General features: G+C 28.8%; 11 protein-coding genes across 18 annotated transcripts; 5 read left to right on the top strand and 6 right to left on the bottom strand.

Moving 5' to 3' along the window:
* Nucleotides 1-8,018: 8,018 nt before the first annotated feature.
* LOC136970470 (D-aspartate oxidase-like) lies at nt 8,019-20,603 on the top strand. Its single transcript, XM_067264914.1, has 10 exons — nt 8,019-8,272; nt 10,406-10,526; nt 13,476-13,555; nt 13,635-13,700; nt 13,770-13,824; nt 16,049-16,150; nt 16,213-16,271; nt 16,354-16,471; nt 16,553-16,651; nt 20,374-20,603. The coding sequence occupies exons 1-10, from the start codon at nt 8,058-8,060 to the stop codon at nt 20,482-20,484; spliced, it is 1,026 nt and encodes a 341-aa protein (XP_067121015.1). The 5' UTR covers nt 8,019-8,057; the 3' UTR covers nt 20,485-20,603.
* A 9,721-nt stretch (nt 20,604-30,324) lies between these two features.
* On the bottom strand, nt 30,325-61,729 carry LOC136970486 (protein C19orf12 homolog). 3 transcript variants are annotated; one of them, XR_010879991.1, is made up of 4 exons: nt 61,628-61,729; nt 30,895-31,057; nt 30,436-30,785; nt 30,325-30,372 (listed from the first exon to the last, which is right to left on the bottom strand). XR_010879991.1 is itself a non-coding variant. In XM_067264934.1 (3 exons), exons 2-3 carry the CDS (start codon nt 31,052-31,054, stop codon nt 30,526-30,528), a joined length of 420 nt encoding a protein of 139 aa, XP_067121035.1. In that variant the 5' UTR covers nt 31,055-31,057; nt 61,394-61,509; the 3' UTR covers nt 30,415-30,525. The 3 variants fall into 3 exon arrangements, 1 of the variants encoding a protein (XP_067121035.1); XR_010879990.1 differs by lacking the exon at nt 61,628-61,729 and adding an exon at nt 61,394-61,509; XM_067264934.1 differs by lacking the exons at nt 30,325-30,372; nt 61,628-61,729 and adding an exon at nt 61,394-61,509 and having other exon boundaries at nt 30,415-30,785.
* Nucleotides 51,090-53,126, bottom strand: LOC136970496 (uncharacterized). Its single transcript, XM_067264942.1, has one exon. The coding sequence runs from the start codon at nt 53,124-53,126 to the stop codon at nt 51,090-51,092; it is 2,037 nt and encodes a 678-aa protein (XP_067121043.1).
* LOC136970495 (uncharacterized) lies at nt 53,707-55,689 on the bottom strand. The gene has a single exon (XM_067264941.1). It carries the CDS (start codon nt 55,687-55,689, stop codon nt 53,707-53,709), a length of 1,983 nt encoding a protein of 660 aa, XP_067121042.1.
* LOC136970494 (uncharacterized) lies at nt 55,709-57,481 on the top strand. The gene has a single exon (XM_067264940.1). The coding sequence runs from the start codon at nt 55,709-55,711 to the stop codon at nt 57,479-57,481; it is 1,773 nt and encodes a 590-aa protein (XP_067121041.1).
* A 254-nt stretch (nt 61,730-61,983) lies between the features above and the next one.
* LOC136970484 (tumor protein p53-inducible nuclear protein 1-like) lies at nt 61,984-93,443 on the top strand. 2 transcript variants are annotated; one of them, XR_010879989.1, is made up of 5 exons: nt 61,985-62,182; nt 64,649-64,780; nt 75,880-76,314; nt 86,054-86,131; nt 93,203-93,340. XR_010879989.1 is itself a non-coding variant. In XM_067264932.1 (4 exons), the coding sequence occupies exons 2-4, from the start codon at nt 64,663-64,665 to the stop codon at nt 93,388-93,390; spliced, it is 741 nt and encodes a 246-aa protein (XP_067121033.1). In that variant the 5' UTR covers nt 61,984-62,182; nt 64,649-64,662; the 3' UTR covers nt 93,391-93,443. The 2 variants fall into 2 exon arrangements, 1 of the variants encoding a protein (XP_067121033.1); XM_067264932.1 differs by lacking the exon at nt 86,054-86,131 and having other exon boundaries at nt 61,984-62,182; nt 93,203-93,443.
* Nucleotides 93,444-101,232: 7,789 nt separating this feature from the next.
* LOC136970482 (uncharacterized protein F13E9.13, mitochondrial) lies at nt 101,233-105,585 on the bottom strand. The gene is given in 7 exon segments (XM_067264930.1): nt 101,233-101,514; nt 102,577-102,704; nt 102,776-102,791; nt 102,794-102,925; nt 103,143-103,329; nt 105,263-105,345; nt 105,417-105,585. Coding segments are annotated over 7 exon segments (816 nt in total). The 5' UTR covers nt 105,493-105,585; the 3' UTR covers nt 101,233-101,320.
* Nucleotides 105,379-130,092, top strand: LOC136970485 (cilia- and flagella-associated protein 418-like). The gene is made up of 7 exons (XM_067264933.1): nt 105,379-105,612; nt 112,841-112,941; nt 114,197-114,272; nt 118,335-118,387; nt 122,366-122,431; nt 129,740-129,888; nt 129,977-130,092. The coding sequence occupies exons 2-7, from the start codon at nt 112,841-112,843 to the stop codon at nt 130,075-130,077; spliced, it is 546 nt and encodes a 181-aa protein (XP_067121034.1). The 5' UTR covers nt 105,379-105,612; the 3' UTR covers nt 130,078-130,092.
* An 8,937-nt stretch (nt 130,093-139,029) lies between these two features.
* LOC136970481 (carboxypeptidase B-like) lies at nt 139,030-158,172 on the bottom strand. The gene is made up of 11 exons (XM_067264928.1): nt 158,091-158,172; nt 155,579-155,654; nt 155,208-155,341; nt 147,295-147,382; nt 147,121-147,222; nt 143,011-143,115; nt 142,447-142,557; nt 142,277-142,370; nt 140,097-140,299; nt 139,324-139,408; nt 139,030-139,241 (listed from the first exon to the last, which is right to left on the bottom strand). The coding sequence occupies exons 2-11, from the start codon at nt 155,612-155,614 to the stop codon at nt 139,051-139,053; spliced, it is 1,149 nt and encodes a 382-aa protein (XP_067121029.1). The 5' UTR covers nt 155,615-155,654; nt 158,091-158,172; the 3' UTR covers nt 139,030-139,050.
* Nucleotides 158,173-172,595: 14,423 nt separating this feature from the next.
* Nucleotides 172,596-237,789, bottom strand: LOC136970469 (sodium-dependent dopamine transporter-like). Of its 3 annotated transcripts, none has more exons than XM_067264912.1 (16): nt 237,731-237,789; nt 215,206-215,242; nt 214,566-214,746; nt 213,958-214,179; nt 211,607-211,738; nt 211,044-211,260; nt 206,441-206,579; nt 206,215-206,349; nt 205,039-205,142; nt 204,106-204,343; nt 203,890-204,027; nt 190,234-190,333; nt 189,418-189,518; nt 176,664-176,831; nt 176,512-176,586; nt 172,596-173,382 (listed from the first exon to the last, which is right to left on the bottom strand). In XM_067264912.1, exons 3-16 carry the CDS (start codon nt 214,699-214,701, stop codon nt 173,359-173,361), a joined length of 1,929 nt encoding a protein of 642 aa, XP_067121013.1. In that variant the 5' UTR covers nt 214,702-214,746; nt 215,206-215,242; nt 237,731-237,789; the 3' UTR covers nt 172,596-173,358. The 3 variants fall into 3 exon arrangements, with proteins under 3 accessions (XP_067121013.1, XP_067121014.1, XP_067121012.1); XM_067264913.1 differs by lacking the exon at nt 237,731-237,789 and adding an exon at nt 227,759-227,801; XM_067264911.1 differs by lacking the exon at nt 237,731-237,789 and adding an exon at nt 220,894-221,281.
* Nucleotides 237,790-240,113: 2,324 nt separating this feature from the next.
* LOC136970468 (CCAAT/enhancer-binding protein homolog 2-like) lies at nt 240,114-256,992 on the top strand. Of its 3 annotated transcripts, none has more exons than XM_067264909.1 (3): nt 240,114-240,314; nt 246,083-246,131; nt 256,039-256,992. In XM_067264909.1, the coding sequence occupies exon 3, from the start codon at nt 256,104-256,106 to the stop codon at nt 256,584-256,586; it is 483 nt and encodes a 160-aa protein (XP_067121010.1). In that variant the 5' UTR covers nt 240,114-240,314; nt 246,083-246,131; nt 256,039-256,103; the 3' UTR covers nt 256,587-256,992. The 3 variants fall into 3 exon arrangements, with proteins under 3 accessions (XP_067121010.1, XP_067121011.1, XP_067121008.1); XM_067264907.1 differs by lacking the exon at nt 240,114-240,314 and adding an exon at nt 240,920-241,155; XM_067264910.1 differs by lacking the exons at nt 240,114-240,314; nt 246,083-246,131 and adding an exon at nt 240,918-241,155.
* Nucleotides 256,993-267,472: the final 10,480 nt, after the last annotated feature.

The following is a 267,472-nucleotide window of genomic DNA, read 5'->3' as shown; positions in this document are numbered from 1 at the left end:
AGAAAGCAAAAACCTCCCTTTTCTCCTTCTTGATGGGGATCTGAAAGTACCCCGAGCTCAAATCAAGGACTGAAAACACCTTACTTCCTCTGAATTGTGTCAGAATATCATCAACCCTCATCATAGGGAAGTCCTGACTAATGGTTACGTCATTTATCCGTCGTAAGTCCAACGTAAATCTAATGTCCCCATCGTCTTTGTTTACGATGTGTATGGGAGAGTTCCAAGGAGAATTACTCTCTTCTATGATTCCAGCCTCCAGGTAGGAGTTTATTTTCTCTTTCAACTTGGGAAGCATGATGTGGGGTATCCTATATTGCCGAGTGTTTATCGGTTTAGACTCAGATAGCTCGATATCATGGCAAAATTTTGATGTTCCTGTTAGGTTTTCAAGCTTTGAGGAGAAGCAAGAAGAGAAGGTATGTATCAAGTTAAGCATTTTACTTTGGTGGGGAGGAGGGATATGATCCACTTTTATTCCCTTTGGAACTGTACTTGTGGCATGACTCATCACTGTGAGCGTACACTCGTTACTTTTGTCTTCCTGTGTCCATGTGCTGATTTTATATAACAATTTGCATATCACTTCGCACTTTCGCAGGAAGTCGATTCCAAGAATGGCGTCATAATCAACAAACGTATTTGCTTTGACGCTCCCAAACTTCTGTTTTATGATCTTGCCACCACATGAGAGTTTCATACACATTACGGGTTCACAAGTTACAGACGGTCCACTTATTCCCTTCACCGATAGGGTTTCGTTGACTATCTCGCAATTATCTCCGTCTAGTAGCATCTTTACTGTGTCAAGATTCATTAACGACCTTTCCGACCCTGTATCGATGAGAAATCGGACCTTCGTCGTCCCAATTGCTCCTCCGCATACCGGTAAACCATTAGTGTTTTGTCTTATGTTCAGAGCCAGCTTACAAACATGGCTGAGCCTGCAATCCTGGCCACTATTGCAAGCCCTTGTTAGTTTAACTGTTGTTTTGTTTTTGTCGGGCAGTTACGTGCAATATGTCCCGGATAACCACAAGCGTAACACACATAGTCTGCTGCTTCTCGGATCTGGTCTTTTCTGTTAATGGTTGTCATTCGACTCATGTTCTCCGAAAGTTCTTCCACCTGTCTTACAAGCTTCTCTACGGTTTCTCTCAAATTGCCTTCCTTGTGTTCACCTGCTCCCTTATTGTTGGTGATATCCTCCTCAGTTTTTATGGTGGTTTCTGCCATATTAACGTAACACGTGTTCTCTTTACGAAAAAACCTTTGCTCGATCTCATTAGCCTTCTCTGCCAGTCCGACTGCTTTATCAAACGATACGGGTTGATGGTTCAGTACTTCACGACGTAAACGAATATCTAAGCCCCTAATAAATTGATCCAAAAGTAGTTGTCCTTTGTTAGGTTCAAGATGTGGGTTAGCCTCGATCACTTGGTCAACCGCTTCGCATAAGCGAACACGAAACTCCCATAGATCTTCTTCTTTCCGTTGTCTAATACCTGTATATTGTCTTAAAGCCTCTCCGCCGTCCTTCACACACTGTTGAAATTTTCTAATGATTCTTTCCCTTATTTTATCATAGTCTTCTCCATACATAGCCCGGGCCTCATTAAGAAAAGTTAAAGGTTTCCCTTTTAACCTAGCACTGGCTATTGTAAGGTAATCCGACTTTCTCCATGCGGCTAGCTTAGCAACGTTTTCAAATTGTAAGAAAAATTCTCTAATCGAAATCATGTCTGATGGTGTCCCTGTGAATGTGGGGACCATTCCGAGGTATCCGGCAATTAACGGTGGACACATCGCCGACTGTTCTGCTGAACTAACCTGGGTTTCGGATTCCATTTTCGTTGATCGTGTTTTCACAACCTGAACTACTACAACTTGGTGTGAAAATAGAGTCTTGAGAGCATATCCTGTCGCGGACGCCAATTATGTGGAGAAGTACTCGATCTTTAGAGTATTCCCTGTGCAGGAACAAATGAGAAGAAACTCCAATGAAAGGAACTTAAAGTTTATTTCAGTCCTTCCAATCACAAAACAAAAGAAAAAAACACACACAAAAAAACAATCTCACGACTCTGCCGTCTACACGTCTACTCTATCCTCTTTCTTCCGAAGAACTCCTCTTTTTTCTTCCGTTGCGCCTGCGCGATCTCCTCCCCCCTCTCTGTTTTTCTTCCGAAAACGCGGCCCATCCTTTCTTCACCCTGCGGCCCACCCAAGGATCACGCAACAGAACACGTGATCCCTGGACCACACATCTCCCCTTCTCCCATTAACTTTTATGATAGGAAGCTTTTACGCTATGAGTGCCTCTCCCTTCTTTACACTGTGAACCACCCAAGGGGTTGGTTACGAGCCGGTTAAGTAACAGAACACGTGGTCTTCAGACCACAGTATTTTAGATTTTCCAATTCCACTGCAACTATGCCGCTGGTCCAATAGAAAGAATGGACCGTTTTGAAAGGGGATCGAAGTAATTTCTGCAAAAGTAGTCGTTGACCTCCTCTCGGAAGAGAGTATGATCAACTACTACTAATTAATACGGTCTACTGTTACTATTTGATAAGTGATTTGTGTTCACTTTCAAGGCGCACGTGATCGAGTTGCTAACTTTAATGTCCGAAAGACTTCATATGACTTGTTTAAATACAATTTTGTAAAACAGAATAATTTCTTTTATGTTATACCTACACAAAAACACTTTATCTCACTGAGAATTATTAACCGTAACGAATGTTTTCACCTTTAACCAACGTTTTTTAACTATTTTATTATTTTGTTATTTTAAATTAAAATATATATTATTGTAATTTATTCTTTGGATTTAAATAGCTCAATATTCAAAAGAATTTTGTATTTTAAATGTATTCTTAACTGTTATTTTTTGTATAGAACAGTTATCGATATTCTATGATTTTCAAAAATTTGAAGATGGCCTGTAGAACAGGTTGAAAACGTTCGTTACGGTCAATAAATAAATCTCAGTGAGATAAGGTGTTTTTTGCATAGGTTAAAAAGCATCTAACTGGGTATTAAGTATTTATGTTATAATAAAGTGTATGTTTTTGCAACAGATTGTATTAATGTAGGAAGTATGTTCTCGTAAATATCGAGTTTATAGAAAAATTATTGGACTGCAATTTGAAAAAAATTGTAGATCTACAAATTTCGACTGTTGTCCGTTTGTATGGTTCTGTCTGTTCTTCCTCAATCTCGAGGAAGGATGCATGAAAGACGAGACCACATGTCGAAAGCACAGGGACAGGAGGCCGAGATTAACTATATAAGAACCATAGGTTTGGAATGGATGTCCCGTTACTTCGATTCAAATTATTCTTCCGAACAAAGTTAGATCGATGACCGGCACGACTCTATTGCTAACAGGAAAAGTATGATATACAGGAGCAAAACAAAAAATTGAGAACGTGACGATGTCACAATAAATAAATGCTGGTTAGAATTACAGTGGTGCCTCGAATAACGGACGCTGCGAACAACGGACTTTCTGTTTGGCCGTTACGTGACTCGAGCAACGGACTGGCTGCGAACAACGGACTTTCCGGCATAATTGGTGACTGCTCCATGGGTGCGTTCTTTAATAGCGGTCGCTCTGCGTCCCGCTACTACGGGAGTGCGCTGCTGTTTGTAGGCATTTAGGAACGACGGTGAAAGAAAGAAAGATGGCGGCGCTCGCACTATCGATAGTACCGTGATGGAGAAATCTATAATTCTAAAATATGAGCTTTTAAAGGCAAAAAAGGGTCCCAATTGTAAAATTTAACCATAAAATGGATTATTTGTTGAGAGAACATTCAAAATAGCCACGAAAAAAATTTGAATGCCTGCTACCATTCGAAAAAAATTCGTAAAGACACATCACCGCGTGCGCTAACTCGCGCTTTCACAATTTCTAAATTTTCATTCATAAAACCACATAATGGACCCCGAAACGAAACTATCTGAGCCATGGAGGACGCCATGTTGCTTTCCACCGTAAACTACTAGTACAAGCGGCCGTTTTTGCCGTTCGACAGTGCCCACTCCCACCGGAATTTAGGAACACGTTCTGCGGGAATGTTTAAACGGATGTCGCTCGCGCAGAGTTACGCGGAGGAATAAAAGAACGCACCCTATGTGTATTTTTTTATGATACAGTACGGTTATTTTATGCTGCGAAACGAATTAGATGTTTTAATATGTATTTCTGTGGGAAAATGCGTTTCGTATAACGGACGTTTCACTTAACGGACGTGCACCTGGAACGGATTAAGTACTGTACGTTATATGAGGCACCACTGTAGTTTGGTTTATTTGGTTACTGCAACACAACATGTGAGTGATCTGCCGGGGGATGAATCCCAAGAAATCTTTTATGGGAAAAGATTTCTTGGGTTTTCTTTACCTAAATCCCTATTTAGGTGAAGAAAACCCGGAAAACTTCACGTATGCCATGCCCGAACCACGACCAGAGTTCGGTGGTTTTATACACTCGGCTACTGGAAGACGCTTTTTAGAATTAAGAAAGTACCGTTCAGAAATAAAAATAAACCCGAGTCGGAAACCCGTTCAGAAATCAAAAAATTAAATACTTATTAAATAGATTTTTCAAAGGTAATATTTTCGCGAAAATGCTGCCGCAGTAATTATATAGCGCGTCTATTTCGCGCTGCATTGTCGCAATAATGAAGTGAATATAATATACAGTATATATTATATATATATCCTTTTTTATAAAAATTATATTTAGTTTATTATTTTGTTAATTTTTTGTCAATAGATGGCGCTACGTGTATACCAGCAAATCGAATTGAGATATAAATTAATTGACTTACAGAAATCCAATAGATATTTTGGAGTGGGATGTTGACATTATGCAAGTTAGTGGTATATAGACGTAAATGCCGAGTTTCGTAGCAATTAGTCGAACAGCCTAGGCGCGTATAGCGAACAAACATTCTGGTATATATGTGACCGGAGGGTCGGAGTCTCTTTGACCCCTCGTCAGGATGTGACACCAGCGGACGGATGGCCGAGCGGTCAAGGTTAGCAGCCTGCCGCCCTGGGGGACCCGGGATCGAATCCGGACGGGTCGAGAAATCCCCAGGAATTTTTCGGGGGGTGGTCCGTCCGGATATGTCGGGCCCCGTCCTTCACCACCCGGCCGCCTCATTGTGGGCCTGGCCGAACCCATAATGGGCTTGCTATAAGAGGCCCTCTTGGTGCCCACTGGGCGGAAAGAGTTACAAAAAAAAAAAAAAAAAAAAAAGGATGTGACACCACCGACTCGGTCGAGACTCGGAAATCGCGACGCAGAGTTCTTCCGTCGCGCGAGCGGTCACGAGTGAGCGGGTACGTTCGCGGTGGAGGTGGAGGTAGGAGATCCGAGGAAGTGAGTCACTCAAGACACCGGCTAAGTAACAAGGCTAATTTTAATAAGGGAGTATAACAACGTTACAGCAAGACGCATGGTTATTACGGACGTATTTTTAGATACGCGAGAGAGAGAGTTTACAAACGATTCGCGAGTTGATAAATACCTTAGAGAGTCTTGGAGCCGTCGTCGGGTATCACTGAGATGATAAGGTCCACGGAGATTCACAATTAGAAAGAACAGTTCACAAGATAATCCGCACGGCACTATGGTCTTGGTATAATTCCCGGTTCGGAAGATGGCGGAAAGGGTTCAGGGTTGCTTTCACGATAACTAAACGACGACTGCTGGATTTGTCATCGTTCGTTCGTTTTATTTTTTCACTCGGGTTTTTTCCATGAGGGTCGGGTGTCCAATACGTAAATTTCTTCTACAAGTTCCTGGTGGCATACGTCTAACTAGATGGGTCATCCTCAACGAGGAAGCAAGTTCGTGGGAAATAATTTTTATGGGTTTCTACAGATCTTTTGATAAAAATGGTGGAGAAAAAAATTCGAAAGAGTTTTGATTGAACCCCTTCGTCTTTTCGTCCGTCACATATATATAGACTAGTTTCATTTGAATTACAAACGAGTTCAGTTTTATTACCGTTTATAACAACCACGAATGGGGATTTACTGACATGGGAAAAATATTCTGTTGTTATATTTTTAAAAGCAATAAAAATAAATTTGATCAATGATTCCAAGTAATATATCGAATCCTAGATAAATCAATTGACCCACAGGAGGTGGCCAGACACTAAGTTGAGAACCTGTTTTAGAGTATCGGTCATATTTTCATTTTAAAAAACTCCAAATCTAGACAAAAATGTTTGAACTCAGAATAGAATCCGAACTTACATCCTTCAGTAACGTGACAAATGCACTAATCAACTAAACTCTGGAAAACATTTTGTTTCATATCAAACAGTCGGATGAGTAGGTGGTAATTTATCGCTTGTTTATAAAATTCTTTACGTCCTGTGAGCACTAAGAAGCCTTTATTTCCAGGTCCATCATGGTCGGCTGAGACGGCAGACCGTCTCAGCCGAACTACGATGGATGCTTTACCGTCTCGGCCAGTCATCTATCACTTTGAAGAATTGATACCATACTAATCAATCATGCAATAGGCAAGGTTCTCGATTCAATTAAGAAAATATATATATTGTAATTAGAAGATAACATTTCCAAAATTAAGATTTTCAATTTAGTTTACTTATTTATTTATTGAAAATTTTAACTAGACGGCCGGATGGATAAGTCGGTTAGGGCGTTAGCTTGTCGCTCTGAGAAACCCGGAATCGAATCCATGCGAACAATCCCAGAAACTTATTGAAGATGGTCTGTCCTGTATATATCAGAGGTCTTCCGTCATTATCCAGACATCCCAATGTAAGCCTGGCAGTGGCGTAGATGCCATGGGTGACACCCGGTGCGGATATCGTGGTGTCGTCCTTTTTAACTCTTTTATAAAACACTGTTGAATTGTAATATCTTCGCACTCGAGTAACTTGAACGCTATATTGAATATGCGATGTCGCGACGTATGAGTTTAGATTTATAGAATAAATCATAGTAAGATTTTCAGCTGGTGCAAGCTCTCGTGGCGTCTCCTCATAACGAAGAAATTGTCATGGGAGGTGAGCCGTTGACTTTTTTTTTTTGTTTTGTTTTTTTTTAGGTACAGGCCTACTGGGTGTCACCCGTGTAGGGGTGACACTCTGAGCGGGCCGCCCCCAGCTACGCCTCTGAAGCCTGTCCAAAGCTACGATTGGTAGAGATGGAATCTTTTAGCACCCAAAGTACGGAAAGACCCAAAAATGAAAATAAGTATAAGTATCAAGGTACCTTTAAGGTACTGTACCTTGCTTTCCGTACCTTTGCACATCACAACAGTTAGTTCTATGGATTGTACTGTACAAATGTGTATGGATTGCTGAAACAAATTTTCTCAGGTTAGAAGAGGGACTATTAGAAATGTGACTACTCTCAGTACTGAACTTTTTGTCAGACTGTCTGGCTTTGATTCAAAAGAAAATATTTATATTTATTTATTTATTGCAGCGAAGTTCGATGTTAAAAAACAATGTTGATAAGTTCTGTTTAACCGCTTCTGCCATCCGACATTTTTTTAAGTCCAAAAATTCAGGAGACACCTCCATCCCTGTCGATCATTCAACCGTTCTACTTATTGGTTTAATGTGTAACTGTAATGATCAGATTTAACAGACATTAAGCATATTCAGATACTTCAGTAATTCAGTTTCTTGACCTTTCTACAAAATAAACAAAGAAATTACCGATTTAAACTGACGACAGACACGCAAGAACAATACACGCCGTTTCTATTTTTGAAAAGAAAAAAAAAGGCCGGAAAATTTTAGTCTGGGTGTTATGTAAGCAGTGAGACATAAACAAAAACAGTAAAACAGAAAAAAATTCCCGGAAATAATCTAAGGAAGTGAATTAAACTTAAAAAATTTAATATTCTTCCGCGTTTCTCTTCCGATGGCATTTTTCAAAACGGAAAAAACTGAATTTCCTATTGATAATTTACATTTGTGTTTTATGAATCATTCACCAGATGGCGCTACCTCGTAATCGGATGCCATTAGATAGATCGGAAGGAAGAAATGTCTTTGAATCGATTACGTTCCCGTTCGGAACGCATTGCCGTCGTTGGAGCGGGAGTCGTTGGTTTGTCGACGGCTTTGTGCATTCAAAACAAACTTCCCGATGCGCGTGTTACGTTGATAGCGGACAAATTTAACGAACAAACGTTAAGTGACGGGGCGGGCGGATTGTTTCGCCCCGAATTAGACATTGGACCGGGTATCGGTATTTTAAAGTAAATTCAGTTTTATTAACCTTACAAAAATTTGCAACGTTATTGTATTTTGAGATATTAAAGTTTCGTGAAATCGATAGTAATGAATATACGGAGTGGCCGCAAAGTTCCTATGCTTACTAGTTAGAAATTATGGTGAAAACGTCATCTGCATAGGATGCTTTCTGTTCTCTGTGTTCTAGATATATTTTTCCACGTTCACAATGGGAAAATCATTAAATCTGTATTTAATCCCGGTGTAGAAAGCTTTGCTTTCGTAATGCCTGGAAGTAAATTATTGCATTATTGCATTGCTATTAAATCTAGACTGGGGAAGTCGTGCCGCATCAACTCCACATCCGTTCCATTTGACTACCGTATTTGTCAATATCAGAATGATAAAAAATTTGTCTCTAACTAGTAGGCTTGTTACGGGGATTTTGCTGTTGCTGTGTATAATGGTGCAGTATGGAAGTTTGGTCCGTGAACACGTGCCAGGTAGTCTGCAGACCGACCTAGTCGTTTTTCCAAAATGCAATCCGGTGCCATTTAGTCCGAGAAAAGAACACTTATGCGCACCGTGTGTCTTACGTTCGGTTACTGGACGAACAGAATGTTTTGGCACACAATATATCGTTATCTAAGATGAAATTTACAATATAAGATATAAATGAAGGTGTGTGTGGTTTGCAGTTTGTCTGGTGACTTAGTTTAAGTAATCCATGGATTGATAACTTTAAGAACCTCTGATGTAGGATACAAATATATAAAAGTGCGAGAATACATCTATTAATTCTTTATATATACATATATAATCGTCAATAATTCTATTTATGTTAAATTAGAAAAAAGATTTTTAAATATATTTAGTTGATTGGTTATTCAAATTATATAAAATTATTTTCAATTTCATTGTAAAAGCTTAGTTTATCAACTCAAAATCAAATAAGTTTATTTTGTAAAAAATTCAAATTTGAACCTGATTTGTAAATTTTATGCAAAGAATTTTGAAGTTCAAATATCTTTTTTAAAAGAATTTGCCTAATATCAGGAATATTAAAATTATGGCATCTGAATCTCATTCAAATTTCAAAATTTATTTAAAATATGAGAAAATAACAATAATTAGGACATTGATTCAAATTTTAAAACTCAAAACTTCAAAGTATTTCATTTTTTGTGCCTGAATGTTTATAATAATTGATGAGTGCATTAAAATATCTAAACTTTTTACTTAGTTATTAGCTCTTCAAAGCAAATTGAATTAACTGAAAAAAGAATAAGTCACACCCACTATTTCCAGTCCTGTGTAATAAAATTTAATGAAACGGATGTTTTTGGCTACATTACGCGTGACTTATTATTAGTAGGTTCCGGGTAACCGCGTAGAGAAAAAAATCTAAGAGCACTGAAGTTGAAGTATCACAGCTTTGAAAGTACTGATGCAAAATAAATATAGCTTATTAATGTACTAAATTTATTATGAGTTTATTGTTAAAAAATCAATGAGTAAATTAAATAATACAACAGAATCTATTTAATGTATTGTGTAATCATAACAACATTATAATGTTAGACTACAGTTAAAATAAAACATATTTAACTTTATATTAAAATAATTTTTGTAAAGAGAAATATTTCTATTTGTAAAATACTATTTTCTTTAAATTATTATGCTGTATCCTTAGTAATATAAACTGTATTCTTAAACAAACTGTTTAAGACACAGTCAAAAGTTACAGTGATGATACAGATAAACACTATTTTAAGATAAGAATTGTATAATAACATTTATTTAGAATGATGCAGATTATAAGTAACTATGTAACTGAAAGCAGTAAATGATACAGTTTATAGCTATTATTATTATTAAAAATTCTAAATAAATTATATCAAAATTATCATTGATTAGTTATTTCATTAATAATTCATATTTTATTAAACATTTTTTAAATTTTATTTAAATAAAATAAGATAGAAAAATAATCATTCTGATAAAAAAATTTCCTTTATTTCTTGTTGATATAATTGTGTAGATGACCATTTGTTTTATGATATATAACACTTTTTAGAAAATGGAGTAATCAAATAAATAGGAATAATTTTTGAATGTAAATTAATTAAATTTTTAAACAAATAATTTTATCCTTTCAGGCAATGGTGTAAAGACAGTTATGAGCATTTTTTATCAATTTTAAAATCAGAGGATGCTGGAGAAGCTGGAGTACAGTTTGTTTCGGGATTTTATTTGTCAAGTTTGGATGAAATTCATGAAGCAAGTATATATTCTTTTAATTATGGTAATTCTGCTATCTAATCCAAAATAGTTATAGTTAAAAAATAAAAATGCAATAATTTTTTATCAAAATTTCAGAAAATGAGTAATTCATACTTTTAGTTGTACTGTTATAATATAATAAGCAATGAAATTTTTAGAGTAAAGCTGAAAAAGTTTATAGTTCTAATTCTTAGAAATAATTTTAGAGTTTACAACTTTTGCAGTTGTAAAATAAAAGTATTCCATAATTAATAAGTAAACAAAAGTATAGCTACAGAATTTGAATTTGAAAGATTCTAAAAGAAAAAGAAAATCTAGAAAAAATTATATTAGCAAAATCAACAATGAGCAGAAGGGACAATAATAATAAATAAGCAATATTGCTGATTTATTATGTAATCTGAATCAATTATGTAACAGCAGCACAAGCACATTGCACAATTGTAATTATTTTATTTTATTTATTATTATAAAAAATTTATATAGAATGATATACAGTCAAACCTGTTTTTATGCGGTCTTTTTTTGTGCGGTATAGTTGGCGACTAGTCTCGTGCGATTTGTCATGTCTCACGTTGACTTATTATAGCTAAATGAACTTATTATAGTAATATTATTGCATGAATATGCGAAAAATGAAATAATTTATTTTTTTAAGTCAACAAAACACCACCTGGACAAAAATATGTAAAACAGGCGATAGACGAGATGATGCAGTCAAGTGCTGACATCTGTTGTCAATAAATTCTATTTCATACGGTTTTGAGTTATTTTCTATATGAGACTTTTTTTATGCGGTCCCTATTGACCGCATAAAAAAAAAATTTTTAATTGTGTTGCGAAAACTATTTTTTATAGCCATTCGTGAAGTTTTGTGCGATTTTTTTTAATGCGTTTTTTTTTATGCGGTTCCTATCCACCGCATAAAAACAGGTTTGACTGTAGTTATGAAATAATAAAAATATAATATATTCTATGATTTTATGTAGTATTGTGCAAATAATTATAGCAGTATAATATAAATTCTAAAAGTTAAAAGAATTGATAACAATTAAGCTGGTAAAATTGTATGAAGAACTTTGAAAAGCCACCTGTGTTTAAATTTCAAAATAAAATAAAAGTATTTGGGGTCTAGTTTTTTTAGACTAGTTGATTTTAGGGGGTAGGGGTCACTTGTTTCAACATGGAGAGTCACCAGGATGAAAAGGAGATCAAAATTTTCATAAGATTGTACTATGTGGTTTATAGATGTTCTCTAGTACCATAGTACGTATTCCATCACTTCAGAATTGCTGCTTTACTGGTAGGGAGTGCACTCAATATGTGTTTTGGTTTGAATAAACTAAATCTGCAACACAAATTTAATCAAATTATCTCAACTTGTATTGTAGGAGACTCCAAGTAGACCTATAATTTATGCTTGGCACCAAAATTCTGTTGCCACTGGTTGTCTGTTTGCCATGAAAAATTCCCTCATTGCTCATGTGTTTCTGATCCCATCATGAAACTAGAGAGGGAGGATCTTCTTATGTAGTCCTAGGAAATCAATGAAATGATGCATCTTATATAACTGTCATTTCATAAAAAGGTTAAGAACCACTGTCCTACTATATAACTAGAGACTAAATTGTTTTTACTCCTCAGGCTACAAAGGGAACTTCTATAGCAGGCATGAGCAAATGCGGCTCTTTTTGAGTTACATGATTTTATGTTTAAAGAGTTAATCAGTTTTAAAAGTGCTTTTTTCCAGTCATAGTTCTAGTAACTTTAGTCCACCTATCCAGCCATAGAAATCTGGTAACCTGTGTTTTGAGAGACTTATGCTGATAGTCAATATTGATGACTGTGGACAAAGGAACTACCCTTTATAAGGTTTATCAATTAGATCATGAACATTGCTGGCCTAATTCTGTTGGCTGTTAAATCAGTGAGGTTATGATATGGTTCTCTGTCTTGACCAAAAACAAATAAGACAAGCACAAGACTAGAAACAATGCATAAACTGTCTAATTCTTTTCATCAACTGGCTGTGGCATTCAGAAATGAACAATGAATAAGAAGACATTACAAATTATTGGAATAATTACTGAGACAGATACAAATTGATATCTGCCAAAAATTTTAATTATTAAACAGTTTGAACTAATTTGTTAATTAATTTTATATATGTAGTATAAGCATCTAGAAAAGATTTATACTACTCAGGCTCTAAAATAATTGTTAATTATTTTTAACTTTTAAAATTGAAAAATTGACTCTAGCTTTATAAACTGAAAAACTGAACATTATATAGATTTTTAAAACTAATTGAATAATTAAGTTATTTTAATTGGGCTGCAATTTGAAAAAATTATAGACCTTTAAATTCCCCTGTTATCTGTCTGTCTTTCCTTAATCTTGAGAACAGAGTTAGATAGATGAAATCCGAGACCAGATATGAAGGCCCCAATTAACTATACACAAATTTCTGATGCAAACCAGAAGTCACATTATTTCAATTCAAAACCTTTTCCCTGAAAGCAGTTGATAGATGACTGGCACAATTCTACTGTTAAAGGAAAATTATGATGTACAGGGGCAAACCACTATTAATTTCAGGTGGCGAGCATATATTTTAAATTAAATAAATGAAAAATATGATTAAAAATTGCAGCCCAGCATTGTGATGATGTTGCAATAAATAGTTCCTCGTTGTTATAATTAAATTTCTTAAACTTATTTTTATCTACCTTAGTCAACCATTCTATAAATTTTTAGGCTAAAACTCAAAAGAAATAAGAGTGCTTATATATTCAGTTTAGCAAATCCTATATGTATAAAATGATGTCAGTCTATCGTTATGCAGAATGTAATGTAGAAATCATAAATTTGATAATTAATACTTAATTAAGAAATTCTTTAGAAATAAATTGTTTAATATTTATTTAAAATATTAACATTTTTCAGAATCCTTTATTAAATGAATTTTTACCAGATACAAGAAAAATGTCCATTAAAGAATTGTCTATGTTTCCAGAAAGCTTTAAGTTTGTTGCATATGCTCTTTTACATTTAAAGTTATGATAGTATTAATGTCATTATTTTAAGTGATATTAATCATTTTAGAAATGGATTATTCTTTACTACAATTATTGCTGATTGTAGAAGATATCTTCCTTGGATGATGAAACAGTAATTGTTTTTAAATTTATAGAATTAACATCTTTTACAAGAAAATTAATTTAAAAATATTTAATTTAGATTTCAAGAGAAAGGGGGAATGGTTGAAAACAAAACTGTAGAAAGTTTTGATCAGGTAAAATTCATACTAGTCTGTACATTTGTTTTTATTATTATTACATAACAAATTATTGAATACAAAACTATATTTTTAGTAACATAAACATAAATTGTTTTGAAATGAATAAAATTGTGAGAAAATATAAATGTGAAATTTATAAAAATATGTAAAATTATTCAGAAAAAATTCTTCATAAATGTAAAGCAATAAGCAATTAAAATCAAAATATAAAAGATACATACTATAAATTATATTATAATATATTGGCAAAAATTTTTAAACAAATTTTCAATTAATTAGGAAATGGATTAATAAAAAAAATCTCACAATTACAAATGCAAATCTACATCATCTGTTGTTTGCTTATTAAATAACTTTAATGAATATATGAATAAACAAGCAATTGAATAAATGTTCTGATTACTTAAATTGATGATTCAATTTAAGTAATCAGAACGTTTGAATACAATGATAAATAATTTTAATAAATTTCTTTGTAGATTAGGTTATGGCATGACATGTTCACAGAGTGAAAGTTTAAACTTTATTTCTACAGCTAATAATTTCACACTGATATTTTTAAATGTTGTATAATTTTAATTATACTTTAATGTTTTTGGATGCTTTTTAATGACCTTCTTCAAGGAAGAAAAATACATTCTAAATTTAGAACAATGCCATCAGTGAAGAACTAACTAATTCAATTATTAATATTCTTGAAAGTGCAGATTTTGAAGCAGTGGAATTTATTTTCATAGCATTTTAGAATTTGTTTTAAAATCCTAAAAACCCAGTAATTTCAGACTTCAGAAATTTGAACTATATTGTGTAAACCAGTGGTTCTCAAAGTGGGTGCTACCACCCACCTGTGGGTGGTGAATAAATCTAGGGAGTGCTGGAGGCAGGGTACTTGAACGATGACCAAAGGCAAAAGTTGGGATCACTGACAGCCGTTCCCTTTCCTCTGTTAAACGGATAAGAGGAAACATTGCATTTAATGGTTTTCAGATGTTGAGAACAATGTACGGTAAAGGCATAAAGTGTGAGATTTATAGAAAAGTTTTCCTAAGAATATTTCCAATCCTTTCTCACACAACAGAAAATGGGTTAGGGGCGTTGGGTATAACTTTATGGAACAAAGGGGCAGTGGGTCGAAAAAGTTTGGGAATCACTGGTGTAAACATTAAAAAATTTAAACAAAAAAATTTGTATGAATTGGAAAAGAATTAAGTTACTTTATCATAATACTAGAAATGTTTAGAATAGATATGAGATTTGTATATTGCATTATACCAGTACATATATATCAATTGCAGCTATCACAATTACCATAAAAATAATTTATTTTTAATCATTATGTGTTGATTTAATGGATAATGTTCATTGACTTATAATTAAGATTAAACAATAGTCATTAATAACACTGATAAACATCTCAGTATTTTAAAATTTTCATTTAATACATAAAAAGATAATTATTTGGTGTACTATATATTATTAACCAGATTCAAGAATTGTATACACTTTAATCATATGAATTATAGACCAGCTAAAATACAAGGACTCAATTTCACACTTTTTTATTCAAAGATTCATATCCATTTTGTACAAATAGATTTTAACCCTCTGTGGCTAAAAAGGTCATGAAAATCTTAGTTTAGGTATACAATGTTGTAAAAATGTAAATTATACAAACAATTTGTTGTGTGTAGATTGCACATTATGTAAAAGTTTTTAAGAATCACATTGGAATAAATATTGCATGATAAGAATAATCGAGGTTGGCACTTCTGCAAATATATACATATATTTTTATGTCCTTTTTATATAAAGAAGACAATATGTCAAAATGTATTTGTACAAAATGGATATGAATCTTTTAATAAAAAAGTGTGAACTTTTGTGTTTTAGCTGGTCTATGATTCAGTTGATTAAAGTGTGTATATTTCTTGATTCTGATTTATAAAAAAGATTTCACAAATTTAAGTTACATAAAATAAGTGCTTTAACAGAATATATCTTACAGCATAAATCAGTTCAAGGCTTTTTATAACACATTACTATGGTAATGACATTCAAAATTCATTTAAGTGTTTCCAAAGATCCCTAAAGCTCCAAAAAGGTGTAAATTCCAAATATAAAATAGAATATTGATTACAAAAATAAAATTACATAGTCTTGTTTTATCTAACTTTTAGTTTCTATTTGATAAGGTATTGAATTAATATTCTGAAATAAGCTTGCAGGTAATTATGATACAGTTGTAAATTGTACTGGTTTGAGAGCCAAAGATTTGACAAAAGATTATAAGTTGGTTCCAATTCGAGGTCAAACTATAAAGGTAATTATTAATTTTTAAATAAAAATTTCTATTTTATATAAAAAATTTTAAAATAATTTCAGGTTAAAGCACCTTGGATTAAACATTTTTTTTATGGTGATGAAGTTTACATTATTCCAGGGTAAATTTTAATATTTAAATTTTATATTAAATCTTTTGTGCTTTTCTTAAATATCAACTTTTATTTTGACAATAATTATCAGAATAGATTATGTTACTCTTGGTGGAATTAAAGAATATGGAAGTTGGAATATGAATGTTAATCCATATCACTGTAATTTGATTTGGGAGAAATGTTTAAAATTAGTTCCAAGTTTAAAGGTTAAATTATTTTTTAAACATACTAGTTTTCTAACAGTAATGTTAACTTTAATTATTCTGTCAAACAATATTACTTTACAGAAAGCAACCATAGAATGGAATTGGGTAGGACTCAGACCATTTAGGCAGCCTGTTCGAGTTGAAAAAGAAATAATTCAATACAAAGATAAGGTTCTTAAGGTAAATTTATTAATCATGTTTAGCATAATTTTTGTATTTATTTTTATTAAACTCTGTCTGTTTGCAATTTCTATTTATATATTTATATAATGGAAAACTGCTAGATTCTTTAGTCTATAATAAGGCTAATCATTTAAACAATATATAATTTGGCCTAAAGGCAAGCAGTTATTCCATCATCTCATCTTAATATAATAATTTGAATTTTTACATGATTTATTTTGATCTGATGCATTTCAATAAATTTGCTTTTCTTTTTCTTTTAATTTTTCATTTGATTTAATAAGTCTGACAATACAAATGAACTGGGTCTAATTGTAATAAAAGACTACAACTGGAAATACAAAGGTTTTGTGGATAAGTTTTTTATTAGCGACTAACATTTTCGATCTTAAACAGTTTTTCTTCAGGTTTGCATACATCTGAATTAAATGCAAAATAGAACCTACATACTGTGTACAGGTCTGAATATATTGATACAATATGTAAGTAGTAGGCAAACGAGTAGCACGAATCACAAAATTCTCAAAGGATATAATGTATGAGTAGCACAAATCACAAAATTGTTCTTATAATCTGAAAAGGTAAGTCTAAAAATTATTTACTTGACAATTTTGTGATTCGTGCTACTCGTACATTATATCTAATGAGAATTTTGTGATTCGTGCTACCCATTTGACTACTACTTATGTATTCAGATCTGAAGATCTGTTTAAGATCGAAAACGTTAGTTGCTAATAAAAAACTTTACAACTGGAAGTAAAAATTGTTCATAAAACCTTTGTGTATTTGATTTTAATTTCAAGAAAAAAAATTCATACTTTCTTTTCCAGGAAATTGTTCTTTAAAAGATATTCTTAGAATTTTCATTTAAGGCTGCTATACATGCTCAAGCAAGTTTTAAAATTTGGCTGTTTTTTTATGACTTATTGATTGTTGCTAATTGCTTTCAAATAAGTTTTTCATTCTGATTTTACCCTGCAATTGAAGCAGAAATTTAATTTGTTGTTTGAAGATTGCATTTCTTATGAATAGTTTTTGTACGAGGCATGTTCAGAAAGTAAGTGTTCTGTGACCATAACAGGCTGTGGTTTTTTGTTTTTTGAGGGTTGGCAACACTACTAAGTGGTAGAGAGAGATCTCCTGACGGAGCAAGCATCGCAGGAACACGGTAGTACGTAAACTCACATTGTAGTGTCCAGTTGCATGAAAGACACCAGTAAGAAATCCTGCGAAGTGCGAGCCATGTGCTGTGATCTGCTTCCTACTCATGGAAGGAATAACACCTACCAAAATTTTTTTGCAAATCAAAACAGTTTATGGAAAGATGTTATGAACAGAATGTGTGTGTTTAAGTGGAGTAGGAAGTTTAGTGGAGGCGGAACGAATGTTCATGACGAACAGAGGAGTGGAAGACCTTCCATTTTGACTTATGAGTTGGTGCAAAAACTCGAGGAAACTGTTCATGAAGACCGCCGATTGACAGTGGATAAAATTTCTGCGACGATGTTTCCAGAACTCTCTTATACAAGACACTCACAGAAATACTGGAAACTGTGTGCAAGATGGGTCCCAAAACAGCTGACAGAGCAGCACAAGAAAAATCAGGTCAGTAGCACCTGCAAGTTTCTTGAGTGACTTGAATTGGAAGGTGAGGAATTTCTGAGCTCTGTTGTGACTGGAGATGGAAGGTGGTTGGCTCATTACACACCTGAGTCAAAAAGATAGTCATCACAGTGGTGTCATACCAATTCTCCATCTGCCAAAAAATTCAAAACCATAATTTTGGGGAAAAAAAATCATGGCCTCAGTGTTTTGGGACTGAAAAGGCATCATTTTGGTCGAATTTCTGCCTTGGGGAGACCATCAACACATGCTATTGTGAGACCCTAAAAAAACTCAAAAGGAGCATTCAAAACAAAAGGAGGGGAATGCTGATGAGAGGAGTGTGCTTGTTGCATGACAATGCCCGTCCTCACACAGCCTTAGCCACCAAGGTATTCTTGGACTCATTTGGTTGGGATGTTTTGAACCACCCCCCATATTCTCTGACTCGGCACTTTCAGATTATTATCTTTTCACCTCTCTGAAGGCACACATGGGTGGAATTAAATTTTCAACTGACAAGCAGGTGCAGAAAGAGGTTCTGAAGTGGGAGAAGGAGCTGGCAGGAGAGTTCTTCGAGGAGGGCATAAAGAAGCTTGTGCCATGGCTCATCATTTGCATTGAATGGAATGGCGATTGTGGAAAAATAGTCAAAAAGTGTATCAACAATATCCTGTAATTTTTTTCAAATACACTTTTTCTAAAAAAATATAAAAATCTAGTGCACTTACTTTCTGAACATGCCTCGTATGTCATTTCATATTAAAAGTTAGGGATATTTTTGTGTTTAATTGAAAAAGTCATATAAATAAAAAAAATTAATTTATATTTACACAAATTTTATTAAATTTTGCTGAAAAGAAGGTTACAATTGTTCTGCTTCATTAACTAAAATTGAAATATTTTGTTCAAACACATCCCATTGTATTATTTTTACTGGTTTTTAAGGTTGGAACCAATCTTCCTTTTATCCCATACAGGCAGTATTTTTTTTTTTACCTGGTGTTTTTGGAGATATATCCTACTGTGTAGAAATGGATTTGATGTATTTAATGTAAACAAAAGAAGCAATAAATAAAATTCTGTTAAATAAAATTTTTATACACAAAAATCTTTTAAAAATTTTCAGTATAAAATCAAAATTCTCTTATGAGATTTCTACTTATTTTACAACAAATATATACTCTTTAAAGATTTACTTTCATTTAAAATTATTTTATGGATCTCTGCCCGTTAAAAATAATATTTTCTAAGATTTGCTTTATGTATGTCTCATTCAGACAATTCTAAGAAGATATAGGATAATATAATACATTTAATAATGGTTATTATCCTTGCCTATTTAAAGATTTTTTTTTTAATTTTACATATTGTTACTTTTTTAAAATTAAAAAAAACTTGGCATCATATATTTCCTTTGCTAGGGATTTATTACATCTAAAAGAAGAAAAAATTGGCTACAGTTTGATGCATGTTATGTATTTTGTAAATTTTTAGTAAATATAGCTTTTTCCTTTTATGTAACTAATCAACATATGATTATAAGTACAATAAACTCCACTAACTTAGACTAACAAGAGTTGAAGGTTGTCCATGTTGGTAGGATGTTTTCTCCAACAATATAGAAAATGAGCAGAAGTTTTACTGACTTTTAGTAGGTAATAATGCTGAATTTATTACGTCAAGAAATGAGCTCAAAAATTTCATGACAGTATATTATAAAGCAATATACACTGTAATATTTAATATATTACTGCAGTTGGTGAGTTAATACAAAGTAAAGACTTTCAGATATTGAAAATGCTTGTTAGTTATAATGAAATTATAATTATTCTAATGTCAAGGAATATTAAATTGCTGTATGACTTTTTGAAAAGATTTCTTCAAGTTGGCAAGAATTTACTGTATGCAAATTAATATATTTAAAAGATCAAGTGATGCTAGCTAGCATTACTATTTCTAATCAACTTGTTAATTTTATATCAAAATACAAATGTAAATAATTTCTATTTAGCTAAAATAACTAGAGTTAGAAATATAAAATTTCTTTTTATTGAAAAGGAATATTGATATCTAATTTGATTTTTATTTTAATTATATAATTTTTTAAATTTTAGATAGTGCATAATTATGGACATGGAGGACATGGTGTTACTCTCTCTTGGGGAACAGCAAAACATGCAACAGAACTTGTAGTGGACTTGACAAAAGAAGGAAATTGTCAATAACTTGAAATCATTCTTAATGATGTAAATTAATGAAAAGAAAACAATATTATTTTTTATGTTGAGTAATTAAAGAATTATTCAATAGGAGTATAATAATAAAAAAAAGCAAGTACAATAAAGTTTTAATCTTGTGATATAAAATTGTATTAATTTTGTCCTTTAACTGGTTATCTTAAAGAAAACAATTTTCAATGTTTATATTTAAATATAAACACCAAAAGTTTTTGAATAAAATGTCTAACTTATAAATGGGTAAAAAGTAAGATTAGCATCAAATAATAATTATTATTGTCATTATAATTACCTATTTTAAACATTTATAAAATTCAGGATAAATAATTAAATTCATTATATTATAATTTTAAAGAAAAAATAATTATAAATAAATAAAATAAAGTGAATGTTAACTGCTCATCTGCTTAGAAATCAACAAATTATTAACTAACTTTAGACTCTGACTTTTGATCCTGGATACCATAATTCTTGTTAGATACTTTGATATAAAAAGTGCAGGGCAAATAATCATGTAAACTTTTTAGTAATTATATTATCTGAATATATAGAAATACTGGATATTAATTCAAAACTAAATAATTCTATTTCTTTTTTAATTTCCAGTAAGTTGTAAAGGACTGAAGCATACAGTCAAAGAAATGCATACTTTTGTACATTATGGTAATAAAAGAAGTTGCCATGCTTTTAAAAATTTAAATTTAATAAATATTGAAATTTGCAAAAGAAAATTCATGCCCTTATATTGATTAATATAATAATGCTAACTCATGTATATTAATTATATTTTTTATACTTAAAATATATTATTCGAAACATTGTAATGAGGAAATCCCAAGTATTTTAGGAAAATATTAATTTATAATATTGAAGACAGACAAAATATTACAAAAACTCCAATGTTTCAACCACTTGTTATCAACTACATTGTACTATTTCAATCATATTTTTATATACTTAACAGTAAATTTTTAATATTTTAAGCATAATTTCATTTTGTTTATTTTTATTTATTAACAATAACTACTCCAACTCACTTAAAAAAAAAATGAATGCATTCTATAACAATATGATATAGCTACAATCTCCTACTACCAAGATCAAATTTACTTTTTTACTTATCTTTCTATTATGAATTTTATTATTTAATTTACATACTTGTTTGCAAATGAAAGTTTATTCACTTAAAAATTTCAAAGTTCATACTTATTTTGATTGCAAATTGATAATCTATTTACTTATCAATCAGCAGTTGTATAAACAAATACTTGAATCTGATTTTATACTATTTTAAAAAATCTGATACAAAAAAATTTGCAGAGAATTCATACAAACTTACTCAAGATATTTTTCAAAATTTGAAATGAAAGCAGATTTACATTAATTCATTAACAATATAATTTTTCTGTAATATTTTTAAAAATATTATATGTTAATGACATCACTCTAAAACAGTGGTTCCCAACCTTTTCTAGGATGCGGAACACTTTTGTGAGCAATTTTCTTTAGTGGAACACTTACTTAAGTTAATATGAAATACATAAGCTTGTCATCAGTTATTTTATTAGAATTGAGCAGTTATAATTCAAAATCTCTACTCATATTATTAACGCCAATTCTAAGACAGGAAAAAATATACCTAAATAACTTTAATGGGAAACTTGTGCCTGATGTTTTTTACATATTTCATTCAGTTTTTATCATTGCCTTTATCTTATTCGAAACAGTAGTACACTCCATAAGTATGAGTCGTATATATATATTTTAGTTTATGAAAATTTTATGATTTTAATTTTTTGATATTCGGCGGCTCGAATATGATTGTACACTTTCCGATTTGCGACTAAATCTGCGGAACACTTGGGAGATGCTTATGAAACACCAGTGTTCCGCGGAACACCGGTTGGGAACCACTGCTCTAAAATATAACTTACAAATTTTAAATAATTATTTGCAAACCTTAAATTCATAATAATAATGAAAATTAATGAAAGTTTAATCTATTATTATTTAATGCTCCTACTAAAGAAAACATAGATTTGATCATTGCATAACTGAACTAAACTGTTAATTGAATTAAATTGTATTTTATTCTCTACTTCAAGAAAGTGATTTAGAATCCTAGATAGTAATAAACCCAAAAATATAAACAAAATAAAATTTTAATTTTAAATCCGAGAACTAGCTTCATATTTTGGATAAAATGATGACGACCTTTATCATTATTTGGAATAATTTTAATAATAAACTTTATGAACTACTAATTATGTGCACATGTAAACTGATAAGTTTATAACAGGAATAATCAATTTTTAACCTTCAGCAGACAAAAATTTACAAACTAATGTTTTACTATTATTAAATAAAATAACATGAAGACAGTTATTTTATAATAACTATTTAGAATACAAAGATGGCTACATGAGGAAATTGGAAAGGTATAAACTTGCACCTGCTGGATATTAAAAATTAATTATCCTCATTTATTGTTCATCGTACACACAGCAGATTTTGAACACTTTATATATTAACTTTCACAAACAGTACAACTTTGTAGAAAATTCAACTGGGTTATTCATCTGTATCTATTATTTTTGTTAATTTTCCAAGTTATTTACGAAGATTCCAATTGTGGAAGTGTTCTTCAAAATATTTATATAATGATTAAGAAGTCTGTGGTAAGAGGTCAAAGTTGTTAAATTTTAAATGATAAAATTATTGAACCTGTGTATGGAATTAGTGTTTGAAAACTTTATCAATTTATTTGTTTATTTTTGCATTTTTTAAAATAATAATCATGATATCAATTATCAGAAATGACAAGAATAGATCTCATAATCAATAACATTTATCTCAAAATATTGTCCGCACCACACAAAATACACAGTAAATGATATCAAATTATCTATTTTTAAATCAAATCTACTTTTTCTTATAATGCATATAAAAAATTATATTGTTTACTAAATACTACTACAAAAACCTGAAAATATAATTGTTACTTTGAATGTTTTTAATGAAAGAGTTTTGTATTCAGAAATGAAATGTTGTTTATTGGAAATGGACTTAAAAATGAAATTTTTTCTAACTTCATTAGTAGGTGAATTTCAACAATGTTAGCTTATGTAATATTCTAAACTAGAATTCAGTAATTTTTTTAAATATAAATTTTGTTTAATAATTTAAGAATTATCCATACAATTAGAAATTTGACAGCAGAAATAATAATTTAAGTGTAATGAATATAATTAAAATTAGTATATTGGATGGCCAATACTTCAATAACCACACTTGTGAATCAACATTAAAACAATCATTCTGTCCTGATCTTGCCAAAGTTTATATCAGTGAGTGTCTGTAACTTGCAAATCAAAGATATCTGGATGTAACATATCACTGTGATTTTAATGAAGTCACAATGGCACTACCACTATAGTGTTGTCAGTCAGATTAGCTTTTTACTGCTTGGATGTTAAATCAGAATAGTTAGAAATACCAAATTTCCTAAAATCCCTCTTCCAAAAATGATATGTTTAGAATAAGAGTAGAGTATAGGAAAGCTTTTTATTTAGAATTTTTAATGGTTAAATGTTCTTATGCAAACTTGATTTCTAATATTTGAGAACCGCATACGGCTTGTGCAATGGCGCAACTAGGAGGCAGGCAGGGCATGTGTCCTGTGTACAAGGTAAAGGAAATCTCAAGAGGCAAGTTCAATTCAAATTATTTGAAAAATAAATTATAAGAAATAATTTATTAGCACCAAGTAAGGGGAAGCTGAAAAAGATGTGTAAGTGGAAAGTAGACTAACTGTGGTGCAGACTGTTTCAAGTGTCATCAATGTTCCAAACCTCTGGAACAAGAGAGGGCACCAGGATCTTAGTTTGTCCCAATTAACAGAGAACCTAGCTGCATTCCTGGCATGTGAGCCATATCTGTTGAAATATATACCATATAATATGACTTTTGGAATAAAGGATCATCTTTTAGAACAGAGCCAACAATCTTATCCATGCATTGATATTTTGATTCTCACGGGAAAATTTCTCTGAATGTTTGATTATTCTTAGTGCATTGAAGTCACTGTAAATATGAAGCAATAAATTCTTTCTCTTATAAATTATAATTAATTATTATTAAGATAATAATAAAAGATTAAAAATGTATTATGGATCTTTAAAAAAAAATATTACTAAGATAATTATAATACTGGTTTGTTGTATATCAATTTTTTAGGTTATAAAATTGGAAAGATGGTATTCAATGAGAACAATGTTGCTAACTCTTGATTTAGAACATGAAACACTTAAATTTAATTAATACTTATTAGGAAAATTAAAACAAACTATAATTAAATGTTAGTTAATGTTTACATTATATATATGGGATATATTAAAAAATAAGAGATGTCTAACAATTTAGGTTTTTTAAATTTGTTTTAAATTTATGGATAATAATTTTTAGATATCAATGAATTTAAAAATATATGTTTTTCTAGTAATTAGGTAAATTTTATTAAAATCTACCATCTGAACCTTATGTAGATAAATCAATGTTTAATAGATATTTGAAGCATTGCAGCTACATTATGTTAAGAGAGTATTTAGAAATAAAGTTTTGTATTTATTTCTAAACAGTTTTTGAACCACTAAATTTCATAATATACAGAAAAATAAAATAAATAAATTATTAACTTTAATCCTGAATTTGGCAATAACTTCTTTTTCATATGTGATGTTTAGAGATTTTTATAAAGTTTTGTAAATTGTAATGGTATCTTATTATTCTATAATATATAAGAAATATTCTTATATTTTAAACATTTTATTTATCATAATCAATACACACATTTTATCATGGTTTGAACATTCCTTCTGTTACAAAAAATGGATATAAATATTTAATTTCAATTGTATATGCTTGAAGCAATGAAGTTATGAAATCTCACAGTTCATTAAAAGATATAAAAATAAACCACAAAGCCATACAAATTAAATAATTTTTAAAAAATTATTTAACAAAAAATTCAGTTTTTAAAATATTGCACAAAGATTTTCATGAATTGCACTTTTTTTTAAAACTTTTTACCCTGTGGGCACTAAGACCTTTTTTAATACATACCATGAGTTAGGCCAGGCCCACAATGGAAGCAGTTGAATAGTGAGGGATTGCCCAACATATCCAGGAACATTGTGAATTGTACTATAGATGACGACAATTATCTGGAGTGTTGTTATTTTACAAAGTAACCAGAATCAAGGCTATGGGAAGCCGATTTTATTTTAAAACAATTTTTTATATAAATACATTGTTTTTCTCCTCTTTAATTTAAATATTTATTTTTAAGGACAAATTTTCAGGACAAGAAATTAAATCCTAAATGCTTGTTTTACCAAAATAAATATTTAAAGAATACAATACATATTTTACAGCCTTGATTTTTGTTCATTGTCATAAATCACTGACAATATAAGACATTTATCACTGTTCATATTACAATTTATTTATCATCAGTGGCTTTAGAAGTAATATTTTTTTTGTGAAAAATCATCTTTATAAAGCATAAAACTTCAAATTTCATTATAAAATTGCTAAAAAAACAATAAAAGTAACAATGGGATGATGGATTCATACTCCTAATTTTTGGAAAATTGTGCTGATACTCCATCAGCTAATCAATCAAATAAAAAGTTAAGGATTTTGTGCCTCAATATTACTATTGTAAATATTACAAAGTTTCTATATTATACTCCAAAACATTAAAATTTTTGTTGTAATTAAATTATCATCAATCAAGTAAGGTCAGTCTTTCTTTCAAATCAATTTATTTAAAAACAAGTCTGAATCTTCATTATTACTGAATTAGAAGTTCATCTGGCAAATAATGTCATAAAATTTTAAATTACATGATGTTGAACAATTGTAATAATGCAATAGAATATTTTGTGCATATAACTTGGTCTAAATAACAATTATAGGCAGTGTGGGCTATCAATTGGGGCAGATTATACACAGAATTTGCAATCATAAATTCATATTTACTGGCTGCTTTCATAGGTGTGGCAAGTTATGTGGATGTTTCATTTTTGTTCTAGCAATTGTCTGAAGAATATATGCCATTGTGGATTATATGCATCAAAATATGATAATTGAATTGTTTGGATTTTAATAACCACATTTCTAAATTTTAATTTTGATTGTACAAAATTTCATTACATTTGACTTAATAATATGTTTTTTATCATGTCTAAAAATTTTCTTCAGATAGAATAATGTTTATCTAAATGTTGCAATATATTTATTAGTAAATTTGATATTCTTTCTACTTGGATTATTAATGTCTTAAGGTAACTTGACATATTAAATATATCAATGATTATATGATATATGCAATCACAGATAAGATTTTGATATGGCACAAGTGCATTAAATTATACCTAGAATTGTCTTGTTTCTATTATTGCTAATGTAAACTTAACATTCAATGCAATATATTGGACTAATTATCTATCATTAACTACTATTTATTCAATTCAATTCAATTCATCTTTATTTGTAATAGGCCTTGGCCTGTTACAAGGGGAGTTATGATCAACATTCATTAAATAAACAGTTACATAGTTACAAATTTTTTAACAAAATTATACAAGTTATAAATAGATTTTAACTTAGCCACATGAAAAAACATATACATTTCTTTTTCCGAGGAGCACTCATTTAAATTATTTAAATCGAAACTTTGTCTTAGCACTATTGCTTTTTCGCATCCACAGACCAGATGAAATTTAGAGAAGTTTTTTAAACACCTCGGACATTCAATTTTAGAATAAATATAAATCTTGTTTTCAATCGTTATTACATCATTATTAAGGCGAAGCTGGACGAAGAACCTCTTAACACCAAAGGGGAGATTAAACAACATGTAATTATTAATATTAGGGTAGTCCAGTATTATATTATATGGAATCGGCATCTTTCGTGTCCGGATATCCTCCACATCAAGTATCAATGAATTCTCCATTACATTTCTAGTAAGCTGTCCACATAAATCTCCACTAATCTCCGGAAGGTGTATAAACGGGCCCATCGAAAATCCAAAATTATTAATTACTCTAGTCAGGTGACTTACCCAGTTCTTTCTCGATTCGATTCGTAATGATTTCCTATATAATTGGTTCAAAAGACTAAACAACAACTGCCCACTGTCTCTCACCTTCATTAAAAATTTTACACATCTCTTAACCAACATTGACGTCATTCTGAATCTATTCAACTCTAATCTTAGTATGCTTCCAGGGATTTTATAGTCCAGTAAAAACACTCTCCGTATGAACTTATTTTGAATCGCTTCTAACTTCTGATATTTTGGCAAACACCAAATTGGGGCTGCATAGCTTGTTGCATTTACAATTATTGAATTAAACAGTTTAAATTGCGTTTGGGTGTTTTTTAATTTAATTTTTGAAAATAACATTCCTATACTTCCTATTAACTTATTTGCCTTGACCAGTGACATTTTGACTTGTTTTTCAAAGGACAACATAGGGGTTAAGATTACCCCTAAAAACTTTATTTCATTGACTATTTTTAATTCCTCTTTATTAATATAAAATGACATGTTCCTCTTTGAAAGCTTAGAACCATTTCTAAACACCATGATAGCCGATTTCTTCGGATTAATATTCAATTTTAATTTATTAAAATATAACATTGTTTGCTGAATTTTCCTCCGTAGAGCAGCAGCAGTGGGGGCGATTATCACAATATCATCTGCATAGACAATGGAGTGAACTATATTTTCTTCAATCAAGAATCCATCCTCTTCCCTTTCAAAACTGTTATTTAAATCAAAAGTATAAAAATTAAAGAGGTGGGGGGACCATGGGTCACCCTGTAACAGCCCACGATCTATCCTAAACGGCGCCCACTGCGTGTCTTCTTGTCTAATAGTCGCTTCATAGCTTCCAAATAACAATCCTATCATTTCTACCATTAAAGTCTCCGCTTGATAGTATCGCATTTTATTTTGAAGGTTTTTAATATTTACTGCATCATATGCCTTCTCTATATCTAGGAATAAGGCGAAAACTTTCTGTCTCTTCTTATACAGCTGAATTTGTACAATGGCCATTAACACAAATAGAGCTAACTGAGTCCCACCTTTTTTGACAAAGGCAAACTGCGTGGGATTCCTAAGATTTTCTCTGTCAATCCATGCAATAAACCTGGAAAGCAGCACTGCTGTAAACAGCTTACGAAACGTCGGTAATAATGCAATGGGACGGTAATTGCCAGGTATTAACCTTTCCCCTTTCTTGTATAACATGAAGAATATTACTTTGTTCCAGTCAACTGGAACTACTACTCTTGAATAAAAGCCATTATATTGTCTTGCAAGATAACTAAGTATAGATACTGGTAAATTTTTAATTAATTTATTAGGAATATTATCTATACCTGGTGCTGATTTCACTTTAAGTTTCGCAACGCATCTTTGTAATTCCTGGACACTAAACACTTCTTCACTAGTTTTTACCTCAGTATAAGATTCTTCCACATAAACTTGATCCATTTTATTACGATAATCGGCTGAGAACCCTTCAAAATACTGTAGCCAACTAGTGTACGGTACACAACTTGGCTCTCGTAAATAACCAGTGGGTCGACGAAAATCATTTATGATATCCCAGAATACTTTCGAGTCCTTAGCTTCTATCAGCCTATCGTTAAGTTCGGATAAATATCTTTTCTTTTTTGCCTTCACAAAATTCCTGTACCATCTTTTGTTCTGTACATATTTCTTCCAGGCTGCTTCTTGATTTGTTTTCCTAAACTGAGCTAAACTCTTTTGCTTCCTTATCTTGTAGTAGTAACATCTATTGTCATACCAAATCTGTTTAAATCTCCGTGGTTCACATCCCTGCCTGTACTTTACACGACACGCATCTATTATCGCAATTAGATTCTCATAATTATCAATCGGTCTGTGGAGTGATTCTTGGACTAATATCTCCTCAAACTTTTTTGGCAAATCTTGTGACAATTTCTGTTTATCAAACCTTCTACTTCCCAACGATCCCGCCTCTTTATGTTTCTGTAGTTTGTTCTGGCAGAACTCCACTCTTGGACTATCTCCGGACAACAACAACTGTACTGGAAAATGATCTGAGTGATCAAGGTCAAGAATCGACAACTTTATACACTTACTAAGCATCTCCTCTGAACAAATGATATAATCTATGACTGACTTGCCAGTGTGGCTTATAAACGTATATTCGGCTGGAATATCTCCGGTAAATCTCCCATTTAGCATAAAGAAATTATTTTCACGTGTAAAATTTAACAGTACTTCTCCATTATTGTTCGACACTCTATCCTTCGATATCCTCGCATTATCAATTCTCAAACTTTTTCCTTTATATATCGTATCCAGTTTGTCGCCTATACGTCCATTAAAATCTCCACCTAACACCCAAAGGTCGGAATATATTAACCATTGGTTGATTTTTTCTTGTATCTCTACAATATGCTCTATAGCAGCTGACGATGGGGATATATATACTAGAACGATTCCCAATCTCGCTTCTCCCCACAACAATTGTAGCCTCTGGTTTAATTCCACCAAGGCGAATATAAAACTGGAAGTAATATGTGTTTGCACTAGTTGACCAAACGATTTCTTAATTAATAGTAACAAGCCCCCAACTGGTCGACCAAATTTTTGTGGCTTTTGAGCATTACTATATAGAATCCAAAACTTATCTTCTAGGGGTCTCTTCCCTATCTTATTTATATCTGGTATCCAAGTCTCTGTGAATCCCATTACTACTACTATTTATTCTATTTAAAAAGAAAAAAAAATGTCATATTTATATTTACTAAGAAAATACTGGAAGAATTATGCTGAATTCATACTATTTATATTTATTATTATAAAATATTGTATATAAAATAATTATGATCATTCAAATAAACACAAATAAGAGAATACATAAAGTAACACAAGATAGAAGAAGATAGAGAGATTCTTCAGTCAATTATTTGCATTTGCATTTCACTCCGGAGATAAGTAATTACTGTGTTTAAAATCTGTTCTCTTAAAATAGTATCGCCTGCTATCAGAGCCGCTAATCGAGTAACATCATTTATATCAAAACTGTCTGCAACTTGCAAAACAGCATTCACTAATCTTTCTTTATCTTCATCTCTCATGCACCTTATAATTTCTGCAGCAGATTTAAATTTTCCAGAAGCAACAATGGCTGAATAAATACCTCCTAATGTACCACCTAATAAATGTATGTTTATAATACAGTATATTCTTATCATATTAATTTATTGTGAAATTTAATTCAGAAAAAGTTAAGTATATAATTAAAGAAAAAAGAAATAAATTACCAATTGCAAGTCCAATTGGTCCAAGAGCTACACCACCAACTACTACTGCAACACCAGTTATAATACCCCCTTTTATAGATTCCTTTACAGCAATTCTAATATTTTCTTCATCTGCTAAAACACACACAACCTCAACAACATCTTGCATATTAACTGGCATGATCTAAATAAATCATTAAATTAAAAGAAATTAATTACCAGAAAATAAATTAAAACTTTTATATAAATTCTGCAGAATCATTTAATTAGGATTTTTTTCTTGTAATATTTAACCAAAAACTTTTATGAAATCTTATCATATTTTAGAATTTATTTAGAACAAGACTACAGAAATATAACAAACTTAATAGTAATACTGTAATATAACAGTAGCTAACTTTTCAATATTTTAAAATCAAGTTTATTTCATTTAGTTAAACTATTTCAGAAATACTTTTCATATTTTAAAGTTATAAACAAAATAGGATACATTAGATCTGCTTCATATTTTTGATATTAGACAGAATGTTAAAAGTACATTTATTAGTTATTTTTTTACTAAAATAGCAACTGACTCAGTTGTGAAACAAATGATTAATATTGGTATTCTTAAAAATATCACCATAGCTATCACTTGAAACATAAAACATGCAAAATGAACTGCAATAAAAAACTCAAAATTTATTAGCAGCTTATGATGTAATTTTCCAAAGTATTCATAGTAAATTATTAAGCAAGAATAACATATTATACTTTCAATTTAAATCCATTACAAGGTAATTGAATTCTAAGAAAAAATGAATTTATAAGTAACTCTGGCATAACGTGATACTTATACAATGCAATTTCTATCTAAAAGTTCATACAAAATCTATGTTTACCTTATTCAAAGACAATTAGAAATTTGTTTAGCATCAACTGCAAAAACAATTGCAACAAAACATTCAGCGGATTGTCATAACTGACTTCTTGAAAACTAAATCTGAAGAAGAAAGTTATAGTGATATCTGTAAGATTTCAAGCGATGGAAACATCTGACATCAATATTGGCAAAGGGAAAATAGTAGTGAAGATGATTGAACAATCTTTCATTGCACACAAAAAATAAATTTTAGTCATTCATAAAGTATTGTACAGGTACATAACAACATCTTAAATACTTTTCCTGCAACACACTATTCAAACAAATGTTTTCAACCAATTTCATAGGTCTTCATCAGGTTTTAATGTATAAAATTAGAAGGTTTGAACTGACAGTTCTAATTAATGTTCTTACAGCATTTATAAAAATTTGGGATAAAAAATTAACTGATTTTGAATGTGAATAATATTTAGTTAAAAAATATTATCAATCATAATATACAATCATAAAAACCTGACACAAGCCTGTGAAAGAGTTGAAAATGTTTCTTTCAATATAATAGTGTGTTACCTGAAAAAGTATTTAAGGTGTTGTCAATCTAAATTAGTTTCAGGTTTAATAGAAGTGTTTTTTTTTTATTTTATGAATTTTAATAAGTTTGTTTTTAATACTTGATTGCTTTTCTGTTCTTTCTATGTTCATATGGGAATCTGCACAAAATTGCTGTGTCAAACTTATCATACAGGAACACATGTGGCAAAGAGAATAGACTATTATTTAACACATTATTTCTGTACAAAGTGGTGGAAATGCATTTTGGGCTATTTGCCCCTCTTCAGTCCTTTTTCGTACAATTATAAATTCTGCCTAATAAAATACATTAAACTTACATTTATTTATATTACATATGTGCAAAACCCAGAGAAAAAAATGAAGGTTACCTGAAACAATATTTACTTGTGACTCTGATATTTACAATAAACATGAAGTTTGATGTATTCTGAAAAATCAAAACTACATACTCAAAACAGTATGTGCACCAAATTTGGTTTTGACTGATCCAACAGTTCTTTTTACAGAAATTTTTGAGCATCCATTCTTTAAATTATGATCACTCTGTGTTATATAAAATGATAAATGGTGCAGAAATTAGATCTGAAATATAAATATAAGTTCTAACTTATGAAAAAAAAAGAGAGAAAGAAGAGAACCTTATGATTTGAGCAATTTTTTACAATTTTAATAAGGATTAATTTATACATAGTAATTAGCATTTGATGTTACACAAAATTGCTTTTATAATTATAATAGTTATTTTCAGCATTAACCTAGTACTACTTTGAATAGCTCATAAAATCTAGGTTTGAAGTGTTTAAAATTAAAGTTTTTCTGAATCAAAATTAGAATATTTATGATTTTCATAATCAAATGAATTTAATTTATAATTTTTCTTTAGCTTTCTGAGGTTTTATTATAAATTACGTATAATATTTGTAGATTTTAAACATGGAAGCAATATTAAATAAACAGTTTACATCAATTACTAAAGCTAATCCTGTTTATTATTTTAAACAGAATAGAAATTTTTTTACAAATTTGAGTTGAAAATAAAGAATTAAAAACTGACTTTCAAACAATATAAATTATTTCTTCACTGAAGATCCATTGAAATTTTAAATATATGACATAAAAGTAAATGACAGAATATTTCATTCTGATTTTAACTAACCTAACCAAAATATATAATCTATGTAAGTATATGAGTATTAAGATGTTTTTACCCTTTTTCTGTTTTCTAAACAAGCTTTTAAATTTTTTTGTTATTTTCTAACCATTCTAAATGCACAAGAATTTTGAATTTAAAAAGAATGAATTATATTTCCAATTCTAATCTGTATTCAATTCTAGAATATACACACAATGCATTTTAAAAAAATAAAATGAAAAGGATAGCAGATAATTTGCAGAAAACTATACATCAATACAGAGTTAGCAGGGTATAATAAATCAGAATGTTTAGGGTTGGACTGGTCCATCAGGGTACTGGGATTCCCAGTGGGTTGTAATCTTCAGAGGGCCAACAGACTATCCTTAAAAGATTAATACATGATGATAGTATAATAATAATAAAACACAGTACTTTTTTTTTTTGGAATTCTATATTATTTTTATAGCGAGAATCTCATATTTGTATTTTGCTTGCTACATTGTTGCAAAATTGCTTGACTGCAACCCATACAGACCAACTATTTAAAAAATGCTTGTTCCAAGAAATACACTTAAAATGTTACACATTCCTAATGATTAAAGAACACTGGCTAATCAGAGAATTAAATAAAGAAATTGAGAAAAATACTGACAATTTTACTAAGATTTTGCAGAAAATGAAAGAGCAGAAATTTAAGTTTTCATGACAATTTTAGAATTAATGTTTATAACATAATCATGGATCAAGTAACAATAAATTTTAATAGTCAATACTTAGTGAACAATGCCATTTATAATCTTTTTTACTACCAAGATCGTAATAAATTTCGTAACATTTTATGCAGCACAACAAAATCCCATTTGATATGTTTGAGAGATTAAAGGGTTTGATAAGTAAAAAATCGAACAACAATGTAACAAAAGAAATTTTACAGAAAGAACTATTAGATTTTGCAAACATGGGCTATGTTTAATGACACCCTAGATATTAATACAAAGACAAATACGAATGTCCTGATTCAAATGATGATTCAAAATCAGTTGAAAAAGAAGTGTTAAAATATACAAAACTTGTAAAATTTGCACGCTTTCTTATGCAGTATTGCAAAAATTTAATTTGCATACTTTAGCTTATGCTAATATATTTTTATCATATAAATTCATTTTAACTATATTATCCACTTGCAAAAGATCATTTTCAAAATTAAATTATATTTTAAATAGATTTCCTAATAATTTAAGCTGATTTTATTTGGAAGCATTTATGCTTATGTCAGAAAAATATATATTGATGAGAACAGAAAATGAAGTAATTATAGATGACATGAACAAAAATAGTAATTTATTAAGATGTGTGTTAATTTAATCTGTTTTAATTAATTTTATCTCACATATGTTTAATGTAATAAATGTACAAGTTTTAAAATATAGTTTTGTTTAATGGATATGGGCCTATTGTAGCTTTTCCATGGGCCTAATTTTCTGTCCAGTCCTTGGAAATGTTTGAAAACATTAAGCTTAAGATTTAAGATATAATATAAACTGCAGAAGCCTATGAATATATACTGCAGAAGCCTATACATTATACAAAGTAGTTTCAAGTAACAGTTCTAAATTATTAAGAAAAATGCTATTAGTTAAGAAGTTAAATGTATTGCTTGGTATAAGACAAAGTGAAAGAATGGTCTATAAAAAGGATTTTTCATCAAATTATAGTGTGTGCAGGACCACTGTAGGTCAAGTAGCTAAAGTTCCATAGTGAGTTAGTTGTTCATAAGCGTATTTCGGACAATTAAAGATAATGTTCTATTGTTTCTTGTTTCAAGGTGTTGAAAGAGAAGGAGCGGAAATATCAGATAAAAGCTTTTATGTAAACTTTAAAAATTACTGTAACAATTCAGAAATTGGGAGGGTCTGAAACTATTATTATTGATTGGAGATTTGATAGAATGGAAGACATTAGGAAAGTACTGCTTCAAATTTATATCCTGTCTTTCTATATGTAACATGCTTATAGAAGTAACCACAACTTAAATTTTTATGAGCTGCTAAGTAAGACTCTGATATAAAGTAAGATATTCTAAGATCTTTTGTTGGATACACAAGGACCAAGCACTAATTTAGCCAGTATAAGGACTGCTATCTATCAAGATGGTCCTTCAGCAGTGAGTTATTCTTAAGACAAACTGTCTCTGTACATTAAGGAATGTATTGGCTGTAGTTTCAACATATATAACTTATTCCACAGTAAAGCAGCATACAGTATGAGAAAGAAGGATACAGTAAGTTTTAGAGTTTAGGCCCCAGGTACTACAAACAATCAGTAATTGTCCAATCTGCTATGAATTTCCTAGAATGTACTCTACATGACACTTGAATCTTAGCCTGAAATCAAAAATAGCACCTATATATTTATGCAGATCTGCTTAATGAGTCATACAATTTTTATGTAAGGATACTGTACTTTATAACTTTTGGTAAACAGCATAGCTTCATTGTTTCTTAACATAAAAGTTTGTTCATATATATCCCCAATTTACGACAATGATTTTAATCAAGCATATATTTGCAGTTTTCCAACACTCAGGAATATAAGAGATTTTAATATATCAGATTATCGCAGAATATTAACAAGATGTTTTTAATATTTTCATAATAATTTTGTATCATGAAGGCTGATATTCCATCTTTACATGGGAATTTATCCTTCTTTTTAAAGAGTATTTCTTGCTCAAGCTCATACTCTGTGATAGCCAGAACTCTTCATATCTCATTTCAAGAACTTTATTGTAGACTAACTTCTGCTGTGTATTGCAGTCATTATCTGATTTAGTATCCTCAGATGAAAAGTACAAAAAAATAAAAGCTGTGAATAATTTATAAACCATCAAAATTCTTTTAATATACAGCAATAAATATTAAAAATAAATCTATAATTCAATTCATTTATGTAAAATTCAACAGTTTGGACATTTGGCAATTCTTCAATACTCAAATTATTGCAATAAAACTTATTTTATTACAATAATTTGAATTCAAGAATTTACAACATGTTTTCATATAAAATATATAGAAAACTGATTACAAAGTTAACCATTGTAAGTATTGTATACATTTTCAAATAATTATTGGTTAATTTATATTTAGATTTAAATTATCAAATAGTTACTGTGCCTTAATCTTATAACTGATTACAACCAATAAAATTACTATGGTATGGTAATATCAGAAGCTAGGTATTAAATTAATGAAAAAAAAATCATTCAGTTTTTCTGTTCTGCTTAAGTGATTATTGTAGCACAAGCTAGATAACTTGAAATCCAGCACACAACAAACCGTAAAATTCCAGAAATACATTAGTAATTAAAGTTTTGCTGAAGATTTATGGTTTGTTGTGTTGTGTAGCACTTCACAGCTATTATATATATATGTATATATATTTTTTTGTTCGTTTGTTTTATCTTATATTTTTGTTTTTCGTTTATGTCGTGTCGCGTGTATGTTTCTGTACGGGTCATTTTCGTTTCCTTCTGTGTTACCACCATCTACCTGCTGGCTGGACTTTCGTTGTGGTGATTGGCCCGTCGTGGGGTCATGTAGGGCGAAGTGACGTCAGCTAGCGGGAAGTTATAAAAACACGTGTAACCCATGTAGAAAGGATTTTCTTTTTCTTCTTTGTCCTGGGACTGCCTCGTGAGGACTTATTTGTTGGTTGGAACCCTGGAAGACAGCAAGCCGTTAGAAAAAGAAAGCGGAGGGAAGAGGACAAGCGCAGGATAGGTGAATTACGGCGCTGAAAGGGAATCGACTTCCATCGAGGGAATTATACGAAATGAAAAAGGGATTACCATCTAACAACGAGGAGGACCAACTGTAATATCACCGTGGTCAACGATTTTTGTATTACAAGTGAAAGTTTGTATGTTTAGCAGTGGCGTAGTGTAGTGGGGCGGCAGGGGCGGCACTTATAGGGGGCGGCAAAATTTCACAATAAATAATATCATCTTGTAAGAATACCTAAATAAGGGGGCGGCGAAATTTTCCTCTGCCCCGGGTGGCTGACACCCACGCTACGCCACTGATGTTTAGTCGTAATAATTGTCGGGTAAAATAGGGCCTCGCGTAGAGAGAAGGAAACTTAAAGGGTGATAATCAGATAGTATTAAGATTGTAATGTGATCGGATTTCAAGACTGTGTCGTGAATCGACAATTAATCGTGTTTTTTTTTTTTTTTGTCTCCAATAAACCTTTGTTTATTCTTACACGTTTCCACCGACTATTCATTTCCAATTTTTTTTTTGGGGTGTTATTCCCTTTCTTTCAAACCCGCAGACCACGTGTTTGCGGAGTTCACAGTTGACTTGAATTATCATCATCAGTACTTGCAGTTTCAAATTAACTCTTAACTGCTATCATGATATATCTGTTACATTTATGCTGTCATACAGTCTCAAGCAATGGTCATACCTAGTGATTTCCAGCTGTTCAGGTAACTGCAAAGAGTGCAAGTTGCATGTGTCTTGATCATATTGTTCATTGGTGTTGCAACTCAGAAACATGACCTTATAACCAACATTCATCTGCAATTTTTTTTTTTTAATGCAAAGGAGTGTTGTTTGCAAACGATGGTACTTTTTAATTAGTTCTTTAGCTACATTTAAAATAATGTTGTTGTTACTAAACTAAAAACAATCAACATTTTTATATCCAGAAATCTAAAAATGGTACCTATAATTAGGGTTACCATAACAATTGGAGGCAAAATAAAGACAGATTACTATTAAAAGTACTCAGACAGCAAAGCAAAATAAAAGGAATTTATTCATATTTTTCAATCTAGTAAATGTAGGCATATAATATAAAGTTTCAATTTACACTTTCCTTTGGGCACAAAATACAATTTTAAATATAAGAAAACTATTTTACCACTTAGGCTGGCATCACACTGGATTAAACAAGACAGTCTTAGTCATGTTGAGATAAGACAAACTGTCTGAAACAGACTAAAACAATGGTGTTTCCATTGTATCAAAGGGAATGCTGCACACTGGATCAGTCATCTTGTTTGAGACAGTTTTAATCACGATTAGTCAAAAAGATGATGGTAGCTTGTGCTTGACAAGTACCAGACACGACAAAGCACAAGCTATTGTGTCTGATATTGTATCAGACAGATTGTTATGCGCATGCTCTGGTCGTCACATGCCAGGCAGAGCAAACACACAAGTAGTGATCCAAGCAAAATGAAACTTAATAGTAAAAATTGCTGGTGTTTGTAGTAGTGTCACAGTGTGGCAACACTTCTCCCACAGTAGCTAGTCTCTTGGACTGGCAGCACTGTTTCTCGCTGCATTTGAATTGTAACAGTCATGTGTTTTAGACACGAATAAAACCTTTGTTAAGGTAATGTCTTTGTCTCTTTATACTACAATTTATTCGTGTCTATAACTACTGGATGGATAGCCTACTTAAACCTAAATGTTTTAATGTCGATCCGAACATTAGTGGTTCCTCTCAACAGTGGTCCCATTGGTACAGAACATTCGAGAACTTCGTATCATCAACAGAAATGGATGATGTGAGGAAGTTCAGTTTTCTTGTTAATTTTGTTGGTCCCTTAGTCTACACTTATATATCAGAGTGCTCTGGGTTTCAGGATGCCATTAAGACTTTGACTGCCTTATATGAGAAGCCTATAAATGTAATTTTTGCTCGTCATTGTCTAATTAATAGTCACCAACAACCCACTGAGCCATTGACCAGTACTATCAGAATCTTAGGACATTAAGTAAGGACTGCAGCTTTACCTCTGTTTCGGCAGAAGAGTATAAAAGTGAATATGTACGTGACGCTTTTATTGCAGGATTGTTATTGCCTCATACGACAGCGCCTTTTAGAAAGCCATACTTTAAAACTCGTAGATGCCTTATCGCAAGCCTGTGCTTTAGAATCCACCTGTGTTCAGTCTGAAAGTTTTGTCTCTAATACTAGTACAGTAAGCGCTATCCATATCTCCAATGAAAAGGAGTTGGCAGAAGAGAATTTAAATAATACCGAAGTTAATGTCTTACCCTCACACGTGTTGGCTGCTACCGAGCATAGGTGTCCTTATTGTGGCTACATGAAGCACCTTTGCAACAGATGCCCTGCCAGAAACAAAGATTGCAACAAATGCGGAAAAAACGGGACACTTTTCTAGAGTCTGTAAAAGCAAAGGGAGTAAGCCAACTGCAGCTGCTGTAACCTTGGCAACTGTTGCTCATAGCCCTTTGTCTAGAGCTACGGTTAATATACAGCTAAACAACATCTTAGCTCGGGCCCTGGTAGATACTGGTAGTTCCGAAAGTTTCATAGATTATAATTTTGCATTGTGTCATCGCCTCCAAATTATTCCACATTCCGTTCAAGTTTCTATGGCTACAACTGCTTTAAGTTCGACTGTGAGGGGTCGATGCATAGTTTCTATTAACTTAAAGGGCCATACTTATCCAAAGGTTTTGCTGTCGGCTTTATCCGGTCTATGTGCTGATGTAATTTTAAAACAATTTCCTGGCTTTGTATACTGATGTGTCCTTCAAATTTGGTGGCTCTCATAAATCATTGTTGATCTGTTCTGCAGTGTTCACAAACGTGCCACCAGCCCATCTCTTCAAACATTTGTCTAAAGGCACAAGGCCTAGCGCTACTAAATCTAGAGTCTTCTAGACGGTTCTCTAAACCAAATCAGGATTTCATTAATGCAGAAATTAAGAGGTTGACGGCTGAGGGTATAATTGAGAAAAGCAATTCACCATGGAGGGCTCAGGTGGTAATTGTACCTGGTCCAAAGAAAAGGTTAGTTATAGACTACTCTCGCACTATTAATAAGTACAGTAGAGTGTCATTTATCTGAAAACCGGTTATCCGAAAGCTTTCCAGTCAGACTGTGTCGTGCTGAATCAAACGTTTTTGATACTAGATTAACTTCTAAAGTATAATTTTTTTTGTTTTTATATTTTTCAATATATTTATTTTGTTTGTACAAAATAAAGAAATAATTTTTAATGATACAATAGACTCGATTATTATTATAAAAATTTTCGTTAGGCTTAAAATTGACGAAAATTCAACACGAAGCGAGGCACGATGGAGAAAAATTTTAACATCGGATAGGTTAATATATTTTTTTGTACATAATCGGTTATCCAAAAAATCAGTTATCCAAACAACCCCAGTTCCCAACTGATTCGGATTAAATGACACTCTTACTGTAATAGTTTACTGGTTGGATGCATTCCCTCTCCCTAGAATTGATGACTTGATTCAGAAAATAACCTCTTATAAAGTTTTCAGTACGATAGATTTGTGTAGAGCCTACCATCAAATTAGATAAAATACCCATTTCGAAAGAAGATAGGCATTATACGGCATTTGAAGCTTGTAACAAATTGTGGCAGTTTAAGGTGATTAGTTTTGGTCTCACAAATGGTGTTGTTGGATTTCAATGTTCTGTTTCTCAGTTGATTGCTAAAGAAGGTTCATTTGACACATTTGCTTATTTGGACGATGTTACTGTCTGCGGAAGAACTCAGGAAGAACATGATCGTAATCTTACTCGTTTTGTGGACATAGCTCTTAAGTATAACTTAACACTCAACAAAGTGAAATGTTCATTCTCTTCTAGATTTATTTGTATACTAGGTTACCTAATTGAAGGGAGAGCTATATGTCCAGATCCTGAGCGTCTAAAGCCCTTGCTAGAATTACCTCTACCTACAGATATTACATCTCTTCACCAAACAGTAGGAATGCTGGCCCACTATGCCCCATGGATAAAGGGATTTAGTGAGAAAATTCAACCTCTAGCCCAGAGTAAGTCGTTTCCACTGCCAACTGAGGCTGCCATGATCTTTTCAGATTTGAAAGCTGAAATATCTCGTTCTACCTTGACTCCTGTTACTGACAATGTGCCCTTTGTTGTTGAAACAGATGCTTCTGATTTCGCTATCGGTACTATGTTGTCTCAGGAAAGTAAACCTGTGGCTTTCTTCTCACGATCCTTGAATGGTAGTGAGAGAAAACACTAGTATAAAGAAGGAAGCATATGCTATAGTTGAGGCATTAAAGAAGTGGAGACATTTCTTAATTGGACGTCATTTTACATTAATTACTGACCAACGTTCGGTAGTTTTCATGTTTCATTCTAAATCTAATAGTAAAATTAAGAATGATAAGATTCTAAGGTGGCGATTGGAACTGTCATGTTATAAGTTTGATATTATTTACCATCCTGGTAGTCGAAATACCGTTGCTGATGCTCTATCAAGAATCTGCTATGCCCTTCCTGATTTGAAGAGACACACTGTTCTCCACAACTCTCTCTGCCACCCAGGAGTAACTCGTTTTTATCATTAGGTGCGTAGTAGGAACATACCATTTTCTTTGGAGGAAATAAAAAAATTAACTGCTTCTTGTCCTATCTGTGCCAAATTAAAACCAAAATTTCTTGCTCCTTCAAACCACCTTATTAAAGCCACGTCTCCCTTTGAATGTTTAGACATTGACTTTAAAGATCCTCTTCCTTCCAAGTCGAGGAACTGTTACATTCTGACAATAATAGATGAATATTCAAAATTTCCATTTGCGTTTCCCTGTCCAGGCGTCAGCAGTAGTACTGTTATTAAGTGCCTTCATCAGCTGTTTTCAATCTTTAAAGCCCCATTATATATACATTCAGATAGAAGAGCTGCATTCTTATCTTGTGAACTTTGTTCCTTCCTCACCTCTATTGATGTTGCTTCTAGTTTCTCCACACCTTATAATCCCTAGGGTAATGGTCTCGTCGAGCGTTACAATGGTATTATTGGAAGACAATTTCCTTAGCTCTCTGCTCGTCTAATCGAAGTATTGATCAGTGAGAAGATGTACTACGCGATGCATTACATGCTGTTCGATCTCTCCTATGCACTGCTACAAATTCTACGCCACATGAAAGATTTTTCAGACACCCCCGGAAGACAGGAATAAGTATTGGCCTTCCCACTTGATTGCTATCACCGGGACCTGTCCTACTGTTAGATCACGTGAGAGTATGGCCAACGAAAGGACAAGAAATACAATAAAACAAAACTTTAATTTTAATGTTATAGAAAAAAAAAACAATTATCAACAAAACACTTATCCTTCTCACGTGATGATACACAGGATTCTTTTACAACTCCAACTCGGGACCTCGCACGCATGTAGGCGAAGGAGGAGTAGACAAAGAAAAAAAAACACGTGGTTCACACAAAAGAAGCGCGACTCACTGATAGCGAGTTACAATGGAATATTAATCGAAACTTTATAAACTAAGACTAAAACTAACTTACAAACTAGAGAGAAAAAAGGAAGAGTTCGATAGATAAGAGAAGTATACGAAAGAAAGTATAGGGGGTACCCAGGATAATGATGCGTCCTCGAAATCTTCGGGTCGGGGAATTATATTTACGACACTGGCTACTATCTTTCTTCTTTCCCAGTCGTATCTCTGTTTCGCTGAACGAGCCTCTTGGATCCTCTCCTACCGTCTGCTCTGTCTCAGCTCCACACCAAGAATGACCATTACTCCCGTTCTTGTGCCTCGGGGTCTTTTCACTCCTTTGTCTTTCCCCTTACTTCTTAGAAAAGGACTGCCCCGCCCGCAAGGAAAGTGAAAATCGAAAGATCCAGAAATAAGGGAAACAAAGAACAAAGAATAGAGGGATTAATGTTATGCTTATGACTATTGCGTATATACAAAATTATGATGTACAGTCACACTACTACGTTCACATAACAGCACCAATAAATATGTCCCTCTAGTAGAAGAAGTCCAGTTATTGGAGGTTAATCCTAAGTATGCTCACATTCAGTACCCAGATGGGCGGACATCGACAGTGTCCCTAAGGCACATAACGCCTAGAGGTGAACCTTTGCCTGAATCCTCCAAAGATGACACAGTCTTCCCTAATATTTCAGCCTGGATTCCTGTTCAAGCTAGCTTTGATGTTCAGGCAACGCTTCCTCCACCTTGTGAGAGCGATTCGTAATTTTCCCAAGTCGAAGAAAAAGATATTTTCTCAACCCCGACAGAAGTAATCGGGTCGCCTCGTCCTGCAAGGCAGTGCCGTCAGCCCAGTTATTTGAAGGACTATATTATGTAATGTAAGTGGGGGAGAATATAGTAGTGTCACAGTGTGGCAACACTTCTCCCACAGTAGTTAGTCTCTTGGACTGGCAGCACTGTTTCTCGCTGCATTTGAATTGTAACAGTCATGTGTTTTAGACACAAATAAAACCTTTTGTTAAGGTAACATCTTTGTCTCTTTATACTACAGTGTTGATACAAGAAAAACCAATTTATTTATTTATTTATAATTAATAATTATCGTCTGAAGGCTTCAGCTCAAAAATGATAGTGCAGACTTTGAAAGTGATGACCAGAAATATATATATATATATATTTATTTATTTATTTATATTTATTTAATTTCATTGTACTGCAGGCACCTCAAAAATATTAACAATAAAATAAGGAATGTAGAATTTTTAACAAAGAAAATTTGTTTCATATTTCGTCCTTCAGTTTTCAAAAATTTGATCAGGTTTTACCATTTTACTCCATTAAACAATTACCAACTTAGTAACAACTGAATATAGGTAGCTCTTGCTTAATGCAGGACTTGATTAATGCATGAAATTAATTGCACAATCCCATTATATAAGCAGCAGAAGTTTTAATTTATGTGGCTTTATTAGCTGTCTTTACTTAACGTAGATACTATATTTTGATTAATGCACTTTTGATATACGTTGTAGGATCAAGGGATTAATTAACTGCACTAATCAAGGAACACCTGTACTGACTTTTTATTTCAAACACATTGACTAATCTGGTGTGATACTAAACTGTCAAATGCTTTAGACAAAATGTCTTGATGAATTTAGTCTTGACCAAGTCTGTCTTGTGTGATCCAGTGTGTTGCAGGCCTTAGACAGAAGTACTACTGAATTAAAAAAACCATTATGAATGTTCACATGTTCTCTAAGTAACAGAGCCATTACATTTGCTTATCCAATGTTGCCACGTAACCAACAAATGCAATAATAATTATCAAAAATTTAGTAACTATTAAAAGTTGAAAAGTACAGACATTTTTTAATTTTTTCTAAGTACGGTATGGACACAGAGAGCCTTTAAAGTATGGACTGTCTGTACTAAATATGGATGTATGGTAACCCTATTATAATCAATGGCAAGACTTTTGCTTATCTCACACCATGCCAGTGCTCTTTTATTGATATCTTTTCTTCAATAAAATGAATTAAAATTCCACAGGCATTTGTGAGCCTGAATAAGCTTGATCAATCTTGATTCTAAAGTTGTACTGCTATTCTCAGTTCCTGCCATGATGATAACTATTTTTAAAGTTGTCACTATATGACGTGGCACAAAGGCATTTGCTAATTGGATGCATGTTGCAATTGCTGTGAGTAGAACAAACTTTTTGTTTCTAGTTGTGGTTGCAATTGCACTGGTTTTAAGAGGGGGTTTACTAGTCATCAGGAACAGAGTCACAGTTGAGTTGCTTGCATGGCTGGAAATTGCAAGATGTGACCACAGCTTCACAGATCATTATTCATATAACCCTTCGTGAGTCGAACGGGTCTGACATACCCGGCGCGAACTTTAGTTACAATTTTTTAATATTGAATATTTTTCAAAAAATCTGAAAAAATTAATATTCTTCTAACTTTCTATCCCGATTAACATGCTGTTAAATATTTTTGAATAACAACGCTCATTTTTGAGAAAAAAAATACTTTGGGTCTGTCAGACCCATGCGACTCATGATGGGGGTAAAAAAAAACCGTTTAATTTGTCGCCGTTGCCGATAGCGAGTGTCGCAATAACTTTATCGCATTTAAGTTGTCGCGCGGTGTTTATTAAATCCTATCATATCGTTATTTATTTGTATATTTAAATTTTTGTTTTTTTGTTATAATATTGTTTTTAAAAGTAATGTCTAATTACTTTTTAATTAATTAAATTATTTTTTATTCTTATCATATAATTTTTATTTATCACTATTATAATTAATTTATGATTATTCCTCGTATATTGGGCGATGCAAGTTGGCTTTTTTCACTTTTACTAAGTAATCAGAAACTTGTGAAAACAGTCTAGCTATAAAATTCCAAAAAATGTCCTGCCCCCTCGGAAATGATCTTGGTAATCGAATTTACACAATCGCTATAAATTCTTTTGTTTTAATCGCGTTATAAGCTATAAATTGCTAATTAAATGTTCGACAGTGTTCAGATGAGTAAACATGTTTTTAAAATTGTTTAGCAATGAATATTTCCTGGAAACTCCATTTTCCTATAGTAAGTCTATGGAATATCTAGTTGTGAATTTTAGTATTATTTTAAATTTGTATTAAAAAAAATTAAACACCGTAAACTGTAATATATTTACTGTACTGTAGTAATAAACCGGCTTTTATATCTGAATCCGTATCAATTTTCTTTTTTGATTATTTTTCACAATACAGTGTAATCTAAATAACACATGATTTGTTTACATTTGTTTATTCCTTTTTTTTTATTTGTTAATAAAATTTAAATTGCGATTTTTCTTTAAAAATTAGACTGAAATCGATTTGTTTTGAGATTTTATCAGAAACATATTACAGTTTACGACTGGTCAATTTAAATTAAAATACAAATTTAAAATAAAAATTAAATTTTAATTCGGCGATTGCAGTGGCGTAGCGTAGTGAGAGCGGCAAAATTTCACAATAAATAATAATATCTTGTAAAAATCCCTAAATAAGAGGGCGGGGAAATTTTCCTCCGCCCCAGGCGGCTGACACCCACGCTACGTCACTGGGCGATTGTCTAACGTTGGTTTACATTATAACCTTGATTTACGTGGAGGGTAGTTCTAATCTCAGTCAATTCCCACCAGACAATTTTGAAACGATGCTTACACGTTCATACGAAATATAACAACTAGAAGTTAGCTAATTAGACCCTAAACATTAAGGAATTAGATATAAGAAAAATAATTACAACTACGCGACAATCATATCGCATAGCTATAATTATTCTATAATCTAATAATTCAGATTAATCTGATAAAAATACTTTTAATTATAATCTGCTTTTATTATTTATTCATTTTTCATCGCGGCACAACAAAACAAACCTGAAAAGTTAGCCCGATCTACATAACAAGTAATTATGAATGAAATCGCTGCGTTTGATCGCGTTGCGACTGTTTTGTCGCGCGATACACAAAGCGCGACAAAAAACTTTAAAACTAAATTAAGATAATACAAATTGTGAAAATTATAAAATTTTTGATAATTGCATTTTGATAACATTCAGATATTGATATGCATGCCTTTTTACAGTTTTATTGTGTGAATATTTTATATTATAAAAAAAACAAATTACAGAATCGACAACATGTCATTAATTGCCGAATTTTTGATGGGCCCCTCATTATTTTTTCGATCGATTCATTTCGTGCAGAGAAAACATTTATATCTAAACTATCAACAAAGAATTTTGATAAATTGAATAATATTTTGACCGATGTCAATTTTTGAATTAGGTGATCGAGTTAAGCCTAACACACGACTATATCACATTAAAAATTAAAAATAAAATTCATGTGTGAAAATCTAACAAAACTATCTGTTAAATCTTAAAGATGACATTCTAATGAGTAAAACAAAATAAAACAGTTGTCAATTAGTCGATTTTAAACCCAAAAATAAGCATTTTTTAATAGAGCCATAAAACAATTAACGTTTATTGACTCTCGCGAAAGGGGGTAACGCGAAATCTATTTAAAAAATTTTTAGCAGTAGTACTGAATTTCTACTGACTTCACACGAATGAGTGAACTTTCTTCCCCATTTGAAAACAAACCCGATGATTATCGGTGAAACGTCAGATAACTTACAGCGAGTTGAAATTTGATATGTTTATTATTTTGTGATTTTTTCATCAAATTACGTAAAAATAAATATTGAAAAGACAATTTCGTCAATACAGAAGTAATTTATACTACTAGATAGAAAACAAAGCGTAGAATTTAACGAAAAAATTGTAGTTCCTCTACGCGATAGAAAAAATTTATTAATTTCAAAATAAAAATGACGGGTCTGACAGACCCATGCGACCTAAGTAAGAGAACGATTCCTAGCGACTCACGGAGGGTTAATAATAAATATGGAATCCATATATATATATGGATTCCATATTTATTATTATGAGGGATATCTGTGTATATATATATATACACAGATATCCCTCATACAACACTGTTTCGATCTAACATGGTTTGAAAATTATGAATATCCCCTGTACAATGACTTCCAGTTTCACTCTAACACAGTTTTAGAAATACTCTGTACAAAATTTCACAACTTTCAAGTGCAAACTCTATTATTCTATATTTTTTTTATTCAAGTAATCATGGGTGTTGACTCAAATTTGCCCATAAATTTTAGAATATTGAAATTTTCAAATTATTTTGTGCTTTTCATCAAGTTTACTTTAGGGAAAACTGATAGGATAAGGAAGAAAAAATTGCAATAACTTTTCTATCAACCAGTAGTCACTGTCATTGCTTTCAGACTTTAGCCCTTAAGATTGTCATTGGTTCTATAGATCTTCGTATTTAGTAAAGTTTATTTAAACATTTTTAAATAAGTGTTATTAAACTTTTTTTTAACTGTAAGTATTACTTACCTACAAATGATTATTTCATTTGTAAAATGACAAATGAAATATGGTGGTATCTCAGTACTTGAACAATTTGATATTCAAACACAAATTCTGGAAAATCACTCAGTACTTGACTGAAAAAATGTGACCCGCTAGAACAAATTTTCAATTAATAACATATTCTTATTTCGTCACCCATAAAAATTTTTTATGATAAAAACAAAAAATATGAAAATGTTGCTGAAACTTCTGATCAAGATCAACAAAATAGATGAGATGACAACAATACTTTGTAAAAAGAAAACACCTTCATTTAATTAAAATTAATATTAATGCATAATACAGTACTTTTAATTGTGATTGTTAATTAATTATTGATTGGAAATAAATTATCAATTGCTTTAATAAACATATTTCTCTTAGTACTTGATTGCTTGCTGTTCTCTCAAGTAGTTGTATGTCCTTTGGAACTTAGCATAAAGTTGCTATTGAGAACAAATCATACAGGAACAACTTTGATGGAAAAGGTAGAATTATTTTCTATAATTTAGAACAGATATGCATATTGGACTCTATGCCCCTTTTCAGTCCTTATTTTATTATGTGTATCGGTAAAAACTGTGTAACCCCTTGTAAGCAGACAACCCTTGTACAGCAACAGCAACCCTTGTAAACAGATTCTACCCAGTCAATTACCCAATATTTTCTTTAATGTAAATTTTTAACCAATAATCAACTATGTAAGTTAATACAGATAATATTTAAAAAAAATTTTTTTTATTATGTATGATGTAATCCTTATCTATCCTTCTTTTGTAAAGAATAAGTACTAAAGAGGGGTCATTAAGACCGGAAATGCACTTCCACCATCAATAAAGCCTATATTAATAACTGTTCTTTGTATGATGTGTTACTGAAAAAAAGCTAATAGCTTTTAATTCTTTAAAACCCGCATTTTATTATATTTATTTATTTACTTATTTTTTAATTTATTTCAGTTTTACTTATTTTACCCTACAGTTTTAATAATTAGTTATTCTAGCTGTCACTGTAATTATTTTTAGATGATTATATTTAAAAAATTTTTGTATGCATGTGTTAAATATATTTAATACATTCTGTAATTTCTTACATAGTTTTTACTGATATACATAATAAAATAAGGACTGAAGAGGGCATAGAGCCCAAAATGCATATCAGTTCTACATTATAGAAAATAAATTTACTTTTTCCATCAAAAGGAGTGTTCTTGTATGATTTGTTATCAATAGTAACTTTATGCTAAGTTTCAAAGGACATATAAAAAATATTTCTCTTAGTAAGGAAAAAGAATAGTATACTTCTGCTAACTTTTGGAACATAATCCTATGCTTTGCATTAGTTCTTTGTTTCATATAGCATGGATTTGCATAACATGGCACTTTTTTGGAACGTGACTACCATGTTATACAAAGGATACCTATATATATAATTTTTGCTTTTACAAGTTTAAATCAATGTTTTAAGACATATTTTTATATGATATAAAGCAAGTTTGAAGAATAAAAATACATTATGAAAATATTTATTTACTTGAATGCATAAGGTATCATTACATTTGCAATAAAATAACCTAAGTTATAATTTAAAATAAAAAATCAAGTATGATTTAACTTCTATTTCAAAAGCTAAAAGATATTCTAAATCAGACCTGGCCAACCTGCGGCCTGCGGGCCGCACGTGGTCCATCACGTTAAACTGTGTGGCCCACTAAGCGATATTATATATCTATTAAAATTCAATTATGTACCTCCAAAAACCTGTTACCAGTGAGTATTTAATCATCAAAAAACGAAAAACTAAATCTAACGAATGTTTTCGAACCCTCCAAGGTTCGAAAACGATGATTAAATACTCACCGGTAACAAGTTTTTGGAGGTACGTAATTGACTATCTTCCGGTGTTGAGTAAAGGATTATACGTATTTTACGGACTATAAGACGCACTTTTTTCTTCGAAAAATTGCCTCCAAAATTCAGGTGCGTCTTATAGTCCGTCTTATAGGTATTTAAAAAAAAAAAAAATTGCTTAAAAATTAAGGTGAGTCTTATAGTCTGTAGCATCTTATAGTCCGTAAAATATGGTAAATAAATGAAAATTTGCATGTGTCATTGTTATAATGCATAAGTGCGAGTACAAACTCTTGGTATAACAATAAAATCTTATTCATTTTGTATTTGTTTTACTTTTTTAAAAGCATGTTTTCCTAAATTGTGGATCACCGTAATGTTACTCATGGTCAAAGTGGCCCGTGAAACAATTTCGGTTGGCCAGGCCTGTTCTAAATGAACATTTATAAAGAAAGAGTAATATTTAAAAAACACAAGTACCATAATATAATTATTTTGCATATTCCAAACAAATGTCTTTAATGCACAACAAGAGGTCATGTTTTGTTGTGTATTTAAGACATCTTAGTATTTTGTAAACCAACCAATACTAATTCTCTCATATTTATTTTCAGTTATTTTGCTGTCAGTTTCAAGGGAGGTTGACCGCCCTTTATTGTCATTCTTATAATTATTTTGATGCCTCATATCACTTGAAAAGACATTTCCCATTAGAATAATAAAAAATAAATCACTTACTGGAATATAAACAGAATGAAAACAAAACACCTTGGTATTTCCAGCAAACAAGTAAAATTTAATAAAATAAAAACGTTTTCGACTATTTTTAATAGTCCTCTTCAGTTACTCTTTAAATTGAAAATGGAACAATTCTTTAAACAGAATTAGAACAAAAAATAGAATGCCAGCAATAACATAATTTAAATTTAAAAAATAAAATAAAAATAACATGAAATAAAAGTAACATAAAAATAGTACAAATTAAACAGTAAAATAAAACAAAGTATTAATATAATTAAATGTAGTAAAAAGATTTCCATGCACTAGATAGACTATCAGCATCTCTATGGTTGATGCAACCTTTGGTATTATGTGCCTTGTAAATCTCGAGTTTTTCAATGTATTTAATAAAATGTTTGTTAGTGGCAGTCTTAATTATGGAAGCTTTATCCCAATAAATATTGATATCTTGTTCTTTTGCAAAGGCTGCTAGTACAGTACTGTCCAAGTGTTTAGTAATTGAATATTTATGCTCCTGCAACCTCTGTTTTAAAGACCTCATGGTAGCACCAACATAAACTAACTCTGAATTAAAACGGTAGTCAGTTAATGGGATTGAATATACTCCTGATGTGTTGTTTCGATTTAGTTTCAACTTATCGTTCCGTAGAATTCTGTAAATCGTAGGATTACGTCGATAGATCATTTTAACATTGTTCTTGCGAGCTATTTTCTTAAAGATGGAATGTAGGAAAGGAATATAGTTGAGAACTACTTTTCGGTCTTGGCTGGTGGTAGTAGGATGTTTATTTGTTGGGTTACAAAATTTATCAATAAGAGCGTTAATCTCCCGTAAATGATATCCTTGTTGTACAGCTATTGTGCGTATGTAATTTAGCTCTCTATATGTGTCATAAATACTTGTACAGTGGGTATAGGCCCGTTTTATCCAAGATCTAAAGGCTGCATGTTTAAAGTTGCTGGGATCGAAAGAATTCTTTGGAATAATAATAGGAAGATAGCTAGGCTTTCGATAAATGTTCGTCCATATTTCACCAAATTTACAAGTGATGGATAGATCCAGGAAGTTTACATTCAGGTCACTTTTTTGTTCCAATGATAGCGTCAAACCATATGGGTTGTTATTCATTTTGTTAAGGAACTCGCTAGCGTTATTAATATTCCTCCAAATGATGAACACATCATCCACATATCTTGCATATAAAATTATGTCGTTGTTGAAGATAGGCAGTACTTTATTTTCTAAACGTCGTAATACTAGTTCACATAAAACTGGGGATATTGGGCTCCCCATTGGAACTCCTCGTTGTTGTAAATATGTGTTGCCTTCAAATGCAAAAAACGAAGTATAACAAATTAGGTGTGCGAGTTCTAATATGTGTTCATGAAATTTTGTAGCATTATTAACATTCGTAAAAAGGAAATCTCTTATCTCGCAAAAACAAGGTGGTAATTTTATAGATGGAAATAATGCTTTAAAATCCATTACGGTCATAAATTCATTGTCTTCTAGGCTAATATTTCTGAGCATATCCACCAGTTGAATAGAGTTATTAATAGTATACGGGTGATCTTGAAGTCGTGGCTGGATAAATCTAACCAGTTGTTTCTCAAGTTCAAACGTAGGGGAGCCACATTTTTCTATAACAGGTCGTATCTGACAGTTAGGTTTATGGGTTTTGCCAAAAGCGAAGATTCTCGGTGTTCTTGGTGCTTGTACGACAGAGTTATGCATACATAACTTGCGAGCTAAGGGAGTTGAAACGAATTTTTTAACTCTCTGTTGTAGTGATTCTAAATATTTGTCAGGAGCACGTTGGCATTCGGTGTCCCTGATGTAATCCTGCAGTTTATGGTTGTAGGAATCTCTTTTAAGGAGCACTACTCCTTTGGACTTATCAGCCTTGATAAGCACTACCTTATTTGTATGTAGCCATTCTTTGGCATTTTTAATGCAATTGTGGAAATGAGTGTTCTTGGAAATTCTTTCTTTAGTTGTGCGAAATCTTGTTTTCCATCGTACGTATTCTTGACTTGTAGGATTCATTTCCTTAATAATCATTTCAACATTAGGCACAATGATATCAGGGGTTGGTTGAGGAGCAGGAGCAAACAGTGGTCCGTATTTTAATGCTTCCAACAGACAATCGGGAGGTGTGATGTTATCCCATGCCGTTATAACGTCATTATTATGAATGCGTGGTTTGACGTTCTGGTATCGTAATAACCATTTCAGTTTCTTGACATATTTACGTTTTAAGTTTTTTTCAACTGAGCAAGCTAAGTTGATAACTTTATGATTAACATCCATAAGGAGAACTGGATCTTGTTTAAATAAATCTTCCTCCAAAAGAATCAGTTTATGTAATAAGGCATAATAAAGACGCCTAGAAGATCGGATAGCCTTATTAAGACACAGATATTTCAGTCTTGGTAATAGAGAGATACAGTTGTTTGGTAGCCGTATCCTTTGAATGGAGTTTGGAAAAACGTTATTAAGCCGGCATTGCAACAGGAATTCAAATTGTCCTTTAGCCCTCTGAAGTTTGATAACTATTCTTCTGTAATTTTTAGCCGGTGTAGCCATTAGAATAATAAAAAATAAATCACTTACTGGAATATAAACAGAATGAAAACAAAACACCTTGGTATTTCCAGCAAACAAGTAAAATTTAATAAAATAAAAACGTTTTCGACTATTTTTAATAGTCCTCTTCAGTTACTCTTTAAATTGAAAATGGAACAATTCTTTAAACAGAATTAGAACAAAAAATAGAATGCCAGCAATAACATAATTTAAATTTAAAAAATAAAATAAAAATAACATGAAATAAAAGTAACATAAAAATAGTACAAATTAAACAGTAAAATAAAACAAAGTATTAATATAATTAAATGTAGTAAAAAGATTTCCATGCACTAGATAGACTATCAGCATCTCTATGGTTGATGCAACCTTTGGTATTATGTGCCTTGTAAATCTCGAGTTTTTCAATGTATTTAATAAAATGTTTGTTAGTGGCAGTCTTAATTATGGAAGCTTTATCCCAATAAATATTGATATCTTGTTCTTTTGCAAAGGCTGCTAGTACAGTACTGTCCAAGTGTTTAGTAATTGAATATTTATGCTCCTGCAACCTCTGTTTTAAAGACCTCATGGTAGCACCAACATAAACTAACTCTGAATTAAAACGGTAGTCAGTTAATGGGATTGAATATACTCCTGATGTGTTGTTTCGATTTAGTTTCAACTTATCGTTCCGTAGAATTCTGTAAATCGTAGGATTACGTCGATAGATCATTTTAACATTGTTCTTGCGAGCTATTTTCTTAAAGATGGAATGTAGGAAAGGAATATAGTTGAGAACTACTTTTCGGTCTTGGCTGGTGGTAGTAGGATGTTTATTTGTTGGGTTACAAAATTTATCAATAAGAGCGTTAATCTCCCGTAAATGATATCCTTGTTGTACAGCTATTGTGCGTATGTAATTTAGCTCTCTATATGTGTCATAAATACTTGTACAGTGGGTATAGGCCCGTTTTATCCAAGATCTAAAGGCTGCATGTTTAAAGTTGCTGGGATCGAAAGAATTCTTTGGAATAATAATAGGAAGATAGCTAGGCTTTCGATAAATGTTCGTCCATATTTCACCAAATTTACAAGTGATGGATAGATCCAGGAAGTTTACATTCAGGTCACTTTTTTGTTCCAATGATAGCGTCAAACCATATGGGTTGTTATTCATTTTGTTAAGGAACTCGCTAGCGTTATTAATATTCCTCCAAATGATGAACACATCATCCACATATCTTGCATATAAAATTATGTCGTTGTTGAAGATAGGCAGTACTTTATTTTCTAAACGTCGTAATACTAGTTCACATAAAACTGGGGATATTGGGCTCCCCATTGGAACTCCTCGTTGTTGTAAATATGTGTTGCCTTCAAATGCAAAAAACGAAGTATAACAAATTAGGTGTGCGAGTTCTAATATGTGTTCATGAAATTTTGTAGCATTATTAACATTCGTAAAAAGGAAATCTCTTATCTCGCAAAAACAAGGTGGTAATTTTATAGATGGAAATAATGCTTTAAAATCCATTACGGTCATAAATTCATTGTCTTCTAGGCTAATATTTCTGAGCATATCCACCAGTTGAATAGAGTTATTAATAGTATACGGGTGATCTTGAAGTCGTGGCTGGATAAATCTAACCAGTTGTTTCTCAAGTTCAAACGTAGGGGAGCCACATTTTTCTATAACAGGTCGTATCTGACAGTTAGGTTTATGGGTTTTGCCAAAAGCGAAGATTCTCGGTGTTCTTGGTGCTTGTACGACAGAGTTATGCATACATAACTTGCGAGCTAAGGGAGTTGAAACGAATTTTTTAACTCTCTGTTGTAGTGATTCTAAATATTTGTCAGGAGCACGTTGGCATTCGGTGTCCCTGATGTAATCCTGCAGTTTATGGTTGTAGGAATCTCTTTTAAGGAGCACTACTCCTTTGGACTTATCAGCCTTGATAAGCACTACCTTATTTGTATGTAGCCATTCTTTGGCATTTTTAATGCAATTGTGGAAATGAGTGTTCTTGGAAATTCTTTCTTTAGTTGTGCGAAATCTTGTTTTCCATCGTACGTATTCTTGACTTGTAGGATTCATTTCCTTAATAATCATTTCAACATTAGGCACAATGATATCAGGGGTTGGTTGAGGAGCAGGAGCAAACAGTGGTCCGTATTTTAATGCTTCCAACAGACAATCGGGAGGTGTGATGTTATCCCATGCCGTTATAACGTCATTATTATGAATGCGTGGTTTGACGTTCTGGTATCGTAATAACCATTTCAGTTCTGGTAACGTAATAACCATTTCAATGATTATTAAGGAAATGAATCCTACAAGTCAAGAATACGTACGATGGAAAACAAGATTTCGCACAACTAAAGAAAGAATTTCCAAGAACACTCATTTCCACAATTGCATTAAAAATGCCAAAGAATGGCTACATACAAATAAGGTAGTGCTTATCAAGGCTGATAAGTCCAAAGGAGTAGTGCTCCTTAAAAGAGATTCCTACAACCATAAACTGCAGGATTACATCAGGGACACCGAATGCCAACGTGCTCCTGACAAATATTTAGAATCACTACAACAGAGAGTTAAAAAATTCGTTTCAACTCCCTTAGCTCGCAAGTTATGTATGCATAACTCTGTCGTACAAGCACCAAGAACACCGAGAATCTTCGCTTTTGGCAAAACCCATAAACCTAACTGTCAGATACGACCTGTTATAGAAAAATGTGGCTCCCCTACGTTTGAACTTGAGAAACAACTGGTTAGATTTATCCAGCCACGACTTCAAGATCACCCGTATACTATTAATAACTCTATTCAACTGGTGGATATGCTCAGAAATATTAGCCTAGAAGACAATGAATTTATGACCGTAATGGATTTTAAAGCATTATTTCCATCTATAAAATTACCACCTTGTTTTTGCGAGATAAGAGATTTCCTTTTTACGAATGTTAATAATGCTACAAAATTTCATGAACACATATTAGAACTCGCACACCTAATTTGTTATACTTCGTTTTTTGCATTTGAAGGCAACACATATTTACAACAACGAGGAGTTCCAATGGGGAGCCCAATATCCCCAGTTTTATGTGAACTAGTATTACGACGTTTAGAAAATAAAGTACTGCCTATCTTCAACAACGACATAATTTTATATGCAAGATATGTGGATGATGTGTTCATCATTTGGAGGAATATTAATAACGCTAGCGAGTTCCTTAACAAAATGAATAACAACCCATATGGTTTGACGCTATCATTGGAACAAAAAAGTGACCTGAATGTAAACTTCCTGGATCTATCCATCACTTGTAAATTTGGTGAAATATGGACGAACATTTATCGAAAGCCTAGCTATCTTCCTATTATTATTCCAAAGAATTCTTTCGATCCCAGCAACTTTAAACATGCAGCCTTTAGATCTTGGATAAAACGGGCCTATACCCACTGTACAAGTATTTATGACACATATAGAGAGCTAAATTACATACGCACAATAGCTGTACAACAAGGATATCATTTACGGGAGATTAACGCTCTTATTGATAAATTTTGTAACCCAACAAATAAACATCCTACTACCACCAGCCAAGACCGAAAAGTAGTTCTCAACTATATTCCTTTCCTACATTCCATCTTTAAGAAAATAGCTCGCAAGAACAATGTTAAAATGATCTATCGACGTAATCCTACGATTTACAGAATTCTACGGAACGATAAGTTGAAACTAAATCGAAACAACACATCAGGAGTATATTCAATCCCATTAACTGACTACCGTTTTAATTCAGAGTTAGTTTATGTTGGTGCTACCATGAGGTCTTTAAAACAGAGGTTGCAGGAGCATAAATATTCAATTACTAAACACTTGGACAGTACTGTACTAGCAGCCTTTGCAAAAGAACAAGATATCAATATTTATTGGGATAAAGCTTCCATAATTAAGACTGCCACTAACAAACATTTTATTAAATACATTGAAAAACTCGAGATTTACAAGGCACATAATACCAAAGGTTGCATCAACCATAGAGATGCTGATAGTCTATCTAGTGCATGGAAATCTTTTTACTACATTTAATTATATTAATACTTTGTTTTATTTTACTGTTTAATTTGTACTATTTTTATGTTACTTTTATTTCATGTTATTTTTATTTTATTTTTTAAATTTAAATTATGTTATTGCTGGCATTCTATTTTTTGTTCTAATTCTGTTTAAAGAATTGTTCCATTTTCAATTTAAAGAGTAACTGAAGAGGACTATTAAAAATAGTCGAAAACGTTTTTATTTTATTAAATTTTACTTGTTTGCTGGAAATACCAAGGTGTTTTGTTTTCATTCTGTTTATATTCCAGTAAGTGATTTATTTTTTATTATTCTAATGGCTACACCGGCTAAAAATTACAGAAGAATAGTTATCAAACTTCAGAGGGCTAAAGGACAATTTGAATTCCTGTTGCAATGCCGGCTTAATAACGTTTTTCCAAACTCCATTCAAAGGATACGGCTACCAAACAACTGTATCTCTCTATTACCAAGACTGAAATATCTGTGCCTTAATAAGGCTATCCGATCTTCTAGGCGTCTTTATTATGCCTTATTACATAAACTGATTCTTTTGGAGGAAGATTTATTTAAACAAGATCCAGTTCTCCTTATGGATGTTAATCATAAAGTTATCAACTTAGCTTGCTCAGTTGAAAAAAACTTAAAACGTAAATATGTCAAGAAACTGAAATGGTTATTACGATACCAGAACGTCAAACCACGCATTCATAATAATGACGTTATAACGGCATGGGATAACATCACACCTCCCGATTGTCTGTTGGAAGCATTAAAATACGGACCACTGTTTGCTCCTGCTCCTCAACCAACCCCTGATATCATTGTGCCTAATGTTGAAATGATTATTAAGGAAATGAATCCTACAAGTCAAGAATACGTACGATGGAAAACAAGATTTCGCACAACTAAAGAAAGAATTTCCAAGAACACTCATTTCCACAATTGCATTAAAAATGCCAAAGAATGGCTACATACAAATAAGGTAGTGCTTATCAAGGCTGATAAGTCCAAAGGAGTAGTGCTCCTTAAAAGAGATTCCTACAACCATAAACTGCAGGATTACATCAGGGACACCGAATGCCAACGTGCTCCTGACAAATATTTAGAATCACTACAACAGAGAGTTAAAAAATTCGTTTCAACTCCCTTAGCTCGCAAGTTATGTATGCATAACTCTGTCGTACAAGCAACAAGAACACCGAGAATCTTCGCTTTTGGCAAAACCCATAAACCTAACTGTCAGATACGACCTGTTATAGAAAAATGTGGCTCCCCTACGTTTGAACTTGAGAAACAACTGGTTAGATTTATCCAGCCACGACTTCAAGATCACCCGTATACTATTAATAACTCTATTCAACTGGTGGATATGCTCAGAAATATTAGCCTAGAAGACAATGAATTTATGACCGTAATGGATTTTAAAGCATTATTTCCATCTATAAAATTACCACCTTGTTTTTGCGAGATAAGAGATTTCCTTTTTACGATATGGTTTGACGCTATCATTGGAACAAAAAAGTGACCTGAATGTAAACTTCCTGGATCTATCCATCACTTGTAAATTTGGTGAAATATGGACGAACATTTATCGAAAGCCTAGCTATCTTCCTATTATTATTCCAAAGAATTCTTTCGATCCCAGCAACTTTAAACATGCAGCCTTTAGATCTTGGATAAAACGGGCCTATACCCACTGTACAAGTATTTATGACACATATAGAGAGCTAAATTACATACGCACAATAGCTGTACAACAAGGATATCATTTACGGGAGATTAACGCTCTTATTGATAAATTTTGTAACCCAACAAATAAACATCCTACTACCACCAGCCAAGACCGAAAAGTAGTTCTCAACTATATTCCTTTCCTACATTCCATCTTTAAGAAAATAGCTCGCAAGAACAATGTTAAAATGATCTATCGACGTAATCCTACGATTTACAGAATTCTACGGAACGATAAGTTGAAACTAAATCGAAACAACACATCAGGAGTATATTCAATCCCATTAACTGACTACCGTTTTAATTCAGAGTTAGTTTATGTTGGTGCTACCATGAGGTCTTTAAAACAGAGGTTGCAGGAGCATAAATATTCAATTACTAAACACTTGGACAGTACTGTACTAGCAGCCTTTGCAAAAGAACAAGATATCAATATTTATTGGGATAAAGCTTCCATAATTAAGACTGCCACTAACAAACATTTTATTAAATACATTGAAAAACTCGAGATTTACAAGGCACATAATACCAAAGGTTGCATCAACCATAGAGATGCTGATAGTCTATCTAGTGCATGGAAATCTTTTTACTACATTTAATTATATTAATACTTTGTTTTATTTTACTGTTTCATTTGTACTATTTTTATGTTACTTTTATTTCATGTTATTTTTATTTTATTTTTTAAATTTAAATTATGTTATTGCTGGCATTCTATTTTTTGTTCTAATTCTGTTTAAAGAATTGTTCCATTTTCAATTTAAAGAGTAACTGAAGAGGACTATTAAAAATAGTCGAAAACGTTTTTATTTTATTAAATTTTACTTGTTTGCTGGAAATACCAAGGTGTTTTGTTTTCAAGACATTTCCCACAATCTTAATCCCCATATCAAACTAAGAAGTTCCAGGAGAAGAAGCAACTTTAGATTTTGAAAAAATATATGTTACACTCACACCACGGTGTGATCTCAGACAACTGTAAATTTTAAACTCATTAAAATGGTAAAATACTGATCTAGAACTAGCACGCATACTACTCAACTGCTTAGTACACACTAACTTAAAGATACGTGAAAAAACAACCTTTTAACTTTATACCAGTGACGAATAAATGTGTCAAGTAGTCTGCGAGATCACATGACGATGGATAAGAGTTAATAAATAAAGCATTCATCACTAAAAGAATTGAAATTCAATTCTTCTAGTAATGAGTGTTATATAATGTATATATAAACACTAAATTATTTGGTATTTAATAGTTATATAATGCCTTATGAAAAAAACTATATAGAATACCCTATAAAAAGAATACGATACTATTAGCACACCATTTATATGCAAGTGGCAAAACTCGATCAACATTTTCAAATAAATTCAGTATAAACACTAATTTCACTTAAATGTACCAGTAAAATGAAAATTATACATTTAACGAAAGCAGATAAACAAAAAATTGCTTAATTTTGTAAACTAAATAAAACTAATCGAATAATGATTTTGGTTCTATTTCGAATCATCCTTAGCTTGCAATTTAGATTTATATGGTAAAAAAACATAAAAATTAAAATCATTAAAAAAATCTGGTATTTTAAAGTCAAGCAACAATAATTTCAAGCAATATTACAACACACACATAGGGAAAAAAGGTAGAAATTTAATCATATTTAATTCTTACTCATACGGATAACTTTGCTTATTAATTCATTACACAAATAATCTAAGTTTGATAAAATTGTCTTTTTTTCCCTATATCTATGTTGTAACATTGCTGAGTATTATTATTGCTTGACTTTATAATAGAAGAATCATTAAAAAAAATTTTGCTTTTTTGAGATTTTTCAATTCTCAAATTTCTATTGAAACAACTCATAAAATGCTTTTTACTAACTTTCAAAGAACCAATAGACCTAAATTGTAATAGTATTTGTAATTTGTAATAGGCCTAATATCCTGTGTTTCTAACTGTGCTTCTATAATAATAATAATAATAATAAAAGCTGAATTCAAAAAACCATACAAATGATTATTCATGCATTTAAAATATTAAAATAACTTTTAATGTAATTTAATAAACCATTTATATGGTGAAATTGTGATTAATTTAATTTAAAAGTAAACAATCTTCTTATATAATGTTGTTGTTATCAAGTTACAAAATTATATTAAGCCTAACTATATATATAAAATTACCTTTTATGTAATTTATTCTTATAATTTAAAGCCGAATTTTAATAATAATAATAGTAAATAAAAAAATGGCAATTAATGTTCAATCTTTTCTGTTTTCGTAATACATGATTATTAAAAGTGATAAAAATAGTTATCTGTTTCATTGTACTTATTTTGTCCTTCCGGCTTTAAATTATTTTATTTAAAACCGATTTATTATTATTTTTTTAATTTACGAAAAGAGTAAAAAATTACTTATTGCAAAATAAACAGCTAAACACTGACGCAATTTTTTTCATAACATCACGTGGTCGAGTTGACTCATCATCCTCAATATTATGTTATCTCGTGTCAAATGACGTAATCGAAATTGACGTAATACTCTATTAGATAAAACGTAACTACTTGTTTATTTACATATATATATTTTATTTTTATATTTTTATTTCAAAAATTTTCTAAGATATTTATTTCTTAATATAATTTTCTGCATATTTTATTCGATAAAAAAATATTTAATATTTTGAAGTTAATTTCGGCAAAAATTCGATTGTTTAAAAGTAATAATAAAAAACAAAATGACGCAAACAGCTGAGTTGAAAACTTGTTTTCCTATTTGTTGCCAGATCGTGACGTCATAAACCCAGACCAGCTAAAACAAGTCAACAAAAGAACATAAACAAAATCGTAGTTGACAATTAAAACTTTATTTTCTCTTAAAAAATTACTGTTTTAGTTTATGTTAAATATCTTTGTTATTAAATTAAGCATTTAAGTTGTTTATATTTCATCCAATTTATTTATTAAAAGGTAAGTTTATTGTCATATATAATAAAATTTCAATTGTTAAATGATTTTTTATGGTGTATAAAATTTCAAGTTATTATTAAATAATGCATACAATTTATAAATTTAATTCTGTCTTCTTCAAATACATCAAGTAAAAATTTTATTAAGAATTGATGTGAATTTATATATACAGTACATATATAAATTTAATGATTTTTGAATGAATATTTTTGACTTTACACTAGTTTATTTAGTTGGGAGCAATTAAGAAACCTGTTGTTGAATTTTTTATATTGTTACAATATTCCAATTATTACTATGTCAATAAAATGTAATACGCAAAAAACCATTACTATTGCAACAGTTTATAAAATACATTTATCGCAACAAAACTGTCAAAATATTCTTTATCAGATTTGATAACGCTTCTTTATTATTATTATTTTTTAATTCTTTGATAGTTTTTCAATCAATAATTTTTGTAAAAAATACATATATCACTTAATATATTAAAAAAAGGTAAGGTATAAGGATATGTTTTTCTTTTATATATCCTATTGTAACTTTTGTAAGGGGCTTGTAACCAAGATTCCATTAGCTAATAACAAAGGAAAGCATCAGAAAAAGTAATGTATAAACTTTGTTTCAATGCTGTGATTATTTAATAATTGCTATAAATTTCAGATATGTACAGTACAGTATTTTGCTTCAAGTTTACTTTTAGAAATAAAAAACAGCATGACTATTTTTTTTAACAAAGTTTTTAAATGTTTAAAATTTCTATATTTGATCTTTACTGGTTAAAAATGTTAAATTATATGATTTATTTTATTGTAAATGAAAAAAATGCTTTATATTAGTAGCCATATATTTACATTAAATTCACTAGTAATAATAATATTGAAAAAAAAACTTTTAGAAATGGATAATTAACAAAACAATAGTTTTTTTTTTAATTTAGAAATTTTAAATTTACTTGTTTTTTGAATCAGCTTTTAGAGTTCTCTTTATACTACGTTATGTTTTATTTTTAGAAAGAAATTTAAAAAATAAAAACAGTTTTTAAACTCTAAAATCTTGATCCAGTAAAAACATATTTAAACTAAAAAAATAATAATAATTTTCATAGGAAATCTAGTTTATATTTTGTCTAAAAATTTTTTAAATTATAAAAATTAAATAGGTTAAAAGTTTAAAAATATCAGCATTTAAAATATTAATATTTTCCTTGTGCTTTATTCTTTATTTCAATGTCAAAATCACTTAACAATTTCTATAAATGCTAGTTGTTGTGTACTTTGCTTCAAGTTAACAAGTCTTCAAATCCAAAGTATTGTTATCAGCTCTTGTATTAACAAATGAGCTTTGTGCCCTTCCATGCTATTATCCTATTAGGTTGTTACCTTTATTGTATTGAAATCCAAAATATATTAGCCTAGTGTTGCTTTTATTGTAGTATAGATTTTAAAATGTAGAAAATGTAGAAATGTAAAGATATTTATTAAACCTATAATTGGATGACAATATTTTATTCATAATTTTATATAAATTCTCTTTGTTCTTAATCAAGTGATACTTTTCCATATTATATTTAATTGTTCTATTGTGTTATTAATTACATAATTATAAAATACTTTATTTTGAAGATTTTGGTTTATTTTAGTTTTCTTTTTTAATTTGTATAATATAGGCTAAATAGAAGAATATTTGTAAAAGGTTACAAACATTTATGAAAAAGAGAGAGAGTTAGTTGAAACATAACAACAGTCATATGATGAAAGTTTATTAAGAGACAGATATGATTTGATATGAACAAATGTTTCTAATTATGAAGACAGATGCAGCATAAAAAAATATGATAAGAATAAGTTTATTGGGGTTAGTGTAGACATAAATGACTGCTTATGTGAACATCAATAAATAGTTCACTTACCTAGAATGTGAACTAGTTAGAAGAAAATTTCCTTCTTGGATCTGCTTTCTTTTATATTGATAGATAATTAAGATAAAAAAATTTTTTTTGAAGTCACCATTAAAAATTGAAATTTTGAACAAAAATCATTTATGATAATCTTCCTATTAATAATCTTTTGCTAAATTATTAGAATCATTTATTCTTAATACATGAATTACAGACAAAAGCAAACAAAATGTATTCTATTCTTCTACAGCAGTAAATGAATTTCAAAAATGTTCTGAATTTTATAATAATAAATTCTAGTGTAATAGATTTGACTGATTTAAAAAAACAAAAAGAAAACAATATAAATGACATATTGATAACAATTTCATTATGATTTTAATTAAATTTAATATTGAAAATTAATATAAAGAAAATATAAAATAGTTTATATGAAAATATTGTTTAATAAAATATTGATTCTTTGATACAGTACTATATTGTTATAAATTAGATTAAAATTTGAGCTTTTGGAAAATATTTAGCATTTTTTATTATTAATAATAATTATAAATAATTTTTTACAGATTACTCATATATTATGTGGAGTGGAATTTCAAGTTATTTATTTAGGAGTGAAAAAGAAATAGATAATGAAAATGAATTTGTATTTAATACTGTTGAAGATGATGAAGAATGGTTATACGTGGAAGTCAGAGGTATTTCGTTTTAAAATTATATTTTATATAATAAATTAATAAGATCAATCATTAGAATTAAAAATATTGTATTATAATATGGAGTTAGCCTTTGTTTATTATATTATTCAGATTTTTTTTAAATCTAGTTTTTTGATTATTTATAATTTTTTCTAATTCATTTTTAGATTTTTCTAAGATTTATTATTATTCGTTAATTATATGATTTAATAATAGATTATTTATTAAGATTATAAAAATTTTTATATGAAACAGTATAATAAATTACCAGTTATTATAATTCAGCTTCTTATAAGGAAGTCTTTACAAACTACATCAATGTGATTGCAATTTTATATTCTAAGAGCCAATCAATTTAATACAGGAATTCTGTATGCTATGCAATAATAAAAAAAGTAAAATCAAAATTAAACTATATAAAATTTACATACTTTTTTGGAAAAGTATTAAAAATTATAATAATTTTTATAATTATTTAAATTTTTAATTTGAGAAGTGTTTGCATGGATGTTTAGATGTCAAGTTTTAGTTCTGATGACTACACATAAACCCAATATCCAGCAGGAACTACAGAAATCTACATTTTGTAGTCCCTGCTAGATATTCGTTTTATGAATATCTGTTAGGCCCAAGGACCGAAATCACTCATTGAGTGAAAAAAACAACCACAACGCGTTGCAGTCATTTCAAAACGGCCACGAAGCAAAATTCGCGTCGTGGCAGTTGTAAAAACAACCACAATGTGTTGTGGTTAACTCAAAACGACCACAAAGCGAAATCCATGTCGTGGCTTTCATGATATTTGATTACTACGTGTTGTGGTGATTAAGAAAAGCCATAACGCATTCTGAATGTTAGTTAATGCAACCACGATACAAAGGATAGGTTGTAACTTATCAACGGGCGCATTGCAAACACTTGTGGAGTTTGTATTGTGTTCATTCTTGACCAGGGCTGCCATTTTAAGGAAATTATCTTTTTCTAGAGTAATTTCAACCTCTCAGATTAATGTTTTGGGTAGTCTTATATTTAGGGTAAATCTAGGGTAAAACTACCCTGTGTTCTGATGCTATTACTCATCGCTCCACAAGTTTTGCTGGAAAAAGTTTTTGCTTGAAACCATTCTGTTTTTCCCTATAACTGGAGGATAACTAGGATAGGACAACAGAAGCTAAAGAAATAATGCAGATTGATGCTAGGTACATGGGTGTAACTCTACAGTGATACTTCGGTTTTCGTCAATAATCTGTCCGAAAACAATTGGCAAAATCTGAAACCGAAGTCAACGAAAACTGAGGTATTGCTGTATATTACACCCGAGTAGGATTTCGCTTTTCTCAACCTTCATGCCATTGAGCCATTGGCACTCTCCATATCAGATGTAAATTAATACCTCTGATAAAGCCTAAAAATCCTAAGACATTTTAGTTATTAAAATTTTCAAAAACAATGAATTAAGAATTGTTCTGATTATTATTTCACAATGATAGTACAGGGATCTGCGTCATTGAATCATTCGTCTTATTTTTTTTTATTCGAGCTTGAGCTTGAGTTTGGAGCGTTTTCTCAATTTAGGGTAATTTTCTGCAGTTGAAATTAGTTTGATTGTTTTAGTTAGGGTGCCTAATGTTGATAGTGGATGTACAGCTCCCAGAAATGTTTTAGCTGTTGTTATGAGCATTAATCCATCAGGTCTCTCTCTATCAGTTAGGAAACAAGGAAAGTCTTCTCGATCAACTTTATGCTTGTAATGAATTTACAATTTCTACAGTAACTTTATTAACATTCAGAACGCACCCTCAACTTTATGAACACTTCGCTTAGCATCCATGTTAACATCTGGAAGTAAGCAAGGGTTTATAATGTGTCACTGTAAAAGATACTGTATTGATAAAAATGCAAATGTCGCTCAAAGAACATAAAATGCATGAATAATTAAATGTTGTTGTAAAGTAACCAAGTTAAATTTCTATATATGGTAAATAATTTTGTTACCTGCATATATAAGATGATTGAAGATAAATAAATCATAATGAAAGAGGAAGTTTTATTTTCTTATCATCACCTCGTTATTAATTAACATCCAGTGTGGTGGCTTTTAACCATAATAAATCTGTCGCACAGTGGTTTTTTAAATTTAGCAGCTGATTTTTATTTTATCGTGTATATCAAGGTAGGTACCTACAAGTATATGTAATTAGACCTTTAGCACTTTTTAGCAAAACAAAAGAAACAAATGTGTATTTTTCTCCATATATATGTTATTTATTTGAAATTTTTTAAGTATGAAAATTAAATTTCTAGGAAAACTTGTAGAACTAATGTTATTCGGCATTAAAAATTGTAAATAAAAATGTTTCGAGCCTAGAATCCATATTTTAAAGTTACGAACCACTGTGCGTCGTATGATCCTGTATTGGGGTTGCATTAGCTAACGTTCAGAATGCGTTATGGCTTTTCTTAATCACCACAACACATAGTGGTCAAATATCATGAAAGCCATGACATAAATTTTGCTTTGTGGTTGTTTTGAGTTAGCCACAACACATTGTGGTCGTTTTTTTTGCTCAATGAGCGATTTCGGTCTTTGAGCCTAACATATCCATTTAATTACGTATACAGTAAGACCTTGCTTAATGCTGATTCGATATAACATGGTCTGCTTGTAGCCTAAAAAAGCTCAAAATTTATGCTGATTCAAATTATCGTATCATTTCATTGATTAGTATATAATATGATTATTTATGAACACAAACCAATCGGCAAAAGGTGGAAATTCGTCGTAGCACTGTACTTCTCTTAAATCTATGGTGGTTTTGTGCAATTTTGGAAAAAAATATAACATCATGGATACCATAGGAAATATTGACTTTGCTTGGCAAGAATTAACTGATAAATTCAAGAACAGAGTGTAGAAGAAGTTATGGCTGAAGGTATCCAAGAATTCTCAACGAGAAGAGCCTATCACTATATTGTTAGGTTGACCAAATTGTCAACCTAATCAATACAGCAGGACTAGGAGATGTAGACGATCAGGATATTGAGTAGTTACTGCAGGTTTCTGGTGAGAGCCTTACCAACTGTCTTTGGTAAGGTTCTCACCAACAACAACCTTCAAGAACTGGCAGAACAAGGAATTCATATAGAACTGGAAAATAGTGATTCTGAAAATGAAGAACCCAAAGAATTTCTCTACAGATTTCCTTTAGTAAAAGTTTGGTAATGTTTGAAATCGTTGATCAAATTGTAGCGAATGATCCAGATTTTGAAAGGAGGCAAAATCAAGACAAGATGTTTTGGATGCGATCTTCTGCTACTGACATTTGCTTAAGGAAAGAAAAAAAGCGACAAATGAAACTACATGACTTCATCGCAAAAAAGAATTTCAGAAAAGCCAGGACCTTTGTCACAAAAAATGAACTTTACATTTCTGTGTACATATGTTTGTTTGTTATTTAACATATATTGTGCAAATTAATATAAAAATAACTTAATATTAATAAACAGATTTTACTTTAATTTTATGTAGAATTTATTTAATAAAATCTGGATAGGGGAACACACGGAAAAAATCGCATGTTCCCCTTTCCCTATTTGCTCTATGTTAAAATGATCTCATTTAATGCTGTTTCATTTAGCGCTTTGTCATCTAGGAACGTATCTTCAGCGTTTAGCAGGGTCTTACTGTACTTAGTTTGTCTTTGAATTTAGTTCTGATGTATAAGAAAAGAATTATCTTTTTATTGAATGAATTATTTTGCAACTTTGTGAAAAAGTAATAGAATATATGTTATATTATGAAATCTTTTGGCTTTAATATAATATCATTCCTAGCCAAATTCTGAATTAGAGTGAAAAAATCTTAAAGCAAAATTTTTGTGAAATTTCTGTGCTCAAAAATCACTTTAAGTTATAGTATACAATGTAGAATAGTATCATTTGGTTGCAATTTGAAAAAAATTGTAGACTTATAAATTCCCACTGTTATCCATCTGTCTGTATCTTTCCTTAATCTCAAGAATGGAGGAAGATAGATGAAAGATGAGACCAGATGTGGAAACCTTAGGGGCAGAAGGCCTTGATTAACTATATATGAACTTCCAAGGTAAACTGGAAGTCTTGTTATTTCAACTCAAAAATTTTCCCATGAAAGGTGTTAGATATATGGCTGGCACAATTCTATTGTTAAAGGAAATGTATGATGTACAGGGACAAGCCACTACTAATTTGAGGTAGAGAGCATATATTTTAAGTTAAATAAATTAAAAATATGATTGTCACAATGCCAGAATGCAATTTTTAATGTCACAACAAATAATTGCTTATTGTATTTAATATACATCTTCTGTAAATGTAATAATGAATCTGTTTTTTAAATTTTATTATTTTCCCTATAATGTTGACAATGCTTCAATGGTCTTCAAGGTCTATGCAATTTAAAATTCTTCTTTTGATTTTATATCTCTAGAAAGATTTTTACAAAGAACTGCTAAAAAGTTCTTTTAAAGCTATAATTTAACTGTACTATATTATAAATTTTCTTTGAAAACTTTTAATTTAAATATTAACTAAGAAATTAAGAAAAATTAATATAAACTGAAAATTGAACATCATATTATGATACTATATAAATTCACATCTTATGAGAATAATAAATAATTTTGATGTACAAAAATGAGTAATATCTTTCTATATTAAAAATTAAGATAAAAATAGTAAATCATTTTTTTATGTGAGAGAATTTGAATAAATTGAAACTGAATATTTTCTTTTTGAAAGTATAGTGCTAATAAATTTTAAAAATTTATATCACCATAAAGAACTTATCAATGAATCTGTGTCCAAAAAATATATTCATAGAAATTTGCCTTATTTGACTATTAGTGTGCAGAGCAAATGTGTGTGACAAAATACAGGTCTGACAAGCAGTACATTATTAGCTTTCACTGATGCTGAAATCTGGCTAAGTCACTTCAATCCCGAGAACAAACAAACCAGCACAGTATAGTAATTACCATCTCCCTCTCAAAAGAAAAGAGTTGCTCTACCAGTTGGCAAGGTCTTCACTTTCTTTGATTTCTAAGGATTAGTGTACTATCATATTGTATCACTGTATGCAACAATCATTTTGACAGTACTACCTGCAGTTCTGCAAACACTGTTTAATTACTCGTACATCTGCAGAAAATAAACCATTCTCCATGCAAGTGCTGGTTGGTAGCTGCATCATCACAATATATTGCTAATGTGGTGACTGAATTTTGGCTATAAAAAACATCTTAAAAGTCCCACATTCACATTCCCACCATATAGCCTGTTTGATGTCTAGTGACTTTTTTCCATTCTCAGCATTGAAGTCAAAATTACAGGAAACAATTTCCTATCTACAGCAGCAGTGGTCAAAGCATCAGAGGCAATTCTGAAGAACATCTCAAAGGATGGGTTTATTATGTGTCTTTAAGGACTGGCAAAAATGATGATAGAAGTGAATTGAATATCTTGAGGAATATTTTAAGAAATACCACAGTTGCTACTTCCTAGTGGTTGTCTTGAGGAAAAAAATTAGTTTTGTTTCAACTTGCCATCAGACATTTAATGTTTTAATAGAAAATTCAAATCTAATTTGTAGTGTTAATTTAATTTCTAATTTTTTTGAAAATTATTTGAAAAACTAATTTATATAAGAATTATTTTTTGATTTTAAAAGATTAATAAAATGATCAAAAATCAATTTGAATTTAGGCAATTAACTCCTGAAAAATGTATTAATTAGTTGTTATCTAATTAATAACCATAATTTTAGTAACATTATTGATTTTTGCATCTAATTGATTACTATTAAACATTTTAATTTATTCAAGATCAAACTATTAATAAGCATCCATAATTTCAATTTTGTTGTTTGTACTGATTTAGGATTTATAATGTTATAGATTTCATTTGAGATAGTAAATTTATCAGTTTTTTTCTATATAATTTTGAAAGAACGTGAATAGTTAATTCTAAATCATTTAATTCTCACTCCTAAACCTTTAAGTTTCCAGTAAGACACGAATTCCACTAAATAAACAAACATTTTTGATTCTCTACTGAGATCTGCTTCAAGTTCATAATTATTCTAATTATGGAACATCAAGAATTTGAATAATTGTGCTAGATTTAATGTATAGACAAGAGACCCCCCATATCTGTATATTTATGCATTGGCTCATTCTTATGTGAATAATATATAATTATTGATGGGGATGTTCTTCATATGCGTATTTACATGCATACAATAACGTGTTGTTGTCTTTGAAATTTAAACAATTCCCCGACCTGCTTGCTTTATAAATTTCGAGGAATTCCAGGACCCTGATGTGGTCTATCTGGAATGATTTTCTTATGCGAGCAGTGTTCTCTAAGTTGGCGTGTATATCTGGGTCTGTGGCATATGTTGACAGGGCGATGGTGTGCTTTCCTTTGTCGATGTCATATTTGTGTTCCATGATCCTTTTTCATAAAGACCTTTTGGTCGATCCAATGTAGACTAAGTCTCTCTGGAACCTGTGGTCCCTGATCGGGAGGGACACTGTACACCCCTGGTGCCCACAAGTTATCTGGTGTGTCTTTCGCATTCCTTAGTAGCGAGTAAATTGTTTGAGCTTCTTTTATGCTATTTCTTTGTATAAGGTTTTTGTTGTACTCTATGACCAAGTGTTTCACATTACGGTTCCAATCAGGAATCCCGTTGGGCCCCCCTGGTCTGTGGTGTCGCACCACCACAGACCAAGTGGGGCCCAGCGGGATTTCCTAAAGGATATTGCCACAGACCACGGGTACAAAAGGGACCTAATTCATAGTTTAGCTTGTGACTGCTATAGGCCATGCATGGGGCATTGCAAACGAAGATGATAGGAAAGAGGATCCCCCTCACTTATAACCCGCATTTAAAATCAATATATAATGCAATTGCCAAGAAGTGTGAGATCAATATAGTGTACAGGAGATGTCCGTCTATTTATAACATACTAAGGAATGGAAAGGACCATCCCAATTCAGACAGATTACCGGGAGTCTACAGGGTCCTGGTAAGAGATGGCAGATGCAATAGAGAAGTGGTATATGTTGGCTCCACCATATGTTTGTTCATTAGCGGTAAGATTAAAGGAGCATAAGTCAGACATACTATACAATAAATGCACAATGGCCCTTTTGACTTATACAACGGACTCAGACATCACAGCTGACTTTAAAGAAGCATGTATCATCCTCACCACCCCGCATCATGATCACCTCAAAGTGTTGGAGGCAATGGAAATATTTAAGGCGGGTTGCAAGTCCACATGCATTAATTTTAAAGAAGAAATGTTGCTTTCCACAGCATGGCAAGTCCTAATGGACGATAGCGTTTGATTTTATATTGGTTTTATAATGGTTTAAATTGAAACTAGTGCACATTTCAAATCTCATACTAATATCCAATATTTGAATATCTTGGAATACATGCACATTTTGAATCAGAAATTGAATGTCTTCTAAATTGAAATTTGAAAATTGAATGAACAGCTTGCAACGGATTTATGTAAAAGCCTGAAGAAGAGCCCAGAAAGGGCATTGAAAATGTTCGCAATAATAGAACATTTTTGCTCCAGTTATTTGGTTTAAGTAAAGTTGATTTTATATTCATCCCAATGTGTTAAGAAGTTAAATATTTGTTTTATTATATACAGTCAACAGGATTTCTAAATTTATCACTCAAAGACAATTCAGTTAAATGGGATTTGTTTTTCATTATGCCACATTATACATAACATTGTTTTTAACAAGTATTTACTAGCAAGAAAATACTTGAAAAATATTTTGCTGAATCAGATTTGATATATGTCTAAAACTAGATATTTTTTATGTAAGTACTTTGTCTTGAATTTTAATATGTACCGTACATTATTTCATTTAACTATCATTATTCAAAAATTAAAATGTGCTGATAAAATATGCAATGGAAATTGAACTATGGTTTGTATATGGTTTGTAAATTTATGATATAATTCTTTTTCTTTCATTATTTGAATAAAATTACTTCTTTCAGCTAAAATAATGTAGAAAATATGGCAGCTTTTTGTGAAGCAATTATTTTAAGATTTTATCAAATTTCTGCAGAAAATTGAAAAAACTTGTATATAAAATGTTGCATATAAAACAAAACTTGAAATTATAATGACTAAATTCAATGAATCAAACACATTGGCTGCCAAAAAATTTTTCTAGTCATTGCTTTTCTAGAAAAATTTTTTGGCAGCCATTGCTTTTCTATTTATAATCAATACATTGTGATTGCTGGCAAATTTTTTTTTCTTTTTATGAATGTTAATGTCTAGAATAAGAATCAGTCATGTCTACATCATTATTTGTACAAGTAACAAATAATGATTATTTTGAAGAAAAGCTTTCTTTAAAAACAAAATAATAATAATAATGATAATAATAACTTATTGGTCTTCTCTTTGGTCCAGTGCTGTTACGCACAATGCTGATGCAGACTGGATCAAGGAAGAGAATAAAAACTTGCACAACATACCAACTATGCCCTGTGCTGAAATAAACATACATGATTTCCAATGCACTGTTAACAGAACACACAACTGAAAGACACCTGGTATAGACAACATTCACAATTTCTGGTACAAAAAGTTTACATCACTGCACCAGGAACTAGCTAAACACCTAACACACATCATCATCAATCCACAAGACATGCCAAAATTTCTTACTCAGGGCATCACCTACATGAAACCTAAAAACAACAATACCACAGACCCCACACAATACAGACCAATTACATGTCTTCCAACACTCTACAAATTATTGACATCCTGTATTGCAAACAAAATATACAAGCATGTTGAAGAACACAACATTCTTACGAAACAACAAAAAGCTTGTTGTAGAAATCACAGGGAATGCAAAGAACACTTACTCATAGATTCAGTCATTCTATGGCAAGCACACAAACAACACAAACATACACATGGGATATGTAGACTACAGAAAAGCATTCGACAATGTTCCACACAGTTGGCTGCTACATATTCTACACATGTATGAAATAATCCATCACTCATTGCATTCTTCCAAAATACTATGCAGCACTGGAGAACAACACTACATCTCAGAGTTAGTAACACTTCCATACAAACAAACCAAATATTCATTAGACAAGGAATTTTTCAAGGAGATTCCTTGAGTCCTCTCTGGTTCTGCTTAGCCCTGAACCCATTATCCAACATGTTAAACAACACTACAATATGGCTACAATATCAGACATGAAAAAACAAACACAGTTTACACTGTCACATCTCATGTACATGGATGACATAAAACTTTATGCATCCACACAAAAACAACTTCATCAACACTACAAATCACACATTCATACACTAACGACATACAAATGGAGTTTGGCCTAGACAAATGCAAAACACTTCACATAGAAAAAAGGAATCCTGAAGAAAGAAGACTTTGTACTTGGAAATGGGGACATTATTGAATCTATGGAAGAGGGTGAGTTCTACAAGTATTTAGGATTCCAACAGGCCAAACTAACAAAACATGCACAAATAAAGCAAAAATTAATTAAAGAATACCAAAGTAGGTTAAATGCTATTCTCAGAATACAGTTAAATGCAAAACACACAGTTAAAGCAATAAACACATATGTCATCCCAGTACTCACATATTCTTTTGGAGTTATACATTGGACTCACACAGATCTCGAGCAACTCCAAAGGAAAACAAGAACAACACTTACTAAGCATAAACAACATCATCCTAAATTTGCCACAGAAAGATTAACCCTTCCACGTAAAGATGGTGGACATGGCATGATTGACATAGTTAACCTTCACTACAAACAAATACAGTCACTGTGAGAATTTTTCTACAAAAAACAAGAAACATCACAGTTACATAAAGCAGTAACTCTAGCGACTCAAATAACACACCATTAAACTTACACTCACATCATATGGACACACACAACATATAAAAAGCATACACCGTTAAGCATTCGTGGGCTCGAAAAGCATTCCATGGCCCCTATGACCTGGCCCAGGATTTTGTTGACAAAACTGCATCAAACAGCTGGTTAGCTCGGGGATGCCTCTTTGGGGAGACGGAAGGATTCATGATTGCCATACAGGATCAGGTCATAAATACTAAAAACTACAGAAAACATATACTCAAAGATACAACATTCACAAATGACACATGCAGAAAATGTCACATCATGCCAGAAACTATACAACACATCACTTCTGGTTGCAAGCTCTTGGCACAGACAGATTATTTACATAGACATAATCAAATAGCAAATATAATACATCAAGTGCTTGCAAAAAAACACAAATTAGTAGACATCCACGAACCATACTACAAATACATTCCACAGACAGTATTGGAAAACAACACGCACAAAATGTACTACGACAGAGCCATAATCACAGATAAAACAATTTAACAAAACAACCACAGTCCGACTAGAACGCTTTCGGTTAACTGACGTTTCGGTTGATCGGCTTTCGGATAAACGACGCTCTGCTGTAGTTGCTTTCTTTTAGAACTGGTTGATTTTATTTAAAATTTATATTTTTAACTTTTTAAATCTTTTGTGTCTGGCTTAGCATATGGCAAAATATAAAACAGTTTTTACTAAATAAGCATTTAAATTTTACTTTAAATAATTTTTATGTTCTAGGCCAAAAAATTTACAACAAAATTATCCATTTAACTAATAATTCGAACTTGTTACAAAACATTTTGATGCTGGGTAGTTATAACATTTTTAATGTTATCTTTGTGTACTTTTCTTATTAGCAACCATAACTGCTATTAGATCTTCTTAGAACTATTTTTAAGATTTGTATTTTAAAGACACTTAAACATAATACATATAAAATCTAAATATTAAGGTGTTAAAATTATAGTTTTTGCTTTACCTTCACTATATTTATTTAAACTTTAAATTTAATATATTAAATTTTAAAAATCATAATTAATAATTATATTAATTATGTGAAAAATTTTATAATTGTTTGTTTTTTTATAATTTTTATTTTTAGATTTGAAACCAAAAGAAAAGACAAAATCACAGAATGATACACCAAATTCATATTTATTACTACCAGATGTTGTCTTACAAACAAATGATACGAAGCAAAAAACTCCAATTTCAAATGAAATGGATGAAAGCTGGTATATAACACCACCATCCTGTTTTACTATTGACTCTCCTGTGCCTTTAGAGACTTCTCCATTAGAAAATCTTCTGATTGAACATCCTAGTATGAGTGTGTATGGATCAAAACTTCCATCTTCTTTCAAAAACTATTTTTGCCAAAATGTCAAAATTAAATCAAATAATAAAGATGAAATTGATAAGAAGTTAAAAAAAAATGAGCACAATAAAGTCTACTCCAAATGTAGTCATATGCCAAATGAAGAAAATTATCATATTAAACAAGGAATGTCCTATGTGTCAAATAAAACAAGAACAGGTATGTACACAGAGAAATATATATTTGATTTTAAATTTTTTCTAACTTTATCCAAAATAACTTAAACAGTAACACATCAAAAATAATTGCAAAATGCAGTTATTTTGATTTGTGATTGTTTAAAATTTGCATATTTATCATTACATAGAAGTATATTTATTAAAGAGAGTATATTTTTCAGGTTAAATTCAGTATATGAAATGTAATTTTATATCATTTATCATATCATATAATATGTTTTGAACATGATGATAATTTTGAATATAATTTAACTACTTCTCTAAATTGTTACAAATGTTGCAAATATTTATGAATAATTTAGTAAGATAAAATGAAGACAGAAGAGGAAAATATATATTTTATCAAAGAAATAAGAGATGATGATCATAATAAATCATTATATTTTTCTTAAAAATTTGCATTGCATTGTATTTTTACATTGAATGTATGCTTTTTCACAATATTTTATTGTTATGAATTATTAGATGATCATCTTCAATATAGAACTAATATAAATGTATAGTTTTAGAATGTTTTTCATGCATGGTTTTGAATTGGATAAATATTTTATTAATAGAGTAATATGTTCTCCAGGCATAAGTATAAAATAGTCTAAAGAAAATGAAAATGATTATTCTGAATCTTTGAAGTATAGACAATTACAAATATCTACATACTTTGTGTGTGTCAATAGACAAACATTTAATATGTAATTAGATATATAATGTAATATTGTTTGTCTTATATCAACTGGATAAATCTCTTCATGTTTAAAATAAAACTGTCTATAACTTCTCCATATAACATTACTTACTCCTGTTGCAGTACACATTTCAGATTAAAACAAGTTCTGAGTGAGAACTGTGATTTATCAATATGCTTTCCTTTAGCTTCCTAGACATACTCTATCAGATTTTGATTAGAAATATTGCTGACCATTCTATACAAGCCATATTTCCAGGCCGAATCTACGTGGATATGCATTATCGTCCACTTTCAAACACTTTCAAACAGATAGATTGGAGGTTATAAGATTTCATCCTGACAATGTATATCACAGACAGAATCTTCAGAGACATAGCGATCTGTATGCCATACCATGCATGTCTATTATGTGTCCTTATAGCATCATTTTCTCCACAAATGTCTCTTTCAATGATGTTAGAGGGATGAAATCTGGTTTCCTTTCTCTCTAGGTCTGTCTTGAATCTGGATTTAGAGCCTAAATCTGAAATTAACTTGAAAACTAGCCCATTAGACAGAACTTCACTTCTAACTGAATTTTTATTTTCCTGGTTGTTATAATAATATTGGAAAGTATTGTAATAAATATGACCCTCTGGAGTTTTTGCAAATCTTGACATTTTGAAATCCCAAACCCATAAAAGTAAAAAGAAAAAAATGCCAAAAAGATTTCCTGTGTGCGCATGCTTGCATGTGTCATCTACCCCATCCTGAGATATTTAATGAAATAAAGATTAAGAAACAAAGTTTGGCATGGTAACTTGTATGTAAGAGGCATTGATGTTATTAAATTTTGATGATTGGGTCAAGGGGTGGAGAAAGAGGTGAATCATGTGTCATATCTCAAGTGAGGTCAGATTTAATGAAAATTTACTCATTGTTGGCATTTACAATATTTTTAAAAACTCATTTATACCCTCAAAATGAAGCCATTTTTGCCTTTTATAATAATTTAACAAAAAAATAACTTTTATATTATTATCTCATAACAGCTGGTGCCACACACAATTTTATTTTAAAGCAATACCAGTCAAAATAAATACAGGGTGGAAAAGAAAGTCACTTAATACCCTTGCTACAGAATATTGAATGCACCCAAAGTTAATTTGCTCATGTCAGGGACACATTAGACCAAGAGGGAAACAGATTGATGTGTGTTACATGCATTGCTGCCATCTTGATGGCAGCCATATTGAATGCAACTCTGAAACTGTAAATGGGAAGGGGGTCATATGACACATCATTTAGGGTTAAAATTTCACAAGGAATTGATTACTGAAAGATTTTATTGACCTACCTCTAACGGTTAGAGTTATGCACGTTACATGATGTGCTCAATGTAGGTACATTCTTTGGATTACATTCTATATTCTGTAGCAGGAGTGCTAAGTGACTTTCTTTTCCACCCTGTACTAGGACGACTTTGTCATATCACTATAGAATTGAGGAGGAGCTGGAAAGAAAGAAGTGATCCTTGCACTTGTTAGGCGCAGAAGAGTTGATTGTTGTACCTATATATGTGGTTGGGGTATTTGACACCAGGGACAAACTTAAATATGGTGTCTTTTGATAAGCTTTTCATTAGTCTGTTACAAATTTAAAAATTATAAAATCACTTTTTTTAATATAATGCATATTTTATTTCCTAATATAATTTTTCATACTTGTGTGTGACAGTTTTCTATGAATTTATTAGTTTGTCCATGTAATAATTTTGGAAATTTTATGCCCATCATCTTGGGCATAAAAATTCTTGGCCTTCTGGGCATGTTCCCCCTCTGCCTTTCCACAACCCTGCTTGTACCTGCCAGCCACTGGAGAGGCAATCTTTGTAGCTGCCAGCTATGGGAGATGTCATCCTTGCACTTGCTGAAATGGAGAGGTGATCCAAGAACAAAGTAATCACCATTAATTGCTTTATTCTTGTATTTTGTATGTTCTATTTTCTGTTAGGCACACAAAATGCTGTTTTTTATTTTTATCCCCTAAATTCTGTTAGGCATGCTCAATCACATCAAGGGGCACAGACAGCATCACTGACTCCACTGTATATCTAAAACAAAGTACTCCTATTTTTTACATTTAAATGGATTTTCATTATATTTTTGGATTCTTCATCTTAATAAATGGAAAATGGCAAAGTTTTATCAAACTCCATCCATCAATTTTTGAGATCAAATGCAATATTGTAAGTCACATAGAAGAGGCTTTGCTAACACACTGCCTCAATAAAAAAAGCTAAATAAAAATATGTATCTAGTAGATTCTAGATTTTGTCCAAGGAAATTTTTCTAAAAAGCTGGGGTGAAGTCTTGAGGGATGTAACTTTTGGTGAATGGAATCTAAAAGAGCATATTGCAAACTTTTCTGGTGAAATTCGAAAAGTTATGCTGGATTTTTTTTTAATGCTTGTTAAGTTATATTTTGTTTGACAGCATTATGATTTATATTTAAGAGTAATTGCATTATGTAATAACAATATTGAAACTTGTGAATATTTGTCTTTAAAGAAAGTTTCTATCAACTTTCTGATATTTTTGTTATAAAAAGTATGCTGTATACGTTAATTAATTTGAGATATTGCCAAATGAATCTGCTGGATTATATCAGGCCATAATATGGCTACTATTTAATAATTAAATAATAAATAATTTTGTCTAAAGCTAGGTGGTTAGGTGTCCACCTCTAGGCCAATTTAGCAAAATCTGCATGATATAATCTGGCAGTGTGTTTTGTCATGATAAAAAAATGGGTCAATGGATGTTTATATTTGAGATATTGTTTTGTGTTGGTGATCTCTATGATGGCATCTTTAATTTCTAGACTTATTACACTGTCATCAGACACAAGACCAGCTTCACTATATCAAATAGTATGCATTTCAGACTTAGTCGCTCTTTGGCTTTTTTACAACTATTTAAAGATAATGGCAGTTTAACTTACTTGTTTTTAACATTGCTAGTTTAGATACTAATACAGTGGTTCTCAACTTTTCTGAGGCCGCAGAACACCATTCATATAATTTTTATTACACGGAGCAATAGCATCAATACATTCAAAAATTGATAAGTAATTCCATGTTTACTATTCTCAGGAAACAATGAAGCAATAAACTAATAAAGTTTTATATATTGAATAAAATAGAAACATGGAATTATCTACAAATATAGCAATGGGAATAAATTTTAATAAAAACTTTAAAGTCTTTTCTTTTATGGAACACTGGTTAAGAACCACTGTACTAATGTAACTTACATTTTCTGCAAAATTGACATATTTACAACTTCAGATTCTACAAAGGAATTTGACATTTGGCAATAATCGGTTACAATTCTAGTCATTAAGTATTCACTAAAAACATCAATAAGATGTCAACAATTTGAATACATAAATATCAGAAAAAAAGGTTGTAAATTTACATTTAAAAGTGTTGGAACAGTGTTTAGAACAATGTAAGATATGATTAAAACAATAAAGTAATATATACCATCACAAGCTTGGCCAACTGTTATAACTATGACATATAAGAGACACTTAAAATAATGAAGTGATACACATCGCTTCTAAATTAATACCTTTTTTCTCCCTTCTCATTTGTATTTATACACTCCTCCTTTCCCCTGCATCCCTCTTGACAGATATTCACACCATGATTTGTGTATTTTTTGGTCAGAATTATTATTCATAATTTTTTATTTTTTATTATTTCTAAGTGTTTATGCCATCTTTTTTCCCTATGTTAAATTCTTTCTTAACTATTTTAACAGTATCTTTTATTATTTCACAACCTTCTTTTTTACAATGCATGGCTACAGCTGAGTTATTATTACTTTTAATAGCAGAAATGTGTTCCTTAAAATGGATTTTCAATTCTCTCCCTGTTTCTCCTGTATAAAATTTAGGTGTGCTACAGCTACGTTCTATTTTATATATAACATTTTTCTTTTCCCATATATTGGACTCACTTGTGTTATTTATATTATGTACTGTACATTTATTTCCCTTGTTAGACTATTGTTTTGTTTGGGTACTAAGATTAGTCCTTGTTTTCTTAATTTATTTTTTAATCTTTCAAAAATGTTCCTTTTGTATTTAATTTTTAAAAAATTTATAAGATATATGATCTTTTGGCTGTTTCTGTATATTATCTTTCCTGTTATTAATCTAATTTGTGATCACTTGTTTACTATTGATATAATTTACTGTAACCATTCATTAAATACATAAAAATAATAAAATTCAAGAAATTATTAAAATCTGTTTCATTTGTGGTTCTTTGCATATAAAAAACATGCAAAGAACCACAGGTGTACAGGTGTACTTTGATGTAAAATGTATAACACTATCTATTGAGCAAGGTTTTTTATAGCCTATTTTTTAAATATTATTTTGTTTTTAAAACTGTAAACTAAAACATTTGAGAAAGGTAACTGATTATTTTTTTTCAGATTCCAGATCAAATTTAATGGCTTCATCTATTTGGTTTACTTGCTCTAAAATTTGATTTGCATGTATTATATTATCATCAGTATATGTATTATATTATTATATTTTGATATTTATGTATTCAAATTGTTGACATTTTATTGGTGTTTTTAGTGAATACTTAATGAATAGAATTGTAACTGATTATTGCAAAATTTTAAAATTCCTTTGTATGATTTGAAATAGTAAATATGTCAGTTTTGCAGAAAATGTAAATTATGTTAATATCTAAACTAGCAGTTGTTAATGGTGGTTTAACTTAACTCGTTTTTATCTTTAAATAGTTGTAAAAAAGCCGAGGAGAGACTGTAAGTCCAAAATGCATACTATTGAAAATAAATTGATATATTGAGGCTGGTCTTGTGTCTGATAAGTATAATAAGTCTAGAAATTAAAGATGCCATCATAGAGCTTACCAACACATTTTTAAACTAGACAAGAAATGTGTTATAGTAGATATTGTTTTATCAGGCATTAATTAAAATTAATTGTTTTAGTTTCATTAATTATATTTGAAAAATTATTAATATCCAATCTTAGTTACAAGAATTTTTATTGAAATTTTTTTAATTGAGATTGAATATTCTTTTTATTATAATGAATGAAAACTTCCATATAGTAGTCTCTATTAGCCTCTAATAGTAGTCTCTATCTGATAGTAGTTTCTATTAGCAACAAGTCAATTATTGTTTAAATATCATTATAAACATATGAAACATTGTTTCTTCAGAAAAATTATTATAAATATTGACATATAAATTAAAAATTCAGAATAACCTAATTTTTTTTTTTTACATATGCATATGTGAAAATAAACTGAACATGCAGATTTTCTGTTGTATATAAGTATGTTCATGTATTGAAAGTCATAGGACTTTTAAGAAATGGAAGGCCTAAAAGAAGACAAATATAAAGATTGAAAACAATGCTATCTACAGCTGGAGAAATTAGAAGGAAAAGGGTTAAAATTATTGAAACAAAACATAAGCAGCTAATTGATGCCTCTGTTGGTAAGATGGGCCACTCTCTCCATAAACTTGGTTAAAAGATCAAATTAATTAACTCACATACATGTGCATGAAATATTGAGAGAAAGAATTTTTTCATCCAAGTATATGTGAAGCAGTTACAAAATAAAAATGTTGTTGTGATGACTGAGCAAGAGATTTGTAGCCCAAACAACCTGTTGTTATGGATGATGAAATGTCTTACTTTACACTAGATGGTTCCTAATGTGCAGGAAATAAAAAGTTTTAGTGTGAAAAAGGAAAGGTGATTATGCCATAAGTGAAGTTCAAACATCATGCAAAGTTTCTGATAAAGGTTTTGATATGGGTAGTATAGTATAGCCATAAGCCCTTACTGGCAGTCTCAGGCTTTCATTGCACTGTCAAAATGTAGCATTAACACAGAAGTATACCAGAGTGCATCAAGAAAAGACTAGTCCAATTCTTGTTGAAGCACTATCCAAATGGCAATTGTGTGTTTTGGCCAGATATGTCAATGTCAAGATATGATTACTGTCTTTGAGCAACATGGGATACAGTGTATTCTTTGTGCAAGAATGTACCTAATTGACGTAGACATCAAGCAAATAGTTTTAGTAGCAGTTAAAGCAGGAAGTGTATGATGGAAAGTGGCAGGCCAATCCCACTACAGAACTTTGCAAAATAATTAAGAACAAGCTCTGCTAATTTATGACTGAGGTCTTTTAGAACTTAATGAAATGTATGAAAAGAAAAATTTGAAAGGAACAGATCATGGAATAGATTTAAATTTGTTAAATTGACTGACTGTTCAAATGTGTTTTCTTTTTAATTTATTTTATGTGCATTGTTCATTTTGTACACCACAACTTCCAGAGTAAATTCATTTTCACATTCTAGATTTTTAGTTTACACATCTTTTTATACGAGCACCATATTTTTTGAAAGAAATTTTGTTTTCATTAATAACACACTTATTCAATTCAGAAATTAAAATTTGGATTATCAGTATATAATATAATTAGTTTTACTGTTATTTTACAAAATTTACTATGTTAATTTTGAAATATTACATTAGATATCACTCTCAAATTAGTATAAAATCAATAATTTAGTCACATTTGAACTTAATATCAAAGTAATAAATTAACGTAAAAAATAATTTGAAGTACAGTACATATACTTTCAAGTATGTGAAAAAAGACAGAGATGAAACTCAGTTTGAAAAATCAGTTAAATCAAGAATTTACTCTTTTGGCCCTGCAAGATAAAAAGATGTATTTTTATGTCTGTGTGTATGAGGTGATTAGTGCTTTCCTGTTATGGAGTTTCTAGAAGCAAGATGTCTTAGAGATATTGTTGTGAAAAATCTAAGTGCAGACAATAGAGAAAATTTCTATAATTTAAATCATCACATTATCAATTTTGATATCTTTTATTAGACAAATAAAGATAAATTATTGCTTCATTTTCCTTAAATTAAAATCTAAAAATAATTTAGCCTTTTTTTTTCTTAATTCTTAATAGAAAACATTGTATCTTCTGTCTTTCTTTTTGCAATATTTACATTTTGAATTTACATTTTGAATACAATTGTTGTCAGCAAATCAAAGTATGAAAATAACTCTATGTGAAATATTGAGTGTTTTTCCTTCATCTCGTCACTTAGTTTAAAAAAATTTCATATTATTATTAACTTTTTTTAATCCAAGTTACTCTTTTTGCATATGTAGATGTAAGTAAACTGTAAAATAAAATATTCTAACTAGACTTTTCTTTTCTGGAATGATCAATGTAAAAACATTACTTGTACTGGAGAAGTGGCAGAGTTAATCCATCAAAGTTTCTTTATCATTTGTATACACTGGGATTTGTTTTTGACTTAGAGACCTCTGTCTAGTGCTGTGTAGACTTGAATATGCAATTAAGATGTTTATTTGCTATTCCAATTGTAATCTTTGGTTTTGCTCACTAAAATTTTGCAAACATGACAGAAACAAAGTCTATCAAGAGTTTGAAAATCTATTTGAATGAGCAAATAGAGTTAAATAAGTGCTTTGATTACAATGTTACTTTAACTGGACTGCTGTTACTTCTGAATCCAATTGACTGAAGCATACTCTGAGCAATTATTTACTGTGACATCATCACAATGCCAGGCTGCAATTTGTAATCATATTTTTAATTTATTTAATTTAAAATATATACTCTCCATCTCAAATTAATAGTGGCTTGCCCCTGTATGTCATACTTTTCCTTTAACAACAGAATTGTGCCAGTCATCTATCTAACATCTTTCAGGGGTAAAGTTTTGAATTGAAATAACATGATTTTTTCGGTTTGCATCGGAAGTTTGCATATAGTTAATTGGGGCTTTCTGCCCTTAAGGTTTCCATATGTGGTCTCGTCTTTCATCTATCTAACTTAGTTCTAGAGATTAAGGAAAGACGGATAGACAGTGAGACATATCGATGACAGTAGGAATTTATAGGTGTATAATTTTTTCAAATTACAGCCCAATAATGTCTCAGTAATGCTATATAGAGACTGAGAGCAAATGTAGCTGAAAAGGCTACAATTTGCTAGATACATTTCTAGTTTACAATGTATGCAAACTAGAAACTATTTTTTTATGAATATTAGTGTTTTTTATTTTCTTTTAGTGGCCAATCTACTGTTAATTAATGATAAAGAATAAAAAAACAATAAATAATGAGGATTGTTATAAATTTGTCATTCACTTTTTAATTTATATTTATTTTAATACGTATAGAAGTTCATTTTAAATTATCTATTTTAAGTAATTTTTATTTTTTGTAATGATGATCCAGAATATATGCTTTAATTAAACTAGTTTGTGTAAATTCTAATACCAAACTTATTTGATATTTTTAACTGATGATGGTGTATTTTATTACATTCATTAAATATGTTTTTATGATTAAGTGACTTGAGTTTAAATAGAACACACAAGTTGTGATTATTTTATATTACAGATAGCTAAAATGTTAATATAATTATTAGTTGTATTTTATGGCTGTAATTTTCTGCAACCTGTGCAATCTTATTTGATTTGTTTTATTGTACTTTTATATTAACATTGAGATATGAGAGAAACTTTTATACCTGTATTTGTATACTCTTTAATTTGTCCATTATAGTTTTTCAGTCTCAGTAGATTTCTGTTTGAATGCCATTTAACTTTTTACTTATTATTTTTTACTTAAAAATAATTCATTTTTTATAATAGCCATTGCTTACACTAAACATCATTAGTAATTTTTGTTTAAAAAATTACTATTAAATATCTAAGTAAAATAATTTCACTGGTTAAATTTTATCAAACAAAACTCATTTATATGTATTTTAATAAGCTTTTACATTATAATATTGGGTCTTTCTTGTGATATTTACTTTTTTTTTATTTTTTTAATGAAAGCATGCTCTTTATTAATTAACCTATTTATATTTTCAAAATTGCATGATAATATAGCTCAAATATGTAATTTCTTATTTTATTGCAGCACAAATTCATTTATGATAGTCATCAGTTTATATATTCTTGGTTATTTGCCAAAATGATTAATTTCTTCTTCTTCAAGGTATTTATATTTTATATTCTTAAAATAATTTTTTTATATTTTATATTTAATAAAAACAATATCCGTAAATAGAATTATGTTGCATTGTAATTGTAACAAACAATTTATTATCGTTTTTATCAAAATTGTTTTTTCTTTCTTTCTGTTTTTTTTCTGTGTGTGTTCTTTTTTGTTTTTGTCATTTTCTTCTTCTATTTTGTGATATTATCTGCATTATCTTTTGTAGCTTTGTATTGTATTTGTACATACTGTCAAATTACAACACACACACACATATATATATATATATATTTATATATATATGCATATATCTTTATTGGAAGATCTTAAGCATTGTCCTTCAAATAAGGAAGATTTTTTATCGGAAATAATAATTATTGAAAAAACAAAGCTTGTATTTTTCTCATGTTATTAAAATTTTATAATATAACATTATAAAATATTGTCATATATATTTGCTATCATTTTCACAAACACTTAATATTGAATAACTGATGATTACATCAACTCTATATTTTCATAATTATAAAATTAAAATATATATCCAACACATTTTATATGGAGTATTGGTAATTATTGGTAAATATTTTTAAAGCTTTTTTGCTTTGTCTTCAGACTGTTGCTTCAAAATTGTTGTTTGCAACACCCGACAAAGAAAAAGATTGACAAATGTAATGTAAAAACTGGTTTAATTATTAACCCTTTTTGACAGTTGGACATTTCTGCATATTTCATGACTTTTGTTTAATAATTTTTCTGAATTTTGTTAAAATACAGTATTTAAATAAAAATCTTTACTGCTATTTCATAAACATGTTGATTTTGTTAGGAGTACTGATTCCATTTGTGGGTATTAAACAATTCTGTTTAATACTGTACTGATATAAAGCAGATACTGGTAATTAGACTGTACTGATAATTGAATGAATTGTCTTTCATTCATTGTATATGTACCCTGTATTTCAATACTCTAATATTCAGTGTTAATACATAACTCTATGTGAAATTTTTGAATATTGTAATTCATATGGTATATTGCACAGGATATATAGTATTATTAGAATTCTTTATTAATTTATTTTTGTTTACTTTTATGTATTGAACTTATAGCAGGATTCAGTAGGTATACCTATTACAATTCTGTGTGTCAATTTTTTCATAACCCCCAGCTAGGTGATCACCTCATTTTATGTGGCCAGAAACTTTACTATGAAGGTAGCACATAAGTGGTGTTTTAGTGTAATTGAAGTAAGAGTGCTGCAAACATTTATATATATAATTTGCTTATTATTTCTGAAAACATATCAGATTTATTTATTGGGTTGTTCGGAAAGTAATTTCGTTTTTCCATAGAAAAATAAACGCAATATTCTTATAACAAATAAATATTTTATTGAATTATATATTGACCATTTTGGTCAAATACCTGTTGTCATTGTTTCTGGTAGTAGCATGATTTCACATTAATAAAAATTTTGATCGTTGTTTACAAAAAACTGATTCAAGTGATTTTTGACATTGTCATTTCAAGTAAATGTCTTACAGTTAAAAAAAATTTGTATAGACCAGAACAAGTAATAATCCGAGTGTGCCCGATCTGGCGAATATGGTTGGTATGATAAAACATCCCATCTAAGCTATAAGTTTCTGATGAGTTACCAAACTTGTGTGAAGTTTGGCAATATCATGGTAAAACACTACACTTTGTTTGTTGATATTACTCAATTTGTTTACTCAATGGCAGTACACTTTCGAATCAATTGTTAAATTGTCTGGTAAAAGCTCAAAAAAAAATTTCTTTAAAATCTAACCATAGAGAGCATCTCTCGTTAATAACATGTGGAACCCATATATCGAGCTATGAAACGAAACCAATTCGTTTTAAGTAATAATAAACGGTTCAATTTAACAGATTTAATCTCTTAGTGATTTCACGTGTTGTTATATGGAGGATTGCTTCAATCAGTACCTTTTATTTTGTTTTCATTGGCTTCAAATGGCCATCCAGAATGTGGTGTATCTTTGATATTAAAATTGCCAGAATGCAATTTTGTAAACCAATTTTGGCACTGTCTTTCTCTCAACACATCTTCTCCAAACATGTACCACAATTTTTTTCTTGTTTGAACAGCATTTTGATTTTTTAGTTATAAAATAGCAAAATATGCTGAAAATGATGTTTTCAATTTTCCATATTTGATAGGTCACCGAAAAAAAACAATTGTACAGAATCAAACAAAATTTTTTACAAATAAGCCTTAAAATGTCAGCTGTCAGAGTATATAATGAAAATGTGGTTTAAAATAAAATTGGCTGGTAAAAATACATCTAATTCCTCTAGTAATAAAAAAACAAAATTACTTTCTGAACAACCCAATAAAATGTTTGAGAAGTAGTTGGTCCTATTGAGCCATTCTTTAGTTAGTTTGAATATATTAAAGAAACAAAATAATTTTTTATAGAATTATAAGAATGAATTCCATTGTATTTTATTTCATCATATTTGTGTGATTCTTATCTTTATTTATTCAAACATGCTCAAACTATAAACAAAACAGATTTTCTTCAAGACTAATCAAAATTTGAAAAATATTTTAATTGTTTGTGCTATTTCTTAGTCTTTATTTTTTATTATAATGTTGTTTGGCTATATTAGTTATGTATTATAAGAATAATTATTGTTTTTGTGAAAATGTTGTTGATGTATATTTATTTTATAAATAATGTTATAAATTTTTTTTAACTCCTCCCTCCTGTGGGAATTAATGGAGCCTTTTTCCCATGGTCATTATGGGCTTTACCAGGTTCACAGTCTGCTTATCCAGGTGGTAAAGGAAGGGACATACGTGAGACAGATCATCCTGAATAATTGCTATGCTGACCAGACTTGTACCCGAGTCCCCAAAGCAGCAGACTGTTGTCTTTTAAATGCTTTAACCAAAAAAATTTTAATAGATTTCCAATTTTATGTAAATCTGTTTGTTCTTAGTCTGACAACATGATAAAATTAAAAACTATTATTATTGTAAAAAAGCTTAATTTTCTCACAGGAAACATTTTAATACTAAATTTATGTTTTCATGTTAATAAATAATAATAATTATTGTTGTTATTAAAATTTAATCTTGAGAGGTTTGACTGTCATCAAATTTAAAATCCATTTTATGTAAAATAGATTGAAATTTATAACTTAGATTAGTACTTGATAATTTATAAAAATAAATTTATAATAGATATGGAATTGAAAAAGTGATATATAGCAGTTAATTTTTTATCTTCTTTTTATAGTTAAAACATAAGATAAAAGCTGAGTCACCAGAAATTAGCATTGACTTCATATTGCATCATCTAACATAAGTTTCCTCTTATGTGTCTCACATTAAGAACTCTTAATACTCTTACATACTTTGTGGTGTAATAATTATTAAAACAAAAATAGTATTTTATTACAATTGTATAATTTACAACATCTGATGCAATAGCAGTAAAATCTTTGTGGTGTAATATAATATTATCTGTTATCTGTAAATTCATTAATACTAAATAAACTGTTGATAATTATGTCATAGTAATATCAACAGTTTATTCAATATTAATGAAGCCTACAAAAAACAGATAAATCTTTGTGATGTAATATAATACAGTTGACTCCGCTTAAGTTGACACCCCAATGGGAAGTGGAAATGTGTCGAGTTATCCCGATGTGTCAACTAAAGCGAAGTTGGAAAAAAAACCACAAAACTACAATTAATAAAATACAGTAGTGCTTTATACAGTAACATAGACTTACAAAACATTGTGTCCTCCATTTACAATTATTCTGTAGATGATAAACTGAAAAATTCGTTTAGTGTTGTTTGTTTTGAGCACTTAACTGTCTCAACTTTCTTTTTCAATGAACATGAATGCCTTGAAAACATCATCTTTGCAATTGTCACTTGTTGACAAGTAACGTCTAAGGATTCTTAATGCCTCTGGCATAAGAAAATGCAAAATTGGATTCTGGTGTGATGTTGATGTAGATTGTATATTTTCTTTTTGTTTATCTGTTATTATTTTATACATAAAAATACATTAAATGTTAAGGCAATTTTATTAATATGTATATATATTAATAATATTAATGTATTATTATATTATTAAATATATTAATTATATATTAATAGATAAATCGACTCCCCCTCCTGAAAAAAATGAGTTTGCACCACACGTATGGAGTGAATTCATTTTTTCAGAAGGGGTGTCGACTTATTGGAGTGTGCGACAGCAAAAGCATGTCGACCTATCCAGTGGTGTCGAGTTAAACGATGTCGAGTAAACTGGAGTTTTTTAACATTAATGCCCATGTAAGTTGGCCGGGACCACAGAAAACTGACTACTTAAGTAAAGATTAAGAAACAAAATTTGGCATGATGGCTTGTATATGAGGAGCATTGATGCTATTAAATTTTGGTAGTGAAAGGTCGAGAGGGTGGAGATATAGAGGGGTGTCATGTGTTATGTCTTGACAGAGGTCAGACTTAATGAAGATATTATTCGTTATTAACATTTACACTTTTTTATTCTTTTGCTTAATAATGTAAAAGTTTTTTTAAACAAAAACTCATAATAGCTGGGAAAGTTATGCAACTCTTATTGCTAGATTTTTTGTACTGTATGTTCTGTTAGAGAACATTCAAAAACTTTGAAGTAAGGATGTTCACGTCTTTTCATCTATGTCATCTACTGTATCTCTGGAAAGAAGTGAAAGTAATGTGGCTAGTAAATATAGTATATTTACTGATCATTCAATTAGAATAATAAAATTGATGGTATAAGAATGGAAACATTAAAATTCATTGTGTGATAATGAATTTTAATGTTTCCAAATGTGTTATAAGTTATATAGTGCTCCTAAGACATGGAAAAGTGAAGAGAATTGAATACAATTAATAACCTTCTAGGTGATCCTGTTTCTTCTGATAATGAAGTATGATGTAGCAATACCATGGGTACTATCTTAAGTGGATTTGACTGTATTAAAAAGCAGATATATGTAGAAATATATATTTAATTTTGTAAATATATATTTCTTATGTGTTTCCTGTCAAAAAATAAAAATTAAGCATTTTGTTTATGTAATTTAAATTAAGGTAAACACAAATGCCTGTAGTGTTACTTTGTTTCAAAATTTCTAACACTATAGTTTAGAGTCAAAAGGCAGTTTAGTCTGTTCAAATATAGTTATTTTAATTAGTATATTTGATTGTGATGTTTTCATGCTTGGCCAAATGTTGTGTAATCTTAATATAGTGAAACAGTATTCAAAATATATATCATTAAATTCTGATTACATTTTGTAAATTTGCAGAATTTGGCACATTATTGCTCCAAGTTCATATGTTGAAAGTACATGTTTGTGTGTTTCTTTTAACATTTTGAAATTTATGAAAGTGTAAAATTTTAATACATAATCTTGTTTTCTTTATTGTAGATGAAAAATATTTGATTTATTGAATTTTGAACAATTTTTTGATGACGACTAAAAATTAAAACATAATTTGAGTTAAGGAAAAAAGTTTTTAGCTAGCTTCACAGAAAAAAATATGTATAAAATAATTTTAACTTGTAACATTTCTAATAAACCATAACTTTTAAAAACTTTATCTTCATCATGATATGATAGAATATATAACATTTATTTTTTAAAATCAATATATGGATAGTTTCATTCTTTAAATAGCATTTGATAATTATATTCTAATAATCAAATTATAAATGATTTAAAAAAAATCTTTTCACTAGCCAGCTATAAGCTAACAAGAATCTAACTATATACAAATCTAACAAGATCTTTAGAATATATTCTTCTTGCCAAGATTCAGTTTTAGTTATCACCTGCATGAAGTGTATGTTGTGTATGAAAAACTTTTTTTCATTGGTAACTGATTTTTACTGATGTAATTTCCATCAAATGACATATAAATAGCTATAACCAATTACATTGTAACATCTGAATTTTTAAATAGAATTCCAAATAGATTTTGCTGATTTTGTTTTTTGAAATTTTGCCTGATGATGGCCATTTAATACAACTGAAAAAGTTTGCAATTTAAAGGTACTGCTGGAAAGGTTGTGTGTATTTGTGATGTCTTGTAATTCCAGTTTTAGTTTTACAGTGGAACCTTGCTTAACGAGCATAATTCGTTCCAGAATCGTACTAATGCGAAACAATTTTTCTCATATAAATTAATGTAAAATACAATAATGCATTCCATGCCGAAAAAAATACTCAAATATTTTATGTATAACATTTATTTGAAGAAAATTATACAATATATATTGTTAAGGAGCGTGAATCATCATCGTCTTTTTTTCTAGCACAGAATGGACCAACCTGGAATGCAAATTCGATTTGCAGAAAAGAAAAATGTCACAGATAATATGTCTGATAAACATGCCAAACAATATGCCAAATTCTTGGGCTATGTAAAGGCTATAATTAGGTATTAGACATTGATTAATTTGACTAGAGGTAGGCAGTTATGCTGTCATCTTGTATTAAATTTTAAATTAATAATTATAAATTATTAATTTTTAACATTTTAAAATTTAATTTGGAATTGATCATTAAATTTAATGAGATGGCAGCATAACTGCCTACCTCTAGTCAAATTAATTAATTTCTAATATTTAGTTATAGCCTTTACATAGCCCAAGAATTTGGCATATCGTTTGGCATACTTATTATATAACAGGCTATGACTGTTGTGTTCATACATATTACTTATAAACATCAAGTTTGGAAAAATGTGTGATCACAAGCGACAATAAGATGCTAGTAGAATGGGACTTTCCCTCTCCAGGTCACTCGTTCTACGAAACATCACTTGTTAAGCAAGTCATTTTTTAACAATTTGTTTTGCTCGTTATGCGAGGTGCTTGTTAAGCAAGGTTCCACTGTACTTTATTGATTTTAAAAATATCTTCTTAATTGAAACATTTTTTGCTTTTGATAAAAATATGTAAATATTTTTAAATTACTTTTATATTTAATAATAAATATTACAAGTTACAAATAATTCTTTGCAGATTTAATTGAAAATATTGAGAATTTCAATCCCGGACAACAAGCTAAATGGATAAGAGAACAGAAACAACTTCAACGATCATTTTTAAATCGCATAAATCGTGTTCATCATTACCAAACCAGTCCAAAGCATCCTCGTCGCAAAGATCGAAGATTAAAACACTCAGGAATAAATAATCATAACTATTGATTTGAAATCTTCTGTGATATTATGTATGTTGTATTAAAGAGAATTGCTGATGATGTATGTTACTATTTTCATTTTTTTTTTTTTTTTTTTAATTTAGTCAAATGTCAATCCTTATGCTTTTCATTGATTGTAGATTACTCACATGTATGTATCATACACATTACCAGTGATAAACAAAATTTGATGTTTATTCATCCATACAATAATGATTAGAATATTAATTAACATTTTATAATTTGTAGTAAACATATATATTTTTATATATCATTATTGAAAGATGGTGCTGTATTTATTTAACACAAATATATGAAATGGTATTTAAATCTTAACTAAATTTATAGTTAAGTTTGGCATTAGTTTAGAATTATTTTTGCATTTAATAAGTGTTTGTATTTTCTTTCATCTCTTAATTTCAAAATGTGTATTCTTATTTTGTGTTTGCCCTATTTGATACCATTTATATTTTCATTTTATACCAGTTTTCACTTTTTTGTGGACCACTTAAAATATCTATCATCATTATTCCTTTTCAATTCAATTTCAGTTTAGAATTCAATATTGATCTCATTTAATTTGTGATTTTTGTTTATGAAAGTTTCCTTTGAAAATTGTTCATAAATTCATGTTACAGTATATCCAAATCATAACGTTTAAATGTAAATCTAATAATGTATTTAAATGTGATAATTTGCCAAAAATATATAGATATATATATTTCATTTATATAAACAGAAAATTAATCAGTATTAAAATATTTTTCATAATTGTTCTCTTCATATTAAATATAAGGAAAGTTATACTTGATAACATTAGAATGTATATTAGCTTAGACTTTTACATTTTACATTGTTATTTTTATAAAAATGATAAATTTGTTTATTATGAACACCCGAAAATTTTAAAATTTTGTAATTAGCATGCCACCAATATATAATAGGAAATTATATAATTAATAACATAAAACTTGCCATCTGAAAATATCTATCTGTATATACAGCTTTTGATATCAGAAGGAAAAGATTTAAGCATTAAACATTTAGACATAGCTTTGATGATCATTTTTAGAAAAATACTATTGGTTTGGTTTATTTAAATATAATTTTAAAAAATCTTGTATATTTATGTTTGATTTTTATTCTTTAAAAAATTTGGAATTTTAAAAATAAACAAGTTACATATGAATATGAGATTTCATGCAATAATCCTTTTATTCTACAAGGAAATTATTCTGTGTTTAGTCATATTAATTATGTAGCTATCAACAAATATTTGTTATAGATTGCTAGTTCAGATTAGTATAATAGTTAATTTAAAAGCCATTTATCTTTAATTATATTTTCTTTAACTCCATCATGTGTTTAATAATTATAAAGACTGGCTGAATTTGAACTGATTTTTGTGTTTTTAATGTAAAGCATGCTTATGAAGCCTGTAGCTTCACATATAGATTCATGTCAAATTAGAACGTTTCTGCAGATTGTTAAGCTAAATGACAGGTGATAACTTTTTAAACTTTTATCTTAGTATAAACTAATGAAAATCTTCTGATTTCACGTAATTTTTTTTTTTTTTATAATTTTGACAGTTAATGATTGTTTTGGAATTAAATTAAAACCCAAGTAAGTGTATTTTATAGTTTAGAAAATTAACAAATGATCATTAAGTATAACAGTTGATTTTGTGTCAATTTGTTGGGATGTCAATCTTTATAATATTTAATGTTTAATCTTTATATTTTTAATGTGAACAAAAAAGAAATTCAACAATTTTTAGAAATTTATAAAGTTAATTCAGTATACATTTCAGTATTCTGGTAGAATAAGTGTAGATTTGTATATTTATAGTAATATGCTATTGATTATACATTTTAATTAATCAAAGAATTTGATATATTACTAAATCATATTACTATAAATAAAATTACTTTTTGATAGATAAGAATATTTCAAATACATTTTCCATCTAGAAAAATCGATCATTATCCATTCTCATTTATTTATATTTTAAACGAAGCATTAAAATGATTGTGTATTTTTAAATATAAGTACTTACAGAGAATCAAAGATCCTTCGTAAATAACTAATTATCAAATAATAATTTAAATTTTGAACATTTAAATTTATTTCTGATTTATATTTTTGATTATTTGTATTAATGATTTTCCACTTAGCAAAAATTAATGTTTTTAATTCCATATTTTTTATTCAACATATAATCCTTTTTATTTATATTCAATTTGTAGAATTTTTGCACTTTTTTACATATTTTTATTCTATGTACTTAGCATTGCAAATTTTTGAAATTTCAAATTGATGATATTTGGTATTGGATATATTAATTCTTCTGTATTTTTAATTAAAAAGTAACTTTTATATAGATTTAAAAAAATTATCATTTTGCTAATTTCAAATTAGAAATTTTATTTTATTCAGCATTTTTCTTTTTAATTATGTACTTTTAAACACATAATTGGAAACGTAAATGCAGTAGTATTTAAAACAGACTTTTCATTGTTGAGGAATTCTTAATTTGTTAAAATTAAAAAAACTTTACTTATTATTATTACTATTTTTATATAAATCCATTAATAGCAAGTTAATATTAGAAGAATTATTATCTTCAAAAATTTTTATTTTAAATTGAAGGTTCTATTCAATCATATAAAATAAAATATTACATTATATGTCTTAGCTCACTTTATAAATAATTTGCACATTGTTAGTATTAAATATTTCCACTGAGCAACAATTGTTTACTTTCTAATTTTTTTTTTTTGTCTTAATTAGTATATTTTCAATATATGTGTAATCTTACTTTTTATTAAAGTAGGTAAAGTCTTAGAGAAGTTCAAAAATATCATAAGTTCCATTATTCAAACTCCAGTGTATAAAATTGGAAATTAAGAACTATTCAACTATCTTGTCAGTTTAATTTTCATTAACATACGTTATCATTTTATTTGGAATTTTATTATTTGAAAATCTGAAATAGTTTTAATTAGAAATTTCAATAGAATTCAATCTATTGATATATAATAGAATCTAGTATGGATTAAACCACAAAACTGTTATAATATTGTAGTACAGTAGAGCGTCGTTAATTGGAACGTCGGTAATTGAAATGGCCGGAAATTGGAACGATTTTCAGTCAGACTGTGTCGTGCTGAATCGAACGTTTTTGATACTAGATTTACTTCTAAAGTATAATTTTCATGTTTTTTATATTCTTCGATATATTTATTTTGTTTGTACAAAATGCAGAAATAATTTTTAACGATACGATAGCCTCGATTATTATTATAAAAATTTTCGTTAGGCTTAAAATCGACGAAAATTCAAAAGGAAGCGATACGCAACGGAGAAAAATTTGAACATCGGACAGGTTAATATATTTTTTCGTACAAAGTCGGAAATTGGAACAAATGACTAATTGGAACAACCCCAGTCCCCAATTGACGCCAATTTTCGACGCTCTACTGTATATATTTATTTGCTTTCAAAATGTATTGGTCAGTCCAAAATGATGATCTTTCTGCAAAAAAGTTTTTCTTAGAAAATCAACTAGAAAGAATTTAAACTTTACTAGTGTTAATTGTATTGAGATTAAACACAAGTCTTTGTTGGATTATTAATCTAATTTCTGTTAAATATTGTCTTACTAAAAGAAATTAAGTAATTTTATTAGGCTGATTTCATTAATAGGTTCTAAGTTCTCAATTTCTTCCTTTTGATGAGTTTTCTTCTGGTCCTTCTTTGGTTTCATACAAACACCTGCTTCTTCCTCTTTCTCTTTTGGTTTTACACTTTTCATCTTAGAAAAAGTACATTAATCTTCCTAAGATGGAAAGTGTAAAATCAAAGAGAAAGAGGAAGAGAGCAGGTGTTTGAAGAAGCTCTTAGTATTTATTTAAAATAGCTCAGGTTTATTTTGTTTAATTGGAAAAGAACAACTAATATTAATAATTATTTTTAATAGATTAATAATTATTATAGTATAATATAAAACAAGACCAAATAATTTTTGATTCTTTGCAATTTTATATATTCAAAATAACATGTTAAATACATCAGGGTTTCTTAATTATAAATTTTGAATGCAATAAAATCTTCAGAACTATATAACATGAATGTAAAAACTCAGTTCTTTATGTTTTCCCCTTACACATATCAAAATGTATTATCTCATATAATTTTGAAACTGAATATTCTGCTTATCAAGAGCAGAATATTCAGTTTCAAAGATAATGTCAAATAATAATTTTTACAAATATCTGTAGAACATAGAAACAGTGATGATAAATAATTGATTAATATTAAAGTAAAGATATGTTTTTAAAGATCTTATTTGAGATTCTAATTTAATTAATACAAGCTATAATTTATAAATTAATGAACATTCTAAATGAAGGCCTCATCAGTTTATTATTATTGTTTACTCCATTATAAAATAGTTAAGAACCAATGAATGTGTCTTCCTGTAAATACACAGTAATGAAAGTCTTGTACTGTACATAATGAATTCTTTAGGTATAGAGATTGCTAGTTTCAGATTTATTTTTGATTTTTTTTTTTAATATTAAAAAAAAATTATTTGGTTAAAATAATTTTTTCAATTCATTTCTAGGAAAATTATAAACCGTGTATTTTTGAACAATAGGTATTTTTATTTTTAATGGATTTATTTTCTGTGCCATATAATATAATGTATTCATTATATTCGAGTTTATTCTGTAACTGTAAAATTCATATTGAAAGTATAGAAATAAGAAGGAAAAAATTTTTTAATAGATATTAATTCTAAATAACTGCATATTTTGTAAAATGATGTTTTTTTTCATACTTTCAACTCTCCACTATCTTAATTAAGAAGTTATTGAATACATTTTTTAAAAGTAATTTTAAGGTTTGTTTTCCTACAAAACATTTAATTGCTTTAAAAAATTGTTGAATAACAAAAAGATGTTAATTCAAAATTATTGTTAAAGACAATTATTAATAAAATATTTTATATTACTAATAATTTTCTTACAAATATCTAATTACAATTATTAGTTTGTTTGAGATGTATTTGTAATTACTGGAAAGGTTTCATGTCGAATTGTAACCAAAATAAAACCAAATATCATTTCACCATGTTGAAGCTTTAGACTTCCACAATATTACAATTGCAGTATTTTTATTATTAAAATTTGTATTAAGATGTTTCAGTGCAATAATAATCAAACAATTGCTTAAGATAATACTGTTTTTTTTTTTTTTTAGTATTTATTAATTTAATTAAGATGATGTTAATCATTATTCCAAAAAAAACTGTTTGTTTCTTGATTTATAATACATACCTAAAAATATTTCTGTTGTAATGAAGCAGTTTTCATAAACTGTGTATCAGCATGTAGATCAAAATATATTTTCTTCTTAAAGGGCATTGTACTGTAATTATTAATCCTATTTTAATATTTGTTATATATTTTTAATTGGAAATTTTATTAAATGAATAGGAATCCCGAAAAGTATTGTTAAAACAAATTCAGTACTATTGTTTATTTTTAATAAACAGTCATCTTAAAGTTGTTATAATTATGGAATGTTATGTGTGAAAAATGATGTTATGGTATTTTGAATACTTGTGCTTTTAGAATAAATGATTTGTTTGACATTAGCATACTGTATATTAATAAGATAAAATGTATTTTAATACAGTATGGTTTCTTAATTCTAGATCATTTTTAATGTGATAATTTTTTACTTTAGAAATTTGTACACAAGAAATTGTAGCAATCAATATATTTACAGATAATGTGACTGAATTTATTATTAAATTTTAATACAGAAATATTACTTTATTAAAATTTTATAGATGAAAAATATAAAAGTGCCTATAATATAAATATCTGGAATATCAAAACCATACTATATAATGTATACGTGATGATTGATTATAAATGAAAAACTTCACTTGAGAAGCACATTTTGTATTTCTTTAAATAAACAATTTTTTTAAAAAAATTGTTTTGTTTACTGTGTTATTAAAACATTTCTATAATGGGAAATGTCAAATAAAAGTGAAATTTATTATATACAGTTAAAAAAAATCATGTACATATTTCAAATCATAATAGTATCAAGATGAAAATACTCTGCTTTCGATTCTAGTCATAAAAAATACATAATAATTGTTCATCTTACTAGCTTTTGTCAGTGAATCTAGTCTTTATTACACATTTTCCATCTGTTTATTTATTAAACATTGTTTCATTCATTTATAAAAAATTACCAGAATATTGTAGTATTTGAATGTTGTAAATATTGAAAATTCATTTCAATACTGACTATATTTAATAACTATTCAAAATTATAAATATAATTATATATAATTGCAAATATTAAAATTCAGATTGAAAAAGTTTATTTACTTTCAATTTAAATTGATATTTCCTAATTAATTAATTATTAAAACACCACCGAATGCTGAGATGGATAAAAAGAAAAATAAATGCTTTTTTCAGAGATTTGAATTATTAGTTGCAATAAGATAAATATTTGTGTTTCTAATTTAAGAACTCTAGATGTAATGAGTTTTTATTTTTGATCTCTCAAAAATACACTGATATGAAATATCATTCTATTATTATTTACAAATATTTTAGTAATACAAAAAGTGTACAGTACATTTATAAGAATAAAACAACATAATTCATTTTTATAATTTATTTGAATCTAGACAAAGACATTCTTTACTCTTTATGCACTTGCATATGGAAAAATTATTAGCTACTGCCCAGAAATTATATAGATTAGATTGTTTTGTCTATTCATTTAAGTCAGTGTTTCTCAACCTCTAACGAATCGTTGCCCCCTTTGATAAAACCGTTACATAGTATCGCCCCTTCAATAAAACAGTTACGTAGTATCGCCCTCTTCGTTTCGAAAAAAATTTTGTCAATTGGCTAATCAGGACCCCCAAATATAATTCCTGCTATGTGACAGAAAAGGGTTAAAAGTGGAAGGAAGAAGGATTATAGGAATGCTGTTTGTTTAATTATTGTACGATATAATGAATAAAATATCTAATTATTATTAATATAATGTTTTACTATATTGCCCCCAGAAAATTGTTTTTCGCCCCCCAATATGGAAAAATCGCCCACCTGAGGGTGATATTACCCCTGTTGAGAAACACTGATTTAAGCAAATGTTTTGATAGTGTAAATTTTGAAATTGTTAATAAAAGTTTTTGTTTTATAAAATATTTTTCCTGTTCAGATTGTTTTTAATGAATAGACGATAAAAATTTGATTCAATTCAATTATAAAAATTATATACTGACAAATTTGATCCCATCTTTCAACCGTGATCATTTTGGTCCCATGCAACCCTGGATGTGAGAGATTGGACAAAGATATGATCACGATTTTGCATATGTAATTGTAAAGATTTTTGATAAGAAATGAACCCAGATCTCTTATAGTCATAGGAATTACCTTATGAATATCAGGTAAATTGATTATAATAATAATGGCATGTTTCAGCCTTGGAGAAATTGTGTTATAGACACTAGTGAGAAATTACAGTACCCCATAAAGTTTATATTTCCATTGGAATATTTGTACATATATAATTTATTTTTGTATGAACTATTTTAAAATTGTTTTGTTGGGGTATTTATTAGTAACCAACAAGTCACACTGCACTGTCTGCACATAAATCCACTACTGGAGAGTTTTAAATATAAACTGAAATTATATTGTTTCATCTTTATGCATGGAGAAAATATATTAATTTAATATCTTGAAAAAGAGATGTGAAAAGTTAATTCTATTTAAAAAAATTTAACAAAAACTAATTCCACATTTTAAATAAAATTTATTTGTTAAATTTTTCTTAAAATATATAAGCAATTATACAATTTATATATGCATAAAATATAGAACTTAAATTCTTCTTAAATTCTTAACTTTGTCCATAAATTTAGCAACTTTACTTTCTTCAATTGCTTTTGACCAATTATTTCCAATCTTAAAATGGGAGCCAACAATCATTCCACAGCAAGAATTATAAAGATGAATATTATTTATTGTTATTCCTGAACCCAATATCACAGGAATAGAAATGGAATGCAGAACGTCTACAAAAAATTTACAGATGTAGAATGTCATTTTTATATTAATTTAATTACAGTATAATTATAGTTGTAAATTAATATTGGGGTTTCAGAATATATCCCAATGTTTTACATTATACATTATAGTAGTATGTTTCTAGCTTAAGAAAGCCTTATGTAAACAGGATTCAAATCCATAATTTAGTAAATGATGAACAATGTCTTAAGAAATTCTATCAAAGAAATTCACTTCTAGGATTTCAAACAAATACAAAATTTGTGTGAATTCTGAAAAGCCAATACTATCCAAATAAACCGTTTGTTAATTATCTTTTGTTGAGGTTTATGGATTTAAATAAATGTTCATCTTGAACTGATCATGGATATAATCCTCAATAACTGTTTAAATTGAAATGCAGATCTTGCAAATATAAATTAATTCTCATCAGTAGTACACATACCATATGGTCTGTAACTTAGCTATTTCAACATAATTTCCTCAATTGTTTAAAATGGATAAACAGAAAAGAAGAATAAGCTATAAAGTTCCGATTGAGATCATAAAGGGTTATGAAGATTATGTGGATTCAAATTGATCTGAATTCAGATTGTAGTGTATTGTAATTTGTAATACTGTGAGGGATCCCTCACAATATTATGAATTATAATTAAATTGTAATTATTCTGCTGCCATTCAGCTGACCCTGAATCATATATGAATTTTCTACTCTATTTGGTAAGTATATAGCAATTTACACATTCAGTAATGAGACATTGTTTATCTCTACAGATCAGTCCTTAAAAACTTTCAATTCAACAATAAATAATGTTGAAGTATCACTTCAACATTATTTATTGTTTGTTGTATTGATTCCTTGTGGAATTGGAAATTTTTAAGCAAGCAAATATAAAGATCAAATATTCAATTTACTACTTTTTGTGTATTTGGTGACAAAACTTCCTGAAATACTATCATTAGTTTTAGACCTTGTATTTAATCGATAATACCATTAAAATATAAAGTTCTACATAAATATAATTTTGTATACCTATTAAACAAATATGTCAAAAAAACTTCATATTTACCAGATACTTCATTAGGACAAGGAGGATCACCAGTTGTACTTCCAGTTAAAATGACTCCATCACTTAAAAAGAATTCGGCGGCTTTAGCAACATCTTTTGTATTTAAATCAGATGTGATTGCATGAGAGCTATTCATAAATAAAAGAATGTTTCAGTCTCAAAACTTGCTATTATTATTATAATATATGACATATTATACCAGTGTTTTTTCTTATATCAGCGAATACAAGTATATTATCAGCACCAATAATTTTCCGTTGTCGAAGTAACGTACCCGCACATCCCTGAATAAATCCTTCATCCGCAAGGTGTCCGAATACAAATCCTTCGACACGAATAAACTGTAATCCTAAAATTGATCTTAAAGTTTATTCTGTTACATAATAGATAATGGATACAAATATTAGTTTAAATATATCTTTAAACACAGTGTTAAATTTTATGTTATTTTCAAACAATTTAATAAAAATAAGTAAGTGCATTTATCTACATTAAAACTAAATATCACACTTATGTAAAATAAAGATTCTCCAAATATATTACTTATATATTTAACTTGAGATTACCAGCTGCTAATGCTACAGCCATAGCTGCTTCATTATTACCAGCTAATAGTTGTACTCCACAAGGGATGTCAGAAACAAGACATTTAATTTCTGAGCATATTCTTGTCATAACCGAAGTGACTTCTGGTCCCGACCGATCTGGTAAAATGTAAGGAATATCGTGCATATTTTCAATAAGTATGCCATCCTGAAAAAGTTTTAAAAATTTAAATGTTATAATTGTAATAAATGTATAATAATGAATAGCCAAATAACATACAAGAAAATTTTGAGAAATACAATACACTATTTAGAATAATATTTAGAGTAATTATAAGATAAACATGCAAATGAACATAGCTGTTTTAACATAATGTTCTATAATTATTTCAGTATAATATTTATTGTGCATTTTATAATGCATAAAAGAAAGATGTTTTACTGTTAAGCCAGGTACCAACACATGTGAAACACAACGTAATCGTGAACGGGAATGGGAAACGTAAAAAATGTTTCCGAAATTTCTGCCGAAACCACACAGAAATGGAGTGAAGCGAGTTTCTATTTTATGCGCAGCAGTAATGATACAGAAATATTTTCGTGACCAATTCTGTACAGAACAATATAAAATTTGGTTTAAGTAAATGCTCAAGTTTGACTATTACCATCAATGACACAAAAAACCTTAACACACGCTGTTTCTAGCAATTAAACTAATAGCGGGTGTAAGGCTTTTTGTGTCATTGATGGAAATTCTGTATTATAAAAGTTTACAATGCTTCGTTGCTCAGACATTGTACTTGCGACTCGAGTATCTTTCATAAAGATTCGATTCAAGCGATAAAATAGAAGCATTACAAGACGAGGACGAATTGCAAAGTCGGTCGAGATAGTCTAAATTCATTCAATGTGATTTTTAACAGAACTTCCACTCACACATAATATAACGTGAATGTTTGATGTTTTTTTGACGATTTTTCAAGAGATATTCGATACCAAAGTTTTAATAACTTTTGTTTTGTGAATTATTTTTACTTTCCTGGCTGTTATATATAACAGAGAAAAATGACCCCCCGCCAAGATTTTCCCATTTTTGAACTTGGGACCTTGAAACGTCAAGAAAAACAAAAAAATTTGGGGGGTATTTTCTGTATGTATATAGGGGGCACAATTTTGTTCACCCTATTTGAAGCTTAATAACTCTTGTGCATTTTGTCGAAATATCTGAAATTTTGCAGGGAGGTTTATTTATTATATGATGCTATTAAATTTTGGTGATCAAAGGTCAAGGGGGTGGGGAGATAAGGGGGATCGTGTGTCATATCTTGAGTAGGATCAGACTTAATGATAATTTTCCTCTTCATTACCATTTAGAATTTTTTTATAAAACCCATCCCTATCCTCCAAATTAAGCTTTTTGCCATTTTTTAATAGTTGAAAATATAAAAAAAAAAATTTAAAAATAAAAATCATAATGGCTCCACCAAAATTTTAAATGTTGCCGGTTAAGTTAAGCAACTTGTTTCAGGCTAGGTCAAACCAAGCATGGAAAAAAAACTTGGTGCCCAAGGGGAAAGAATTAAAATAAAAATAAGAAAGGGGCATGGATGAAGAACGAGGAACGATATTCTAATTTAAATTTCTGCAAAAAAAATGTTTTTTCAATAATATTCAATACACTACTCGATGTTTTTTAATTAATTCTCTATTGTTTCGTTTGAAACAATAGAAAATTGAACTGCAAATATAAAAAGCGTGTTTAAAAATATTACACATTTTTTGCTCCTAAATAAATGTAGGAGGATGCCTTTATTTGTGGAAGGTCCTTCCTACAAAAAAAATATACGCCAAATGTAGAAAGATGCCTTTTTTAGCTATCAATATATCTACCAACTCGAACTTCCATATGTTTAACACGAACGCCATCTTTTGATAATATTTGTCAACAGAAACTGACATATTGATAAGAAAATTTTGAATCGCAGTCTTCGTTTTATTTTTCCATTCATTTTTTTTCGATTACAAGTTATATTTATAGCTTAAAGCCGAAAAAATAAGCCATAGACTATACTCTTCCACATTATCGGATAGTTTTAATTCACGCATAAAGAAATAGACACGTGTTTTGACATTTAACTCACCACGTTATATTTCTTGTAAATTTCCGCTTCTTTACAGGAAATATCAATTAATTGTTGAACCGTATATTTTGATTTTGGCGTACCTAAATAAGATAATTTCTTACAATTATAATTAATTAATTAATTAAATTCCAACGTGAAATGTCCTTGTTACCGGGTAAAGCACGAACGTGAATCATTCCTATAACAAAATACGACGTATTTTTAAAAACCATTCTTAATTTTTCCATTTTAAAAATAATAATAATAATAATAAAAGCAACTATCAGTCACGTGGCTTTATCGGACGGAAGTCGAAATGATATCGAGACCATTAGTTGGAATCGGTGGTGCAAAAATCCGGTAATCAGGTAATTTTTACCTTGTAGTATTTTGCTATACAAATATAAAATTAATGAAAGCATTAATGGCTTATTTACGTGTCATTTTTTAAAATTTATGCCATGCTTCAATTAACTAATTAATTAAATTGATTTGCGAAACGCATCAATTTATGTTAAACTCAATTGTAAATACTGAACACTAACCAAAGCATGGGTAAAAAATTTATTGAAAATGATACATTACAAATAAGGCAATAAAAACAATTAATTTCAGTTTAAACGTGTCATTTACACATAAGAAATTAATACATTATTTTGCTGATTCTATTACACATTTTTAAATTAATATTGTGTTTTAATGGTATATTTCATTTTTCTGTTCTTTAATAATGCCTCAGGGAATTATTAGAATTTTCAGGAATTGGATTTTGTCCAAGAAAAGCTTTTCTGTGTTTCCATAACAGAAAAAAAATTTTTTTCGTCAATTTTTCAATATTTTCTATTGATGATAAGGTCTGGAATGCCATGCAAATCATTATAAATTTGATTTTAATTATATTTTTTTCTCCGTACAATTGTATTGTTTGCTTATTTTTATTGAAATTAACATATATTGAATGTGAACTAACTTGAATAGCCAGATAAATTCTCTGGACAAATTTTCTACTCTGGCGCAAACCAAATTTTAATAACGACATACATAAACAAATTCAAATTAACATAGACAATTTAATAGGTACTGTACATAAGTATAGATAAATATGTAAAGCAAGAAATATTTTATATGCTTTTATAAGTATATTTGCTTTTTTAGGAGTGTTTGCTTTTTTAGGTCACATTTTGTATTAATAAAGGAATTGTTATTTGCAAATGAATTTTATTATCGAGTTTATTGAAATTTTTACTTGCACTTTTTTTAAGGAATACCTAAAAATCAATGATTAATATAGCATGCTAATGAGAAATAGTTACTAAAGATATAGTAAGGAAATTTTAGCATGTGTCCTTGAATGTCTATAAATAGTCATCTAGAATCAATAATGGCTCTAGTTTCTTAAGCCATTTTCAAGCTCTTGTCTGACAATCACGTTTACTATTATTATTATTATTATTTCAAAGTAAATTTAAATTTGAAATTAATTATATTTTATTCATAAAAAAAATATTTATTGGAAATTTTGCATTTTAAATCACATTATTTGAATGCTTCTTTTAAAGATTATTTTCTAAGATAATTTTAGATTTTTTTATTTTATAATGTGTTTCACTATATTAGTGTATTTTTACAATAGGTTTTCATTACTTAGCTTTGATGGTTGATATATAAAAATTTTTTAATTTTTCTAAATTACATAACACATTAAATTTCTTTAGTGAACCAATTCAAATAGGATTATAAAAATTCCACAGCATTCTAGAAATAAAGAATATTTTAAGTCACTTTTATAATACATCTTCACAATTTTTTAATATAATTTATATAGAGTTGGTTCAACTGTCATCTTTTCTGGTTACTTTGAACTCTCTTGTGTTTTAAATACATTTAAGTTCTTGTATATATGTGGCACAGCTTGGCCTAAGTGGCCCTTGTGCCAAAAAACACCAATGAACCAACCATCTTGTATATATGAGATTTATTGATCGTTATATATAATATAAATAATGCAATTTTAATGTAATAGTACAGTTGGAATTGCAAATCTTATCTTTAAAGAGTTTATTATATGCCTGATGATTTTCAAATTACTATATTTCAACGTAGTAGGTGTGGATGCTGTGAATATTAATCTTGTGTGAATCGTCTTTGTAAGCCAAGTAATGAAATTGGTAGACGCTCCAACAGCAAACGGTTAGGGAAACTTAGTTTATTTATTCATATGCATTTCGGGTTGGTTTATTTTCCAACCCACTTTTTTGAATTTCCTTAACAGCACTGAAGAGGGGTTGGAAAATAAACCAACCCGAAATGCATATGAATAAATAAACTAAGTTTCCCTAACCGTTTGCTGTTGGAGCGTCTACCAATTTCATTACTTGGCTTACAAAGACGATTCACACAAGAAAAAAAAAAATACTATATTTCAGTTGTTCACAGTATATTTGTTTTACATGCTTAACTCATGAACACATACTATTTGTTAGATTTAGTATATTTAAAATTGGTTTTAAAGTACTAGTATATTACTTGTATTAATAGTGGATTAGATTAGAATAGTGACTTCTATAATAATTAACTGTCATATACAGATGGTACATGACAGTTAATTATTGTACTCTTTAAACTTCACCCATTGTGACTCACACTATAAAAGAAGTTTTTTTCTTTTTTTACTTGCTCTTGGATTAAGTATTGCAAATGCACAGATCATTCATGCCAAGGCCATTAGAAAATAAACTGTTATGTAATAGATTTTAGAGGCAATAATTCCTGGTTTTCTAGTTACAAATCAAAATTTGAGTTTAAGAACAATCCACACTTAGTAGATTATCAAAATCTTGGCAACTTGGCAAAAACAAAGGTCCAGCAAAGTCAACAAAAGAGATTTACATATTTTTATTCTTGCCTTTTTGTTAGTTTTTCCTCATTATTATTAAAGGTGTTCCAAAGAGTGATTATTTTACCTGAAAAAATAAATTCTTAATTTGAGAGAAATTATAAATTTTTTTTAAAAAAGTAGTATTAATTTTAGTTTAATTTTATGATTTTTTGCTTAAGTAAAAAATTCTTTTAAAATAAGAAAATAATTTCTTTCAGATAAATCACCAAAATTATGTAATAATGTAGTTATAATGTAATAATTATGTAATTGCAAGGTCCACATAAGGTTAGTAAGTATTATTCGTATTCAAATGTAATTTTTATCATTAAAAGAAGTGTTTATGCTCCAAAAATGGCACACGATAGTAAAGATGTTTTATGTATGGCCACATACCAAAGATAAGTTTCTAACAAAATATATTCCAGATGAGTAGCATTGCATTTCACTGTGGTTTCATATCATGATGCACACCATGGTTGCACATGAATGTAAATGCTAAGATAAAAGGTGCAAATGTGCCATCAGAGATACATAATGTTGCAAACATATATTAAAAAAATAATGAAAAGAAATCATTTGAATTAATAAATTTATTATTAGTATATTTGTAATTAGACAATAGTAAATATAAATACTGCATATATATGTTAGATGGTATTAAATTATCACTCAACGTGGTGTGAATGATCTTATGGTTATGGTCTTATAATTCTTTAAATCAAGTAGATTTTAACAAACTAATCAAATTAAATGAAATCATCAGATTGAAAAACTGATAAAATGACGGATTCAAAAGTGATCCAATATTTCATTATATGAACAAACCTATTACTGGTACTGGTGATAGATACTAATGATTTTGAAAGTATTCCCATAAGGATAATTAGAAATTACATAAAAATTTATAATGTCTATGCCAGAGGTGGGCAAGCAAGAGTTCAGTGGGAGCCGAAATGTAGGTTTTGCAAAATGCATGGGAGCCGCAGTTCTGTACTGTTGTGGCGGATAGTATGGTAAGGCTGGGAAGTATAGCACTTTCAGCAAGAGCCGCATGTAACTGAAAAAGAGCCACACGTGGTTCTCGGAGACGCATTTGTCCATGCCTAGTCTATGCTGTTTTTTGGAAGCCTCCATAATGATTAATATTGAACAAAATTTAGTTTAGATGAAGATGAAAAACTGAAATATATACAGTGTTTTTCAACATTACTTGGATAAACTTGGGAATGATTCTTCACAAAAGGAAAGAAATCAAAAAGGACCTATAAACTCAAATTTGGAAATGAATGGTTTATAAGAAAATGACACTTGAGAATCCACATAGACAAGTTCAACTGCACATAGTTATCTATTCCAAACATGTTTATGTCAAAATTTATTTTTTTTCTTGCATTTTCAACATAAATTTAATATATTTTCTATGTTTATCTCAAATAATTTTCTCCCAAAATCTATCTCAAATTATGTACTGAAGTGCCAATTACAAATTCAAAGCTCAGCAACTACATTTTGATAGCATAAATTGTAGTTGAGAAACATCTCTTGCAATACATTATATAGTTACAATTAATGCTGTTTTTCTCTGATTGGCTGAGTTTAGCTTGCATCTTATTGATTGAAGAAAGTCAGGCATCAGAAACTATTGACAAACTATTTCTGCTAAGGTATGTCAAAAATATTTTATTTATACAGGAATGTACTATACTTGCTATTGTATTAATAAAATGCCATACCTCCAATCAAACCTATTACTGCTTACTGTTAGAGACCTCTATATCTCAAAACCTGTCTATCTTGAATTTTTTTTTGTCCATGAGATTCAAGACACGTGAGGTTCAACTGTACTCATAGATAATAACCATACTTTAACATTATTGACAGTTAGTTATTATCAGATGAATCTGCAATGAATGTTTGAAATGCCCTCCTTATGAATGCTTGCATACATTTACCTATTGGATCATGGACTTCCATTTGCTCCAAGGTCCAGGCTATCTGCAAATGATTTTGAAGGCATCCAAAATACATTGCTCCAAGATTTCTATAATATCAGTTTGGAGCAGAATAAACAAGTGATTTTAGATGATTTCACAGATATAAATAAATTGGATTGATTGGGTTAATGTAGGACCATGCTATAGGATTTTCTCCACAAAACCATCAATGTGGATAAGATGTAGCCAGTATGTGAAAAGAATAGTGGCTAAAATGCAGCAGGGTTCCATTGCGCATAAACCACATGACTGTTTGAATTGCCAGGGACACATCTTTCAAAAGTAGTGGCAATTATTGATGCCTATCTATGACGATAGGATGTGAATTCCCTTTCAACCATTGATGCTGCTATAGAAATTAATGATACCATCTCAACCAAACATTGCTTCATTTATAAATAGCAAAGTGGAGGCAGACTGTGAATTAACAATGGTCTGCTGGAGGAACCAACAGGAGAAAGTTTTTTGTGTTGAGTAATCAGAGATAACAGACCTTGCACATGTTGATAATGGTAGAGATATAAGCACTGTGCATGTAGTATCCTCCAAGTAGTCAAAAGACCTTTAGAGAAAGTTATCACCAATTGCCTTATGCTTACACAAGGTTCATCATGATTCAGAATATTGTCATTCCTCTCTACTGTATGTGCATTTCTTAGTTTCCATAATCGCTTGCAGCACGTACTAATTGTTCAGTCTCTGCAAGGCAGAATATGCATGGTGGTTTCATTGCTGTTTGTTGGGGAAAGCTTGCTGATAAAGTTTTGTGGCTTTCTGCACATTTTAATTTGTATGTCTGTATAAAAAATTATGTCTGCTTGTTCTTGATACTTTAAATAACCTGCCATTTTCTTAAATTTTATTAGGAGTTGATTAGGAAATAACATCCCATGCAAAGACAACAGATGGGACAAGAGCCATACATATATTGGTTCCACCAAGCACTCCTTAACTACTAGTACGAGAATACCTAGCGGACCTGCAGCATGGGCGACGCACCACTGCCCTGGCCACATATGCATCTGATCCAGACATCAAAGCGGAATTTGACAAAGCTGAGATCATCATCACTGCACCCCACCTGGACCATCTAAAATGGTTGGAAGCCGTACCCATTTACAGAGCTAGCCACGTGACCACCTGTATCAACCGGAAAGAGGAGTTTAATCTATTCATAGCCTGGCAGGCCCTTATAGATGACGACCGTTAATTACCACCATCCATGCGAGAACGCACATGTCCATCGCAGCACGTTTTGTCAAACAGGCATTTAATTTGGTTTTGAATATCTAAATTCTGTTTTGAAGTGTTCCATCGGACTTTACCTGAAGAAGAACTATTCAAAAGTTTGAAAACGTTTGTGATAGACTGCCTTTTCAAGAAATACACTGGTAACAGGTTCCAGAAATAGTGTTAACCTGCCATTGTTTAACAGTTTTAGTTTTAAGTGCAAAAAATTTTGGGAATTAAAACTAAAAGCTTTATAATATTTATCATATAATGTAAGCATTCATAGCATTTTAAACACTCATATTATTACTTTAAAAATTTTTTATTTTTTAAAGTTGCATCATGCATTTTAAAACTATATACAATTCACGTCAAAGTGCATTTGGTATAAATGCATGCTTCCAGTGTTTTGATTTTTAATTGGGTTTTTCACTGGTGCACTAACAAAAATACTTAAGTGGGAGCAATAAATCCAAAGAGACATAAATAAAATTCAATGATTTTTAAAATGGTTTTAAAAGATATGTGTTTATCTGTGAAGTATTTAAAAATTATACACTACATTACACATGCAGCAAAGTACAATAAATATACTATACATATGCATGTGTACAATGCTGCAACATATGCCATGTCATGTGCATGTGCCAATATTAAATTTACTAATTCAATTCACAAAATAAAGAACAAAATGGCCATTTTAGAAAAGTAAATACAGTAAATCTAAAAGACAGAGCAGTGAAATAAATGACCATCCTCTTAAATACAGTACATATGGTCACCATATTTATATATCACCTTGCCAGATATCAACTTATATTTTTTCAGTTCAAGTCATGCTTTCATTTTGGAAATGTTCTTTCTTTCATGAAAGTGAAAATAAAAAATTGGAAATATTAAAATGAACAAAATTTTTTTGCAAAATCTTTTTAATCTTTTATGATATATGATTGAACATATATAAATGGTGAGACTGAAGATAGATATCAGGAGATATGTATACTATGTTGCTGAATTGCTATTCTGATCCAAGCAAGAAGATTCAGCTGAATCAGCAGCCCTTGTTAATTTTTGTTTTTTTCAGGTTAAAATAAATATTACATTTAATTAGGTTAGCAAATTAAGAATAAATTATTTTTGTTATTCTGAAAAAGTTGAATCGGTCAGATTACATTGAGATTCATAAATATAAATTTGATCTCTCTCTCTCGCTGAAAAGGTCATACTTGATCATACCACAAAACTTAATTGGTGTCGGGTACACTTGTCTTGCACACAAGTGCACAGATTCTTGCACTTGGGTACCAAATATCTTTAAGTACTGTTTTTTATGCTAAGTTCTTATAAAAGTTATAGTGATTTTGTTACAATTGGTGTAATATTTTTATTTTATATATATATATTTAAAAAAATATTTACTTGATTCGTATTAAATGAATTGATTATTATAAAATTCAAATTAATCATAATTTTTATTATTTTCAATACAAGATGGCTGATGATTTAGATGAGTTACTTGATGAAGTAGAATCTGAGTTATTGAAAGAAAAACATGTGAAGAATAAAGCAACCAGAAAAATTGCATTTTTGAGGTATGTTTTTATATTAAACTTTAAATTTAAACTTTATTGAACATATAAGCCAAAAGCTCATATCAAAAGACTTTATTATTGTACTACTTTTCAAAGTTCTGTAAAAATTCAAATGATGTAATAGCATTGCATTAGTTAGAGCTAGTAGTTGTCCAATTTCAATATACAAGGATAATTCAGTAAAGATAAATTGCATTTTTTTCAGAATAAGCAAAAATTGCATTTTATTGAGATGTACATCAAACATACAGATCCAAATAAGATGCCATTTTTTCATGTAGTTTCCATCCTCTACAATGCACTTTTCAAATCTTTTGACTAGTTTCTATATTCTGGTAGAATAATAAGATTTTTTTATTGTTGTTGAAGCCACATATGCACTGCCTCTTCACCTCATCATTGCTATGAAATATGTTTTTGCAATGCTTTTTTAAGATTGCCAAACACATGGTGGTCAATGGTCACACATTATGTGAGGTTGGGACTATAAGTTGTTCCTGCTTCTCTAAGGGGATATGGAATAGCATAAATTTTATACATTTGAAACAGCTCCATGAAAATAAATAAACTTTTATTCTGATTGCTTTTTTAATTGGATGCATATTTTATAAGATATTTGTCATGAACATTTAAATGGACCATCTGGTAATATATGTAATCAATCTTTTTTCTGTAATGTATTGAGGTCAATATTTAGTTTTAAAAAAGAACATAGAAAATTATTTTGTAACCTCTGCAGTTTATGTAGAATGTGATGTATTCCTAGGAGATTTGAGTATTTTACAGACTTTAATATAGTTTTAAGTCTTTAAATTCAGATAGTTATACCTTAAATGTGTCTTTGATTCATACCATAATTCATTTTAAGAAATATAAAGTAAGTATTAATTCAATTGCCTTTTTGTCATTAAAAATATAAAAAAAAATATAAAGTAAGCTTTAAAGTAAATAAATATTCATTTATCTTATTATTATGAATCAAGAAACAAAACTGTTTTTAACGACACTGAAAATTATTTATTTTGAAACATTTTTGGCTGAAAACGATATATTTTTATATTCTAGATTTGAGTTATTGTATGCTGAGGATGGCCTAAAGTGAGGCCAAAAGCATATGAAATAAATAATCTTTTATATCTTTTAAGAAAACTGTTTTGTTTCTAGATTTTGCATACTTTCATATCTTGTTATTATAATACTGATTTACAAAAATATTTTGAAGAAGAAAAGTAATTATGTATTTTTGAAAATTTAGTACAGAATCTTCTAAAAGTACAGGGGATGAACTTGAAGCTGCAATTGATGATATTTGCAACATTCCAGAACCTTTGGTATGGTTATAGTGAATATATAATTTTTTATGATTTATTGAAAATATTTATATTTATTCCATGACTTATAAATTAGTATCTTTTTAAATTCAGGAATCATGTTTTAATTGCTACATTAATATTAATATATTGTACAGTGGAATCTCACTTAACAAGCATAATTCATTCGAGAATGTTACTCATAAAGTGAAACACTGGTTAAGCGAAACAATTTTTCCCGTATAAATTAATGTAAAATATGATAATGCATCCATGCTGAAAATTTGATTTGCAGAAAACAAAAAAAAAATCGAAATACAGTAATTTCTAATATTTAATTATAGTCTTTATACAACCCTAGAATTTGGTGCATTATTTGGTGTGTTTATTATATAATGGGCTATGGTTTGATGTTTATATGTAATATATCTGAACACAAGTTTGGAAAAATGTGTGATCATAAGCGACACTAAGATGCTAGCGGAATGCGTGCTAAACACAGACTGATGTAGCATGCACACAATCCGGGACTTTACCTCTCCTCGTTACTTGTTATGCGGAACGTTGCTCATTAAGGAAGTCATTTTTTTACAATTTGCTTTGCTCATTATGTGAATTACTCGTTATGAGAGGTGCTTGTTAAGCCAGGTTCCTTTGTACTAGCATACAGTATATTAACATATCAAATGAATTAAAATAATTTTAAAATATTTTTTATTATTATTTCTTAAAGTCAATTGTAATATTCATTATTAATATATTAATTTATGATGTTTTAAAGACTTTGTGAGAAATTCTAGCTGCTGCATTAATAACTTTGTCTCATTCCATATAAGTGCATAATCTGTTAACAGATTTGGATAAGGCAATAGACAGACAACAGCTGTTTTTATTTTTGTAACCAAAACATAGAAAGATAGAGATTGAACTATCATTGAAATGTTTGAAAAATCTTTCATGCCTGCTAACATTTTAGCTAACAGAGTATTATAGAAACTAATATCATGAATTAATTGAATAGTATGTTATATTCAATTCTTTTAAACTAACATCCAGCATTTTATACAGTTAAATGCTTGATATAGTGATTCAAAAAAAAAAAAAATAATCATTTAATTGAATATACATTTGCTTTATCTGAGTTGATAATAGTTAAGATAGTTATAAAAATATTTGATCTTTTATAATTACAGATAATCCTCCTTTTAGAATGGAATTTTATTCTGGAATCCCCGTCATAAGTTGAATTGATTGTAAGTCAAAGAAAAACAACAATGATAACACAACATGGCTTTCAAGTGCATAAGTCTGTATGATACTGTATTTGTAGACGACTTATATTGTAATCAGTTATTATGTGTATATACCATAATATAATACAATGACACTTCAGACTAAATTTTAGTATTTCAATTAACTAATTAGGATATTTTAACAGCAAAGATTCACAGAAGCATTCAGATAGTCAACCATGTACAAAGAAATCAAAAATTTTATTCAAAAATTTATATCAAAAATTTGTTTTAACATTAGATGGCTAAGTAGCCTAAAAAGGAAGGTCTGGTCATCTAAGAAGTTTGTTCTAGAACAAGAATAAAAAATGGTGATTGTCTAGGAGAATTTTTTTCCGGAATGACTGTGTCTTCTTTAATTGTTTTAAAAAGAATTTTAACATCCGACGGAACTTCAAAAAATATTACTTTTTTTGTTAATTTTTATTTACTTATTTATGATTACAATATTTTCATGCATAAAACTTGTAGGTTATCTGTGTTTGAAAGATATTTGGAAAGAGCATAGGTTATATACTGATTTTAAAGTGTAATTATAAATCTCTCCTACTTTATACCTTGTGCTTATGGAGCTGCCATTGCTGTTGCTCTACAGGTATAGGGTATATGGTGAACAGTTATGTGAAGACTTTATTTTCGTTCCAAGAATTATCTACAGGGTATACACAACAAAATTATGATAATCTGCTTAATTATATACAGTTGAAATTAGAATGATAATCCCTGCCTAGCTCCATAGAAAGTCAGTTTCATTTTTCTGTTTTGATTATCAAGATGAACTGTAATTACATGAATAAACTTAACAAATATTAGACTGTACAATGTAGTGTCTTCTTTGTACTTGTTCACACCTCAGAAAAACAAGTCTTAAGGTAGAGTCAATTTTTTATTTGAGGCTACTTCATTTGCCTCATTATGCAACCCATTAAAAAAAAATTTTAATTGTTACCATCACAGAAAAGAAATTCTTTAACATTATTGCTATATACAATGTATTTATTGTTTATTACAATATTACATTTATTATTAAATTGTTGCATTGTACCATTAGTGTGTGACACAAATTGTTTGTATTTGAAAGTAAATTTTTATTACACTAGTTTCAGTTGTCTTAAATATAGATGTTCAAGTCCAGGATTGACTGTAATTACTGTAAACATTTAATTATTTGAAATGTGATTATTCAGAGTCCAAATTATCTGAAACTTTTAAAAAAAAAAAACAATAAAAACAGAATGTATAGCATTGCACCTATCACAGAATATATACATAGAGACTAAACTCTCTATGTAACAGGAAATCATCGTCATCTGTCAATTGTAGCTTTGTGAAGCTAGGTCATATATGAAACATTATTAGATTTTGAGTAAATTAATTTATCTTTAAATACAGTAATTGTATTACAGTATTTATTGTTTATCAGACTTTAAATATATGATGCTTGATATTGTATCCAAAACACAAAAACAAAAGCATTTCTAGATTATGCTAAATTTTGTTTATCTGAAAGACTCCTGGGGTCGTATTCTGTTCACTTATCTCTTGTCTCTTCTTTCAAGGATGAATGACGTCAAAACGAGATGAAATTCGTCTCTCAGAGATAGCAGCAATTCTGGTCACTTTTAATGACCTCATCTTTGTTGATGAAGTCACAATTCTATTAGGTTGATTATACATGTTCAGGTTATCTGCACATGCAACATGGTATAGAATTTTAATCAATAAATTGTAAAATTTTCAAGAATGCAGAGTATGTAATTATACATCACATGGCAAGAAAAGCACAAGTTCAAATAAAGCACATAATTTTGATGAAGATATGTTATTTGTTTCATAACATTTTTACAGATTGTAATGTCAATTTGTCTCTTAACAAATAAAAATTTTAATAACGTAAGTTAGAAAAGTGTGCATACTTACTTGTTAGATATTTTTTGAAATATTATCATCTAATTTCTCCTTAACTATCTAAGTAAGATTAACATTGTACACAATAGTTCAGTAATTTATGTAGGATAATTAAAAAAAAAACAGAAAATGGAATCAGTGGCATTTCCGAGTAGGTACTGGAAAAAAATCAGAAGCATTTTCTCTCTCAAAATATTCTTTCTTGAGATAGAGAACGTTCTCTAATGCAATTGTACAGCACGAGTAGCATCCAGTCATCTGTATTAAATATAATGAAATCGAGGCAAAAGATGAAAGACGGATCAAAAGACAACTATCTGCTTGTCTCAGAAATGAGAGAATCTTTGAGAAAAAAGTTGTCCAGAATCGTGTTTGGAGAGACACGATCTCTTGAGACGTAAACAAATGATTAGCCAATCAGCGACCTGCTTGTGAGAGATGAGAGACGACGACCAGAATATGGCCCCTGGTCCCATCAAGTTTATATAATTGAGTTTCCACTGTATAAATTTGTTATATTTTCACTGAGTTATCATATTGATAATTAACCTGATGTTTATGGATTTTGGATGTTACAAGGAAAATATACATGACAAACAATTGTGTCATTTGTATGTATACTTAGGTAGCAATTAAATTTCAAAAGTATACACACAAAGTTATTACAATTTACAGGAGCATACTCAAATTTCTTAATAATACTTTTTATTTAGACTCCTTTCGTTATTCTGTTCCAATACATGTGCACTATGGATATATGTTCAATTGATATTACTCAAAAATTAGCTTTAGTAATATTCAATTTCAATGTTCGTTTTTATGAAGATTTTTTGTAAATTTTGTATCTAATAATTTTGATTGATTTTTAATATTTTCATTTTAGAGAAGTGAAGAAAATTCTTCCAATATTGAAAATTTTGGTGATTCAAAGAAAAGGTATTAGAAATATTTAAGATAATTTTTCTAAACTCAGTAAAAAATTATTAATCTTAAATATTTTGAAAAAATTCTTTGACTTTTGAACTTTTTAATTAGTAAATAATTGATTTCTGATGAACTGATATATGTTGATATTTATCGTTACAAATGATTTATTTTTATTTTATTACCAATTAAAAAATTACATTATAAAATCTAATTTAATATAGTAAATTATTATCTTTTATTCTTATTTACTGCTTAAGTCTTAATGTTTCAGTTGACATCAGAAATTTGAACATCTTGAAATATATGTATTAGTTAAATCTTGATATTATATATTGGAAAAAATAGTGTTTTCATAATAAAATCATAAGGTCTTTATGAAATTATTTCGATTTATCTATATGTTTTTGTAATTAAGTGATTAATTTATATAAAATAATTAGTTTTTAATAATAATCAATTTAATAATTGGCTGTTTTATTTTATTTCAATATTCCAATAATAGTAGTCATGTATTTATTATGTTATAGTAATAATGTAAATGTGTTTTCCTTATTAATGTTAAAAAATTTAATATTTTTTAAAATTTAAATCATTAAATCAAAATTTTAATATTGTTTCTTCTTTAAATTTAGCTTATCCAGAAGAAAAAAGAAATTTCCTGTTTAGTTTTATCTTACTCAGTTGATTAAGAATACAGTAAGACCCCGCTTAACGCTGCCTTGTTTAACGCTGATTCAATATAACGCGGTCTGTTTGATGCCTAAAAAAGGCTCAAAATTTACGCTGATTCAAAATAATGTGGTATTTCAATGATTCATATATAATACGATTATTCCCAAACACGAACCAATCAGCAAAAGGTGGAAATTCGTCATAGTGCTGTATTTCCCTTAAATATATGTTTGTTTTATGCAATTTTGGAAAAAATATAACATCATGGATGCGATAGGAAATATCAACTTCGCTTGGCAAGAATTAACTGAGAAATGCATGAATGAAATGTGGAAGAAGTTATGGCTGAAGGTATCCAAGAATTCTCATTGAGAAGAGCCTGTCACTGTATCGTTAGGTTGACAAAATTGTCAACTTAATCGATACAGGAGACGTAGACGAGCAGGATATTGGGGAGATACTGCAGGTTTCTGGTAAGAGCTTTACCAATGACGACTTCAAGAACTGGCCGAACAAGGAATTCGTGTAGAACTGGAAAATAGAGATTCTGAAGACAAAGAACCCAAAAAATTTCTTTACAGTTTTCCTTAGTAAAAGGTTGGTAACGATAACCAAAATCGTTGATCAAATTGTAGCGAATGATCCAGATTTTGATAGGAGTGCCAAAGCAAAACGAGGCATTTTGGATGCGATCTTCTGCTGCCGACATTTGCTTAAGGAAAGAAAAGAAAGCGACCAATGAAACTACACGACTTCATCGCAAAAAACAAGAATTTCAGAAGAGCCAGGACCTTCGTCACAAAAAATTAACTTTACATTTCTGTGCGCATATGTTTATGTGTTATTTAACATATATTATTATTCAAAAATTTATATAAAAATAACTTAAAATTATAGTAAAATTGCTTATTTTTGGGTCGCGTGTTTCCATATCCCTATTTACTCTATGTTAAAATGGTCTCGTTTAACGCTGTTTCACTTAGCATTTTGTTGTCTAGGAACGCATCCCCCACATTAAGTGGGGTCTTACTGTATAGATATATAGTATTGTGATATAGTATTGTGCAAATTTTCATTAAGGTTAACAATAGTATGCATAAAATATATGAATTGAATAACTAGTATATACTGTACATTTTATTTTCAAATGTTGAGTTTTTTAACTGAAATTATCTACATATTTTAGGCAAATAATTTTTAAAAACATATAATTTACAAAGAGCTGTATTTAATTTTTAACAATTTCATTGTAAAATATTTTTTAGTTTTTCCTATTTATTGTGTTTAACAAATATCTATACAATATACAACTTTTTTCCATAAAGTTCTGATACTGATTTAATATCTTAATTTAGGATAAATCTGGGGTTTGGACATTATGTTTGAGTAACTGGACATGTTACAAGTTTTCTGTCATTGATGATCGTTTGTTTGATCTCTGCTAAGTGGTTGGGTGTGGAGAATATTCTTCACAGAGCAATAATAAATATCAAAATTGAACAGTAAATTAGCATCAAGTTCTCTCTGACAGCCACAGAGACATTGCAGATTCTATATGATGCTTACAGCAACGAAACTTTATCTCAAGTGTGGGTGTTTGAATGGCACAGATGATTCACGTTGGATAGAGTGTTGGTGGAGGATGACACAAGATCAGACTGGCTTTCAAGTTCACAGAATGAGGACAGTAATTGCATCAGAGACATGGCACTTCCTATTCAATTTGGATGTTCATTCTTTCTGCAGGCATGCCACAAGAGGTTTTCTGCCACATTCTGCCATCTAGTGAAAGTCAAGTAAATTGATGTCAATGGACACAGGCACCTAATAAAATGCCCAGTTATTTGAATGTAACATCTGAACTAAACAACATTTACCTAAGTTGAGATATTAAAATCAGTCTTAGAATTTTATGGAAAAGGGTTGTAGGATATGATATGTAATTACATTCCAGGATTATATTAAATCAGAACATTAAAAATGATATAAATTATTATGTAAATTGAATGATCAGATATATTTTATTCATTACTTAACTAGATAAAGTAAAAATAGTGTTTGGATTTATCAATATTATGGTTTATAGTAGTCTAGTCTTGTTTACAGAATTTTTGTCTTGCAGTTTTTCATTATCTTCAACTTAATGTTAGGATCTTTGATGTTATATCTCTAATCTATTTATTCTTTTTCAGTCCAATTACAATGAAATAAAACTTTGGTGGTAATTATAACTTATAATTGTCTGGACTGGACTCCAGTCACGTCCTTCTTGACTGACTGAGCCTGAATAAAGACATCCCTGAATCTTGCACCTACACATAGATGTAACCTAATCAGACCCCTAGTTGTTAGGTTTTCACATGTGCAAAAACAACAGTTATTAAGATTTTTTTATTGGTCAGTTTGCTTAATCATGCCAACTATTTTCAGTTTTAAAGAATGTAATAATCTCAAAATTCTATTTAAAATGATTTTATATTTGTTTAATTAATATTAAAAAAATTTTAAAGATTAAATGAATAATTGCAAATTGAAATTCATTTTGAAATATTCACATTTTATTTATTGGTATTCTTTTATTAATTGCCAGTCTTATAAACAATAATTTTTTTGTATTTTATATATTGTAAATACTAAAAACATTGTAAAATAGTTTTGGATTTTCTTGATTGAATCATATTCTAATAGTATTAGGAATGTCAGATAAGTAATAATTTTATTGTTACAATTCTTCTTATGGTCTGACTCTACTTCTAATCCAACCTAATTAAGAAGGAAATTTTTATTATGAACTGTTGAAAATAAAATCATTGTAATATTCAATACAGATACTCCTCACTTTATGACCGAATTCCGTTCCGACGACTATGTCGTTAAGCAAATTGGTTGATGAGCAAGGAGCTTGCGCCAGGAATATAGGATTGTTGTAAAATTATACAGCTTATGCAGCAAACTTCAATTTTATTCATAAAAAGACTATTATAGTATGCTATTAGCCTATTATAGTACTATAAGACTATTATCGTACGCACAAGCCTATTATAGTATGCTTAGTGCACATGTCACCATCGCCACTGATTGACACTCAAGCTGAGAAAGGGGATTCCCCGAATTGCAGGTTGAAACTCGATTGGTCCCAAGTGCAAGTGGTCATTAAGCAGATCAGTCGTAAAGTGAGGAGTACCTGTATTTAATAAAATATTGAATATTACAATGATTTTATTTAGAATGAGTAACAGTAAATATAATATATAACTGATTAATTATAATTGAAAAAAATTCAAATGTCCAACATTAAGAAATAATCTATTGCAGATGTTTTCCAATTTATCTTGGTGGTACTTCCATAATGACTGGACTATCTACTAATTTAAAACAAAGGTAAAATATTGTTTACGGTTTATGTAGAATATTTCTTACTTTCAAGAATTATACTAACAATTATTTTTTTTAATAAGATCAATTTAATGATATATATCTGCAGACAATTAGAGTTTTTTAAACTACAAAATAATATTGTTATCCAGAACAAATAAAAATATTCAACAGTTTCATAACAGTGAAATTAAATTATGCATTTTTGTATAAAATAATTGATTTTGTATCATTTGACTTAGTTAATATCATATTAAATTAAAAAATCTTTTCATGTGGATTGGACTCAATATATGTTTGTGTTTGCAGACTTGAAACTGTTTTATATATGTGAATTGATTTGCATTTAGAATAATTCACTTATATTTATAAAATCCATTCTTCTATTTATTAAGTATTTATTTAAATATAAAGATTGATTTAAAAAAATTTAGGAAAAAGTAAAATTATTTCTAATGCAATTAAATTTTATTTTGAAGTATTATAAAGGAATTTCCTCATGAATAAATTAACTAATCAAAGTTAAGATAAGTTAAGTTGGCAACATGAAACTTACACTGGCCACGTCATTGCTGCGCATGTCGTATCTTAGTCGAGTTCAAATTGCTAGTCGGCATTTGCGATTATTGAATTTAATGTAGTACATTGAATAGTGTACATTAAATGAATTTAATGTACACTATTTCATAGTGTACATTAAATTCATTTAATCTCTAAAATGCCAAAAAGAAACCATGTGTTTACTGATGATTGAAAAAAGTCTGTGATTGTATTGATGAAGTGAAATACAAACTGTGCTTTTCAGAATTTTCAGTAACTCATGGTGGGCGTTCAAACATTAAAAAATCACTTAAAATGTGTGAAACATAAGGCAAGGAAATAAAGTAATAGGAACTTCCTGAAATATATTGTCATATTTTAATTGTACTGATTTAAGTGACAAAGAATTTTTTAAAAAGTTCACACTAGTGATAAATATTAATAACTTCTTAATAATAAGATATGTTCAGTTCAGTTATTAAAAATTGCTTTTAACTCATTGTTTTTGTTAACAACTACTTTATTTAGCCTTTTCAATCATATGTACCGTACTTATCCTAGTAGGCTTAATTTTCGGTTGCGAGTATTTTCTCAAAATTGTTCCAGTTTGAGAAAAAAAATATTATGGTAAGCCTAACCATTGCAAAACTTGAAACAGACATGACAGTGTATAGACCAGTGGTTCTCAACCTTTTTTTTACCCATGGACCCCTTTTCCTCTTAATTTTTTTCTGTGGACCCCCATAGACATTGCACAGAAAAAGAAACCTTATATTTTTCACTAATAAAAAAAGAAAGGAAAATGTTCAGAAATGTCACTGTCAAGTGATATGATGCTGATGGTTTAAGATTCTTGTAACAAACCCCAGCTTTATAATCTCTCTTTGACCTTTGTCAACAAGATATATATGTCATATACGTATTTAATATTTTAAATAACTTTTATGCAAGAAATGGGTAATAAAGAAATTGACAATATATACTGTAGAAATTTAATTCTCAGTAAAACAATTGTTCTGAAGTAGAATTACTCTATAGACCACTAAAATATCACTGTAAACCCCAATTCAGTATTTTTTTTTTCTGTGGACCCCAGTTGAAAACCACTGGTATAGACAGACACTATATGGTAACTTCACACAAAAGTACCTACATTTGCCTATTCTTATTCTATGTAAACATTATCTCCTAGAGCCTGATGAAGGTATATAGAGAGGTTATGAAGAATTACCTAAGTCTTTACAGCATCATCCTGATTTTACACCAAAATCAACTTTGTATAGTAAGCCACATATTTAATATAAAAGCCTGATTTAATTTGTGATCTGGAGTTACTAAAAAGCAAGGCTGAACTTCTTACTTCTATGCTTCAACAGCAGAATCTTCTGGAAGTAAATGTGAAAATGTCTATATATAGAAACTAACAAAAAGACTCAACTTCATTTTTCTGAATGGATAACAACCTTGTTGCCTGCATTGATGTAAATAGTCTGATGACATCTTTGAGAATGGAGTATAATTTAAAAGACCAGACACTTTTCATAGGTTTGTCTAACAAGTAAGTTAAACTTGAAAACAGTTTTGCTTTACAATGGAAATTCACTGCTATCTGTTCCTATAGGTCATGCTGTACTTATGAAAGAACTATGAAAATATTAAATAGCTTCCTGAAAAAATTAAATATGAAGATCATCAATGGCATATATATGGAGATCTGAAAGTTATTGCCAGTTTACTTAGAATGCAGTTAGGGTATACCAAATATTGCTGTTTTCTTTGAAAAAGTGACAATTGGTCTTCACACTACATAAGAAAGAAATGGCCTGAAAGAAAAGAGATGCAACCTGGAAACAAGAATATTTGGTATACTCCTTTAGTTGCCCAAGATAAAATCATACTGCCACCTCTACATATTAAACTTGGGTTGCTGAAAAATTTTGTGGAGGCAATGAATCAGGAAGGAGAAGCTTTCAAGTATTTAAAGAGAAAATTCACACAAGTTCAAGGAGGGAATTTTATTGGCCTGCAGATTTGTAAAGTAAAGGACAAAACCTTTACAGAGTTAGTCAAGGGAATGAGAAAGCAGGTTAGGAAGCTTTAAAATCTGTTGTTGACAACTTCTTGAGTAATTGAAGAGCTGAAAACTATGTTAATGAACATCTAACAACATACTGAGAATTAGGTTACAATATATCACTTAAAATACATTGACTTGACTCCCATCTTGACTTCCTCCCAAGCATTTGTAATGCAGCGAGTGACAAGCATGGAGTACTTCCACTAAGACATTTCAATGATGGGAAGAAGTTATCAGGGCAGCTGGAATGCTTACTGACTATTGTTGGAATGTGACAAGTGATGCCTCAGAGTAGCCTTCAAATGAAAAACAAAAAGACAGAAATGCTCAAGTAAATAGGTCAAAGTTGTTTTATTTATATTGTATATCTTGTAACCAAGAATAGTGTTTAAGTGTTTTGATGTCATAGTCTGGTTTCTTGCTCCCTTTTTGGTAGAAAATGACTATTTTGATAAAGGAAAGAGGCAACTTTTATTTTTTTTGTTGACCAGTGTTACAACCAGTGACACTAGACACAATTAATTAACACACTTATATATTTAATGAGTGTTTTTTGAAATAAATTTGTAAGTTTAGATTTATATAGAAACCACAAATATCTAAAATACACACATCAAAACTACACTACTTAAATACACGTATATTAATGAAACACATTCAACCAGATTAAACACTTTCATACATACAGTACATTCATTATCCTGGTGCTGTCACCATGGTTACATACCTTGCCCTTGAACTACAACCACAGACAAACATAATCAAAACATAGACAAATCATAAACCTGCCTGGCAAAGAAGACTAAAACACAAATGCATAACATTAGACAACAAATAGGCAGGCTTACTCAATATACTAAAAATAACATAAAACATTAAACTTAATGAAAGAAGTTAGGAAAATATTCACAAAAATTAAAATCAAATGCAGAGCACAAACAACACAATATATACATACAGAAATATATTGTGACTTGGCTGGTAGTTTTTATTTGAATGTGTCAAAGATCACAAGGTCATCTATTTCAGAAGAAATAAATAAAGTAATCATTAACAGTGTAGTTCTCCTCAGTTGGGAATTAAAAAAAAGATTGTCAAAGATTTATATACAAAAACCTGTATGCTATGAAAACAACAAAATAAATTATTTACAATGAGGCACTTTTCTATAGACAACTACATACAAACACACCATACAATCTCAGCATAGTGGTGCACCAACAGAAAAATAATTCAGACTGTTGGTCTGTTATTTGTCTATGATGAATTGGACCAAAGGGAAAGCAAGCTGGATCAAAGAGGAAGAACAAAATATTCACAATTCACTAAGCACACTCTGTATTGAAATAAACATATATGACATCCAACATGCAGTACAAAGAACACAGTTGGAAAACACCTGGTGCAGACAACATTCACAATTTCTGATATAAAAGATTTACATCAAGATCTAGCCAAACATTTACACATATGATCAACAATCTAGAAGACATCCCAAAATTTCACACAGGGAATTTCATATAAAATCCAAAAACAACACCAGAGACACTGCACTGTACAGATCAATCGTATGCCTTTCCACACACTACAAAATACTTCATGACAAAGTTTAAGAGCACTGTCTTTCAGTATTAATAAATGCCAAAAGACAGTGCTCTTAAACTTTTATCTGATAAGAATCTGGCATGAGAAAATAATTATATTTTTCATACACCATCACATAGAACAACATAACATTCTCAAAGGCTATTGTAGAAACCACATGAGATGCAGAAAACAATTACTCATAGATTCTGTGATTCTACAACAAGCACACAAACAAAACAGAAACCTACATATAGCACATATAGATTACAGGAATGTATGACAGCATCCCACACTCTTGATTAGTGCATACACTACAACTATACAAAATACATTCAACACTCATTACATTTTTAGAAAACACAATGTGTTTGTGTTTTCTAAATGTACAAGTACAATTTTTTGAAAACATATTTCACAACACATTCATTATATGTGTCACCGAGTATTAAATAATTGAATCCAGAGAATTGCTTGGCATTGATTAAATTTAATGATCTCAAAATTAATCCAAATTCTGGACATACAATCATTCATGCTTACTAACTATGATATACAATTTCTCTGGGACTGGTCGTAACAATACAACTGATGGGTTCCCAATTGCCGACAAACAAAGGAGCTTACTCTAACTTATGTTTAACTTAACTAAATTACACTAATATCAGGCCCAAAATTTAGGGAGAAGATAAAAATAAGCATATAATTATATAGGAATTATAGGAAATGAATGATTCAAAGGGGTGACTGACTATAAATAAATGAAACCTTGAATCCGTTCCTTAGTAATTGTCTTCTTCCTGTACTCATCCTCGCATATCATCCGTCCTGCTCTCATCTCTTCCCAAAAAAGAATGTATTACCTTTGTTTGGATCTCCCTCCTTTCTCTGCCAGTAACCCCTTGACCAATAAGGTGTTACCCCTTTTGTTCTATAACAGAACAGACCATACAGGTTAACCAATTACGGTGTGGTTAGGGGAACAAAGGCCGGAAGCATAGTTTTACCACAGGAAGATGGTATAAGAAAAATAAAGAAAAGAAAAATAAATAACAACGCTTAATTGAGCCACATACTCCCCCACCAAAGGACATATTAACAATTAACAAGAACATTAATATGAAGATACACAATCATCAATACACGAGTAACCACTTATGTATTTGGTTTGTTTGGATTTATCTCCTTGGAAAATGTCTTGCCTTGAACTCACTGTTTAATAGGTTAAATAACAACAAATTCAGATGCATCATCAAATGTATCAAAACACAATACTTGCTACCTCATTTAATGTACAGTATACAGACAACATAAAATTATGCATCCACACAAGCACAGCTAAATCACTTATTACAAGTTATATACACTTACTCCACTGACATTCAAATGGAGTTTGGCCTAGATGCACTAGATCTGAAATGCAGAACACTTCACACAGAAAAAAGAATCCTGAAGAAAGATGACTTTGTATTTGGAAATGGAGAAATCATTGAATTCACAGATGAGGAGGAAGTCTCTAGATATTTAGAATTTCAACAGGCCACAAAATAAAACAGAGACTAAGAAAAGAATGTAATAACAGATTAAACTCAATCTTAACAGCACTGTTCTGAAGTTGTAGCTTGAAACACAATGTGATATGTTGTATAGTTTTGTGTATGATATGGCATTTCTTACAAATATGTTCCTATCTCTGAGTGTTATCTTTTAAGATATGCTTTCTGTAGTTTCTTGTATTTATGACTTGGAAGTCTATCTCTTTAAAGATGTATCCATGAGTTAGCCAGTTACTCTGCAGTTTGTCAAGTTAATTCTGGCCGAGATTGATGGGATGCCTATGTGGGCTTCTTCTAAGCCAGGACAGATGGTGTCTGTGCATTTGTGTGCTGTATTAGATCCATATCAGTAATGTGTAAGTTTAATAGTATGCTGTTTTTGTATGCAAGAGTTAGTTTTGTGTAATTGTGGAGTTTCTTCTTTTCTAAAATAAAAACTCTTGTAGTATTTGTATTTGCTTGTAGTGCACATTTTTGAAATATCCTCTCTCCTTACAAGGAAGAGTCAGCCTTTCTATGGATGACTTAGAATGGTATTTGTTGTGTTTCTTTAATGTTATTTAAGTTGCTTTACATTAGGTACATGCAGAACTGTAACTCCATGTAAATATTTTAATAGCGGAAGTGTGCAATTGATTTCTATAAATCTGGGCTTTGCATTGAGCTCAAGCCAATGCATTAATTTGTTCTGAAGTTAAATACCAGACTAAAATCAAGGCATAAGATGATTAGACTATACTTCACCAAGACTAAAACCAGTTTTTCAGCATAAGCAGATAAATGTAGTAGGAATGCTACCTTTTATCTGAAATAACTTTAACCTCTTAACAGCGAGGGACGATTATAATTGTCCAAGGCGATCGTGTGGCAGTGGTAAGGGATGACTATACTCGCTAAATTCTTTTGGGGCTTCAAAAGCTAGCCAAAAACTACCGTGAAAAAGAAATTCACATAAAAAATGAATTATGTAACAATAAAAAAAGACTTTTCTTTACTAGACAGAACTGTTTACAAAATCTTTTTCCGAAACAGTAATGAGAAAAAACGCTTGAAAATATACTTTAAAAATTTCCCACATTTCTTCTCCACAACTAAGTGGGAGCCCCACACCTGACTGTTCCACTGTTGAAAGGTTAACACAAATCTAGTGTAAATGATACAAAATAATTCATAGATAATTTATTTTTAAAGTTATTTAATAAGAACAGTTTTTATTAAAAAGTTTCACAATGTAAAAATGTATCCATGCAGTTAAATATTTCAGAATGACTAAATGTATAAATAAAAATTTAATTCTAGTAATATTTTTTTTTATGGTGAATAGTAAATTTTACACACAAAGAAAGTCATAAGTTCACAGTTAGCAGAGTTATTAATGTAATTTTAATTTTGATAAATATTTATTACATGATAAAGGTTTTTTTGTCTTAATAGCAGATAAATAAATTTAATTAATTACAGAAAGAAAATTTATAGATTTATGAGTATAAAAATATATTATTTTCATAAAAATTACAAATTCAATAAACTGATATAAAGCAAACATTTTGTCAACAGGACTTGTGATAATCTTCGTTGTATCAAATGTGATTTCAAAGTTTCATCGTTTGATAATTTTACTTGGAAAAACACAACGGATTATATTTTTTTAAGAAACAATATGCCCGATTTCAATAAATTAAAAGTGAATTTAGAAAGTAAACCAGGTATTGTAATTATTACATAAATTTTTCATTCCAATTAATTTACAATAAAGATCATAGATCCTTTCTAATATTATTATTTCTTTTCTAGGATATCGTGCATATAGTTGTCAATGTCAATACTGTTCAGTAAAAGACCTAAGTCCAATCAAGACATTTACAGAACTTAAATGGGTGTGTGGTCATCACTGATTTTTATTAGTTTCATGCAAGGCAATGTTTTTCTATGTATTTCTTTTCTCTCTCTCAATGAAATACTTGATATAAATATTGGTTAGTGCCCATTGTGAGTACAAATTTTAATAGAATAGTACAATATCATCAAAATTTCTGTGTGCACCAATTCACGTTCCAGTCTCTATTTTCTTTGTTTCATTCATGTTATGTCTTTATTTATTAGAGAGATGCTATTTGTTTTAACCTAACTGTGCAGTTTAGTAAATCTACATTATAGATCCTTTTATTGACAATTATAATTTCATTCATTAAAAAAATAATTTCATTTTTACTGTATTTTATTTGTTTTCTGTTAATAAAATGTTGTCTTACCATAAAATAAAGTTAGTTAAGAAAACAAATGTCTAATAATATATATTTTCTTATATCATATTCACTTCTGTCATTTTATAATAAATGAGTGCTGATTTGGTTATTCAATATAAAAGGCAAACACTTATTTAGAGGTAAATGTTTGTTTTGTAGAACATTGGTAGAATGATTGGATTAAGCCAGAACAGGCTTATCAGGTAAAAAATTGTTTTGCATAGAAGACTACTACATGTTTAAATTATTTGTTTTTTTACTTCAAGCCTATTCAAAGAAAACAGCTTTTTTTTATTGTTTTATTTAGATACGATATGGTGGAACATATTTCAGTCGAGAAATAGTGAAAAATCTTCTCCTTATTTATGAGAGATTTTCAGGAATGAGGTGCACTCATAAACCAGTATCATACTGTATATTGATATTAATATAAATATTGTTATATTACATAGGATATATAATAAAAATGCATATTGAATTACAAATATCATACACTGATGCATTTTGAAATTATGAATCGGATAGATTAAAACTTATTCTTAGGAAGAAATGATCTTAGAAATATAATGAAAATATTTTTCATGTCAATTCTTAAATAATTGCAAAAATTGTTAGAAATGAAATGTTGCACATTTCTTAAAATTGTACAATCCAGGATTTTGAGATTATGAGTGATATTCAAGACAGATTTTGGGACCAAGACAAATGTCCTCTGTAGTATTGCAGAGAATGTTACTTAGAATTACTTTAATTACCTAATTGAAGTTGTGCAATATTTACTTTTATTTTGAAGTAACAAAACTTATTGCCCTCTTGATACTAGAACAATCAGCATAAGCCCTTGAAATTGTATAATAGAAAAAACTATTATTTATAAAATTATATAATGTATGAATAAAATAAATAAATTAAATTATTTTTTCATTTTGAATTTTTGAACAATGTAATAAAGTTAAAGTTACAATGTAAGTTCAAGCAATAAAAATAAACATTTAATCTGTCTTTGTCAATATTAAATTATTTTGTAGATCATTCCTTTATTTCCAAACTGCTTTACTGAGCAAAAAATAATTCTGTTCCAGTATTGTAGATTAAAGGTTGTGGCGCCCGTCGGCAATGTGCCGATTCGGACCGATAGAGGGCACAAAAAAAGAGGAAAAAGTGAACTTTGAACTGGTCACTCACTTCCTGACCAGCGACTACCGAAAGCGGACGTTTTGAACAGGCGATCAACACAAACAACCTCCAACCTCGGTTGATGTCAAGTTGTAATTATATTGTATTACACATCACTGTATATATCCGCAAATAAAAGAAAGGGTGTTGATATTCCGGCTGGATTTTCTTCATCTGCATCGAACAATTCTCATTGGTGACTAATACACCATAACTGGTGACTCGAACAAAGAAGACACGTGCCTCACAAGGATAATCCATCCCCATCGTACAACCACAAGAGTAGAAGAACGAAACTTAACTATTTTCTGTAATTCAATAAGATCAGTGACAATTCTATACCTTTATTTTCAAAAAATTCCGTCAACCGATATAATGGAGTCAGCCGGCGTTCCGCAAATTTCTTGAGTGGCAGTCAAACCACCTCCATTTTGGAAGAGCAAACCCTCTCTCTGGTTTGCTCAACTTGAAGCTCAGTTTGCCATCGCTAACATATCCGCCGATACAACCAAATACTATTACATAATCTCAACACTAGAGTCGGATATTTTAGAATCGGTGCACGACCTGGTAACCAAACCTCCCGAAAGTAACAAGTACGACACCATAAAAAAAGACTGATCAACATATATGCAGAGAGTCAAACATCTAAACTGCAAACACTATTACAAGGACTTGAATTGGGCGACCAGCGCCCGTCACACTTACTAACTAAGATGCGTGACCTTGCAAGCGGACACTTCAGTGAAGATATACTTAAATCGCTGTGGCTCCGAAGACTTCCGGAGAATATCCAGGCTATTCTGGCAGCCTCGACTGAAAATCTACCACAACTCGCCACAATGGCTGACAAAATACAGGAAGTTAACACCATCAGACACACACCAATCAGTCAACGGGAGCAATTCTCTATCGACAACCCGATCGAGAAACAACTACAGGACTTGGCATCACAAGTGAATGAACTCTTTGCCTTGGTGCGAGCACCACGCTATCAACATCAACTGCGGTACAATTCCCGAAACCCCAAGGCTCACACAGACGAAGCCCATCTCGTGAGCAATGCCGTTACAGGGAACCAGAAGGTGGCTTATGCTTCTATCACACCAACTTTGGAGCAAATGCAAAAAAATGCACCCCACCTTGTTCATTCCAGGGATTGGGAAACTAGACGGGCAGCTCCCTGCGGCCACAAAGAGCAAATGCCAGGTCGATAGAATCTTTATGGCCGACCCTTTGTCTCAACTTCGCTTTCTGATCGACACAAGAGCGGACGTATCAGTCATACCAAAAAAATTCACAGACCATTCTGTACAACCAGGAAAACTCACCCTCTACGCAGCAAACGGCACCCAAATTGCAACTTACGGAACCAGGTTACTCACGATAAACTTAAACCTTCGCCGAGCCTTTTGCTGGCCCTTCATCATCGCTCGACGTTGCGCAACCCATCTTGGGCGTCGATTTTTTGAAACATTACAACCTCCTCATCGACGTAAAACATAATTGTTTGATCGATGCCACAACCAAACTTACATCAAAAGGGATGGCAACAAAAAAACTACCAACCTTCACCAACATCACAGTTGTGTTTGGCGACTCACCATATCACAAACTATTGGCCCAGTTCCCTTATATCACCAACCCGTCACGTTTGGACAAACCAAAACAAAGAGCTCAAGTTTACCATCACATAGAAACACAGGGCCCACCTGTGTTTAGCAAACCACGCCGTCTATTACCAGACACTCTCCTCGCTGCTCTCAAAGAGTTTGAGTTTATGATGGCACAGGGGATCATCCAACCATCAAAGAGTGCATGGGCCAGTCCCTTACATATGGTAAGAAAACCAAATGGACACTGGCGGCCATGCGGGGACTATCGCCGCCTCAACGCAACTACACATCCTGATAGATACCCTGTGCCACACTGCAATTACTACACGGAAAGAAGATATTTTCCACCTTAGATCTGGCAAGAGCATACCACCAGATACCAGTCAATCCAGCGAACGTACCTAAGACTGCCATAACTACGCCGTTCGGATTATATGAGTACCTATTCATGCCGTTTGGACTGCAAAACGCGGGACAGACCTTTCAACGATTTATCCACCAGGTGCTATGCAGACTTAACTTCTGTGTCCCATATTTTGACGACGTCCTAGTTGCATCTGTAGACAAGGACGAACATCTGCAACATCTCCATCAAGTTTTCACACGACTGCAAGAACACGGGCTTACCCTGAACCCATCAAAATGTACCTTCAGGCCAAACTTCTGTATCTTTTCTCTGATGCCTAATCACCCCTGCTGGCATACAACTTTCACCTGAGAAAGTCCAGACCATTAAAAATTTCCCACAACCACGAACAATTGCTGAACTACAACATTTCATGGCAATGTTAAATTTTTACCGTCGCTTTCTCCCAAATGCTGCAGCTATCCAAGCACCCCTATACGATGTTTTGAAGAGCAGCAGAAAAAATGACAAACGCACTATCCAGTGGACCGAAGGGATGACAACCGCATTCAACAAGTGCAAATCCGACTTGGAAAAAGCGGCCACGCTTGCATTCCAACCGAGTGACAGCAAACTTTCCTTAATAGTCGACGCATCGGACCTTGCCATTGGATCCGTCCTGCAATGCCATACCGACCAAGGCCCACGACCGCTTGCCTTCTTCTCTCGCAAGCTATCCGACACAGAACGAAAATACAGCACTTATGACAGAGAGCTCCTTGGCATATATTCATCCATCAAACACTTTCGGCATCACCTCGAAGGAAGACAATTCACTATTCTGACTGACCATCGACCACTGACCTTTGCCCTCAATAAGAAATCTACATCCTGTTCCCCTCGACAACTCCGACAACTTGACTTCATCGCTCAATTCAGCACCGACATCAGACATATTCATGGAGCTCACAACACTGTAGCTGATACTCTCCTTCGAATCAACAACATTCAGTTACCTTCCTCCTTAGACTTCACCGCAATAGCACAGGAACAAAATAACGACGAAGAACTTAAAAAACTACTATCTACCCAGCAATCTTCCTTACAGCTACAACCTCTCACTCTCAATTCCAAATTACAAATCTTGTGTGACACGTCAAATAATAGAATACGGCCATACATTCCGATTAACTTTTGCCGTGAAGTCTTCGACTCCGTCCACAATCTCTCCCATCCAGGCACTCGTGCAACCCAGAAACCGATTCAGGAACGCTTTGTATGGCCAGCCATGCTCAAGGATACCAATCAGTGGTGCAGAACATGTATCACTTGTCAGCGAAATAAAATCAACCGCCACATTCGAAGCCCATTGCAACGGTTCGACCTACCCAAACAACGATTCGACCATGTACACATGGACATCGTGGGACCACTCCCCCCATCAGAATGATTTGTGTACCTCCTTACATGTGTCGACCGATTCACACGTTGGCCGGAGGCCACACCAATTCCGGACATAACAGCAGAAACTGTGGCAAAGGCATTCATATCAACATGGGTAGCTCGTTTTGGAGTCCCTTCCATCATAACAACCGACCAGGGGCGACAGTTTCAGTCCCAGCTCTTCATGTCACTCACTGCCCTCCTTGGAATTAAACGAATCCGCACTACCCCCTATCACCCATCATCAAACGGGTTGGTAGAGCGATTTCATCATACACTTAAGCAAGCCCTATGATGCAGTGATCACAACCGTTGGACAGAAAGTCTCCCAACAGTCCTGCTTGGGCTCCGTTCCATGTTTAAACCGGACGTCAGGGGCACTTGCTCAGAAATGGTATACGGAACGACTCTACGTCTACCAGCCGACTTCATACAGCCTACAAATAACAACTCTCTTGAGCCACCCATCTTCCTTCAGCGCGCCTGCAATATTATGAACAATTTTTCACCGGTCCAAACATCTGCACATGATAAAATTATCACCTTTTTACATCCCTCAATAATGGAATGCTCCCACGTATTTGTTAGAAATGATTCCGTCAAAAAACCCCTACAAGTTCCCTATGATGGCCCTTACCAAGTTATAGCATGATCCAATAAACATTTCACCATACTAATAAAAGGCAGAGATGCTGTCATCAGCGTGGATCGGCTCAAACCAGCATTCATCGATACAACCACAAACGATACATCCAATCCACCTGTCAACAAAACAAGCCATCCTGTCACACCAATGCAAACACCAATCACCACGACCCGGTCAAGACATCACGTCCGCTTCAACCCCCGGTACCTCTGATCCTATATCGTTGTCACTGGGGGGGAGCAATGTGGCGCCCGTCAGCAATGTGCCGATTCGGACCAATAGAGGGCTCAAAAAAAGAGGAAAAAGTGAACTTTGAACTGGTCACTCACTTCCTGACCAGCGACTACCGAAAGCGGACGTTTTGAACAGGCGATCAACACGAACAACCTCCAACCTCGGTCGACGTCAAGTTGTAATTATATTGTATTACACATCACTGTATATATCCACAAATAAAAGAAAGGGTGTTGATATACCGGCTGGATTTTCTTCATCCGCATTGAACAATTCTCATCGGTGACTAATACACCATAAGGTAATACAGAAAATCTTTGAAATTAAATTTAAGGTAAAGTGTTTTAAAGTGTTTTTGAGCTTTGACAAAAGAAATTATATATATATACATATAATAAATTTTAAGAAGAAAAAATGAACACTAACAGTCAATAAATTTTTAAATTTCAAACATATTCTATTTCTAGAGGGGTATAAAGCATTTTTATTCAGGTTTCAATGACAAAATATTATCAAATTTTTTTTATTCCAATAAAACAGTTTTGAAATGTAGTTAGCTTTAAATACATGATCAGATTTCAACACAATATGTTTCCTGACTGACTGTCATTGAAATTTGGATCTTTTTATAGTAAAAAAGTACTTTTAACATTACAGTTATCTTAAATTCTCATTAATTTGAAAAACTTAATATTTGTATCTGAATAATAATCATATTTGTGTTACAGTAGATATGTTTTTACCATTGTGATTCACTAGATTCTTACTAATTGGTACTGCATATAGCAAAACTACATTTATTTTAGTTTTGATACTGGCTATTTAATTAAATTTTATAAGTATTAATGTTTTCATTTAATTCAAAATTAACTGAATTACAGTAGTGTTGTTAACCAAGATCCATTTAACTTACATTTGGATTATCCAAGCTGAGGTGTATAAGACTATTTTGTTAACAAAAACAAGAAGAATGTAGTTGTTTCGAACACAATGAAGTGTTATAAATTAAGACACTTGGCGGTTTTTTCATATTGTTTCATCTTTTATTTAGTTGATAACTAAATAAAAGATGAAAAAACCACCAAGCGTCTTAATTTATAACACTTCATTTTTGTTCAAAACAACAAAGTTAGAAGCACGGTTTCAGATTATAAAGAAAAAAAAAGAATGTAATCAGTACAGTATCATGGCTCACTGATGTACTTTAATGTTTTTCTAGATACTCTAGAAGTTTTTAAAAAAATTTATTCTGGTAACTTCTCATGATAGCATGAATTTAAAGAAATTTTAATAGTAGATAAATTTACATGCACTTTAATAAGTACAGTTGTAAATAAAACAAAAATATTTTACTATCAATGGATTATAATGATTTAAATTAGACAAATTGGATTTAGATGCATAATGAGTAATGTTATTTCTTATCTGACTGTTTTGATCATCTGGATAATCAGGATTCTACTGTTAGTATCTAATTTAATTAAATGTTTTATCTAAAAAATTAATGAGAGCTCTGAGGTTAATTATCAGATGAAAACTATTAGATATTTTATTTTTGTAAAAAGCAAGTTTTTTTCATTGTCCATTGTTCATTATAAACTGAGCTTTTAATGCTAAAGTATTGAATTAATAATTCCATTTGTATTCAAAAAGTTTATTTGATAAAAATAGTATATAAGAATTTTTAGTGTGTTTTGAGATATTGAGAATATATGTAGCTACTTCTACCAGTATTAAGTTAATCATGCAAATACTGAGTAGTAATGGATAAATTCCAGGCAAATTACATTTATATATATACCTGTGTTGTATACATGCTTGCACACATTAATATGAAAATATTGATTTTAATTTAATTTGGATACCATTAGAGTGAATAATTATTTTGATTTTAAGAAGCAGGAATAAAAATATAGTTAACCTCACTTTATGACACCACATCTATGGAGTATTAAAGCTTGTGTAATGATAGTTTTCTAAACCATTTAGGTCATAAAAATAAGGATTTGTATAATATGTTTAGTTCTGTCTGTGTATTTTACAGTTACAAAAAGTGATATTTTAAATGTACTGTATGTACAATGAGTGTGTCTACAATTTGTTTTATTTCTGAGCATCTAAGAGTTAACTTAACCATTGCCATCAGGGTAAAATAAGACCTTACTATGTATATTTTTAAATTATTATGTAATAATAATTATATTAATACAAAAAAAATTATTATTGAAAATTAAACTATTAAATTTCATCAAATCTCATCAAAAAACAAATCTATTATAAGATTTGTTTTTGAATTAGAAATGCAATTTAATGCAATGTAAACCAATAAATTATTACTATTGAAAATGTGAAAAATTTAATAAGAACTACAATATCTTGCAGAACTGTAAATATAAGTAGAGTATGACTAAAATTATTTTTAGTAAATGTTAATTTTCATCAGTGGGTTATTACATTATTTTTAAAGATTACTAATCATTGATAACAGTACTAAGACCATAGGTAATTAGTCTACCCTCTGAAAAACTCATGCTCAAATCAAACCTTCTGGCTCCGTTACAACACAGGCGATCGGTTAAAAAATGACCTCCCCAAGATTTTTACATTTTTGAACTCGGGACCGAGAAATGTATAAAAATGTGGAGTTTTTCCTGTGTATATAAATGTTATTGTGTGGGGGGACACGATTTTGTTCACTCTCCTTGAAGCTTTAACTTCTGTGCTTTTTGCAGAAAATCTCTGAAATTTTGCAGGGAGGTTCTTTTATTAGGGGAATTGATGCTATTAAATTTTGATGATTAAAAGTCAACGGGTGGGGAGATAAAGGGGGTCGTGTGTATCTCTAATTGGGTCGGACTTAATGATGGTTTTACTGGTTATTAGCACTTACAATTTTTTTTTTTTTTTTTTTTTTTTACAAAATCATCCCTACCCTCAAAATTAAGATTTTTGCTATTTTATAATAATTAAAAATATAAAAAGCTTTTAGTAATAAAGTATAACAGATGGCGCCACGAACGCAGTTTTAAATGTTGCCGGGAAAGTTAAGCAACTCGTTGCTGGATTTTTTTTTAACTTTGTAAAATAAAAGCCTTGGTTTCTAATTCTAAAATTATAATAGTGATAAAATATAATAAGTAAATAACTTTATTAAAGAATTTTCATCGTAATTTATCTTTCAGCAACATGGCCAATGTTTTTACAGCTTCCCAATTTTCTTCTCCGACTGGAATGATAAATCTCTGAGGCAAAGCAAAACCATATGTGCCTGTATCTCTTAATTCTATTGTGTATGAATATTTGACTCCAAGACTGCCATAAGCCCAATCATCTGAACCTCCTGCAGCCAAATCTGAAAAAGGATGATTACATAACGAAATAAATTCTTTATATATACAGTAAAGTGATATGCAAGAATGATAATTGATACATACATAATAAATTGCTGGATGATCCCAGTGAATATCTAAATCCATGCTTTTTTTCAATAGCATCTATAGCTGGTTGGGCAAGATTTATCTGTAAATGTTAAATATTTTAAATCGTCTACATGTGACACACGATAATTTAAGTATTATACTATTTCGAATTACTGTATATATTTTATATGTAAATATAGTAAAACCTCGATTTAACGGCAAAATTTCTGGTTCGTATGTCAAATGTGAAAATGAACATCCTGTTAATTTTTAAATGTTTTTTATATGTAATTAACAGGTGATATTTTTTTCATATCCAAGAGTTACCCCTCTTCATGCCTCGGTATATCATAATTTGAAGACGAATAAATAGGAATCTTTGTGATTTTGTCAAATTTCAAACTTGTTTTCTTTTAAAGAACATTATTTGTTTAGTTAAGTACAATTAAAGTATATTTTAAAAATGTTTGTTTATTTAATTCAACTGGATCGTATACTTGTTTATTAGTTTCAGGACTACAGTGAGTACATAAACAATAATACACACACAAAAACCTTTCTGTAAAATTAAACTTTTCATGCATTTACAAACTTTACATAATTTTAATTAAACAAACGTACGTACGAAGTAAAAACAGTTGAACTAACTAATTTGTCAATTTTTTAAAACGTGCATTCAGAACATTTACTTTATTATATGACTTTCTGTTTTAACGGACATCCCCTCGCCCGAATTAATCCGTTAAATCGAGGTTTTAGTAAACTTTATTAGAAATATATTATTTTACCATTTCGTGGTAGGATGAAGGAAGAGTTTTTGTGTATCCCCAAGGAGTAAACCAAAATTGACCATAGGAATGATATGTTAAATAAAGTTTTAAGTTATCTTTTCTCGCTGTTAAGAAGTCTGCTATATTTTTAGTTTCTGGTTCTGAAAATGGGTGGTATCCGGCAAAAATTTCTGAACAAGGTTCGTTGCTCGCACCTGCGACTATTAAAAGAAAACAATGACGATGAATAATAAGATGAATTTAATTAGTCATTCCGGACAACATGGACCTATTAAGGAAAAAGACGATATCTTTGAACGAGTAATGACAAATTTGAAAATTTTATTTCAGTGAATGATGTTAATTCTATTCATCACACAGATACGTTAACTCCAAATAACATCTCGAATAAAAGAAATAGAAATTTAAGGCACTTACTCATCTTGTCCAAATGTGCGGACAGGATGGCATATGAGAAAAAATGCGCGAGAGACTTAACTACAACTCCAAATTGTTTCTTTTGTTGTAATTCGTATCTTTTGTGTTTCCCTTTATAATTCCTTCTGTCTGAGATGTGTTTATATGCTCCAGGGCGACGTTTGGGCTGTAATGTAACCTATAATTAGCATTAATGCATGGAAAACGTCTGAAATATACGGTTATTATAAATAATGTTTCTGATATGAAATACACGTAATTTACGTTTGATGAACCTCTGAAAATTGGTACCAATGAAAAGTGTTGCAGTATTAATTCTACTGCTTAGCAACACTGACACTAGGGGAAAAAAGTTCAGTGAGCAATCAATCACAAGAAATTCGTACTGGTATACTAAAGAAATGGTTCCTGCAACATCTGGAATAGAACAATCTGGATTTTATTTTCTAACAGGACGACGCATCCCACATTTTATGAAAATCACAAGTGAGCTCAATAACTGACTACCGAACAGATGGATTGGCTTTGGTAATCGTGATGGTGCACTTCGTTGATCTCGCGTTTCTGAACCGAACGCCGTTTTTTTTTCCTCTGAGGTTCATCAAAGATAGTCTACGTGCCACGCTTTCCACATACCATGCGTGATCTGCATCACGTATCAAAGAAACCATTACAGTAATCGATCATGATATGATATCCGGTAAGAACTCGACTACAAGCTGACTATGCTTAGTGACCCAAAAGACTCACATTGGACACCTGGTCTCGTTTCTTTATGCAGCCCTGCTCTATCGCTACACAGCAAAGAGTTTCTAAATGAAGTGCTATGATATAGCCAATCGTTTCTAAATATTCATTGCAAGAGGTCGCTGCAACAAAGATAAAGCAGCTTTTTCGTCCGCTACATGTGCAAACCGAAATGGCGCTTGATGTATAATGTGATATGCTGGAAACTAAAAATATTGAAGTGACTGTTGATAATTGACATGGAAAGATTAAGAAAGATTAAATTTTCTAAAATGATTGAAAGTCATATAAAGAATAGGAAAATACTATATTTTCAACATAATTATCTATCTTCTGTCTGTTTACTTTGTTCACATTTTCGGAAAGAGCAATGCTCAATTCTTTATACCTCCGTTTTTGTTCTATTGTAGTTCTTTACTAAAACACTATTTTCGGCTTTAACGGAAATTAAAGAATAAATTACGGCGTTCATGTTTAGCTCGATTAGAAAGCGTTTCTAAACTAGAGAAACGCTTTCCAGTGCAGCGACGTGTATATAGAGATAATTGCTCGTTACGTCAGTTTTGCTGAGGATCTATCGATACCAATTTTATGTATCAGAGTTTCATTAAATATGAGTTACATGTTTAAAATTGGAAACATCATTTATACTCGCACTGTAAAGGATAGAATAGTATGTGTGTATATTATATGTGAATATATGGACTCCAACTTGTATGCCCATCTTTGACGAACAAGTGTTGTCTGTCTTGTCCGAAGCAGAGTGCGTAAGATGAAACAGCTAGATTAAAAATAGCACCGATCATCAGACTACCAAACTCGTAGTGTAGCACGTAGGAAAATCAAGATACACGTGCTTATTCCGAGTTAAATAGGGTAAAATCTCTACGCAAGCGATTTGCTAATATGGAAGACCATATGGCTCACTTACCATCACCCGGTATATTGTTTTTCAGATGTATGAATAGGCCCATGTTGTATAAAACGACCCCGTATAAAAAAGAAACTCTTACCATTCCACTGATAACCAAAATTTCGATTGGGATCAGCACCACGACATCCCCAGAACGAACGAGTCATCGAACGTGTCTTTCTCCATAATCGATTCTAAAATATATGTTTAATTTATGCAAATTTTATAAAAAGGACAAAGTTGGCTTAAGATATGAATTCATTATTGTACCGTTGTGTGGCTATAAACGTATCCATCGGGATTAGCTACGGGTAAAATATACCAGTCGAATTCATCAACTAGCTTTTTCACATCGTCCTTAATTTCATATTCGGTAGCTAACTAAAATATCGAAAATATCATAAAATACTGTACGTAAGTTATTTCAAGTGATCGTCTATTCAATAACATAACTGATATATCTTGATGACTTAAGTGGCTTAGAAGAATCAGGAGAATTCGAAGACTTCGATTTTCTGATCCTTCTAAACTCCAACTAAATACTCCTTTGTTACAGAACATAGTGAAAGACCATTCAATTGCTAAGTAAATATCCATTTCATTCACTTTACAAGAAACTCGCTATATAAATTAATTACATTAAGCAATTTAACACTGAAATGCTACCATAAACTAAGACATATACTGTAGATACAAACAAGTAAAAATACTCGAAAAAAAGGGAATTAGTCTGTAGATTCTTCCACAGAATAAAAAATAATTTAAGAGGTCTTGAGAAAAATTATAGTCTTGCTACTAGTTGTACTAATTTTTAATAATATAGAAATACATTACTTGAGTTGCGATGTAAAGGACAGTGGGAGGTGATATCCATTCTCTCGCGTGGATCCCTGCGTCGAGCCAAATTATTGGTTTGCTGCTGTTCTTGTTTGATCCTATCTATTAACGAAATGAATTTAAAATGTAATTGCTGAACTGTTCAGTTTAATATATAAAGGATACAATTCACTTATTATAGGGAGAAATCAAATTTTCATATATACTGTATAAGTGTACATCAACAAATCCATCCGAGCAGTATTCTGTGCTGTTGCTTTTGACTGATTTACTGATTCATCCTTATATTAATTAATTAAAGCTTGCAAATACAAAAATATGTATAAAAATTAACTGAAAGTTCAGTAAAGTATTTATAACACAAATATAAAATTGTCGTTTAAATACATTTTTTTAGCTATTTTTTAATCCTATATTTAAATACTCAACGGATAATAGATATAAATTCGATTCTCTGCATTTCTTTAGATCGTGAAAGATATATAATCTCGAATTTTATAATTTTCAAGTCAACATTTCTACGAATATAATTATTTTACAAGATGTTTTATATCGTATAATCTAGAGGTAAGAAGTGTAGTTGTAAATTAAATATGTCAGGGCACTAACCGACGCTCCGAGTTTGAATCGCCACTGTCTAGGGAGGCGCCACCATCTATGGAGTTTTGTATGGGAAATAATTTAGAGATATAGTCTAAAGTCTAACTAAATGTTCACAAAGTATAAGGGCCTGCTTATAAAAGTACCGGGGCTGCGCCGTGTTACATCCTGGCACGACTACACTACTGGCAGGTAATCGTTTGTATAGGGCAATGCGACACGTGAGCGATCTGTCGAAGGAAATGCCTCCTGGGAGGATTTTGTATGGAAAACTGGCCCTTATTTAGATGTTACTAACGTGAAAAAACCCAGAAAACTCCACGTAACTAATCCGTTGACCAAGCGCGAACCCACAACCAGCTACCAGTGTTCAGTGGTTTTATCCACCGTATGCCGTGGATACGAAGTAAGGTTTTTCAATAGGGGATCCGATATGTTGAATCGGGATCGGGAATCCGGAATTTTGAATCGATAAAGGCTATTGACTTTATCGATTCAAAATACTCGTAGGCCTACTGTACCGTCTTGGATTTCCCATAGGTTTGTATTGAGTTAGAATGCTCCTTTTTTTTTTTAAACGTTTTTTCCTCATATCTCGTTTCACATAATGGCCGTCCAGCATTTAAATGTAAAAATAGATCAGAAGGTCCTAATAAAGTCAAACTTTTTGTATTTCCTAAAGATTACCGAAAATTACATTATCTAAAGAAATAAATAGACGGAAAAATAAATCGTCATTTATTTCCCATAGCTTCAGCCATGTGTGCCAGACATGTGTTAGCACTACCTTTTATTATTAGCTTTGTTGTTTTTAATTTTATACGTTATTCACAATGTTAAGAAATGTAAATTGTTGAGGAAGAATAATCACCGCTTTTTATAAAACTAATTGAATAATTTAAAATTTATCGATAATAAAATTTACAAATGAATATAAATAAAATTTTCCATGACGACTCAGTATTAATTTTTCTGTCAACTTATTGTGCGCTATGCTTTTAAAAGGAATGGATCGTTATAATTATATTTTATATTCTTAAAGTACTATGTGAGAATTCGAATTGTGAGCGTTCAAATGTCAAATATTAAATTGTCATCTTTCACTGTAAGCCCAGCTCCCATTCTATCCAGTCTGAACAAAAATATTATCGTCTGGGACGATCTTGTTAACCCCATGATCTCATTGTTCTTTTCCTTGCAACGAGAAATCCTTGCCGAAAATTTGAAGTTTGACTTGTCAGACATTCGTGGGTTTTTGGAAGAGTCAAGATGATTTGGCGACAAGATCTCTTCGAAAAAGTATCGAAACCCGCTTCAAAAAAGTCGGAATTACTTTGGAAAAATGTATTGAAATATTCTGTGAAGAATTCTTCCCTATTTTGAAGATGTCACCCTTTTTTGGACTTCAAGAAAATAATTTTTCTGCTAGTGAACAGATTGCTTTTACCCATTTCCTGACAGGTGAGATCTATCGCAAATTCTATCAAAAATTCGTCTCGGCTAAGTGTTTTTACAAAAAATTGTTATGAACAGTTTAAGATTTTACTAGCAAATACTACTATATTAACTATTATATTCAAGAGTCGTCACTTTCCATTGGACCTACGCTAACCTTCAAATCAAGGTGTCAATTTTTTAGTTTGAGATTTGTGTTGTCATCCGCGTAATCTAAATAGGACAAATATGTGAAAATTTTTGAATAAGTAATTTCATATCGATAAAAATGTCAAAATTGCAATTAGGCAAACTTTACAGCCAATTATATCTTTGCATTTATAAATATCATACGCAATTAATTTGTATAAAAATTAAATCATTTATTTAATACATATATTTGTTACGTCGAATTCTGTTTTCTACGACTTTATTTGAACGTGATTACGAGAAAATGGCTTTTCCTGCATCCAAGTTTGTTCATTTTATAAAGGAAAAATTGGTTATAAATATATTGATTTATTTATTTATGATCAAAGTTATTAAATCTACATAATTAAATTTACGTAAAGCTATTAATTTTAATCTTCAATCGCTAAAAAAATCCTTTAATTTTGTATTGTAATAGGGTAACTGTACCAGTCCTTGCCATTTACAAATTAAAATTTTTAAAATAAGTTAGTTAAACATGAAAATTATTCATCTGTCCCACTGAAATTTTCATTTTTGAATTAGACTTTAATATATCAATTAGCTGATGAAATTTTACAGTCATAAGAGAATAAGTTAATCAAATTTGTACAGTATTTTAGAAAAAATCTTATTTGTCATTAATGATAATATAAATTTTACAAATTAATTTTTAATTATATTTACATTTGATTTAAACTATAGGTTATATCTTATTGTAGATGGCAATAACCGCAATTTTTATACAGTAGTAGCAAAAAATATTTGTTTTCTAATATTTTTTGAAACTCAACATATAATGTCGTGAATTCGTGAATCAGTCGAAAATTAATGTAGTTATCGTTTACAATATCTTACTACACGATTTTCTTGTACAGATATATCATCGTAATTGTCTGATAATCATTAAGCTTAATTAAGATTTCAATATACATCCAAACGTTATAAATAGAAAAAGGTAGGGCAAAACGTGGTACTTACGGGAATTTGTAAGTTTTTCATTGAAAATTAATGAAAAAAGAAACATAATATGGATCATTATGAAAATTGACTTGTCTGTTACGTATGTTGTATACCGCACAGCGTAATTCTTAACACATTAATTAATAATGTTGTAAAGAAAGAAGTGTTCAAAAACCCCGTTTTGTCTCATGGGTAGGGAAAAACAGAGTATGTAACTATACGATAAAAACATTTTGTTTTGTTTACATCACTTATTTTATAAATATTTCACTTTATTTAATAAACAGAACAATAAATCACTTTTTCTCACTCCAAATTAGTTTTCACAAATAAATGAACAATCATTTTCATCTGCCCCTGCACATGCATCATGTACTCTACTCTGGCATTGAATGCACGTAATTCAACCTTCTCCACTCGCAGATTCAGCATATAAACCACAGCTAAGTAGTCACTATTCGTCCAGGATGTTTACGAAGCCAGGTCTATTGTAACATGAGTAAAACGGAAACTACTCCGTTTTGCCCCGAGTCACCCATTTTTTGAAAAAAACATTTACCACGTGAAATTGGAGCAACTTTGTAAACGAAACTTAGATACTTCAAACGGTTAATTTCGGTACTATTCCCAAAAATTCCTATTATGACATTATCAGTATGCTTTCAAAACTTTTGTGGATAAATACACAAGACCTATTTTTTGAACAGAGGCAGGAAAGTAAAGAATACAACCCTTTCGAATATGACTACCGTAATCCTAAACTGAAGCTGTTCATAGGCGTTATTCATTGATACTTTCCTTATATAGATGGAGGTAACTGTTTACGAAAAAAGAGCCGTTTCCGTTTTGCCCCATCTTCTATTATGATCTGTTATTTACTTAAAATATAAAAATTCATCTTAAAAAAAGACTCGAAAGTACCTTAATTCCTTTCATTTCTCGTACTTCGTAAGACGTTCCAATAGTAAAGACACTGGCTATATCCGGAAATTCGTCGGCCAACGATTCCATAAAACGATAGATCTACAAACAATACTTAATTTACATTTTGTTTCAAAATTTTACATAAGAAAGCTCAACTCATCCATACTTTACCTCGTTCAACGTTTGATATTTATCGAAAAAAGTAGGAGAAACTCGACCGGTTAGTTCTTCTGCGTCACGTCGTTCAGCTTCAAAGATTCTGTTTGTAAGTTAATAATCATAATTATCAGTTCTATAAGTAATATTACATTAAATGTAAAATCGTATAAATTAGTTCACGCACGTGTAATATAAAATATGCAGTGGTGACGATCTTTTAGAATCTATTTACATTTAATTTAATAAATTTAAAACGTCATCGTTCCACATAAATCTAATACTTATCACTTAAAATATTAGGAAAATAACGTTCTTATTTCTTTTACGACTATAAAAGCAATTTTTTCGATTCATATGTTCTTCATTTAATAAATTAAAATATATTTTGATTTTGGGTAATTACAGTATTTTGTACTTTACGATAATATTGACAAGCTAGCGATCAGCTGCATGGAGAAACAGGATGGCCGTCAGGAGTGGCAACATAAGTAAATAGAAAGAAACTAGGAAAGAGCTGGCAAATAGGAAAGGGAAAGGATGAAACTCGACTACGTGGCTAGCCCCAACTACAGCTACATTCATTATGTCGTATACATTTGCCATCTTTTTCTCTGTACATATCAAATAAAAATGGCATGATCTACAATCTTTCAAGATTAGTTTTGAACCAACATATTCTAATTATAATACCTGAATTTTTCATTAACTACAGCAGCAAGGACTCCGGGTCTCTCGGCCCCTCACCTAACCATCCAATCTTTTTATTTGGGGGAGATTTTTCCATATTCCTCTTCCATACACCATAGTGACACGTCCTTACAAAGAAACGAAGAAATTTACTTAAAGAAATCGTTTCGGGTCCTTATAAGGGTCCGGACCCCGTTGCTACAGCAACGTCTTCCCCTTTCGTCAGGGCTGCTGGCGATACAACGCCTATTATTAAGACACACTTTAAATAAAAATAAAAATGTTTCTTCAACCATATATTATCGATTGGCGTCATTATTCAATTAAAATTATTCTACTATTTTATATCTTGCAAGTGTATGCAGGACCGGGCCAAAGGACTTGTAGGCCTTAACTTACTTATTCAGGAATCGTGGGCTTCTGCAAAATAGATGCTTACCTTTCAACTCTGTAAGATTATTGTTCTTGTTATTACGTTATAAAAAGAGAAAATTCTTTAAAATAAGCTTTTTTTTTTTTTTTTTTTTTTTTTTTTTTAATTTTCTGTTGAGACATAAAAATATTGCAGTAAAAGAACCGAACTCGAATCTGATCCCACTTCTTGTGTGTTTTTAATTGATAATTCTAATCAAGGAATAACTTGCCACAATTATGCTAATTGATTTCATTAAAATTAGCAAAATAATAGAACCCCGAACAGGCAAAATTGAGAGCTATTTTTCGCCTATCGATTTTGAATTAATGGCAACAATTAAACATTTCTGGAATTTAAATTATTAAGAGAATTTCTTAGATGAATGACAAACATGAAAAATTATCGTGCATGCGTTTTACTTTACGATAAAACAATAAATATGAAAATATAACGACTACAGAGAAACTATATTCTGATATAAAAATAACTCAAAAACTTTATCGACTTAATAAATTTGTGTAGTGAAATTTTCTATGTCTGCTATAAAGCCAATTGTTTTATCTTTACACAATAATATAATATTTTATAACTAAATGCATTGATCCTTAACTTTCACCGTATCTGGAACGGCATAACGTGCTTTAAAGCATGCGTTTGAATTATTCTAAAACTTCATAAATTCCTTCGCTCGAAAATTATAAATTGTCTTTTATTATTTAAAAAACTGTTAAATTAAGAGGTAGGAATCATTATTATAAAATAATGCTTTATCTCACGTAACTCAGGAAAAGTTACATCTATAGAAATTCAGAGTCATCTTTGCCTCGAAAATATATTTTTATCTCCATTACAAATTATACAAGAAGAAAAAAGCTTTATGATTTTAATTTCTGGCTATTGCAAAGTATTAAAAAGACAATTAAATATTCAATAAGCCATAATTTAAGTATATTTGTGATGAGGATATTTTCTATTACTTTCTTATCGGTAAAATAATATAAATTTTAGATATTAAAAAAAGTAATTAATAGAAAGTTTTGTAATATATTAGATTTTTTTTCGTGTTTTCATTAATTTTATCTAATTTTTCATTTTATATATGTTAGTTGTTACTTTCTTTAAGGCCATTTTTTTAAAAAAAATGCTTAAAGACAAAGATTAAATGTTTCAAATAATCGGTATAAATTACCATTTTAAGACAATAATAGGAAAGGGTGTATCATCGATAAAAATTAAATGTAATTATTGTTTCAAATTATAATCTAAAAACTTGTTATATAAGTTTATGCAAAAACTAAACAACATGTTGTACCACCTCATTTTTAATAACGTATACAATACGTCTATTGTCATCAATAAGGTCAGACGTCTGTTTTAAATACGTGATAACCACGACTACGAATTTAAAAACGTTGCTAAAATAATGGTGATTTCATTAGTTTACATAATATTATGATAACGAATATTTAGCCTCCTAGTCCAAAAATCTGTCGCCTAGCAGGCAAAGCAATCGCCTAAAAAGTACAGGCAAACGTTTCGTGTTTGAAACATGACAGTTTCTTCGATATTATGATCAATAGTTATAATTAAAAAATGGCGTGTCAGCGTCAATTACACGTGCAGAAGTTTGTTCAATTTCGGACAGGTGTCGACTAACTTCTACTTGTTAAGTAACTTGTATCGGTATTTAATTAAAAAAAGAAATAAATAAAAATTGCTAAAAATGACATTTAAAATCGTAATTTTTATTATATTTTGCATACATTTTTAAATTATACGACTATTGTCTTAAAAGACAGGCCCGTGCACAATTTTTAAAAGGGGGGATTTAAAACCTACGTTATAAAAATATTTTATTAGTTTTTGCAATATTATAGGAGGAATTGAATGGGTACAAATAAGAATGTTATATAAAATGCGCTATTTAATTTTATTATTAACTTTTCCTAAATAAGGGATGAACCCCAAAACGGTCTGAGCGGTCTTACAAAACAAGAAAATATATTATGATAGATATGATATAACAAGAGAGAATGTCAAACAGAACATAGCGTACAAGATGAAGTCGAGTCTTCTCTTCCCTTCTTCTGTATTGGCAAAACGTTTTTCGTATTCAGTATGTTAGACAAATAGCCAATTTTGAAAGTAATTCATTTAATCTCGATGGAATATATATATATATATATATTCATTTTTTATGTTCATTTTATGTTTTTATGTTTTTTATGTTGTTATGTATATATATATATATATATATATCACAGGGTTCTTCAAAGTCTAATGGGTCGAAGGAGCTAGACTTAGTGAAGAAAAAAGTTTCCAAACGAGAATATTTCAGATTATTAAAATAATAATTTCACCATTAATTAAATATTGTACTTGCACTATGCTTCAGTTACATTTAATTTAATGAAATAATTATTTTGATATGTAATACAAAAAAGTTATCATTCAAAAAATTTTTTCATCTAATTTTTTAAGACAAATCTAAATAGAAATTAACGATTAAGATTTTAAAAAATTTTCTACCTGAAAATTACTTTTATTCGGAAGTTATATTAATGAGAAAAGTCTAATGGTTGTTAAAGTTCGCAGATTATTCAATACGATGACAAAATATAAGCGACTCTTGCCATCTGTCACGTACAGAACAAAATTTACGAGAAAACTCTTCGATATCTTTAATATTAAAACTATGGGAACTATTTTAACGATGCAAATTACTTTTATGGCGTATTTTATGCATTTTATTTTGAATTATATTTTAAAACAAACAAACAAAAAAATGAATAGTTAGTTTATAGTTCTCATACTCAATGTTCATAGTAACACACAAAGATGGAAGTACGTTTACAGTTATGAACATTAAAAAAATCGTTTATCCGAATAAAATATTAAATATTATTCCAATAATTAGTTAAAATAATGTAGTTAACCAGAAAAAAGAAACCAAATAATTTATGGTTTAACCAAATCCAAATAGTAATTTATGGTTAAATTGCGATTTGGGTTCATTTAATTATTTAATACGTAATCAGCCTTTGTTTAACTTAATGGTATGAAAAATTTAAATAATTTTAATATTTTTTACTGTATTTAACATTCATGTGATAGAACTAAAATATATATATAGATGATTAAAAACAACGATTCATATTTTCTTGGCTCTCAATTTATCTGACATAAAATTAAATCGTTGGGTGACATATAAATATTTTTGTTCCTTTGGGAAGAATGACTATTTTTAGAAATAAATTAACTAAAATTCGATTTAATATCCAGACAGAGGTAGTGTGAACAGGACCCCCAATCTGTATCCCGGGAATAAACTTCAAAATTTAGTTTTTTATATGATAAGTGTTGTGAAAGTGTTATAAATTAAAATTTCTTTGGATAAATAGCTTTAAAATCCATTTTGATTTGTTTTATTGATTTATCTGATCAATTGACAGATCTGATTTTATTTCAAATTTTCTCAGGCCTGGACTTTCAGGCTCAAAAAAAAGAAAAAAAAGAAAAAATGAATCAGTCAGTTCCATATCTTTCCAAAAACCATAAAAGTATACGAAAAAATCAATTAAACAATTAAAATTAGCCTTTTCAAAGCTTACAAAACTAATTTATATTAATTTTTTATTGGGTCGCAATTTTAAAATATTGCAGACCTATAATTTCCCATTATCGTCCGTCTGTTTGTCGTCTTTTTCAATCTCGAGAACTTAATGTTATGTAGATGAAATCCGAGACCAGATATGGAAACCTCGGGGGCAGAAAGCCCCGATTAACTATATACGAACTTCCGATGCAAAGCAATAGTCACATTATTTCAATTCAAAAATTTTCTCTGAAAGCAGCTAATAGATGATCGGCATCACTCTATTGTTAAAGGAAAAGTATGATATAGTATGATAATTCACTATTAATTACAAAAAAAACTAAAGTTTTAGATTCTTCTTGGTTTTGTGTCTGGTTAAATGATCCTGGGGTATCCTATCTATCTGAGCCTGTTTTATCAAATAACATCGTGTCCCCCAATTTTTGGTTTCTGGGTATTAAATGTCATTTCCAGTAGTTTATATCTAAAAGGTATAGAAAAAATAGATACATAAAAAAATATAGCTCAAGAGGTTACTCAGCAGTAAATCTATCATCATACTCAGTTACTCAGCATATATTTAAGAAGGTACTGTACATAGAAAAAATATAGCTATTTTTCTATGTACCTACTTTCTAGGACAATCATGATAGATTCAGTGCTGAGTAACCTCTTGAACTTTCGAGAGTGGTCGAAAATTCTCTAGAAGGTTCCATTAACATAAAGCAGTAATATAAATACAAAGGACAAAAGCTAACAATTTCAGCTTACTTCCAGCTATCTGTAATACATATCTGCATAAAATATGATTTTTTAAAATGGTATTAGCTGACGCATTTTGCCAAATCTACGGCCAATTTATAAGACCAGACCAGAGCAAAATTTTTCCTACTCAAGACAAAAATGAAATACGGACAAAAATGTGCTTCCACGAATTACAGTACCTTCAACACTTTTCACTGTTTGCGGCAAAGGTCAAAACCGGTATTTTTATAGGACCACAGAGATGGTGAAGTATAAGGAATTCCCGAAGAAACTCACTTCAGAGAAAGAAAACAATTTTTTCACAGAAGTTCTGGGCTTCCTGGCCAGTCACAAGACTGAAAACTACGTGGTGTTAGTCTGACGCCACGTAATTTTCGGTCTAATAAGTGGTCGAGACTCTAAAAAACTATGAAAAAAATTGACTGCAGGATGTCCCATAAAGTTAATTTCCTCGATGCTCATCTCGAGAAGTTCAAGGAAAACATGGAAGTGTACTCGGATTAAGGCGAACTCTTCTACCAGGATATGGAACTACTGGATTTCAATCGTCACTACCAAGGGCAATGTAACAAGAACATTTAATTCTTCAGCAGGATAATTCGTGAAAGTTATTTACAATATAACGATAAATGCCAAAAAACTTCCCATTTATAAATCTTCTGCGCTCAGTTTTCTAGGTATGTCAAAATAAATATAAGTACATTTCGAATAATATGTTATTTTCTATCACTTTAGGTAAACGAAAAATGCAAATTCGCCCGATTTTTTTTATTAGAAATAGGTCAGAATATCACTGTCCTGATCATAAAAACAAAATTTGAGGGGAATATTAATCATTTTCTATACTTTTTACACACACAACTTTTCCTACTCAAGAATAAAAAATAAATTAAACTTGTTATACAATGTAATTTAAGATATATATATATTTTTAATGTACAATTAAAAAATAATAATAGTTTTTATAATATGCAAATAACTCGTACAATTAATTATGATTTATTCTTTTATTGCTTTTTATAATATCAAATTTAAGAGTCAATTAATGTACAACGCGCAGTCTGCTATTGATAACCATAGCTATAATAGAAATTACGCTTATCAGAGCAAGCAATATTAATAGGTGTATAAAATATAATCACTGATAAAACTTATTGCATAAGTGTAATCATATTTTTATCTCAATCTTTATTAATTAAAAGTTGTAAATAAGTGGTTCAATCAATATATAAAAAGTGAATATCATTTTTATAGTATTAATAGATCTAAAATACATAATAATTTAGATAAAACTTGATTGGCATTTATTATTTTATGAAATCTTTCCTAGTATATGTCCTTATCAATATTAATCGCATTTTCAAGATAATTTATTTAAAAATATTTAGTTTATTTGATTTTAAAGTGATGAATTTATTCTAAGCTTTTTCATCGATAAGCCCATACGAATCCATTAATTACAATTGTGCAAAAACATCCTAACAATAAGAAATTCGTTACATCGGCTACGCGACACTAATATCAGGATATAAAGCTAAAATTGACAAGAACAAATAAAAATTTAATAAAATATAGAAATACAGTATTTATGAAGAATAAAATATTTGTTTTTATATGGCAAAGGCTATTCTTCATATTCTTGTTACTATATACACAAACCTTGTGTCGTCCTACCTGTCATAATGATTTAGGATATAAAAGCACCACTTTGACTCATCGAATTATTAAAACGATCATAATTATTAATTATAATATCCAAATAATTTCAGTAAAAAAACAAAAGGAAAACATATGAATACGCTTAAAGCGTGTTTAGAGTTACGTAAAAGCTCTGTTAAATGAAACAGGTATTTAAAACTTAGCATTCAAGTATATAACATTAATTGAATGATCATGATACAGTTATCGCAATGATAATAAATTAATGTTATAATGGAAAGCGTGAATAATGCCCGTGGTTCGCCGTTACTTTTGACAACGTTAATATTTAAACTGTCGAATTGTTTGTATTTAAATGCACAGACATAAATTATTTCGTTTTATTTTATTCAGAAATCAAATTTTTAATATTACAAAAACTGGGCATAAAATCACTTTATATATTAATAATAAACGTGAAAGAAAGCAATTAAATAAATATAAATTTGTTTGTATAATTTTATTCGGGAAATAATTCTAATATATTTTTTAAAAATATTTAGTGCATTTACACACAAACACACGATTAAATTCTGTATTTGGTTATGTTTATCTGGTTTCTGGGTGGGAGGATAATGAGTATTGAGTCATTCCCCTAATATATCATTAAAATACATTGTCACTAGGTATGTCCTCAAAGTTTCAGCCTTCTGTCTTAATTAGAAGTGGATGAAATTTGAGTTGCCTGATTAATTAGCATACAAGGCATACAAAGCAAGTTAAATAAAAGCGTTTAATAATAATAATAATTAATAAACAACATACTTTTGTACATCTTCAATCATTGTTTTGTAAGGAATCTGATAGTACTTCAAATTATCTTCCAAATATTTTCTCTTCGATTCAGAAACCATTATATCTGTCGCTGAATTAATATGAGGTCCGAGCCAAAAATCATACTATTAAAAGAATTTTAAAACAATAATTTTAAAAAACAATTTGTTTTTAATATACAAAATAGAAAAAGATTAATTCAATATCTTCAAGAATAATTCTAAAAGCAATAATGTCATTAAATAGATTTACCAGAAAAACTTTTGAATGATTCGTGATAGTAATTTTAAAGCAAATAAAATAAATAAAAAATTTAATAGTGTTTATTTATTTAATAATATTTACTTTGCAATTATGCTTACATCACTATTATTCGATAGTCGAGTCAAAAACTTCATTTGCTTCTCATTAGTAGGTCTAAGTCTAAGGACAGAATATCTGCAAATATATTTATTTTCTTTAAAATGTTTAGAAAATTTTTTTATTAAATATATTATAAAACATAACAAAATAAAATATGTTTATTTTAAATTTTCTTCCTGAGTTTTATATATTTTTTTGCGAATCGCCTAGAAAACATGCATGCTATGTATATTAAGCATTTGAAAATGAATATTGCGAGAATGCAAATTATGTTATTTATTTTACTAAAGTTCAGTAGATAAGTTAAACACGTTAAGGAACTTGTAAGAAAAATATCCAAAAAAGTCGTACTAAATGACCTCGAATGTTTTTAAATAGTTAAGTATGACGTCAATTCTTTCAATTATTATAATTTAATCTTGTTTTGTTTAATCTCATTTTGAGAATTTTTATTGAATTAATTACAGAAAAAATTATAATATATTAATAAAAAATTAGTTTTGTTTTGATCGTAAAACAGGAGTAACTACATTCTTTTAATGGGTTTATAAATAAAATTCTAGTGTATTACATTGTATTACATTACAATGCCAATTGTGATATAGGACAATTTTATTTATTTTTTACGTTATTGTATACATTTTAAAATTTAGAATTTTGATATAAACATTTACAAATAATCGTAATTTTGTATATGACTACAAAATTTAATTTATTGTGTTTTAAATTATTGTATTATAAGATACGTTATTGTATCTTATAATACAATTACAATACATATTTATTGTAGTCAAGTACAAAATTACAATTATTTATGAATATTTACATGAAAATCCTAAATTTTTAAAAGATTTCTCTTGAAGATGTAACTTGTATCATTGCTTTGTGTCCATTTGACCACACGTCTCGGTATTTAACAATTTAATTTTAATAATAATAAATCAGAAAATCGTTATACAAGTTGCTTATAGAGGATATATTACATATAATATATTCATGTAAATAGAAAGCATAAGAAAATGATTCTTTTAAAAGTACGAATTTATTAAGAATTAAATGAATTTTAAGTACTGAATTGAAAAGGCACTCTTAAAGAATTTTAAAAAAGAAATTCTTTAATGCTCGATAATAATTCTTATTTTAAAACGTTGAATTCTGTAAAGAGAAATTAAAAATAATAATTATAGGGGATACAAATGACTAATTATATTTTTATCGAGTAAACGTATAGGTCATTCAACTTGTAAACTACATAGTTATTTAACTTATGTAAATACCTACCATGGTTGCTATATATTTGTATGTTAATTTACTTGGTTATTTTCTAAATTTAATTAAAATAAATTAATAAATTCCGTACATAAAAGCTATATTTATAAGTTATTACACACTAACCTTATGATAAAAAACAAACTTTTAACGCCTGTAAAGAAAAATTTCGAGTTAATTAACTCGAGGGCATGTAAAAAGATATTTTGTTTCTTCATTTACCATTGTATTAATATTATATATAAAAAATACTTAACAAAAATTATATTTGGATTGTATATAGGACTTAATGTTTAGCTAATCGTAAGACAATTTTCCAAATTTAGAATTTAAAAAGGAGAGGAATTAAAGTCATTACTTAATAAAAGTCAAAATTTTTTAAAATATTGACCTATATAAATGATCTTAAAATAACAATATATTGAAAAAGTTAATTGTAAAAGTCAATTGTATATTGTATATTGTAACACACACACACACACACACACACACACACACACACACACACACACACACACACACACACACACACACATAGGCCTATATATAGATCATTTGTAAACTTATATAAAGAATAAAGAAATATTTATTTTCAAAGGAGCCATTCTCCCGATATAATTCTTAATATAATTTTATATAAATAGTGATTCAATTTATATCTAAGTATTAATAATTCCATCGTTTAAAAGTTAGAATTTCAGAAGTTTCTTTTATAAACTTTCAGATTTTTGAGAATGTTTTAAATTATTTTGTACAAAAATCTTTCCTCCATAAAATTAGATTTTTAAAATTCCTAAATAAACGGAATATTCTTAAACTTTCAGAATTTTTAGAATAAATTTTTCTTTATATTAATAATAGTAATAAAGTCATACATAGAAAACGATTAGTAGACAAATCCTTAGATTTTTTAAAGTAAATTTACAATGGAATATTTCGAAATAAATATAATTTTAACAGAAGTAAGAATGAATCGTGTCTATTTGATATAATTTCATATGAATTAGTAATATTTAAAATTCTATAATAATTTAATAAATTATTTATTTTTATTTTCTATACAGTTATATAAAAATATGCCTTTAACGTATACATTTTATCAATTTGTAATCAATAAAAATCTTTTCTGATTTTCGACTATAAAATATTTTAAAAATAATTTAAATTCTCCGGGATTTAGAGATGAAAATGGTATTTTTAAAAATTAATTTATAAAAATGATAAATAAATAAAATAACTTACCCATGATAAGTCTTAACACGATGATCGTGCCACGTTCCAACGCAAAATACAATGCAGCTTAATAGGATTAAAATTTTGTCAATCATAATGCCGAGTGAATTGTGCGAGATAGAAGAATATAAAACAGTATTTATACAAATTTCGAGCGAATGATAATTGGTAAATGCGACGATAAATAAAAGATAAGAACTATTTATAAATGACAAATTTATGGATCAAAAAGTTTTGAAATTTGGATTAAAATGCTGTATTCGCCGTGGTATTGTCGATTATTTATCTAGCTTGTTCTCTAAACCAGTGAGGTCAGGTAGATAACCGTCGGCAAAAATGAGGAAGTACAAAAACTGGTCTCGTCCTTCTGCTTAATTTATTGTTTTATCCGCTATCTTTCGATGATCTTGATCACTTAATCTTCGGATGAAGAGTTACGATGAAATTATATCATAAATAAATATCTATTTATCTCAATGTCATTAAAATCTTTAAAAAATCCATTTTAAAAAATTTATGTTCTTCTTTTCACCCTTAATATCTAGCTTATGTGAGATTAAATTTATAGAAAAATATATACTTATTAAACTGATTACATATAATGTACACTTTAAAAGTAATTTCAGCGTTTAGGATAAAATCACATATATAGGCTATACATTAGATAAATTTGATCAAATAAATTGAATACAATGCTTTAAAAATTAAGAATTGATATTTCTTTAATGATCAGTAAAGATCAATAATTGTTATGGAATATAGTTCATAGCCTTTGGAATCTTTACCTATTTAACTATATTCAATGTAATCTTCTCTTATACAAGGAATTACTCCGTTAATTTGAATAAATTATTATTATTACAGTTATTATTATTTATAATTTGTATGTCTATAGGCCCTATATATATATATTATATAGACATACAAATTCACTAAAGTTATTAAAATATTTGTGGATAGTTAAGCAATCACTTTGCCAATTGCATATTTTGTATATAAAAAGATATTTCTCAATATGAAAACATTACTTCATAATAACTTAACAAATAACAAATGTCAATAACGTTACAAAAAAATATAAGAGAAATAGTTTTTAAGAAAGCAAATTATCACAGTTTACTAAGAATTTCATTTGATATGGTAGTTTATTTCATTTCATTTAAATGCTTTGCGTAATATTTTATTAATATGTTTGCATTGTTATTGATATGTTTTGTATATTCATTTAGATTATTATTAATTTAACTTTTCAGAAAAATTATTTCTAACCGAAACTATGAATTTTAATAGATATTTTTATAACAATCCTAACAGAGGATTTTTCCCATTCTGTTCGCCCCGTGAGCACTAAGGTCATTTTTTAAAATCATGCCCATCGAAGATTCGACCAGACTAACAATGGAGCATGGACTACCTTCTTAGTGCTCACAGAGCGAAAAAATATGGGGAAAAAATCATCTGTTAGAATCCGGGAAAACCGTCCGTGAAATATTCTTGGTATTCTCCACCCGGATTCGAATCCGGGTCTTCCCAAGAAAGGATGGCCCAACTCCTTAACGCCTCGGCCATCCAGGCGCCAGCAGAACTTTTTATTTTCGTTTAAAGAATTATTATTTTTATACTCTCGTTTCTTTTACAATATTTTTAATGTTTAAAGAAGAGATATTTAGGAGAATTAATGTATACATTCATTTCTATTTGCTTTTTACGTTCCTATTATGAAACATACAAAGGAGAAACATTTATTTTATTCAATTTTTAGACTTTTTATCAGACTATAAAATAAGACATTATTAAAAATATACTAATTATTTTGAATAGATATAACTTCGGTTATACTGTCAAATCTCGATATAGCGCCATTATTTGTTCGCTTCTGAAATAGGCACTAAACCAAGCTTGACGTTAAGCTGAAGTATCTCAAACAATAAAAATTATATTTAGTAATGAGCTCTATACTCAAGTTTGAATTTGCGAGGTTTGAAAGTTTGAGTTTGAAAGTTATATGCTTTGATGATAATGTCATTTGTATTGCAAAATCGTTCATTTAGTATTCACAGGTACTAAAGGGTTCTTTATTAACCTTTACAGGAAAGATCCTTTTACAGGTATTCATTAATGCTTTGCGATGGCTAAGTACCTTACTTGAGAGTGAAATATTGGTTGTGGAAAAAATAATCCATTATTTTTACGTTTATTTCAAGACTTTATTTAACATGGTTCGGATTGTCCGACTTGGGTCAAATATGCACTATTTTGTTTTATAATTCGTTGCCATCTTAAAGGTAACTTCATAATGCATCTCTCATAGAAGCCTGGTCCCTATTGGCAAAAAATTCGACTAAGCGATTTTCACAATCTTCTCTTAATGCCAAATTCTTATCACTAAGGAAGTTTTGCAATGATAAAAAAAAAAAAAAATGATAATCGCTTGGTGCCAGGTCCGGAGTATAAGGTAGATGCATTAAAACTTCCCAACCAAGCTCCTGGAGTTTCTGGCGAATCACTACAGACGTGTGTAACCTGGCGATGTCCTGATGAAACACAACATCTCTCCTGTTGGCCAATTCTGACCGCTTCTGGTCAATCGCTAGCTTCAAACGGTCCAATTGTTAACAGTTGAGGTCCGAATTTAGTGTTCGACCATATGGAAGCAGCTCATAGTAGATGATTCCTTTCCAGTTCCACCAAACGCACAGCAAAACCTTCCTGGCCGTTAGTCCTGGTTTGGCCGCCGTTTGAGCCGCTTCACTGCGCTTTCACCTCGATCGTTTTCGTACAATGTTGTCGTATGTGACCCATTTCTCATCTCCAGTCACCATCCGTTTAAGAAATGGGTCGATTTCGTTCCATTTGGCCAAGGCTTTGCAGATGGAAATTTGATCCATCATGTTTTTTGCGTCAACTCGTATGACACCCAAACATCGAGCTTCTTTTTGAATCCGGCTTTATGCAGATGGTTTAAAACTGTTTTATGGTCAACCTTTAGCTCCTGGGCGATGCTACGACAGCTAACATGCCGGTCTACTTCAATCATTTCCATGATTTTATCGACATTTTCGACGACGGGCCTACCTGTGCGAAGTGCATATTTAACATCGAAATTACCAGAACGGAATCGACGAAACCAAAATTGCGCGTAATCGGCTGTTACAGTATCGAGACCATAAACACTACTCACAATTTCAGTTGCTTGGCTTGCATTTTCGCTTTTATCAAAGCAAAATTGTAAAACATACCGAATTTTCTCTTTGTTAACTTCCATCTTTTACACCCTATAACTCACAACTGAATCGACCAATCAAAAATCTGTAACAGAATTTTTCTAGTAAAAATGTCACTTTTCCAACGAGCACAAGTCTGAACTTGTTTGATCAATACTTTACGAGATATATATCACTACAGCCATCTAGCAACAAAATAATGGATTTGTTTTTTCCCAACCTAATATTTAGCTTCACACATTAATATTGCAAAAGCATGTAACAAATTTTGAACAAATCTCATCACCGAAGAGGGGCTAAGATAATACATTAGCCCGAAATGTTTATGACATCTTTGGTATACGGTCTTCCTATTGGTCTTTTAGCGACGGTAATGTTCCGTCGACATTCCGTCGGTTTCGACGAAAAGTGATGTCATTTTGCTGTTCCATTGTCCGTTTCCTCATATGAGTACCAAGCTTTACTGTAAGAAGCTGTCCGGCAACGTCGACAACATAGTCAACGAGAAAACGTGAAAGAAAATGGAAAATTCGATCAAAAGCGCTTACCATCTGTTTTCATTTTTCCTTATATTTTTCGAAACATTGTTTATTTAATATTTTATCATAATATTTTTTAGTTTTCTATTATAGAGGCATTCGAGTGCTAAAGACGTCTCCTCTCTATCCGCCATGTTTACAAAAGCTTTTCTTTACAACGAAGTTTTCGATTCGCTTTTGGATTAATTAATTTATTTATTTATTTAAGCATGCCGGTATAACCATGATGTGAGGAGAAACCACACAATACAAAATCATACAACATATCCACAAAAGAAATAAACATAATTTAAAATTAAAACACAAAGGTGAATTCAACCTTACATCTAAAAGTAGAAGAACTATCCAAAGAAAAACAAAATTTACAAGGAAAACTAGGCTATATCTTACCTAGAAAGCGAAAAAGATAGAAATCAGATTAGTCTCTTATCCACAAATCGGATAGTCTTTCGCTGGATTACAGTAATTGCTTATGCCAAGCACACGTTTCATTGGTAGCTGTATTGATGATGTTCTCCAAACATTATAGTTCGTTCTGAGTTTTAGCGCATGGTCTACGATTGTAAATCAAATTTTTCCGTTTATAAAAGCTTGTCTCTTGAATTCTTCTGGGTTATTCCAAAAAAAGTAACAAAGAAGCTTTTTCCATTTTCTCTTAGGCCAGTGATTGCGAACCCGTAACTCACGTGATTATTTTATTTTCAAGTACCCGAATGTTTAGAAAGTATTAGTTTTTATAAATTATGCAGTTTTAAAATCTATTAAATATTTTTTATACGTAGCCTACGTACGTAGTGTGAAAGCCATCCTTAAAACTGTAGTGAAAAGTCTTAAAGGCTAATTATGAGTCTCAGATAGAAAAATCCAGCGACAAGTTGTGTAACTTTTCCGGTAAAAACATTTAAAATTGCGTGTGGCGCCATCTTTTATGACATTTTATTTTTAAAAACTTTTTAATAATTAATCATTATAAAATGGCAAAAAGTTTTATTTTGAGGGTAGAGATGAGTTTTATTTAAAAATATATATATATATATATAAATGCTAATAACGAGTAAAAACTTCATTAACTCCGACTCCACTCGAGACACACGACCTTCTTTATTTCCCCACCACGTCACCTGCAACCATCAAAATTTAATAGCATCAATCTCCCTAAAAACAAACCTCTGCAAAATTTCAGAAACTTTCGACAAAAAGCGCTGGAGTTATGCTTCAAAGAGGGTGAACAAAATCGTGTCCCCCACACAATAACATCCATACATACAGGGATAAAACCCTAACTTTTTTTGAATTTTTCGACGTTTCAAGGTCCCGTGTCCAAAAATGTAAAAATCTTGAGGGGTCATTTTTTGACCTATCCTCATACTTTCCCTGTTTATAGTTTGAAACGATATTAACAAAACTTTCATTTTTTAATATAAAATTTTGTATAAAATGTTTAAAATTTTCTTTTTATAAATTCTAATATACAAACATATTATAGTATTAACATACGTTAAATATAATTAGTAAAGTTTTTTAAAATTACAATTTATTTTGTTGAAATATACTTTATATAAAAAATTATAAAAGAATTTCATTGACGTTTAAAATAATAAAACTTGAACAAAATTATTTTAAACTTTTATAAATACTACAGAAGTTTAAAAGTTAATGAATTATTAAGCCAAAGCCGGAAATTATTTTTCATATTATTGTTATTAAATACTGATTGCATTGGTCAAATTTGCTTTAAAATATTGCCACAAGCTTTCCATTAGTTTATGGTATGACCGGTAATCCTTCTAATAATACAGAGTAATCCCACTTTAAATTTGATTTATATCTCAATTTTCTATGAATAGTTTCGTTCAAATCGTCAATATCTAATCATTCGAATTGGCTGATCATACCGACTGACCAGAACCATCCGTAATGAGCATAATTGCCGATGCTTCTTCATATTACTGTACATAAAAAGAAAGAAAGAAAAATGGGCCATTTACGATTGTTCGTTTTTCTTCTTTTGGATATTATAAAAATTTCATTAAATTTTTCGTAATACTTTTAGTTTTTGTAAACTATTGTGGGCATCCCATCTCGTACATTGTGGTTGTAGGTCCCTAATTAAAGTGGGGGATCGAGATTGGCACATCCATCCTAAACATTTTGAGCAATCCCTATCCATTGTTTCAAATGATAAAATTCTCTTTGATTACTTGTATTTTTTAAGTAAGTACCTGTAAATAGTTTTTAACGTTTAAATTTCGAATGTTTTGTCCGGAAAATGGGTTCCCAGAAAATTTTTAAAATATAATATAATGTATGCTATTAAATAATGTGCATACAGAAGGTACAAAAATACCTCTTGTATGCACATTATTTAATAGCATACATTATATTATATTTTAAAAATTTTCTGGGGGCCCATTTTCCGGACTCTTTTTCCCTGAGGTACCCCAAGAACTCTCGATAAGGACATCCCACTATTTGATATCCTATTAAAGTTGGTGTAGCTACGCCCTGGTATAGTTGGTTGGTTGGTTAATTTAATAGAATAAGGCAACGCAATAGATGGGCAATCTGCCAAGGAGGGAGAACTTTCTGTAAACTGGCCCCTACTTAAGTGTTAGAAACATGAAGAAAATCCAGAAAACACTGCCAGCTCGACGGCGAAACACGTTTATCAATAATTTGAATATCTTTGTTCATCTTGATATATATCGAAATATCCTATACACATACTTGCCCTAGTTCTTCATAGGCTTTATTTTGTTGCATAACGTACTAAATTGAACAACCGATTTTCTCTACTTATAGTCGAAAATCAGCTTACAAGTTGATTGTATAGCAAAGAAAAATAGCCAGCATTTAACATTTTTCGAAACTATATAACATTCATTACTGAAAATATATGTTTAAGAAGTAATTTCTGTGTCTAGTGAAATAACTATTTCTATTACAGTAATATTCTATTATTTCTATTACTTCTACTATACTTTATTAATTCTATTACCTTGTATATTATATAATGAAGTAAAAATAATTTTAAAACGAATTTTATTCCTAAATCCTAATACAGAAAGATGTTTCACTTTGATATTAATTAATTTTTATATTCTAAAACAATTCCTTGTTAGCCCCCCTTTTTTGCACTTACCGTATTTTACGGACTATAAGACGCACTTTTTTCTTCGAAAAATTGCCTCCAAAATTCAGGTGCGTCTTATACTCCGTAAAATACGGTATTTAATTTATGCTTCTCGTATTAAACAACAGATGGCACTCATAGTATTAGCGTGCGAGATTAGTGTCGAGAAATTAACGCAACCAACGTTTTCTGTATTGAACGACATCGATATGTTTCCGATCAAATCATTTTATTGATTCGAATGAAATCAATGTGACCAGTTTAAATATAGCAATTTCTATCAATTAGAAAATAAAATATAAATTTTCCAAAACCAAGGACCAATTTCAGCGTTGTAGTCTAAAGATTTAAATAATTTTAGTCTTTATCACGGAAATTTTTAGTATTAGTAATTGAAGACACGAGTGGATGAATTATTCGTTGTAAATATATCAACGTAATAGTGTATTATTTAGTTTCTGAGATCTTTGGTGGTGGTACTGTACGTAAGAGATGGATGCATTACACCTTCATTCATGCAGGACAATCGGATTTTAAATGATTGTAACATAACACCTTCATCAGATCATGTTTTCAATTTAATTGATAGCAGAATTTGAATCAATCAAACGTTCTAACGTGCAGAAGAGTTTATATTGAAGATTTAATGATTTCAAAATTGGCAATATAAACTATTATTGGATGTACAGTGTACAGTACAGTACTGTACAGTACCTAAGCAACGACAGAAAAATCTGCGGAATTTTTTGCATACTGACAACAGAAAGTTGTATTAATACTGTCGTGTAATACTTTTAGAATAGTTTTTATAGAACTTTTATTAAAGAGGTTTAAATTTAAAATGGCAAATAACTATACCGTTTACCCTATATGTTTTTAATTTACATTTATTCTTTCAGTAGTCTGATTATTTACAGTTTAGTTTATATTAATTAAATAAACAATTTTTCCTAAAATTTTATGAATATTAATTAGGTATTCGTTTATTTTAGTCTGATAACGTCAAGTTACATGCAAAGTACTTTATGATGTCATAAATACCGTGTAGTAGCGTAACACTCAAATCAAAGCCATAAGATGTATGGCACTATAGTATGGAATAGGAGTAATGTATGAGATTACAGATAGACTGTGACGATTAATTTAAACATTTGAATAAAAATAAAAGATATGTCGTTATAAATAAATTAATTTTATATTTATAATATCACAATAAAAATCATTTGAGTAGGCTGATCTATAATCCACAAAAGGTCATAAAATTAATAAAATACTTGACTTTTATTAATTTTACCACCTTTTATGAATAAGTTATAAATGATAATCATTTTTATTATGCATGAGAAGGATTTTAATTTCTAAATTTTATTCTCATGCTTATTTTCCTGAATTATGCATAGTTTATACATCAAATATTTTTGTACAATGTAAGAATTGCGTTAAAATGAAATTTGAAAGCTCTATCAACGGTTAAGGATATTTCCGTAACACAACATAGTGTCAACATAGTTATGACATAGAGGTTTCGCTGAGGAGGACTTTAAAAATGAAAACATATTTTTAAAAATGCAATAGATTTTTATATTAAAAAATGTTACCGTAGATGTGGTACTGATAGTAAAAATACCAGTACTCTACTGAGCAAAACATTAAAAAATGTGCATTGTCTAACGAAATATATACAGTGCAATATACTGGAGATTTATGTTAACAGATGCGTGCGAGAGACAGACTGACGGACTCATTAAATATTAGTAGAATATTGTAACGAGGAAGTAAAATGAAATTATAAAACAAATGATTTTTGAAACAATGAACATTTGATTTATTGCATTTTTAATTCGCTCTTAAAATGCTTTTTTTTCAATTATGAACCTGTTTAATTGCAAGTATTGTTTACTGTCTTTTTATTGGAATAAATTTACATGGTAAACAAAAACACATAGCACACTATTTTAACTCGATAACTCGATTTTCGTGTTATTCAGTACTCAGTTTTTCCTGTCTCCTTTACAATGGATAAACAAGATCATACCATACATCAATTATCTGTATTACTCCTAACTTCTTAAATTAAATAAATAAATTGAAATTATTTATCTTTAATTTAACAAACTTCTTCTATTTATCGATTTAACTTATGTAGTATTAACATGAAATTATATAATAACATAATGTAAGTTTTCATTGTAACTAAACTTTTATAATTATTTTCGTATTTTAAACTGAACAGGCAATCTATAGGCCTATGACTAGATTACTATTATAAAGAAAGGCAGACTTTCCGAACATCGAAAGTGCATTGTGTTCATCAATTACAGTTAAACATTTAGTAGCTTAGTCTCGTTAATAAAATTTAGACCCTTACTAAAGAGAAATTGGAAAAAATAATCAAACTTCAAAGGAAGAAATCCCGATATTTTTCGAGTGATGACACATTTTTATAACATATTTAATGACGTTTCTAAACGGTATCGTTTATACAACGTGAAAAAATATCCTTCTATACATACTTGAAGGAAATAAATTGAAAAAGATAGAAAAATGACATCATTGACAGGAACCTATCGGATGCCCTGATAAAGTACACCTAGTTTCAGTTACAATTCAAGATTTCATTCGTCTGAGATGTATAGAGTTAAAATATATTAAGTTGTTCTCCATAATAAAAAGATAATTCAATCATTGGATGATTATAATATATGATCTATCTATTTAATTTCTTTCATTTTGTAATTCAGATAATCTGAAATTCTCATTGGTTAGTTTGAATTACGTGTCATAAAGTCAACTAGATTATAGATATCAGCCAATCGCCTTGGAGAATCGAAGTTCGAATACGATCCAGGTCGTGTTAAATTATCATAAAGCGTCTTTTTTCATTCCTCATCCACGATGGCCAATATTTTTGCGCTCATAGTGAACGTAATAGTGGCCCAAGCCTGGTACAGTACATCAAATATATAGGAGATATATTTGATGGAAAGTACTAGATTTGGGCCACTCGCCATCCTACCAGTACATCGTATATCACCAAATATAGTTGAAATTTTTAAATGAAATAAGGAGATCGCGTTTCGGTTATTTCATCGTAATATATCATTTTCTCAGTTTAAATTGCTATATATTTCTCAAAGAAAAAGCAATAATAATAACACTGTTTCTGTTTATAGCAAAATAAAAGGAATAAAACTTATATTTAATTTCTTCATTTAAAATTATACAAAAATTATTATTTTTAGACTTCTTCATACAATAAATTGGTTGTTATGACATTAAAGCAGTTTTTGTATAGACTATATTCTATCTTCTTACTTTTTTTTATCTTAAATTTTAATTAGTACCATACTTTTTGTAATTGTTTAAAATAGATCATTTTTATTTGATGTCAAACTGCGAATACATAAACACTAATTCTCATATACATTAAATTAAAAATGCGAACTTAAATAAGACTTAAAGTTTTCCTATAATATGAACCAAGCATTTCTATCTTTGCGTCAAAAAACATAACGTATTTCCAATGAAAACAAAGATATTAAACATCTAAATCGATCATTTGAAATTATACATGTGCCCTATTAAAAAAGACTTACCTTGTAGCACTTCCTTGAAAATTATAAGATGCAGGAAAAAATTACAAAGATGAGAATTTTACTGCGAACTCAATGAACTCGTTTACTTCAAAAGACATGGAAAAATTATCTAAGGATTCTAAGTGATAACATGAAATATTTAATTAATTAATATATAAAGACTAAATTATATATACCTTGTTGAAAAGTTTAATTCAATTCTTTCTGTTTAGTAAAATTCAGCTGTGAACAACTCAACTTGCCTAAAGAACAACTTCAGTTACATGTAGCTTATTCTTATGTTAAATTTACAGTTGAAGTTAAACAATTTTTGAACGAATTGTATTGAACCCTAACCTAATGAATTACGTAAAATATAAAACAGTCCTTCTGCACAATGGAAATTAATTTTCAATTCTTTTACTGTTCCATATTATCAATTTAAAAATTAGACTTATACCAATATCAGCACGTCTTTAACAACATAAATTATACATTTTTATGCGAATTTTAAATTAATAATTACATTATGCATTATGCTAAAACAGTAATTTTAAACTTTTAAGAATACTAAACTCGTGCGTTAGTGTATTTTTGTGAAACTCTATTATTATTATTATTATTATTTAGAGTTTAATAATAATAAAGCATAGAGAAATGAAGAACGTTGAAAGACTTCAACGCTGATTTCATTTTGTAAGTAATAAAACTTCTTATAGTCAATAAGGTACAACCATTTTTATTTTTCAATATTTATAATGAAAATAACAATTTATTTTAAATATATTTTTGGAAGCATAAAGTTTCACAAAACACACTTTGAATACTTCTGCTTACAGAAACAGTGTACAAAAGTTTTTTTTTTTTGTTTTGTTTTACTTGAAAGATCGTTGAGCAACGTAAAAATATTATATTATATTAAATATATAACAATATTATAATTTTTCGTCTATTCTTATATACATATATACGTAAAATTCGATTTAATCGAAGCAATACAGACTTGGATAGATAATAAAATATGTAAATGGAACAAAGGACTAAGGACATTGCACAAATAGAGCAAGGACCCTCTTGAGAGGACCCTCTTGAGGGGGGAAAAAAGTTATTTAGAAGACAAAGACAAAGTAATCAAAAAGTAATTTCATTTTTTTATAAAAATATAATTTAAAAAATCAATTTTTCTGTCCAATGAAGGTCACAAAACTACAGATTTAATATTAAGCTTATAATTTCAAAAATAGTAATAAAATGAAATATTAAACGAAGCCATCACTTGTATATATGGACAGATTTTACAGATTTTTGAAATTAATATTTTTTTTTCATATATTTTCTCTTACAGTTTTTTATTTTTATTGACTTTGAGTAGACTTTTGATCATAAAACTGTATTTTATAAATTGCTTTATTTTTGATCAATAATTAAAAAAATATGTAAGTTATGAATTTTTAATTGAACTTTTAGAATTGTAGAAAGACGGGCGTAAGCAATTTGCAGAAAAATTACAGAAATGATAATCGAAATATTGGAAATTGAGTATTTGCTTAGGCACTTCTAATAGAATTATTCGAAAAAAATTGCTTTCTAGATGAAAAAATGAAAATAAGAAAAGATTTAGAATAATATGCTAAAAATCCTGTTTATTATATTATTTTAAATTATTATTATTATTACAAAAATTCTACATATAAAAATTCCCCATATAAAAATCCGGTATAATCATATATTATTATTAAATTTCTCACAAATCCTGTTTCTTATCTTATTATCATTTGAAAAATCATAAAGAAAACATAAAAATATCAAACGAACGAAGCGGAGATAACATTTACGATAAAACAGATATCAAAATGAGCATTCGACTATGTTCATTTTCATTTTAAAATTCATTTTTATATTCAATATTGATTGGATACTATTTATATACAGGATGAACCTTGTTAATCCGGCAAGATTTGATTCGGAGAAAATGCCGGCTTTTCGGATTTTCCGAACTAGTGTAGCTTAGAGTAAAATATGGCAATATCGTAATATCTGCATAGTGGAATCAATCACCGCAAACAAGCTGTAAACAATATGGGACACTGCTGCATTGTTGCCAAAATGCGGATAATTATCTGATTTACGGATAAATTTAAGTGGCGTTACATATTTCTACAGCCCGGAAAAAAAAATAATTGATAATTTCGAGTATTTTTAGAAAACCTCTAGCTTTCTCAGAAAAAGTATTTTAAAAAGACAATTTGGCTACTTTATATATGATTTAAAAAACAAAAAAACTAAAATATAAATAGCTATAACCTTTAATAATGTACACTTTGGCAGGTATTATTATTATTGTTGTTGTTGTTGTTGTTGTTGTTTTCCCTCTGTTATATATAACAGAGGGAAAGTATGATAATCGATCAAAAAATGACCCCCGAAGATTTTTATATTTTTGGACTCAATGGATCTGAAACATCGAGAAATGCAAAAAAAAAAAAAAAAAAAAAAAAGGTGATTTTTCCCTGTAGGTATGGATCTTAAGTGTGTGTGAGGGGCACGGTTTTACTTACTCTCTTTGAAGCTTAATAATCCTGTTCTTTTTATTGAAAATTTTTGAAATTTTGCAGGGAAGCTTGTGTATTAGGGAATTGTTACTATTAAATTTTGGTGGTTAAAAGTCAACGGGGTGGGGAGATAAAGAGGGTCGTGTGTCATATCTCGAGTAGGGTAGACTTAATGACGATTTTACTCGTTATTAGCGAGGTTGAGGCCGAAATTTCAAACGCGGAAACGTATACGTCGGACGTTCGGCGCCGCTTTCCCGTAAGCCTAGAAGTTTGACAATGGCGTTTGGAAAGTCAGTGGAATTATGCTCGACATTCCAAACGCCATTGTCAAACTTCTAGGCTTGCAGGAAAGCGGCGCTGAACGTCCGACGTACACGTTTTTGCGTTTAAAACTTCGGCCTCAACCTCGCTATTAGCACTTAAAATTTTTTTATAAAACCCATCTCTACCCTCAAAATTAAGTTTTTCGCCATTTTATAATAATTAAAATATAAAAAGTTTTTAATAATAAAATATTATAACGGATCGCACCACGCACGCAGTTTTAAATGTGCCGGGAAAGTTAAGCAACTTGTTGCTGGATTTTTTTTCAATAAAAGCATATATTTAAATATAACATATGTATATATTTTGAGTATAAATACTGAATGTAAATACTTATGCAATTTGCAATGTCCTACGAAATTGGATGTGGCCTACCGATTACAAAAATCAAAATATTTGTAATTTACTTATAATCTGAGTTTTAAAACATTATTAAAATGGAAAACAAAAATAAACGTGCCATAAAATGAGAAAATTATACATTTATTTAGCGATACTGAAAAAAAAAATTGGACTGAATTTGTGGGAAAACGCACAGACAAATAATTACAGTTCGTAGCTATATAGTGGCACGGGATGGCTTAGTTACTCCTAGAACATTTTAGCTGCTTTTGTTCATTATTCCAAACGACGAAATTCAGTTTGATTATTTAAATTTAACGTTTAAATATCGAATCTTTCTGTACCGTTTTGCACTTACTGTACATCGTTTAATAATACTGAATATTACATTTTAAAACTTTTTCAGAGACGTTTCCCTCTCGCTGTTTCCTTGAGTTACTTCCATACACCGGTAGGCCATCACAAATTTTCTTGAGCCACTCTTATTATAATTGATCTAGCTATGCTCTCGGGGAGGTGCCTACCGGGAGATCTTTCTATGGAAAATTAGCCCCTTTAGAGGTTTACACAAGAGAAGAAAACACGAAAAATTCTACTCGGTCAGCTCATTAGTCAGGCAAAGACCCATAACTCTTTTAGTGTTCTGTGGTTTTATAAACTCGGCTACTGTTGAGCGTTAAAAAACATTAATGAAGGAAAATATAGACTATGTAAAAGTAAAAAGAACGTGAAATATTTTTATAAAAATTTAAAAAGTTTTGTAAATTATTTTAACATAGAAGCTTAGTTTTAAAATACATTAAAAAATCTATAGGTTTTATCACAATATTTTATTTATTTCACTGTTTTTCATCTATAACAAGCAATTTTATACATTTATTACTATTATTTTTGAACGCAAAATAAATCAAACGAAAATAAATCTCGTTTTCTTTTTAATACATAAAAGCACAAAGAAATATAAACACAAAAATTGCATTAACATTTTATTACATATACAAAAAACATTTTACTTTATGTATTGAACGATCATAGAAACACTCCGATGCACATCTAATTCATAAAATTGTTGTACATAAACGATTTATATGACTTTCAACAATTGTTGTAAATATATTTTTAGACTTACAAGTAAACGAAATATTAAATATTCATTTTTATTTTGACAAAAATAAAATAGAATAAATATATCACACATTATCAGCCGTGGTATGTTTTCTTTTTTCAAGTTCTCTGAGTTTTTACATTAATAATTTTTTATTTTTTTTTTTTTTTAATTTTCAGTTCAATTTCACATACATTTGGCAATAGATGATTGGATACATTAGGCGTACAAGACTTTCTGCTTGTCTTCTAATTAATTCTAACATAGAAATCAATTATTTATTATAAGATGGCCTTCGAAAACTATTTGCATTTTCAACAACATATAATTCTCTTTGCATTCTTTCTTGACCAGTTTCGTTAATATAAGTATCTTCATCTGTACACTTAATGGCACGATAATACAACAATAAAATTATATATTTCATCATTTTGATTCTATTTGTAGTTTTATAGATTAGGATTTTCTAGATCTTTCATTTTATATGTGGATCCAATGCTTACACTAGGATTATAATTTAGAATAATTAGAATAAAAATTTTAAAAATTATATATATATATATTATATATACTATTATGTATTTTCAGATCAGTCGTTCACACTTAAGAATATATTTGATTCTTATAAAATTTTGCATATCGTTCTATGGATCCATCTCTCTCTAAATTGAATACATTGTCAGGCTCTAAATCACAGAGAAACCATTTGATCCGAGCCTTATATTTATGGAGTCTTCTAAAACATGGCTTTGCAAATTATTCCTTCCATTGTATTTTTATGTATTAAAGATTGAGTCGAATTGCTGAAATAACGCAACAGATGGGTAATCTGCCAAGGAGGGAACAACTCGTGAGGACTTTCTATAGGAAAATTACTCTTATTTAGGTGGTAGACACGTAAAGAAAACCTTGTTAACTTCACGCGGCCAGCCCATTCGTCTGGCGCGAACCCATAACCCCAATAAGCAATTAAAGTGTTCAGTGGTATCCATTCGGTCACTAGTGAGCCTTTGAGAATTAAGGAAAAGTCATTAGTCCTTAGCCAATTTTTTAACGTGTTTTGTTTTAATATACCGACAATCTTAAAAAAGTAAGTAACCCGAGTCTCTGAGAAATCTTGCATCGTTATCAAGATTCATCTAAGCGATAAAAGCTGTAATAATAGTAAAGAACCAATCTGATACGACACCGATACATTGAAAATTTAACGAATATTGTACTCTTAACGTTATTTTGACTAATACGAAATAAATAGTAATGGTATCTTTAATAATTTATGTAAAACTTTCTAATTTATTTTTTAGCTTATGAATTATGAAACTGTATACATTAAAAATAGAAATCATTAAGCATGTTTTTGTTAATTATACAAGTAATTAATTATTATAAACATGTTAAACACTCATTGATAAACGTGTTTTCAGATTCGTTAATAAATAAGTTAATTATTTGTATTTATTTCAAATGAATTTTATTATTAATTATATTTAAATTAATTCTATAATTTAAATATTTTATAAATACCTCAAATATATTCTTATTTTAACTGGCTGAAATTTTTTCCGTTAGTAAGAAATACGAGTATTGGCTTAATTCAAAGTTTGATCGTAAATAATTGAGGCGGAGCGTTAGCAAAGCCTCTCTCTTCTATAAGGTTTACAGAATTGTGTTCGTTCTCAAAATCTGTTCAATAGATTTTGATTAAACTTTGCCATTTTCCATTAATTGCGATGACGAATCTAAAAATGTAATAAAAATTGGAGGTCCATGACTTCGTCTTCGAGATATAAGGTCGTTTCACGAGAGTGCGCGACAAAGGGATATCGCACAAATCGCTCCCGAAGTCGCTAATACGTCTTCTATGTAACTTATAGAATTGAGTTCGTTCTCAAAATTTGTTGGGCCGATTTTGATAAAAATTTTGTCATTTTCTATTGATTACGACGACAAATGTAGAAAACAGGGGTTCGTGATTTCGTTATCGATATAAAGTGGGGTCAAAATGACAATGTCCGTGCTCTTTGAGCACGCTTAATAGAATTTAGGGGTCAAATAAAAAAAACACCATTGCGTACACCTAACAGAAAATAGACGCAAAAAACGAACAGAGTCCAAGAACAAAGCAATTGGCGTCGGTTGCTATTAGTTTTGGTATACGGCAACGCGACACGATTGCAATCTGTCGAAGGGGAATACCTCTCGGGAGATCTTTTATGGAAAACTGGTCCTCCTATTTAGGTGTTACTAACGTGAATAAAACCTACAAAACTTCCATTAGCCAACCCGTTGGTCAGGCGCGAAATCGCAACCAACTACGATGTTCACTGTTCAGTGGTTTTATCCACGTCGCCACTGGTGGGTATTGCCATCGATTGCTCTGTTCTTGGATCGTCTCTTCGTGTCAATAAGAGCAAGGATCATCTCTGTATGCCAGTCAGTACAAGGACTGCTTCTCCCGTGACCGGCAGGCTCCGAGGATAGCCTCTCCCTTGTCTTCAGGCTACCAGGATCGCCTCTCCCGTGATCGATGGGTGCAAAGTGCCTCTTTCTTGGCGGCGAGTGCAAAGTTCGCCCGTCCGCGACCATCAGGTACAAGGATCGCCTTTTCTGCGTCTAACAAGTGAAAGGCTCGCTTCTTTCTTTTCGGCTCCGCCTCAATTTTTTATCGCGATACGACAAAGTCGCGCGATGTTTTAGTTTAATTCCAATATGTTTTCAAAAATTTTGTATTTAATTAAATGAGAAAATAAATGATAATTTCGTTTCTACAGCTATTTTTATTGTTATATAGTTTTCTGCACTTAAGACATGCATACTTATACTGTAGCATATGGCTATAACAGTCATTTGAAAATTAATTTTTAAACATCTGATTTACTTCATTCATTCGAATGAATATTCTCACTTCCACTTAACGAATAGAAATTAAGCCTATATATCATTACTTTAAAATTTTAAGTATATTTGTTTGAAGTGCACCAACAAATAAGATAACGCCTAGAACACTCTGATTAGGCTATCGACTCTGGCAAGAACAATAAGAACGAAACTTAGATTCAATAAACTCTTGAAAAACCTCTTTTATCTATGTATATATGTCTTTTTTCAGACAGACAGGCAGACAGACGACGGTTGGGCTGAAATTTAAAAATCGTATCCTGACTATACGTAAAATAGGACGATAGAAATAGTTATTGCGAAAGGAAAACTTTCAAATAGGTCAAAACTGCTTTATGGAAATGAGATGAAGCTCAATACCCATTCTGTATCCTTCTGAAGATTTATTAATAAGTTTTATCCATTATATTTAGGACATTTTTTTGTTTTTTGGACTTAAAATACGTAACTCGCGTCTGTTTCGTTATCATATAAATATGTCTTGAATTTATGCGTTAGTTTTCGAGATATTTGTTAAGTTTCATATCGTTCTAATAATTTTATCTGTAAAATATTGTTCAGTTTCATTATTTAATTGAATAATTAAACAATTTTTACACAAATCTGTGATAAATTAACTGGAAAACGGGACATCATATGATTGAAATCGTAATAAAAAGTTCCACATTGTTGTTAAAAAGTAAACGTGAAGAACGTCTGATCTGGTAAATCAGTTATTATTAAAAATTTCTTTACCTCAAATCTCTTTACGGTTTTGTCCTCTTCGAGATATTTATGTTCTTCTTCAGGCGTAATATTATAGGCAACTTTCTGTAATGAAATTTAAAAAAAAAAAAATTTAAGAGACAAAGATAATATTTTGGCTTGGAATTTATTTATTTACTTACCCTTGCGCAAGATCCAGGTGTGAAAAGTAACTTGAAGATGGCAATGATAGGTATGACAGCCACCGAAGACAATCCAAATCCCCATCCTAATGCCACTGACCATTTAGGAAAACGATAGTCATGGTATTCTAAAGGTGTCTCGTCTACTATTGCTGAAATAATGACTGCCTGAAAAACGTTTATATGTAAATCTATAATTTAAAATTATATTTTACTATTTTAAGATTATTATAAGATTGATCATTTTCAATTTACTAAAACCAAAATCGATTTATTGTAAAATCGGATGTTAAAAAGCTCATTTTTTTTATCTTTTTGTATTCGGTTTGATTAAATTCTTTATCTTCATTTTTAATTATACGATTAATTGATCGAGATATTTAATTAGATCGGACGATTCTTCTACACTTTTCTTTCATCAACAAAAAATTATTTCAAGAGAAATATTGAGGAAAACAGACAAACTGGAATGAAGTGATTTTTTCCCTTTAAATAATGCTAATTCTAAATTTATTCCATTAACTAAAATAGAGAAAAATTACAGAAACAGAATAGGAAATATATTTCTTATTTAAGTTAAGTTATATAAGTTTACATATTAATAATAAAATTTACATGACAGACATGTTAAGGTAAGTGTAAAAAAGTGCATTTTCTACAATTTCAATCTTTAACCAGTTCTAATAAAACTTTAGAATTTAAAATGATGTTCTGTAACCCGTTTAATTAATATGTTTAAATGATATTTATGTTTAATTATATTATAATATAATTTCTAATGTAAAATAGCGTTATTGCCTGGCTTCTACGAGCATTCCCCAAAGTAAATTTAAACACTTTTACGTGTTTTCACGTTCACTTTCAAACGCAAATATAACAACTTTTTAAAATCGGCATCTTCTATTGTTATGAATTATTACTTATAAAATAAATTATTTTCAAATCAGAATCGACATGTTTTATTTTAAATATAATTAAAATTAATTAAATAAAAAATATTAAGTGATGATAATGCTGAAACATATTCATAAGTAAGATTCTGATTCTTCCAAAAACTCCTAAACACTAGTCAAATACGTTGTTAATATTTAACTTAATGGCAAATATTAATTCCAATAATCAAGTAGAGATATAATCTTTCGACGGAACTGAAGATGTGTTTAGATAATTGAAGTATTATAGGCGCTTCAGTGATTGTTCGCGCAGAACCATCATTTCTATAACAATTTACTCAGGAAATTAATTGCTTAACAAATGAAAGATAATTAGTATAATAGTATCTTAAGAATTTATTAACCTGTATTTTACTTATTAGCAATTTAAGAAAGATTAATGTATTTAAAATTTTGTTTAATTTACTATTTTTCTGCCTAAATTTAGAAATGAAAAAAACGTTTCCGGTTCTTCGACAATAAATACAATACTTAGAAATAAAATTGTTATCTCTTAAATTAAAAAGGCTTTTAATAAATCTCTTATTTTAAATATGTTAATTTTAAATGATAAAATGATGTAAGTATTCAGACAAAATTTTATGATGTAATTTCATTCGTTTCTAAAATATTAACGCTCAACGAACTTCTGTTTAAATTTAGGCAGGATAATAGTATATCCTATCAGCTAACTATAAAACTATATTTTATTTATAAATTTATAATTTAAACAAATTTTTAACGCTATAAAACATCCATTGATATTTATATAAATTGAGAATAAGTATAAAATTTATCATGACAAACTTTAATTAAGATTATAAAGTTTAATATTAAGTTATTCAATAATATGCAACCCAAAAAATTATCTTTAAATATAAGTTAAGGTATAGGAAAAAAATAGCAATTTGATAAATTATTTCTGGAAACTTTTAAAAGGTTATTACATAACTTCGTTATTTCACTCCTTGAAAATTTTATTACATCGTAAAGTATAAGAAAATTATTAGTATCAACTGATTTAATCATACTGAACATAAATAAATGAAATCCCATTGTATTTTTGCACAATTTCTTAAGATAGGACTCCATTCTGTGACTCCTAAGGCATAAATCCTTTAGATGTTTGCCCATAATTCTTATAATCGGGTTTTTCAAGAGGATTTATTAATAAAAATAAATTCAGTAATTAATACGTTTTGGATTATAAAATTGAAAAAAAAAACAATAATAAAAATTTTATATTTAGTGAAATTATTTTCTTACTTACCTTTTACGTTGTTTTATTGAATTATTAATAAATTTTAATTCATTAGAATTTTTATCCGATACATAAATGCGTATATATTAAGAAACAGTTTAAAATTAACCGTCAACGTGCTCCATAATTATCAACGTCATCTGTTCTGAAAACGTTGCACACTCTTTTACTGTATATACTTTCATTTTAAGTGATGACATCTCATCAATAATCGACCGGTCTCATAATTCATCCGAGACACTAACATAATCTATATTTCTTATGAAAAATAAACAGATTAATGTCACCACTTAATGTATCGTCTAATTTACGATATAATCAATGAAAACGGATTAAATAAATGACGAAATAATTATAAGATACTATTAAAGATATTCTTTAAACTTCATTTCAAATTCATTTATAAAACGCAATTTCAATGCTTTTTTTTCCTCTTTGTCTTTACAGCGACATTTTAAAAAATTAAAAAATAAAGCCTAAATCTATTTGTTTTTTCTAAAAATAGTTATAAATTGAAAACGCACTAACTACATCAGAGGATGCTAGACCTATAATGTGACGGACGAGACAGTAAAGATGTCAGCCTACCTCTCTGGGGGATCCGGGATCAAATCCAAGTTGTTGAAAACTCCAGGAATTTTTCGGACTTTGATCAGACCCGGATATGTCCCTTGCTATCAGGCCATCTGTTTTATTGTTCGGACAGGCCCACAATGGCCCGGTATACTTATCGTATACCGGGGCATTGTGGGCCTGGTATGATTCACGATACATCACGATAAGTATGATTTTGGTGCCCACAGGGCGGAAAGAGTCACAAACGAAAAAAGTTCTGTAATGTACGAATATTTTGATCTTATTGCTAATATATTATTGTTCAAGTTGAATTACTTTATGATTGATCTGACATTTTCAAAGGCTGTTGAAATGAGCAATTCGGACGCTAAGTTCTTGAAGTTATTAAAATCAGTCATTATAACACTTATTTATTGTGAATTATTTTATTTATTTATTTATTTATTATTTAATATTGCATCTTTTATTAGTTTGATTTGACTTAATATAAAATTTTATTTATAAATTAAATATAGTACAATTTGCAATTATATTACGGAATCTTTTCATAAGACTTTGTCTTATTTCAGACATTTTACATGACAAATATATTTATCAATTAATAATATTAATAATCTAATTATAGCTGATGCTAACGGAATTAGAAGCAATTTTCTGTGGAAAATTAGAACAAAATTTTTAAAATATTTAATCAATATAACAAAAGAAGTTTCAAGCTGACTTTTGAAAGTATCCGTAAGCATACGGTTAGTTATGAATTGACAATAGCTTATAGCTAATTAAATTATTATAAAAGAAATTGATTGATCCTAATATACGCATACTAATGAAAATCCACGAAGAAAGCAATTCTAAATCTGTAAACTTAACAATGAAAATCTTTACTTACTTCGTGTCAGGCGAAAATTAAGAAAAAAATAAGGTTAATGTTACCTTAGGTGCCAAAATGGCGGCTCGTCTCTGATTCCAGCAAAGAAACGGTGGGACGAACGTTCCAACCTAACCTAACCTATTCTAATAATTTGGTTGCTAATAAATATGGTAATTTATTAGAATAGGTTAGGTTAGGTTAAAACGTGCGTCCCACTGTTCCCTCGCTGGAATCAGAGACGACCCGCCATCTTGGCACCTAAGGTAACATTAACCAAAAATAACTTGCATGCTATTTAATATCTGCTGATAATTACTTCATGATTATCAGAGGTATGAATATGAAAAGAAGAAAAAAATTAAATTATCACAATTTATGATAAAAATTAATTATCCTTTTCCAGTTATTTTGACATTTATTTCAATATTGATTTATTTTTATCTTATAGATCATGACTAATGGAACAATTTTTTTAAATACTGATATTGATATAGCAACTGGTAATTGATAAATCATAACAAATTAACTTATCATTTTTATATTTTATATGTAAATGTTTATTTAAGGAAAATATTTAGAATTTTATATCCAAATTTGTTATTTCGTGTTAATTTTATTTATTATTATTTTTTTTTTTTTTTGCATTTTCCTATTTTTCTTTTAGTCTTATCAGAATTACAGTTTAAATTGAAAAATTTACCTTGATCTATTTTACAATCTGTTAAATTGAATAATATCTGAAAATAAATATGAATAAAAATGACTTTTTAAATATTTAAAAATTCTCCTTTGCATCAACCCAATGAACTAGTTTTCAAGTGTAACTAGTGGAAGTACTCAGGAAATTTCATATTGTATTCTTAACATAATAAAATATCTATAATATATTTAGTTTTAGAATTTTCTCGTTGTGTTTGCTTGTAATATGCTATTAAGCAATTCTTCTATTCAAATACAGTCTCACTGATCAGACGGAAACGAGGTTGACTGTTGCAAACGAGACAAAGTTTATTCAACAAAACGATAGTTTACCTCCTCTTGGATGTGAGAATGAACCCCGAAAAGTTTCATTGCATTTGCTAAATTAAGTCTAAATGCGTAAAGACCAAATAAACAAACTTTCTTCAAAATTAATACGAGGTACTGTACGGTACATCACGCAAAGTAAAATTGTTCGTGAATAATTTTGCTTGTAACTGTTAGTTAAATACTTCTATATTTTCACTTTATAAAACTTTTAAGGAAATAATATACAAGTTCCAAGAAAATCAGTAATGTGGATAATTACTTAGCTATTAGTAATCTGTAAGTAGTCTATAAAGTTTATTTTAAAAAGTTTTGTTTTAGGCCAGGTGCATAGTGGAGCAGCGAATAAAGAGTCAAGACACGAGTCTAGTAGGATGCCGATATGTAACACGTTGTAATAAGTTGAAGTATGCATAGTGCATGCTTCGATCCTCGAGTATATGACATCATAGCGACAATTCGAGCGTCGCACAAAACGTTTTGCTCTTCGCGATGAATACAGAAACTTGAATTGATGAAGTTTCCATTCGTATCCTTTGGAGTATCAAAGGGATTGACAACACCATACAGAGCCTTGTTTACTCGCTTAACGTATTAACTATCTGGTCAATTATCCAGATGGTGATACTGATTGCACAGGTAGTGATAAGCATTTGCCCAAATTAGGGGTACCAGAGTTAAAGTTAAATGTAAATAGAAATAACCAGTCACGAACTTGTTAATTTTGATAATTTGATAAAAATGCAATAAAAATTATTAAATTCGCTTAAAATTCTTCAAAAATACGATGTTATTAATTTAAAATAAATTTTTTAAAAGTTAAACGCAAAAATACTTTAAAAGTGGCAAAAAGTTGTAAGGCGTGAGAATGAAATTCCAGAAAGAAATCCGGAAATACCATTTGTTCGGAGGAGAAATTTTCAAGAGTAGAAGCGCCAGTCGAGTTTACCCATTTAGAATGCGCATCCGCAACAACCATTTTTTCCTAGACAAATTATGAGATGAAGGAGCGAAGTAAATGATAATCTCAAATTATATAAGAAATATTTTATTTTAATTTTAACTATAATACGTTTAAGTAAAGTGCAGTAATGTATATAGTGACTTTGATATTAATTCTAGTTTTAGAGTTTTATATTCGCTTTTTACCAAAAGTAAATAAATACATAAATAAATAAATGCTTCTCTAATTGTTTTGCTCGTTCAGTTGGTCTTTTTTTTTTTTTTTTTTTTTCTTTTTTGTTCCAGCGAAATAAAATTATGTCCTATATCAAATATTTCAACATTATTTAGTTGTTGTTCAAACCTTCCAAATCAATAGTAGTATTATGTAAAATATAAAGCTATTTTCTAAACATGTATCAACGACATCACTTAACTTCATCTTCCACGCACACAAGTGTCTTTGATGTCTCTTCTAAACTCTTCAATTCACTCCTTACTCGCTGCTACCACTATGCACACGTCCTTAGTAAAACAACTATTCCGATGTAATGATAGAATTATGAATTAAAATGTAAATATTTTCTGAACCTGATTTATTTTTTATATATAACAAGGGATCCTGTTTCATTGTTACATTCAGAAACAGTACTGATAAATAGATCAATATTTTCTATATGAAAGCTTATTGAAACAAGTTTTAGATACATACACACGTGTATACTGTACTTGATGTTATTATTAAAGTTAAAATTATTATTAAGTTTACATTACTAGGTTTTATTATTAGAATATTAGTAGAGACAATGTGAATATGTTGACAGAATAAAGCAATGCGATCTGCCAAGGGGATACCTCCCGGGAAGATTTTCTATAGAAAACTGGCTCCTATTTAGGTGATGAAAACCGGAAGACACCACGTGGCTAGCACGTGATGTAATCGTAACTACACTTTGAATTTCAGACTCTAGAAGCGTAATAATGATGAATCAAAACAGCTTAAACATTTCAAAAAAATTTTATATTTTTAATTCCGCAAAAAAATAAAATAATTTAACACAAATGTAAAATAATATAATTTAATAAAAATATAAGTAACTGAGTAGCATAACGGATATTATTTAAAGTTTAGTTATTCGATTATACAGCGTTCTTATATAATAAGAGCTAAACGTTTGTTAATAAATAAATGAACTACATGCAGATACATGCAATAATAATTCGCGGAGATGAAATTAAAAATGCTTTTATAAATGTATTTAATTTTATTGAAAACGTTACCGAGCGCAGTTAATATTCTTGAAATATAAATATGTTAACAATAATAGAGTTCGTGGGCTACAAAAATTCTGTGTTGTCTGGAAAGTGTTACGTTACCCAGAAGTATGTAAAAATTATTTAAAATTAGTACGCTTGAGAAGATATAATTATATAAAAGTTAGGAACTGCAATAGCTTGTCATGGTGAAAAGTTAATAACAACCACAGATTTTCTAATAGAAGAAAATCTGAAAATATTGATAGAATGTAAATTTAAATAAGCAACATGGCATATGTTGCCTATTTATTTGCTATGTAAATCATATGACTTTAAAAATAATTTATTTGAATCCAATATTATTTCATTTTTTAAGGTGGTTGGCATTTACAATTTTTTGTTATTACCGTTATCATCTATCAAATATTATTGCTTTATTCTTAAAATAATAATACAATAGAATCCCTATTAACCGAGGTTCCACGTTACCGAGGCAAAATGATTATACTACTTTTCTTATATTGTAATTCATAAAAGAAAGTTCAAAACGGTAATGTGTATTACAAAATGATTTTTTTTCTTCTGTTATCTTTTATCATTCAACTTCAATGTGAGACAGATCATTCGTATTAAAAAGTTTAATTCTTAAACGATTTTTTAATACTGTTATTAATCCTAGTAAATCTGAGTTTGACTAAACCAGTTACTATTTCTATACCGTAGGCAACAATACTATTATTTTAAAAGTACTCAAAACCATTAAATTAACCATTAGGAGTATTTTTCCAGCTTTGTTTTCAAAGATCCACTTTCAATACAAAGTTTTATAATTTTTTTCTTTCGAAAAATCTCTAATAATGAAATATAAAACGATTTTTTCAGACAAACACTATGAAAATCAGAATGCATGAATAGATGAGAAACTTCAAGAAAATTTATCCATTTATATTATATATTTCTATAGTGTATTATACTTTCTAAATCTATTCAACTGAGTCCTTCAAATTCTTAATATATATTCTTATTCTTTAGAAAAAAATTTTAAGTAAAATTTTCTTACTTAAACACTCTTTTTTATTAAAAATCGAAAATAATGGTGCTTTAATTTTTTTATATTGTTATAAATTCAGAATTCTAAAAAGTTTGAATGAAATTTTGATTTTATTTTAAGTTTATTGTTCGATTGCTAATTATAATTATATTTTTTAATCCATTGAGAAGTCGAGTGGCTTGGATTTTCAAAATTATTCTAAGAAATTATTTCTGGAACGAGTCGTTGAAAGATTTGTAAAAAGTTTTTTCTTTCATTGTAAACTATTCATTTCGAAGTAATAATGTTTGAAGCTTTATGCCATTATTTCATTAACTAATTAGCGATTACTTGATGTACGTGACCAAGAATAGATGAATGAATCGGTTAAGGTGTCAACCTATCGCTCTGGGGAACCGGGCATCGAATCCAGTCATTATGTTCCGGATATGTTTGGCCCCACCACTCCCATTATAAGCCTGGCCGAACCCATTATGGGTTCGGCCAAGCTTATAATGGGCCCTGAAAAAAAACTTAGTGTTCATAGGCAGAAAGAATTGGAAATAAAGAGACTATGAACACGTAATATCACAGTTTTTTTTACTTTTCTGCCTTGTGGGCACTATGAGGGACTATTTTCAAGTCCGTCGTGAGTTCAGCCGGCTGTTGAGGGACAGACCACCCCGAAAGATTTCTGAAATTTTTCGACTGCCCGAATTCGATTCTGGATCCCTCAAGCATAGTCTGACACGTTAACCGTCTCGGCCATCCGGCCTGCCGTAACATTACATTAAAAGCAATATTTTAGCTTCTAATTGTTTTATTTTATACATTTTCTATAATCATGTTTACATAAAAGTCATATACCTATTTGTTATATATCTTCTACATTATGCAATTTTAGATTATCGAAATTGGAATCTTGTAATGTTATTCTGTCTAGTACATTAAGGTTTAGCATTACTTCGTTTCAACTGAAAATTCTCTTTACTCATATTTACATTGTGTCAGCGTTATAATGTATGTTTAATAAATTGTTTATTATGGCAGCATCACAATGACGTGCTATAATTTTTAATCGTCTTTTAATTTTAAAAAATCGCACGACTTTCAGTCTAGACCGGAGTTCGTATATAGTTAATTGGAGTCTCCGGCCCCTAAGCTTTCTGCATCTGGTCTGGAATTTAGTGATGTCTTGCCCCTGTACATCATACTCCTCCTAATAACAATCGAATCATGTCTGTCATCTATCTAACTCCGTTCTGGAATTTAAATCACGTGAATTACAGTCCGGACCGGAAGTTCGTATATAATTGGGGTCTCCGCCCTAAGCTTTCCATATCTGGTTTCGATTTTCATCTATATAACAGTTTTCGAGATTAACGAAGGAGAGAAGACAGTGGGAATATACAGGTCTGCAATTTTAATATCGCAACCTAAAGATTTAAAAACGAATAACATAACAACAAATCGCCTATCAGAATTCCGGATAATTTAAGAATATAAATAAAATTGTACTGCGATGAATATACACTTTTTAAATCTCGAATTAGCCTATTTTATTAACTTGACTTATATCTGCTTTGAGCTTAATGATATTTTAAAGATATAATAGACATTCTACAAATAACCAGTATGAATTCAGTCTAATACATAAATAATGTAATTAAATATTATCAATCATTCAAACTATAGATGTAAGTTTCTTGAACACAAATTTACATGTTTTCCTTTCGTAGTTACGAAAAGAAAAGAAAAATAGACGAATTCAATTTTAACAAATAAAAAAGACAATTTGTAATCAAACTTAAATAATAAATGGAATTTTAGATTTATTACAATCAGTTTTCAAACTGCTCGATGTTAAAAACCATGACGGGCAACTAAATTTAACACTAACAGTAACCTATCCAACCACAGATCAAGAAAAGTATACAGAACCTCTTGATGCGATTGGAAAAAGGAATGTTATAATGAATTAAACAATACAATAATCGCTATTTTATCAAGTTCCTATCTGTTTCCATTAATAACGTTTTACACTAATTTGATTCTTATCGCTTAAATATAAGAACAATGCATTAAAATTGTGGCCGAATTCTTGTCATTCGATCGATTTTTATGAAAATTAACTCACGATATCATCTCTTTATATTAAATAGAAAATTTAATTATCGAGATAAATTGAGAAACTCATTTAAGGAAATATTAATTCGTTTTTATGTTTAAAAATTAAAATTTTGTAGGGAAATTAATTAAGAAAATAATTCAAATAATAATATTTAAATATCTTGGAATAAAAATCTAAATTTTAATGCTAATTTTAATAATTTATAAACAATTACTTTTACATTTATTTATATTCTAATTAGAAAAACCTAGGCTAGTTGATACGAAAATATAATTACCAAATTTATATTTTTATTTTAGATTATATCAAATTTATTTATTATGTTTTCATTTGCATTTCTTACAAATAAAATATGACAAATTCTGTATAAGAGTTTTGTTTATCATTCTAAGCATTTCGCCCACTCAAAATTAAATTTATAATTCGACTATAATTTCAGTTAATTTCTTTATTATTGCTATTGTAATCAACATTCCTTATTCATTTATTTCCTTCTTCGGTTCTCTGATTTAAATAAACGAAAGCCAAAAACTTATTTCAAGTGATCCATCCATTGGGAGTGATCGCTTTAAACAATCAATTAGACTGGCGAGAAATTACGATCTCGTTGAAATTTTCTTGGGGAAATCAAAGGTGAAGAAATACTATTTCCGTTTGAACTGATGGCAAATGGCAGTGCTTTTAGCTGATGCAACAGTATTAAAGCAATTTAACGCTACTCAATATTTTAAATCAACTTCATTGATACGTATTCCAAATTTGTTAACTATAAAATTTGTAATTTTTTTTCTTTATAAACTTTCAATTAAATTCGTTAAATATTCCGTAAAAATCTAATATTTTTTCCGGAAAATTAAGACGACGTTTTTTACTGAATTTTTGGGGTATTTTTATTATTTATTACGATATCATAAATAAAAGTAAAGAGAAATTTATCAGTAGAAATTGTAATCACATTTCTCATAAGAAATGCGATCATATTTAACGGAATATTTACATCAAATGGCATTCTAAAACATTTCTATACTAAAATCCATAAACAAATATGGTGCTGCTTAATGCCATAGTTTGCCAATTGTCTTACTTTCTTCGTTTACGTATTAAAAATTAATATAATTTATTTTACATTTACAATAAACAATAGAAAAAAATTATTTATCATAAAAAATTAATAATTATACTATACATTTTACAAGATAAGAAAGGGAATTTAATAATAATTGGTTGACGACGTTATTAAACTGTAAGCAGGCGGAGTGGAGTCACTGATATATGTAGCTTTTGTGATTCGTAGTACTTATGACTGGTTAGAGATTGGAAATCAAATAAATATGATGCTGAACATAGGTATTTCTACAAAAACGCGGTTGCATGAATTTCCAAATAAAGGCCTTACTGCTGTAGAGCCAGGACGTTTATACTGCAGTTATTATCCATCTTATCGGAAAAAAATCTACTGTTCAATGACATTTGTCATCGAAAAAGTATATGAAACAAAAGACAGCACGACTAAAAAATACTTTCCTCCACGAAAGAGTTAAAATTACTACAAATTCTACTCCTTTCAATTAATGTTTGATTAAAAAAGTATCATTTTCCAAGTATTTAGAATATTTGTTTATTCTTGATAGGAAAAAGCATTTTAAAGCATAATTTGGATGTTACAAAATCATTATATTAATAAACTAAAAGCATTTTGTGAACGTCTTTAATAATAATTACTCATATAAAGAATTTTTTTTATATGACAAAATCTCATAACAGATGGCGCCATACACAATTTTATTTATTATAATTAAAATTATACTGTGAAAGTTATTTTTTAACAGCCGAGAAAGTTACACAACTGATTCTTGAGTTTTCTCATATAATAATAGATTCAAATGTTCAAAAGTAATCTACGAACAACAGAAGAGATGTAATTACATAGTTAGATATGCTAATATCGTTTTTATACTATTTTACAGCGAAGAACATAATTATAAAATCATATTTTTAATGTGTTTCCATTACTTTTCACAAACATCGGAGCATTTTTAATTAATTTTAAATGCAATTTAATGTTTTTTCATAACCTTAATGTATTTTGAAATAATTATAAATATGTAAACTCACTTGAAAGTATAACAACAAATAAAAACTCAAGAACTCTTCTTACCAGATGATTAATATTTTTTTAAAGCAAAATTTTTTTATTATTTGAAATCCGAATGAAACTTCAATTTAAGAGATTACTATTATTTTAAACAAAGTTTCTTTAAAAGAATTGATAAATAACGTATTTTATAGCTTATATAATAATATATAACAGAATTAAATATTTTAAAATTTAATTCTACTCGCTTATTGTTCAAGTAAATCCCATAGAATGAAGTACTGGACTAATTTCCCACTATTATTAATCTCTGACTGACAGATTCATCAGTTCATTAAAATTCCAAAGAGTTTGTTTTGAATTCAAATGTCGATAATTTATTCAAAGGCACAAAAGGAAATTTTCTTAAGCTTTTTCATTTCCGTTTTATTTAAAAATTAAAAATTCGATTCGATAATGATATTTTATTTAAAACATAAGATAATTAAATTAATTAGTATTTATTACACGAGTACAAATTCACGCATCTAGTTTTCTAATGTTTACTTTTACGTACAAAAATAATATCATGATATATAAATATATTTAATAAATAAATAATTATTAAGAAATATATTTTATTATTTTACTTACCACTAAAAATAGAGGACTGATAAATTTCCAACAAAGTCTCCAAAATAAACCTGGTTTAAAACCTAACATTTCTTCAATATTGGCTGAAAATGAGTCCAAACCTAGAAAAAATTCATAAAACAATTTAAATATAAAAAAATACATAGAAAATGGAAGAGGTTAAATTTACAAAACTCTTCAGTACTGTAACTAAAACCTGTATTGGGCGGATGAGTTAAAACGTGAAAACCTGCATTTACTCCTGTACCATTGTTTTGTGGTACAGGGGTAAATGCAGCGCTGCTAGTAGTGCTGTAGATGAAGAGTAAACTCTTATACGCTTGTGTATAAGTGCGTTTATTACATACAAATCTTCTTCCTGTACTTATTTGATTGTTTTTCATGTATTCATTTACATAGATAAGGAGGGGGATTCAGTCTCCTTGGACCCTACCTAATTATGCTACTGAAAATCGCATATTCAATTTGATGATTAAATACTAATGAAGTTTAAATTCTGATTAAATTTATTGCTTGTATTTTAACTTGATATTTCGTAATTTTTATTCATGTAAAACTTTTCAATAATTTCGAATTAAGATTCCTTTCATTTCATAATTTATTTATTTTACATATAACAAACATTACAAGTTAGGATCTATCGACAGATAATATACTTTTCTTGTTATGAAAGTAAAACATTTTGAATTAAAGATCTCTTATTATAGTCGATTTGATCAATTATTTGTGAATCCTAATCCAGGGAAATGAAATTATATATATTTATTTAGAAATAGAAAAATTTAGCTTAGTAAGTGGTATTAACAATATACTTACCGTAAAACCAAGCTACTCCAATTGCTTCGAATAATGCTGAACACAATAAAGACACTCCTGCCGAATAGGTATCGAACCATTGTATTAAATAACCACCTCCCTACGAAGTTAGAAAGAAGAAGAATATTTAATTCAAGTCCAAAATATTTGCCTTTAATTTAAACCTAATGATTTAAATTAAAAGTTTAGTAGTTCGAATTTTTTCGACAAATTCGTTGACCCTAAGGAAAATTACAGAAGCTCAAATTCTCCAAGACCTAATAGCAAGTGACAAAGAGGAAATCTGAGATGTTAATTCCCTAGAAAGCAAGAGAAGTAAGAAAGAAACTACATAGAAAAAAATTGCATAGACAGAAAATAAAAATATTCGAAATCATTCTGACCTTTTAGAAAATATACTAAAAACTCCATACATAAAAATAATTGAAAGATACAAATAAATTACTATGCGAGGTACAGTACATGAAAGATATCAACTTTTATTTTAAAAAAAAATATATATATAAATCTTCTAAAGTAAAACGCATTTTCGCATAGTTTTAATCTAGAGATAAATTAGAATAATTTTAATTTAAATCGAATGAAAATTCTTTACTCGTTCCTTTCTCCCAGAAAGTGTACATTACAACGTCAATTTGACGTCATCTCCCCAGTTTTACAATGAACAAGTTGAAAAATGACGTCAAATTGACGTAAAGTGTGCACTATCTCAACCAAAAGAAAAAGTCTAATAAAACGATAAACTATACTTTAAAGATTCTAATTAATTAAGGAAACTGAACGATATTTATTTATAATTTAAACAATAAATTTACATTTTGTCTTTTGTTAGCATTTTTAAATATTTTAAATGAAATTTAATGACGATCGATTTCTTAGAAGGAAAAAGTAGTTTCTGTCGTAAACTTTCATTTTATACACAATCATTCAAAACGTACAAAGATCTAGTCACTTTTAAAAGACTCCTTAACAAATGTCAGTTATCCACGTTTTCCTTTAAGTGTTCCAGTGTGTAATTGAAAACGTTATAGTAAAGTAAGCGTAGAATAATGTGTTTTCCTTTACGAAATTATGGAAGCATGGTTTTTAAAAAATATGATTAATTATTTCAGTGTTCGAGTAAGATGGAAATTTAATCTTCACAGTGGTTAACTAACACAGTGGTTTTGGGTCACCCTATACGATAGAGATATGATTTTTCAAGATTCTAAACATTGGCATGTTTGTGACTAGTTTAATTTATCGTAAATATCGACTGTTTAAGATGAATTTTATATGAAAAATTTATTTTACAATAATATTTTAAATGCAGAATCGGAGAATTTGTTGAACATGACAAGCAAATCGAATAAATTCGTTTGCCTTTATTTGTATTCATTCGACGAACAAGCGCATTTATTTAACTCCAAATAAGATTAAAAGGATAAAACTACGTTTAAGTAATCCTTACTTACCTTTTAAATGGATATACAAACTATATTTATAGACAAGAAGAATAACTGTAAATTATTCAAGTTTTTACGATGTTTGAAACTCGTAATCTTATGATCGATTAAAATTTTTCCAGTATCATTTTGTTAAAAGAATACGCAAATAGCGTGGGGTTTTTTCATAAAATAACAGTAGTTAAGATACATTTTCTGATAAATAGTATGTTTAAAAAGTCGTATGAAAAATTCAAAAGTCTTTGTAAGTTTTGAATTTATCACACTTTTTAGTGTGATAAATTCAAATAATTTTTTAAAACGTTTTCGCTGACTTTCTTTATAGAATGATATTGATAATAACATTATAAATTCTGACAAAAAGATGTTCAGAATGATAATAATGGTAATAATAAACAATTTTTCATAGAAGAAGAAAATAAAAGATGTTACTCTATCTTTTACGCAGTAAAAACTTCTATTGTTTTAGGATTTTGTTAGAAATAATGCGTTATTATAAAATATATAAAATAAATATAGTAAAATAGTCTACACATAATTAAGCATTAGAACTTTTCGTGTTTAGAAAATAAAATTAACTTAATCCGAATAAAATTCGAAGATATTTAAACAATTTAAAATAATTAAAACTATGATATTTTAGCTATTCCTACCAATTTATTTATCATAAAATTGCGTTAAAGTATAAATTAATACGTTTTCAGACACATTAATGTACTCTGAATTAATGGAATCTTTGTTTTCTGGTTGCCAAAACGAGGAAACTCTAGCATCAATGACCTACTTTAGTTGATAAATGTAATTGCCACATTTTACTTTTCAACAGTAGACACGTTTTATTTTATTTTTATAAAAAAACGATATAACAGATAAAGTTAAAATTGTTAGAGGTAAAAGAGGTTTACACATTGTGAAAAATTTCAATTGGTTTGTTCGTAATCGGTGATGCATCATAGCTTCGTGGGGCGCAGGGAAATTTAAATTAGGGGGCCCGCCCCACGTACAGTGTTAACTTCAGATATTTTTCTTTGAGAGACAATTTGGGGAAAATATTTTCTTATAAAAGATTGGTTTGAAGCACCGTTGTTAGCGAGGACCTTAGGCAATTTTCCTTTTTACTCATAACTTACTTTGGTGATTATATTTGAAGCTTTTTCTTCAAAACAACAAAGATCTAGTGTTTAGCTAATCTTTTTTTTAAAAGATGAACTTGAAACTATACACCTCATTTATGATAGATCAAAAATATTGTCAATAATATGAAACTGGTATGGATAAAAACATGCATGCGTATGTACTGTACAATATGTATGGATAAACAGACCCTTTTAAGGAAAGTAAAGGGGGAAAATGCATATAAAATATTTTTCTTTAAATTTTTAAATTTAAAATACTCAAATTTTATATATTATAATGAATAACGTGGCATAATACATTTATTTATTTATTCAAAGTCGTCCAATATTATTTTAATCAATTACTATCAATCAATTTATTGATCAAATTTGAACGTGATAATTGCATACTATGAGGGATTAAGAAGAATAAAATTAACAACAGAAAAGACCCAAAATAGAAATAAAACTTTGCTAATATTAAATTCAATAATGATTTATCATACTAAGAATATATTACTAGGTTATATACTAGTTTCTAAGTCTTGAAGTCGTTTTTGAATTTTAGATTTTTTAGATAAACACTACTTTTTAAGAATATTTTTAAAAAATTCTTTAAAAACGTCATGATTCCATAGTGTTTATATAAAGAATTAAATCTTTTTTATACTATCTTATTCTGAATAACGTCAATAACTATTCAGTTATAAAGTTTTGCCAGCAATGTTTTTTTACACACCACAATATCAAGATTGTCAAATACAGTAAAACCTGTCCAAAGCGGAACTTAAGTAAAACTAGCCTGACCGGAAAAAATATTCGGTAGCGTACAAGTCCGTTTTACGCAGGTTTCACTGTACTTTTCTGATCTTACGCTAATAAAATACAGTAACAACCACCACTTTTTATGTGTCCTCCTTTGGCCTTTATTGAGAGGTTTAACTGGGTATTCTGTTTTCATTAAAAATATTTGATATATAAATTCTTATTTTTAAATTAAATATTTATAAATATTGATCTAATCTTTATTTTCTAAATAAAGTTCTTTTTTAATTTAATATTTTAAAATTTATTTTAAATAGGTAATTAATTCGATATTCATAACATAAAAAATTAGCACATTGGCTTTGAACTAGCTTGTGTTATTATCATTTATACAGCATTTTTAATTAAAAAAAAAAAGAGGACAATTAATCTAGTTTGACAGTAATTTTTCTTGATATTCATGCAAATAACTTATTAATACAATTTAATTTTTAAAATAACTTATTATGATAATTAACTAATTAATTATTAAAAATTCTTATTTATTAAATAAAAGATTATTTAAACAAAATTCTTAATTAATTAACATTAAAATTTTCATTAAAAGGGGGTTTTTAAAATCTGTAAATGCCCCATAAACTTAATGCATGTTAACATTAGTAATTTAATGCCCTTTCGGGCAATAAATTTGCCGAATATTTTTAATGCAATTATCACAAATTTTTGAATTAATTAATTAATAATTTTTTTTTCTAATCAGATTTTTGAAAATTGATTATTGCTTAATTAACGAGGGATCGGCTTCTCTATTGGATAATGAGAAAATGATTATGATTTTAAGCATGATTAGATATAATTTCTCTCTACGATCTCTCTTTACTGGTAATTATTCACTAATCGGATATTTCTGTTCTAAACAGTTTACGAGACGTTAATCAATTTTAAATAATTTTATATTATTCTTATAACCTTTATGATTTCTAGACATTAGATAAAACATGATTTTTGATTGATTATTTTATACTTTTTCCTTTTATAAGTTTACATGATAACATACTCGTTATAACTGGGTATTCTTTGAACAAATTACAAATTTCTATTAAGAAATTAATATAATTTAAGAAAATTATCACAATTGTTTAACAAAATTATTATTATTACCAGTATAAGAGTGTTATAAGCAGTATACTCTGTGCTTTTGTAAAAATGTCATAACTTATATCCTCTCGTTATATGTTATACAAACTAGGGCCTACATTGAGGAAAGTTATAATGTTTTTTTCCCTCTGTACTATATTATAATAAATACAGTAAAACCTTGATTTAACAGATCCCGACTTAAGGAAATTCGGAATTAACGGACCAAAAAAGACTGTCCTATTGAACCATAAAACTTTTTTTTTTATTTGAGAATAGAGCATGTTAAAAGGTTAATGAATATGAATTACTTAATGTGTTCATTATAATAACGTTTTAAGTTATTTATTAAATTCTTTAAAACACATTCGCTTTAACGGACTTTAGACAATAGCGTACACCCTCCTCCACCAATTAGTCCGGTTAAATCGAGTATTTACTGTACATAAATCTAAAAAATAATTTTTTACTTCAAATAATTGTCATTCTTACAAGAATTTGCTCATTTTCTTTTTCTAACGTCAATTTTCGGGGGAGGAATCGTAAAGAAATTATACACCTTCTGCCTAAAGCTCTGCTTGTATGTATACATACTGTATGGTGTATACTGGATAAATACATGTTGAAAATTAAAATACGCAGTTATTTTTGTGAGATGATCTAAATTAAATTGTTGATTAAAATAAAGTTTTATTATTTCACTTTTTATTTAATTTAAAAATAAGAACTTTCATCATACTCTAGTAAACTTTTCTCCCGCATATTTAAGAATTACTGCATTTTTAAGCATTTTTGTGCCTTAAATTTCGATTGCAAAAAATAATATTTTCATTATAAAACTATATTTACATTTCTTTTATATTTTTCTTATGATCTTTCGATTTTTCTAATTAATTTGATCTGATTACGTGACAGCACTTAGCATATCAACTTAGACAGCTTCCAATTCTTTTACGAAATGAATATGGAAATGTTCATTCCGGAATTTTCTCGCATATTAAAATAAAATGCACTCAATTTTATTTTACTTCAAAACAAGCATTTGGAGATATAAAACGTAAAGAAACACACACACACACACACACACACATATATATATATATATATATATATATATATATAATAATAAATTTTATTTCGATCCTGAAATATATAAAAAGAAATCTTTAACCTTTCTCAATAAGCGAATTTTTGTGAAATTTAATTATAATTATAAGGCCACCTCTAAACAGCGGCCATTTTTTTAGGAACGTATAATATTTTTTTTCTTTTTTGAACAAATATGCACACAAAATAACTCCAAGCAACGACCATTTCCGAACAACGACCGTTTTTAATGTTCCCGTCAATGGCTGCTGTTGAGAGGTTTGACTGTTTAAAATCAAAATTGTTGCATGTTTACATAAACAGAATTTATTATAAAACATTTTGCTATATAAAATATCAATATATTTCGAATTACAGTACTAATTGAATAGTTGTACATTCACTTAATCGTAATCTTTTTAATCAATGAATGAGAAAGATCAATACACTTTTATAAAAGATCAATCAATACACTCACATAAAAGTAAATTTATTGATTCTTATTAAAATAATAGAGAAAAGCATAAAAATGTTTAAAAAGTAACCCACTTAATAGAAATAATTACAAATATTTAATAAAGATTATTATTTTGTCATAAGTGGCTCAACAAAATTCACTACGTACCAAAAACTATTGGGCACAAAAGAGTTTACAGAACTCTTTCCAATATTTTATAGAAATAAGATGTCTTTAGTACAAAATAGAGAGAAGAATTCGTATTTAAAACTAAATTAATTTATCTAATAGATATTTTCCATGTAAATTATTTGTAATAATCAAATTATTGACGTTATTTTAATAATAATAATAATAATAATCAACATAATAATAATAATAAATTAAGAAATTATCGAAAAATGTTGATATATACTACAAAACTGTTCGAAGTCCTCGTGTGTGAGGAGGTTTTTTTGAGCGAAAGAGAAATAACCATTAAAATTTATTAAACTAAACTAAAGTAAAGTAAAAGTAGAATGGATTAATAACAACAGAACCAGAAAAAGAAAATTGGCAGAAGAAAATCTAACGGTTAAATGTAACGGTAAAAGGATACAATGAAATTGAGCGAATAACGAAAAAAACACATTGTATTTTCGTGTAAAAAACTAAAAACACGATGATAAACTATTTAATTATAAAACAAAAACTATATAATTTTAAAAGAATGTCTTATTTAGAATAATTTTAAAATAAATCAATATAAATATAAAAATATATTCTAATAAAAGAATGAGATAAAACTAGTTTGGTGATAAGATACAGTAAAGCAATACATGGATCCTGATGAATCCCTTGGCGCAATACATGGTGCCAAGAGGATGACTGATAAAAGGATTTTCTATAGGAAATTGGCTCCTATTTAGGTTTAAACGTGTTGATCAGGGCGAACCCGCCACTAACTATCACTGGCCAGTGATTTTTATCACGTTAAAGTGAGATAGGCTATAAATAACAAAGTTTTTACTGTTATGAAGGAACTTAAAATACTTGTTTAAAACAGTATTTTGCTCCTACAGGGAGAGAAAATACTGTTTTAAATAATAACTTTCTACTAAAATAACTGAAAATTTTTAATTGTTACAAGATGACACTAAAATATATCTGTTTTTTTCAGTTATATTCGAATTATAATTTTATATAATATTCTTATATTTTATAAATTTCAATAAAGAAAATTGTATATTGTCTTGCTAAAAAAAAAGTACAAAAATCCGAAATTATTTTTGGATTAATTTGATTGACTTTAACACCACAAAGAAAAACATTTTGGTTGGTCGATTAATTTTCTATAATGTCATAATTTTTTTTATAGTTTATTAAGTTCGTAATAAAATAAAAAGGATTCATCGATAATAAAATAAATAATAGCCAATCCTATTTATTTATTTAGCTTTTATAGCGAATTTTTTTATATACTAAGAAAGAGAACAAGCAAAAACAACTACTATTAAATTCTCTTTCTAGATATTTGCAGTATTACTTAAGTCAGTTAAATGTTTTAATTTATTTACTAAATAAAATTTAGTATAAAAAAAAATTAAAGTAAATTTATTAAATTTTAAATATTAAAAGTTTAGAATATCGTTCAGTCAAATATTTTAATGCTTGTTATATTAATCTGTAAGGCGATATAGATTAACTATTAAAATTAAATTGTTAAAAGTTCTACTTTAAATGAACTTAACGTGTAAATTCGTTCAATAAAAACCGTTTACTTGAGGATTAAATAAACAAAATAACAAAAAAAAAAAACACTTGAAAGAAAATTTTCTCTGCAATTTCTCGTTTGCTCGTTTGTTAAATTACATTCTCATTTTATGTTATATAATGCTATTTTTAACCACAAGAAAATCTATTCGTTAATCCTTTTTTGTTTGTTTGTTTTTCTCTCTGTTATCATACAAATCTTTCTCTCTGCTTCTTACAGCCACGACAGGGTTTTATAGTGTCGCTTCTTTTCTCTCCGTTTATTCTTGCGTCAAACTCAGAATAAATAGTGAATTATTCACAATAAATTCATCGTTAACATAATAATTGAACGATAACCAATGACAAGAACGAAAGATTCACCCTAATCAATTTATAAAAACACCAAAAATATTAACCAATAAAGTTATTTGGGATAAAAATTGCCGAATTTAAGCGGTTAAGGCTCTGGGGGACACGGAATCGAATCCAAGCGGCCAACAATGGCGCGTTATCCTACGGGAAAGAAGAGCAATTGACTAGGGCCTTCGCCGACAGGAAGCCCCCAAACCAATCTTTTATAAGAAAATATTTCCTCCAAATTCTCCCCGAAAAAAATATGCCTGAAGTCAACACTGTACGTGTGGACCCCTAATTCAAATATGCTTAGGCGCTCATGAAGCGCCATTGGACGGTCGAATACCCCAAGAATTTTTCATGGGTGATGAATCCCGAATGTGTTGGGTCCTGTCACACGCCATCAGTCTTTCCATTGTGGGCTTGGACCACATAGAGGGGCGACGGTATGAGAAAAATGGTATGGTATGGAAAATAAGTATAGAAAAAAGTCCTCTTAGTATTCACAAGGCGGAAAGAGTAAAAGAAAATGGAGTTGTTTTTTTAGAACAGTTAATAACAGACTTCTTAAAATGCTACTGATACATTTATATTATATTTTCTCATCTACTTTAAATGGGATTTTTCACATGAATGGAATTGTTTCGAGTAAATCGTCTTCGAATTAATTACGAGTCTGTATATATCTTAAGCTTCCGCACTTAAAGGATGGAAACATAAAATCACTGTATCTAATAATTAAATTTTAGAGTAATGAATAATAATTTATCTAGGTCTTTTATTTAATACTTGGCATGAGAATCTGACAAATGAATATTTAATTTATATTAAAATCTGTCTAAGAATCTGAATAATTTTCTATTTATAATTAACTTCTTAATGTTAAGAATGTGCAGAATTTAAATCATATATATCTTAAATACAGAACTTTCCAGTTACAAATAATCTAATATTTTCATTTACTATCAAAAAGAAACGAGCAAAAATTATTGTAACATCGTCACAATTCCGGGCTGCAGTTTTAAATCATATTTTTAATTTATTTAATTTAAAATATATGCTCTCGATCTCAAATTAGTAGTGTCTTCCCCTGTAAATCATACTTTCCCTGATAACAACAGTCATGCTGGTCATCTACGTAACTCCGTTCTGGAGAAATTTTTGAATCGAACTCACGTGACTTCCGGTCTAGCCGGAAATACGCATATAGTTAATCTGGGCCTTCATATCTGGTCTCGACTTTCATCTATCTAACACCGTTCTCAAGATTAAGGAAGTACAGAAGGACAGAAAAAATTTATAGGTCTACAATTGTCTTCAAATTACAGCCCAATAAATACAGATACAATTGTAAAACTAACAAGTAACTAATCACAAATAAAGGCAAATTGTAAGACTAAGTCTATTAGTTTTAATTTAATTATTAGAAAATATTACGTTAACATTTTCTAATGCCTCGATTTAAAGAAATTAAAACTTTAAGGATTAGATAAATGTTTTAATGTTTTCAATATTAACGTGATTAAATATAAACTATTAAAATTATACTTAAGAATCTTCCTTTAAATATGAATTAATGATAGATAGTTGCCATTTACAATGATTTTTTTTTAATTGCAAAGATATTCTAATGAGAATCGTAAATGAAAATGGATGTTTAACGCGATGATGATAAACGTGTTCATTCTTCTTTTCAGAAACTAATTTCTACTTCAAATTTTATGTGTAATAATGGCTTTCTTTAGCTATTTCCTCTAATTACCGATGTTAATAAGGATAATAAACTTTATTTTATATTTTACAACCGGATGGTCGAGCAGTTAAGGCATTAACCTTGCGCCCTGAGGAACCGATATTGAATACAGGCGGGCTAAAATTTCAGAAAATTTTCATTGGTGGTCTGCCCCGAATATCTGGTTGCTCCATTTGAATCTGGCCAAGCCCATAATGGGCATGGGAAGAAAACGCTATTTACTCTTACTCGTTGATGTTCATAGGGCGAAAAGTCAGAAAATGAAAACAACCCAACATAAACTTTTCTTAAATAGGATTAGATTGATGTAAGAAACGTATGGACGATCTGCGAAGATCAAGAGATGCCTCCCAGGAGAACTTTCTACACTGACCCTTATTTTTAAAAACTTAAGTCAATTCTTATAATTAATAATACTTTAGTTATTTAATTATTTCAATTGAAAAGTATTGTATTTCAAATAAAAAAAAACATACCTACGAAAATGATTAATAAGCTACTGTAACGAAGTTAATACATAAATTTGAAGATCATCCTGCCACTGTTTACATATTTTAACCATTAGATATAAAGGCAGAGGTTAAATCCTCCGTAGGATAACAACAAAAAAAAACTTTTGGTGTTTTATGATATTTAGAATTCATTCTGATTCATAGCGCTTAAATTCTCTATCTGAAGATTTTATAGTGCTTTAAGCCGAGTATACTTGAAAAATATGTGCAAAATATACGATCGATGCTACCAAGAACTTCTTTCGGAATAACACTATTTTAGTCACAACTCAGTTCACCAGACGCCGTTAAATAACATATTTATTATAGAAATGAAAATTAATTTGTTGCGGTATGTTTAAAATGAATCGAAGTCAAAAGATCTTAAGGTTTATTGCCAAAATATAGTGATTGCACCCTAAACAAAATCTGCCATCCTGAATTTTTTGCATCTTTCTATAAGTGTTCTTCCTGTTGAGTATAAATACTCAACAGGAAGAACACAGAAAGAACTATAAGAGAGAGCTGCATAACGAACACAAGGAAGAACTCTAAGACTGAGCTACAAGGAACAGAAGGAAGAATTAAAAGACTGAGCTACAAGGAACAGAAGGAAAAATTAAAAGACTGAGCTACAAGGAACGAAAGGAAGAACTATAAGACTAGCTACAAGGAACAGAAGGAAGAATTAAAAGACTGAGCTACAAGGAACAGAAGGAAAAATTAAAAGACTGAGCTACAAGGAACGAAAGGAAGAACTATAAGACTAGCTACAAGGAACAGAAGGAAGAATTAAAAGACTGAGCTACAAGGAACAGAAAGAAAGAACTAAAAAGCACTACGAAAGAACTAGGAAGAATCAAAATAAAACCAGAAACAATGAAGACAGTACTAAGAACTAAAAATTAAAAAAGAATATGGAAACATTTTTTTTAATTTTGAATTTAATCTAACTTTTTTACAATTATTTAATTTGTATTTCTAAATTCATCTAATTTTTTAATCATCGATTTCTAATTGTTAACATTCCCAATTCTCTCGTTGAATTGAATAATTAAAAAACTATTAATTTATATTATACAAATAATAATAATTCATTTAAAAGTATTATATTAAATAAGTAGATTTCACGAAGAAAGTAAATTATTTTTTATTACAGTTAAATATTTTCCGTTTAACGAATGTTATTTATTTAATGCTTTACGTAAGCAACGAACGGTTTGAAAATAATAAAACTTATATTATTTGTATTATTTAGAATTAATAACAATATAAAAACTCAATATATTACTAAAATGAATCATTTATATCGAATAACTTTGAATGAAAATTAGTTAAGTCCGTCTTTTATCATTATTGCCTCAATGTATGTATATTTTAGTGGATATAGATTTAGTATTTCTCAAAAATATATAAAATTAATTTAAAAAATAGCATTAAAATGTAAAAAATTAAACTTTTAAAATATATTTTCTCTAGTTTTTAAGTATCTTACGGCATACAAAGTGGTTAAATTGGACAAATTAAATACCAAATCGCTCTTCCGCTAAGATAACAAAAACTATTTTTTTCACTTAAAAATAATATCAATCTTATTATAAATAATTAGCTGAAGAGTGAATACAATATCAAATCAAATATTTGACTCGTTTTTTTGTATTATAACAAGGTTAAACATAATGAATAGGCATGCTAAGTATTTAATTCAAGATATTATATTTACTTTTCAATTAATTGTTAACTTAAGAGTGATTGTGAAAAGTAATTTTTCTTGCCGTAGTCGTAAAGAAAATTCTAATATTAACGAAGTAAAAAATTTACGCAAACTTCAATCATATTTATTTCATTCTTTGCACTTCCCCGATTTAACGATTACGATGAAAAGAGATTAAGTTAAATATTGAACTTAAAAGCTCAATATTTATCTTCATCTTTTTTTTATAATTGTTATAGTTGTTTACAATGCCTTTAAATAAAAGATACAACAGACTGTAAATTTTAAACTTCACGTGTAGAAGAAACACGAGGTCTACAATTGTTCTACACCACAATGTCACAAGGTAAAATCGTCCTGAATTTTGAGGCTCCTCAATAGGATTAAATTGTCTATAAAGTTCCTCTAATGGCGATACAATTTAAAATTACACTTAATAAAAATAAACTTGGACTAGAAATTCATTTAAAATTCATACGTACCGTACGTAATAGTTTTAAATAAAATTGTTTTTAAAATTAATCTGGCGAAAAATTTGTAATTTTTAAATTGTACTGCCACCAGATGGACTTTTAACACAATTTTTACATATTAAGGCGGAGAAGAACCTCAAAATAAAGGTCGACTCAGCCGTGTGACGTTGTACTGTACCTGCGATGTTAGAAGGACAATTACGAAGTCCTTGTATCACTTCTAAGGATGACTTTTAAATAAATTTATCGTCCAGGGTTAATAAGAGTAAATTTTATATTATGTTGAAACTTCTTAATTAAAAATTTTACAAAAATTTCGAAAGAGACAGAATTGTAAAGTTGTAAATTGAAGAATTTACAACTTTATGACATACCTAATCGAATTTTAAGGGGTTCTAACTCTTAAAGGAATTAATAAATTAATCGACCGATTGATTGATCGATACCTAATCGAATTTTAGCATTTAAACCTACTACATATTCCTGTAGGATAAACTTTCATGAAGAAAATTGCCTACTAAAGTTACGAAGAAAAGTCGTTCAGGACAGATGAAATTTGAAAACCTAACTAGAGAATAAATTTGTGTATATCTCACATTTCATATATTTAACAATAATAAATTTAAATAAAATTGATTTTTTACATAATCAAATGATATAGAATTTGTGAATTTTTCATCTTTAAAAATTGATGATATTTTTACTAATTCAAAAATCTATGTAAAAATTACTTTTTCATGTTAATAATTTTAGAAATGTGATTTTCTTTTTAGTTTATTATTAAAATATGTGCAATATTGTGCAATTTTACCATATTTTAATCTTCGAATTGTCCTATTAATTCATTACGTTTGAACCTTCCATAATTGATCAAGCAAGTAGACACATGCAAGATGGCTCAAAAGTCAATTGTCTTTTTATCTGTACATTCATTATGTTTATCGAAAGAAATATTAAAATAAGGAAAAAATATGGAAGGGAATAACTATGACCTAATGCAATTCAAATCTTCGATGAATAAAAGTTAGATTTCTACACAAACATCTTAACGAATATCTCATTTCATTTCTTTGAATAAATATAGCTGTTTCCAGAAAATTAACGTTTTATAATAATAAAAAAATTAGCTTACCCTGGTGACATTAATTATTCCAATAAAAAAAGATATGGATATAATAAAAGCGGTAAATATTTGTCTACTAAATCTGCATTGCAGATAGTCCCTAAACTCGTCCATTAATCCTGTTATTACAGATTCAAGTCCTCCCATCTGAAAGTCCATAAGAAAATGTATATTTTAAAAAGAAATAATGAGTATAAACAATATCTTCAAAATTAACATACTCACAGCACTATCAAGACCGAGCGTTAATAACATAAAAAAGAAAATAACTGCCCAAAAGGAACCTCCTGGAAGAGTTGCAAGAGCTTCAGGATACACTTGAAATACTAAACCATGTCCATCAGCAGCTACTTTATTAATAGGTACACCATGTTTATTGGCCATATAACCCAAATAAACAAATATGACAAAACCACTATAAAGACTTGTAAAACTGTTTACTGCTGTGGTTATGATGCAGTCTCTGAAAAATGTATAACAGTATATTTATTAAATATATACAATATTCATTTACATCACACAATTATTACAATATTCAATTAATTATATTGTTTATTATAATTAATACACCTATCTTCATTTATATTATTTATGATGCTGTTTGAATTTAGAAAATAGAGGATTTACATTTTAATATCACATGACAAACCTTTACGTCTTTGTGATATTCATTATTATGCATTCTTATGATTATCAGAATTAAAGGATTTATTTTATCAAATCTTTTATTTTTATTGAATCAAATAAGCTATTGTAAATTCAAAATTCATTATTCATTAAAACTTCATAAAGTTTCAATGTAGAAAAAAAATGAAATTACGACACAGTTAAATTAATTAAAATTATTGAAATCCATGCTGCAATCAGGAAAATTCTGATGGTGAAATTAATAATTATTAAATGATTTATGCAAATTCAATCAAAAAACAGATCCATAAATAGCAATTTTTATATTTAAAAAACAAACTTAAAGATGTTTTTCTATCGCATATAAAACTTTGTCGATTATTCTATATATAAACACTAATAAATAAGAATATTAAACAATATTAAATTATACAATTATTCAAAATAATTTCTAAAGTTTGAATTAAATATATATTTTTATATATTATAATTTTTTAAATTAAAATAGGTAAAATAAATTAATAATAATACCTATAACAGTTATTTTTAAAGGTGTTATAAGAAGCATAAGTTAAATGAACACCAAATCCAACTCCTACTGAAAAAAACACTTGCACAGCAGCTTCAATCCAAACCTAAATTCGAATTTAAATTTAAAAAAAAAATGATTAAAATAAAACTAAAGATTTGTAATACGTAAGTTTAAATAACAAAACTAAAATTTATTTAAATATAAGTAAAATAATTTTGTAAAAAGATGGGGGAAATGTTTTTCGGACTGAAGTAAACTTTTATTAATTTCATATAATTTATTTTAATTTTAGAAATGTGTTGTAAGATTAAACTAAATTGTAAAAAAAAAAAAAAAAATCAAAAACTAGAGATCAGCCAAATCTAGGAGTGTAAAGAGTAGGAGAGCCGTCAGGGAAGGGAAAATTTAGAGGCCAGTAATGATATCTATCTCTATAAAGTCATTTTTACTAAGAGAAAATAAGACATTTAAGATTGTATTTTATTAATAGAGAAACATACTATATAAGGTAGAGGACCCCATTATGGCCCATTTTGGATTATTATTTTCATTAACTCCAATTTTTTTTTCCAAAAAATGACTGAGCTATCGTCTAAATTCTAGGTGGCAGCTTAGCATTTCTTGGAAAAAAGGAAGTTAGTCGAAATAATAGTCCAAACTTGGTGGATCATAATGAAACCCCTACTTTATTTCATTTGTTCAAAAAAGAAAAAAAAAGTGACTAAAGCATATTGTTAGATACCCTCGATGGCTCTGAGAATACCTCACAATGTCAAAGAATTTTTCTCTGTATGACTAATTTTGTTTTATATGTGATTTTCAGCACTTTCTACAATATATTATCGATCTTAAGCTTTTCCGCTCAATTGGAATCAGATTGTGCTTTAAGAGTTAAGGGGAAAAATCACGAAAAAATTAATTATAAGATTAAAACCACAAGTGTCAGGAATTCGAACCCGAATACTTTTCAAGATAAGTGATCAGATAGTCGCTCACTATGAAGGAAAGTGAATTATAACTATCTATAAATATTTTATAGTGAGAATTAATCATAAAATATTAATTAATTAATAGATAATCTGTAGAATTGATTATAAAATTAATCTGTAATTATTTTGAATTTAGATCGAAACCGATAACCTAAGATACAATATTATTCAAGTTAAATTTCTTACTTGAGAATCTGAAAGCCTGCTTATATCAGGACTAATATAATATATCACTCCTTCTTTCGCTCCAGGCAAAAGAATCCCACGGAATAGAAGAATGGTTAAGATAATGTAAGGTGCTGTAGCGGTTACCCAGACAACCTGAAATTTAATTTCAAGTTAGTATATATCATTGAATTTCTCACATATTCAATTATGAATATTTTAAAATATAAATAAAATTAAATCTTACTTTTCCAGAGGAATGAACTCCTTTAAAAAGCGCAAAATATATTATAATAAACACGGCAAGAAGACACAACACTAATTGCCATTTAGGATAGCCTAAATCGTCAATCCCTTCACTCAAGTGCAGTTCCAATACTTCTCGCCTTGGAAAAAAATTGATTTAATATAAAAATATATAAAATAATTCTTGCTATACAGAAAATAAATACAATTAAAACGTATTTATATAGTCAGAAATAAAAAATTTAGTTAAAAATCTACTAGTACAAAGATTTTTGTAACGTATTTATTAAGAAATATGGATTTTATGAAAAAAATAATTATAGGTTATGTTATATTGTATTATGCTTTGTTCATATTAACCATAGTCTAATAGAAACGAGCAATTATTGGACTACAATTTTTAATTTATTTAATTTAAAATACAATATATGCTCTCTATCTCAAATTAGTAGTGGCTTGCCCCCGTACATCATACGTTTCCTTTAACAATAGAGTCGTGCCAGTCGTCTAAGACCTTTCGGGGGAAATAACATGATTTCCGGTTTGCATCGGAAGTTCCTGTATAGTTATTTGAGGCCTTCTCTCCCTGGGGTTCCCATATCTAATCTCGACTTTCATCTATTTAATTCCGTTCTCGAGATTAAGGAAGGACAGACAGACAGACAGTGGGAATTTACAGTTCTATAATGTTTTCAAATTGCAACCCAATAAGTAATTTTCAGGATCTATAAGAACATGAAATTACGAATTCGTAATTTGAAATAAAATACGATAAATTAAATAAAAATGAATATAAAATTTACGTAGTTTATATGAAATAATGCATTGTAAAAAAGGATACGAAACAAAAATTATATGAAAGAAATCAAAAATAGCGGAACGTTTTAATTAATCAAAACATTTCGAAGAAGAAAAATACAACGCACTCCACTGCCCAAATAGAATCATTCCCAACGTAACAAAATATCAATAAATTATTACTCTTAAAAGATTTTACAAATAACATAAATAAACTTTAATTTCTAATAATTTAAAGCACGAAATTTAATATAAATTCGTTTAGATACACAAGCTAAGTGTTTTCATAATAATAAAATATAAGAATATAAGCGAATTAAACCTCTAAAAAAAGCTAAATAAAATTATTAACTAACACGATGTATAAATAGTGTTGTTAACATTTGCATATATTTCTACATACTATATTTATTGAATTGGATTATATTTTTATATTATTTTCGCTGAATAAGAATTAATTATCATCCTCTCGACTATTAAAGTATCATTAAGAACTGTTAGTTTTATTGCTATCAACTCATTCTAGAAAGATAATTTATATAATTTAAATGCATGTTTTTAACATATTAAATAACAGAGCATATTTTGTTCCAACTCAAAGCCTTAATTTAATAAAAATTCGACATAACGAGATGCTTTTTCACGTAAAAAAACCGCTATAGATCTTTGCTATAGATACGGACCTTGACAGACATATTTGGGTGTTTATGACGATACGAGACTTGAAATACGTTCGTTAAATGACCTTTAAAATTCTTTTGAAACTTTTATTAAAAAATACGATATAATACCGGTATAGGTAACTTCCTATATTCTAGATAGAAGATCATTGTTAAAATTTATAACTAGGAAAAATTGAAATATAAATCTCTCCTAATAATACAAAGCAGTGGTTTCATAACGAAAACATAAAAGGTAATTTTATACCAACAACAAAAGACGAATGAATAAGTCTCTTATAGCATATCAACAAGATAATTCTTTATCTATAAATATTTTTTTCGTTTAAAAATTATTAAAAAGAAAGAAAAAAATTCAAATTATGAAAAAAAACTTAAAATTCTAATCTTTTGCTTAAGTAGGAAGCTTTTCAAGCTTTTAGAGTTTCAATATAAAATTATTTTTTTTTTGCGTTAATAACTTTCATTTATGAATAATACATGAAAGAAATGAAAATACTTGATGGCTAATATATAAAAAAATATTTAACAAACAAGCCATTAAACTGCTTTTAGTATAATGAGTTTAACCTCATTTTCCAAAATCAGTTTCGATTCATGTCAAAAAATCTACTTCTCAATTAGACACGGCGTCAAACATTAAATAAAATTATATACAATGTTCGAATAATTTGAATAAAGGCAATTTTCTAGCTTCAAAAGTAATTACAGTTTAAAGATTTTTACTTTTTGTCTCATTACCGATGATTTTTATAATAATAATGATGCACGAGTTAAATTTCAAAGTGAATGTTCTTTATAATCAACATTAAACAAACATCAACAGAAAAAATAAACTTACTTTTTTAATTAAGTTTACAAACACGAATAAATGTTTTTTTTCTTTTAAATATTTTTCCAGAATTCAAGTTTTTATAAAATATTGAAATTGCATAGTTTTAAGTTGCTAAAAATCTGTTGATATTTAAATTTAATAAAAAAGAAATAAATTAATTAAATTATTATTTATTGTTTAATATAAATCACTACAAGAACAAATAATTTTTATTGTTTTTTTTTTGTAGTGAAAAACTTGTAAAATCGTGTATGTTGTATTCGATTAATCTTCAAGTTTTTCAATTGTAAGGCCGCGACTCCACTAGCCGTAAAAGGGCCGTAAAACCCCTCACCGTAAAAGCTTTTACGACCTGCTCAGGCGTAAAATATCATGGTCACGTGATTAAAAGCTTTTACGGCGAGGGATTTTACGGCCCTTTTACGGCTAGTAAAGTCGCGGCCTAAAATACAGAAGATACAAAAATTAAGTGAAATTCTATTGTAAAATAAAGACGAATAATATTCATTTTGTTATTATTCGTCTTTATAGAAAATTTTTTTAACAATAGAATTTCACTTAATTTTTGTATTACATTCAATAGAATTTCACTTAATTTTTGTATTACAATTGATTAGTTTGCAAAATGATAAGCTGAGTATTGTCTCGTGATATATGACCATTAAAAAAAATTTTCTTGTAGGAAATTCTGTTTAAAAATTCTGTCTTCTTCAATATTTATATTGCTTTAAATTGATGCAGTTCTATTCTTTTATTTTATGCATGATACGTACAGCGACGTACTGCATAATCCATTAAAACGGTGGTCACTTCTTTTTAAATTGATTGAAGTACTCAAAAATAATTTGTGTGTATTGCAAGGAAATTCAATCAACTGGGTTTTTCTTTGATGATCGAGTTCTTAAGATATACATTTTGACAGAAAATAAAAAAAGATAAAAAGAAAGAGAGAGAGAGAGAGAGAGAGAGGGAAAAAAAAATAGAAAAGAAAAAGACTACATCGGTAAAAGTAAACCTAAACTGAATATAATGCAAAATAATTAGAACGATTATATGGAAATATAAACATTTAAGTTAAATATAATTTATGTAAATAATAAAAATTGATTTTTAAGTTTATCTGACGTGTGCAGAAACTCAAAAGTGGTCTGTCCACTTTTATTTTTGAAGCCTTCTATGCATTAAAAAAGTCAAAACAGTGTTAAAAAATTGTACTATATGTTTTAAATAACAATTTTAAAAAATACAGACTTTTCTTAATACTCAAGAAATTTGGGTTAGTGTTACTTATGGTTCCAAAATGGCGGCTCGTCTATGATTCCAGCAAATAGAAGAAAGGAAACAGTGGAGACGCACGTTCCAACCTAACCTAACCTATTCTAATAAATTACCATAATTATTACCAACAAAATTATTAGAATAGATTAGGTTAGGTTAGAACGTTGCGTCCCCACTATTTCCTTGCTGGAATCAGACGAGCCGCCATCTTGGAACCATAGGTAACATTAACCGAAATTTGTATTGTAACAAATATTTTTGAGTTTCTGTAAATGTGAAGATCGGATAGGAAGATATGTGAATTAATTGTGTTCGTTTTGTTGCACTTCATTTATTATTGGGAAATTATTTTAAAACTTTATAAATAAAATAAACAATAGTAAAAAAATCTAAGAGAAAACAACACTATTTGCTGCATTTTATTAATTTCTATATAATTCAGTCCTGCATGTTATAATGAAAATTTATAAGTAATATTAGAAAAATATTTTTTTAATTAATTGGTTGAAATATATTTGAAAAATTCGAAATTTTTCATTATTATTTTGCGATTTTATTTGTAGCATAAATCAATAATTATATAACATAAAGATTTTTTTTATAAAAAATTTTAAACTTAAAAAAATAATAACAATATTATTAGAAAAGATTAAAAACGAAAGATTTTTATTATTATTATTATTCATTAATATTGAATAAAGAGAATAATAAAATTTCAAAATTTATTTAAAAATTTAAAAATAATTTTTTCATTATCTAATAAGGAGCTTTTTATTTGCTGTTAAAGAATAAAAAATAAAATTGATAAATAAACAAATATTTTATGCTTGGAATTTATTTATTTTTTAAAATATATTCAAAAATAAAACAATTTTATAAAAATAAATTCCATTTGAAATATATTATCGGTTAATCCCAACAAGATGTATTGATTTTAAGAATGCGTACATAGAATTATAACATGAAAAAATATAATTTCTTATACTTGTAATACAGTTTATATAAACACTTACTCGAAAAATTCCACAACGGGTGATGTTCTGTTTCCCGGTAAAGTTCCATTGACGTCGGCGCTTTCTAAACACGTTTCCGTGTTCCAAATGTTTTGACAGTGAATCCATGGTAATTGTGGACTTATTGATGATACCATAAAAAATAATGCCCAGCATATTATAACATTGTAATAGAATGACACATACCATGAGATTAGTACAGCGCAATAACCTACACCTGATAATATAATTCTTTATTAATATTCTATGTACAATACTTTATTCTTAGTTTATATTTACATTTCATTCACCTAAAGATTCTAAAGGAAAAAAATCAGAAATATATATAGACAATTTATAAAAATAATAACATTTATACTGTTTTCGTGTATACGCTGTATTTTAAAATATATTGACAAATGTCCAAAAGAAACTATATTTTATCTTTTTAACATTATATTTGTAAAATAAGTTGCCAATTAATTTATTTTATAGGAAATGCGTGAAAATATAGCTTATAATTTCGATAAATTTTATTTATTTATTCTAATAATTAAACATAAAAATATAAATGAATAACTTGCCTTTAAAAAGCGGACATATCTTCCAGATACTGATAGGCCCTAATCTGTTATATTGACCTAAAACTAATTCCATGTAGAATAAAGGTAATGCCCCAAATATCAACATCAAAGTGTAAGGAATTAAAAATACTCCTAAAAATATATAAATTATTTATAGAATTAAACTTATAAAACAATTTTAAAATGTATATATATTTACAATATAAATTAAATAATTCAAATATTAATTATCCAGTTTTATTTTATTATGAAAGTTCATTTATTTAACCAAAAAATTATTAAATTTACTAGAAAAATTAAGTAAATAATTAATTTTTAAAATGATTTTTATTAGTTTGCCATTCGATTTTTGATATAAATCGATTATATATTTTTTCAAAGATGGATAAATTGACGTTAGATGATTATCGTTTTCATACATTAAAGACAGTAGGCTCATTTAAGTCCTTCATAAATTTCCTTTTAAAATACAAAATTCTGTATTAATTTTTTTTTCTAAAAACGATATGTTTTGGAGGAAAATATTATCGATCATTTTGCGGTCTTTCTTTCATCAGTTCTTCATTTATTTTCTTTTGATCTTTTACCCCTTACAGTTACGAAGTAAAAACTTTATGAAGTGGATTATTAATGAAATCACAAAAACTCTCAAAATTTTGGAACTTCAATTGTTACTGACATCAAAGATTACTTGGAATTATTTGAGTTAGCACTATAAATAAATGCTAAATACAAACCTATACGAGTTAAAGCTATTTCGAACACAGAAATTCAATAAACTTATTGAATTTTCTATGTTCGAAACTTCTAAAATATAACAAAAAAAAAAAGGTGGTCTTATGCCACACATCAGTTTCTTAATATATATATATATATTTATTTAAAGGTCACACGTTTTCCTCTCATTCTTCTCGTTGTAATTTCAAAAGAGTAATGTTTTAAAATTGCTTAAAATTTTTAAATTGTATTTTAGTAAATATCTCGAGAGTTTTATTTATTTATTTTTAATAAAATTATGTAAAAACACGCAAATGTATAACGTATAAACACGTGTAAAACATATATGTATAGTTAAAAATATGTGCTATATCAATATTATGACCATACAAATAATTTTGGGTTTTTGCAGAATTATCCTTTTTAATTGTCCAATCAGAGACAGATGGTCATATGTATGGTCATAATATTGATTTAATCAACAAAATTAATCCTTGGAACTTTGTTAATAATGTAGATATGCAAATTAAGAAGCTGTTCCAGAGTTCCGCCAGAGGTCAGCAGATGGATATAAATACAACTGTTTTTTACCTAAGTGATATTGTGAAGAATTGTGATACTGTATTCTTGGCGTCGGATCCTCAAAGAAAAGGTCGGCGTCAATTGTATTGTATGTATTTTTTTAATGTCATTTGTCGGTTTTAAGTTGTTACCATCTGTCTCTGATTGGACAATTAAAAAGGATAATCCTGAAAAGACCCAAAATTATTTGTATGGTCATAATATTGATTTAATCAACAAAATTAATCCTTGGAACTTTGTTAACATGTGCTATATATTCATATAAAGTTAGTTATTGCAATAATTCTATGAAAAAATTAAATAATGTGATGATAAAAATGTTTTAAATAAATATTCGGGAAATTATTTATAATAATTTAAAATTTTTCTACAATTAATTGCTATAGATTAAAATGTATAACTGAAAATTATTCATAGAATTTCTTGAATAAATCTGATAATTTGTGATAATTTCTTGAATATTTTACGAATAATTTAAAGCAAAAGAAAATTATTAAATTTTTTATTTTTAGTTTTATTTTTACATAAAATTTTCTATAAAATATAATATTTTATTGGAAAAAACTAAAAATTTTACAACTCTAAAGTCAATTTCATATCTTTTAAGGTATTTTATAAATAAAAATTTCACTTTAAAAATTCGAATGCATTGTAATATTTTCAGTCGTAATAAAAAAAATTAATAAATATAAAATTTCTTCCAACTTAACTCGAAATTTTATAATTATGATGCATAATTGCTTTTAAAAAATTTAAATTAAATTATTAAAAGACATTAAATCACGCGTTAAAAATTATATAAATAAAATCGTATTAATTCCATTTATGTTTATTAAGCTTTTAAAATATTTATAATTAAATATTTAGCTCTTATATAACGTTATTTTACGCTCATTTCAAAGTATAAACGACTCTTCCACGTTACGTCACTAGTTGATACGTATACGTACCGTATCAATTTAATTACGTAACGAATTAGTTATATCGCTGCTAAACGTATCGATTAGTTAAATAAATTTAAAAATAAATAAAATAAGGTAATAAATTCTCACCTCCTCCATTTCTGTAACAAAGATAGGGAAATCTCCAAACATTAGCTAAATCGACAGCAAAACCGATAATTGAAAGTAAGAAATCAGCTTTTTTATTCCAAATTGGACGATTCGATGTAGAGTTAACATTATTCGTGTCTGGTAATTGTATTTTGTTTGTAACTTCAGAAAATCCAGTTTCTTTCTCTAATTCTATTTCCGTAGAATCGGATGTACCTTGTCCTAAATAGAATATACATTTGTTACTTACTTCCTTCATAACGTTAATTTTTTAAATCGAAGGTTGTATAATATCTTATCAATTTATTTTATTGATAACAGAGAAAGGGGAAAAACGAAATCTAGAATTGACAATGTCTCGTGAGAATTAGCAGACATTTTTTTCTTATCAATTCCTACATCGGCGAGGTATGAGAGTAAGATAAATTTGTTATTAAAATTGTAAAATTTGTAGTAAATAAAGTCATAAATTTAAATAATATTTAAGTAAAATATTCTTCGTTGTAAGCAATGTTTAAATTATTATATATATATAATATTTCAAAAGTTTTATTAAAAGTTATTCTTTAAATAATAGTAGTAAATATGGATTTTAATTGGATTCTCACGTGCTGGTTTGGGTGTGCTGGACGACGAAAAGTAACCTTCGTCACGAATAGTTACGTGACGTTTGTGTTTTCCTCTGTCGAAGTCATCGCTGGGTGACGTCATTTCCGTTTGTTCTTCGATGTTTTGGCTTGACATCTTAATCAAGAAGAGCTTGCATTGTTATGAATATTAAGCTTATATCTAACAAAAAAACCCTTTAATTTAGAAAAAATATACATTAAATTTTACTTAATCTAACATATAATTAAACTGGATTAAAATTAAATTTATTAAAAGGATTAGTAAAACGGACAGAAAAAGGAATTTTATTTGAGAAGAAATAAAATAAAACAAAAGACTTAATACATTGTTTAAATAGGGAAAATTAAGTAGATAAATAAAATAATTAAATTAAACAGAATAAATGCACTCGGAATAAATTTTCAATAAAACGATCAAACAAATATAAGAAAAGTACCGAACAATTTGCAATTCATCACAATAAATGATTATACAGTTATTTAGTTTCCATGACTCAAAAATTGCATTGTAATTTCATATTATTGTATTAGTAAGTAGAAAAAAGAAGCATTAAAGGTGAAATGTTAAGAATTAAAAGAAAATTACTAAATATATTTAAATTAAATTAAAATAACATACCTTTAATATAGTCTTGATACCTTTGATGTTTGGTTACCTGTAGAAAAAATAATAATTATTATTATTATAACAAATTTTTCCTAAGTTTGAATCGATAAAACGGATCCACATGCATCAAACTGGTGTCACCTGCAAACAGGAACTTAGTACTAAAATGAAGACGAGTGCAGAATCGTAGAAAGACCCATAACTTTAGAAAAAGTTTTTCCAATGTCAGAACTTTGAATCATCAATCGATCAACATTTTTTTCTTCCAATTAGTTGGCGATTGGAATTTTTACTCATCAAAAACTCGGTTCCTATTTAAATAAATATTTTCTTGGCGACGTCTGCTCGCTTCATCTTTAAGATCTGCCATATTTATAAAAGAGGGCAATGGATGAAAATATGCGGTCTATACTGACAACTATGTCGACTGTTTGTCACCAGTAGGCTTTGGGAATTAAATTTTTGTCGGGTAGACGACTCGGACGTGTCGAATTTGAATTTTTAAAACGATCATTTTTCGATTTTGCATTATTTGAAAAAAATAAAAAATAAATGGTTAATAGGAGGGATTTTAAATAGTTATTTCGATTGATGAAGTCGATAACATTTGTCACATATTTCTATCTTGTGTTTCTGACAGGTTTAACTGATTCCATAATCCTTTGGTCTAACTCAATTATAGTTTGTTTTTAGTTTTAAACTGCAAAAATTCCTTCATTTATCAAGTTTTTCTCGAATTTCTCAATAGTTAAAGACTAATTTTAAATGTAGAAAATTTCTCAAAAAAAATTTCGATTTCAATTTTTTAAAATTATTTATAACACTCTGAATGAAATTTAATTTATAACATTTTAAAATAAAATTATAATAATGTCTTCATTTCATAGTAAATGTTAGAATTAAATTTTAAGCCAATCACTTTAGGATTATTTTATATATTTTTAATGCATTAAATAATAAAGCATTTATTAATTAGTCAATAATTCTGCCATCAAGTATGAACATTTTCAATACAATAGAGTATCGATTATCCGAAAAATTGATAAACCGAAATTGATTTTAGAGAATATTAATTCCAGAAAGTATGAAGTTTTAACGTAATAACGAAGGTTGGCGATCTTCTGTAGATCCACCATTGAGTTCTCTCGTTATTACCACTAGTGTTTGGTTTTTATTTATTACAGTACGAATAAAAAGCATGATTAATAAGTCACTGACTTCTAAATATAGCATCAAATGCTCTGTGCCTACGCACAATGAAGCACTTGATGCATTAGATACAATGTTGAGGTGATTAGAAATGCAACCTGAAGTAGATTTTTCAACTTTTATGACGATCAAACAAGCTTGAGATTTAGAAGAATTAAGTATAAAAAAACTATATAAAACAAAGCAATAATATGGCAATCTGTTAAAAAATGACCCCCAAGATTTTTACATTTTTGGACTCAGGAGACATTGAAACGTCGAAAAATGCAAAAAAACGGGTATTTTTCTGTATGTGTGGATGTTTGTGTGTATGGGGCACAATTTTGTTCACCCTGTTTGAAGCTTAACTCCTGAGCCTTTAGTCGAAAATTTCTGAAACTTTGCAGAAAGGTTTGAGTATTGAGGAAATTGACACTTAAATTTTGGTGGTTAAAGGTCGAGGAGTGGGGATATAGTGGCACGTCACGTGTTATATCTCGATTGGGTCGGACTTAATAAAGATTTTACTCGTTATTAGCATTTACAATTTTTTTAAAAATAAAACTCAATTCTACCCTCAAAATTAAGCTTTTTGTCATTTTATAATAATTAATAATATAAAAAGTTTTTAAAATAAAATATCTTAACAGATGTCTATTCTTTTGCCGAGTAAGTTACGCAACTCGTTATTAGATTTTTTATTTTTATTTTTGTATAATAAAAATATTTTATTTTTACTTTATTTAAGATATTTTTTTCTTTATTCTTTCCCTACCAAATATGATAAACTATCTGAATTTGTCATGCCGTGATTACTAGTATTTCGGATAACGACACTTTATTGTCATTCAATGACTTTAATTTATCAATTAAATAATTATTAACTACTGTCAACTACATCTGTAAAAATAAGAGAATAGATTTAATTTAAACTGATATATTAATATTTTTTTCATATTCTGAATCAGTTGTTCTCTTCTTTCTACAGCACTTTTTATTCTTACAAACATTACAAGGAATACGAAACAATTCTTGAAAAATTAAAAATTGAAGAAAATTTTCCAAAATCTATTATCATCACAAAAAAACAATGTTAAACAAATGTAAAAAATAGAAAAACTACAGAACTTTCATAACATTCTCAGTTATGAAACAGTGAAAAGATACTTTAGAAATCAGGCATGAATTTTATTTAGATTATTTAGGAAAGTGTTACGAACCCGTTTAAATACTACAGCGAATGCGAATGTCATAAAACAATTGAACATGAAGTAAAAGAGAATGTAACTGATAACATAATAGAAAATATTTAATCGTTCCTTCTATTTCTAAACATATACATATGTATCCACAGACAGTACATGTAGTCCTCTGCGATATGTGTAAGATATGAAATGAAATAAATTTCAAAGAAAAACGATTATAAATATAGTTGTATAATAAAGATAAAACGCGTGTTTCAATTAATATCTTTCAGAAAAACGTGATAATGCAGCATTTTTGTAGATAACATTACTATGAATATAATATTAAAATAATTTATTACTATATGAAAGTAATTTGTAGTTTATACGAAAACGTTAAATTGATATTTGGCAAATTATTTACGATCTTTTAATCTATTCAAATATAATTTACAAGGGTACAAGAATATATATTCTTTTATTTCTAAAAAGATACATTTTATAATAATAAATTGAAATAATACAGTATGGATCATATCATCCTATGCTACTGTTTGTTGCCTGTATTGATTTCTATAGTGACAATTTTTATCGTCAAAGTACGAAAAAAAAACAAAAACATTAAAGATAAACATTTTATACAAAGTATTAACATTGTATGAAAAGTTTATCTTCAATGTTATATATAAGCATTCAACATTTGAAAAATGCTTATAGCAAGATTGTATGATTATAAAGACTCAAACTGCTCAAATATTACAACATAGAGTTTCTTAGATTTTCCAATTGACTCGACACTTCTGCTATTGACAATTATTAATCTTCTCCTTTGATATTGAGCATTGTAAGGATTACTATTAAAGAAAAAAGATAAATAATAACATAGAATCTTTGTTATAAACATGGTCATCCAGGTTACGACAATAGATATTTGCAACCCGAATTCATTATTCTTTCAACAAATTTCTTATTGTATTTAAAGTTTTACTTCGAATTTCATCTTATACATTCCCACGCTTAAAAATTAACAATAATAATTTAAAATATATATAAATGTTTTAGTCATGAGTGTATATATGTATATTCATATAGTCATCATACATTCAGTATGTGTATACCGGTATATACGACTAAACTTTAACGTAATACTGCGAATTTGTCGTATCGTTATAGAATTGACGTGGAGCCGGGTATAGAGAGACGATTCTTGCACTTTCCGACACGGAGAGGCGATCCAAGAACAAAGCAATCGTCGTCAATTGCTCTGTTCTTGTGTTTTGTTCGTTTTTCGCGCCTAATTTCGTTAGGCGCATTCAGTGGCATCAGAGAGAACGAACATTGTCAGTTTAACTCCTCTGTATATCGAAAAGCGTCAATCCCTATTTTTTACATTTAAATGGACCCTTATTACATTTTTGGATTCCTCGTCTCAAATAATGGAAAATGGCAAAATCTTGCCCATTAAAAAGACATTAAGCAATTTAAACTATTGTATTGTTTAATTATCATTTTGTATACATTACTAATATGACATCTCAAAAATAAACAAATCAATGGATACGAAATTGGGAATAAATATTGTCATAGAATAATAACAGTCAAGGTAATTACAAAGGTATTATTTATTTTATAACAAAATAATATTGCCAATCTAAATTTAATGTTTCAGAATCTGATGTATGGTGTAATTTACAATGACAACTTTGTTTTCCAAATAACCTTATTTACTTCGTGCAAGATGCGCTGTTATATTAAGTAGTTACAAGATGATAAATGCCCAATCGGAGTTATTTTATTATGGTAAAGTTTAATAAATTTGTCTTCATTCTTTATTTATTTGGCCATTAGTTTTAAGCGGGACAAAATAATTAATTTCAATGCAATGCTATGATGATATTGCCATATTTTACAATATAGTTGTTTTGAGCAGCGCATTACAAAATACTTAATTACACTCCCTGAATTTACCTTGAATAATTTATTCATAGATTCAGTAAAAAGAGTTACCAAATATATTTAATTATTTCTTATTTTATAAATTAATTTTAGTAATTACGGCGCATATTTTATATTTAAGAAACATAATTTTAGCATAAGATATTTATCCGGAAAATACTTTTTAAAAATGCAAGCTAACAGTTGAAACATCGACATCATTAAAATAATGTACTGTACCTTACACTGACGTTAATATAACGTTCTTAATATATTGTATATACGTTAAAAAGCTTAATATATAACTTGCCTTTAAATAATGATAACAATGAGCTGTTTCTTAAGTTTTAATAATTAATAATAATTAGTCACCACTTTCATTTTTTCAGATATGTTACTTAACTTTGAATGGAATGAGGCAGAAAAATACATCTAAGGATAAAGTTATATCAGATATATTTTTAGAACACATTGTAAATTGTCAGAATAAATAAGATTTAATTTTTTTTGTCCTGTCAAAATTTCAGTTCGAGACATTTTGTCATCGTCTCGACTCAAAGTTTTTGTATTTATTTATTCATTTCTAAACATTTACAAAGGTAAAGCTGCGAAATGCAAGAAATAGCTTTTTCCTCGTGAAATACAAGCATAAACTCCAAATATAAAATTATACATAAGACAAATTTAAAAAATAATACAATAAAACCCTGTTTTAAAGTTAACATTATAAATTACATATAATAATTTTACATATGAAACAAATTATAAATTATTGTATAATTTAATAAAAAGTATTGACTTATGTACGGTACATATTTTTTTCTTTATAGTAATGAAATAATTCAGAAGAAAGCACTTTTTTAATAATAAAAAAAAGTAGCGCAGTTACATAAAGTTATTACTTAAGATATTAAAATAAAAAACTTCCGCTTGATAAAATTAATAGAGTAATAAATATCGATTTATACAATAAATTTCTAACGCTTATTTTACTCTATATTACAAATAATCAATAGCATTTCTAATATACTTCGACTATTCATGGTATGTCATTTTTCCTCAAAACAACCACTAAATCGAGGGATTATAATTTAAATGAAACAATTTACGTCATTTACTTTGATCCCCTTTAAATTATAACCATTTGTAAACTGTAAATAACTTGCAAATTATTAAATATATATCAAAGTTAATCACATTATGTAACATTTCAGGAAATTTTTCATAACTCTCTTCACGAAACATGCGAATAACGCAGCTAATATTTAAAAATTAACTTAAATAGCAATTTTATTAATAATTTATGCATATTTAGATAGTTAAAAATATGTTGTTTCGGCATTATTAAATAATAATAGAAAATTCGAAAAAACATTACGAAATTTTTACTTACAGTTTCAACTTAAGTAGCATTGTATCAGCTTAAAATTTGACTTATTATAATTAGCCGATTGTTCTCTAGTAATTAGCCCAAAGCTAAAATACGGCAACCCACTACAAGTCAACTTCAGTCTTATTTACCATAGTAATGATGCACTCGGCTTCTATGTCTCTGCCTGTAGCTGCTCTGCTTGTCAAACTGTATCATCGCATCAAAACATTGCCAGAGGCATACAAGAGAATATCATTATTTAGTCTCGGATAAAACCGATTTATAAGGTTATACAATACAAATACTATCTAGTCCTTGGAGAGAATGAAAACAATCGGTCAAGTTCAATAAAAGCCTCCAAAATTATGAACTTTGAACTCGTATACAATGCCATGGCAAGCGCTTAATCGAAAATATTATATTTCTACGTTAATTACTGAAAATAATACAAGTAGGAGTTCGTTTTATGTCCTCTATGCAATACTTTAACGATACTTTAATAAATTTTATCTGTTTTAAAATAAATATTTTTAGCATTTATCATTGTCATGTTAATTAATTAGCTTTTATCTCAGAATAGGACGTTTAAATCTTATCACTCAGCTTCAAAGTTGATTTATTAAAACGTCGTTCAAAATGATGTATAAAATTATAAAAATATAATAAATACTTTATAAATTTATACATAATAATATTTTTGAAGTATACTAAAAATTTAATTCTTTTTAAAGAATAAAAGGGAGTAAAATTTTAAATATTAATAAAAAGAAGGATTAAAGTTTTAACTGCATTATAAAATGCTATTAATTTTGTTTTTAAAGATAAAAAACGCGTTTATATAATTATTTTTATGCTTAAAATTATATTTACCTTATTATTTAAGTATTAAAAACATATTTAATTTGTTAAACGTGATAGATTCAATTTAAAAATCACACAAGTTACGATTTTTATAACTATTTACGATTTTCAGTACCTACGTGTCCCAGCTTTAGTGATAAGTGATAGCTTATTTCTTGTTTTACAAAGTGCAAAATTTTTATTATTTAAGAAAATTGTATTAATTAGTCATAAAATATAAAGAAATTTGTTCAATAATATAAATTTCTAATATAAAAATAAAATTAAAAGATGTATTTAAAATGTACATAATAATAAAACTGTCCTTTTTGAATTATAATCGCTAAATAAATAATATATTTACCACTTGTTTTATCTGTTAAATACTTGTTTATTTTCTTACTCATAACAGTGGAACCTCTCTATATATTACAATTAAATATTTTCAATATCATTGTAATAAGAATTCATAAAATCTATTTCGCAATAGAGATACTTTAGATATACTTTAATTAAAAATCAAACAACGTGTTCTAATTAAATTCATGTACATTTTATGCTAATAATATACAATTAGAGTCAATACATTTCTGCATTTTTTTAATTATAAATAAGATAAATACTTTATGAAAATCTACATTTATTTCCATATATTAATACAATTACTTGTAAATTTTAAAGTTTACATTTTTTAATCTTTTATATATTCAAAATAAAAGTTAATTTATAAGTAAAAGTTTTGTATAAATTTAAATAAATTTGAGTCATTACAATATCTTATAATTCATTCACAAAATATCTATAATTATTATTATTATTATTAAAAACAGAGCCTAATCAAAGATCTAGGTTGGAGAAAGGAAAGGGCGAGGGGATGAGAAAGAGGATAAGAAAGAAGAGAGGAGAGAAGTCTCAGTAGAGTACTGAGCAAACAGGATGAATCAGAAAGTATGAAAAATACAAAATTTGTTGAGAAATGTTTATCCATTTGCTTCCTGCGACAAAATAAAAACTTATATACTGTATTCAGTATTTAACAAAGAAATAAGCCTGTTTCCTTCACACTTGTGGAAACAGTAATGAATATATAAAAATCATATACAGAATTTGAATAAAATAAGTTAACTCAGGAACTCGCAAAAATAAATAGTTGTAAATACATAAAGCAACAGCCTCATTATAATGATAAAATGGAACAGTTTATATAAGAACAGTACAAAGCAAAAAAAGAACAATACATCAACCACGATGATAAGAATTTTTGAAGTGTTAACAAACGTTTTTAGAGCATTAAATTTTTACTGAATATTTATACATTTATTTTAAAAAAATAGAGAGAAATATATTTTATATACATTTTAACTTTTTTCTTTTATTACGAAATTCGTTTATTAATAACTGTGTTAAAATTATTCCAAACTAACATAAAATTTATTTTTCTTTTCGACATATTTTGAAATGAAATTTTATGTTGTAATTATATCAAATTGATTGTTGACCTCCTATTTTACGGAAGGGTAAAGCCTATCAGGCTCTGTAATCAATTTTTACACTTGTTGGACACAAACGTTTTCACAAACTTTTTTTTATAATGAGGCAGTGCAGAATTGTATCTGATTGAAATTCCAGTCTTCACCTTGCCAGCAACTTGGAGAGTTTCAAACAGTTTTGCTTTCTTTTGTAAATTTATAAATGTTTGATTTTCTCTTTTTATTATCCTCTAATATTGTTTATTTAAAAAGTTTTATAGAAATAAAATGTTTTTTTAACAATTGCTATACACAATTTATATATGTATGAAAATCTAAACAGTGTTTAATGTAGAAAAGAAAATCAATTCTTCATATTTATAGTAACTTAAAGTTTAAATTATTTAACATATTTAAGCTTAATTTTTATTCAAACTTCGTCAATATATTAAAAAATAAATTCCATTAATGGCTAAAAAGAAAGAATAAATTATACTTCGTATTGTAGATAAATACATATTTATCATGGATAAATTACGAAACATTATCGTATATCACTATCTAAATATTGCAGTAATATAAAGCTATTGGCTCACGAAATTTAAATGTGCAATGTAACTTACAAGTGTTCTAAAGATTTTTCGAAAAATGCTACTTTTAATTGGATACAGGCATTATTATTCTCTATTTATTCTCTATTGATTTTTCAAAATAATTATCTGAAAACAATACTGAATGAAAAATGTTTCTTTTCGAAGTTAAAAATAAAACATTTATTAGATTTTTTAATCCATATTTATTGGAAAGGATTTTCGAACTATATTAGCCTATGTTTATTCGCAATCAATACGTTCTTTCACGTCTTATTGACAAGGTAATAGCATACATCGTGCAGAATAAATGTTTTTTATTAAAATAATAAAGTTTAATTGCGTATAAAAATTTAAAATAAAAAGATTTTTTTATATAGTTTTTGAAGTATTCCTGTTAAAAATCTTACATTAAGTAGACTGCATTTAAACGTGTAGCTTGTGAAGCCTTAATCTATACCCTGGTAGTATCAGGTCCTAAGCTGTAGCTTGTTAAGGTTATACTACAATTAGGCTTTGATGTCAGTTAAACTCTTATTATTCTTTTAAACTTATTTCCTTTATTTCATTTTTCATTAGATGAAATACAGTTGATATTTTGATGCATCTAATCAGAGTTTACGCTGTTATTTTTCTGCTCTTAGTCATTTTATATCTTTATTTGTTTATATAAGTGAAATGTGAGATATTCAGTGTCAAGAAATTTTGTAGATGACAGCAGACAATGTATTAATTTTCGACGTTTTGACTGGTTAAGAGTCAAAGCGTCGAAAATACACAAGTTTTTGCTTAGTCGGGCATTTAGTAGTTTATATGATGGCGTTATTCAGTGAAAAATTATTTAAGAAAATTGAGAATTAGTATGCTAATTCTTCAAAATTTTTAATCTCAACTTCTTTTGATTTCTGGTAATTTTTCAACATAGACAAATAAAATGACATTTTTTTGTTATAATAAAAAGTGTTTGAACAAAATTCGTTATGAATCACATGAAGAAAAATACACAAGGCTGCAACTATGTTTTGATAAATATAAAATTCATTTTTAGGAACAACCAGTGGAATAACTAGATAAAATCAGTTATAATTCAAGTATAAATGAATTTTTTTGTTCTTTTGACTTTATAATAAGTCAATAAATTTAAAATATTTTTATATATTCTACTAGGAAGCTTTACCTCCTTCCGCTCGCTTGGGCCATGAGCCTCACCCACTTGTTCAAAAATGTCGTGATGATTCATAGATTCTCGGTGATTTCTCTCTTTTTCTGACAGTAAAAGTATCTTGTGATTGAGACTAGGTATAAGTTATTTTATAGATAGATTTTAAACTTTTTGCCCTGTAAACACTAAGACGGCCTTGTTTTCAGACCCAAAGTGGCGAAAAACATGGACCGACATATCCTGGAAACACCCCCTAAAAATTTATGGGGTTTTTTCGATCGCTAAGATGTGATCCTGGATCCTCCAGAGCGGTAGGCTGACACCTTAACTTTATCCTCCTCCGGCCAGCTTTATTCATAGTTTTATAAATATTTAATGACAGAAAAATAACAATTATATAATTTAAAAATTGACATATACTAGTAAAAAATTGCAGTAATTGCAAAATTATAAAGTTTTGAAGCATCTTTTAGGATTAACCGTTTTAAGAATTGATACCCATTATGATGGTTAATACCGAATAAGTAAAATCTTCTAGTAGTAATTTATTTAGAAGACTAAAAGAAAGTAAATAATATTTTATTTTATTTACAAAAAATAATTAACAGTGATTTTAATAAGGAATATCCCTTTATAGTTCTATTGTCAATGCAGGTGTATTGGTTACATTTGCATGTTTATGATATTGGGTAGAGTAGTCTAAAATATTAAAATAGATTGTTTCTGTACATAGCTAAAGGCGTAATTAATTATTTTTTAAATTTAAATATTTAAAATTAAGAATAAACATTACTAATTTTTTGCTGCTGGTTAACAGATATTACTCATTACATTTCGTTTTATATTTAAAATTACAGAATTGCATAATTATATATTAACGATTCTGGCCCATCCTCTAATTAAAACCACTAATTTTTTTTCTAGAGTTCATTGACGTTCTTCATACCACCATTATCATTGAGGGCAAAATAAAAATGCCTTATAACAGATTAAATGCAATTTTATTCTTTATTTACGAATAATAATAATAATTCAGCTGTTTGCTTAAATAGTATAAAACTTATTATCGAGCTAAACTAATTTATTATTATATTTAAGAATCAAAAATTTTAAAAATAATTTTAAAAAATTTTATATTATAAATTCAAATGAATTGTAATTAAAATTTTAGCTTTTAATTTAAAAAATTATTTCAGCAAAGAAACATGCAAATTCATTTTATTCAGTTCGTTTCTTACTATAATTCGTTGGAAAAAAATCCCAAATGAGTAATAATTTCTTCTAAGAAATAAGCGTGAATGTTTTATGTTCAACATTGGCTCACTTTAATTTAATTTATTACAACGTATAATTTTCCTTAATGAAATCTAATTTTATTTATTCTCATTAATTGACAGAGTATCGAGGTATTTAGCTTTGAAAATAAGCTATATTCTTAGTAATTCAGTGTAAACTTCTCATTCAGTTCTATTAATAAAGACTGAATAACGTCTATCTTCTAGTTATATATATTGGAATCTGCAATAATCCCAGTAAATACCACTTTTTCGGGGAGATTATTACACAAAACTGTATACAAAATAACCTCCATTTTTTATGTTCCTGTTAGTGACCGTTGTTTAGAGGTTTGCCTGTATATGTTTTACATTCAAACTCAAACATTATCAGAAATATCTTTTGTTATGATAGAAATATTCCTTTAATTTATAATATAATACCTTGAAATTTATTGAAGATAAAAATATTTAAACTATAAAAATTGTCACATTTCTTTAATTCTATTAGAATTCAACAACGTGTTTAATCTCTACTTTTCTACAGAGCTTTATGCGTTTATAATGCTATATGAAGGTAATGTAATCATGTAAAATTTCCATTTAAATCATGCAAAAAGTAGAGCTAAAAACACTTCCCAACTTTATACTGTGATAGTATTTTACACGTGTTTACAAAGCACATAAATCTTTAAAAATAATCCTTAATACAGAATTTAAAAGTCAAAATTTTAATCATGAACTATTAATTACGCTTAAAAATTACATTTTATATAAATAAAACAATTTAAATAATCGCATGAAGAGTATTTTGGCAAGTTAAATTAAAATCAAATTCCCCAAAACACCGTATTTCATGGAATTTTCGGAGAATCTAAGATTTTTTCTATCGTAGTTCTGCATCAAATAATAATGTTTCATTAACTGATCGCAGGATTAAAAAAAAATGGTAATAATGAACTTATAATAACAACTCATATTGAATATAATAAATTATTTAAATTACAGTAAATTATATTAACTTAAAATATTTTGAAAACATAATACCAAATTTTAATTTTCTTGATTTAATCTCATTACAACCGATCGAATTTTTACTGTAATTATAACAAGAATATATGAATTTATTCGATCGTTATTGCTTAAATTTATTAAATATAATTACAATAAATATATTATAATAAAAAATATAATATACAGTAAATAAATTAAAGATACATTTTAACATAAAATAGATTTTATTAACCTTAAATTAGCAAAAAACTGTAAAACTATTTTATTATTAAAAAAATATTTTGTAAGTTAAAATATTAAAAAAAATTTTTATATTAATACTTTAATTTTATAATATTTAAAAATACATTATTTATGGAGATAATTTATGTACTTTACTTATATTTTTAATATCATAAACAAGTAAATTTTATATAAAATTAAACTTTAAATTGAATTTTAGCAATCAGAAGATATTATCAGAAATTTTATTCAAACATTTTATCAGTAAATTTTAAGTTAAAAAAATTAAATTAAATTAAATTAAAAAGCCATTACTTTTTCGAGATTACTTTTTATTTTCTTTTTTATTTTCAAGAAAACTGAAAAATAAAATAAATTTTTACTTTTATTTCTCATAAATCATCTAAATAGTAATAAGCCACATTATAAAACATTTAAATACTTCCATTTTCATTCTATATATTATTTAATTATTCAATATATAAAATATTTATATAAATATTTTTAATTTTTAAAGCTTTTCATTTAAGTAACTTAACATTTATATTAGTAATAATCTAGCATTAACAAGTAAATAAATTATATTATAAATGTAAAAAAAAAAAAAAAATTAGGAAAGGTGTCCATACATACATACGATAATTTACATACGATACGCTACAAAATTTGAATACAGGAACCTTTTAATTAATAAATAAAAAATCATTATATCAGATTCTTTATAGGTAAGACCATAGACTGCATACGTAAACTTTCAATCTGATATAGTTTTATTGAAGAAATACTATCCTAGAAATTGATTTTAGTGGAAACTTTTATCGTATTTTATCTCTATAAGACTATTAAAATACAAATAATAATACATAAGTAAGAAATTTTTTAACATAATGCCCATAGTTAATAAGGAAGATGCTATATGAAGGTAATGTAATCATGTAAAATTTCTATTTAAATCATGCAAAAAATAGAGATAAAAAATAAAAATTTACGTGTTTTAAATGTTAAGTTTTTACTAATTTTAAATTAAATATATATGGGCCTATACAGTATATAGACAGTTTGACATTTACGAAAATATATACTGTTGACTCGGGTTGCGATGTATAAAAGATTGAATCATTTTATACTTCAAGAAAAAATAAATCTAGAGAAATAGTGAAACAAAATAAAAAATATTTCAAAGGCGTTGGAAGCGGAAATGAAAAATTTCCCTAATTTTAATGTCATATATAACCTAATATATATAAATAGAGATTCTCTTATGCTGTCATTGCCCTCAGAAATATCAATTTTTAAAATATATTATTAAGCAAAGTAAGACTTCTGTTTAAATCATTTAAAATATAAGTAATTGCTTTTAAAATTAACTAAAAATATAGCGCCAATAAGATAATATAAAGGTAAATGAATGATAAATTATTCCAAAGGAGTATTTAACGTAGTATTTATTAATAATATTTGCATAGCTTTAAGTCATTAGTTATAGCTAAAGGAAGAAAATTCAAACTTTTTCTTTGGTGGGAAATTTTGAATTTCCTACTTATTTATTTATTCGTAAAGTAGGGAATTTAAAATTGTATATTTTTATAGGCTAACAGAAGCGAGAAATTTAAGAATATTATATTAATTTTAATTTGTAATACTCTTAGTGAAAAATAATTATTTAATATTAATGTTTGTTTTTGTATTTAAATTCGATATTTTTATTCTTATTTTCTGACAAATTTTAGTTTAAAATTTAAATATAACTTTATATATGTTTTCTTTTACGTGGATTTTATGTATTTCTCGAGGAGAGACTATATCTTGCAATTTTGTTTTTATAAATTTATGAAAAATAAATAAATGAAATTATTTTATAAAACATTCATGTTAAATATTACATATTCGAATGATTATTTTTCTATTATTTTTTGTCAGAAGTTTTAGATTTGTATCTTATACTATGCTATAATGTTTTGATTCATTAATAGAAAAAAAAGGTGCTAACGGTCACGGTATTTTTATTAGTTAATCTTCAGAAAATTCACATTTAGTCAACCATTGAATTATTTTCTCTTCGGACAATCTCTCAATCTATACGAGAAAAGATGACAAAGAAACAAAGTACAGTATACTATTCGTGTAGGGGGAAAAAGTTATAAATATTTCTCAGCTTATTTAATAATAAATAATTTAAAAATATGTTTCATTTAGAATCGTCAATTAATTTTTTATGTTTTTATTTATCTAGACCTTTTTTCTAATAATTAAAATAGCTAAATCCTAATTATTTATAATCTTTCTGTCTTTACGTGTCTAACATTTAAGTAGGTGCCAGTTTCCTCGTAGAAATCCTCCCTAGAGGAACCCTCCTCGATGTGTTGCGTTACCTTATCCCACAAAACCAATCAAACCAACCTAATTTTTCTGATCTAAAATATTCTATAGCAGCTTAAATTGATTATGAATCGTTTCTGTAATTATGAAATTTCAAAAAAAAGGACATTACAAAACATTGTTCTATAGACTCTTCGTTTTCCGATATCAGTTATAATAATTGCTTCATGTCGGATTTCATCTTAATCTACATTCTTCCGAATATGAATTTTTAAAATTTATTTATTAGTAGATTATTTTATCGTTTCAATATCGTTGTCAAAAGCATCGACCGTTCATTATCAAAATCTGATAAATATTCCGCACCTTCATAACACGCGAGATCGCATTTTTTAAATTTATTGTAATATGCGCGAATAACCGCTTATAATTTAAATCAGAATATTTTATAAATCATAAATTATGAATTAATAAACTTATAAGAGATTATTTTTAATTTATGTTGATAGAACGAATATTTTTCTTCTTGTAAAACAGTAAGAATGATCATCGCTTGCCAAGGATGATGATGATGATAATAATAATAATAAAAATAATAATATTTAATTTAATTTAAAATATTTAAAACAATTAAACAAAATGCTTTTATTAAGTTTTAATATTGAATTAAATATTTCTAGATATATTTTAGAATGAAATTCAAAAGATATTAATCTCACGAATCTTTTTATGTTTTTTAAACGTTATTTGTACTTAATCCGACTCCATAATCGAAACCTCTTATAATTATTAGAAGCATGACTTTTGCCACAAAAGAAATCTGAACCCGTCTCTTAAGACCGACAACAGCTGTTTGTAGAAGGCAGAGAAGCAAAGGCACTAACAGTAAAGATCTAAGTGTTTCATCAACTGCAGGAATATAGATTTTGTCAAAGCGGACTAGGTTTATATCAAAATAATATATATATTTTTCCAAATAACAGAATCAAATACGTAAAATCCGCATCAAATTTTAATATTCTGTAAGTTTGGGACTCAGATACTCGTGTAAAACGTCTATTTATAGGGTCTTTTCTAGCCCGTTGCACCAGAATTTTCGTAGAACCGGGAATAATTATTCACAAAAGAATTCCGATTTGCGCTGATTTTATATTTTACTAAACAGAAATATAGAATTGTTAACTGATCCACGATATAATTATAATTTTTCTTTGATAATCTTTAAATACCTACTACAGGGCCTGTCAGATAGGGACGAACAGGGACAGCATCAGATATAAGATGGCCTCAAAAACATTAATTATGAATTATTAATTCTCTTGCTTATCTTGTTTATTAAGAAAATAAACTATTTTTTTTACAAATTTTATTATTAAAAATATAATATAATTGGCTCGGGCCTCTCTTGATTTCTGAGAGGTTTTAAATATAAGAAATTATATCGGATTCACTCGTAGCTTTTATTTCGATTCTTCTTCAATATTATACCTTATATAGAGATAACGTCTTACAGTATTTTGTAGTAAAATATATAGAAGAGAGTTAAATATAAAATATATATTTTTTATTCGTCTTTAAAACATTTTAAACTACTTTATTATAATCTTTTTATCTTAACAATTCAATTATATATAAAAATAAAGTATTGAAGATAACAAGCATTTTAAAAATATTTACTGAAATCAAATCTTATCAAATTTCAAAATTGAAATCGTCAAAATAATATATTATTTCGTACGATATTATATTAAACAATGGTTAATTCAATTTTGTAAATACATTTTTAATATTATTATTAATGTAGTTTATTAATATATGGTTAAAATTATATACTGTATATGTATAAAATATAAAGCTCAAAACAAAGTTCACTCGCTTACTGTTATATTATAAATACAATTTATTATAAACGTAGTTAAATTATGTATTTTTTAAATTTTATATTTATTGAATTTTACTCATAAATGAAGATATATTAATTAAATTAGACTATTTACAGTTAGTTCGATTTTGCTACTAGAAGAAATTAGAAATTTTCAGTATCAATTGAAACTACATATAAAAATGAAAATAGAATGAATTGGAAGGATAATAAATAATATTTATGTTTTATTAAAACAGAATTTTTATAAACGAATATGATTGAAAACCTATTTTAAAAATAAAATTAAGATTAAAAATAGATTTAAAAAGTCTCTTAAATTTTCAAATTTCTTGAATTTAAATCACAATTAATGCTTAATTATATTTCATTTAATGAATAGGATTTTATATAATTGAATATAAAATTCTAGTTTAAATCTTTTATTAACGCACGTGGACGAGACATTTAATAATATGTAATGTTTCGACGTATTAAAAACTATTTTTAAATATTTAATCCTGATATTTTTGCATTTAATATTTTTATTAATATGCATATTAATATTTTGGCTTGTTAAAAAAGGATTTTTTTTAAATTTAAAATTAAAATATCTATTAAATTAAGGCTATGCACGCGAGAGGTTTTAGGGGTTTAACTTTCCTAATATGGGAAAAATTAAATAAAATTAAACAGTATTAATTGTATTACTGTATATACAGTATCTCTACTGTAAAAAATTAACATTAATATTAATTAAACTAAGTTATAAAAAATAATGTTTTATTTTTAATTATAACCTTTTAAAAATTCTCCGTTATATAAAGCTTGATAAAATAATATACAGTTAAATATAAATGTTTTAAAGCTACTTTTAAATGATTAGGTTATTTTTAAAAATGTTTACGAGTTAGGAAATAAGATTTATTTATATATAAAAAAGAATTGTTTTTTTAACAGTTGTTGTGTTAGTGAAGGTAGTAATTAAATAAAGATTATGCAAATTAATTCTTTCTTGTTATTATTACTTTTTATTTATTAAGAATTAATTTTTAAATCTATTGCCTAATTATCTTGTTTTTAATTTAAGATAATAGAATTATTATCAATGTAACTAGCGCACTGGAAATTTAATTATATTAACCAACTTTTAATTTTATAAATAAATTTATTTATTTTAAAATGTTAATAAAAATTTAAAGTTTTTAATACAATGCCATTTTTATTATATACTGTACAGTACATGGCTGAATTTACACTTATTGTAGCCCTAAGTTATAATAATATAATATTATATAAGAGGCCCTTCTCTTCCTCCAAGTAGTGATAAATTTAAAAGCTGTAGCTTGTTTAACCTTTGTAGACTTGTCGTTAATAAAAGACAGCATTTAACTTATAACAATTGTACAAGCAACAAAAGTAATATGAATCATATAAAATACTTAATGCACTGGCATAACTAAGAGGGTTAAGGGGCTATAGCACCCGAAAAAGGAACAATTAGAATAAAAAGTTAATTATTTTAAAGTAAATTTTTATTTAATTTTTTGTTGTAAAAGTTTATGCTGATAAAATATATAAACCATACGCAATAGTAAATAACACACACACACACACACACACATATATATATATATATATATATATATTATATATATATATATATAACTGGGAAAATTAAATACCTGAAGTTGTACATTATTATATATTAAATATATATAATTTGAAATGTTACCAAGTTCTCTTGTACAACTTTAAAACTGTGTGATAAAGTAACAATTTATAAGAAATAATTTAGAAATCGAAGAGATGATGTAATACAAAAATTACATCCCTTCAGAATAGATAATTTATTGAACTTCGATGAAGTGTTTTTATAGAATAAATTAATTATAAGCGGAGACTTTTATAAAGTTATATTTAGAATAAAATTTATCCATAATTAGAAGCAAGAAAAATATTTTTACTTTTATATAAACTACATCAACTTTGATTTGAATTCTTTACATTACAAATTTATTATTAATGAACACCAAGAAAAATGTGTAGCGTCAAGAAATATAGTAAATAACTTAATATAATTTAAATTTATTTAAATTAATACGCCAAATTTATTGTGATATTTTCAAAAATTTATTGACTTAATATAGAAGCCAGAGTATATTTTTACTTAATCTTATTCAGTAGTAAAATCTAAATAAAAAATATACATATTTAACTGATATGAAAAATTCTCTTTAATTTGAAATTTTTCAACAAGCAAATGAGCTTTTGTAATGTATCGTTTTAAAAAATATCCAAGTGATAAGCAGAGACAGGTGTGCAAATATATGCCAATCAATAACACGTGATATATGACATAAGAGATAATCTAGGCAGTTATATTTGTTATTATAAGGTTGTCATGTTTGCTCCATTGGAGCAGAACTATATTTGTTTTCTGCTGATCGAACATCATCTGATTGGATTGCGCGCTCATCCTGACGTATCACGAGAGTAACAAATATCGTAAATGAGGCTAATACAGCTAATATCGATGCCGTCTGCCTCCTCTATAACCGGATTACACTTTTAAAGATTTGATATTTTAAAAAGTAATATTCCAGAGAAACTTAAAATACATATACATTGATTATCAAGTATCCCATTTTCTTATTATTTATTTGCATCACCTCCAAGTTGAATTTTACTTTGCAACAAGATCTTCCCCTTTCTTCTTTTTTTATTGTAATAGCAAACTTATAAATATATAATAAGATATTTAAACATCGTGTTTAAAATTTTAAATCAATGTTTTTAAACTTGAATTAGTGCTAAAGCTGTTCTAAGTTAATGCTCGTAAGTCAAATCTTCTAAATTCTTTTGTAGAATTGATCTTTTGCTTAAGTATTATTTAAATTGGAGATTTTTATCTTCTAGATATTGTCGACTTCTTCGAAGATAAACTATCATTTTTTTTCCATAAAAAATTGCAATATTTTTGTAACTACGATAATGCTTTATTGCAAAATTTAAGTTGTAATAATTAGCAATTGATAATGCTTTTGTACTCTTTTAATAAAAGATAAATGTCGCTAAATTTTATTTTAATATGAAGCTAATTTAATGTTTAATAAAAACGTTTAAATTAGAATAAATACTTTACTCAGATTAAAAATATTTACATGCTTAAATTTCTTGAAACAATTATTTTAAATATATATTTTGAGCGCAAAAAAAAACCTTCAAAAGTAATCTAAAAATTTAAATGAATTTATGCTTACTTTTTAAAATTATTGCAGATATCAGCACTTAAAGTACAAATTAGATTATCTAAGATTTGACGTTTCGATGTTCGTAAATATATAAATTAAAAATGAAAATATTCGTTAAAAAATAAACTATATATTAAACATTATTAAAAACATTTTAAAATTTTTAATTAAATAATATTCTAAACGGAAAACAACATTTAAAGTATTTTATATATTTGAATTCTTAGTTATTAAAGTAAGAAGTCTTTCATGTACAGGATTATTAACACTTCTCTTCCATTATCAATATAGAACTACTTACTTTATAAACGAATCACTTTAAAAGTTACTTTAATGTATAAATACTTTGTTTTTATTATTATAAATGCACATTTTTTTTCTGTTTTAATTCATAATTAACGTTCATTTACTTTATCATCATCATGCCCATTAGGGATAAAAAAAATGATTAACTGTTATACAGTTTCAATGTTATCAACTTATGCCATCCATCACATTGACCACGTTTCTGTATTTGCACTATAATCAGTTATATACATATATATATATATATTTGCTGGTGTATCAATGGTGAGATGATCAATATATTATTATCATCTTCGTCCGTATAAGAAGATATCAACATTGAAAATTCGATTTGTTATCAATATTTGAAGAAATTTTCTCAATGCTGATTATTGACATCATATTTCATTCATTTTTTGTTGTAAATATATATATATATATTTATTTATATTTATATGAATCTTTTATATGTTATTTTTTGTTAAGAAATTCTTTTACAATTCAGTAAAAGAATTTTTTAAGTAATTAATTGTATAATATTCGATTTTCAAATGTGAGTGTAATTCTTCATGACATTGTTCATTTTACAAATTCATCTTTTGATTATATTTTGCCCCAATTTTACATAAATTAACATAAATTTTAGTAAAATTTTATTTCTTAATTTATGTAAAAAAAAAAATTTCTTAAATTTTTATGAAGTTTTCAATTAAATTTCTAAGCTTTTTACATCAATTTAAGTCTCAATTTTAATTTAACGTTCAATAAATTAATTTACATAAACGTTATTATTATTATTAAAGATACATTCATACTTTTAGCATATTACAATGGGTTGAAAGCTGTAATTATGAGTCATAGTCTCGTGAGATTCGTGGCATCCAAAATCTTTGATATTGCAAGTGACAAAAGTAATAAAGTTTAAAAAAAGAGCGTCTTCAAAATAACTGCACAGGAAATGTCTTTCTGAGAATTTAATTAATTAATTATGTTTAATTCCCTTGATTAATAAGATAGCTTTTTTAAAATAAAAATTAAAAAGTTAAAGAACAAAATTCTTTTCTTGGAATTTTTATACAAAGCGCTGAAGATTCGCAGGTGCCAAAGCGATGACTTTCTGAAAACCATTTTAATTTACATTACGCTTTAAATAATAATAATAATAATAATAATGTGCTCTTGTTTATCCATTATGAAAATATTTTCATTATAAATGAAATGCAAATAATTGATTCTTAAATTTAAAAACAATTTGGTTTAATTTAAGAATAAATTTTAATGGAAATTTAATGATTTCAATATTTTTCTGAAGTTCGATAAGGTAGTTCTATAGAAATACATTTTTTAAAGCAGAAATATCACTATTAAAGTCGCAATAATTAAGTGGAACGAGTAACATTCTGGCGTTATATAAAAGAGAGTGCAATCTTCGAGGATGTCACAATGAAATAATTTTTATCGGGGATTGAAATGGATGAAATGGATCGCTCCTCACAAATATGGGTACGAAACCCGTAAAATTATATGAATAATAACTTTAATTTATATCACTTTCCCGTCATGTTTTTATATAGAAGATTAAATTTTTAGGCCCTTCTTCGTCCGGGACCAGGTCAGATGAAGCCTTGTATATAGGCCTGGCGTTTATTAATATTAACTTTAAAATTTTTTCTTGATAAAAGTCACGCTGCCTTACTTAAGCGCATTTTAAAATTAATTCTTTAAAATACATTTATATAAGAATTTGTGATTCTTCTTAAAATTTTAATGATTTATAGGAAAATTAACGATGCTATCTGTTAAAAATTTAATGTAGAAAAATATAAATGTATTTAAAAAAAACTAAAACAAAAAAATTTATATTAATTAATTGAAATAAAAGAAAATTTGAAATGTCACTGAATCTTTCGTTAAACATTTCATAACTTGAATATTATTTTTAGAATAAAATTTAAACATGAATGAATAATTAACTTATTTAATTAATTTATATAACGTCTGTTAATTTATTAAAATTTTATAAAATTTTTATAACCAAATCTTCTGTAAAATTTTTACGTAGATAAAGAAACAAAGAAGAAAAAAAAAACAATTATAATTTTTTAATAATACTTTAATAGCGATGATATTTGAATAAATTTCTAACTGTTTGCCTTGAAAAGATTACCAATTTGTATAATTTCATCGCAGTAGAGAAGTAACTTTAAGCAATTTTATTGCTAAAACGCATCACGTATTTTACTTTTTCGAGAGAGAAAAAAGAAAAAAATTTAATTAAAAACTAAAAATAAATTAATCTTAAATGTTTATTTAATAAAACTTATACATACATAGAGTATTTCAAGCGATAAGAGTTAATTAATTCGTCGAATTTTATTAAAACTAAAATTTTCATTAATTTAAGAATTTTTTAAAAAATTACATACATTTTTATAAGAAAAAAAAAATTAAAAGTAATGAGGAAGCGATTTTAATTTTGTTTTATAAAGATTATACGAGGAAGGAATCGAAGACATTGCCTGGTTTAAAGTTGTAAATAAATAAGAATAAATAAATAAAAATAAATACCTGTTATAATATTTCATGATTTTGGATAAACGTCATTGGAGTGTTGTTCATCCCGCGTGTGACAATCAACTGAAGCGACTCCAGTGGGAGAGGCAAAAAGAAAACAAAATTCATCCAACGCCATCTTCTGCCTCCTGTCATCCAATGTTTGCTCTTCTTGTTATAGGACAATAACATTATTTTCAAGAAGTCAAATTAATTTCAATCGATTAATTAAATTTTACATGAAATATAAATATATCGATTTTTCTTATGTCTTCCTTTCTTTATTTTTATTTTCTAAAATAAAAATTTTAAAAAATAATAACTTTCCTTGAAATTTTCATAACATCATTAAATAATTAAATTATGTTAACAACTGACTTGTTTTGAAGAAATATTATTATTTTATATATTTCTACATTTATTCTCTTGAATATTTTATTAAAAATTAATAAGTAAATTCGTCTTCTTTGCGAACAAAATAATTTGCTTTTTTTTTTTTTAAATTTTATGTAAGTAATTATTGATTTATTCCCATCTGTTCAATTGTGAAAATATTTTTATTTATTATGTTAAAGTTTGAAAATATCTTAAATGTATTTGTAAAAAAGAAATGAAATTTTATAAATCTGTTCAATAAATAATACGAAATTTTATTTTTCTATGATAGGTTTTATCCGTTTTATAACATAAGTCGTAGTTTTGATAACAGAGAATTCAATTTATGAAGTGCGTTTTACTATAAAAGTAATGGCAGGAAATGATACGAAAAATATTATTACTCCATATCATAACTAAAATTATTAAATAAAAATAATTATAAATATTTATTGCCTTAAATGAAATCATTTTTTCAGCATGAAACATTCAATAATTTAAAAAATATTCAATTAAAAAGTTGAATCTTGAGATTAAAAAAAAATTTTATTTTTTAATTAAGTTAACATGTAAAAAATGCAACATTATTTTAAAATTAATTTTTATTTTCTTTCAATATTTTAAAATATTGGTTTAGGGTAATTTAACTTATCTAATTATATTTTAGGTAATAATAAGGTAAAATATATAAAGTAATAATTTATTTGAATTTTATTTCTTTATATTTTAAAATATACTTTATATGAGAAATAATAAAATTAAATGGAACAAAATGAAACTTGATTTTTATTTTAATAAATAAAAATTTAAAATGTATTTTAATTTAATAATTAGATTACTCTAAATTATATCTTCACTAAATTAATTTTATTCTTGCTTTTATGACAGATAAAATTTGTTTAAAATCATTTTAAACAAATCTTACATTAACATTTAAAGTAATCGAGACATTCATTTTATATAATGAAATTATTTTATATTATTTTTATTATATTTTAAAATGTATTATTATAATTATTGGATATTTTAATAAATTTTTATTACTTTTTTAATGAAAATGAATACATGTTTTTTTAACAATTTAAGTTCATAATAAAATAATAAACACAATAAATTTTCAGTTATTTTATATTAAAAAAAAGACAATTTTAACAATTAAAGAATTAAATAAAGAGCTAAAAGAACTTTATTTAAAGAATATTACAAAATAATTTAATTAGTAAGAATATCAAGAATATTTTATTTCTTTAATATTTATTAAAAGTGAAAATTTATAACAATTATAATTGTTTTTATTAGAAATTTAAATTTTATTTTATTCAAAAATTCTTTTGTTAACGAATTATAAGGCTTAAAATATTTTTTTATTATTAGAAACGAATTGCATTATAATAAAAAAAAAAAATATATATATATATATATTATTAATTATTGAAATAAATCAGTCATAATTTTCAATTAATCACCATAATATATATAAAAATATAAAATTATTTTTAAAAAAAATTTTATACTGTACAAAAAAAATGCCGTCGCATCAAGAGCGCCATCTGTCTTTAGCTTTACGAAAATTCAATGGTGTACTAATTATTTAAAAATAGATTTTGTTTTTCACCAGATAATATTTCCTGTTACGCTTTCGTAATTCCTAGATTAATATCGCTTCTAACATTAAATTTTTATAAGCATTTTTAAATACACTAAAAACATCAGATTTCTCTTCATTATTATTATTATTTTATTTTATTTTTTTCAAAATAAGAATGTATGTCAATAAAATCAACATTGTTCACGAAATTGATAAATAATTTAAAATTATTCCAAAAATGCACTCATTTACTTATATAATTGGAATAATAACGAAATTTTATGCCGCTTCGCCGCATTGAGATTAGTTGTGAATTTTTTGAGATGAGAGGAAAAGTTAAACTTTAACGCTGAATAAGACAGAATTAACAAAGTGTGGGGGGCCTGTTAAGGAGAGAGAACATGGGCGTAAGCGCAGTTCGCCCATTCTTAAACTCGGTACTGATTACCAGGATATCACTTATATTGCTTCAATATGATGCAATGAAATCGGGTTGCGTAATACGTTAAGAAGTACAAGGGTAGATAAAAAACATCGTTTATTCTTAAGTTTGACAGTTAAAAATAAATCTAGTGCACAAAAATACACAAGGAATCATTAAATTGTTGCCGATATTCTCGAACGTTTTCTAAACAGGTAAGTCAATTACTGATTTCGATTATAATTATTAATTTTTATCTGTCCGGTTTATCGTAAATAATTATCAATTAATAATATATATTTCATATCACTAAATAATAATAATAATTAAGATAAATTAATCTTGATTTTATGAATTAAAAAAAAATCTTGTTTTAATTTATGCAATGGTCAATTTTCTGGCAACGTGAATAATTTGTTAATTGTAAACATATGGAAACTAAACAATGATTTTATTTGCCGGTTGACCGATTGCAAGCAGATTTTTATATTTAAATAACGTACTTTTTATTCGTGCTTTAAAGTTTTAATTAAAAAATTTAATATATATATTCATATTTAAATAAGCAAATTATATTTCCTATGTATTCGGTCATTCGCTTTGTTTTTAATCTTGTCTAGTTGAAGAGGGTCATCCACCGTCGAGCTAGAAAAATATCCGCTTAGCAGATAACAATTTCCCTTCCTGGGTGGGAAATTTCAGTTTTTGCGTTCTAAAAATGAAAATTTTATCGTATAAAATACATCAGATATTGTTTTCACGTTAAAATTTATTACGTATAAATTAATCTTAAAATAATAAATTATTTTTAAATCGGAATTAAAAATCGAAATTCGTTCATTCCAGTCGTGTAGGAATTTTATTCGTAAAATATCCCTACGATTTAGGGAATAATCCCTAAATTTACGAACACTGACCTTACACCAGTCACTTGATTCAAATTGCGTATTTCGATTGGACAAAGTATAATGACGCAATCCCAGAGGCCTGCAGGCGTGGGCATCGTTTTAACGATAGAAAATGTGCTTTCTGATGATAAATTGGGATATATTAATGGTAAATATTTATTCCGATAATTGTATCAATAAATACTTTTAGTGTTATAATTATCTATGGCGTAATAATTAGGATTTTATTAGGATAAATAAAAGAAAAGCGCACGTGCGAATAATTAAAACGAATAAAAATGGCGTCTTTGACAATTTTCCAAACGGATATAAAAACTCTGTTTTGATCGTTTTCTTACTTATTAAACAAAATAGAAATGAGAAGATTTATAAAATAGATAAATTTTAATTATTTACAAGAGTCAGATTACAATTTATTATCGCTTAACTGCACGATTTTAAATGGTTTAAATATAAAATGACAAGAGATGTCATTGTTTTGAATTTCAAATTTCCTTCTTACTTATTTAAACAAATAAATGGCATAAATAAATAATTTTAGACAATTTTAAAGCCAATAAACTGATTTATATAGTCCAGTATTTGAAATACACGTTTATTTTCGAAATGCTGTCAAGGGCAACGACGATGATGAAATTGATGAAATACCATTGAAATATACATATTTATTTTAATAGTAAGGACAGTAATGTTAATAATAATAAAACATTTCGTATAAAATAACAAATAATAAATTTTCTGAATAAATATATTTTAAGTCAATCATTTTTTAATACATTTCTATATATCTAAAGATGTATAATTTGAATAAAAACAAGCCCAAATATTTCAGTTTTCTAGTTAATATGGTAAAGTTAGGATGATAATTTAGTTAGTTTCTTAATTTTGAATGTACTTTTGAAATGATGATCAAATGTTTTAATTGGTTCATTTAAAATTGATAGAGATGAATTTTATTTATTGACAAATAATAGGTGAATTTATTTCATGCTATAACATAATAATGACTAATACAGTAAATTAATTATTCATGAAGAAAATTAAATATTTGAATTGAATTGTATGATTTATATAAATTTTAGTTTTGTATATTATTATTATTTTCTTATATTCCTTGATCTAATAAAATTCAAAATTATTTTAATGTTTTTCCACGCTAATGAGTACTATCTAAATTTCTTATGTTGTTATATTTTATATTAATCTTCTATTTTTGTCAAGAATGTATTAACTAAATTTTCTTTTAATTTTTGAAAGTTGTGTGTGTATTACTGATATATTCCTATTGCAAATAACTCAATTTTATATAAATGAAAATTTAAAATTAATATAGCTTATATTATCTATAATAATATAATTATTCATATAATACAAGCCTTTCTTATAAGCAATTACCTTTCTTGTATGCTGTATACACTTTGCATGATCAGTTTCATTATCACTTTTAATATAATTTATAATATTTTAATTGCAAAGTTTTTAAAATGAAACTTTTATTTAAAATATATATTAAACAATTTTAGTAAAGTTTAATGGACTTTTAAGTTTGAATATTAGTACAAATGTAATCAAAACTAAAAGAGTAGATTTTTTTTCAAACTTTGATCTTAACTAAATTCAAAATTTTATGCTATCCATTTGGTTTATAAAAATAGAGAATTTGAATAAATCTAAAAATATCTGAATATGATCATTTTAGATGTAAACTTGCATTTCATTTTTTTAAAGTTAAACAATTTTTTGAGTCATTATTAAATAACTTGTTTTCACTAAATAGTTAAAATGTTCATTTTCTTATAAAAAAGAAAAGAAAATTAATGTAATTTATTTGAATATGACCTTAAAATTCTTGGAGGAGAGAGTGTGTAACTAGAACATGGCCATCTAAATATTGTTATTGCTATATTTTTTTAGCATTTAAGTCAAATAAAAAAATGTAGACAATTTAAGTTTTTATTACCTGTTTTAAAATATGTAAAGCTATTTTAATTTTTATTTATTTGAATAAAATATATTCTATTCAAGTGAAAAAAGTTTTTCTGAATTTTGAATTTTAATTGTAGAGTGCATTAAACCTTAACAAGCAGATCATTCAAATGACCTTTGTGGGATTAGAATAGTTGTTCATATCATTTGAATATATGTGAGTGAATTATTTTTAATGAGTTTTTAAAAATATAGTATCATTTATTATAACATCATAATTTAAAATTTAACAAAGATATTCTGTTTAATCAGATTTAATTTGAAATTCATATATAAAAATATTTTGAAATATTAAAGTTTTATTTTATTGAAATAAATATTTCTTTTAATGAATGCAGTGTGAGGAATATTCCAAAAATAACAAAATTGCTTTGTTGACAATCTGAAATAATTGTATAAAATAAAATTGATCTTTATAAGCTTTTTTTGTTTTGAAAGCTAGTAACAATCAGATAAAATGTACTAACTCTAGCCTCTTTAATTAAATTATTGATTCATGACTTTACTGAAATGCTGTTAAGGATATTCATAATGTTCACATAGAATCTTATCCAAATTTTGTCATTCTAGTTGCTTTCTAATCTCAATAAAATATTGCATTATATAAAACTATTAGAAAAAAGGCAAGTTGGTTGAGACATGAAAACTCATCATTTAATTGAGCTTTTTCTGTATAAGGCTATTGATGGTTTAGCAACAAAGACAAATGAATCAGTTTAGAAACTGATTATTATTAAGAGTATTATTTTATAAAAATTAATGTATGAGTATAGTATAATCATTTTAGAAACTATAAAGTTTTGTCACACAGCCGTGATCTATTCATTTGTTAGGAAAGGACATGACAGCTAGAATTTGGAAATTAGCATATCAGTTGCTATCATCTGATCAATTATGTATTTAAGTGCCTAATATTTAAGGATAAATATTAAATTAGATTTAGGTAAGATAAGTTCTTTACCTTAGAGTATTTTTAATATTTCTAAGCACAATTCTTTTTTTTTTTTTTGTAAGTGTTCTTAGTTTTAAAATAGTGTATCAGAATTTACAGTATTTTGTTTTTGACATTTTATAGGATCAGCTTTTTAGCTCTATCAGTTTCACATTTCTGTGTGTTTTTAATTGAGTACAATTATTAATATATTTAAATGAAAAGTCATTTCTAACATTTTGTAACAATTGTAAACTTTGTAATTTGCTTCAAATTTATAAATTCACTCCCTTTTCTTGATAATTTTAAATTTTTTGCAAATTATGAATTTAGTGTAGTAATTAGTAGAAATTTTTTATTAGTCAAAGAAATCTTGCATGCTTTTAAATGCTGACATTTTTTTTTTATTACATTCAACTTTATTAAATTTTCTCTTCATGATGGACAACTTCCAGAAGCCTTAACCTTAGATTTTATTTTAGTTTTTTGTTGTTTGGAATTAATGAAGTATTAATTATTGATATTGAAAGCATTTTTATTCATTAAGTATTTTTAAGTTATGGTAATACATAAAATTTGTCAAAAACTTTCATCTTGGGACTATTCAAATTTTCACTTCAATTATTATACACAAATTTTATTTCATATTATCATCTATTAAGTGTTAAAGTAGACTATAGATAACTTAATTCAGAAAGTTTAGATATTATTTCATAGTTGTATATTTTTTTAAATATATTTTTCTCATACTTTCTTTTTGTGTTGCATTCTCATATAAAATGAATTTTTGTTAGGATTGTCACATTATAATATATTTTATTAAATGTTTGGCTAAATGTCATAATTTATTTAGGCAATAATTTATTTTTATTGATAATTTTATTGTAATATAATGAAATTCTATTTTACATATATCTAACTTGTTTGTTTGTGAACACTATGTTGCATTATTTTGTATATAAGTACAGTAAGACTCCGCTTAACGCAGGGGATGCGTTCCTAGATGACAAAGCGTTAAGCGAAACAGTGTTAAACGAGACCATTTTAACATAGAGTAAATAGGGATAGGGGAACACGCGACCAAAAAATAAGCAAATTTTACTATAATTTTAAGTTATTGTTATATAAATTTTTGCATAATAATATATGTTAAATAACACATAAACATATGCGCACAGAAATGTAAAGTTAATTTTTTGTGACGAAGGTCCTGGCTCTTCTGAAATTCTTGTTTTTTGCAATGAAGTCATGTAGTTTCATTGGTCGCTTTCTTTTTCTTTCCTTAAGCAAATGTCGGTAGCAGAAGATTGCATCCAAAATGCCTCATTTTGCTTTGTCACTCCTATCAAACTCTTGATCATTCGGTACACTTTGATCAACAATTTCGGTTATCGTTACCAAACTTTTACTAAGAAAAACTGTAGAGAAAGTTTTTGGGTTCTACATCTTCGGAATCTCTATTTTCCAGTTCTACAGAAATTCCTTGTTCTGCCAGTTCTTTAAGATCATCGTTGGTAAGGCTCTTACCAGAAACCTGCAGTAACTCCCCAATATCCTGTTCGTCTGTATCTCCTGTATCAATTAAATTGACAATTTTGTCAACCTAACGATTCAGCGATAGGCTCTTCTCGGTGAGAATTCTTGGATACCTTCAGCCATAACTTCTTCCACATTCTGTTCATGCATTTATCAGTTAATTCTTGCCAAGTGAAGTCGATATTTCCTATGGCATCCATGATGTTATATTTTTTCCAAAATTGCACAAAACAGATTTAAGGGAAGTACAGCGCTACGACGAATTGCCACCTTTTGCTGATTGGTTCGTGTTTGGGAATAATCGTATTTTAAATGAATCGATGAAATACCACGTTAGTTTGAATCAGCATAAGTTTTGAGCGTTTTTTAGGTGTCAAGTAGACCACGTTATATTGAATCAGTGTTAAGTGAGGCAGTATTAAATGGGGTCTTACTGTATATAATATTTAACATCCAAAAGTAATCAAATGCAAATTGCTGATAATGCTCTAAATTTTAATATATTAATGCCTTATATTATTTATTTAGTTGAACTTTTTGAATTTCTAAATATAAATAGATAATTTATGGTTAAAGTTGTAAATAAAATATGAAGTATTAAAGTTTTATAAATTTATTGCAGGATAATTTATTGTCGAGAAATAAGAGAGTATGAAAATATTTTAAAATAAGTGAGTAAAAATATTCTTTAAACTGTTATCTTTTAAACAATAGAATTTTTTACATTAGAATTAGACAGATATCTGTATATTATTATTAACTGATATGCTATAATTTCAAAAATATAAAAATTTGATGAAAATACAAGTAAATATCAAGAGTATCAGCGTTATTTATATTTGAAAAATGTTTATCTTTAATTTTTACTTTATGAAATAAAATTATATAAATATTAAAAAATATAATTATTTCAGCTAGTATGCTAATATTTTACACGTATCAAACAAATAATGAGGTTTGATAAAGTAAGGTTTCTATTTGCATAAAAGTAGTTTGGGATGAGATATAGGAGAATGTGACAGTTTTAAAAAGTAGTAAAAGCCATCATTTTAATTATCATGTTCATTTTTCAAACTAATCACCATTTAGAGTGACATATTTGCCAAACGTTCAATTCCATTTTGCATTCTACATATGAGAAAACTAGTAAATAACACCAACAAAACCTTCAAAATTAAACCAGCAAATATATTTTAATATAAATATGCTATGACTTAACACATAGTTGTGATTTTTATACTTGTTGGAATATTTAATCATTTCAGGATTTAAAATTTAAAATTGCTCTTAGCATTCTAATTTTTTATTGAACATTTTGACCTGAAGCAGAGCCCAATTAGGATTGAAAGCGCTTGTCATAGCATATTTACATTAAAATATATTCGCTAGTTTAATTTTGAAGGTTTTGTTGGTGTTATTTACTAATACATAATCAGCTGTGGGAAGATTTAGAATGAGAAAACTTTCTGGCTTTTTCTTGATTTTTTCCTGTAAAGCAGCTTTAACTTCAGAATCTAATGAAGAGCATTTACATTTCACATCACTGATTTTGGTAATGATCAGAAGTCTGATGATGCTAGATCTGGGCTGTAAGGTACTCTTAGTTTTGCTATCTGTGAGCAATGTGTCTTGATTGCAATCATTGCATGCACCATGCAAAGCAAGGGCAATCAATCAGTCGAATGTGATGTATTTGCTTCTATCATGGTCAAATTTTCCTATGGCTAATTAACCAGTCGTTGTTGTTAACACCACATGCTTAAACTGGACAATAACTGTGAACATTTCAGTAACATACCATCTAATCTAGCATGCAACAGCAATGCATTTCAAGTATTTTTGGCCTACAGTGAAGTCTTCAGGAACAACAGAGTTCTAAAATGGAGTGCTAATGTACAGTGCAATGGAACAAGAACTGAAGATTGAATGCAGTTATGTTGTCAAAATTAGCAACTTTCTGTGCATGAAGAAAGCTGTTAGAATGACACAGAGAATATTGCTAATTTCAACAACATAATTACATTCTATCTTTGAATTCCATTAGTTCAAGTTTTTAAAGTTTGTTCTATTATACATTAGCATTCCATCTTAGAACTCAGTTGTTCCTGAGGAAGGTCTTTGTTGTAGACTGAAAATGTTTGAACTACAATGTTACCCTGTTAAGGTTACTGAAATGCTCAATGTTATTCTTCCATTTTAATTTATTATTAGTCATCAAAATCACAATTCTTTGTTAAATTATCAACATAATTATTATGGAGAAGTGTCTGTATGATATGGAGACATTGTAGGTTTTATTTTTATAGCACAACTTCAAATTATTGTAAAAACAAACCAAAACAAATTAAACTGTTGGCATATTTTTTCCCCTACAATTTTCCTGACTATTTATAAAGTTTGTAAACTTTTAAAAGTACAAATAGTTTGGCTAATAAACACCATGTTAAATTAATTTAGAGTAATATGTGAATAATTTCTTTTCCTTATTATAAAAAGCTTCATGACCTTTGATTATTATATTTTTCTTTTCTGTCAATATAGCTACTCGTTTGGCTATTAATGAAGACTTATCACACCAAAATCAAAAAGCTGACAAGATTAAAACTTTTCAATCTTTAAAGAGTTAATTAAAGAATAAAAAAGTTTTAATCTGGTCAGCAAAATGTACATTTAGGATCTTTTGAACCTTCCTATTCCAACTGAAGAGGAGTCAAAAGACCTGAAATGTAAATTTTTGAGTTAAGTAAAGAATAAAGAAGTTCTAATCTGATCATCTTTTTGATTGTGGTGCGATAAATCCTCATTAATAGGCAAATTGGTAGCTATATTGATAGAATTCCTTTTTCCTTTGATGTTGGGTGTGGTGAGATAGGAGAGAGATAATGAAAATAATAAAAATGAAGGATTTCAAACAGTAAATATGTGGTGAATGATTTTTACATTTATCTAATATGGATATTCTGTGTTTTACTATAACTTTGACTTTAGAATGCACAAATAGATATTTTAAGTCAAAGGCAATTTATCAGAGAGAAGTCCATTTTTGTTTGATGAAGTTTAATTTGTTAACATTGTAGTTATTGTTGTTTAGTTGTTGGTGTTTGTGTTCTCATAGTGCAAGAAAAAGATTTCTTCTAGTTTTAGTCTACAAATACATGGTGTTTTTTTTTTAACTGATGGTACTCAGAGACATCTGTAGAGCAATCTAACAGCTGGACTGTCGCCAAATTTGGGAGAGTGACTAAGGATGACATGGGAAAGAGATTCCGCGAAGAAAAAAGTAGTACCCAAATTTGCCGGTAGGGGTGAATTTGGCGCTGTTGCAGCGAAACAGCTAAGAATTTGTATAACGCACTGATAACACCTCAAAATGCAAATTCACAATGACATAATCGACAGCAGCACCACCTAATTTGAGCTTAAAAGACAAGGACAAAAGTCTGAAGCGCATTCCAGATGTCAGCAGAGTTCAACATGCATCTTTCGTTACCTCAACGTACGTTGCTTGTGAAACTTTATTATCTTAACCAATCGAGCGCACCGTGCGCTCTTCGTGAGTTTAGAACCCATAGCAACTTGCACAGAGGTCCTCTATCAATTAATGCATTGAAAGACTTGATCAAGAAATTTGAAGACAGGATCATTAGCAGTTTGGCCTGGTAGAGGGCAGAAACCGGTGTCTGCACAGACAGTTAGTGATGTTGTGACTGCACTCGTTGAAGGTTCACAGGGGACCGTTGCTGGTAGTAGCAGCGCCCGGGGAGTGGCACGACAATTGGAAATGGTGCCTTCGACGGTATGGCAAGTTCTGTGAAAAGTTCTCAAGTTCTACCCATACAAGATAAGCTGCCTGCAAGAATTAAAACCAATCGACCATGCTACACGGTTGACATTTGCTCTGACATTTTTTTGCTGTTTCGCTGCAACAGCGCCAAATTCACCCCTACCGATGAATTTGGGTACTACTATTTTTTCTTTGCAGAATCTCTTTCCCATGTTGTCCTTAGTCACTCTCCCAAATTTGACGACAGTCCAACTGTTAGATTGGTCTACAGATGTCTCTGAGTACCGTCAGTTTAAAAAAAAAAACACCCTATATATCTCCAATTTTTGTAAAGTTTCACAGTACCTCACTGAATTGATTATTGTGCAACATTTTATACTAAAAATTCAATCACTGATCATTGCTTTGTGAATGAGGAAGGTGAGTTCTTATATGAATTTGACTATTATGAAATGATGCAACAATGATTTGAGATTTAGCACATCTAGATTAGACATTCATGGAATACTGCTGTAGGAGACCTTTTTTATTAATCAGCTCTTGTAATAATAACCAATATAGATTTAAATATAATGATGTTAACAGAATAATCCTCTAACATGTACTTTTTCCTATGTTTAAATGAATTGTAATTTAAATATATGTAGAAGAATGTAATAATTACTATTGAGCCAAAAATATCCATTCATTTGTTATCTATATTTTCATTAATTTTTTAGTATTTTAGAAGAATCATTTGATTAGAATGTATCAAATGATATCTTACTACATATGCCTGATATGATCCCTATTTATAAAAATCTATATATATATATAAATGAGGATGTTTGTTTATTTGCTATACACTCCTAGGCTGTTCAACCAATTACTACAAAACTTGGCAGTTACATTCACACACTTCTAAATTTGATAATGTTGGACATTCCACTTCAAAATATCAATTGGATTTCTGTAAATCAATTAATTTCAATCTACATTCAGTTTGCTGGTTTATGCATAGTGTCATCTATTGGCAAAAAATTTAAGAAAATAATAAACTAACTATAATTCTTAAAAAAAGGACATAATTGTAAAAAAATATATATTATATTCACTTTACTGCGATAATGATATAGCGTGAAATAGATGCACTATATTATTACTGCGACAGCACATAATATGAGGGTAATCCCAGAAGTAAGGTCTCCTATTTTTTTAAAAATACAAAGAAATGTTTATTTTCAATAATGTTCATATCAGTTTAATTTCATGTTCATGTTCAATTTAATTTAAAATATATGCTTTCCACCTCAAATTAGTAGTCTTGCCCTTGTATATCATACTTTTCCTGTTAGCAATAGTCATCTATCTCTGTGCTGTCACAAGGTGAAAGGTGTGATGTGAACTTTTACATATTCTATTAACTTCAAGTTTTATTTATATATTTTTATCACAGTTGCTATGTTTCTTATGCTTGTATTTCATTCTCTGCTGCAGCACTGATGAAATAAGATGATGTTAAAGCAATAAACACATACGTCGTCCCAGTACTCACTTATTCTTTTGGAATTATAGGAGGAAAAAAGGGTGTTAAATATTTGCACATATTCAATGTAAAATAGAAACAATCATTCCAAAGATATTTCTTAGCCAAGTACATTTCATAAAATATGACAAACCAAAAAGGAAATAAATTGAAATTAAAGAAAGATATATGTAATAACACTAGTGTATTAAAAATAAAAATTAAGAGAAAATGAATAAATAATATAAAGCTAAAATTATAGATATTTATCCATTATTTGTATCTTTTTTACAGGTCAACAGAAAATAATATTTAGATAATGAATCAAATACTATTTCTTGCTTTGGTGAATTTTGAAATTTATATTTATTTAAATTTGAAAATGATGGAAAGGAATAAAAAAACAATTTTTTTTCAGACATCATCAATTTGTTGTGTGAATAATGATTATCTAATTATCAGATTATTTAATTATTCAATAGATTAGCATTGATGAGTTTTTTTACATAATAAAAAGTCATATTTGGATCATAATGACAAAGGTCCTGATTTATGTGTGTTTAAAATTGCAATATATGTGTACGTATGCACATAAGAACGCCAGATACATGGATGTTAAAATGTATTTTGCATGCTAAAAGTGCTAGAAATTCATCTAAAATATGTTGGTTGAAATGCATACTACTTGCTTGTCTATGGGCAATTCTTGTTAATGTCTATTACAGACATGGGCAAATGCGGCTCTTTTTGAGTTACATGCGGCTCTTTTTGAGTTACATGCGGCTCTTGCTGAAAGTGTTAATTTCTATTTTTTATTATTATTTTTATAATTTTGTGAAAATATGTTTATTAAAAAAAATTCAATATTTGTTTATATTATATTTATATTATATAATAAAATCACGTGCCTTACCATACTATCCGCCACGACAGTACAGAACTGCGGCTCCCATGCATTTTGCAAAACCTACATTTCGGCTCCCACTGAACTCTTGCTTGCCCACCCCTGGTCTATTATGTCATGCAACGTTCAATAAAATTTTATAATTTTGTATGCTATCTAATCAATCATTATTGAATTTATTTTTATATTGTATATAAAATTGTTTACAAGATGCTCAAAGGTGACTGGGTTAAATTTTTCATTATTAAATAAATAAGTATAATATTTAGTATAAATTTTATACTTATATAATACAAGTATAAATAATTTTAATCCAATTAGTTCAAAATGTTTGAGAACTTAAAAAAATGAGAGGTTTTCATGGCAATGCAAAACATATTTGGTTGTGGGTATAGCTTTAAAAGAATGCAAGTTAGACAGTTCAAATTTAAAACATTTGAGTTTTTCATGCTCATCTATAATTGGATGGTGGAGTGATATTTATCACATGAATTGTACAGGTGCAAAAAAGATCTACTGCACAGATAGCAGAAATGAACATAGATTATTTAAAAAATTAGCAATTGCAATGGTACAGGAAAAGTGAACTTAGTTTTCTTACTACATTGTTCTTATTTGGATCGTTTAATCTCTATTTTCACATTTAATGTTATTTCTGTTTTAATTCTTCAGCTTTTACAGATAACTATGAAGAATAAAAAGACGATGGGAATGTCTAATAAATATTTTACTCGATTTTTAAAATGTTTTACTTCACGTGTTTCTGTTTTGGTCTACTTTAGTGGTAGGTCTAAATTCTCTATAATCAATCTTTATTTTCTGATTTATTTTGATTTTTGTGTGCATCTTCACAGTACTTTGTCTAAAATGTTTAATTAATTAATAATTCTTCCATACATTTTTTTTTAAATTTAATTTCTTCGTTTTTATGTTTTTGCTCTGCCCAAATGAATATTAATCTGAAAATGATAATTTTAGATGACATCTTAAGGCCTAATTCACAAGTTAATTTATTTGTCATTGATTATTAGCCTCAATATATGTAGTTAACTTATGGAACCAATTAACCACATACTTGTAACTCTAAATTATCTATAAACAGATTAATTCCATAGCATAGATTGTATAACTGAGTTAGTTATACCATCTTGCTTAGTATACAGCAGTTGTGGATTTAAATTTATTCTGGTTAATATTTTAGAAAATCTAAAATTATTAAATAACTAAATTAATTCCGATTATCAAATACAGTGTACTCTTGCTAAACTGAATTTAATTGTTGTAGGAGGTTATTTAGATTAGTATGGTTATATAAAGAAAAGGAAGGGAAGAGAAAGGATTGCAGACAAATATGTACATTTTAAAAGTTTTTTTATACTATACAGTCAAACCTGTTTTTATGCGGGGGATAGGGACCGCATTAAAAAAAACACATAAAAAAAATCTCACGAAACTTCACGAATGGCTGTAAATAATAGTTTTCGCGACACAATTAAAAAATATTTTTTTATGCGGTCAACAGGGACCGCATAAAAAAGTCTCACATAGAAAATAACTCAAAACCGTATGAAATAGAATTTATTGACAACAGATGTCAGCACTTGACTGCATCGTCTGGTCTATCGTCTGTTTTACATATTTTTGTCCAGGTGGTGTTTTGTTGACTTAAAAAGTAAATTATTTCATTTTTCGCATATTCATGCAATAATATTACTATAATAAGTGCATTTATGCTATAATAAGTTTATTTAGCTATAATAAGTCAACGTAAGACATGACGAATCGCATGAGACTAGTCGCCAACTATACCGCACAAATTAAAAATTCGCATTAAAAAAATCGCAGCATAATCAAAGACTTGCATCATAAAATAGAGCGCATTAAAAACAGTTTTTTTATACTATATTTGGTGTGAATCAAAATCATCATTATTTTAAAAAATAATTGATTTCTTTTTGTGTTTCATTAAAACATTTAGCAGCATAATCAACAAACATGGGTTGGTTATCCAAAATGCACTTTAGTTATTAAGTGGCAAAAAGAGAAAATATAAATAATGTAAGGACATTAAAAAGGATAAATAGTTTTTTTTTTGTTGTTAAAGATTGAATCCCAAATTATATGAATGTTAGCAATAAAATATTTTATTGGCTTCTTTGCATCTCATTTGCAAGGGTGGAGCTTAAAAACGGCAAACCCAGATGAACTATTTGTTCATCTGGGTTTGTCGTTTAAGCTCTGACAATGTCTTTTTTAAGTAACAGTTTAATAATATCAACTGCATAACAACTGAAGAAGGATGATATGAGTCTAAAATGCATTTTGTTAAAGGCACTTAAAAAGAATAAAAAAGAGTGTTATAACATACATAGTTGTCATGATAAATTTGGGAAAAAACACTTAGGTTGCTGAAATAATAATTTAAGATAATTTAGAGTTACAGGTATGGTACATGGTTAATTGGTTTTCCTTTAGAGGACTGTTTTCTTTCTTTAAAGAGATTAGAGTTCTAAAGTACTTTCTTCTGGGTGCACAAATAGAATTTTTAGATCAAACTGCCTTTGACTTTTGCCCCCACATGTAAAATATACAATTTAGGAATAAAATAGGGATTAAATTAAATATGAAAATATTTTTAGTTCCATTTGCTAAATATTTGAAAATTTTATTCTGTCAGAATTGAATACATTTATTCTATTAACCTTTTTAATTCTTTAGTATTATAAAGTTTAAATTTTCACGAAATCTTATTCAGGAATTTAATTATTTTAATTTTAAATTTCATTACAAAATAACCAGAAATACTGATACTGAGTTATTATTAATTGATTATTATTATTATATTAGGACTGTAATTTTCAACAACAATACATTAGTTATTGGTCAGTATTAGCAAATTTTAATTTTTTCATGTTTATTTTTTAATATTAAATTTGAGAATGTGATCTAAAAAAACTGAGAGTGATAACTCAATTTTATTGACTCGTGTTTCCTTTAAATTAAAATATTTAATAATAATCTTTATAAAATTAAATACTTTTGATTTTCTTTTCTTTTTCCAATAAAGTAATTATTTTAATGGGAAAGAAATGCTTGATAAATTATTTTAGGCTTATTTTCTAGTACTAAATAATAAATTTCATGACTTTGGCAGTAAGTTTCCTGTTTGCTGGTGAAGTAAATATTACATATAATTTATATAAAATCATACTTTATATAAATTATCTGAATAGTTTATGCATGCATTCATTATATTTCTATTTGTTTGCTTTTAAAAATTCAAAACTTGCTAAATGTAAATGTTAACCTGTGTATAATGTGAAGTATTAGTCTGTTTTTCAAATTGTCATATAAATATTTTAGTAGGTTTCTTTTTGTCTAGTGTAACTAAATAAGTGTTCATATTGTGTAAATCTTGGCTCCATCTCCTATTGTGACCGAAAGTTAAAGCTGGCCTAAGACAGACTGAAAACATTTCTGTTGGAATAAAGATAAAGAAGTAACTAATTGCTTTAGGTAGTCAAATTCTAAATGAGTGTTTGTGATTTATGCTGAATATAGGTTATAAAGATGATACTAGAAAAATATGTTTTTCTATTTGCATGAGCAAAATTTTGATTGTTATTAATACATAATGAATATAATAGTTAATAATAATAATTATTATTATTATTATTATATTTTTTAGTAAAAATCAGAGGAAAAGAAAAGATAGTTAAGATGAAATAATTAATAATCATTAAAATGTAATATTTTAATGTTGTCCTTGAAATTCATTTAAAAAGTGTCATTTATGAATTTTAAAATGAGAAATTGTGATTGCTTTTGGAATTGAAACATGATAAATCACTATTATTTATTGATTGATAAGGCAAGGAAAAATGTTTACATTTATTTCAATTGCCAATATTTAGGGAATAGAAAAATTATTTTCTGTTGTTGATTGACCCAAAAATTTTCATTCATTGAATAATGTCGATAATACGTTTTTTGATTTATATAAGTATTAATCTTTTGAATAATTTTTAAAAGGAAATAATAATACAAGTCTCTTTTGTTAATAAAAATAAACATTTTTTTTTTCTTTCTCAGAAGTTATGTTGATTTATTTTGCTATGCTAGATTGGCAACTTTCTAAATTTTATTATTTATTATAATTTATAGAATATTTTCTGTATAAAATTTGGAAAATTAAATAATAATTATTTCTTATCAGTAAATTTAATAGACTTATTCATATTCTGATTGCACAATAAAATGTTGCATAAAACCTACATAGCATTTATCAGTAATAATAATTTTGAAATATTATTATAATATAATACAGAATTTTATGTGTATATTCATATTTTGGATTTTAATATTAATTTTTTTTTTTTACAACAGATATCAAATTCATCTATAAATAACATGTTTTAATTCTTCAATTATATCATTTGCTCATCATCAATATGGCTCCAAGAAATAAATCTTCCACTACATCTGCATCAGTTGATGATGGTGCGTCTGGTGACTCATCCAGTGATGCCATCTCTGAAAGTTCGTCGGGTCGAGGTCGATCCAAGAAGAGTAATTCGGTTGACAAGAATAGTGATGAATATCGACGGCGGAGAGAGAGGAACAACATTGCAGTGAAGAAGAGTCGTACCAAAAGCAAAATGAAAACACAACAGACATTAGAAAGAGTCAATCAATTGCGAGCAGAGAATGAGATGCTTGAGACAAAAATAAAACTGTTGACAAAAGAACTCAGTTTCCTAAAGGATCTTTTCATGGCTCATGCTGGAAGTGCTCACGGTCAGCATCTTACAGAAGTAGACCTCAATTTTCTTTCAGAGGACCAGGAGAAAGAAAGTGGAATTGCTAATAATCAAGCAATTGAGAATGATCACAAGTATAGTTCTCAAGATTCAGATCTCTCTGCTGAGACTTAATTTTTTAAATCATGATATTGTGTAGTCATGTCTTTTTATCTTAAAGGTGAAGGACACGTGTAGGTAATTTTTAGATGTAGGCAAATTTTCAATTTCTTTCCTCCTCCTTTCTGTTTTAAAGCTTGAGAAATTTCTTGGATAACATTGTATGCATTTGATTAGCACTGCCATTTGACTTGAGTGTTTTTGTCAAATATGTGAAGTTTGATTGTAATCAAATTCATTACTGACATTGCCAGAAAGAATAAATTTTGGTTATGTTTATCGGAATTCTTTCAATGATTATAACTGAAAAGTATTCTCAAAAGAAAAGTAAAAAACACATCTTATTTTGAACTTGAAATATTTTATTCTGCACAAATGTTAATCCTTAAATATTAGTCTTAATTAAATTATATCAATGTTATATCATCAGTAAAAATTGCTAATAAACTATATTTGTTTTATGCTTAATAAAATATATTTCAAATCATTGCTTTTTTTTTTCAATTTATTTTGATATATTCTTAATTTGTCTTTATATTTTTTATTAAGTCTAATATTTAAGTTTCAAAAGTATTTGAGCAGAATAAACAAACATTATTGATAAAAAACCAATTGATTACCAATAAAAGAATTTTATTGATATGATTAATTCTTATCTGACATTTGGTATAAAGAATTAAATCATATTTTCTATTACATGAAGGAGGAAAGTTACTTTGAGCATACAATAATTAATTCTGTAATCTCAATATTTGATATGATTGTATAATAATTAATCATAAACATCAATTTGGATGTGCTTTATGAATTTCAACACTGTTTTCAAAATTTAATTGTAATTTTTTACAAGGTCCATACAATCTATCAGTCCACATCTCTTATTTATATGTTTAGTATGCAGATGTTATACAAAGTATTGAAAACAGCAATAATAATTAGCTGTGGCTTATATTTCATTAACATTCTATTTAAAAAGTAAATTGTTTGTTTATATTTGCATGAAATGCAGTAAAGTGATGCTGTTTTTTTATGTTATATGAGGAAATTGATTACCCTTGAATCAAAAATTATGTTAAAATGATAAAATTTGCATACTTTAGTTTTGTCAGTTTCATCATGTTCACAAAAATTGTAAAAGTTTTAATTGTCATTTTTGTATTGATTTTTGTTTTCATTCCATATTTTGTCCTATATCTAATTATATTCTTAATATTTGTGGTATTGTGATTAAAAATATTGTGTCTACAATTGTTTGTTTTTTTAAAGTTTCAATTTTTGATTTATTTTTTTTAAATGTGTCATTATAGTAGCTATTGATGTTTATTTATATATATATATAATGTATTAAGAGTGAATTATTAATGAGTATAATAACTAGAAACAAATGTAAAGAACAATTAGAAATTATGATCAGATGATAAATACTAATAGATTTGATTGATTTTTTAGACAATATCATAGTCAAAACTGGAAAATGTTATGATGCATTTGATTGAATTTATATTTTGCCAGTATTACTTATTTTCTCTGTTTAAAATATTTTACTTATAACTGTTGATTTAAAAAAGTTATAAATATTTATCATGAATAAGCGTAATAAATACTATTAAATAATTTTGGAATTCCTCAGATGATGATCTGATCTAAATGCTCAAATTTCCTTGGAATTCAATTAATGGTTTTTATTGATTTTATATTCCCTAGTTAATATAATATACTCATTATTGGTGCATTCTATACATCGTGGACTATTTTAAAAATAATTAAATTTTTCATATTTCAGTGCTCAATGTATTCTGTATGTAAATGAATGATAAGTGCTTAGAAAGAGTTCAATCAAGATAGAATGGTATCACATTTTTATAGAATCTGTCTCCAATTGTAGTTTAATATTCATATAATTCTTTTCATAAGTGATCTAATTGTCTCGAGTTTTCGAGGCCCAAAAGTTATAACTTCAAACCTTTTTTGAATATAAAACTGATTAACAAAATTTAATATTTTTATGGATATTAAAATATTTTGTCAATAAATTAAAGTGAATAGAAAATATGGAATATTTATTTTAGGAATTAGGAATAGAAATGCTTATTTGCAAAAACAATAATGAATGCAGGCAGGGGCACTTGTATGTACATAGGGCCACGTGCCCCCTTTTTGTGTCTAGCACTTTTCCTAATCCCCAGGAGAGCAAAAATTCCATTATCAACAAATAAAAAATTCATGGCTTCTAGCCTATTCGGCAAACGAAAGTAATGAACAGTATTTGTCCATTGTCCCATGCAACTTCGTCCTGTGTTCGCAGAAACCATATTCCCTGTTTTCAAGGCCAAGTTGGTCCCGAGTGTAACCAGAGCCATCTTGTGGAAGCTCGTCTTCGACGCTTGCATAATCAAGGTCTGTATAAGAAGGTCAGGACACGCGTGACCTACTTCTTGAGCCGCCATTTTGGGGTATTTTGAGTCGCATGTTTTAAGCAAACTTGTACGAGCAGTCAGTTTTATACGACATTAATTAAACTAAAATTGCATAAATCCAGTGATTTCCAGTCAAAATTATAATAATAATTTCGGATGATTATGCATCCCCAATTTTATGTAACTTTTCGATCAAATAGTTTGAAAGAAACAATCATGCACATCACTTGCTGTCGTGAATGAAACTAATTAAATAGGTGCTAAAACTGATGTAATTACGTATATAAGCACTTCGTAAAGTAATGCAATAACATAAGTTATCCAAAATTTTATTTTAAAGCATTTACCAATACAATATTAATGCATTAAAAAATAGATACTGGACTAACGTTTAATTAATGAACATTTTTGGCTTTACAAACGCTTAAACGTCATATTTTCCTAATTACATAAAATTTAATTAAAAAGGATAATACTAAACACAATTTGATGATATTTTTAACAGAGCTTATCTGAGACATAACTTCTTTCTCTGTAAACACACAAGATACAAATATAATAAAATATCATTTTCGGAAGTCAGCAGAAGTACGCATAAATGAGTCAGCATGAAGTACGCATATTTTTGCTTCTATACAGTTTTTTTACATTCAAAGTACTGTTCATATCTCTGGCAAAAATATGTAATCTCACTGACAGAAAAGTTGAGATTAACAGTTCTGAGATTCTTCGAAATGAAGCTGAACAACAAATAATTTGATGTGAGCTCACGTATACACTCAAACCTGTTTTTGTGCGGTATATGAAAATTTCAATCAAATTGGAATATAATTGACTCCTGTAAAATTTTTTAAAACTGATGTTTTCTGACATCAGCAGGTTTTTTCATTTTTTATTCAGTAAAATTTTTTTCTCACTTTTTTCGGCCCCCTCTCATTTTAATAGCATAAAAATCATAAATATTATGTAATATTTGAACAGATGCGGTAAGTTAGCTCCCCTCCAGCTTTAGACTGCAGGTGTGAAATTTCACGCCTTGTTAAATGAAATAACACTTTCCGCAGCTATATTTATCAAATAAAATAATTTTTTAACGATTATTTTTAACTTTTTAATGTTGGATTGGTATTTAAGTGGAAATAATTAATATAAAAAATAAAATTCTTAGAGGATTTTTTCCCCATTAGGGATTGCAGAAAAAGGCCCAAGGAGTTAAAATAGTGTGCCAGGGAATTTATCATGGCAACCTGAAAATTTTTCCCTACTGTTTCCAAATAAGTTCTGGCAATTGTGGCTTTAGTCATACAACTTATCGTTGTCAGAACTGACTGATATATTTTTCACCTGAAGTCTGTTTCATTAGCTAATCAAATGGTTTTAAATCACAAAAGTCGCACAGTCCGGCAGTTCGCAAGATAGTGCCACAAACAAATAGCGCAGCACGACGACAACACTGAACCCTGCTTTCCTTTGTCCCAGCCAATCCACAGTTTTCACTGATATATCGCACCAAAACACTACGATGTATCGGTGATATATCGAAACCACGAATATCGCGATATATCGGAAATCATCAGGCACGATATATCGATATTCCAATCCCATCACTAGTTTACATAACCCAAGAGTTTGGCATATCGTTTGGAGTATTTATCAAACATATTAGCTGTGATTTCTTTTGTTTCTGCAAATCGAATTGTCATTTTAGGATGGTTCATTCCGCGCTAGAAGAAAAGATTAATGATGATTCACTCTCCTTAACAGTGTATATTGTACATTTTTTAAAAATAAACGTTATACATAAAACATTTGAGCATTTTTTCGGCGTGGAACGCATTACCGTATTTTACATTAATTTCTATGGGAAAAATTGTTTCGCTTAACGAGTGTTTCGCATTACGTGTAAGACTCTTGAATTATGCTCGTTAAGCGAGGTTCCACCGTATTCACTTGAGTAAAAGGCATACTAATGAAACGTAAAATGATTAAGCTAAGGTTAATTCAATTCTTGTTATTAAAAAACATTTCATTTTTCTGAACTGTCTGTTCTGGCTCTATCAACCATGCCTCCAGTAGATATGATCATTTGGCCGAGAGGTCAAGATGGCAGCTTACCGCTCTGGAGTATCCGGGATCGAATCCGGACGGGTCGAAAAAGCCCTAGGAATTTTTCAGGTCTTAGTCTGTCCGGATATGTCGAGCCCGTTCCTCACCACCCGGCCGTCCCATTGACGGTGTAGCCAAACCCATAATAGGCTTGCTAACAAAAGCCCTCTTAGTACCCACAGAGCAGGCAGTTGAAAAAAATAGTAGTGGATATGATTGAAAGCGGTGTCATATAATAATAAACATTATTAGGGTATTAAATCCAAAACTGTACAGCAGGGCACCCGTACATTAGAGCACATATCGCCTTTTCGTCTCGGTTATCCTTTTCCTAATTGTAAGGCCGCCGACAGGTGGGGATAAGTAAATCCCTGTGTCAGGATGAACCTAAGGGACGTTTGCATGTGGGTGTGGCGGAGGAGGCAAATGATGACAAGTGTTTTACATAAGGAAACCTGTTTATTGGAGAACATATATGCTTACATCCACAATAGACAGTCCACTTCCCTACAGTCTTTCAGAGTGGCGAGGATTTCCCTTCCGTCGAAGCCCCGGGGCGGACGAAATGAGATCGCTGGACCGATGCTCGCAGAGGTGCGGAGGCGTCGTACGTCGTTGGCGGCAACACAACACAACACAGGTCACGGCTCTTTGCGGGATGCGGAGGAGACTCTCCCGACCTTCGGGATCCCGGGTTTTTATAGTTCTTCGCTCGCTATTCTGATTTCCGATTGGCCCCTCATCCCCTTTCCCGTTTTCCGATTGGTCTTTCCCTTGTTTCTAGGCGAAACTCGGGACGACCCGGGTCATGGGAAAGGTCCGAAATGTAAAAGACGTAATGGAAGCAAAAAGAAAGTCGGGCGTCGATAAACCGGACAATTTCTACTCTGACAACGGATAATGGAATTGCTAATTTTCATAATTTGGAAACTAAACGGCTCTTTTCAGAGCCACTTTCTAATGCTTAAGAGTAGTCGCGTTCGAATCTAATTGATATTTACATAACGCTGAACATGGATTATTGATTTTGTTTTAGATCGCGTATCTTCGAAATAATCCACACATCGGAATTCTTTTTATTTTTAACTTGTAAATTAATCTAATATACCATTGAAATTGTTAATTACATTTCTTTTTCCGTTTTAATATTATGCTCTACTATTGGTCACAAACTAGCATATTTTTTGCAAATACATCATATCGATCTTTATCTAAACAGCAAGTCACTCTCAATTTAAATGACCAAGATTCGTGCAGTATTAATAACACGTGCAGACGTCTCGCCCCTGTAGTCATTCCTACAATCAGTGCCTTCTAAGTTGCGTTAAGGTCAATGTGCTTGAATCACAAGTTGTATGGTAGAGCATAATATCAGTATGTTTATATATCGATTTTTGCTTTTATAAAAGCGAATGACACGTGATTTCTTTACTTTCAAACCGGAAGCGTTCACTGACCTCAATGCAAGTTAAGACCCAATGATGGTCAGAAATGATTCCAGGGGCGAGACTAAACTCAATATATGCACACGTGAAAATCCGCCATATTTATCTACTTTTTGGTTTACAATTTTGAGTAAAAATCGCCTGCTTAAGCCTGGTACTCACATGAGGCAACGGACGACGGAAAACCGTCGACGGAACGGCAAAATAACGTCACTTTCGCCGTCCAAGCCGACGGAGTACGAAGTTGAAAATTTTCAACTTTTGCCGTCGCGGAAAGCGGAACGGCAAAATTAGACCAATAGGAATGACGTTTAGCAACGTCGTCATAAAAAGTTAAAACAAATTTTATATTTTACACAAAAATGTTATTTTTTTATTCATTTTATATAAAGTAGTATTGCCATAAGAGAGTGCTCTCCTTAATAATAAAACGAAATACCTACGAAATACTTCGATAAAAACATAAAATAAACACAAAAACTAACGAACATTACGTAAGATTTTTTACACACATTTTTAAAACGATTATAACCAGCAGAAAGTAAATCGATATTATAGTCCTGTGTGTACACTTTTTTATAAACTTCACTTCTCGTCGTACTAATGAATTTTTAAATTTATTGTACAGTTGAAACTTATTACAAATACTTAGAAAAAGTTGTGACGACCAATTTATTCATGATTGCATGTATTTAATTCAACTTACAGGGTAACTGTACCATACTTCGCCCATGTACGGTATCTAATATCGCCTAGGGTCACGGAGGCCAAACAGAAGGTTCAGACTTTCGTCAAAGAGAAATAAGACATAAAGAGTATATTAACGGTTGTGACGGGTACCATCGTTGTCCGCCACAACACCAAAGATAGCGATACATTTCGTAAAATGTACTCGTGTGGAGCAGCGGTAGCAGCGCCGAATGCCGGAACGGATGTCGCGGGTTCGTCCCCGCAACCGGCATTGAAGTTTTTTAGTCATGAAACCACTCTTCTACAATATTCCGGATGTTTCCATTTCTCGAATCGTCACTCGTATTCTACAATATATAATGGACGTATACAAGATGATTCAAAACTCGGTGTACAAACTTTTAGGAGGCAGAGAACCTAAAAACAAACCATATTCACACAGGAATGTGTGGTCATAGAGACAAAAATATTTTTTAAATTGAGAGAAGTGGGAGGAGGATCGGATAGACATCTATGGATTGAAAGATTTTGAAAAAATTAGTAAAAACGGAATATCTGTAGTTCGAAAACACATTGGTGCCAGTGTGGCCAAGGTGTAAATCGTGGGCTTTAAAAATATATCGAAGTGTAACGTGTGTTACTAGACTTTATTTCCTTTATTTTTGTTTCTATAGAATAATAAAACTTTTTCAAAAAAGGAATCTTGGATTTCCTCGTGGTGCATTGGAGGGTGGGGCTAGAAACTACATTTGGCCATTGAAAGGGCAGATAGGGCTGGATGGCCGAGCGGTCAAGGTGGCAGCCTACCCAAGAGTGGTAGGCTGCCACCTTGACCCTTCAGGTCGAAAAATCCCCAGGAATTTTTTAGGTGGTCCGTTCGGATATGTCGTGCCTCGTCTCTCACCACTCGGCCTCCCTATTGTGGACGTAGCCTAACCCATAATGGGCCTGCTAAAAGAGGCCCTTTTAGTGCCCACAGGAGGAAAGAGTTAAATAAAAGGCGGGTAGAGGTTTAAGCCTTAACTAAAGTAGAACGCGTGATTTATGGACGAACCTTTTTATAATCAGGGCCGTGGATAAAAGAAGTGCGGATTTTTTCCATGGCCCGGATTGGATTCAAGTCCTGTAAAATTAATGTTATTTTTACTAACAGAAAATAAAATCTTCAACACTACTTTTTATTAATTAATAAAGAGATATTCTATGAATTTCATTTGTTCAAAAAAAGGGAAAGCCCGCTCTATCTCTGGACTACTTACAAGCTCTCGACAGCTGTGCTTATAGTAGTTTTGTTGTTCACTTTAAATAACCCTGCTTCGCCTCCTAACATGTAATTCATGTTCTCATAGTATTCGAGGATATTAGTGCGTTAAAAGCAATAAAATTAATTGAAGAATCTAAATTAAAATCATAGAATATCAAGTAAACTAATAGAACTGTTATAGATAAAGAACTAAAGAAAGTTTCCTCTTATCACGTGATCTCGTTCTCAGAATGTCCACTACAGTATATCATTGTCTGACGGTGTATTCTAGAATGTGATCCTGACCAGAAATTTGAAGTGACATTTGCGCTAAATCTGGCTAATTCTTGTCTGTGGAGTAGTGTTATTTTCTGCTTATATTTCTATAAGTTCTGTTTGTTTATTGTTTGTTGTTTGTTTTGGTGGAGGTCCACCAATGACCAAACCGCTTGGCCATTGGTGGGCCTCTACAAGTTCTGATACCTGCCATTCGAGCGCTGAAGTAAACGATAACGATTGCTGATTGGCTAATTAAGAAATTTCTGTTTCTGTAGATAGTACAGAAGGGGGCGAGATACCCCAAATTTACGCAGTATAATCCACTTCAACTTCACTTTAAAATATTAACATTTAGTACTGAGTTTGTACCGGTACTTTGGTCTGGTTTTATTTTTATCTGTATCTTTTTTTTAGTAAAGTTGTTGCATTGAATTTACATTATTCTGACCATCCGTCATCTTAGTCAGAATATTACAAGCAAGATTTATCTCCCCTTAAAGAAAATAACGCGGGAAAATATGTACAACTAATCCATTCCTCTGATGTAAAAACTTCTATAATTTAAAAGCGCTGTAGTTAATTTGTTCGTCAACAGATGGCATCAATTTTATTTACAAAAAAATAATAATTTGGACTTTCAGACAACTCGCGGCTGTCCGTAAATTACGTAACGCGTTTAATAGAGAGTAGTCGTTACTCTGCGTTAAAAGGGTTGGGGGTGCTTATAAACTTACGTAATGCTAAGACCTTTAAAATCGACTGGTATTGTTTGTTAAATATATAGGAAATAAGCTACCGGCAGATGGACAATGGTTGAGAGTTTAGGGTGTCAGCCTCCTCTTTGTGGGACCCTATATCGAATTCCGGTCCGTCCGGATGTGTCGGGCCTCATTGTGGGCCTGGCCGAATCCATGGTGGCCTTGCTAAAAATCCTCTTAGTGCCGACAAGGCAAAGAATTTTTTTTTTAAAAAGCCGCAGGTAGTTTTCTCGCCTAATAGCGACAACGTATTCTTTAGTACAATTAAAGAAGTTAATCGAAGATATGCATTACTTAATTTTGAAGTTGTATGTGCATTATGCAGCGTTAAATTACTGTAGTTGAATCACACATGAGATGGTTAAATGTCTTAGTCACCAGTACAACTACTAAATTTAATAGATCAAGAACATGTTCAGAATACAAAAATTTATAGTTTTGTTGGAAAAATTCAATAATATTTGGTTACATGATCAAAAACAGCAATAAAGCAGAAATAGAATTTTGTCAGAAAGGTCACATTACAAATAAAGGTCACAATAAATATTTTCTATGCAGGAGATAACAACTTTGAGCAGAAACGGATTTGATGACAATTTCTAGGTTTCTCTAACTACAGTAACATTATAAAGAAAGAAAAGAATCGGCCCGAAGCAGGACTCGAACCCTCCACTACTAGCATACCGTATCGGAAGGAATTTTAATAATACGATGTTTAAAAACTTGATATTTTCTAAAACACGAGAATGCAGATCATATGTCTTTGTCCTCTCAGAAATAATAATAAATCGTTCTATGCAACTCTAATTATCATTTTGGCAATCATATTTAAAATAAAATCTCTATTTTTTATTTGTTTCTAACAAATAAAAAATAGAGATTTTATTTGTAGAAACAAGAGAGTTTACTTGTAGAAAGTTAATTCGTTAAGAAAATTCGTTAAAAAAATATAAAAAATAAATATTTTTTAAACGAATTTTTAAAAACATATTTACTGTATTTCTATTATATATATTCGCGTGAAACTACTTTAATTCTAAATTATGCCGCTACTGCGAACAGCGCCAATGGCGGGAAATAGATTTGTCACTTTTGTTTTCGGTTGGCGGTAACAAAATATTTTGCTAATGCAGGTATACCTCGAGTTACGTCGTTTGTCAAAAAAGTATATGGAAAAATAAAAATCAAGTTTGAGTCATTTTATTCGACTTTACATCCGTCTGCCACAAATATTGAAGTCGTAATATGACTAGAAAAGCGTTAAAAGCACATAAAATCATATTAAAATATGTACATTTACAGTAAATGTTATAATCATCATAAATCCTAGAGAACGAAACCTGAAAACATCTGTGTTTCTGTGTTATTTAGCGGTCTTTAAGTGCTCATTATTGGCGTTTAGTTACGACGTAAACTACGACTTACGTCGTAACTACACAAGTAAATTCGACTTACGTCGCCTCTCATGGAACCAATTACCGACGTAAGACGAGGTATACCTGTATACGATGGATAATACGGTCCGTCGTATAAAATGGAATGTGGCGAGTTTAATTTTTTTAGTTTTCATCGGTTTCGGTTTTCGTCGATTTTTTCCACGAAAAATTCGTCTAGGATTTCGTCGGCATGCCCACGTGACTCGCTGCTAATTTCGCGAAAACAAAGAGCAACCCACGCGTTTTCCTACTCCTTGTGGCGTTGTTTCTCGTTGTGTCAGCATTACCCCGCGAGTCTAGCCAAACAATTCCATTCCTTTCCTTTCCTTTTAGCTCCATCATGGGACCAAACAAAGTTTCCAGAGTCAGCATCCCTTCGAAGAAGGCCAGAACACAATCGAGTTGAAAGAAATCAGTGAAAAATACGAAAGCGGCATTAAAATTGATGAAATCGGTCGCATGTACTGTACAGTACGGGAAGTCGCCATCCATGATAAGTTTCATTGTGGAGAAAAAGGAAGCAATAA

The sequence above is a fragment of the Centruroides vittatus genome, unplaced genomic scaffold (genome assembly GCF_030686945.1).
Source record: "Centruroides vittatus isolate TY-2023 unplaced genomic scaffold, ASM3068694v2 contig_199, whole genome shotgun sequence".
NCBI lineage: Eukaryota > Metazoa > Arthropoda > Arachnida > Scorpiones > Buthidae > Centruroides > Centruroides vittatus.
Note: the sequence above shows the minus strand (reverse complement) of the source record. Positions and strands in the feature narration are given on the sequence as shown.

Excerpts from the sequence above, each read along its gene's own strand:
- LOC136970469 (XM_067264912.1), bottom strand. The coding sequence starts at position 214,701 with ATGTCAAGCCAAAACATCGAAGAACAAACGGAAATGACGTCACCCAGC. Across the intron at positions 214,180-214,565 it reads CAGCACACCCAAACCAGCAC|GACAAGGTACATCCGATTCT; the intron begins GTGAGAATCCAA and ends TATTCTATTTAG. Across the intron at positions 211,261-211,606 it reads GATATGTCCGCTTTTTAAAG|GTGTAGGTTATTGCGCTGTA; the intron begins GCAAGTTATTCA and ends TTATATTATCAG.
- LOC136970481 (XM_067264928.1), bottom strand. The coding sequence starts at position 155,614 with ATGAAGTTTTTGACTCGACTATCGAATAATAGTGAT. Across the intron at positions 155,342-155,578 it reads GACTATCGAATAATAGTGAT|TATGATTTTTGGCTCGGACC; the intron begins GTAAGCATAATT and ends TTCTTTTAATAG. Across the intron at positions 139,242-139,323 it reads ATCATCCAGCAATTTATTAT|ATTTGGCTGCAGGAGGTTCA; the intron begins GTATGTATCAAT and ends ATCCTTTTTCAG.
- LOC136970484 (XM_067264932.1), top strand. The coding sequence starts at position 64,663 with ATGTGGAGTGGAATTTCAAGTTATTTATTTAGGAGTGAAAAAGAAATA. Across the intron at positions 64,781-75,879 it reads GTTATACGTGGAAGTCAGAG|ATTTGAAACCAAAAGAAAAG; the intron begins GTATTTCGTTTT and ends TTTTATTTTTAG. Across the intron at positions 76,315-93,202 it reads GTCAAATAAAACAAGAACAG|ATTTAATTGAAAATATTGAG; the intron begins GTATGTACACAG and ends AATTCTTTGCAG.
- LOC136970470 (XM_067264914.1), top strand. The coding sequence starts at position 8,058 with ATGTCTTTGAATCGATTACGTTCCCGTTCGGAACGCATTGCCGTCGTT. Across the intron at positions 13,556-13,634 it reads ATGTTTCCAGAAAGCTTTAA|AAATGGATTATTCTTTACTA; the intron begins GTTTGTTGCATA and ends TAATCATTTTAG. Across the intron at positions 13,825-16,048 it reads CTGTAGAAAGTTTTGATCAG|CTTGCAGGTAATTATGATAC; the intron begins GTAAAATTCATA and ends TTCTGAAATAAG.
- LOC136970495 (XM_067264941.1), bottom strand. The coding sequence starts at position 55,689 with ATGGTTATTACGTTACCAGAACTGAAATGGTTATTACGATACCAGAAC.
- LOC136970486 (XM_067264934.1), bottom strand. The coding sequence starts at position 31,054 with ATGCCAGTTAATATGCAAGATGTTGTTGAGGTTGTGTGTGTTTTAGCA. Across the intron at positions 30,786-30,894 it reads ACCAATTGGACTTGCAATTG|GTGGTACATTAGGAGGTATT; the intron begins GTAATTTATTTC and ends TACATTTATTAG.
- LOC136970496 (XM_067264942.1), bottom strand. The coding sequence starts at position 53,126 with ATGGATGTTAATCATAAAGTTATCAACTTAGCTTGCTCAGTTGAAAAA.
- LOC136970468 (XM_067264909.1), top strand. The coding sequence starts at position 256,104 with ATGGCTCCAAGAAATAAATCTTCCACTACATCTGCATCAGTTGATGAT.
- LOC136970485 (XM_067264933.1), top strand. The coding sequence starts at position 112,841 with ATGGCTGATGATTTAGATGAGTTACTTGATGAAGTAGAATCTGAGTTA. Across the intron at positions 122,432-129,739 it reads TCTACTAATTTAAAACAAAG|GACTTGTGATAATCTTCGTT; the intron begins GTAAAATATTGT and ends TTTTGTCAACAG. Across the intron at positions 129,889-129,976 it reads GAATTTAGAAAGTAAACCAG|GATATCGTGCATATAGTTGT; the intron begins GTATTGTAATTA and ends TTTCTTTTCTAG.
- LOC136970494 (XM_067264940.1), top strand. The coding sequence starts at position 55,709 with ATGAATCCTACAAGTCAAGAATACGTACGATGGAAAACAAGATTTCGC.